The 288,358-nt window shown below is 46.2% G+C and overlaps 5 protein-coding genes across 14 annotated transcripts in view; 3 read left to right on the top strand and 2 right to left on the bottom strand.

Annotated features, from left to right (window-relative positions):
- The window catches only part of LOC137430839 (A disintegrin and metalloproteinase with thrombospondin motifs 4-like), a 36,304-nt gene extending 25,703 nt beyond the window's left edge, over positions 1-10,601 (top strand). The window contains exons 8-10 of the mRNA XM_078782053.1: positions 3,734-3,909; positions 7,202-7,324; positions 7,581-10,601. Coding sequence (XP_078638179.1) covers positions 3,734-3,909; positions 7,202-7,324; positions 7,581-7,944 — 663 coding nt within the window. The 3' untranslated portion in view covers positions 7,945-10,601. The remainder of the gene's footprint in view (positions 1-3,733; positions 3,910-7,201; positions 7,325-7,580) is intronic.
- Positions 10,602-62,775: 52,174 nt separating this feature from the next.
- CFAP298 (cilia and flagella associated protein 298) lies at positions 62,776-90,447 on the top strand. Of its 4 annotated transcripts, XM_078782048.1 has the most exons (10): positions 62,778-62,847; positions 63,036-63,113; positions 72,889-73,026; positions 73,738-73,905; positions 74,123-74,190; positions 76,021-76,179; positions 77,261-77,392; positions 85,871-85,966; positions 86,178-86,256; positions 89,572-90,447. In XM_078782048.1, exons 4-10 carry the CDS (start codon positions 73,749-73,751, stop codon positions 89,658-89,660), a joined length of 780 nt encoding a protein of 259 aa, XP_078638174.1. In that variant the 5' UTR covers positions 62,778-62,847; positions 63,036-63,113; positions 72,889-73,026; positions 73,738-73,748; the 3' UTR covers positions 89,661-90,447. The 4 variants fall into 4 exon arrangements, with proteins under 4 accessions (XP_078638173.1, XP_067979264.2, XP_078638174.1 ...); XM_078782047.1 differs by lacking the exon at positions 63,036-63,113 and having other exon boundaries at positions 62,776-62,847; XM_078782046.1 differs by lacking the exon at positions 63,036-63,113 and having other exon boundaries at positions 62,821-62,847; positions 72,872-73,026.
- FBXO22 (F-box protein 22) lies at positions 86,545-136,463 on the bottom strand. Of its 3 annotated transcripts, none has more exons than XM_078782051.1 (5): positions 136,183-136,463; positions 105,965-106,121; positions 105,725-105,824; positions 103,077-103,172; positions 86,545-87,170 (listed from the first exon to the last, which is right to left on the bottom strand). In XM_078782051.1, exons 1-5 carry the CDS (start codon positions 136,296-136,298, stop codon positions 87,007-87,009), a joined length of 633 nt encoding a protein of 210 aa, XP_078638177.1. In that variant the 5' UTR covers positions 136,299-136,463; the 3' UTR covers positions 86,545-87,006. The 3 variants fall into 3 exon arrangements, with proteins under 3 accessions (XP_078638177.1, XP_078638175.1, XP_078638176.1); XM_078782049.1 differs by having other exon boundaries at positions 105,687-105,824; positions 136,183-136,318; XM_078782050.1 differs by lacking the exon at positions 136,183-136,463 and having other exon boundaries at positions 105,687-105,824; positions 105,965-106,178.
- A 331-nt stretch (positions 136,464-136,794) lies between these two features.
- HDAC8 (histone deacetylase 8) lies at positions 136,795-216,892 on the top strand. Of its 3 annotated transcripts, XM_078782042.1 has the most exons (12): positions 136,795-136,932; positions 137,121-137,238; positions 139,185-139,237; positions 139,609-139,742; positions 163,155-163,296; positions 186,441-186,553; positions 186,755-186,832; positions 197,506-197,614; positions 200,517-200,689; positions 207,959-208,053; positions 208,431-208,536; positions 216,061-216,892. In XM_078782042.1, the coding sequence occupies exons 2-12, from the start codon at positions 137,158-137,160 to the stop codon at positions 216,162-216,164; spliced, it is 1,188 nt and encodes a 395-aa protein (XP_078638168.1). In that variant the 5' UTR covers positions 136,795-136,932; positions 137,121-137,157; the 3' UTR covers positions 216,165-216,892. The 3 variants fall into 3 exon arrangements, 2 of the variants coding, with proteins under 2 accessions (XP_078638168.1, XP_067979266.2); XR_013624122.1 differs by lacking the exon at positions 136,795-136,932 and having other exon boundaries at positions 137,009-137,238; positions 200,527-200,689; XM_068123165.2 differs by lacking the exon at positions 136,795-136,932 and having other exon boundaries at positions 137,009-137,238.
- On the bottom strand, positions 215,430-280,901 carry OSCP1 (organic solute carrier partner 1). Of its 3 annotated transcripts, none has more exons than XM_078782045.1 (11): positions 280,783-280,901; positions 238,324-238,451; positions 230,565-230,719; positions 230,257-230,424; positions 229,826-229,906; positions 229,526-229,629; positions 223,934-224,062; positions 223,421-223,484; positions 219,442-219,578; positions 217,796-217,856; positions 215,430-217,623 (listed from the first exon to the last, which is right to left on the bottom strand). In XM_078782045.1, exons 2-11 carry the CDS (start codon positions 238,433-238,435, stop codon positions 217,492-217,494), a joined length of 1,143 nt encoding a protein of 380 aa, XP_078638171.1. In that variant the 5' UTR covers positions 238,436-238,451; positions 280,783-280,901; the 3' UTR covers positions 215,430-217,491. The 3 variants fall into 3 exon arrangements, with proteins under 3 accessions (XP_078638171.1, XP_078638169.1, XP_067979268.1); XM_078782043.1 differs by lacking the exon at positions 280,783-280,901 and adding an exon at positions 238,643-238,699; XM_068123167.2 differs by lacking the exon at positions 280,783-280,901 and adding an exon at positions 238,624-238,662.
- Positions 280,902-288,358: the final 7,457 nt, after the last annotated feature.

Genomic DNA, 288,358 nt, shown 5'->3' with positions numbered 1-288,358 from the left:
TTCCCCCTCTCTCCCCATCTTGTCTACCGCTCCCGATGTTATTTGTTTTATGTGTCTGTTTGTCTTTCTGTGTGATTAATGTTCGCTCTTTCACGAGCCTCGATCTTGTATACACAAAAAAAAAAAAAAAAAAAAAAAGGTCATTTTAAAGGGTTATAAAGGGTAATTATTCTAATGGGTTCTAAAAGTTAATTTTAAAGGGTAATTCTAAAGGGTAATTCTAAAGGGTAATTCTAAAGGGTTCTATAAGGTAATTCTAAAGGGTTCTAAGGGGTAATTATTCTAATGGGCTCCAAAAGTCCATTCTAAAAGGTAATTCTAAAGGGTTCTAAAGGGTAATTATTCTAATGGGTTTTAAAAGTTCATTCTAAAGGGTAATTGTAAAGGGTTCTAAAGGGTAATTATTCTAATGGGTTCTAAAAGTTAATTCTAAAGGGTAATTCTAAAGGGTTCTAAAGGGTAATTATTCTAATGGGTTCTAAAAGTTAATTCTAAAGGGTAATTCTAAAGGGTTCTAATGGGTAATTCTAATGGTTAATTATAATGGGTTCTACAGGGTAATTCGAAATGATTCTAAAGGTTTCTAAAGGGTTATAAAGGGTAATTCCAAAGGGTTCTAAAAGGTAATTCTAAAGGGTAATTCTAAAAGTTTCTAAAAGGTCATTCTAAAGGGTTAAAAGGGTAATTATTCTAATGGGTTCTAAAAGTTAATTCTAAAGGGTAATTCTAAAGGGTTCTAATGGGTAATTCTAGTGGTTAATTTTAATGGGTTCTACAGGGTAATTCGAAAGGATTCTAAAGGTTTCTAAAGGGTTATAAAGGGTCATTCCAAAGGGTTCTAGAAGGTAATTCTAAAGGGTAATTCTAAAGGGTTCTTAAAGGTAATTCTAAAGGGTTCTAAGGGGTAATTATTCTAATGGGTTCCAAAAGTTAATTCTAAAAGGTAATTCTAAAGGGTTCTAAAGGGCAATTATTCTAATGAGTTCTAAAAGTTCATTCTAAAGGCTAATTCTAAAGGGCAATTCTAAAGGATTTCATTCGTTTTAGGCTTTGTCTATTTCATAATAAAAATGCCAAACTGAACCACTTCCTTCGGACACGAGTTAGATTTTTTTTCTAGTCTGTTTGTCAATCAAACAAAATTGAAAATCATCCCAAAACTTACTGTTTTTAAGAATGCCATAAAGGACACAAACAATAGGCATGAATAACTAATTCACATGTTAAATAAGGTCGTGTATAAGATGGTGTATCAATGGTGGTAAACTTTCGAAAAAAGCTTTTTTATGCAGCTTTTTAAAACTTTTATTTTATTTTAATGTAATTATATACCTGAACACTGTCGAACACAAATCACCTTCTTGTCACATTCATAAACTTTCCGTTTAGCAGTACTTGAAAAATATTCATGCCATCTCAGGCCTTCAGGGCAGAGTAACTGCGAGATTCGGAATTCAGACAAATATGGCGGTGCCTAATGTGCTGTTTTTTAGTGCAAAACGCAAAGCAACAGTTGAAAAGACCCTTCACATGTTCTTTTTCTCAAGACTGCGTGGGCTAAGGTGTTCTATGAAACACCTTTAGAGGTCATTTTTCCCCGCAGAGCAGGGTTTGGCCTTTTTCGGGCACAGTGGTCCCCTTTTTGAAGCAATGTTTTATGGCTGGATGCCCTTCCTGCCGCCAACCCTGTTAGTCACCTCTTGTGACACACAGGGAGTTACCAGTGAACTGGTACTCAATTTGCCAACCTCTGAGGGATGACAGGCTGAGTCAACCCACCTGGCGTTAATTCAGCAATCAACTGGGATTCAAACCCAGGATCCTAGGATCCCAAGCCGGCACCCTCACCGCTAAGCCAACACCAGGCTTCTAAGGTGTTCTATGAACTCTCTATTTTTAATGTTCATTAATGTTTCACACCTGGTCAGAAAATTCGTTTTATTGACAGTTCGGTGGTCCAGCAAGCCGTTTTGGTTGGTCATTGCGGTTGAATAGAAGTACTACTTTGTGGCCGGTGGAAAGCGTTTTATCTGGAACAAATGACCAAAAGTCAAAGCCCCTTCCCTGTTGCTGTTTCTATGCTGATGGACATTACTACACGTCGGTCAGCTGCTAAATCCCATGTTGATCACAGATATTTTGTCTGCAATTATGAGTGCCCATGTTGTGAGGGAAGATCTATGAGAGTGAGGGGATGGATGGGTCAACTCCAGGAGGTACAATCCACATCCCCTGTTATTTTCAGGAAAAAAAGAAAAACAAACACATGACATCTAAATTCCTGATGAAACAACTCCTGAACAATTGTACCTTCACTCTCTTGATTTCAGTGTTTGTGTGTACTTGTTCTATTTAATTTCAAGTTGTGCAAAGTTTTTTTCTGTTCCACAAAAATGAACTTTGCAAACTTTCTTGGGATAATGGTTGGAGCATCCACTCTGAGTCTGGCTGTGCAAACCTCGGCCGAGTCATAGCAAAGATATTAAAATGGTACGTGCTGCTTCTTTGCTTGACGCTCAGCATTTAAAAGAATAGAACATGGACAAACAACCATACATTGGTAACCATTGTGCAGGTTTGAATGTGCCTAATGGCCTCCTTCTGCACTGAAGCTCCTTGTGAGGGAGCTCGTATAATTATTCTGAAGTTGTATGGTACTAATTTTTTTTTTTTTTGTATACTGAATCGAGGCTCGTGAAAGAGCTGACATTTATTTCACAAACAAATCAACCAGACAAACAAAATATATAAAAAGAGGGAGCGGAAGACAAGAGAAGGGGAAGCACACAAACACTTGAGGGCACACAACATTTAAGAGCAGAGAGATGTGTGGGAGGGAGAGGGTTTGGGGGGAGGGGGGGGAGTGGCAGAAGTATCAAACACAAGGACACCAAGGACTTCCAGGACAGAAGTTGGTATTTCAAAAAAGTGGAATTGGGGTGAAATTAGCGGGGATAGAAAAGATCAATGTTTTGGATGGGGGAAGATAAGAGATGGTGGTGAACAGCTGTTTTAAAGACCTGGAGGGTGGAGTGGGATTGAAGAGAGTGAGGGAGTTTGTTCCAGAGGTGTGAGAAAAGAGGAATGAAGGAGTGAAGGTGAGCAGAGAGTCTTGATTTTGGCAGTTTAACCATAAGAGGGTTGCAGGCAGATCTTGTGCGACCTGTAGGAATATTTGGGGGACAGAGCCCAGAGAGAGCTGGGGGAGGCAAGGCCAGAGAGGAGTCGGTAGAAGACGGAAAGACCACCAACCTGCCTGCGGTGAGTGAGTGAGAGGCCCTTGGAGTTAGCTTCATCGCGGAAGATTCCAATGATTCTGAACGCTTTGGTTTCAACAGCGTGAAGACGAGCTAGGTGTGAGGCAGGTGCACCAGCCCAGAGGGGAGAGCAGTATTCCATTGAGCTGCGGATGAAAGCCTTGTATGTGGTGAGGAGCTCAGGTGTGCCAAGGAAGGACTTCACACGACGGAGGATGCCCAGTCCGCGACTGGCTTTGGAGGCCAGATTTGAAATGTGGTTTTCCCAGGAAATAGCATTAATAGCATCTATCTACCTTTTCGTAATGGTCAAATATTCCGGCAATGTTTTATGAGAACATTTGCATGAAAAAAATGTTGCATGTACTGCATTAGCGTTGTGCAATCAGAAGTGTTTTCTTTTTTTTTAGTTAACTGGTAGAGAGTGTGAGTTTTAAAATGGAGGTGAACTATTTGTGCCTGTTTTGTGTACGTAGGTGATCGATGGTACACCATGTCAAGGTGAAGACCCGGCTGTGTGTGTTCAGGGACTTTGCCTGACAACTGGTTGTGATGGTCGACTTGGGTCATCATTGCAACGGGATCGTTGTGGAAAATGTGGCGGGGATGGATCAGAGTGTCTTTTCTTTCGAGGATCAAGAATCAGGCCACGGTATGTGAAACCCCGTCAGGTTTCAGTTATATAGTTCGGCATCGTCGTCATTTATATGCAGCACGTGACCGATTTAGCATCGGTTCTCTCAAGGGCGTGGCAGTGCCGCTGTTGCTGTGCCCCACGTACAGATAGTGGACAAAAAATGGACACACCAATGTAAAGTCACTTTATAGGGTGTTGGGTCACCACATGCCGCATAGAGTTTGGAATTCTGGAGGAGGGATGCGGCACCATTCTTCCACAGGAAAATCAATCAACTTGCACCTGTTTGATGGAGGTGGAAAACGATGTCTCAAGCGTCGTTCCAGAATATTCCATAAATGCTCTATTGGGTTTAGATCTGGTGAGTGACAAGGCTGTGACATATGGATGCCATCAGTGTCATGCTCATCAAACCATTGGGCGAGCACACGTTCTCTGTGGATGGGAGCATTGTGGCGGGTCTCCTCTTCGAGCCATGCTAGACATAATTATAGGCAACCAGGCCCGTGCAGCATTTTTATGCATGACCCTAAGCATGCTGGGATGGCATCTGCTTAATTAACACATGGGCCACACCTGTATGGAAGCCGTTGCTTGGTGTCCCTCATTTACCCAGGTGTTTCCATTTTTTTTGTTCACGTATCTGTAGGTTAGAGCAGCAATTTTGACTTTGGTCATGGTGCCGGCAATAGCTCGCCCTACTCTTCCTGATGGAAACCGTGAGGTCTTTAATGTCCACACACTAATGCATCCGAGGCATTGCTGCATTGCCTTGCCTGCGAAACACCAGGATGGAAATTTATAGCTAGGCCAAGATTCGATCCCAGGATTGACAGCTCAGAGGTGAGTGCTCTCATTACGAGGTTCCCTGCCAGCTCATGTCGCTGGTTAAATGATTTGATTGCTAAATGATCACTCATTAATCACACAGTAATACCTTTTCCACAAAACATACAGTAGTTTGAAGGTACAAGTTGTTACAGTATCGTGATTTTTGTGGAAATATGGCAGTTATTGTTTGTGAGTTGCATTCAGTGATAGTGACCACCATTGGTGTCATATACGTAGAAAGAACAGCATCGCCATGGAAACAACAATGTATACATTAGATGGTGAGGCGATGTAAAGTGATCACGACTGCCCTGAAATAATATATTGTAAACTTTGGAAGAACATCCAGGTTTGCTAGAGATCATTTGATGATGGGAATAATTTGGTTTACACTCTATCTTTTGTTTTGAAAATTGCTGCTATCTGGTGCACTGTCCAAGTATGTCACAAAGTTTAAATTTACTCTTCATACCTCTTACTATATAGTAAAATACTCCAAACTAGGCTGCCACTATTTTTCCTGTAAAATTTTAGTACATCTTTTACAGTGTATTTCTAAGGGCTGTCAGGATGGCCTACGAGAGGTAGCACACTTGCTCTAAGCTGTCTAGCCTGGGTTTGAATCCCGACCCAGCTACAGTGCATTCAGAAAGTATTCAGACCCCTTCACTTTTTTCACATTTTGTTACGTTGCAGCCTTATGCTGAAATCGTTTATATTCATTTTTCCCTCATCAATCTACACTCAACACCCCATAATGACAAAGTGAAAACAGGGTTTTATAAAGTTTTGCAAATTTATTAAAAAGAAAAAACTGAAATATCACATTGAGGACATAAGTATTCATACCCTTTGCTATGACACTTGAAATTTAGCTCAGGTGCCTCCCATTTCTCTTGATCATCTTTGAGACGTTTCTACACCTTGATTAGAGTCCATCTGTGGTAAATTCACTTGATTGGACATGATTTGGAAAGGCACACACCTGTCAATATAAGGTCTCACAGCTGACAATGCCTATCAGAGCAAAAACCAAGCCATGAGGTCGAAGGAACTGCCTGCGGAGCTCAGAGACAGGATTGTGTCGAGGCACAGATCTGAGGAAGCCTACAAAAACATTTCTGCTGCATTGAAGGTTCCCAAGAGCACAGTGGCCTCCATAATTCTTAAATGGAAGAAGTTTGGAACAACCAGGACTCTTCCTAGAGCTGGCCGCCCGGCCAAACTGAGCAATCGGGGGAGAAGGGCCTTGGTAAGAGAGGTGACCAAGAACCCGATGGTCACTCTGGCTGAGCTCCAGAGATCCTGTGTGGCGATGGGAGAAACTTCCAGAAGGACAACCATCACTGCAACACTCCACCGATCTGGGCTTTATGGCAGAGTGGCCAGACGGAAGCCTCTCCTCAGTGAAAGACACATGAAAGCCCGCTTGAAGTTTGCAAAAAAGCACCTAAAGGACTCTCAGGTTGTGAGAAACAAGATTCTGTGGGCTTTCATGTGTCTTATTTTTTTGTGGACTTCCCCAGATCTGTGCCTCGATACAATCCTGTCTCTGAGCTCTGCAGGCAGTTCCTTCCACCTCATGGCTTGGTTTTTGCTCTGATATGCATTGTCAGCTGTGAGACCTTATATAGACAGGTGTTCGCCTTTCAAAATCATGTCCAATCAATTGAATTTACCACAGGTGGGCTCCAATCAAGGTGTAGAAACATCCCAAAGATGATCAAGAGAAATGGGAGGCACCTGAGCTAAATTTCAAGTGTTATAGCAAAGGGTCTGAATACTTATGTCAATGTGATATTTTAGTTTTTTCTTTTTAATAAATTTGCAAAACTTTCTAAAATCCTGTTTTCTCTTTGTCATTATGGGGTATTGAATGTAGATTGATGAGGGAAAAAATGAATTTAAAAGATTTCAGCATAAGGCTGCAACATAACAAAATGTGAAAAAAGTTAAGGGGTCTGAATACTTTCTGAATGCACTGTATAAACTGTCATCCCGGTGTTTCACAGGTATGGTGATTCATCAATGTGTGTACCTTCGCTCGGATGGATGTTAAGCGCGAGTCCTGTCCCATCTTCCAGTATTCGTTGGTGGATGTTAAAGATTCCACGGTGTCCTTCGCGGAGAGTAGGCGAGCTATCGCCAGCACCATTAACAAATTACAAGTTCCTGCCCTATCCTACACTCGGGGCACTGCATCAGCGTCACAGCTGTACGCCCAGCGATGATGGAACCAGCAGCCACAGACTGCATACAAAATTAAATGAATGAACCAGAGGTGATGTCACTTCCTGTCTTGTCATTTCGTTAGCGTGGACAATGTCTTTGCACAAAAGTTCAACAATGAACTACTATAGTATTTTTTACATACCTGGCAATAAAACGTTCACGTCAACTTTGAACAACCGTGGAACATGTGTTGAATATTATTTAATGACATCACACATGTATTCTTCTAAATCCTTTTTTTCAGACGCTATGGATACAGCCATGTCGTAAAATTTCCAGCTGGTGCTGTGGAGGTCCGTGTATCCCAAGGAACACCATGGGGGCGACCAGATGCCGTCTACCTTGCCTTGCGGAGACATTCAGCACGGTAAGAATATTGTTCCCTTTTTGATCAACCCTCACATTTTCAACTATAAGATTGTTGTGCTTCCTTCCTGCTTTCGACTTGCACTTCTAATTCAATTCACTTCTCATATTGTCCATTGTGTTACCAAAATCACTTCTTGATTCTATTCATTTCTGGCAGTTACAGTTGCCTGTGTATCTCCATTTGACGGTGCTTGATGTAACATGAGTTTCTTGTCATTCTTCTATTTCTAAACCCCTCGTTTCTCTTTCCCTAGGGGGCCATACCTGCTCAATGGTCATCACACCGTGACGGCTGCTCCTCAGCACCTGCCCTTGAAAGACTCAGGATCTAAGGTTGAACTCCATTATAGTGGAGTATCCACTTCCTTGGAGACTATCAATGTCACCGGAGCTATACCCTTTGACTTCCACCTCGAGTTGTTGGTTAGCAGACCACGTAAATCTAAAAGAACAACCCGTCACCTGCCAATTGCACGCTTACGATACTCGTACGCTATACCGTTGACTACAACAGTCAGGAAGCATAAGCAGTATGGTTTAAGTAGTTGGCAACGGCATGGGGCTGTGGTCATAAACAATAAGAAGACACAGAGTGAAAGCAAAGGGAAGAGAACGTAATCGAAGCATTGAAGAGGGGAAAGATAAAACAGAAAAAGTCGTGAGAAACCAAGAGAGAGATGGGGAAGTGAAAAGATGATGATTACAAATACCCCACAAAAAAGCAAAAGAGAGAAGCGGATCATAAAAATATGACAAAGAAGAAAAGAGGAAATGAAAGATGGGGAGGCAGAAAGAGTAAAGAAAGATGAAAGAGATAGCAAAGTTGGAAATAGTGAAAAGATGGAAGTAAAGAAGAAGATAACAAAGGTGAGGAATATGAGAAAGAAGATAGCAAAGGTAATGGCAGAGAAGGGCAGAAAAAAAGAAAAGAAAGTGAGAGATGAAAGAAGAGACGTTGATGACAAAGGAAAAGGAAGGCAGGTGAAGAGAATAAATGGAAACTACACAAAGGAAAGAAAGAAAAAAACAAGAGAGAAGGGAAGAGGAAAATAAAGGATGTGATATAGAAATGGAGAGGAGAGAGACGGATGTGAAACAGACGAGAAATTCTCAATCCAAAAACCATGATCTTTTCCACCCTCATTATTCCCACCCCAATCCCTCCTCGTTCCAAATTTCCAGTTTTCCCTCCTGAGAGTTCCCCAATTCTGCATCCATCTTGTCCACCCCACGCATCCTCACCTGCCCCCCAATCATCCCCACGACCATTGTCTTTTTCCACCTTCCCCTGTCTTATGGCCTTCGGTTCTGCTGTTGGCGTTTCCCCCCTCTCTCGAAAAAGAATTGAAAATAACAGAGGAAAGTAGAGAAGAAGAACAACAATGGGAAAGAAAAGCAGAATGGATTGCAGAAGAGCTAATTAGAGAAGAAGAGCAAAGAAGCTAAAGGAGGACAAATCAATAATGATGAGGAAAATATGAAGAATATGGCTTAGATTGAAGAAATTTATGATTTTGATGGTGGGAACACCAATGGAGATAATCAAATGTTATTTAATTTGAAGGTCAAACTAAAACAGGTGAGCACAGCAAAAGGAATCATTCAGTGAGTGACGAACATGAAATTAAGAGAGGGAGAAAATAATCATGAAGACTTGAGAATTGACAGACAAAAAAGTGATGGGCTTGAGGAACAAGCATGGAGAGTCAATAATTAGGAAATTAGTGAAAGATTGATGCGAAATAAGTGAGAATAACCAAGAAAACAGCAATGTGGAATGGAGCAGAGCTCAGGAATGCAATAACAGAGAAAAAGAATGATTCACGCGTGGGTGCAACCATTCTGCTGATGCAGTGCCCCTGGAGAGCATCGGGAAATAATGGCAGTGATAACCCCCCCCCCCCTCCCCGGCAGTGATAACCCCTCCTCCTCTCTCTCCCCCCCCCCAAAACCCCACTCTCTATTTTGAAAGATAGAATGGGATATTTAACGTCCACCAACTAATACTAGCAGACAAGACATCCAACTTAATGTCCGTCCAAGGCACACGTTGAAGCTGCCATGCCTGCGAAACACCGATAGTCAGGCTGAGAATCGAGCCCAGACAAGACAGCTCAAAAGTAAGTTTCTGTCAGAACAGATTTATGAAGTTGAAGTAAATGAGAATTGTGAGTGGGGTATTAGGGAAAAAAACATTTGGACTGCACTGAAAAGGAAAAGATAACTATGAAGTGAGTAATCCATCTGGCTCTGCTTCACCTTCCTTTGTTTTTGAATCTCTCTGGGCAAACATCCAGGAAAAGGAGGAAGAGGAAAATGGAACAAAAAAGCTTCATACAAATTCTCATTCTGATGTACCGTACTCTGTTACAGAGCGGCTGCGCTGCTGAGGCAGTTTCTTGGCAAGGGTTATATTGGGTGTTTTGCCATTGCCTTCCCAGCAGTAGTCAGGGCAGGAACGTATAACTTTGGTGCCGGCGATAGTACGCCCACTCTTCGTGAAGGACAACTTGGGGTCTTTAACATCCACCAACTAATGTCAGCAGACGGGACGCCCAGTTTAACGTCCATCCGAGGGTCGGCACACACATTGATGAATCACTCTGCCTGTGAAACACCAGGATGACAGTTTATAGTTGGGTCAGGATTCAAATCCAGGAGAGACAGATTAGAGGCGAGTGTGCCTACCTCAAGGCCGCCTGTCGGCCCCAAAGGATGTAATGAAAACCTTTATTTTAAAATAAACCCTCAATGATTTATAATGATATTTGACAGAAATCTGATGAGAATCTCATTGGATTTCATGAGAAATTTTTCCAAGGGAATACATCTGCATTAAATTTTATAATTAGTATATATTTAGTATCATATTTTTGAGGTCGTCCGGTTGCCCAGCTTAATTCCGGAGAGTCGTCTCAATATGACCGAAGCCATCAGCCACTTTGAAGACCCCCCTGCAGGATCTCACGTCCAAATGCCACGCTACCGTACAGATTAGGGACACTGAATTGGTCGAGCGTTATGACAATTAGCACCACCATCTTGTAACCAATTAGTCTGAGCAAGTATGAGATGCGTGGTACTGTCTTATAAACGTGGTTTCTACCACCGCAGCCAATTAATCCCTCAGCTAGATTAAAAGCCCGTCAAAATGAGGGCTGCACAAAACTCAACACAACACCGAAGATTGCAATACACGGTTATGGATTATGTCCGATGAAATAAAGGGACACAATCATGAAATGATTTGAAGAGATATATTTTAGAGGATGATAGCTCTGACCCATTAGCCCAAAAATAATATTTTTGGGAGAATAATAAGCCAGATAATGGTGTTTTGAAATCGGACTATTTTCACTTCCGTTATGCCTTTTCACTTCCGTTGTGCAAATGAGCTACTTTCATAGATTTGTGTGACGTCGCGGGTGCACAACTCATTGATGGACATGTACGTCTGAGTTTCATCACAAGTTATTCTCACGTTCAAGATGCCGATGTGCCAGGCTTTCAACTGTTCAAATCGTCGAGAAATTTGCCCGCAGAACACGGAAGTCGTTTTTTTTGCATCCCCGACACACGAAAAGATCGTCAAGGATCGTGTGCTTTGTGGTTGAAAAACCTACAAACAACCAAATTCAACATCAAAAGGTATGTTCATTCAAAATATCGTGTTGGTTGCGAAGACCACTTCAAGCCGTCAGCGTTCGTATTTGATCAACAGGCTCATGACCTAGGAAACAATCCTCGGAAATTGCTGAAACACGATGCCGTACCGACACATACCGGGCGAGAGTTACGTGTTGATTTCAAGCCAGGCCCATGTGAGCCAAGCTCAGAGCTAGTCCTCAAGTAGTTATCTATATTACTAGAGTACTAGCAGACCCTACCTGTCACTTCACTGACGGACCAATTACTCGTTCTGTTTGCCAACAATTGCTATATTGGTTCACTGTGTCTGTATTGAGTTTGTAGATCACGATAAACTCGATCAGCATATGGGAATATTTCATCATTTTATGAAGTACACTCAGGTCGATTAATTGTTCAGTGGGTCATGGTGGCTTCGTTTGTTATATGCCTCGAGGACAGTTTGCACTCTTGTAAGATAGCCGATCGATCTCACAGGAGCAGGCCAGAGATCCTTCACTGCACAGTCTTCCATATAAATGTTATTGTTCTGCACAAACTGGCCCAGAGCATGGTGACAGCCAACGGATCCTGCTCGTCGCTTCCCTGATGGATTTAATCAAAAGACAGACATTGGCGTTTCACAACCTTGCCCTCGCCACCCGTTCACCCCAGCCAATCTTCCCCCGTTCACACCAACTTCCCTTCTCACCACCCCTTACCCCAAAGAACGGGAAAGTTATAAGGAAGGCATGGTGATTGGGAATATAACACTTCCTAATATGTATTTGGCCAAATGGAACACCAAAATGGCAGACATTATTTAATTTTTGAGGGGTGGAGTCAGATTCCAATTATGGGTGGAGTCAGGCCAGCTGCCCAACCAATGGTTGTCATGAAACATACATAAACATTTTGAGGTCAGCTAATTGTATATATATGGGCTTTCCATAATCACCAATGAAGAAACCACGGCAGCCAGAATTCACCTCGAGACCAGGTATGTTTAATAACATGAATGATGGTCATGGGGAAGAAAACACAAGGAAGCAAAAAAATAATGATGTAATCATGTAATAATAACCCAACTACTGGTCCGTGATGACAATGCCAACAAACGAATGGAGATTCCTTCATTACCTAAGTCCTTATCTGGGCCAATCATTCACACCACCGTTGAGAGATTGAAAGGGTCAACAGACAGAAATACCTTGCGGTGTTCAGCAGGGCAGCGTAGCATGATCAAGGTCCCGGCCGCTCTAGCAGGGAAACAACCCATCACGTTCTTTCTTCTGGCCCAGAGGAGGAGCGACATAGGCGAGGCATGGCTCTTGCATGGGTGGGGCATGGTTCTGCCTGCAGGTGCAGCAAGTGAAGTGCAACACCGTTCCCACCAAGCCGATTCGTTTTCTCCTCTTGCTTCCGCCCTCGCTCTGCCCTTTTACCAGGGCGTCATCAATGATGTGCCATGCCTCTCCCCACTCAATCACCATTGGCCAGTGGCTTAGTCTGTTGGCGGAGCAGAACCCATCCGTGACCTTTGAGGTGCGTTTGCCTCGGCAAGCTCAGTAAACGCGATCAGCAATTCCCACTTTCTGCTCAGGATAGTGCCAATGGCCTAGTGAACACTTTTTAAAAAAACATAAATCACAGATTACAGAGGTGAGGACATTAAAATGTGGTCAAAAGGGTTGATAATTTTAGGTACAAACACTGGGAGAGGGAGGCGACATATAACTGGAGAGCAACGTTATATTACAAATAATATTACATAAGCAATGCATTTCTAATATCACAATTAATTACATCCTGATTACGCTATTACATTTACGAAAGATATAACTGCACTCCACGAAGCTTTATTAACCCCTAGAAGTCACTTCCACAACAATATGTACTGTATTTATATTAACCACATATTAATTACAATTAGATTTTATATGTTTCATACATACTTCTCAGATGGATATACAACAACAACACAACATGTATTTTAAGGCCATTTTCCCTGCTAGAGCGGGGGTTAGCCTTGCGGTCCCCATGACAATCTTCTCCATTTTGCCCTATTTTCTGCATCTCTCCTTGTTAACCCCCTTGCCCGCATTTCTTCTTCCACCATCTTTAGCCAAGTCTTTCTCGGTCTTCCCCGTCCTCTACATCCTTCTACATTCATTTCCATCACTCTTTTCAACCAGTCACTTTCATCCTTCCTCAACACATGACCAAACCATCTCAACCTGTTCCTCTTCACAGCATCAATCACAGGCTCTATTCCCATCATCTTTCGCAATTCATCATTTGTCTTCCTCTCTCTCAACGATACTCCACACATCCACCGAACCATTCGCATTTCCACCCTTTCCAGCCTTCGTTGCTGCTCTACGTTCGTCACCCATGTCTCGCTCCCATAAATCATAACACTTCTCACACATGCAGCATACACCTTTCCCTTCAGCTTAAACGACACTCCCCTCCTCATTAGCACGCCACTCAATTCCCGAAACTTCTTCCATGCACATCTCACTCTAGCAACCGTTGCCGAGTCTGATCCACCTTCTATGGATATATACAATTTTAATGCATTGTACTCTTTTGTAATGTTTCTTTAAATACCTAAAATATAATTATGCTGGTATGGAGCTATTTATTTATTACCCATGCAAATGGGGTGTGGTGGGTGAGAGCTAAATTGAGAAAATTAAGAAAAGGAAAATAAGAGGACGGTAGGACAGGAATCATTAAAGAGAGTGTGAAAGATGTGAAGAGAGAAGGTAAAATAGCTCTTAAAATGTGGAAAGAGTTTTGGGGATACAGGAGTAAAGGGAAATAAAGAGGGTGGGGAAAGGTATTCGAAAATTATCACCATCTCTGGGCTGGCAGGATGGCCTAGAGTCCTAGACGTATGCACACTCACCTCTAAACCCTCGAGCCAGAGTTTGAAAATTGGCCCAGCTATAAACTGTCATCCTGTTGTCTCGCAAGCAGGGTGAGGCATCAGTGTGTGTGCCGTCCCTCGGATGGACGTTAAACTGGGCGTCCCATCTGCGGTAATAGTTGGCTTGGCGGACGCTAAAGGTCGCACGGTGTCCTTCGAGAAAAGTAGGCGAACTATCACCGATATCCTAAACAAACTCCTGCTCTTACCTACAGGGGGCATTGCATCCGTGACACAGCCACGCCCCCCTCAGTGTATGATGCTACTCACTCACAGTCATGTGTTTCATAAAAAACAAGCATTCTGAGTATTGCGCTGCAATACATGTCCCCTACCGGCAGTCTGTCGTCCGGAAAACCGCAAGGTCGCTCCGTGGAGCAGCCTGCACATATTGCACTGTGTGAATTATATAATTACCAACTCACGGTCTGAGGTAACTCGGCTAAAAATTATCCGATTTGCACCAAATAAAGTTCATGAATGGTTGCACAGACCCCTGCTTCTCACTAAAAGGGGAAAAGAATGTAAATCGGAGTTAAAATAAGCCTGCAATGTTGCTCCATGGAGTAGCTGCACGTATTGCACTGTGTGAATTATATAATTACCAACTCACGGTCTGAGGTAACTCGGCTAAAAATTATCTGATTTGCACCAAATAAAGTTCATGAATGGTTGCACAGACCACTACTTCTCACTAAAAGTGCAAACAGAATGTAAATTGGAGTTAAAACAAGGAATATTAACAGCTTTGACTTACCGCACTCCAAATTATAGCCCGGAAAACTGTTGGGGGAAATTATCAAAGTTCAAAGTGCCATGACTTTGTCAAAAATGATCGAAACGTCGTGAAGTTCGAACTTGATCTGTAACCTATCATGAGGAAACCATGTACCAAGTTTGAAATCATTCGCATTAGGAGTTTCAAATAAAAGTCCGGAAAGCTGTTCTTTGCGTGACAGACAGACAGACTGACAGACGGAGGGACAGAGTGCAAACCTATAGTCCCCTCCGGTGTACACCGGTAGGGGACGAACAAGCATTCTGAGTATTGCGCTGCAATACATGTCCCCTACCGGCAGTCTGTCGTCTGGAAAACTGTTGGGGAAATTACCAAAGTTCACAGTGCCATAACTTTGTCAAATATTATCGAAACGTCGTGAAGTTCGAACTTGATCTGTAACTTATCATGAGGAAACCATGTTCCAAGTTTGAAATCATTAGCATTAAGAGTTTAGAAAAAAAGTCCGGAAAACTGTTCTTTGCGTGACGGAATGACAGATTGACAGACGGACAGACTGACAGACTGACAGACTGACAGACTGACAGACTGACAGACGGAGGGACGGATTGCAAACCTATATTCCCCTCCGGTGTACATCGGTAGGGGACTAATAAGAAATAGAACGCCATATATAAGTAGCCTGTCGGTAATCCATAAGTTATATGGCCTGTAATTCACCATTTAGTGCAATTCAGAACCCTAGAGCAGTGTTAAATTGCAGAAAGGTTCCTTCCTTCTCGACATATTTAACCAGTTACAGTTTCCAGCATCACCTCCAGTTTACAATTACAAATTCAGCTTCAGCTCATCTTCAGGTCGCAGTTCTGTCGTGCACAAGGTGGCCGAGCCATTGATGGAGTTGGAGGCTGGTTTACAGGTGTGTAGAAATGTTTGGAGGGAGTGCGAAGAGTTTGGGAGAAAGGGAGGGAATGAACAAAAAGTGCACAAACACGTGATTGGTATTCCTACCCATGTTTTTTCAGCTGGGGAGATGAAGCTGTGCAGGGGGCGAGCTGAAAGGATTGTGAACAAATTAAGTTGTTTGTTTGTTAGATGATGAGAGCTGTGATTTCGTAGCACCACCTGGCCCTTATATTGATAGGCCAAACAGTTCAATGTTGGTTTCATCAGACCACAGAATCTTGTTTCTCACAGTCTGAGAGCCCTTTAGGTGCTTTTTTGCAAACTCCAAGCGGGCTTTCATGTGTCTTTCACTGAGGAGAGGCTTCCGTCTGGCCACTCTGCCATAAAGCCCAGATCGGTGGAGTGTTGCAGTGATGGTTGTACTTCTGAAAGTTTCTCCCATCTCCACACAGGATCTCTGGAGCTCAGCCAGAGTGACCATCGGGTTCTTGGTCACCTCTGCTACCAAGGCCCTTCTCCCCCGATTGCTCAGTTTGGCCGGGCGGCCAGCTCTAGGAAGAGTCCTGGTTGTTCCAAACTTCTTCCATTTAAGAATTATGGAGGCCACTGTGCTCTTGGGAACCTTCAATGCAGGAGAAATTTTTTGGTCGGCTTCCCCAGATCTGTGCCTCGACACAATCCTGTCTCTGAGCTCGGCAGGCAGTTCCTTCGACCTCATGGCTTGGTTTTTGCTCTGATATGCATTGTCAGCTGTGAGACCTTATATAGACATGTGTGTGCCTGTCCAAATCATGTCCAATCAATTGAATTTACCACAGATTGACTCCAATCAAGGTGTCGAAACATCTCAAAGATGATCAAGAGAAATGGGAGGCACCCGAGCTAAATTTCAAATGTCAGAGCAAAGGGTATGAATACTTATGTCAATGTGATATTTCAGTTCTTTCTTTTTAATAAATTTGCAAAACTTTCTAAAATCCTGTTTTCTCTTTGTCATTATGGGGTGTTGAGTGTAGATTGATGAGGGAAAAAATGAATTTAAACGATTTCAGCATAAGACTGCAACATAACAAAATGTGAAAAAAGTGAAGGGGTCTGAATACTTTCTGAATGCACTGTATATAAGTATACATATATATATATATATATATATATATATATATATATATATATATATATATATATATATATATATATATATATATATATATATGTACAGTCACGTGAAAAAGTAAGTACACCCCATGTAAAGTTTTGACTTTTTCAACATATTTCAACATACAGCTATTTGATCTTCATTTCAACAATATTGATAGATAAAGGTGATATAATATAACAAATATCATGAAACATTTACATTTTGTAGTCCATTGTATAATTTAAATAAACATAAATGCAAATTTCGCATGTGGAAAAAGTAAGTACACCCTTGGCTCTAATCGGTGGTATTGCCCCCTTTGGCAGAAACAACCTCAAGTAGGCGTTTCCTATAACTGTCTACCAGTCTCTGACATCGACTGGGAGAAATTTTTTGCCCATTCCTCCATGCAGAATTATTTCAGCTGTGAGATGTTTGAGGGGTTTCTTGCATGCACAGCTCGTTTCAAATCCCCCCACAACATCTCGATGGGATTTAGATCCGGGCTTTGACTTGGCCATTCCAGAACCCTCCATTTCTTTCTTTTCGGCCATTCCTTGGTGGATTTACTGGTATGTTTAGGGTCATTGTCATGTTGCAAGGTCCAACTTCGGTTGAGCTTCAACTTTCCGACAGATGGCCTCACATTATCCTCAAGCACCCTCTGGTACAATGAAGAATTCATAGTGGATTCCATGATGGTGAGCTGCCCAGGCCCTGATGCAGCAAAGCTGCCCCAAACCATAATATTTCCACCACCATGTATCAGGTTCTGTCAAATGCTGTCTTTGCTTTTCGCCAAACATGTCTTCTGGTACTGTGGCCAAATAGCTCTACCTTTGAATCATCTGTCCAGGGCACATTGTTCCAGAAGTGCTGGTCGTTGCCTAGGTGTTCATTGGCAAACTTTAGTCTTGCCCTGTTGTTCTTTCTGGACAGCAAAGGTTTCCTCCTGGCACACCTCCCATGTAGTTCAAATTTGTGCAGCCTCTTTCTAATGGTAGACTCGTGCACTTTGACATCAACAGTGGCAAGAGCTACCTGTAGGTCCCGTGATGACATACTGGGGTTCTTAGAGACTTATTTCAGCATCTTGCGGTCTGCTCTCGGGCTGAACTTGCTGGGGCGGCCTGGCCTGAACAAGTTGGCAGTTATTTGGAATCTTCTCCACTTGTAGATTATCTTCCGGACAGTCGAATGATTGATTTCAAATTGCTTGGAGATCTTTTTAAATCCCTTCCCAGACTCGTAGGCATCTATAACCTTCTTTCTGAAGTCCTCAGAGAGCTCTTTTGATCTAGGCATGGTGACGCCGCACACTTCAACAACAAAGAGCAAACCAAACGAAATGTCTGAGGTTTAAATAAGACAGGTTCCTCCAAGATCCTCTCTAACGATGTTCTAATCATTTGCACCTGAGCTGGTGCACCTGATTGTAATTTTAGGTGTTTGAAGTCGTGATAAATGTAGGGGTGTACTTACTTTTTCCACATGCGAAATTTGCATTTATGTTTATTTAAATTATACAATGGACTACAAAATGTAAATGTTTCATGATATTTGTTGTATTATATCACCTTTCTCTATCAATATTGTTGAAATGAAGATCAAATAGCTGTATGTTGAAATATGTTGAAAAAGTCAAAATTTTACATGGGGTGTACTTACTTTTTCACGTGACTGTATATGTACGAGCGAGGTACTCATGCTAAGCATGGGTAGAAACCCAAGTGTAAACAGACAATGCAGAAACAGCGAATGGCAAACCATGGACCAATAAATTTCACATTCCTGTGCTACCTTCAGTCGAATATCAGGCATGGACAGCTATTTCATGAATGACTTGGGTAAGAAAACCAAGAATGCCATACCATGAACCAATAAATTCAACATTCCTGTGACACCATCAGTCAAACATCAGGCATAGACAGCCGGTTCGTGATGGACTTGGCCAAAAAAGTTAGTGCAGCTGACCCACTAGGTGGTGGTCGTACATACGGTGGATGGCAAAACTACAAATGCCGAATCCATGAATGTCACAGTTGGAAACCCTCACATAATTTCCTCATTCTCTTTTAGACTCAATATCTCTATATTTTCTTTCCAAGCAACATCATTCCAATCACAAATTAATACTATGCCATTAATATAACAAAATACAATGTTACAAACACTCGTGAAGTAAACAAAGATAAACGCCATTCTGACTTTGTATGATAACCGATACAGACGAATCTGCCGGTGAGAAAGGGTGGATACAAAACACTTCATTCGGGGGGAAACTCAAAATCATAATTGTATTGAGAAATTTATGAAACTTCCCACCCACCTTGAGATGGATAAAAGCGGCATCATTCTGGTGAGAACTCCGAAATCATATTTGTATTGGGATATTATCAAACAAGCGAATATTAATTTCTAAATGCAGTAAATGTCGAAACTGCAAATGCCAGACTCGTGAATGTGTTTACTCCGGATACGGAGCAGTTTTGTATGGATCGAAACTCAATATCATAATTGTACTGAGGGATTTATGAAACCTCCCACCCACCTTAGGACACCCGATTGGACCCTAAAAGGTTTCACAGAAAGTTTGAGGTTTGGGGACAGACAGACATATTTCCTGCCTTATGACATAGATTGTATCCTCGAAGGAACATCATGAGGTGTGTGTGTGTGTGTGTGTGTGTCTGTGTGTGTGTGTGTGTGTGTGTGTGTGTGTGTGTGTGTGTGTGTGTGTGTATGTGTGTGTGCGTCCGGGCGATAAGTTTTTTTTACCATTTGAACTATTGTCATCAAATTTTCACCAAAGCGTTATTATGATAACACGGAGAAGGCAAATTTATAATTTTGCCCAAAGGTCAGCGTCACATAAAATCATCAATTTTCATCCAAATGACCTGAAATTTCAATTTACCATTTGAGTTTTGTCATCAAACTTTCAACAAAGCTATATTATGAGAATATGGAGAAGGCAAATTAATAATTTTGTCAAAAGGTCAAAGGTCACGGGTGCTAAAATGGTCACGGGTCAGACTGCATCAGCCCACGGGTCCTAAAATCCTGATCTGCCGCTTTATCACACCCTCTCTCTATACTCTTCACTCTTTTCTGTGCTCAAGGACATCTGCCATCTCCCAATCAGCCTGCTCCCAATAAATCAGCACGGTCATGGAATCCATTATCGCTTCTGATATTAAATCCTTCCTCTTCTCCAATGGCTTGATCTCTGATCATCAATTTGGATTCAGACCAGGTCATTCTACTCTGGCTCTGATTTCAGCCTGTGTGAATGTGTGTGTGTGTGTGTGTGTTTCAGCCTGAACCATCACATCCCTGGTATGGGATGTGATGCTCCACCCCGTGCTTGACGGCCACCGCCGAGAAAGTGGGCCGCGTGAGGGCCGGGAAACTGGTGAGGAGGCGGGTGAACTCGTCCGCTGCCGGAAGCATGCAGACCAACCTCGCCGGGACCGAACCGCTCAGCAAGCCGCTTGGCGAGCCGCTCGGTGAGCCGCCCAGGGAGCTGCTCAACGAACTGCTCAGCGTGCAAGCAAGCGAGCTGAAGGTTTCGGCTTGGACAAGGCGTCTGTGCCTCACATCCACCAGCAGCCCATGCGCACAGAGGAAGTCCACTCCGAGTAGGCCCATGGGGACACTAGCGGTAACGAACGACCAATGAAAGCGCTGCCCCCCGAACCTCAGCGAGTGACAACGCTTTCCGAACGTGCGGATGGGCGTGCCGTTGCCGGCAAGCAAAGCGGGGCCCCGGCCCTCAGCTTGCTTGTCGGACGCGGAGGCAGGGAGGACGCTCACCTGCGCTCCCTTGTCGCACAGGAAGCGACGACCCGAGGAGGTGTCCGTTATGAACAGCAGGCTGCCAGTATGGCCGACGCTCATGGCAGGAAGCGAGCGCCGGCCTGGCCATTTCCCGACCTGCCAAAAGTACAAGGCGGGCGGCAGGAACTGGCCTTGTGGCCGAACCTGGTATGGAAGTGGCACCAGGTCTGGCCCGGTGGTGGTTGTCGCGCTGGTCGTGACGACGGTGGTGGGCGGGGCGTGGCGGCGGCCACGCGCGGATCCACCCAAACTGCGCCGTGTTCGGGAGGATCCGAACACAAACGCGGATCCGCCAAACCTGCGCCGTGTTCAGGAGGATCCGAACGCAAACGCAGCTCCGCCAAACCTGCGCCGTGCGCGGCGCCGGGATCCACGACGGCCGTGCTATGTGCCGGCCGTGCGTCGTGGGCTGCGAAAAACCTGTCCACCTCCCTGGCCAGGGCGCGCAGTTCCGTAATGGTCGTACCGGCCAGCGCGAGCCGTACCGGTACAGGCAGCTGGCGGAGGAAGAGAGCACGGAAGAGGAAATCCACGTGGCCGTCGCCGAGCAGGGACAGCATGTAATCCATGCGGGCGTACGGTCGTGTGTCGCCGAGTCCGGGAAGGTCCAAAAGACGTTCAGCGCGATCGGCCTCTGTGAGGCCAAACGTGTCGAGGAGAAGCCGCTTGAGCGCCGTGTACTTGCTCTCGTCCGGCGGGTGCCGGAGGAAAGACACGACTCGGGCGGCCGTGCCGGATCCAAGGGCAGCGACCACGTAAAAGTACCTTGTGTCATCCGCCATGACGCCCCGGAGCTAGAATTGGGCCTCGGCCTGTAGAAACCAGGTGTCGGGCTGCGCTTCCCAGAACTCTGGTAGCTTGATCGCGGCATCGTTGATGGCCATAGCGCGTTTGGGGAACAGCAACGGCTGAACCAGTCGGAGGTCACCAGTGTAGTGTGGTGCTGGGCACACACATTAAATAAAGGTAGGCCACAACGCTTTGGGTTAGGTAGAGCTCTTTATTGCATGCTCACTCGTCAGCACTGCCGTGCTCTGGACTGCGAGCCCGCGTGTATATCCGGAGGCCATGCCTCACCTGGGGCGTGGCCGACACCCACTGGTGCTCGGAATTATGTCACTGCGCCAGCGAGTCATCGTGTCCGCCACAATGTCTTGTTTTGTTGCTCCAGCTGAGGATATTAGTTCTGGTGTTTGTGATACTTTTAATAGTGTTTGCACATTTAAGGTAGCAATACATACGTCTTTCTTTCCTTTCATCAGTCTTGATTTGTTTTTTGTATTTAGTGTAGTGTAAAGTTCAGTAGCTGATTTTCGACTGCAACCTAAGCCTCATCAGCAGGACGCGCTCCTTGTTTGCCTGCGCGACGAGCGATGCGGGATGAATGTTTTAAAATTGTTCGTGTTGTGGCGGACACGAAAGCTCACTGGCGTGAGGGCATCATTCCGCATCACGGTGGACGAGACCAGGTACTGCCACGTGCTGCTTGCCGCCAACGGTACGTCCATTCGCACGTACGGAAAACGCTGCCTTTCTCTGCGGTTCGGAGGGCAGGTTTTCCGGTGGTCGTTCGTCACTGCCGACCTGCCTATGGCACTGCTCGGCGCGGACTTCCTGTGTGCCAATGGCCTGTTGGTCGACGTAAAGCACAGAAGGCTTGTCCAGGCTGAGACGTTCAGCTCGCTCGCGTGCGCACTGCCCGCCTCGTTGAGCAGCTCCCGGAGCGGCTCATCGAGCGTCGCGCCGAGCGGCTTGCTGAGCGGTTCGGTTCCGGCCAGGTTCATCTGTACGCTTCCAGCAGCGAACGAATTCACCCGCCTCCTCGCGGGTTTCCCGGCCCTCACGCGGCCCACCTTCTCGGCGAGGGCCGTCATGCACGGGGTGGAACACCACATCCTCACCGCCGGGCCACCGGTCTACGCCCGGGCATGCCGCCTCGAGCCGACGAAGCTTGCGGTGGCTAAAGCGGGTTTCGCTACGCTGGAGTGGCTCGGCATCGTGCGGCGCTCCGAGAGTGCTTGGGCGTCGCCGCTTCACATCGTGCCCAAGCCCGGCGGGGGATGGCGACCGTGCGGGGACTACCGCCGTCTCAACGACGCCACCACCCACGACCGCTACCCCCGTCCCCCATATTCAGGACATTTCCGCCCGCTTGGCGAATATGTCCTTCTTCTCGAAGGTGGACCTCATCCGCGGATACCACCAGGTCCCCATCAGGCCGGAGGACATACCGAAGACGGCCGTCATCACGCCGTTCGGTCTTTTCAAATTTCTTCGGATGCTCTTCGGTTTGAAGAATGCGGCTCAGGCGTTCCAGCGCCTCATGGACAGCGTCTTGCGCGACTTGGATTTCATCTACGTCTATCTGGATGACATCCTCGTCGCAAGCACGTCCCGCGAAGAGCACCTCCACCATCTCCGCACGCTCTTTGAACACCTGGGCCAGCACGGCCTGATCGTGAACCCCGCCAAGTGCCGGTTCGGTGTCACTGAAATCGACTTTTTGGGGCACCGCGTCACCAGGCACGGAGCCGTCCCCCGACCGGCCAAGGTGGAGGTGGTGAAGGGGTTTCCGCGCCCCCGCACGATCAGGGGGCTCCAGGAGTTCCTGGGCATGGTAAACTTTTACCATCGGTTCCTGCCCCGCATCGCCCAGCTCCTGCGCCCCCTGCACGAGGCCCTCCGAGGGAAGCCGGGCAAAGGTGACGTCACCTGCACCGAGCAGATGGATGCGGCGTTCGTCGGCACGAAGCTCGCCTTGGCCAACGCCACCATGCTCGCGCATCTGGCGCCCGATGCACCGATCGCCCTCACCACCGACGCCTCGGACTACGCGGTGGGCGCGGTGCACGAGCAATGGGTGCGTGGAGCTTGGCAACCCCTGGCGTTCTTCAGCCGGCAGCTTTGCCCGCCCGAACGCCGGTACAGTACCTTCGACCGCGAGTTGCTCGGGCTCCACCTGGCGGTCAGGCACTTCCACCATCTGCTCGAGGGCCATGCGTTCACGGCCTTCGTCGACCACAAGCCACTGGTGTTCGTGATGGGCAAGGTCGCCGAGCCGTGGTCGGTCCGGCAGCAGCGTCACCTCTCGGCCGTGTCCGAATACACGATGGACATCGGGCACGTCACGGGGAAGGACAACCCGGTGGCGGATTGCCTTTCCCGGTCCGTTGCCCATGCGGTCCACCTCGGCATCGACTATGCCCAGATGGCGGCGGACCAGGCCGCCGACCCCGACGTCCAGGCCTTGCGGACCGCCGTTACGGGCCTCCGCGTCACCGAGGTGCCATTCAATGGCGCGGGCACGCCCCTCTGGTGCTACGTCTCCCTCGGGCGGCCTCGCCCCATCGTGCCCGCGGGCTGGCAGCGCCAGATTTTCGACGCCATCCACGGCCTGTCCCACCCGGGCACGAGGGCCTCCCAGAGGTTGATCGCCGACAAGTGTGTCTGGCATGGCCTCCGGAAGGCCGTCTGCGGCTGGGCCAGGACGTGCCTCGCGTGCCAGCGCGCGAAGGTGCACCGACACACCCAGGCCCCATTGGCCCCGTTTGCGGTGCCGGAACGTCGGTTTGACCACGTTCACGTGGACCTGGTGGGACCTCTGCCCCCCTCGCGGGGTTTCACCCATGTCCTGACCATGATGGACCGCACCACCCGGTGGCCGGAGTCCGTACGTTTGGCGTCAACGATGGCGGCGGACGTCATGCAGGCATTCATCGCCACCTGGGTCGCCCGGTTGGTCGCCCCCTCGGACATCTCGTCCGACCGCGGCCCCCAGTTCACCTCGGAGCTGTGGGGGGCGGTCGCGCGGGGGCTCGGGGTCCAGCTGCACCGCACCACGGCCTACCACCCCCAGGCTAATGGCCTGTGCGAGCGGTTCCACCGCTCGTTGAAGGCCGCGCTCCGGGCGACCCTCCGCGACGGCGGCTGGGTTGACAGGCTCCCCTGGGTGCTGCTGGGCCTCAGGACGGCGCCCAAGGACGACCTGCGCGCATCCGCGGCGGAGTTGGTCTTCGGGCAACCGCTGCGGGTGCCGGGCGAGTTCCTCCCCGACTCCACGGCACCATGGTCCGCGCTCCACGCTGCAGGAGACTGCCCAGAGGTTCGCCCCGGTGCCCACGGCGCACCACGGGCACCCACCTACGCACGTCGCCCCGGAGCTTCGCACCGCGGAGTACGTCTTCGTCCGGCACGACGCCCACCGGACACCACTGCGGCCCCCGTACGACGGGCCTTTCCGCGTGCTGGAGACCGGGGTGAAACATTTCACCTTGGACGTCGGCGGCACTCCTGACCGTGTCTCCATAGACCGCCTCAAGCCGGCCCACCTCGACGTGGACCACCCACCGCCGGTGGCTCGGCCCCCGCGTCGAGGCCGCCCCCCGGCGGGCGGACACCCGGCACCACCTGGCTCCGCCGGCACGCCGCCCCCCGAGCCTGCATCCATCCCGGGTGCAGCCGGAGGCATCCCAGCTGGCATCCCTGCACCCCGGACGCCGCCAGTCGCCAGAGGGCGCTTCGGCCGGGTCATCCGTTTGCCCCGCAAACTGGCCCTCCAGGTGCGTGGGAATTCTGGGGGGGGGGGGGGGGCGCGTGTGGCGGACACGAAAGCTCACTGGCGCTAGGGCATCATTCCGTGCACCAAGTGGGCGGCGGCCACGCCCTAGGGGTAGGCGTGGCCGCGGGATATACACCGGGCGCCCAGCCCGGAACGCTCCAGGGCTACAGTGAACTCTTTTAATAAAGACACTTAAACTTACCGCGTTGTCCGCTTCCTTGTTATTGTACAAGTAAGCGCGCGTAGCACCGCGCTTCAGTGTCATGTTTTGCTTTCGGGAGCTAGTATTTACACTCGCTGTCGCCAGTCCATACGAGTGTGAGCAGTACCTTATTTCAGGGCATTTGTGCCTCACAGAAACAATCAGCAGTGACTGTACGTATCGCCTTGCCACTAAGTGGAATGAACCAAGACTGTTCGAATTTGCTTCATCCACCATCCAACATCCTGCCTCCCAATGTCTTCGCCGTGACCCTGGTTCGGGTGGCATCCGGGTACGATGCCTTGCCAAAGGGCAACCCGTGTTTGGTCGGGGACTGCTTATTGTGTATTCGCAGCTAACCTCCATATCTGGAGGCCGTTTCACTATCCGCCACCTGCGACCCCGTGGATGGGAGTTTGCTCTCCACACCACACACACACACACACACACACACACACACACACACACACACACACACACACACACACACACACACACACACACACACACACACACACGAATACACATATACACATATACACATACACATATACACATACACAAACACATCCACAAACACAAACACACACCACATGCCACACGACACACACACATACCACACACACACACACACACACCACACCACACACACACACACACCACACACCACACCACACATATATTGTGTACACATTTGACATCACACAGACCACCACACACACAGACCACCACACACACAGACCACCACACACACAGACCACCACACACAACTGTTGGCTCTGATAGCTCCACCAACAGCACAAATGTACACCCACAAGTACTGACAGTGCCTGGCCTATCCAGCTTCGGGGATGGGACCATTCGCAAGATCTTCAGGAGGGGTAAAGGTAAAAACAGGTGCGGGTATAGCGGGAACGGGGAAAGAAAAGAAACAAAGGTTGGAAGATCTGTGACTGTTCGCGGACCCGATGCAAAGAGCGAAAAGTTAAAGCTTTATTAACTAAACGCGGACCTCGAAGGAAACACCGTCCAGATGCTCCATCCTCCTGCTGTGTTTTTCTTTTGAACTTTTCCCGCTGCTGGTCGAGTCAGGTAACCACGCAGGTGCGGAATTAATTGATATGATTTTCCCTGAAACCTCCAGCGAGTAATCCTCGAACGATCTCTTGTTATTATCTTCCAGGAATTTCAAAAATAACATTTACCTGAGGGAGAGGCCGAGCTGAGTGAGCATTTCGCGCGTCATCTGCAGGAGCTTCGAGTACTGACCGCGAACAAAAGGGGATTTCTTGTGTTTTAAAGAAGTAAAGTCATCTTGCTTGTTTTTAATAATATTTCATTTAAGGAAACATTCACATTTGCTCTTTGAGAAAAGTTTCACTTTCACCCCTGAGCGTTTGTCTCCACTTCCGTCTTTTGTGTTGCCTAGCAACGGTGTTCTCGCCTGAGGGAAATCGCATGAAGGATTGAGGTAAGAAGGAATGAGGGAGAGGAGTGAAGGATGAATGAAGGGTAGCAGAGGCGGTGCGTTTCATTAGCAAGCAGCTTGCTATCGGTGATAAGCGATGTCGAGCAGTCCGTCCCGTTTCGTTGGAGTGCTTGATTGAGCGCAAAGGCACAAAACAGATGACGCACAGTCCGGTGGTCATGGCCCGTGATGCAGGCAGGTGACGGCGATAAAGGACGACAAGGACGTCACAGGCCGGCAGGTTGATAATATGGCTGGCAGGTCGCTGATGCAGGTAGGGGCTGGCGAGGAGGCCAGACAGCCGGCTTAGCCTTAATCTGTCATAACCCAATCTATCCATTCTCCCACCTAGTCTGGGCCCCCAAACCTATATTAACCCCTGGTTCTCCACTTCCACTCGACGAATGTACAAGTTTTATTCATATTATAACAGGAAATGGTAAGAACTCGTCCCCTCTTCCACAATTCTGTCCTCTCTCCACCCAAACCTGTATATGAAATATTCAAACGACACCTTTTCACAGCCAGGTACGCACAGTGGTGAGAAAAAGTTTGTAAAACAAAATAACAGCATGGTGTGGAGCTGTGCTCGCACGATAAAGCCGGACAAAATGGACGACACCAGGAACGAAGTTTCATTGAGCTATTTATTCGAGCACACCTCGAAAGAACTCAAAAGCACTGACTAGCCCGTAAACACGGGCGGCAATTTATATCAAAAGTTCACCACACAAAAGCCACGCCTCTCAGGCGGGGCGTGGTATGCAAATAAGTCAGCCACGCCTCTCAACAGGGCGTGGTATGCAAATCGAGAGTCCGCCCGGGCAAGGCAAGTCCGGACACGTCTGGGCGAGTACAGGCAAGTAACCGCCCGCCGGTTACGTCATCGGCCGGTGCAAGGTGATTGTGTCATGCCTCCGGTAACCGCTACATGCGCCCCCCCAGAATTAACTTGCACCGGGACAGTCAGTTTGAGGGGGGTCTTGATGACCCGGCCGAAACGACCCCTGGTGATTCGTGTAGGGGTGGTAGGTGGCGTGGCGGTGGATGGTCGGGCGGGGGGCTTGGTTGACGGGGGACGGCCCCGTCGTGGAGGAAGGGCCAACCGTGGAGGTTGGTCGAGGTCCAAATGGGCCGGCTTGAGGCGGTCCACGGAGATGCGATCCGGTTTGCCGCCGATGTCAATGATGAACGACTTGTCGTCCCTCTTCAGGACCCGGAAAGGTCCATCGTACGGCGGCCGGAGCGGTCCCCGGTGTGCGTCGTTCCGGATAAAAACGTACTCCGCAGTGTGAAGTGCTGGGGGGAGGTGGGGTTGGGGGCAGCCGTGGTGGGATGTGGGCATGGGGGCAAATCTCCTGGCGGCCTCCTGGAGGACCGAGCGTTGGCGAGCCGCGGACCAGGGGCCAGTGGCATCAGGGATGAACTCGCCCGGCACGCGCAGTGGCTGGCCGTAGACCAGCTCGGCGGTGGAAGCCTGGAGGTCCTCTTTAGGGGCCGTTCGGAGGCCCATTAGGACCCACGGGAGCCTGTCGGCCCAACCGTCGTCCTGGAGGCTGGCCCTGAGAGTGGCCTTCATCGAGCGGTGGAACCGCTCGCACAAGCCGTTGGCTTGGGGGTGGTCGGCCGTGGTGCGGTATAGCTTGACCCCTAAGGCTTGGGCGACCGCGCCCCAAAGCTCGGAGGTGAATTGCGGGCCTCTGTCGGAGGAGATGTCCGAGGGGGTGCCGAAACGGGCAATCCAGGTGCCAATGAAGGCCTGCGCCACGTCGGCGGATGTTGTTGATGCCAGCGGGACGGCCTCCGGCCACCTGGTGGTCCTGTCCACCAGGATTAACTTGAAATCTTGTGATTAACTTGTTAATTGTTAACTTGTTAAGTGATTAACTTGAAAATCACAACAAACCCAATTTGTTTTCAATGTTCGTCTTTCATTAATCATCCACTTTCTAAACTCCCCTCTTGCCCCTCCCATCCAAATCCCTCCCCTTCAACCTACACTCCTAAACTCCCCCCTTGCCCCGCCACTCTTAAACTCCCCCCCTACCCCTCCACTCCTGAACTCCCCCCTTGCCCTTCCACTCCTGAACTCCCCCCTTGCCCTTCCCCTCCTAAACTCCCCCCTCACTCCTCCCCTTCAAAACTCCCCCCCAACCCCTCCCATTCAAATCTCCCCCCATACCATTCCTCTCCAATTCTCCCTCCTCCCCCCTCCTCCTCAAAGCTGCCTCCTCCCCACTTCGTCTCCCTTCTATCTCATACCTCCACCCCCCCCAACCTTCTTCTTTCCTCTGCCCCCCCTCAAACAACCCCTCTCTGTGCCTCATCCCTTCACCTTCAAACCTTTCATCTTCCTCATCCTTCCCTTTCTTGGAACTCTTCTGCAATCGCTGACACACTAACAACTGCTCTCCCTACCTCCCCCTCTCATCCTTCATCTTACCCTACTCCTCCCCTCCCCTGTCCTGTACCCGATGCTCCCCCTCTCTCTTCATTAACATCACAAACAATGGATGGATGCCCTCAACGCCAAACAACGAAATCAGAGCCGTCTCCCTTGACATATCACGTGCCTTCGACACGGTCTGGCACCCCGACCTGCTCATCAAACTCTCCTCCTATAGTATCCATAGAGACCTCCACACATGGCTTGCCGACTTCCTCTCTGGTCGCAGTCAACGTGTGGCCCTGAATGGAATTCTCTCATCTCCCCGTCCTGTTCAGGCTGGAGTTCCCCAAGGTAGTGTTCTGGGCCCTGTGCTTTTTCTGGTCTTCATCAATGATCTCTCCGGCTCTCTGGAAAATCCTCTCTATCTCTTTGCTGATGACTCCACTCTCTGCTGCTCCATATCTCAACCGTCAGATCGGCAGGCAACAGGTTCTTCACTCTCTGCAGACCTGGATAACATCACAAACTGGTCAAACAAGTGGAACATGACTTTCAATCCTGACAAATCTTACACTCTCACTTTGTAGACAGGACGTAAAACCTCAAAAGGCCCTTATATAAAATGCTTGAGGCATTTCTTGTTAAAAGTTGGTAACAAGTGTTTTTAACATAATTTGGGTATGCTGAATCCGAATCCGGTTGTTACCAAGCTGGCAAATGCTTTTTCGTGGCTCAAAATCGCAATTCAAAATGGCCGCCAAAATCGCACATATTTGATGTGTCAAATTTTGTTATTTCATGCTTTAGGTTAAAACTATGTTAGCAGAGTAGGTATTTGGTCTTTTGAAAACACTTTCAGCATGGATAATTCAAACTAAGTTGATACCAAGCAAATACAAGCTGCTGGCACCCCGCCAGAGGACAAAATCCAAGATGGCCGCAGTAAAATTTGAAAAATGCATATATTTGGTTTCCCACTAGCCACAGATATGTTATTGGTGTCTGAATGTAGTACTTAAGGTTTAGAGTTAAAACAACTCATTAATCACAATACTGACTATTTCTACAACAGCAAACATATTGGATGATACCTGGAGTAGTGGTAGTTATACTGCCTCATTCATGTTATTGCTTTTCATAAGTTCTCTTTCAGATTATTGGAATCATTTTATGCTGGACGACAATCCGTGGACTTAGTTAAGGTGTTTAACATACTTAATCAGCGCAATGGCATTAGGTAAGATTAGAGTACCTACATAAAGAGAGTAGCGACATAGGGGGACCAGAAATTTAGGGTCACGTGACTCCAGGTGCCATTTTGTTTCACACGCGATCGCGTATCAATCAACGCCGTACGCAGCTTAAAACGAATTAGTACTGAAAGTTTGGTGATCAAAAAATCTGACAAAATGACGGGATGTTGCGCCTTTAGATGCAGCAATAAATCGGAGAATGGGTACAAGATGTATAGGTTCCCTGCAAATCCACAAAGACGGAAAGTATGGGAGAACAAAGTGAGCAGAGTGGGATGGAAACCAACTTCGTCATCGTGTTTGTGCGAGGTAAGCAGTGGTGATATCGGTCCCATATATTAATATTGGCGTATGTATCGGTTCGCACGAAAAGGGAGGAGCTTAATCGTATGACGTCATGAAAAACGCGATGACGCAGCCTCGCAGAACAAGCGCGGAATCTCCATACAGTTCCAGGGGTGTGTGTGTGTGTGTGTGTATATGTGTGTGTATGTGTATATGTGTGTGGGTGTATATGTGTGTATATGTGTACGTGTGTGTGTGTATGTGTGTGTGTGTGTGTGTGTGTGTGTGTGTGTGTGTGTGTGTGTGTGTGTGTGCACGTGCATATATGTGTGTGTGTGTGTGTGTGCATATATATATGTCTGTGTGTGTGTGTATATATGTGTGTGTGTGTATGTGTATATGTGTGTATTTGTATTATTTAATTATTTACCAAGAAGACAATATCTTTTTTTTTCTTCATTTTGCTTATAAATCTCAATAAGACATACTCGATATAATAGTACATTATTTCCAAAAACCCTATTTGTAATCATATTACCCTCAGTCATAAAATGATTTTGCCATGACAATATGTGATCTACCATTGCCTCGACTAAGAATTTTACTTTTCTCGAGCAAACGAACTTGGGGCACCACCTTATGGACCACTTGTTTGTGGCCGAGCACCACCATGGACCCCAATGTTTTGGGGCATGACCCCTTTGTTGGGAGGGGCCAAGGGCCTTGCTCACGGACCACGGTAACGTGGCACCTATGCCCAACAGGTGGACCACTATAGTCGGCCCCTGTTGGCCATAAATAACAAAACGGTCAGACAATTTTCAATTTACAAAACAACTGACAAAAGTTTTACATTTTGAACATGCGTAACGGTAAGACGTCCTTAACTCAGAATGTCCAGCCACCAAATTATTATTTGCAAATACTTATTTCAATATTATGAAACCCCCACTAGAACTGTCTTGTTGCTAATGCACTTGTTCCATGATTGAACAATATTTTTTGTCCATGACATGTCATGAAATGACAGAAAATAATCAAGGTTTCTTCAACATACTGGTATGACAACAATTAAGTACAAATTAATTTGTCGACAGACATCGAGAATTATTTCCTTATAATTATTTATATTTTTATTCAAATTGCTTTTGTCTTTGTAACTTTTGCAGCCGAGGCTGACTTGCATTACCAATTACAACTAAGTTGAAAACCTGCCAAAAAAAAATGTAAATCTAAGCAGAGTCACTCTTCACTCTGAGTAAAGAGTAAAAATGCAAAGCAATGATCAAAACAGTTTTCCTCCTAATCTGATGTCTTTTGCTACAGTATTACAGTAATTAATGTGCCATTTATTGAACTTGAAGCCGTTGTTGAGCTTGATGTAGCTCTTCCATATCAGAAGTTCAACTTCAATATTCTCCTGAGCTAGTGATTTGAAGAGGAGTGACAACCACCTTTGAAGAGGAGTGACAAATGCAGTGATATTTGTTGGTACCATTACCCAGCACCAGATGCACAAGTCTTTCCTATACAAAAACACACATACACACAAGCACACATATACACATGCACAGAGAGAGAGAGAGAGAGAGAGGGAGAGAGAGAGAGAGAGAGAGAGAGAGAGAGAGAGAGAGAGAGAGAGAGGATAATGAGTTGCATAAAGGGGGGGGAACGACTTTGCCATACAGCCAAGGTTTGGACCATGTAGATATTAGTTCACTGGCGGTGCGGCAAGCGCTCGCACCGCGCGCTGGCGAGTGAAACAAAATGGCGTCAATGCGGAAGTTGTCGCTACTCTCTTTATGTAGGTACTCTAGGTAATATATACATGCTAACATATTGTTGTCTAAGCTACAGTTTAAATGTGTACACTCGGAGCGGCTTATTTAAGACTTAATTATAAGTATAGTATTATAACCTGTATATTTGAGAATGTAGCGGTTACCGCTGGATGTACATAATCGCCTTGCACCGGCCAGAACACGGCCAGACGCGCCTCTCCCGGGCATGCCCGGACTCACTGTTCCCGGGCATGCCCGAACCTCCCGGGCACGCCCGGTCTCGTCTTTCCCGGGCATGCCCGCTCTCGCCTTTCCAGGGCTCGCCCAGAGCGTCTGGGCATGCCCGCTATCGCTTTTCCAGGGCTCGCCCAGAACGTCCGGGCATGCCCGCTATCGCCTTTCCAGGGCACGCCCAGAGCGTCCGGGCATGCCCGCTATCGCCTTTCCAGGGCTCGCCCAGAGCGTCCGGGCATGCCAGCTATCGCCTTTCCAGTGCTCGCCCAGAGCGCCCGGGCACGCCCAGCCTCGACTTGCCAGGCCGCAGCCAAACACGCCCGGGCAGGTCCAGACTCGCCTTTCCAAGGCGAGCCCTTGATACCCGGGCATGCCCGGTATAGCTTTTGCCGGGCAAACTTCCCGACATAAATGTGTATATATATTGTTGCCCGAAAAACGGGCTTGTCAGAATACCTGAGCTGTTTTGTTTCAATAAAGCAACTCGGACGAATTCCGTCTTTGGTCGCGTCAATTCTTTCGACTCGCGTTGGAGCGCAGTTCCTTCATTGGTGACCTACCGACATGGATACGGCAGTGACGCTTAAACTGCCTACCATCTGGGAGACTCACGCGGCTGTTTGGTTCGGCCAGGCGGACTCCCAGTTCACCCTGCGAGGCATCACCGCGGACGACACCCGCTTCCACCATGTTGTGGCGGCGCTCGGTTCCACCACCGCGGCCCGCGCCTTGAGCCTCCTCCAGCACCCGCCGGCTGCTGACAAATACGACGCGCTGAAGACGCTCCTCCTCGGCACTTTCGCCCTCTCACCGGCAGCACGCGCACGGCGCCTGCTTGACCTGCCCGAGCTCGGCGACACGCGCCCGTCCGAGCGCATGGACTATATGCTCTCGTTGCTCGGCGAGCACTCTCCGGCATTCCTGTTCCGGGAGCTGTTCCTCCGTCAGCTGCCTAACCCGGTACGCCTCGCCCTGGCTGGCACGTTGATCACGGATTCCCGCGCCCTCGCCAGGGAAGCCGATAAGATCTCCTCGGCGGGCCAGCACATCGGCGCGGTTACCTGGAGCCCGCCGCCGTCCGAGGCGACGCCCACGACGCCCGAGCGCCCTGCGCGGTTGGAGGCCGAACTGCCGGTGCAACTGGCGGCCGCCACGCCGCACCGCCCGCTTCCGACACGACGGCCGGGGCCTCCACCTGACCGGGCGTGGTGTTATTACCACACCAGGTTCGGACACAAGGCTCGGACGTGCCGGCCCCCGTGCACTTTCGGCAGGTCGGGAAACGGCCGGGCCGGCGTTCATTCCCAGCCATGAGCGCCGGCCACTCGGGCAACTTGCTGTTTATTCGGGACAAAGCGTCTGGACGGCGTTTCCTGTGCGACACCGGCGCCCAACTGAGCGTCATACCTGCCTCCGAGCAGGACAGGCTGGACGCAGTTTGCGGCCCCTCTTTGGTCGCTGCTAATGGCTCGGCCATACGCACTTTCGGCCCACGCGTCGTCACCCTCTGCTTCGGCAGCCAGTGCTTTCAATGGACTTTTGTTACTGCCAGCGTCCCCGTGGCTTTGCTGGGCGCCGACTTCCTCTGCGCGCACGGGCTGCTGGTCGACGTCAAACGACGTCGCCTTGTCCACGCCGAGACCTTCAGCTCCCTGGCGTGCACAATGAGCAGCTCCGCGCCGACCGAACTGGTGTGCGCCCTCCCGGCAACGAACGAGTTCGCTCGCCTGCTCGTGGAATTCCCGGCCCTCACGCGGCCGACGTTTTCGGCCGTTGCGGTGCGGCATGGGATCGAGCACCACATACCCACTACGGGCCCGCCGGTCTACGCCAGGGCCCGCCGCCTCGACCCAGCCAAGCTCGCCGTGGCAAAGGCCGAATTCGACGCGTTGGAGCACCTCGGCATCGTGCGGCGCTCCGATAGCGCGTGGGCCTCGCCACTGCACATCGTGCCAAAGCCGGGGGGTGGATGGCGCCCGTGTGGCGACTACCGCCGTCTCAATGACGCTACCACCCCCGACAGGTACCCGATCCCGCATATTCAGGACTTTTCCGCCCGTTTGGCGGGACGGGTCATCTTTTCGAAAATTGACCTGATACGGGGCTACCACCAGGTACCTGCCCGGGCGGCCGACGTCCCGAAGACGGCCGTCATCATGCCGTTCGGCCTGTTCGAATTTTTGCGGATGCCGTTTGGCCTCAAGAACGCGGCCCAGGCGTTCCAGCGCTTGATGGACGGCGTGCTGCGCGACCTGCCGTTTCTTTTCGTCTATCTGGACGACATCCTCGTCGCCAGCACGTCCCGCGCCGAGCACCTCCTCCACCTCCGAACACTGTTCGGTCGCCTCAGCGAGCACGGCTTAATTGTCAACCCGGTCAAATGCCACTTCGGCGCGACGACCGTTGACTTTTTGGGCCACCGCATCACCAAGACCGGGGCCGTGCCGCTGCCGACCAAGGTCGAGGCCATCACCACGTTCCCGCGTCCCCGTTCCATCAAGGCCCTCCAAGAGTTCCTCGGCATGGTGAATTTTTATCACCGATTCGTGCCCCGCGCTGCTCAGCTCATGCGGCCCCTTTACGAGGCCCTCCGGGGCAAGCCGGCCAAGCATGACATTGTTTGGTCCGCGGCCATGGACGCGGCCTTCGCCAGTGCCAAATGGGCCCTCGCCGACGCAACGCTGCTGGCTCACCCGGTGCTCAACGCGCCCATCGCCCTCACTACGGACGCCTCCAACTACGCGGTGGGCGCCGTCCATGAGCAATGGGTGGACGGGGTTTGGCAGCCACTCGCTTTTTTCAGCCGGCAACTCCGGCCGAACGAGTTAAACTACAGCACGTTCGACCGCGAGCTGCTCGGGCTATTCCTGGCCGTTCGCCATTTCCGACACCTCCTGGAGGGCCGCCCGTTCACGGCTTTCGTCGACCACAAGCCGTTGGTCTACGCAATGGCTAAGGTCACGGAGCCGTGGTCGGCCCGCCAGCAGCGCCACCTCTCCGCCGTGTCGGAGTTCACCACGGACATCCAGCACGTCGCCGGCAAAGACAACGCCGTGGCCGACTGCCTTTCGCGGGCCAGCACGAACGCGGTCCACCTCGGTGTGGACTTCACGCTCATGGCGGCCGACCAGACCACCGACGCCTCGGTGCAGGCACTCCGCGTGGCGGACACGGGCCTCCGCCTGGCCGACATCCCCTTCGCGGGCACCGTCCTGCTCTGCGACGTCTCCCAGGGCCAGCCTCGCCCCATCGTGCCCGTTTCCTGGCAGCGCCGCATCTTCGCCTCCATCCACGGCCTTTCTCACCCGGGCCGGAAAGCTTCTCAGAAGCTGGTGTCGGCGCGTTTCGTCTGGCACGGCCTTCGACGAAACATCCGCGACTGGGCCAACGCCTGCACGGCCTGCCAGCGAGCCAAGGTCCACCGCCACACCCAGGCCCCGCTGGCACCTTTCGCCGTGCCTGAACGGCGTTTCGACCACGTCCACGTGGACCTGGTGGGTCCCCTGCCCCCCTCGCGGGGGTTCACCCACCTGCTCACCATGGTGGACAGGACCACCAGGTGGCCGGAGGCCGTGCCCCTCACCTCCACCACCACCGCCGACGTGGCGCAGGCGTTCATCGCCACCTGGGTCGCGCGCTTCGGCGCACCAGCGGACATCTCATCCGACCGCGGCCCACAGTTCACGTCTGAGCTTTGGGGCGCGGTCGCCCGTTCGTTGGGGGTCACGCTGCACCGCACCACGGCCTACCACCCCCAAGCCAATGGGTTGTGCGAGCGGTTTCACCGCTCCATGAAGGCCGCACTCATGGCCGGCCTTCAGGACGACGGTTGGGCCGACCGGCTGCCGTGGGTCCTTTTGGGCCTTCGCACGGCCCCCAAGGAAGACCTCCAGGCGTCCGCCGCCGAGCTCGTCTACGGCCAGCCACTCCGTGTCCCGGGCGAATTCGTGCCTGACGCTACCAGTCCCTGGTCCGCCGCTCGCCAGCGCTCGGACCTCGAGGAGGCCGCCCGACGATTTGCCCCCGTGCCGACGTCCCGCCACGGTGGCCCCCAGTCCTACGTCCCCCCGGCGCTTCGCACAGCGGAGTACGTCTTTGTGCGTCATGACGCGCACCGGGGGCCACTCCGGCCGCCGTACGACGGGCCTTTCCGGGTCCTGCGACGGGGCGACAAGTCTTTCATCGTCGACTTCGGCGGCCGGCCGGACCGGATTTCTGTGGACCGCCTCAAACCGGCGCACATGGACGTCGACCGACCACCACGGTTGGCCCTTCCTCCGCGGCGAGGCCGCCCCCCGTCCACAGTTCCCCCCGCTCGACCACCCACCACCACGTCAGACCCCTCCCCACGACCCTCCAGGGGTCGCTTCGGCCGGGTCATCCGGACCCCCCTTAAATTGACCCTGCCGGTGCAGGTCGATTCTGGAGGGGCGTGTGTAGCGGTTACCGCTGGATGTACATAATCGCCTTGCACCGGCCAGAACACGGCCAGACGCGCCTCTCCCGGGCATGCCCGGACTCACTGTTCCCGGGCATGCCCGAACCTCCCGGGCACGCCCGGTCTCGTCTTTCCCGGGCATGCCCGCTCTCGCCTTTCCAGGGCTCGCCCAGAGCGTCCGGGCATGCCCGCTATCGCCTTTCCAGGGCTCGCCCAGAGCGTCCGGGCATGCCCGCTATCGCCTTTCCAGGGCTCGCCCAGAGCGTCCGGGCATGCCCGCTATCGCCTTTCCAGTGCTCGCCCAGAGCGCCCGGGCACGCCCAGCCTCGACTTGCCAGGCCGCAGCCAAACACGCCCGGGCAGGTCCAGACTCGCCTTTCCAAGGCTCGCCCTTGATACCCGGGCATGCCCGGTATAGCTTTTGCCGGGCAAACTTCCCGACATAAATGTGCATATATATTGTTGCCCGAAAAACGGGCTTGTCAGAATACCTGAGCTGTTTTGTTTCAATAAAGCAACTCGGACGAATTCCGTCTTTGGTCGCGTCAATTCTTTCGACTCGCGTTGGAGCGCAGTTCCTTCAAGAACATGCTTATTGGGTACGAGTGTTAACCATGGCTTATCTCTTTTCAGAAAAATGGACCCAGTGCTTAGTCTCAAGAGGCGATCTTCATCACCATCCCTGAGTCTCTGTATCATTTGTCAGAAGGACGACAAGGATGTGCACCAGGCTGGGAAGCAGGGTTTGCTGACACTCCGAGATGCTGCAACCGCACGAAGTAAACTCAGAGATGATAGCAACAGAGATGTTATTGATAGACTCGAAGTTGTGCTTCAGTCAACAGATGCAGAGTCAGTTGTGTGGCATAGACATTGCTACGCACAATTTACTGACAAGAGAAAAATTCAGCGGTTGCACCAGCATCAGAAAACATCAGGATGTAGTATGGACACAGATGGAGAACAAGCATCGAGCAGCAAAGAAACATGCATCTCTTCCAGATCAACACATATATTGTGAGGATCTGTCCTGGGTACTGACTGGGACAAATGCTTATTCTGTCAAACTGTGCATATAAAGCATAGACATGTATCTGTAACAACACAGAAAATGAGTGCGCAGATAATCGAAGCGGCACAGTTTGATAAAGTGTTACGTATTCGAGTTGCATGTGTCAACGATCTGATTGCGTCAGAAGGCAAATACCACCTTCAATGCTATGTGAACTTTGCGAGGTCCACACAAGCTATTCAAAGCATTAGTCACAGAACTGATCTAGCCATGGCGTGGCTATGTTCAGAGCTGCAAGTCTCAGCTCAGAAAGGACATGTATTGGAACTACATGATGTTTTCAATCGGTACTGCTGCCTGACCAAGGATGCAAACATTGAGATTCCACCATCGTTTCTCAGCCGCAGGGCTTCTTTCACAGAAAAGCTAAAACATCATTTGACGGAGATCTACGAGTTCATCCCTATGCTAAATAGGGCACCCTCGGGAAACAAAACGCTTCTCGTTCCCACAAAATATCGCCATATTCCCATTTCACAGATGGAAGATCAAGACAATGACGAACTGTTCACGCCAGTCCATCAACCTGGAGATGACATTTTCCTTTCATTAGTCCACGTAGCCCTTAAGATTAGAGGAGACCTCGTGTCACAGCCAGGCCACAAAGGATTCAACGTCAGTGAAGATGATGCAGCTGCATGTATACCAGATTCCCTATATATGTTCCTTCGTCTTCTGTTTGAAGGCCAGTCAGCTCTTGATGGTGACACTGATGAAAATGACGACGAAGTACTTGAGGCAAAAGTTCGGTCAAACGTCCTAAACATTGCACAAGATATTGTATTTGCAGTCAGCCATGGGAAAAAGTGTACCCCAAAGCACATTGGACGTGGAAGTACATTGCACCAGGCAACGAGGTCCAAACATCTGGTGCAACTGTTTAATAGTGCAGGTCATGTCCTCAGCTACGATTCCATCCTACAAGTGGATAATGCTCTGGCAGAGCATACCATCCAGAACATGGATACTGAAAATGGTGCAGTCATTCCCCCTAATTTGACACCGGGAAAATTTGTACATTTTTCCGCAGATAACATTGACATCAATGATTCATCGATGGATGGAAAGAACACGTTCCATGCCACTCAGATGGCTGTGTGGCAACGAGGTCCTGCTCCAGACTTCAACTTCCATGATCTTGTACCATCGAAGCATAAATCACTTTCAGTGCCAGATGCCATGAATAACATAATAGAAGCCAATGTCAGGGAAACACAACGTACACCAGCGTTTACTGCAGAAATCCAGCCAGAATGGTACACCGAAGTTGAACATGAAAACGCATCAGCGCAACTGGCGCGAGCTACAGATATGTCTTTCTTCATGAAACGGCAAAATGAAAATCCACAGTTGGGATGGATGCAACACAATCAGTTTTACAGCACGACGGGTCCAGAAATGACAACGATTGGCTACTTACCAATTATTAAAGCCCCGGCGCATGAGCTTGACACTCTTACTACGGTCATAAAACGCTGCATGCACATCAGCTCAAAGCTAGGTCAAAAGTCTGTAGTACTCACGGTAGACCAAGCATTGTATTGCAAATTACTGGAGTTGAAATCTGCGATACCGGAGTTCAAGGAAGTTCTCATCCCTCGCCTTGGTGGTCTTCATATCTCCTTGAACTTTCTCAAAGCTATTGGCCAGCACATGCAGTCGTCGGGGTTAGCAGATATCTGGTCCGAGAGTGGAATTATGGGACCGTCCACCACAGAACACTGTATGGCAGGCAAGTCATATTCTAGAGGAATGCGAGCTCACAAACTAACATTGCAGGAACTTTGGCAAGTGCTTCTACCACAACTTACAAGCTACCTTGATGAGCATGACGAGCAGCTGAAAAATGAACTGGACAATGCGTCAGATTCGATTGATGATCTTACCGCAATCATTGGATTTTGATTGGATTTTGTCCTCTGGCGGGGTGCCAGCAGCTTGTATTTGCTTGGTATCAACTTCGTTTGAATTATCCATGCTGAAAGTGTTTTCAAAAGACCAAATACCTACTCTGCTAACATAGTTTTAACCTAAAGCATGAAATAACAAAATTTGACACATCAAATATGTGCGATTTTGGCGGCCATTTTGAATTGCGATTTTGAGCCACTATAAAGCATTTGCCAGCTTGGTAACAACCGGATTCGGATTCAGCATACCCAAATTATGTTAAAAACACCTGTTACCAACTTTTAACAAGAAATGCCTCAAGGAGTTACAAATGCTGACTTTTCCTCCTGTCTTTTGTCTCTCCGTAAAGACCATCTGGACAACCTTCCCATCTACTTTCTCAACAATCCTCTCCAAGAAGTTCTGTTACTCAAGCTTTTGGGTCTCACTGTCTGCCATGATCATTCCTTGGAAAACCACATTTCCAGGCTGGCCTCCAAAGCCAGTCGCCGACTGGGCTTCCTCCGTCATGCGAAGTCCTTCCTTGGCACACCTGAGTTCCTCACCACATACAAGGCTTTCATCCGCACCTCAATGGAAGACTGTTCTCCTCTCTGGGGCGGTGCTCCTGCCTCACACCTACGTCGGCTTCACGCGGTTGAAACCAAAGCATTCAGAATCATTGGAATCTCCCGCGATGAAGCTGATTCTGAGGGCCTTTCTCTCTCTCACCGCAGGCAGGTAGGTGGTCTTTCTGTCTTCTACCTGTTGGGCTTCTTTTTTTTGGTCTTTCTCTCTCTTTCTGTCTTTCTGTCTTCTACTGCTCTCTGGCATAGCTTCGCCAGCTCTATCTGTGCTCTGTCCCCCAAATATTTCTGTAGGATGCACAAGATCTACCAGCAACCCTCTTCTGGCGAAACCCCCAAAATCAGGACTCTCTGCTCACCTTCACTCTTTCATTCCTCTTTTCTCCCACCTTTGGAACAAACTCCCACACTCTCTTCATCTCTCATCCAAAACCTTGATCTTTTCTACCCCCATTAAAACACCCCAAATCCACCTCTTTCAATCTCCAACTTCTTTCCTGAAATTCCTCGTAGTGTTCCTTTTCTTTATACCATGTACCCTTTCCCTCCTCCCCCCTTCCCTCCCTCCTCTTTCCCCCCTTCCCCCCTTCCCTCTCCCATCCCTTCCCCTCATCCTCCCTCCCCCTCCCCACTGGCCCTCCCCCTTCCACAGATCCACCGACGTCCCTGTTCTCTGCTGTTATTGTGCCTGTGTGCTTCCCTCTCTTTCCTCTATTGTCTGCCACTCCCTTTATTACCCTGCGCTCCCGAAGCGAAAGGCAGGGTTAAGCATTCGGGTACGTACGTACATACGTACGTGCGTGTCTGCATTTCAGTAAAGTAAAGTGTGTGCCATGTCAGCATTTTAAAAATTGAAACGTGGCTCACTGTAAATAACTTCATATGGGGAATAGGTGTTGTTAACGATGACGTCATTGGTGCCATAATTATGACGTCATAATTCGACAGGGACAACGCTTAGTCTGATCAGTTTGAAATTTATGAAGCATGATCTATGCAACAATTATATTAGAGAATATCCATTTATGATGTCATCATTCACGTAGTCTGACAGCCATATTGGATCAAAAAAAAAGAAACGTTCAAAAATAGAAGAGTTGGCTCACACCAAGTTGACTGCGTAGGGTAGGTATCTTACTATTATTCAGCAAATGTCCGTCCGTCTGTCTGTCAGTCTGTCTGTCCGTTCGAAGGTACCGTAAAAACTGCTGAGCCGATCGCAACGATATTTTGGGTGGGTAATCCTGGGATCTCCAGGAGTAAAATAGGCTATTTAGTTTTCCAAATTTCAGCTTTGGTCTCCAGCATTCTCAGGTTTGGACTCCCGCATAACATTCGCGTTCGCATAACGTTCATTGTGATGTTGTTTTCATTGTGACGATGTTGTTTTCCTGGGTGCCGCACAAACGGCTGCACCGATCACTGCACAGCTGCACAGTTCGGACTCGGTGACCTCGGACAAAGACCTTTTATAAGGACACAGGTTGAATCCCTGCTTGAGAGAATTCCAACCCCCTCCCCGCCATCACGGCCGTCTCTCCAACTTACAATCCCACGAGATATGCGGAAAGGACGACCCAAAACCAATATGAACATCATTAAGCATCATTCGTATATAAACATCACTAAAAGTAAATAATGACCTCGGCCAAAGTTCAAATGACGTGAGTTTAATCTCTACATGAGAGAATTCCACATAGCTATTTGGGCGGTGTATACGCTAACAGATCGCTGTCTCCATCGATCTTGCCAAGGCCATAACACCGATCAGCTCAAAATCCTTTTAACTGTTGATTTGGAAGTTTTTACAATGAAGGAAACACACATCGGGAGTACATACGACATCGGGAGGACTAACTGCACGCGTCTTCAGTATCAAGCTTAAATCTCTCATGGCGGATCTGAAGAGCGGAATGCTTGGAGAAGTGGTTGGCTACATCGGCATGAAGGAGGATCAGAAACGTGGACTCCCACACTGCCACATCCTTCTGATACTTTCTACCGCATGACGTTATTTTCCCGGGTGCCGCACAAACGTCTGCACCGATCGAGATTTAACGGATGTTTATATAAATCATTTAAAAGAAAAAAGCCTTCAATTTCTGATATTTAGCCTTTTCATTTGGGCCTCCCAATTGGAGCCCCGCCCATAGGGCGGGTACCGTTGCTAGTTTTATGAATAACATCTAGTATTCTCCTCTGTTTGTGTTATACGTCTGGTGTGGGAGTGCTCCGTTTAGGATATTTAGTAATCAGCGCGTTTCCTTGTTATCGGGTTTCATAAATAAATCCTTTCATTCTTTTTCCCTGTACATTTTAAACTCGGGTTTTTGTGGGAGTTATTTTTGCAGGGTGAAGACTGCTCGGCGGATAGCTCAGGTAAAAGCTTCTTCTTCTTCCTCTCTTTCTGCCCCCACGCATATATCTAGTAAAGTCCACTAATTGAATTGAATGCCTCCATTAACGCTCGCTTTGGTTATTCATGATTTCCCAGTCTTCACGGAGGGGAATCACAGGACAATATATATATATATATTGTTACGGATCTCGGGGGTCGGCGCTCCCCTTATCATCCCCTTGTCTTTTTAGCTGGCCGTCCCGAGTCCTTAGAAGTTATAACGCGCCTTCCGGTCGGTATTAGCTAGGGTCATTGGTCAAAGTAGTCCCAAATACCTACTTACTAACCCAACCGTAAAGCAGGGAAATAACTCCCACTCGAACCACGGAAACGATGGAAAACGCCGAGCGGATGGCAATCCGCAATCCGAGCCGTTAACAAAGACTAAACCCGATTGTAGTGGTTCCTAATCGTGCCACAGGTACTCAATTGAGAGAAAGGACGGATGCGATCGGATTAGAGGAACCCAAGAAAGAACAAGGCAATTTATTACAAATATACAGGAGGAAAGAGGAAACGAAAGGGATGTACAAGAGGAAGAAGAAGAAGCAGGACACAGGGCAGTCTTAACAACAGTCTTAACTTATGACCCCAGACAAACAGACACACTCACACGGGGATTGTAGCTGGTAGGGTGGAAGGTCCAGGTAGATGGTCCAGGCGATGGGGTCCAGGCTCCGGTCCAGCGGGTGAAAACCCGGCAGGCAGCTCTGCGTATCGTTGGAACGCGACCGGACCTTACATATAGCGGGGGAACTGGGATGCTTCGTACGTAATAACTGTACGTTCGCGCCAAACGCTCTCCCTCTCAAAGTACTTTCAATGCGCGCGCCTCCAACAAGTCCATACAAGTTCTTTGCAAATGTGCGCGCCTCCAACACCGCGTAAGTCCTCCGCGCAGTCCTTTGAAACAACCAGCGATCTCTCATCAAAAGGAGTCAGTGAAAGGGCTTTGCGTTCGCGCTTATATCATGCAAGCCAAGATCACTCCGCGCTTCATAAAGCCACGCCCGCCGGTGATATTCCCTCAGCCCTGGTTGGCTGGTGGGGGCTTACCGGCCACGCCTTTGACGGCTGGTTGACAGGCCACACCTTGTTCTTGGCGTTCCGCCCCCTCTTTCCTTGGGCCTGACCGCATGGTTAATGGCAGTGCTTGAGCGAACGCTAAGGCGACTGCTGCTGGCAGAGGCGTGTAATGGCATCGCTGGGAGAGAGAGGTTGGCAAAATGGCCGGAATTGGATTAGGGACCTACTCTTATTTAATTGATGCAACGCAGATTCAAATATTGGGAACACGGCCTTATCTAAAACACATAATAATGAAATAACTGAGTTCCTATGGTGGCCTAAGTGTTGCTTGTGGACTAACTAGGGGTGCAACCTTTAACCTTTTAATAATGGGATATTTACAAGTAATTATTTACACAAGTGTGGGTTCTAAAACCGCAACAATATATATATATATATACAGTCACATGAAAAAGTAAGAACACCCCATGTAAAGTTTTGACTTTTTCAACATATTTCAACTGTTACGGGTTCGTGACTTCCGTTATTGTGGTTTTCACCCACTTGACCTAGTACTGATATTTTGTACTATTATTATCCTCAAACGGCTTATAATTCACGAACGGTTATCAAAAGTTAAAAAGGATAGCTGAAAGTGAAACAGGAAACCGGAGGAGAAGACAATGAGGTGGGAAAGAAGCGCGCGCAAAGTCACGGAAGGCGGTGACGTCAGTGCTCCGTAACGAGCCAGGTCTAATGACAGCCGCAAGGGGATTTTGAGTTCCTGGAAGGGACATCCGGCGATACGAATATTCGCTGGAGTGGAGAAATCTGCGTAGACAGATTTGGGGCGCTGAGATTCCGACGAATCCTTGCCTCATCGCATCGGCTCAAGCCAGAGCCGTCGGCCATCTTGAACCCCATGCTTCGGGCCTGTGAACGTTTGCTTCGTGTCGTCTTCTCCCCAACATCCTACCGTCTGTCGGGGATGAGTGGGTGAGACCGCTTCATCTCCAATTACGTTGTGGTTTGCTGAGGGAGCGGTGGATGTGCGTCTCTGGAGGGCGCCGTTGTACAGTTTGGCGGGAAGAGCACCCTTGCCAACTGCACATGCTTCGGATATCGGCGGGAGAGCGAGATTCGGGCTTCGACCGGATTTCGTTCCATCGACCGCTGGAGCGAATCCCATTCGCCTTGGGAAAAGTCATAGAGACATTGAGGAGTGTCCGTTCATTGGCTGGCAGAGCCGTGAGTCACTTGACTTTATTTATATAAGATATATATGGAGTGCACTCTGAATGGCCATTTACTGTACTGTATTACCTGTGTGTGATGTATAATACAAGTTTGTGCATTTATAATCATTGGTGTGATTTCACTATTGATTTTCAACACAGGGTAAAATATTTTTCTGCCGGGGTTCCTCTCGGGGTTCGGAGGTTTACCGAGACCAGGGGATCGGTGAGGACACCATAACAGAAATTGGGGGCTCGTCCAATTGACTCCAATTGACAATTGACAATTGGTTCTTCGTCCGGGATATAAAATTCCTTAAATATCGTCCGGGATAGAATTCCCTAGCATTCCCAAATTTTCCAATTTTGGAATATTTTTCCAACATTCCCAAAATTTTCAAAAAAACAACAAATTTTTTTTTGTTTTTTTTAAATTTCTTGTGTGAAGGTTAACAGGGGTTAACGGATAATCACCATGGAGTTTGACGCAGAGAAGTCTACAGCGACACCTAGTGAGGTACAGTTCTGAGCGTTACTAAAATCGGAACTCTTGATATTGGGCAAACATTTTAGCTTGGAGGTCCGAGCTAAAATGAAGAAAACAGAGATGCAGATAGTGGTGATAGAATCTATGGTGGAACTCGGAACATGGAGAGAGGGAGCCTTGGATTGGTTACCAGAAGAACAAGAAAGTGTGGAGCTCCAAAAAACGGGGATGCAATTGAAACTCCAGGAAAGGTTAGAAGAGAAAAAAACAGAGGAAAGGAGAGTGGAAAGAGAACTCCAGGAAAGGTTAGAAGAGGAAAAAAACAGAGGAAAGGAGAGTGGAAAGAGAACTCCAGGAAAGGTTAGAAAACAAAAAAGCAGAGGAAAGGAGAGCTGCAAGAGAACTCGAAGCAGAGGAGAGAAGAGCCGAAAGGGAGTTAAAGGACCGTGAATTGGTGCGTCAGCAGGAAAATATAGTCAAGGAGCTGGAGTTAATGAGAAAACGGGGAGAGGTACCACCCAGGCAGACTGGTTTGACAACTAGTCAAAACACCTGGGATGTTGGCAGGCATGTGAGACTGGTTCCGCCCTTCAATGAAAAGGAGGTAGCCAAGTTTTTTTTACACTTTGAGAAAGTGGCTCAAATGCTAAAATGGCCGGAGGAGTCCTGGACCATATTAGTACAAAGTGTTCTGGTGGGTAAAGCTCAAGATATTTATTCGGCTTTACCGATTGAGCAATGTGCAGATTATGAGATAGTGAAGAAAATCATTCTCAAAGCCTATGAATTGGTCCCTGAAGCTTACCGGCAAAAATTCCGGAATGCCAGGAAGAGGGAGAATGAGACTCATGTGGAGTTTGCCAGAATGAAAGAAACCATGTTTGATCGGTGTTGCGATTCAAAAGGAGTTGGGAAAGACTTCGAACTATTGCGACAATTGATCCTGGTGGAGGAATTTCAACAGTGCGTCCACGAGGACAATAAAGTACATCTGGAAGAAAGGAAAGTACCAAAGTTGTATGAGGCAGCAACCATGGCGGATGACTATGCCTTAACACACAGGATGAGGTTCCATAAACCTAACTTCCCACCTAGAGTTCGCAGGGAGAGTTATGATACATCTGGTGCGGAGAACGAAGATTCAGGGGGGCGGCCTCGAGATGAAAATGAAGACCACTCTGATACCACGACTTCTAGAAATCAGAAGACTGCGGTTCCAAGACAGACCTATCGTCTGGGGGGCTCGAGGCAGACCGCCGCCCCCATGCCTTGGCAGACCATCAGGTTCTCCTCCGGGCCTACTTGCACTTTTTGCCACAAACCTGGACACTGGATGTCCAACTGTTATGCTCTGGGAAAGGAAAATCAGGAGCGGAGTTCGACTAGTACAACTCAGAATGCAATGGCCAGTGTGAGAGGTCGCCCTCAAAAGGGTTACCAACCGACCTGACTACCCGGAAACCTGTTAGGGTATTGAGGGACACCGGAGCACATCAATCTTTAATGCTTCAAGGCATCTTGCCATTGTCAGAGGAGACGGCAACTGGTGATAGTGTTCGTTTACAGGGGATTGGTGGCTGTGTTAGAGCTCCACTTCATGCCATCCATTTGGAGTCTAATGTGGTGTCAGGACCGGTCACCATAGGTTTACAAACCACTCTTCCTGTAGAGGGAGTATCTGTTGTTATCGGGAATGATTTGGCCGGTGGTCAAGTTTATGGTAACCCGAGGGTTGGTAAAGAGCCCAGCAGGGAAAATAACACCACACCAGTTAGGGATGGCGACAAAAGTACCAAGTTATTTGTAGGGGGACTGAACTTCAAAACAAAGGAAGAAGTTCTGACCTCTGTCTTCAACAAAAATGGACCGCTGGTGGAAGTGCGGTTGGTAAAAGACAGGGAAACGCAACAGTCAAGAGGGTTCGGCTTTGTCACGTTTGCAAGCACAAAGATGCCAAAGAGGCAGAGAAGAATTGGAATGGCAAGGATTTGGAGGGTCGGACCATAACAGTAGGGAAGGCATTTCGTAGGCGTCGAGGGGTCTACAGAAGAGGACAACTTGGCGGTAGTTTTGGTGGTGGCCGCAGCCGATATTACTATGGAGGCTCCCAGAGTTACGGCATCTCCCGAAAGAATGATTATCAGGGTAGCGGCCGAGAAGGAGACCGCTATTCCCGTGACTACGGTGACAAGTGGTCCCACCGTAATTATTAGGAGTCCAGAGAAGTTGAAGCACTGAATGCGGGAGCCGCCGAGACCAGATTCCTACATGGACTAACCGTGAACACCACATTCCTAAAGGCGTCCAGGTAGTGAACTTTCCTGCACGGACTAACCGTGAACTCCACGTTCCTGAAGGCGTCCATGTAGTGAACTTTCCTCCCCGGACTAACCGTGAACTCCACATTCCTAAAGGCGTCCATGTAGTGAATACTCATCTTGGCCTCCCGGAAAAAGTGCTATCGAGTTGCTTAACTTTGGATTTTTGAGCAACCCCTTAACCTTCATTCAAAAAATGAAAAACAAAAATCCGAGGTTGATGAGATGGAGTTGGCTTTGCAGGAGTTCAACTTGGAAATTGAGCACATAAAGGGCAGGGACAATGTCGTTGCTGATGCTTTGTCCAGAGTGAATTAACTTTGTAAATCTCTGTGGGTTGTGTGAAATTTTGTTGCTTTATTTTTGAGATGTGATAATTGTTGCCCACGGGAATTGATGATTTGGATTGTGAGTTTACTTTTGTTTTTTTTTGTGAAAGTTTGCATGCAAAGAAAGTTTTCACTGTGTTCAAACTTTCTTTCTTGAGGGGGGGAAGTGTTACGGGTTCGTGACTTCCGTTATTGTGGTTTTCACCCACTTGACGTAGTGCTGATATTTTGTACTATTATTATCTTCAAACGGCTTATTATTCACGAACGGTTATCAAAAGTTAAAAAGGACAGCTGAAAGTGAAACAGGAAACCGGAGGAGAAGACAATGAGGTGGGAAAGAAGCGCGCGCAAAGTCGGGGAAGACGGTGACGTCAGCGCTCCGTAACGAGCCAGGTCTAACGACAGCCGCGAGGGGATTTTGAGTTCCTGGAAGGGACATCTAGCGATACGCATATTCGCTGGAGTGGAGAAGTCTGCGTAGACAGATTTGGGGCGCTGAGATTCCGACGAATCCTTGCCTCGTCGCATCGGCTCAAGCCAGAGCCGTCGGCCATCTTGAACCCCGTGCTTCGGGCCTGTGAATGTTTACTTCGTGTCATCTTCTCCCCAACATCCTACCGTCTGTCGGGGATGAGTGGGTGAGACCGCTTTGTCTCCAATTACGTTGCGGTTTGCTGAGGGAGCGGTGGATGTGCGTCTCTGGAGGGCGCCGTTGTACAGTTTGGTGGGAAGAGCACCCTTGCCCACTGCACACGCTTCGGATATCGGCGGGAGAGCGAGATTCGGGCTTCGACCGGATTTCGTTCCATTGACCGCTGGAGCGAATCCCATTCGCCTTGGGAAAAGTCATAGAGACATTGAGGAGTGTCTGTTCATTGGCTGGCAGAGCCGTGAGTCACTTGACTTTATTTATATAAGATATATATGGAGTGCACTCTGAATGGCCATTTACTGTACTGTATTACCTGTGTGTGATGTATAATACAAGTTTGTGCATTTATAATCATTGGTGTGATTTCACTATTGATTTTCAACACAGGGTAAAATATTTTTCTGCCGGGGTTCCTCTCGGGGTTCGGAGGTTTACCGAGACCAGGGGATCGGTGAGGACCCCGTAACACAACATACAGCGATTTGATCTTCATTTCAACAATATTGATAGATAAAGGTGATATAATATAACAAATATCATGAAACATTTACATTTTGTAGTCCATTGTATAATTTAAATAAACATAAATGCAAATTTCGCATGTGGAAAAAGTAAGTACAACCCTACATTTATCACTACTTCAAATACCTAAAATTAGAATCAGGTGCACCAGCTCAGGTGCAAATGATTAGAACATCGTTAGAGAGGATCTTGGAGGAACCTGTCTTATTTAAACCTCAGACATTTAGTTGGTTTGCTCTTTGTTGTTGAAGTGTGCAGCGTCACCATGCCAAGATCAAAAGAGCTCTCCGAGGCCTTCAGGAAGAAGGTTATAGATGCCTGCGAGTCTGGGAAGGGATTTTAAAAGATCTCCAAACAATTTGAAATCAATCATTCGACTGTCCGGAAAATCATCTACAAGTGGAGAAGATTCCAAACAACTGCCAACTTGTTCAGGCCAAGCCGCCCCAGCAAGTTCAGACCGAGAGCAGACCGCAAGATGCTGAAAGAAGTCTCTAAGAACCCCAGAATGTCATCACGGGACCTACAGGTAACTCTTGCCACTGTTGATGTCAAAGTGCACGAGTCTACCATTAGAAAGAGGCTGCAGAAATTTGATCTATATGGGCGGTCTGCCAGGAGGAAACCTTTGCTGTCCAGAAAGAACATCACGGCAAGACTAAAGTTTGACAATGAACACCGAGGCAAAGACCAGCACTTCTGGAACAATGTGCTCTGGACAGATGAGTCAAAGGTAGAGCTATTTGGCCACAGTACCAGAAGACATGTTTGGCGAAAACCAAAGACAGCATTTGACCACAAGAACCTGATACCAACTGTAAAGCATGGTGGTGGAAATATTATGGTTTGGGGCAGCTTTGCTGCATCAGGGCCTGGGCAGCTCACCATCATATAATCCACTATGAATTCTTCATTGTACCAGAGGGTGCTTGAGGATAATGTGAGGCCATCTGTCGGAGAGTTGAAGCTCAACCGAAGGGGGACCTTGCAACATGACAATGACCCTAAACATACCAATAAATCCACCAAGGAATGGCTGAAAACAAAGAAATGGAGGGTTCTGGAATGGACAAGTCAAAGCACGGATCTAAATCCCATAGAGATGTTGTGGGGGGATTTGAAACGAGCTGTGCATGCAAGAAACCCCTCAAACATCGCACAGCTGAAAGAATTCTGCATGGAGGAGTGGGAAATAATTTCTCCCAGTCGATGTCAGAGACTGGAAGACAGTTATAAGAAACACCTACTTGAGGTTGTTTCTGCCAAAGGTGGCAATACCACCTATTAGAGCCAAGCGTGTACTTACTTTTTCCACATGCGAAATTTGCATTTATGTTTATTTAAATTATACAATGGACTACACAATGTAAATGTTTCATGATATTTGTTATATTATATCACCTTTATCTATCAATATTGTTGAAATGAAGATCAAATAGCTGCATGTTGAAATATGTTGAAAAAGTCAAAACTTTACATCGGGTGTACTTACTTTTTCATGTGACTGTATATATATTGTTACGGTTTTTAGAACCTTCACTAGTAAATTTTAGTAAATGTTTCCCTTATAAATGATCTCCTGTAAATATGCCCATTAATTGGCTAATATTAAAGATCGCACCCGAGTTAGTTCATGTACAACACGTAGATCACCATAGGACCTCTCTGTAGTTATCTCATTATTATGTGTTTTAGTTAAGGATCTGTTCCCAATAGTTGAATCTGCATTGCATTAATCAAATAAGATAGGCCCCTTCAATTATCCCCAATCATCTCCCGCTCTTCAAAGTGCAGTAGCAGTAGGGCAGCGTTCGCTGCCCCTTGTCTTGGTTCGTTTGATGGCCCCAAGCTGCCATTGAACATGCGGTCTCAGGCCGAGGAAAAGGGGGCGGGCCACAAGAACAAGGTGTGGCACGTCAACTCACCATCAGAGGTGGAGCCAGCGAGCCCTCACCGGCCAACCAGGGCTGAGGTGAGCCGACCAGTAGGCGTGTCATCAGAGCCGGCGGCTGGATACAAGAACACCCTATAAAAGCGGCTGTGAGGAACTGCTTCCAGAGAGAGTGAGAAAGGAGAGATGAGTGCGAATCTTGCTCCACAAACACTATCTCTCGCTCCCCAAACACTATATCTCGCTCCCCAAACACTATCTCTCGCTCCACAAACACTATATCTCGCTCACCAAACACTATATCTCGCTCCACAAACACTATATCTCGCTCCACAAACACTATCTCTCGCTCCCCAAACACGATATCTCGCTCCCCAAACACTATCACTCGCACCCCAAACACTATCTCTCGCTCCACAAACACTATATCTCGCTCCACAAACACTATCTCTCGCTCCCCAAACACTATCTCTCGCCCCCCAAACACTATCTCTCGCTCCCTAAACACTATATCGTGCTCCACAAACATTATCTCTCGCTCCCCAAACACTATATCTCGCTCACCAAACACTTTATCTCGCTCCCCAAACATTATATCTCGCTCCACAAACACTATATCTCGTGCCACAAACACTATCTCTCGCTCCCCAAACACTATATCTCGCTCCACAAACACTATCTTGCGCTCCCCAAACACTATCTCTCGCCCCCCAAACACTATCTCTCGCTCCCCAAACACTATATCTTGCTCCACAAACACTATCTCTCGCTCCCCAAACACTTTATCTTGCTCCCCAAACACTATATCTCGCTCCACAAACACTATATCTCGCTCCACAAACACTATCTCTCGCTCCCCAAACACTATATCTCGCTCCCCAAACACTATCTCTCGCACCCCAAACACTATCTCTCGCTCCACAAACACTATATCTCGCTCCACAAACACTATCGCTCGCTCCCCAAACACTATCTCTCGCCCCCCTAACACTATCTCTCGCTCCCCAAACACTATATCTCGCTCCACAAACACTATATCTCGCTCCACAAACACTATCTCTCGCTCCCCAAACACAATCTCTCGCCCCCCAAACACGATCTCTCGCCCCCCAAACACTATCTCTCGCTCCACAAACACTATATCTCGCTCCCCAAACACTATCTCTCGCTCCCCAAACACGATCTCTCGCTCCACAAACACTATCTCTCGCTCCCAAAAACACTATCTCTCGCTCCCCAAACACTATCTCTCGCCTCCCAAACACTATCTCTCGCTCCACAAACACTATCTCTCGCTCCTCAAACACTATCTCTCGCCCCCCAAACACTATATCTCACTCCATAAACACTATCTCTTGCCCCCCAAACACTATCTCTCGCTCCACAAACACTGTATCTCGCTCCACAAACACTATCTCTCGCTCCCCAAACACTATATCTCGCTCCACAAACACAATATCTCGCTCCACAAACACTATATCTCGCTCCACAAACACTGTCTCTCGCTCCCCAAACACTATCTCTCTCTCCCCATACCTATATCTCGCTCCACAAACACTATCTCTCATCCCCCCAAACACTATATCTCGCTCCACAAACACTATCTCTCGCTCCACAAACACTATCTCTCGCTCCCCAAACACTATCTCTCGCTCCCCAAACACTATATCTCGCTCCCCAAACACTATATCTCGCTTACCAAACACTATATCTCGCTCCACAAACACTATATCTTGCTCCACAAACACTAACTCTCGCTCCCCAAACACTATCTCTCGCCCCCCCCAAACACTATCTCTCACTCCATAAACACATATCTCGCAACACAAACACTATCTCTCACTCCTCAAACACTATCTCTCGCTCCACAAACACTATATCTAGCTCCCCAAACACTATCTCTCGCTCCACAAACACTCTCTCTCGCACCCCAAACACTATCTCTCGCTCCACAAACACTATATCTAGCTCCCCAAACACTATCTCTCGCCCCCAAAGCACTATCTCTCGCCCCCCAAACACTATCTCTTGCTCCCCAAACACTATCTCTCGCTCCACAAACACTATCTCTCGCTCCCCAAACACTATCTCTCGCCCCCCAAACACTATCTCTCGCTCCACAAACACGATATCTTGCTCCACAAACACTATATCTCGCTCCCCAAACACTTTATCTCGCTCCCCAAACACTATATCTCGCTCCCCAAACACTATATCTCGCTCCACAAACACTATATCTCACGTCACAAACACTATCTCTCGCTCCCCAAACACTATATCTCGCTCCACAAACACTATCTCTCGCTCCCAAAACACTATCTCTCGCCCCCCAAACACTATCTCTCGCTCCCCAAACACGATATCTTGCTCCACAAACACTATCTCTCGCTCCCCAAACACTTTATCTCGCTCCCCAAACACTATATCTCGCTCCACAAACACTATATCTCGCTCCACAAACACTATCTCTCGCTCCCCAAACACTATATCTCGCTCCCCAAACACTATCTCTCGCACCCCAAACACTATCTCTCGCTCCACAAACACTATATCTCACTCCACAAACACTATCTCTCGCTCCCCAAACACTATCTCTCACCCCCCAAACACTATCTCTCGCTCCACAAACACTATATCTCGCTCCACAAACACTATATCTCGCTCCACAAACACTATCTCTCGTCCCCAAACACAATCTCTCGCCCCCCAAACACTATCTCTCGCCCTCCAAACACTATCTCTCGCTCCACAAACACTTTATCTCGCTCACCAAACACTATATCTCGCTCCACAAACACTATCTCTCGCTCCCCAAACACTATATCTCGCTTCCCAAACACTATCTATCGCACCCCAAACACTATCTCTCACTCCAGAAACACTATATCTCGCTCCACAAACACTATCTCTCGCTCCCCAAACACTATCTCTCGCCCCCCAAACACTATCTCTCGCTCCCTAAACACTATATCTTGCTCCACAAACACTATCTCTCGCTCCACAAACACTTTATCTCGCTCCCCAAACACTATATCTCGCTCCACAAACACTATATCTCGCCCCCAAACACTATATCTCGCTCCCCAAACACTATATCTCGGCACCATGAACCCCAATGTGGTGTTCATGGTGACAATGAACCCCACATTGACGTGGTTCTCGGCACCATGAACCCCACATTGACGTGGTACTCGGCACCATGAACCCCACATCGACGTGGTTCTCGGCACCATGAACCCCACATTGACTGGTTCTCAGCATCATGAACTCCACATTGACCTGGTTCTCTGCACCATGAACCCCACATTGACTGGTTCTCAGCATCATGAACCCCACATTGACCTGGTTCTCTGCACCATGAACCCCACATTGACTGGTTCTCAGCACCATGAACCCCACATTAAAGTGGTTCTCGGCACCATGAACCCCCCATTGGCGTGGTTCTCGGCACCATGAACCCCACATTGACGTGGTTCTCAGCACCATGAAACCCACACTGACATGGTTCTCATCACCATGAACCCCACATTGACATGGTGCTTGGCACCATGAACCCCACATTGACTGGTTCTCAGCACCATGAACCCCACATTGATGTGGTTCTCAGTACCATGAACCCCACATTGAGGAGGTTCTCGTCACCATGAACCCCACATTGACGTGGTGCTCGTCACCATGAACCCCACATTGACTGGTTCTCAGCACCAATAACCCCACATTGACGTGGTTCTCAGCACCATGAACCCCACATTGACGTGGTTCTCAGCACCATGAACCCCACAATGACGTGGTTCTCATCACCATGAACCCCACATTGAGGTGGTTCTCATCACCATGAACCCCACATTGACGTGGTTCTCAGCACCAATAACCCCACATTGACGTGGTTCTCAGCACCATGAAACCCACATTGACGGGGTGCTCGTCACCATGAACCCCACATTGACTGGTTCTCAGCACCAATAACCCCACATTGACGTGGTTCTCAGCACCATGAACCCCACAATGACGTGGTTCTCAGCACCATGAACCTCACATTGACGTGGTTCTCAGTACCATGAACCCCACATTGACGTGGTTCTCAGCACCATGAACCCCACATTGACGTAGTTCTCGTCAGCATGAACCCCACATTGCCGTGGTGCTCGTCACCCTGAACCCCACATTGGCTGGTTCTCAGCACCATGAACCCCACATTGACGTGGTTCTCGGCACCATGAACCCCACAATGACGTGGTTTTCAGCACCATGAACCCCACATTGACGAGGTTCTCGTCACCATGAACCCCACATTGACGAGGTTCTCGGCACCATGAACCACACAATGATGTGGTTCTAGGCACCATGAACCCCACAATGACATGGTTCTCAGCACCGTGAACCCCACATTGACGTGGTTCTCGGCACCATGAACTCCACATTTACCTGGTTATCAGCACCATGAACCCCACATTTACCTGGTTATCAGCACCATGAACCCCACAATGACATGGTTCTCAGCACCATGAACCCCACATTGACGTGGTTCTCGTCACCATGAACCCGACATTTGCCTGGTTCTCGTCACCATGAACCCCACATTGACGTGGTTCTCGCCACCATAACCCCCACATTGACGTGGTTATCGGCACCATGAACGCCACATTGACTGGTTCTCGGCACCATGAACCCCACATTGACGTGGTTCTCAGCACCATGAACCCCACATTGACATGGTTCTCGGCACCATGAACCCCACATTGACGTGGTTCTCGGCACAATGAACACCACATTGACGTGGTTCTCGGCACCATGAACTCCACATTGACGTGGTTCTCGGCACCATGAACCCCACATTGACGTGGTTCTCGGGCACCATGATCCCCACATTGACGTGGTTCTTGGCACCATGACCCCCACATTGAGGTGGTTCTCGGCACCATGAACCCCACAATGACGTGGTTCTCAGCACCATGAACCCCACAATGACGTGGTTCTCGGCACCATGAACCCCACATTGACTGGTTCTCGGCACCATGAACCCCACATTGACGTGGTTCTCGGCACCAAGAACCCCACATTGACGTGGTTCTCGGCACCATGAACCCCACATTGACGTGGTTCTCGTCACCATGAACCCCACATTGACGAGGTTCTCGTCACCATGAACCCCACATTGACATGTAACTCGGCACCATGAACCCAACATTGACGTGATTCTCGTCACCATGAACCCCACATTGACGTGGTTCTCGGCACCATGAACCCCACAATGAGGTGGTTCTCGGCACCATGAACCCCACATTGACGTGGTTCTCAGCACCATAAACCCCACAATGACGTGGTTCTCGGCACCATGAACCCCACATTGACTGGTTCTCGGCACCATGATCCCCACATTGACGTGGTGCTCGGCACCATGAACTCCACATTGACTGGTTCTCTGCACCATGAAGCCCACATTGACTGGATCTCAGCACCATGAACCCCACATTGACTGGTTCTCAGCACCATGAACCCCACATTGACTGGTTCTCAGCACCCTGAACCCCACATTGACGTGGTGCTAGGCACCATGAACCCCACATTGACTGGTTCTCAGCACCATGAACCCCACATTGACGTGCTGCTCGGCACCATGAACTCCACATTGACGTGGTTCTCGGCACCATGAACCCCACATTGACTTGTTCTCAGCACTATGAACCCCAAATTGACTGGTTCTCTGCACCATGAACCCCACATTGACTGGTTCTCAGCACCATGAACCCCACATTGACATGGTGTTCGGCACCATGAACCCCACATTAATGTGGTTCTCAGCACCAAGATCCCCACATTGACTGGTTCTCAACACCATGAACCCCACATTGACTGGTTCTCAACACCATGAACCCCACATTGACTGGTTCTCAGCACCATGAACCCCACATTGACTGGTTCTCAGCACCATGAAACCCACATTGACTGGTTCTCAGCACCATGAACCCCACATTGACTGCTTCACAGCACCATGAACCCCACATTGACGTGGTTCTCAGCACCATGAACCCCACATTAACGTGGTTCTCAGCACCAAGAACCCCACATTGACTGGTTCTCAGCACCATGATCCCCACATTGACGTGGTGCTCGGCACCATGAACTCCACATTGACGTGGTTCTCAGCACCATGAACCCCACATTGACTGGTTCTCAGCACCATGAACCCCACATTGACGTGGTTCTCAGCACCATGAACCCCACGTTGACGTGGTTCTCGGCACCATGAACCCCACATTGACGTGGTTCTCGGCACCATGAACCCCACATTGACGTGGTTCTCGGCACCATAAACCCAACATCGACGAGATTCTCGTCACCATGAACCCCACAATGACGTGGTTCTCATCACCATGAACCGCACATTGAGGTGGTTCTCATCACCATGAACCCCACATTGACGTGGGTCTCAGCACCATGAACCCCACACTGACGTGGTTCTCATCACCATGAACCCCACATTGACATGGTGCTTGTCCCCATGAACCCCACATTGACTGGTTCTCGGCACCATGAACCCCACATTGACGTGGTTCTCGGCACCAAGAACCTCACATTGACGTGGTTCTCAGTACCATGAACCCCACATTGACGTGGTTCTCATCACCATGAACCCCACATTGACGTGATTCTCGTCAGCATGAACCCCACATTGTCGTAGTGCTCGTCACCCTGAACCCCACATTGACGTGGTTCTCGGCACCACGAACCCCACAATGACGTGGTTTTCAGCACCATGAACCCCACATTGACGAGGTTCTCGTCACCATGAACCCCACATTGACGAGGTTCTCGGCACCATGAACCACACAATGATGTGGTTCTAGGCACCATGAACCCCACAATGACATGGTTCTCAGCACCGTGAACCCCACATTGACGTGGTTCTCGGCACCATGAACTCCACATTTACCTGGTTATCAGCACCATGAACCCCACATTTACCTGGTTATCAGCACCATGAACCCCACAATGACATGGTTATCAGCACCATGAACCCCACAATGACGTGGTTCTCGGCACCATGAACCCCACATTGACTGGTTCTCGGCACCATGAACCCCACATTGACGTGGTTCTCGGCACCAAGAACCCCACATTGACGTGGTTTTCGGCACCATGAACCCCACATTGACGTGGTTCTCGTCACCATGAACCCCACATTGACGAGGTTCTCGTCGCCATGAACCCCACATTGACGAGGTTCTCGGCACCATGAACCCCACATTGACGTACTTCTCGTCACCATGAACCCCACATTGACGTTGCTCTCAGCACCATGAACCCCACATTGACGTGGTTCTCGGCACCATCAACCCAACATTGACGTGATTCTCGTCACCATGAACCCCACATTGACGTGGTTCTCGGCACCATGAACCCCACAATGAGGTGGTTCTCGGCACCATGAACCCCACATTGACGTGGTTCTCAGCACCATAAACCCCACAATGACGTGGTTCTCGGCACCATGAACCCCACATTGACTGGTTCTCGGCACCATGAACCCCATATTGACGTGGTGCTCGGCACCATGAACTCCACATTGACTGCTTCTCAGCACCATGAAGCCCACATTGACTGGATCTCAGCACCATGAACCCCACATTGACTGGTTCTCAGCACCATGAACCCCACATTGACTGGTTCTCAGCACCCTGGACCCCACATTGACGTGGTGCTAGGCACCATGAACCCCACATTGACTGGTTCTCAGCACCATGAACCCCACATTGACGTGCTGCTCGGCACCATGAACTCCACATTGACGTGGTTCTCAGCACCATGAACCCCACATTGACTGGTTCTCAGCACCATGAACCCCACATTGACATGGTGTTCGGCACCATGAACCCCACATTAATGTGGTTCTCAGCACCAAGAACCCCACATTGACTGGTTCTCAGCACCATGAACCCCACATTGACTGGTTATCAGCACCATGAACCCCACATTGACTGGTTCTCAGCACCATGAACCCCACATTGACTGGTTCTCAGCACCATGAACCCCACATTGACTGCTTCACAGCACCATGAACCCCACATTGACGTGGTTCTCAGCACCATGAACCCCACATTAACGTGGTTCTCAGCACCAAGAACCCCACATTGACTGGTTCTCAGCACCCTGATCCCCACATTGACGTGGTGCTCGGCACCATGAACTCCACATTGACGTGGTTCTCAGCACCATGAACCCCACATTGACTGGTTCTCAGCACCATGAACCCCACATTGACGTGGTTCTCAGCACCATGAACCCCACGTTGACGTGGTTCTCGGCACCATGAACCCCACATTGACGTGGTTCTCGGCACCACGAACCCCACATTGACGTGGTTCTCGGCACCATAAACCCAACATCGACGAGATTCTCGTCACCATGAACCCCACATTGACTGGTTCTCGTCACCATGAACCCCACGTTGACGTGGTTCTCGGCACCATGAACCCCACATTGACTGGTTCTCGTCACCATGAACCCCACATTGACGTGGTTATCGTCACCATGAACTCCACATTGACTGGTTATCGTCACCATGATCCCCACATTGATTGGTTATCGTCACCATGAACCCCACATTGACTGGTTCTCAGCAACATGAACCCCACATTGACGTGGTTCTCGTCACCACGAACTTCACATTGACTGGTTATCGTCATCATGAACCCCACATTGACGTGGTTATCGTCACCATGAACCCCACATTGACGTGGTTATCGTCACCATGAACCCCACATTGACGTGGTTATCGTCACCATGAACCCCACATTGACTGGTTCTCATCACCATGAACCCCACATTGACGTGGTTCTCAGTACCATGAACCCCACATTGACTGGATCTCAGCTGTCTTTCTCGGGCCAGCGCGAACGCGGTCCACCTCGGCGTGGACTTCGCGCTCATGGCGGCTTACCAGACCACCGACACCTCGGTGCAGGCCCTCCGGGCGGCGGACACGGACCTCCGCCTGGCCGACATCCCCTTCGCGGGCACCGTCCTGCTCTGCGACGTCTCCCAGGGCCAGCCTCGCCCCATCGTGCCCCATTCCTGGCAGCGCCGCATCTTCGCCTCCATCCACGGCCTTTCTCACCCGGGCCGGAAAGCTTCTCAAAAGCTGGTGTCGGCGCGTTTCGTCTGGCACGGCCTTTGACGGAACGTCCGCGACTGGGCCAACGCCTGCACGGCCTGCCAGCGGGCCAAGGTCCACCACCACACGCAGGCCCCGCTTGCACCTTTCACCATGCCTGCACGGCGTTTCGAGCACGTCCACGTGGACCTGGTGGGTCCCCTGCCCCCATCGCGGGGGTTCACCCACCTGCTCACCATGGTGGACAGGACCACCAGGTGGCCGGAGGCTGTGCCCCTCACCTCCACCACCACCGCCGACGTGGCGCAGGCGTTCATCGCCACCTGGGTCGCGCGCTTTGGCGCACCGGCGGACATCTCGTCCGACCGCGGCCCACAGTTCACGTCCGAACTTTGGGGCGCGGTCGCCCGCTCGTTGGGGGTCACGCTGCACCACACCACGGCCTACCACCCCCAAGCCAACGGGTTGTGCGAGTGGTTTCACCGCTCCATGAAGGCCGCACTCATGGCCAGCCTTCAGGACGACGGTTGGACCGACCGGCTGCCGTGGGTCCTTTTGGGCCTCCGCACGGCCCCCAAGGAGGACCTCCGGGCATCCGCCGCCGAGCTCGTCTACAGCCAGCCGCTCCGTGTCCCGGGCGAGTTCGTGCCCGACGCTACCAGTCCTTGGTCCGCCGTACACCAGCGCTCGGACCTCCAGGAGGCCGCCCGACGATTTGCCCCCGTGCCAACGTCCCGCCACGGTGGCCCCCAGTCCTACGTCCCCCCGGCGCTTCGCACAGCGGAGTACGTCTTTGTGCGTCATGACACGCACCGGGGGCCACTCCGGCCGCCGTACGACGGGCCCTTCCGGGTCCTGCGACGGGGCGACAAGTCCTTCGTCGTCGACGTCGGCGGCCGGTCGGACCGCATCTCTGTGGACCGCCTCAAACCGGCGCACTTGGACGTCGACCGACCACCACGGTTGGACCTTCCTCCGCTGCGAGGCCGCCCCCCCGTCCACGGTTCGCCCCGCTCGACCACCCACCACCAGATCGGACCCCCCCCCCCACGACCCTCCAGGGGTCGATTCGGCCAGGTCATCCGGACCCCCCTTAAATTGACCCTGCCGGTGCAGGTCGATTCTGGAGGGGCGTGTGTAGCGGTTCCCGCTGAATGTACACAATCGCCTTGCACCTGCCAGGACGCGGCCAGGGCGCGATCGCCATGCCGGGCTCGTCCGGACGGGCCCAGACGCGCCTCTCCTGGGCATGCCCGGACTCGCTGTTCCCGGGCACGCCCGAACCTCCCGGGCACGCCCGGTCTCGTCTTTCCCGGGCATGCCCGCTCTCGCCTTTCCAGGGCTCGCCCAGAGCGCCCGGGCACGCCCAGCCTCGACTTGCCAGGCCGCGTCCAGGACGCCCGGGCATGTCCAGACTCGCCTTTCCAGGGCTCGCCCAGAGCGTCCGGGCATGCCCGCACTCGCCTTTCCAGGGCTCGCCCAGAGCGCTCGGGCACGCCCAGCCTCGACTTGCCAGGCCGCGTCCAGGACGCCCGGGCATGTCCAGACTCGCCTTTCCAGGACTCGCCCTTGACACCCGGGCATGCCCGGTCTCGGTTTTCCCGGGCAAACGCCCCGGCATAAATGTGTATATATATTGCTGCCCGATAAACGGGCTTGTCAGAATACCTGAGGTGTTTTGTTTCATTAAAGCAACTCGGACGAATTCCGTCTTTGGTCGCGTCAATTCTTTCGACTCGCGTTGGAGCGCAGCTCCCTCATTATTATATTATTAATGTTTTGAAATCGACTGTTGCGTGTTACTGTTAGGCCTGAACGAATGCAATTTTATATTAAAAGTCGGCCCATTATGTATAGGATAGGATGAAGATTATATTACGGCATATAGAATTACACTGCAAAGTTAACATTATATTTATATTATGTGTTAGTTCTCTAATTACACTGTGCGTGTTCAGTAAAGATTTTGACGTGCTGCGTTTTCTGTTGTCATGGTAATAAGGTACGCCATGCTGAATGAAAACATGGCAGTGCCTTGCAAACCGTATCTTTGCCATTACGTGCTTTCATCGTACTAAAAGCTACCCTCAGGGCATCAAAACTTCATTCTTGGCAATTAATGCGCTTACGGCGGAGTAATAGCTGCCTTGAGAGCATTTGTATATTTGTAAATCAATGAAGCGCTTGGGCCTTGCTTAAGGTGGCAAGAACTGGCGAACAAGTGAGTGTATGACAAACTGTAACAGTTGTCAATGACAAAACGAGTCGTTCCATCGTGTTATATGTATGGAGATCGATTTTAGATATGTTGAGTCGATTTTATTGTGAATACGTTGCAATATAATAATATTATTATTACTAATACTAATTTAGGCTAAATGTGTGTACGTGTACGTGGACGTGTTTTAGTGTTAATTTGAACACAGGAACATGATAGGAATGGTATCCTGCACCCTACCTGTTGGATAACCCTCCTGTGCATAAGAGGTGAGAACAAGACTAAGGTAGCATTTTGCTGCTGCCTTGTGTTTATTGATGTTGCTCAGTTTGAATGTGCCGTTGAGCCTGAGTTGGTTGTAACTACCTGCGCCACCAAAGGTGGATTGAGGTTATGTTTTTCACCCCTCTTTGTCTGTGAGCAGGATATCTCAAAAACTTATGGACGGTTTCGGACGAACCTTGCTGGACAGGTTAGGTATGTGACAAGGACGAAGTGATTCGATTTTGATGAAGATCTGGATCCGGATCCGATCAGTTTAAAGTGATTCTTCACCATTAAGTGATGGGGCCAAAAACGATATATAAAGCATGATATTTCAAAACGTGTACGAGTTATGACAAAACTAGGTGTATGAATTGGTTAGGTGACAACAGGCAAGGAGGAGTGTTGCCCGGAGAGACGAGAAAAGAGCCGTTAGTTCATTCCGTGTGCTGAGAGAAGCAGGAACAGTTCTGTGAGGAAACTGCATAAGATCTGACGAGAGGTTGTTTGTTGTGAGAGCACTGAAGAGGGTTCTGAGGAGATTTGGAGAGCGCCAGAGAGTGTTCAAGGGTCGCGTGCTCTGAGAAGAGAGCAAGGGAGTGTTTTCTGAGGAGGTTGTTCTAGGAATGGGGAGGAGCCTGGTTCATGTGGTTTGAGTGTGTTTGGGAGCTCACGGTTTGTGAGGAGAACTGAGAGAGTTCCGAGGAGAACTGAGAGAGTTCCGAGGAGAACTGAGAGAGTTCCGAGGAGAACTGAGTTCCGAGGAGAACTGAGAGAGTTCCGAGGAGAATTGAGGGAGTTCCGAGGAGAATTTAGAGAGTTCCGAGGAGAATTGAGAGAGTTCCGAGGAGAATTGAGAGAGTTCCGAGGAGAATTGAGAGAGTTCCGAGGAGAATTGAGAGAATTCCGAGGAGAACTGAGAGTTCCGAGGGGAACAGAGAGTTCCGAGGGGAACAGAGAGTTCCGAGGAGAACTGAGAGTTCCGAGGAGAACTGAGAGAGTTCCGAGGAGAACTGAGAGAGTTCCGAGGAGAATTGAGAGAATTCCGAGGAGAATTGAGAGAGTTCTGAGGAGAATTGAGAGAGTTCTGAGGAGAATTGAGAGAGTTCTGAGGAGAATTGAGAGAGTTCTGAGGAGAATTGAGAGGTGGAGAGCTTGAAGGAGGTCGGCCCACCTGCCTTGGCTGAGAGGATTCTCGTCTTGTGCTATTCCTAGTGCCATTCTTGTCATCCTGATTGTCTCCTCATCATCCTGCCCATCGTCCTGCCTATCTCCTCATCGCCTGCTCCGTGCCCATTCTCCCCTCCCCTTCTGCCACCAGAGATCAGTCAACCGGTCTTGTGCCGCACCCCGTCTGTGCTTGTGACTGGAGAGAAGCGCCTTAGTTGTATAGGATTTATTTTACCATTGTTTACCTCGTTGTATATAGTTATTTAATTCATCTTCCCGCGGGAGTAATGCATTCACTCGTGTCCGTGTGTTTGTGTGTGTGTGTTCGTGTGTTTGTGAACAAGATATCTGGCAAAGTTCTGAACGGATTTGGATGAAAGTTGGTGGGATGATTGCCCTTGGGATAAGGAAGAATTGATTAGTTTTTGGTGAAGCTCAGGATATTATTCCCGATCCAGGAATTTTTTGAAGGATTTTTTTACCATTGGAAGATAGGGCTCATTTTTTTAAAACATTATCTTCTATATATTCTATATTTAACATTGTGATATGAAAATAGTTTTCATATTTGTTGTAAATGTAGTTTAAACTCGTGGTTATGCGTTAGAGCGGTGTATTTTTTTAGCAGCGTCGTCCTCAATGTTCATTTTTTCCCCTTCTAATAAAGACATATTCTGTCATTTTAAAACCACCAAAGTGTGTATTAAGTTTCCCCGTTTAATAAAATGTATCGTTTGATACGTATAATGCTTTAAAACTGTTTTTTTTTTTTTTTTTTTTTTTACATCTCAGAAGAGATATCAACATTTAGCTCAGTGAATGTCATTTGCGGTGTCAGTATTTGATGAACGTATGAAGACTTAGTTCCAGATTTGTCTATGGCTGAGGTATATTAACAAACGCATAAAACAGATTTGGCAAAATTCCAACTTTTAAAAAAAAGATCGCATATTCACCCAGGGTTGTGAGAGGCTGAAGAAGAAGAAACCTTGCATGGGCTTCCCAGACCAAATAAATAATTCTGGTACTGGCTCTGCGATTTTCAGGTTTATTACTCCCGCCAGGGAGTAACGCATTCGATCGTGTCCGTCCGTGTGTGTGTGTGTGTTCGTATGTTCGTGTGTTTGTGAACAAGATATCTGGAAAAGTTCTGAATGGATTTGGATGAAAGTTGGTGGGATGATTGCCCTTGGGATAAGGAAGAATTGATTAGTTTTTGGTGAAGCTCAGGATATTATTCTGGATCCTGGAATTTTTTTTGGAAATTTTTTTGGGAAAGAGTTTTTCTGTTTTACTGCATTAAAGCTTTTATTCTTATTCTTAAATTATGTTTTTCTCCTCCAATTCCGAGATATATCAAAATAAATTATCTGACAGTTAGGGCCTACTTTCTTTTTCATTTATTGTTTTGGGGAGAGGGGATGTTAAACAAAACGTATTATTCCAACTAAACCCACGGCGGGAGTATGCGCTCTACTGAGTGGCGTTCTAGTTATTTTGTTGTGTTTCGGGAATAATGCCGTTTGGTTTTAAAAGAGATAAGGTGCCTCGTGTTTCTCCTCAGCCCGTGTGCGCGTGCATAATATACCACCGTAAATTAAACAGAGCCTTGGTGTTAAAGCCTGTTTCGGTCCATCGGTTCGGGGCGGTGCTAACTGGCCCGTAAATACAACAATTGCTGTCAGGAGCGGGATTCAATAGAGTTGATTCCTATGTATAATAGGCTAAAGCTGTCTTTCTGTCTGTATGTCTCTTTCCCACCCTGAAACATGGAAACGCTCCTCGGAGAGAAAAAAAATTAAGCAAAGGTTGCTTCAACCTAATCCAAACCTACGGGAATATTATAATTTTTTCAATTCGATTTTCAAATATTGAACCTGGGTGGTGTATAGGCAACAAACTGTTGACTTGATTGCTCCCAAAATAAATAAATCCGGGTCAGTGACGTGTTTTGAATTACTAGGACGTGCCCGTACGTGGGTGCCCGTACGTGCGTGCAAAAAAGCATGCGTGCAAACAACAACAAAAAAAAACTTTGAAACCACGTGGCAGTAACGACCACAGAACCCCCCCCTCTATTTACATGAAATGGTTTGGTCCATTCGCAACGACCACAGAACCCCCCCCTCTATTTACATGAAATGGTTTGGTCCATTCGCAAAGCCAAAGCGAACGGCGAACGGCTAAATCGCCATAGCTCGGTAACTACTTCTCCGATTAATTTCAAACCTTGAAAAAGCACATCCTCGGGTCCCCAGCAATATACCTGGCAAGTTTCAAGTATATCGGACCGGTAGTTGTCGAGAAACAGCGGTCACAGACAAACACACACACACACACACACAGACACACACACACACACACACACACAGACACACACACACACACACACACACACACACACACACACACAGACACACACACACACACACAGAGATTACTGGAATTATAGATAGATAAGCAGTCGGCATGGTTTTGCTTCATGAATGTAACCCGGGTTATTTGTTTTATTTTCGGGATCGATTGAAGTTGCTTTTGCCTATACACTGCCCAATGGTATGCGTCAGAAAAACATGTTGCATACTTGGAACAAGATCACCCATAGAGCAGATACCCTGCCAGTAACAATAATGATAATAACAACAACATGTGCAGAACAATTTCCTTTGGTCCATCACATCTTTACCATATCTCTATTTCTATCTCAGCACTTCTGGTTTATAGTTTCTTCCCTTCTCCAGTTTATTTGCGAGTGCATGCCGTTTTCCCAGCATCGTGATAATTTCTTAAAAAGCTAATGTTTTAAAGCTTAAAGAAAATTTAGCTTAAAATTTAGCTTAAAAAGCTAAAAGAAAATGTTTTCGACCGCAAATTCACATGATTACAGTTTCATAAAAAATGCTTACAAATTTTAAAATACGACCACACTAGGTACCATTTACAATTTGTTGAAGGAATACGAGCATTGTGGGTAGCTGCGGGAGGGGTGAATACCCTGCACATTGTTTGTGGGGGATGTTATCAGATGATGCTATATTGAGCCGAGCTGCTAATTTCAATAATAAATTTAATGAAGCGTTTTCATTCTATAAATCAGGGGGGTTGACTTGTATACTACGTACGCAGCAAGTGGAACATCCCCCGAAGCTCTTGATTGTAGTGTGGTTAAAATTTGTGGCCGCGAAAGCTATGAAAACGCAAAGCACACAACAGTGAATGTAGAAGCAGGTCAAGTTTACGGCTCGAAGTTTTTTTTTGCGTACTAGTATAGGCATATTTGGAATTTCGTGTATTTTTTTTGTTAAAAGCAAAAACTCAATTGATTTTGTAAGAAGGTATCATAAGCTTTAAAAAAAATTAGGGTGGCATTTTTTCTGAACATTCTAAGACTATGAAATCCAAGATGGCGTCCAAAATGGCCGCCGAACACTAATAATGCGATATCTTCGCGAGTACATGTGATACAATTACAAATAAAGTGTCTAAATATATGTTTTCTGAGACCAGGAATCGAATGGAATCATCAAATTTATGTTATATGTATGATCTACATGCCAAATTCCAAAATGGCCACCGCGCACCCGCAATGTAAACTATACCTTCTCCCTTCGCATGTAATTACAAACAAAGTATCTATTTAAAGACATGTATTTTTCACAAAGAATACATAATTAACAAGCCAACAAACAGATCTAAATAAAATGAAATACTTGATTTACTGTTCAATCTCTTAAATCGTTTAAACAGGAAGATGCAAAAAGTCATACTGATTAAATGCCTGGCTTTCATTTAGTATTTTTAACAATGGATATCAAGTGAATTATAATTTTGTGAATGTCATCGAAAGTAACACCTCAATCTTCACAGTCTTCATTTATCCCTGGTTGGACAGTTTTGTTGTTGCAGCTGAAAACCCAGCATCCACAAACTTCCGTACATGGGATATTGTTCTTGCGACAGCTGCACCTTCCTTCGCATCCACGTTTGCACCCGCACTTTATGAGGTGCAATACTGCTTCAGGAGCTGGTGGATTCAAACAGCGAACTGGAGAGAAGTGACTTGAAACTGCATCAAATGTCCAACCAAATGCAGGTGGTGCTGGGAGGCACGGGTGAGTTTCACAAGCTTTTCTCCAAATCATGGATATGTAATGTGCCCGACGAATGTGTAAGTCCAGTGAACCAGAAGTTGGTGGTAGGTTTTCTCCTTCAGCTGCACGATTTGAGTAGAGGAACCAACGGAGCTCATTCACTTTTGTGTAGATTTTGGATCGATACAAAATACAGACAAAGCGTTCCAACTGAGAGCATACATCAGCGGGCAGATCAATGTCATCATTCCCGAGCATTGCTAGTGCATCCAGGATCTCATCATCACAAGACATAAATGCCTTGAAGCACGAGTCTTTGGTTCTGCCAGCAAATCTACCAGACATATCGGAACCTGTCAGAGCATGAAAACCTAACAGTGCAGAAGCGTGCTTTAGTCCTAAGTTGTTGTATATGCTCCGCACAGAAATGTTCCTCTTCAGCCTGCCCTTTCCCGTAAGGAAGGTTGTAGACGTTGGTAAGTTTGGATACATGTAGACAAGCAACAAAAAGACGTCTGTGTCTGGGGAACTGACAACAAGTTCTGCTTCATTGAGAACAGTTAGAGCATGCAGTACAAGCAAAGTGTCTGCCTCTTCTTGGCTGTGAGTGAGGAGCGAGTCTGGGATATCAACATTGCCCTTGGTTTGTGTTCCTGAGGTCACCATAAGTTGTTTCAGTCTGTTGTTGGAGCTCTTGCTGTGACATACAACTTTGTCAGCCAAATACTCGGTCAGTTGTCCTTTGGCGCGGATATCTGATAAGAAGTCCTTCAGGGAAATATGTTGGATTAAAGTGTTGTCCTTCACGTGGTAATATGTTGACTTTCCCTTGGTCCTCTTTGTCCTCATCTGTTCCTTGAGCGATGTTTTGATGTACCGGTCGAACACCAATCTGACCTCATCATATTGTGCTGCCATGTTACAGATTATCTGGAGAAAGGCATCTGCAAAGTCTTGGCATGTTTTCATTTGTTCCGTTTTGATAACTGAATTTACCACAGCCATCCCATCAATAATGATCACTCGGTGTGCTGACGATTCATCTGTTGGGTCAACATTTGTATGTTCCACTGCTGTGTCTGCCACCTGCAAGGGTACTTGGATTGCTTGGATTGCCTCATTTCTGTCAGCTTGAACATGTTGTGTGTTACTGTCCAGCTTCTCAAGATGATGAAGTATTGATGCCTTATCGTATGCCAGCAGGAGGGATCCATCTGAAGCAAATAGTGATCGAGGCACCACACCAAACTCATAAGTTCCGATGCATTCCTTGAGATTCAGCTCTGGTCGACTTCTTGAAATAACAATGAACCGTTGCAACAGTCCTCGCTCTTCTTTGATTTTGACCACCTTGTCTCCCATTCGGATTTCTGCCATTGCATTGGCACTTTTGAAGGTACCCAGTTTCTTTTTGGTCATTTTGTCCCACACAGAAAGTTTTCCTTCCGTTAGGCGTTCAGTGACGAAACCTTCAAACATCTGTTGCCCAATCTCATCACGCCGAAGGATGTCGTTGGTAGCAGTTTCATTCATAACTGCTTTGGTGAGCAGGTTGTAGATCTCATCCTCATCAGTGGATTCAAATGGGTTTCCATGCTCGTGAAATACTGCACTGAGTTTGACAAACCTTTTATGCGATTCTTTAATGTAGAGAATTCTGTTTCCCCATATAAACATCGAACATCAGTTGTTGTAATTACTTTCTCTACTGAAGGCAAAGAAGGACGAAGCACATAGTTTGTATAATCTGTTTGCTTGCTGCTCAACTGGCAAATAAAGCATAGTTCAAAATCCACCGTTTTTGACTTCTTGTTAGATGAAGACTCTGCCATTTTGGTTAATCTAAGGTCTCTAAGCTATGTTATCCTGGGTGATGGTTGCTGTGGGTACTTGCAGCCTGCAAAAGAAGAAAATAATATGTTAGTACACCATAAAATGGACAAGTGGAACCTTAACACTATAAAGCGAACAAACTGCTGCCGGTGACTGGATTCGAACGTCAATTTTCCGGCCGCCATGTTGAAATAAAAAAGGCAGCCTCTGTCTGAAATTGTGCAAAATAAAAAGATTAGTAGTCAGGTGAAAGTTATTGTTATTATAGTCACCTCTATATACAAGTTCCAAGCAGTTCATGCTGAAAACAAAAATATTTAAACCACATTAAGTTAATTTTAGCGTCAAATTTAGGGCGTTTTGCTACGGTGGCGGCCATCTTGGATTTCAGGCCATTAGAATGTTCAGAAAAAATGCCACCCTAAATTTTTTAAAAGCTTATGATACCTTCTTACAAAATCAAGTGAGTTTTTGCTTTTAACAAAAAAAATACACGAAATTTTTTTTCATGACAAATATGCCTACAGTATACGTATGTCCAGCTGCTTTATGCTTGGCTGGGGAAAAATGGGTTTTATAAATGTGTCAAGCTAGCGGCTCGTGAAATTTTTTTTGTGCCCCTGAGAACCCGCGAATTCGCGGAACACAGCCGCATATAGGGAAAAAAAAGGCGATTTCGCAGAACACGCTGCGAGTAGAAAAAAACCTGCCAATTCGTGGGATAATTTTCCACGAATGGAGAAACAGGTCGCATTTTATCAACCGCGAATACGCGGAACCCGCGAATAGTGGCACCACGAATCGTGGGGTCCTACTATACTTCCTTTTGGTGCGCGTCATCGCAGCGCCCCCTTTGTCTCCCGGCGTTGACGTCATGGTGCCTGGAGATGGAATAGGGAGGGAGCGGTGTACAAAAAGGGAAAAAAACAGCACCACATTTAAAGGCAGTGCACTTTAAATGGTGAATAATTCAGATGATTTGTGTCCCATTTGTCATCATGACACCCTGAATGCCTCAAATGGCTCTGCCAGCAACCTAACCAGTACTCTACAACACCCCACACTACAACCCATCCTGACATTGTTACCCCCCTTTTGATTTTAGAAATAACTATCACATTACCCGTAGGGTGATTGTGTCATCTACTCCCCCCCATCTACACACACCCATTTTTACTGTGAGTAAACACACAAATGTTATTCTGACAACTCTTCAACAAAATAGCCTCATAATCCACCCACCAACTCTGTCCCATCTTTACTCTCCCCTCCCTCCCCCCCCCCCCAACTCAAGTCCTCACCCTTCCCCTCCCAACCCTCGATACCCTCCCCGCACTCAAGCCTCCAACGCCCTCCCTCCTCCCAACAAAAGTCCTCAAGCCCCCTCGCTCCCTCTTCCAAAGTTATCCCAAATTTACTCTCACCCTCCTCCCACTCATAAAAGCAAATGGGCATTGGAATGAATATGTAACGTTTTCTGCTCCCCTATCAAACCCATTCCTCCAAACCCATCAAACAGTCGTCTATTCAACTCACAATTTGAAAAAAGTCGGAAATAATTTCACAAACCTGTATAACCTCCGCAGTAAAAGTGCTGCTTGAGAGAAGAGGTAATTAATTCCAAAGGGTTATAAAGGGTGATTCTAAAGAGTTCCTAAATTGGTGGCTCAAGGTTAAACATTTTAGGTGGGGTCAGGAGAACGTTTCAACCAATGGGTGGAACTCGCACGCACGCACACACACAAGATTGTTTTTATACTACAGTATAGATGTTCATACCCTACACTGCAGGTGTTGCTAAAAATAAATTGTATTTTCAGTTTCTTAACATCCTTGTTTCCATTTTTTTCTTTTTACGGCGTAGCACGTAGGGCAGTGCCGTCTGGAACAGTGTTCGTCTATGTGTATGAATCTATGTATATTCCTTCCACCGGCATTTTGCAGATTTATTCCCTTAAAAATTTGTTTTCTCTGCAACCGTTGGTCCGATTGACACAAAATGTTCACAACAGGAGCGCCTCCTCCTGTAGAATTTTTAATGAAAATTATGTCGTCATAGGTGACGTGGTACGGGAGCCATCTTGTAAAAAACAAAAAACGTTGCACCTTTATTTCTCCGAAACCGCCAATGGAAAAAATTGAAAGGTGACTCCCCATGGGGAATAACATATGCTAATGATGATGTCATTAGCGTCATAAATTATTCATTATGGCGTCATAAATCGACCAGTAGAACGCTTAATCAAATCGGTATGAAATTTCTTGAGCATAATCTGGGGATAAATTGGTCAAGGAAAAAAAAATGATGACGTCATCAACCACATGGTTTGCCAGCCATATTTTTACGGCATAGCCCGTAAAGGCAATGCCGTCTGGAACAGCAATTTGTATGTATGTCCCTCACAAACGTCCAGCAATCAGAGCTGAGGATCTTGTCACATAACATGGGGACAACACATCCTCCACTCAGCAGATCCAAGCCCAGCTACTCCGTTATTAGACTATCGGTCTTGTTTTAACATGTTTCAATCATTCATCGTTCTTAAATTGTTTGACTCCTTAGGAAATGTGTGAAAATCTAAATATTTGCTAAAACTTCTTTGGCCTGAGCATTGACTATGTACATGAACATCCAATTTGAGTTGTAACCTGACCAATTGATGACCCAGTGGCATGATTCTCTCAGTGGTTCTACTGCATGTGAAGCGCGGTGATGAGAGCCAGTTTCTGCTTGAGGTTGGAGTGAACACCCCAATAGCGGAGATCATACAGAAGGTCTCACAAATCTACAATGCCCGTCTTAAGGTCCAACGTCTTTGCTGTGGTACGTGAATTGTTAAAAAAAAAAAAATTGTACCCATGTCTAAGGCTCATAGAGGTGCTTGCACTTGTATAAAATGCAGGATAAGGACATGGAGACATCAAAGTACTTTTATATAAATGATAGTGGTGGTTTGCATGCAGCCGGTGGCTGCTGGTCGCATCATTATCTGGAGGCGTGGCTGTTGCTGATACAATGCCTCTCGATAACCAGTCATCTGGTACTTATTTTGCCAAACCTCGGAAGGATGACAGGCTGAGTTATCCAATTTGGTGTTAATTGAACAACATGACAGGGGCTCAAACCTAGGACCCGAAGAACTCAAGCCAGTCACTTCTTAAGCTAACTTCCGAGGTGTAATTGTTCCGAGGTTGGCAAAACGGGTACGAGCTGATTGGTAATAGTGGACATCGCATCAACAGCATAGTCGCACCCCCAGAAAATGATGCAGCCAAGCAGCCACAGGCTGCATACGGACCACCACCACCAAACTAAATTCAGCTCATTTATTTTGTGCTCAGCTGGTAAATAGTTGGATTCCAGGTTCTTAAGTGAAATACTTTTAATAGCAGTGTAATAATTGTGGGTGGTTAAGATTGAGACTTGTCACTGCTTTTTGCGACTAAAAGAAAATCATTATTCATTGAAAACATTGGTTACAGGCTGCCAGTCATCCTGGTCTTCCTCTCTTATCTTCCAAATCCTTTCCATTAGAATTATCAGAGATGGCAGAACATGGCGTGATGCTGCCTCCTGAGATGCAGGGCCTGACTGAGGAACAAGTGCAAGAATTAGGCCTGCGTGATGAGTACGGGGAGCGTTGTGTGCCTTCAGGAGGAGCTCACTACCGCAAGGATGAAATCGGCCGTAGAAATGGGCAAGGTTGTAATCGAAGGCTTTCTTTTCTTGACATCCGCTTTTATTATTATGACATGAAATTTCTGATAGTGACGACATGTCCTACAACAAAGCAAAGTTGCTCATTCAGTGGGTGCCTTCACCGTTAAAGCAGTAATGTAACCTCGTGTGGAACCTGGGACATAGACGATAGTCACAATGTTTCAGTCATTACTTCAAGCTCTCTTTCTTTGTTTCACAGCCCCAAGTAAGAAAATGCAGGAGGTCATCAAGACAACGGTTGATGAAGCAACAGCTCTAGTGTCAAAAGTATGTGAGTAGTCTCCTGAAATGGTCTAAAAATCTTGATGAACACTATAGTTAGACTAAACAGCTTTCTGCTTGGCAATTAATATGGTAACAGTGCACAAATGAACCAGTCCATGGCAAAACAAGCTCCGATATCCATAAGGAACTTCGGAAAACACTCAATGCAGATGTCATTATACAGTTTGCAGAGAATTCATTAAGAAATTAGTTCACACCAAATTTAAATGCATTAACTCTTAAGAAGCTCTTAAGAGGACGTATGTAGTCAGGTTCACTATGTCAATAAATTATATTTCGTTCAAAATCATGGTAGATTAGCAAACCTATACATTTTTGGAAAGGTTATAGCATAAGGAAACTAAAAATCAATGTATACATTTGGAGAGATACCTGTATGGCGGCCATTTTGGATTTTCAAAATGGCCACTGTAAAATACATATTTTGTTCTATTTCTGCCTCTAATTACCCTAAAAACTTTTTAAAATATACTAAACCTATATTTTCAGGGACAAGGAATCCAATGAAAGTATCAAATTAGTGCTATGGGGAATGGTAAGACACGAATCAAAGGTTTTGAATTGCAAAATACTGTCTTTATATTCGCGATAAGTTGCATAATCAAATACATGTTATCATTTTGTACAGGCAGTTAATAACATCAAAATGTGTCACAATAATTCATATCACCAAACATACACAGGCAGTCAGCAAAATCATATATACACATGCAGTCAGTATAACTTCACATCTACACAGGCAGTCAATGACAAAATATACACAGGCAGTCAATGGCATCAAACATACACGATTACAGAATATGCCATTTAGAGTTCGTCATCACTGTCCTGTGTGTCGTATCCGACAATATAGTCCGCATCGTTTTCACAGTCCGTTCCACACAAGCAAAGGTCGGTCAAATTGATTGGCAAATCGAATTGGTCGAATGGTCGATCGAATCGAATCGAATCGATCGAATTGGTCGAATGAAGCGATTGGTCGAATGGTCGAATTGGTCGAATGGAATTGGTCGATTGGTCGAATTGAATTGGTCGGAATTGGCAAATGTAAACATTGATTTTCAGATTTTCCATGTAATAACGTTTCCAAAAATGTATAGGTTTGCTAATCTACCATGATTTTGAACGAAAAAACAGTGAACCTGACTAATGTGGGGGTGTTCAAATTGTTCCACAGACTTTATACTTGCAATCATACTAAAATACGCAATTTGGTGTCTGTCTGTCAGACCAAGATACATTCGGTCGTTACTTATCCAATCGCAACCAAACTTGACAGTGAGACTAGCGTGTTACAAGACGGAGGTTCTAGCGATTTAATTTCCGCCCGCCACCCCATGGGGTTTTTACCTGCCAAGGGGATTGCATGTTTCAGTGTATAGGCATATTAAAATTATGGCGTTTTTCCACGGCTGCTTTTAATAACAAAAGTAATAACAACACTCATAATAGGATAATATTAATGTTACTACAAAACAGTGTCCCCCTTCCCTAAGGTGTGTTGTGACTTGTGATCCAAAATACGTCAAAATAGGAATAACAAGGTGTATGTATAAATATAAAAACTCATGTTTTCTTACTAACCATTTATATTTCTGGATTTAAAAATGAATGCGAAGCACAGGAAGAGACAGTACATTTGATGACCTACACAAAAATGCTATTTGGGAACATTGCTATACAGTTTGCCTCCCCTCCTACTTCAACTTCGCTGGCTTGACTCTGGGTTTTTGTGTGTGTGTGTGTGTGTGTGTGTGTGTGTGTGTGTGTGTGTGTGTGTGTGTGTGTGTGTGTGTGTGTGTGTGCATGCAGAAACAAGTGTTGGCCAATGTATGTGTAACAGAGGATGTGGCCCAAGAAGCGATTCACATGCTCCGTGGGGCAGTTACCATTGTCTACCCAATGGGTTTGCCTCCCTATGAGCCAGTCAGAGCAGAGCTGGAAAATCATGAGGATCTTGGAGGATTGCAGGTGAAACTTCTTTACAGCAGATCTCTATTTACCCTTTAACAAACTTTTACTTTTATCATGACCTACACAAAATGGTGTCCTCAATTGCCCATTCTCCATCTACGATTTTAGCATAAGGCTGCAACATAACAAAATGTGAAAAAAGTGAAGGGGTCTGAATACTTTCTGAATGCACTGTATCACCTTTGGCATAGACGTGGCATTCGTCTGGACACCAAGATCAGTGTCAATTGTGCCATTGTCTTATCGACTCCATGTACGGATGCGAATCTTGGACACCCTATCATCGCCATATCAAATGCCTTGATCAATTCCATATGTGATGCCTTTGTAAGATTATTGGCATCACCTGGCGAGAAAGAATACCTAACACCTCAATCCTAGACCGCTGTCATAACCAAGGAATTGAGTATTTCCTGATGCAAGCCCAGCTTCGCTGGTCAGGACACTTCACACGCATGGAAGACCATAGATTCCCAAGAGCGCTTTTCTATGGACAACTTACATTAGGTAAACGGTCACGTGGTGTACAAAGAAAGCGCTACAAGGACGTCCTTAAGTCTACACTCGAGTCTTGTGCCATCCCAGTTGTCACCTGGGAATATCAGGCCACAAATAGGTCAGCTTGGCGTAACATTTGCCGCAAAAGCCTGGACCTCTGAATGTGGGAGACTTGCTATCGAGAGACGGGGGAGGCAAGAAAGGAAAACCTGACAATGTCCATCTCCGCAAGAACCAGTCTTTACCTGCGATGTTTGCAGTCGACGCTGTTGGTCCCGTATTAGAGTATATAGCCATCGCACAATGACGTATACAACGCACAACTTGGTGAGCACGCCAACGATGGGAAGAGATTTGTCGATAACGACTCGCACCATCATCATTTTTTCAATAGAATAGATGTAACTTCCTGAATTTTTCTGCAATTACTTTCCTCGAATAACTGAATAAATAACCAAATAATAACCTGAACTTACACTTCTTTTAATGAATGGATAGTATAACAAACTGACCTCGTCCCCACTGTCCCACCCCCTGGTTTATCTGCCTGCCCTCATACTCCCTTCTCCATTGAAACTAGGCTGGCGTTGAGGTGATTCCAGAAAAAGAGGCACGTCTCTGGTGGGCAGGAAAAGAGTTAGAAGCTGGTAAGACCCTGAAGGATTATGTTGGTCCAAACGAAAAGACCAAGGCTATTGTGAAACTACAGAAGGTATGTTAAGGGGGGTGGGGTGGGAGGGCACGTTCTTTGTTTAATTACAAATAGATCTGTTAAAATTTGTTGCATTATTCTCATGGTACAAGTGGAAAACCTGGCATTTAATTGCCAATAGTACGGGACTTTCAAAATGACGTATGAATGCGAAATTAGGCTTTTTGCGCATGCATTGTGTTTATAACGACTCGGTTCGGCTCACCGGGTATTTTTAACCTGTCGTTACGAGCACGGAATGTGCAATTCAAATAGTCTTTAAACATACTTTTTCAGCATTGACGATAGAATGACAGTTTCAAAATGTATAACCATAATTGTCCTGTTCCTAAATGCAAATCGGACTCCCAACAATCATACTAATGCTAATTCACCCCAGATCCACTTTTTTGAAATTCCAACTTCTTTCCTGGAAGTCCTAGCTGTGTCCATGTTTTTTACTTCTCCCACCCCCACTCCCCTTCCCACACCTCCTCCCCCCAAGCCCTCTCCCTCCCACAGTTGTCTCGATGTCCCTGCTCTCAAATGTTGTTTGTGTCCTTCCCCCTCTCTCTCCATCTTGTCTACCGCTCCCCTTATTATATGTTTTGTGTGATTAATGTTAGCTCTTTCACGAGCCTCCATCTTGTATACAAAGAAAAAAATAAAATAAAATAATAATAACACTAAAATTCACAATTTGGTGTCTGACCGGTTGTTGTTTTTTGACCGCGATACATTCGGACGTTACTTATGCCATCGCAACCAAACTTGGCAAGAGGACAAAGGGTCACACAATGGAGGTTGTGGCGACTTCATTTGCCCACCACCTCCCAAAGGGGGTTTTCCTCCTTGGACAAACTCCGTGTTAAGGTGTATAAATAGCTTATTGGCTTTTCGAGCCGAGATGTACTGTAATCTATATATAGGTTTCATAAATTCCTCAATAACATTATGATTTTGAAATTCGATCAATATGGAGTTGCTGCCGATCCGGAAGTGAATAAGATGACGATTTGCTGTTTTGATGATAATGTATCTCGATACAATCATGATTTAACTGTATTTTGTTAAATTAATGCTATAATATTAATTTGTGATTGGAATGATGGTTTGGAATGCAAATATAGAGATATTGAGTTTAAAGAAAAATGAGGAAATGATGTGCGTTTCCACCCTAGACATTCACGGATTCGCCATTTGCAATTTGGCCATTGACATGTAGTAACAACTGGTTGTCTACAGTCATGTGAAAAAGTAAGTACACCCCATGTAAAGTTTTGACTTTTTCAACATATTTCAACATACAGCTATTTGATCTTCATTTCAACAATATTGATAGATAAAGGTGATATAATATAACAAATATCATGAAACATTTACATTTTGTAGTCCATTGTATAATTTAAATAAACATAAATGCAAATTTCGCATGTGGAAAAAGTAAGTACACCCCAACATTTATCACTACTTCAAATACCTAAAATTAGAATCAGGTGCACCAGATCAGGTGCAAATGAATAGAACATCATTAGAGGATCTTGGAGGAACCTGTCTCATTTAAACCTCAGGCATTTAGTTTGGTTTGCTCTTTGTTGTTGAAGTGTGCGGCGTCACCATGCCTAGATCAAAAGAGCTCTCTGAGGCCTTCAGAAAGAAAGTTATAGATGCCTATGAGTCTGGGAAGGGATTTAAAAAGATCTCCAAACAATTTGAAATTCTTCTTTCAAAACAATTTGAAATCTTCTGGACAGATCATTCGACTGTCCAGAAGATCATCTACAAGTGGAGAAGATTCCAAACAACTGCCAACTTGTTCAGGCCAGGCCACCCCAGCAAGTTCAGCCCGAGAGCAGACCGCAAGATGCTGAAAGAAGTCTCCAAGAACGTCAATGTCATCACGGGACCTACAGGTCGCTCTTGCCACTGTTGATGTCAAAATGCACGAGTCTACCATTAGAAAGAGACTGTACAAATTTGATCTACATGGGAGGTGTACCAGGAGGAAACCTTTGCTGTACAGAAAGAACATCAGGGCAAGACTAAAGTTTGCCAATGAACACCGAGGCAAAGACCAGCACTTCTGGAACAATGTGCTCTGGACAGATGAGTCAAAGATAGAGCTATTTAGCGACAGTACCAGAAGACATGTTTGGCAAAAACCAAAGACAGCATTTGACCACAAGAACCTGATACCAACTGTAAAGTATGGTGGTGTAAATATTATGGTTTGGGGGCAGCTTTGCTGCATCAGGGCCTGGGCAGCTTTGCTGCATCAGGGCCTGGGCAGCTCACCATCATAGAATCCACTATGAATTTTTCATTGTACCAGAGGGTGCTTGAGGATAATGTGAGGCCATCTGTTGGAAAGTTGAAGCTCAACCGAAGGTGGACATTGCAACATGACAATGACCCTAAATATACCAGTAAATCCACCAAGGAATGGCTGAAAAGAAAGAAATGGAGGGTTCTGGAATGGCCAAGTCAAAGTCCGGATCTAAATCCCACCTAGATGTTGTGAGGGGACTTCAAACGAGTTGTGCATGCAAGAAACCAGTGTGTACCCTGGATAAGAATAGGTACGCCGTATCCCTGCGTGTCGTTAGAGGCGACTAAGAGGGTTGGCGTCAGGAAGGGCATCCGGCCATAAAAACATTGCCTCAAAAAGAGAACCATGACAATTACAACTACATGTGGGCAGGGTACAGCCCGAAGTGGAGATCGGTTTCTGAGGTTTGGGACATGGAATGTAGGGACAATGACAAGGAGATCAGGAGAAGTGGTGGAAGTATTGGTCAGAAGAAGAGTGGACATATGTTGTGTGCAAGAGACGAGATGGAAGGGAGGTGGTGTGAGAATGGTGAAGGGTAGGCAGGGACAGAAATACAAGTTTGTGTGGCAAGGGTGCCTGGAGGGCGTGAATCGTGTTTGTGTCCTGTTTTCTTAGGCGTTTTGTAGACAGTGTGGTGAGTGTGACTCGAGTGAGTGATAGGTTGATGATGGTGAAAATGATGATTGGAAAGCTCTTGGTGAACGTCATCTCGGGATATGCTCCGCAGGTTGGTCGAAGCGATGAAGAGAAGGACAAGTTGTGGTGTGTGATAGAGAAGCTGATGGAAAACGTGAAAGATGTGGAAGTTGTTGTGGTAGGAGGAGACCTAAATGGACATGTGGGAAGGAGTATGGATGGTTTTGACGGAGTTCATGGGGGTTACGGATATGGTGTGAGAAATGGAGAAGGTGAAAGGATTTTGGAGTTTGCTGATGGAGCTGATTTGTTGATTTGTAATACTCAGTTCCAGAAAGAGGATAATAAGCTTGTTACAAACACGTCAGGTGGGTCGACGACAACCGTGACTACCTGATGGTGCGTAGGCGAGATAGGGGGCACCTCCGGGACACAAAGGTGATCCCGGGGGAGGAGGCTGTTTCACAGCACCACTTGGTTGTCTGCGACGTAAGGGTGAAAGGTGCGGGGAGAGCTCGGCGGGTGAAGTACCAACCGAGAATGAAGGTGTGGAGGTTGAAAGAGGTGACAGTAAGGGAGGCATTAAAAGAGAGGCTGAGTAGGGTCAAGGATGATGTGGTTGAGCTTGAAAGTGGTTGGATGTCAATGAAAGCTAGTCTGTTGGGAGCCGTTGGTGAGGTATGTGGATGGACAAAAGGACCACCGAGGCACTCGGAAACATGGCGGTGGGATGATGAAGTTGGAAAGAGGATTGACGAGAAGAGGAAGAAGTTCAAGGAGTGGCAGAAGGCGAAGGGTACGGGAGCAGAAACAGCAGAGCATGAAAGTTATAAGGCAGCCAGGAAAGCTGCAAAGAAAGAGGTAGCAAAGGCGCAGGAGGCATGTAGGAAAATGTTCGGAGAACGCTTGGATTCGGAAGAGGGTCAGAAAGCAGTATTCAGGATTGCAAAGCAGATAGCGAAAGCGAAAGAGAGGTGTGATGTGATGGGGGTGAGTTGCTTGAAGGATGAAGTGGGACAAATCGTTGTCAACCCAGATGGAATTAAAGGAAGATGGAAAAGATATATGGAAATGCTGTTGAATACAGAGAATGAATGGGATGGCAACATAGAGAGTAACCCAGTTTTAGGACCGGCAGAGAAGATAACTGAGAAGGAAGTTGAGGAAGCGATAAAAGCAATGAAGGGTAGAAAAGCGGGAGGGCCAGACGGGAGTTGTGGGAGATATGTTGAAGGCAGCAGGAAGTTGGGGTGTGAAGAGAATGACAGAGATCTGTAATCTGGTGGTGAAAGAAGGCCGCATTCCAGTGGATTGGGAACTGAGTACCCTCATCCCTCTATACAAGGGGAAAGGTGACCCTCTGGAGTGTGGCTCGTACCGAGCGATAAAGTTATTGGAGCATGGAATGAAGGTATTGGAAAGGGTGTTGGAGAGGAGGATAAGGAAGAAAGTGAAGATCGACGAAATGCAGTTTGGATTCATGCCAGGAAGAGGAACGACAGACGCGCTTTTCATTGTGAGGCAGCTGCAGGAGAAGTACATGGAGAAGAGGAAGAAGTTGTTTCTTGGGTTTGTTGATCTGGAGAAAGCATTCGATCGGGTTCCACGCAAAGTATTGACATGGGCATTGAGGAAGTTAGGAGTGGAGGAATGGTTGATCAGAGTAGTGATGGCAATGTACAAAAGAGCGCGCACAGCTGTAAGGACGAAGGATGGGAACAGTGGTGAGTTTGAGGTGAAAGTGGGAGTGCATCAGGGGTCGGTACTAAGTCCACTACTATTTGTAGCTGTGATGGAGGTGCTGGCTCAGAACGTAAAGGAGGGTTTACCGTGGGAGTTGTTGTATGCAGATGATCTGGTGTTGATTGCGGAAAGTATGGATGGACTGAAGGAAAAGATGAACACGTGGAAGGAATGTATGGAGACAAAAGGTCTGAAGTTGAATATCGGAAAGACGAAGGTGATGGCAAGTGGTAAAGCATGTGGTGAGGTGGAAAGAACTGGGAAGTGGCCCTGTGCTGTGTGTAGGAAGGGTGTCGGAGTGAACTCCATTCAGTGTACAATGTGCGCTGAGTAGGTTCATCAAAAATGTAGTGGTCTGAGAGAGTCATTAACCAGTGTGGCAGCTACATTCAAATGTAAGGTGTGCACAGAGGGAGCTGCAGATGGAGGAAATGTTGAGTTGGATCTTGGAGACGGCGTGAAGCTGGAAGGTTTTTTTTTTTTTTTTTTTTGTATACTGAATCGAGGCTCGTGAAAGAGCTAACATTTATTTCACAAACAAATCAACCAGACAAACAAAATATACAAAAAGAGGGAGCGGAAGACAAGATGGGGAGAGAAGGGGAAGCACACAACCACAACATTTGAGAGCAGGGAGAAGTGTGGGAGGGAGAGGGCTTGGGGGCAGGAGGCGTGGGGAGGGGGGGGGGGGGGGAGAGGTATAAAACACAAGGGGACCGAAATTAGCAGGGGTAGAAAAGATCAAGGTTTTGGATGGGGGAGGATAAGAGATGGTGGTGAACAGCTGTTTTAAAGACCTGGAGGGTGGAGTGGGATTGAAGAGAGCGAGGGAGTTTGTTCCAGAGGCGGGAGAAAAGAGGAATGAAGGAGTGAAGGTGAGCAGAAAGTCTTGATTTTGGCAGTTTAACCATAAGAGGGTTGCATGCAGAACTTGTGCGACCTGTAGGAATATTTGGGGGACAGAGCCCAGAGAGGGCTGGGGGGGCAAGGCCAGAGAGGAGTCGGTAGAAGACGGAAAGACCACCAACCAACCTGCCTGCGGTGAGTGAGGGAAAGGCCCTTGGAGTTAGCTTCATCGCGGGAGATTCCAATGATTCTGAACTGAGTTCCCTCGTCCCTCTATACAAGGGGAAAGGTGACCCTCTGGAGTGTGGCTCGTACCGAGCGATAAAGTTATTGGAGCATGGAATTAAGGTATTGGAAAGGGTGTTGGAGAGGAGGATAAGGAAGAAAGGCCCTTGGAGTTAGCTTCATCGCGGGAGATTCCAATGATTCTGAACTGAGTTCCCTCGTCCCTCTATACAACGGGAAAGGTGACCCTCTGGAGTGTGGCCTCTATACAAGGGAAATGATTCTGATTCCAATGAAAATGAAAACATTTTGCTACCTCAGAGACATGCTGAATGGAGAAGTTGGATCAGACTCGGCAACGGTTGCTCGAGTGAGATGTGCATGGAAGAAGTTTCGGGAATTGAGTGGTGTGCTGATGATGAGGGGAGTGTCGTTGAAGCTGAAGGGAAAGGTGTATGCTGCATGTGTGAGAAGTGTTATGATTTATGGGAGCGAGAGATGGGTAATGAACGTAGAGCAGCAACGAAGGTTGGAAAGGGTGGAAATGCGAATGGTTCGACGGATGTGCGGAGTATCGTTGAGAGAGAGGAAGACAAATGATGAATTGCGAAAGATGATGGGAATAGAGCCTGTGATTGATGCTGTGAAGAGGAACATGTTGAGATGGTTTGGTCATGTGTTGAGGAAGGATGAAAGTGACTGGTTGAGAAATGATGGAAATGAATGTAGAAGGAAGTAGAAGACGGGGAAGACCGAGAAAGACTTGGCTGAAGATGGTGGAAGAAGAAATGCGGGCAAGGGGGTTAACAAGGAGAGATGCAGAAAATAGGGCAAAATGGAGAAGATTGTCATGGGGACCGCAAGGCTAACCCCCGCTCTAGCAGGGAAAATGGCCTTTAAAATGCATGTTGTTGTTGTTGTTGTTGTTGTGCATGCAAGAAACCCCTCAAACATCGCAGAGCTGAAAGAATTCTGCATGGAGGAGTGGGCAAAATTTCTCCCAGTCGATGTCAGAGACTGGTAGACAGTTATAAGAAACGCCTACTTGAGGTTTTCTGCCAAAGGGGGCAATACCACCTATTAGAGCCAAGGGTGTACTTACTTTTTCCACCTGCGAAATTTGCATTTATGTTTATTTAAATTATACAATGGACTACAAAATGTAAATGTTTAATGATATTTGTTATATTTTATCACCTTTATCTATCAATATTGTTGAAATGAAGATCAGATAGCTGTATGTTGAAAAAGTCATAACTTTACATGGGGTGTACTTACTTTTTCACGTGACTGTCTGATGTTCGACCGAAGGCCGTTCTAGTAACATTTGTAAACAAAGGAATTATTTCCCTCGCTCGGGTGCACTCGATACATGCCCTTTCCTCCATTACTCAACTCCTCCCAAACAATTTACCCTCTAACTCTTCCCCATATTCATACATACACAAAGATGTATCCCTATTTTATTTTTGGGTTTTTTATGGTTTGGCATATACATTGGGAATGTGGATTTTTTTATTGGTTTATGGTTTGGCATTCGCAATTTCCACATTTCTGTTTGCTTTTGGCATCCCACCCATGCTTAGCACGGGCAACTCGCTAGTATCAAATAATGTACCCAAAAATAAAATAGGGATACATCTTTGTGTATGTATGAATATGGGGAAGAGTTAGAGGGTAAATTGTTTGGGAGGAGTTGAGTAATGGAGGAAAGGGCATGTATCGAGTGCACCCGAGCGAGGGAAATAATTCCTTTGTTTACAAATATTACTAGAACGGCACTTGGTAGAGCGCACACACCTCAGCCAGGCTGAACTGTTTGTTTTATATCCCACTGATAGGCCGGATTTGGATCCGGGCCTCAACCAAAATATAATTGTTATTGTTGCCTAATCAACTCATCCACCTAGTTTTGTCATAATCCGTCCACATTTTTTAATCATCATGCTTTATATAGGTTTTTTTTGCCCTATCACTCAATGGTGAAGAATCACTTAAAAAAAAAAAAATCCTTGTATCCGGATCTGCACCAAAATCAAATCGATTCGACCTTGTCACACCCAGCATATCAACCAATTTCGTCTGAATCCGTCCATAACTTTTGGAGATATCATGCTATACCGTATATCCTTTTTTTTTGCTCTATATCACAATTGTGAAGAATCACTTAAAATTCTCAGATCTGCATCTGGTTCTGGGCCTTCACCAAAATCTAACCATTTTGTCCTTGTCACATATCCAACCTCTCCACCAAATCCGTCCACAACTTTTTAAGATTTCTTGTTCACAAACAGACAGACAGGCAAAAACATAACTTGCATCCATGTCCAGTGGCAGAGGTAATACAAATATGGTTCGTACAGCTGTGTCCAGTAGGTAGCACATTGACCTTTGAGCCATGTCATCAGGGTTGATTCTCAGCCCCAAGTATACACTCCGATTGGTGCTTCAAAAAGGATGTCATCCCACGAATGGACATTCAGCTGGTGTCCCATCTGCTCCAATTAGTTGGTCGACGTTAGACATCCCATCCTGTCTTTTAATGCAGAGCAAGTCATCGCCTGCAGCCTGGCCAAATTTCTAATTCCTGCCCTTCCTTCTGCTGGGAAATAAAGGGCAAACTACCCGGCATTGTAATTCTTAACATGACTTATTTCGTAGCACTGAACCGATCTTTAAGCAGAACACCAGAGTGAGAGAGAGGTGGCTGTGTGCAGAGTGGGCAAGGCCCACCAGCACGAGAGCCTGTGGTGAGTGAGGAGGAGAAGAAACAGATGATGTTACATGCACATCGCCGACAACAAGAGCTACAGGTTGGATTCCTACACTGCCTGCAACTAGTTTTCAATGGATTATTTTGGTAGAAAACGACTATATCCAGTAATACCCACACACGTTAAATCTATATCTCAAGTTGCACTGTTTTGAAAAATTGTAATTGTTGCTGTAATAATTTGGGTGCTCGATGCTTTTGGAGAAGCAAGAGGATGCTGTCATTGTGTGATTGATATTGTCTCTACGCAGCGGTTGGAGGAAGATGACTCCAATTCTTACCTGGGTGCAGCTTGGGCTGATATGTATTCCCTCAAGCGGCAATTCCAAGGTGTCAAAGATATCAAGTGGCATCCTCATTAAATCTCACATTTAGAAAGAAATTCCTGAGTGTGCCTTTGACTACACAACATGGTACTATATGTGATGAAACAGCAAGCCTTCCTCCTTTAACCATGAATGGTCTTTGCGGAATCATCTGCAGGATGTGATAAGGAGTGTTATTTGATATTGAAAAATTAGAATTTTTTTTTTTGAAATTTGGTTCTGGCTATCGTTGTTGTTGTTGAATGTCAGGTACTTTTTTGCATGTGCACCAATTTGCATTGCACTCAACATATCCACATGTTAAGCTGTTTATTTACAGGAATAAATTTCACTGTCTTTTCCAAACCTAAAAGTGTACAGTAAATATACAGAACTTAAGCCAAGCACATCCCCAAAAATATCCAGATTAAAACGAAGTGTGTATCTGTCATTGCTGTCCTCCAGTAAATGAATGGCCACAGACCTACGGTTCATTTCGTTGTAAGATGATTATCAACAGTACAACGAGCCATGAGCACAGGTTCTCCAAAATGTAAAAAGGCAAAGGCAGTAGTGAAACTGTGGAGGAGTTTTTGGCTACTCCCATCCTGGCTTCCATCCTTAGAGTTTGAAGTGCCCGGAAGATTCCAAACATTCCGGCTCCGCCCACACTCTCCATTCCCAAAGAATCCAAACAATGGTGTTTTCGGATACACACGATGGAAGGCATCTGCTTCCACGTTAAAAAGGCGATCGTAGTACATTTGGCCACGTCCTACACAAGAAAACATGAAGGCAAGTGTGGGTGTTGGCTCCAATGCTGTCCCACGTAGTTGGTTCTCAGCTTGCTCAAAGGATGACACATCCGAGTCGAGCAACAAAGATGCAGCACGAACAGCTGAGCCAGATATGGATATGCACAGGACACCAGCTTTGCCACTGCAAACATAACACACCAAAACAAACCATCTCAACATGTGATAGAAGAAAAATCAACCAGAAACAACTGGTGTTATTCCAAGAATGCCTTCACAAGTAAGGTCGATATACAATTTCCAAATTACAGAAGGCATAGAGGATTCATGACATTCATTAAAAAGTTGCATTATTAATCATGGCTTAATGAAATAGAAAGATGTCACTCATAGAACTGTCCTTTAATTGGTGGGATTGATAAACATGTATGGAGTATGTACACTGTACAGTGCCTTCAGAACATATTGACACCCCTTGACTTTTTCACATTTAGTTGTATTACAGCCTGAATTTAAAATGGATCAAATTGTATTTTTTGTCACTGATCTACACACAATACCCCATAATGTCAGAGTGGAGTTTTATTTTATTTTTTAGAAATTTTTACAAAATAATAAAAAATGAAAAGCTAAAATGTCTCGAGTCAATAAGTATTCAACCAGTTTTCTGTGACATTCCAAATTGAGCTCAGTGCATCCGATGGCCTTTGATCATCCCTGAGATATGTTTAACTTGATTGGAGTGCACCTGTGGCCACTTGAATTGATTGGGCATGATTTAGAAAGAAACACCTATATATCTATATATATATATATATACATATATATATATACATATATATATATACACATATATATATATATATATATATACATATATATATATATATATATATATATATATATATATATATATATATATATATATATAAACACATACATACATAAAGGGTGCTTCAAAAAATGTTAACACTTATATGCACATTATTTGAATGTTAACTTTTTTTTGAAGCATCCTGCATATACGAGTATATACAAATCTAGGCTTTGAGAAATTGGCTAGACAGAAGCCACTCCTGAGAAAAAGGCACATGACAGCATGCCTGGAGTTTGCAAAAAGGCACATGAAAGACTCAGAGCATGAGGCAAAGGATTCTGTGCTCAGAATCAACAAATATTGATAAGACTCTCATCTACAATGAGATGAAAATTGAACTCTTTAGCCTGAATGCAAAGTACTACAGCTGGCAGAAACCGAGCACAACTCATCACCCATCTAACACCATCCCAACAGTGAAGCATGGTGGTGGCAGCATGATGCTATGGGGATGCTTTTCAGCAGGAGGGACTGGGAAACTTGTAAGGATGGAGGGAACAATGAATGGAGCCAAATACAGGCAAATATTTGAGAATAACCTACTGCAGAGTGCAAAAGACCTTAGACTTTGGCAAAGATTTACGTTCCAACAGGACAATGACCCCAAGCATACAGCCAAAGCAATACTGCAATGGCTTCAGAACAAGAATGTGCAAGTCCTGGAGTGGCCCAGCCAAAGCCCAGACTTGAATCCCATTGAGAATCTGTGGAAAGGCTTGAAGATTGCTGTTCACCGACACTCCCCATCCAACTTGAGAGATCGAGTAAAACTGCATGGAAGAATGGGGGAAACTCCCCAAATCCAGATATGCAAAGCGGATATAGACATACCCAAGAAGACTGGAAGCTGTAATCACTGTCAAAGGCGCTTCTACAAAGTATTGACTCAGGGGGTTGAATACTTATGTAAATTCGATATTTTTGTGCTAATTTTTATTTTGTAATGTTTAAAAAAAAAAAAAATCCACTGACGAGGTATTTTGTGTAGATCAGTGACAAAACAAAATCAATTTCATCCATTTTAAATTCAGGCTGAAACAACAAAATGTGAAAAAAGTCGAGGTGTGATAACTTTCTGAAAGCACTGTATAAGCACCTCATGAAAGGAAAGAACTCGTACACAACTTCACATATCAATGCTATGATACAGGAGTTTAACACAAATGTTTTTTTATGTAGCAGTTGAGGCTCGTGGAGGACCGGAACACAGAACAAACCAGAACAGAAGAGAATGAAAACAGTGGAAATAGGGGGGAGGGAGATAGGGGGAGAAACACCAACAGCAGGGTAGTGGCACAAAATATGAGAGTTGGAGGAAGAAAGGACTTGGGGGAAGAGCGAGAGCAAGGGAAAGGAGGGGGAGGGGGGAGGGGGGGGGGCGGTGTACAAAATGGATACAGGCACACACTTTCAATCAGACATGGAAAGGAATTTAACTTTGAAAGATGCAGAAACGGAACAGCAACAACAACAAAAAAAATAACATCCAAGAGAAGCGTGAGGGAGGAGGGGAGAAAACCGATAACTTGGAAATGCAGAAAAGGGTGGGCTTGGGGGGGGGGTTAATGTTGGTCGAAAATATGGATATGGCTGGATCTCTGCCAGCCACCTTAATTGTTAAGCCAACACCAGGCTTTTATAACAAAAGGTCCATACATTTTCAACATGTTTAAAAAAAAAACTTATGACCTCTGACCCCATTCTTCAGATTTGCACAGTGCTCTCACAAAAGATGGCTTGGCGAAAGCAGTTGGTCAACTTGTCCACCAGCCAAAATCACTCCGGGCTGATCAATGAAAGATGCAAGCTCTGAACACTTCCTCCAGGACCAGGCTGAATCAAAACCAGTTATGGCAGAGCCAAATGCAAACAGCAGCACTGCACGCAGTTCGGGTTCTCCGAGGAGCCCTAAGGAAAATTATGTGCTCATCATGGCCAGTCAAGATTTTAAAAGTTATGATCCTGTGCTACCACACTCCATTACACCTTACCCATCTGCTGCAGCTTTTTGGCGGTGATTCGGAAGGCCCGAGAAAAGGTGAAAGATTTTACTCTCACGCCTTCCATCTCAGGAAAAAGAAGTGCAAAACCTCCTTCTTCCTTTTCCAGTTCCACTGGATGGCATTCGGGGTCATCGGTGACTTCACAAAAAGATATTGAAACAAATCTGTCTGTCATTCTTTATCCAAATAATGCATTTGGTAACAGGATCAAGGAATTTTAAAAATTCGAACAAAAATAAAATTCCTTTCCAGACATTGAACTTTATGAATCTACTATAAATGGTATGTATGTATGTATGTATGTATGTGTGTGTGTGTGTGTGTGTGTGTGTGTGTGTGTGTGTTTTGTCACATGACGATCAGTGTCTCACCTTAAAATGGGTGGGAGAAACAAACCTTTCATTGGGATCTCAGAGCTTCCCTTTCATGCTTTTATTCTGAACCGAAATAAAAGAAGCATGACAGCATTACTTTGTACTGACCCTCACATGTATACAGTGCCTTCAGAAAGTATTCACACCCCTTGACGTTTTTCACATATTGTTGTGTTACAGAATGAATTAAAAAATGGATTAAAGTGAGATTTTTTGTCATCGATCTACACATAATACCCCATTAATGTCAAACTGGAATTTTATTTTTAGAATTTTTTATTCCTCCAACGACAAAGTCGCCGGAGGCATTACGTTTTCAGGTCGTCTGTCCGCGATAACTTGAGAATGGCTGAAGGGATCTAAGTCAAACTTGGTCCATGTATAATGAGGTAAAAATGAACAGATTCGATTTTGGGGTCACGAGGTCAAGGCCCAAGGTCAGACGTCATGTTAGGCAAAATTCCTGTTACCTCGATAATTTGTGAACCAGTTGACCAAAGTTGGTACAAGTATGCATTATGATGCAAAGACAAACGTATTTGATTTTGGGGTCAGCAGGTCAAAGGTTATTGTCTGCAATAGGTCTATAACTTGAGAATGGCTGAAGGGATCCAATTCAAACTTGGTACAGCTCTGTATAATGATGTAAAGATTAACTTATCAGGTTTTGGGGTCAAGGGTCAAATTTCAGACGTTCCATCAGTTAAAAATTCTGTTACTGAGCTGACTTGTGAACCAGTCATGGGATTTTAACCAAACCTGGTATAATTATATATTATGATACAAAGATAAACCGATTCGATTTTGGGGTCAAGAGGTCAAAGATCAGAGATCACGTTAAGTTAAAATTATTTTGTTACCGCGATATCTTAAGAATGGCTGAAGGGATCTTAGTCAAACTTGGTGCAGGTATGTACAATGAGGTAAAGATGAATTGATTAGATTTTGAGGTCAAAGGTCAGAGATCATGTTAAGTTAAAATTATGTTGCGTGCCAACTCGTGAACCAGTGATGCGATTTTGAACAAACGTGGTATAAGTATATATGATGCAAAATTAACTGATTGGGTTATGGCATCAAGAAGTCAGGCCAGATAAAAATGTGATAACTTGAGAACAGCTGAAGGACTTTAAATCAAACTTGTGTATAATGTACAAGTATGTATAATGTGAGCAGAGGCATATCAGTTGACATTGTGACATCAAGGAGTGGTGTTCTAGTTACAAAATATTTAAAAATGAAATACAGAAATATCCAATTTACATAAGTATTCAACCCCCTGAGTTTTTACTTTATAGAAGCGCTTTTAGTAACGATTACAGCTTTGAGTCTTCTTGGGTACGTCTATCAGCTTTGCACATCTGGATTTTGGGAGTTTCTCCCATTCTTCCTGGCAGATTTGTTCAAGTTCTGTCAAGTTGAATGGGGAGCATTGTTGAACAGCAATCTTCAAGTCTTTCCATATATTCTCAATGGGATTCATGTCTAGGCTTTGGCTGAGCCACTCATGGGCTTTAACCTTCTTGTTCTGAAGCCATCCCAGTGCTGCTTTGGCTGTACGCTTGGGGTCAATGGCCTGTTGGAATGTAAATCTTCATCGCAATCCAAGGTCTTTTGCACTCTGAAACAGGTTCTCCTCAAGGATTTGCCTGTACATGGCTCCATTCATTGTTCTCTCTATATTACAAGTCTACCCGTCCCTGCTGCTGAAAAGTATCCCCATAGCATGATGCTGCCACCACCATGCTTCACGCTACGCATGGTGTTAGATGGGAGACAAGCTGTGTGTGCTCTTTCCACTAGATGTAGCGCTTTGCATTCAGGCCAAAGAGTTCAATTTTCGTCTCATCAGACCACAATCTTTGGCCTCATGCTCTGTCTTTCACATGCCTTTTTGCAAACTCCAGGCCTGCTGTCATGTGCCTTTTCTCAGGAGTGAATTCCGTCTGGCCACTCTCCCATAAAGCCTAGATTTGTGAAGTGGTGCAGAGACTATTTTCCTTCTGGTAGGTTCTCCCATCTCAGCCAAGGAACTCTTTAGTTCAGAGTGGTCATTAGGTTATTGGTCACTTCCCTAACCAAGGTCCGTCTTGCCTGGTTGCTGAGTTTGGTTGGACGGCCAGCTCTAGGAAGTCTGGGTAGTTCCATATTCTTTCCTTTTTCCGAACGATGGAGCTCATTGCACTCTTAGGAACTTTCAACACTCTAGAAATTGTTTTATACCCTTCCCCAGATCTATGCCTCTTCACAATTTTGTGTCGGAGTTCGACGGACAGTTCCTTGAACTTCATAGTAGAGTTTCTACTCTGACATGCAATGTCAACTGGGACCTTATATAAAAATGTGTTTCGTTCTAAATCATGTACAATCAATTGAATTGGGCACAGGTGGACTCCAATGAAGTTGTAGAGACATCTCAAGGATGATCAAAGGAAATTGGATGCACCTGAGCTCAATTTGGAGTGTCATAGCAATGGGATTGAATACCTATCGACTTGAGACATTTCAGCTTTGCATTTCCAACAAAAAATATTTCACTTTGACATTATGGGGTATTATATGTACATCAGTGACAAAAAACCCTCAATTTAATCCATTTCATATTCAGGTTGTAACACAACAAAATGTGAAAAACTAATGGGGTATATGCTTTCTGAAGGCACTGTTGGTGTCTTGCTAACCTCTACAGAACAGAACTGTACGGAATAAAATGAAGCTTGTTTCCAAAAAATTGGATGTTATTCATGAACCTGCTCTCAGACCCAGAAAAGTAGATGAACTTCTATCAATAACTCAAGTTTTATAGCAGAAAAAGGGGGTCAGGTTTTAGACTGCACCTTCTGTACCGATGAGGCATGGTTCCACATGCCTGGCTGGCTATATGAACAGCCAGAACTATAGGATTTGGGCCACAGAGAAATCCCCATATAATCTTCGAAAAAAACATTGCATGACCCAAAAAATTGGTGTATGTTGTTTTGAGTGGCTATCCATGGCATCCAGGCTGAAGAACTGCAGCGTGCATTTCAAGACATGTGTAGGTGCGTCCAACTTTGCTTACAAACGAATGGGTCGCACTTTCAGCAGTTATAAATTTGCTGCAACTCAATAGTTTTCAAAATAAAACCTTCTGTTACCTCTAATATGTCATCGTTTTCCTCTTCCCTTTATAAGGGGTGAGGTCCGATGGCACCAAGCTCCTTCCCTGCCTTGACCACAATACTCCTCCACTTCCCTCTGTTCTCAGCCAACTCTCTCCAGCCTCCAACCACCCCCTCCTTACTGATATCCCTCTTCACACAATCCTCCCTTCTCAACCACGGTCGATATCTTTTTCACCTACCTTTCTTCCTCAACCCATCCGCTCTCTGCCATTCTTTCTTCCCCCATCCGCACCAAATTTCCAGCCCATCACAGCCTGCATTTCACCAATCGCCTCTCTCAGTTTATCCGTTCTTCTTTCCACCCTCTTCACTTCTGCTATCCTCTTGACCCAGTTGTTCTCACAAACCTGCAGCCTCTGTTGTTGTCTCTCTGTCAGTGCCAACATCTCCAGACCATAAAGGTAGGCCGGGGTTACACACGACATCAGAACTTTCCCATCAGAACAAAACTTTTCAATTTTTGAAATATTTATGTCTGCCGTTACACACTCCACCCACCTGAATCCTCCTCCGCACCTCTGCCTCCGACTTACCATCCCCAGTCACTTCCCTCCCCCCACCCCCCACCCCCACTCCAGATACTCAAACCTATTTCCTTGTCTGATATCTTTCCCTTCCAACCTGATATTCATTTATTTTCTCTGCTGCCCAACCCACATCACCTACGTCTCCAGGCTCATTTTCAGCCCATGTTTCTTAAATTCTTCCTTCCACTCCCAGAGCACTTCCTGCATCTCCTGCCCACTCTCCACCACAACAGCCAAATCATCTGCATACAATATCCTCCCCAGAATATATTTCATGTTTACCTTCCTGCTTACCAGCTCCATCACCATGATAAACAGGAGTGGGCTGAGAGCGCTTCCTTACCTCAAAACTATGTTCACGTATTTGACAAGAAATACATTTATCTGAAAGACAACTTTTTGCACAAGAGGTGTTATGATTTTAATTAACTGTTTCTTTAGAAACACCCTGTATGTACACAAACATCACCACAATCTTGTCCTAAGGCAATATACCCGATCTTTCTGGAAATAAATTCCACAGGATCACCTATTAAAGCACAAGACAGGTTTGCGATCGCAGGAATTAATGTTATATTTTAATTTGTGCACCAATATGGCACAGTTATTTTCCACAACAATAATTTATGATGCTGGAGGTATGTCACCACCCAATAACCATAGCAAATTAATGGGAAATAATGGCTTTAATAAATAATGGAGAGGGGACCCGATAAAGCAATTGAAACTAGAATGGCACTCAGTAGAGAGCATACCTCCGCCTGGTTGGCAATATCACTCAATGGTGAAGAATCACTTAAAAATTATACTAGCTGGATCTGGGTCTTCGCCAAAATTGAATCGATTCTCCTTGTCACACACACAACCTGTCCAACAAGATTCGTCCAAATCCATCCATAACTTTTTGAAATATCCCACTATCTATCGTTTTTGGCCTTATCTCCCAATGGTGAAGAACCACTTAAAAATTTAAATAATTCTCATACCCGAATCCATATTCAGATCTTCACCAAAATCGATTCGAATCGTCCTTGTCAGACACCCAACCGGTCCACCAAGTTTCGTCCAAATCCGTCCACAACTTTTTGAGATATCCTGCTATCCTGCTATGATATCCTGCTTGTCTGTTGCTCAAGCTTTTGGATCTCACAATCTGCCATGATCTTTCCTGGGAAAACCATATTTCCAAGCTGGCCTCCAAAGCCAGTCGCCGACTGGGCATCCTCCGTCATGCGAAGTCCTTCCTTGGCACACCTGAGCTCCTCACCACATACAAGGCTTTCATCCGCAGCTCAATGGAATACTGTTCTCCCCTCTGGGCTGGTGCTCCTGCCTCACACCTAGATCGTCTTCACGCTGTTGAAACCTAAGCTTTCAGAATCATTGGAATCTCCTGCGATGAATCTAACTCCGAGGGCCTTTCACTCACTCACCACAGGCAGGTTGGTGGTCTTTCTGTCTTCTACCGACTCCTCTCCGGCCTTGCTCCCCCAGCTCTCTCTGTGCTGTGTCCCCCTAATATTCCTACAGGTCGCACAAGATCTGCCAGCAACCCTCTTATGGTTAAACTACCAAAATCCAGGCTCTCTGCTCACCTTCACTCTTTCATTCCCTTTTTTTCCCACCTCTGGAACAAACTCCCCCACTCCCTTCAATCCCACTCCTCCCTCCAGGTCTTTAAAACAGCTGTTCACCACCATCTCCTATCTTCCCCCATCCAAAACCTTGATCTTTTCTACCCCCGATAATTCACCCCAGATCCACTTTTTTGAAATTCCAACATCTTTCCTGGAAGTCCTTGCAGTGTCCATATGTTTTATACCTCTCCCACCTCCCTCCCCCCCCCAAGCCCTCTGCCTCCCACAGATCTCTCAATGTCCATGTTCTCAAATGTTGTGTTTGTGTCCTTCCCCTTCTCCCCATCTTGTCTACCGCTCCCCTTATTGTGTTTTATGTGTCGGTTTGACCTTTTGTGTGATTAATGTTAGTTCTTTCACGAGCCTCGATCTTGTACACGAAAAAAAGAAGAAAAAAGGATTGTTTTTGGCCAAATCTCCCAATGATGAAGAATCACTTAAAAATTAGAGTAGCCAGAACCGAATCCGAATCTTCACCAAAATCTAATCATTTCGTCCTTGTCACATACGCTACATCTCTGCCAAATTTCGTCCGAATCTGTCCACAACATTTTGAGATATTTTGCTCACAGACAAATGGACAGACAAACAGACAGGGGTGAAAACATAACCCTCCATCCACCTTTGGTGGCAGAGGTAGAGAAGAAGACAAAGCAATATGCGCTTAATACAAAAATGGCCTTAACCTACTTGAACTAATCCTACTACTAATTTGCAATTATTGGTCACTGACTAACAATACAAATTCTTATTACAGACCCTAGGCATCAAAAAGCTACATGTTGCTCCGTTTGTAGGGGGTAGGCAGTGATTACCCTAGTACAGGTAGAATTGCATAGGTAGTGTGTTGCGACTGTAGTGAAGAAGAAGAAACTCCATGTATCATAAGTAGGGATCCAGTAGACCGTATGTCATGGAAGAGCGTATCTTCGTTCCCATCATGAGGGGTGTGTTTATGTTAATTAGTTAGGGACTATGGGTAATTATTCCCCTGTATGTAATGGCCTCTGTTCCTTATGACACCAGCAGCACACACACCTAGACAGAAATCGCGCATTTATAGCACTAAATAAAAGCGACCGGAACCGGGACATTAAACTACAGCTTGTGCCGCAGCCATCACATCACAATACGAGCAGGCATTTCTGGGAGGCCACGCCCCAAAGAGCAGTGATTGCTCAGGACTTGGTTCGAGCAACGACTGCTAAGATGAGACGATGAGATTGGTGGAGCAGGCACGGATGACGTCAGAGCCTAGAGTAAAAAAAAAACGCTCTGCCCGACATTTTGTCCTCTTGAGCGAGGGGCATTCATTGAGACACCACAATTTTATCTCTCTCGGCTTGCTCTGATTTTCGGGATTTGATGGCGAACGGTTGAAGTTCATGAGTCTTCATCCTCTTGCCTCTTGACTTCCTCGCATCATCTGGTTTTGGTGGTGAATGGTCACGATTTCATCTCTCTCTCTGCTTCGGGATTTCACGGCGAGTGGTCAAAGTTTATAGCGCTCCTGCGCGAGGGGAATCCATCGACGAGCAGGGGCGAGTGGAACGGGCACGGTCTGCTAGCTGCGCGCTTGACGGCCAGAGGAGCGAACTGTTCACAGAGGCCTGGTTTCCGCTCGCAAGCTGCGCGGCAAAGCGTGCGGTTCCCGCCAAGTACGCAGGGTTTGGATGATTCCCGACGAGGTTCAAGAGCAGCTCGGAGCTAAGTGCCCACAAAAATAACGTCTATTTTCACAGTTATTTTTCCCTTTGTCTGTATTCGAGTCTGTATGGGGGCGGTCCAATTAGGAATTTAGTTTTACCTTGCATTCGCTTGTTACCGGCATTTTCTTCAATAAAGCCGGTATTTTTGTACATTTTAATTCTGTGTCGGGTTTGAGCGATTATCGCAGGTTCAAAGAAGTCGGGTGGAAGCCGTCCAGGTAAGTTCGTCATCCACCTTTCCCTCGCATGTAAAGAATACCGTCATCATTGGATTGAACACCATGGAGTTAAAGCTCGTTTGGTCATCCGTGGCACCCTGCGGTGTTCACTACCGGGCAGACACACAACAATATATTGACCAGATTCAAATGGAGCACCTCACCGTCAATAGAGCATTTAAATTGTATCAGATGTGGAAATAAATGGAAATTGTTGCACCCAGTTTACCGGCTCGACGGCAGAAGACCCTATTTGCATTTTTGCCATCTTCATCCCTACCCCCACTTATAATCCCGTGTGGGCACGGGCGATTTGCTCATTGTTAATAACACAGTCAATCACAGGAGTTAAAAGGCACGCGAGAAGAGGAAGAAGAAGAAGAAAAATAGAATACGAAGGTGGGGGTGGTAGAGGAGGGAAGACATTCCCTGTTCTGAGGTAGGCTCAGCTTGGTGCATAAAAAAACCCCGAGAAAGCCTTACCAATATCTTGGTCAGCCCACTGCCATTCGCTGGGTTCTTGAGCCGCCATTTTGTTTCGGCCTATTCAAAAGTGCCTTGCCTTGGAAACACGATCGATTATCATTACATGATTGAAGCATATTGTTGCGGTTTTGAGTTTTGTATAATAAAGGTTAAATTTCCCCCTCATAGTTAGTCACACAAACAACATGTAGCCTCGCGATAGTGCAGTTATTTCTTAGTATTTGTGAGCATAGTCCTTTCCCTGTGTTAGTTCTGCGCTGAGTAGAGTAAAGAGAATAGGTCCTTCTCGTACTTCCATTGCCTTATCCCGCCTCCATTGCCTCATGCCTCTTACGCCTCTTTATGCTGTCTTTGGCTTTTTGGCGCGAATTAACACGAGGCCGGCCTGGCAATTCGAGCAGGGACCGAATGAGGGTGGCAGAGAAGCTGACGGTAAGCGCGAGCCGCCAATCAGGGCTCAGAGGGTGTGGCGGCAGCACTGCGTCACAGGGCGTGGTTGGAAGGTTCGAGAAAGCTCAGGGCGTGGCAGATATAAGCCGTTGCGCAAAGCCACCAAGGACTGAGTTGGATTGAAGAGCAGTGTGGTGAGTTGGCGGTCAGCAGAGGACTTTGAAAGATACGACATCGGCGAAAGACGCGCATGAACCAGGATACGTGCTCGTATGAAAGTGACGCTCAGTTGAGCTTGAAGCCAAGCCGCATATAGTGCATTGAGTTACGCGAGTGATAACTTGCTGTGGAACTGCCAGCCGCGCTGAGAGACGCGTACATTTCCCGCCTTCCTGCCTCCATCATCTGCTTTCGTTCGAGGGACGCGCTACGAGGATCCTTCCACCGCCTGCTTGCCATCATCGCGGGATGTGCTGTGACCGAGGAGAGCCGGACGGGGCCGTTCCTGGACGACCAAGCCGGCGCGTTTGGCCTGAACATCCTCCTGCCTGCAATTCCCTGTGTGGGTGTGAACGGGCCTGAGTCTGGGCATAAGATCAAGACTGATTAAGTTCTGCTCTGTGTCGCTGCTTATACCGATCCTTGTACATAATATTGGGAATAATAATTAAACCTGTGTTCTTCCTTCCATTCAATTGTTCTTGTGATTTCCCTCATTGGCTAAGCGTGGTACGAGTAAAACCGCTCTAATCGGGGTCCAATATTAACGGTGACTGCACGGACCACGTGGTACGCAATCCGCTCGGTGTACTCAATTACACGTGGCACGTGCGAGGCTTGGTTCCCCGCTTCCGTGGCGGCGCAGGTATTTAGGTACGAGCGAGACTTGGTCCCGAAACCCTACCTTGCGTTTGCCCGGAAGAGGCGTTTCAAGTCTCTCGGTTCCGCCAGGCCCAGAAAGAACAAGGGGCTTAATCCCCCCTTGGTAAGGGTAAGAAGGGCAGCGGAAAACCGTGCACCCAGTTTACCGGCTCGACGACAGAGGACCCCATTTGCATTTTTGCCGTCTCCATCCCTACCCCACTTATAATCCCGTGTGGGCACAGGCAATTTGCTCATTGTTAATAACACAGTCAATCACAGGAGTTAAAAGGCATGAGAGAAGAGGAAGAAGAAGAAGAAAAATAGAATACGAAGGTGGGGGTGGGAGAGGAGGGAAGACATTCCCTGTTCTGAGGTAGGCTCAGCTTGGTGCATAAAAAACCCGAGAAAGCCTTACCAATATCTCGGTCAGCCCACTGCCATTCGCTGGGTTCTTAAGCCGCCATTTTGTTTTGGCCTATTCAAAAGTGCCTTGCCTTGGAAACACGATCGATTATCATTACATGATAGAAGCATATCATCAAAATCTGGATTCAGAGATGAGGATTGGATGCTGTAGACTAAAATAAATGTCCAAATCAGGAGTGGAATCTGACTAAATTTACCATACCTAGCGATTCTTATAACTAAGTGTATATTTGCATTTATTTAAGCGAGGCTTCCATTCTCCTTCTCGGGTTAGTTTTTTAATTTAACTTAATGATTTTTAACTTAATTCATTCTTCCATGGGATATTGGGATAGGGTGTCACTCCACTGTACCTGCGATCTATTTTTTAAATCCCCTCTCGATGATGGACCCAGATTGCGTATATTTTAAAGTATTTAAGAGGTGGTGTCAGGAACATTTTCGGCCATTTCAACCAGAATCAATCAGCTTGCTATAGCTTGCCAATTCAGCTGTTCCTCATCACCTGTTTCGTTGGAGTGTTTAAGCCGCTTGGCGAGGGCTCTACAAATGAAGTGAGAAATGCTTGTGTACTTAATTAATTAGTCAAAAGGCTGGGGAAATTTGGGTGTATTATAACACCCTTTTGAACATGCTAAACGAGGTGAATGCTATATTGCTATTCAGGCTACTTTTGCAAGCCATGGCGTTACAGTAGACAGCTCCCTTTTTGTTTTTACGTACCCATTTTTTTATTGACTAACATTTTTGTGTGATATACTTTCATTGTATTAATAGATAGTTATATTAATATACCTATAAAATATACTTAAAAAAACAAAAACAAATCAAACGCCGTGTTTGGAACTCAAATCAAACGTCTGCCATGTCGAACTGTTTCATTGCAAAGGTAGGGTCGACATTTTGTCTGCTCCCAGTGGTTTCCACATTTCGCTGATTTGCTGCTCGATTTTCACATTTATAGAAGACTAAAGGTAAATCTTTGTGGTTTCCGTTTTTTATGTACGTACTTAATCTGTGTTGTCCACCCAGAATACCACCCCTTCTCGCTCCACCCTCCTCTCTCTCTCTCTCCTCCCTGCTCCTCCTTGCTCCTCCCCCTTAACCTTCCCCCTCCCCTCCTCCTCCCTCACTGTTCATATTCCCGTCAGGAAGCGACTCATTGTTACCCGGCAACGCCGGTTACTTTTGCTAGTATAAAATAACTGACACGTGAAATCACCACAACTCCTCATTGGCTGTGCTCTCCACAACATGACTACCCCAGTATCGTGACATCACATGCCAAAAGCCCCACCACCACACGCACCATTACACAAAGCATGTGGTTAATAATAAATAAAACAGAAGTGGGAACGAGAGGAAGCAAAGAAGGGTAAGGCCCGAAACGACGAAGGCCGCAAACCCTCTTTCGCTCTGACGAAGGGTAAGGGCCAAAACATCAGCTTCTCTTCTCTCCACAGTGGACCCATCACCTTAATATAAGGTATTTTATTTCCCATTTGTCTCAATTTATTTTGCTGTCCAAGCAGATCCCCAATTTTGTGTTGTGATTAGCGATTACATTATTGGATGGACACAACAGCATTAGTAGTTGGGAAGTCCTTTACTTACCGCTTTACACAAAAAAGGTGTAAAAACAGATCCTTGCAACTACAGACCAATCAGCCTGCTCCCAATTATCAGCAAAGTCAGGGAATCCATCATTGCTTCGGATATCAAATCCTTCCTCTTCTCCAATGGCTTGATCTCTGATCATCAATTTGGATTCAGACCAGGTCATTCTACTCTGGACATGCTGCTTCTGCTGTATCAACAATGGATGGAGGTCCTCAATGCCAAACAGGATATCAGAGCTGTCTCCCTTGACATATCACGTGCCTTCGATACGGTCTGGCACCCAGCTCTGCTCACCAAACTCTCCTCCTGTGGTATCCATGGAAATCTCCACTCATGGCTTGCGGACTTCCTCTTGGTCATAGGCAACGTGTGGCCCTGAATGGATTTCTCTAATCTCCCCTTCCTGTTCTGGCTGGAGTTCCCCAAGGTAGTGTTCTGGGCCCTGTGCTATTTCTGGTCTTCATTAATGATCTCTCCGACTCTCTGGAAAATCCTCTCTATCTCTTTGCTGACGACTCCACTCTCTGTCGCTCCATTCCTCATCCCTCAGATCGGCAGTCCGCAGACTCCTCACTCTCTGCAGACCTGGACAAAATCACAGACTGGTCAAACAAGTGGAACATGTCTTTCAATCCTGACAAATCTCACACTCTTACTATGTCTCTCTGAAAAGACCGACTGGAAAACCCTCACATCTAATTTCTCAACAATCCTCTCCAAGTCGTTATGTCGCTCAAGCTTTTGGGTCTCACTATCTGCCATGATCTATCTTGGGAAAACCACATTTCCAAGCTGGCCTCCAAAGCCAGTCGCCGACTGGGCATCCTCCGTCGTGCGAAGTCCTTCCTTGGCACACCTGAGCTCCTCACCACATACAAGGCTTTCATCCACGGCTCAATGGAATACTGTTCCCCCCTCTGGGCCGGTGCTCCTGCCTCACACTTAGCTCGGCTTCCCGCTGTTGAAACCAAAGCTTTCAGAATAATTGGAATCTCACGCGATGAAGCTAACTCCGAGGGCCTTTCACTCACTCACCGCCGGCAGGTTGGTGGTCGTTCTGTCTTCTACCGACTCCTCTCCGGCCTTGCTCCCCCAGCTCTCTCTGTCCCCCTAATATTCCTACAGGTCGCACAAGATCTGCCAGCAACCCTCTTATGGTTAAACTGCCAAAATCTAGGCTCTCTGCTCACCTTCACTCTTTCATTCCCTTTTTCTCCCGCCTTTGGAACAAACTCCACCACTCCCTTCAATCCCACTCCTCCCTCCAGGTCTTTAAAACAGCTGTTCACCACCATCTCTTATCTTCCCCCATCCAAAACCTTGATCTTTTCTACCCCCGCTAATTCACCCCAGATACACTTTTTTGAAATTCCAACTTCTTTCCTGGAAGTTCTTGCAGTGTCCATATGTTTTATACCTCTCCCACCTCCACCCAAGCCCTCTCCCTCCCACATTTCTCTCGATGTCCCTGCTCTCAAATGTTGCGTTTGTGTCCTTCCCCTTCTTTCCCCATCTTGTCTACCGCTCCCCTTATTTTGTGTTTTATGTGTCGGTTTGACTTTTTGTGTGATTAATGTTCGCTCTTTCACGAGCCTCGATCTTGTATTTAAAAAAAAGAAAAAAAAAAGTCACGACAAGAAAATTGTGTGGTTCCAAGCTTAATAGTTTGAAACCTCCATTTTAGCTGCTCAGCTGATGATCCAACCTCCAGGTTTTGTGTACCAACATTCATATATATGATATCATGATGTATGTGACTGTGGCAATGGTGAAAATGTTAAACATCTGAGCTTACCAATTACGCCAGGTGATGCTAGGCCCACAGTATGGCAGTCGTCTGGTAGCAATGTTTCTATTCTCGTAGCCATCATGCATGCAAACTCCAATCGTGCTGTACAGAGAACACAAAACAGTCTTCATGGCTTGCACCAGTATTTTCCGAGTTAAGAAGGAATTTTTTAAAAACCTCTTTTCACCTTCTAACACTTTACAAATCCCAAGCTTGTGACACGATGGAACACTGCTCCAACATTTGCTATGGAGATCCTCAGTGTTCTCAAAGAAGTGCAGGCTCGGGCTGTTCAGCTTGTGGGTGAATAACAATTCCATTACTGACAGGCTTCACCCCTGGCCTTCGACAAAACAATTTCCTCTTTACACTACCGGGCAAAAGTTTTAGAACACCTCAATTTTTCCAGTTTTTATTGAAATTTACGCAGTTTAATGTCTCAATGTACTCTGAAATTAAGCATAGAACAAATGAACAATTGGAGATAAAAAAGAAATCATAGAATCACTTTGTTCAACAAAATTTAATTTAAATCTTTGACTCAGCAAAGTATCCACCTTTTGCAGATATAACCGCCGAACACACTCATGGCATTCTTTCTACAATGGAAATCAAATATTGTTCGGGAAGTTCTTCCCAACACTGTTGCAGAAGTTCCCACAAATGTGTTGCACTTGTAGGTTGCTTTGCTTTCACCCTTCTGTCCAGTTAATCCCAAACCAGCTCGATGGGGTTTAAGTCTGGAGACTGTGATAGCCATTCCATGATTTGAAGCCTACCGTCTTGTTCTTTTCCTCTAAGGTAGTTTTGACATAGCCTGGAGGTGTTTTTAGGGTCATTATCTTGCTGTAGGATGAACCCCTGACCAGAGGCGTATACCAGAGGGTATTGCATGGTGCTGCAAAATGCTGTGGTAGCCCTTTTGGTTCAGGGTGCCAGTCACTCTGTGCAAGTCGCCGACTCTGGATCAAGCAAAAGAGACCCAGACCATCACGCTTCCTCCTCCATGTTTGACAGTTGGTTTCACACACTGAGGAACCATCCTTTCGCCTACTCGACGGCATACAAAAACCCTGCGTGATGAACCAAAGATTTCAAATTTTGATTCATCGGTCCATAAGACCTTCTTCCAGTCTTCAGTAGTCCACTGGTGGTGCTTCATGGCCCAGGCAAGCCTCTTTTTCTTATTTTGCCATCTTAGCAATGGCTTTCTTACTGCCACTCGACCTATCAAACCTGCAGCTCGAAGTCTTCTCTTCACAGTTGAAACTGAGACTTGCTTACTTCGACCAGTGTTAAGCTGTGCTTGAAGCTGTTGTCCTGTGAGCTGCCTATCACGCAAGCTGTTGACTCTCAGAAACTTGTCTTCTGATTCTGTTGTGGCTTTGGGTCTGCCAGACCTCTTCCTGTCAGGGTTTCTTCCAGTTTCCAAGTGCCTTTTGATGGTGTAGGAAACTGTACTCACTGACACCTTGGCTTTCTTTGCAATTTCTCTAAAGGAAAGACCTACACTTTTAAGGGTTATAATGGTCTGTCTTCCTTTGTTAATTGCCTTTTTCCTCGCCATTATGATAGCAATATACTACTTCCTGCAGTGCAATATTGTCCAAATAATGCTTCAGAGGGTGCAATAACAGTCTGTTCCAATACTGCTTTTATACAGACAGGGGGTTTGTAATCAAGTAATCAGCAGAGGTTGGGACACCTGTAGGAATTGTTTGCATCAACTTTCAAGGCTTAATTTACTTACATTGCTGCAGAACAGCTGTAAGTTGTTAACCCGTTACTTGTTCCCTGAAGAAGGCCTTTTTTTTTCCGAATACAACTGTGCAATTTACATTATTTTCCCGTTTTTGCTAACCTAAACTTTTTTTAAACCTCGAGCAGTTTACTGCTTACCTTTGTACCATTGCAGGTTATTCACTGGACTTGATTGCTTAAATTTCAATAAAAACTGGAAAAATTGAGGTGTTCAAAAACTTTTGACCGGTAGTGTATCTCTCTTCTACTATTAGTACCATTGCCGTACCATTGGCTGGGAGCCGCTGATGGAACACCTCCTGTATGTAGGTTAGGGAAGGAATTTGTAATTTCTTCATGGTGCTAGCGAAAGATTGCCTACTCTTCGCAAATGACAATGTGGGACCTTTAACATCTACCAACTATTGCTGGCAGACAGGACACCCTGTGTAATGTTCTTCTGAGGGATGGCAATCACATTGGTACCTTGGGCCTGCTTGTGAGACACCAGGATGACAGTTTGTAGCTGGGCTGAGATTCAAATCCAGGCTTGATGGCTAAAAGACGAGTGTGCGTACCTCTAGGCCATCCTGCGAGCCCTTACCCATGAGGCATCCTCACTTCACTTGATTGGCTTAAGCTACCACCCTTTACTCTAGACAATCCGGACATCACAACACATTTTACAAGTTCATCTCTTCGAGAATCAAGAGGAGATGACCTAAAAATAAAAATACTCATCCACTAACCTGTGTCATTTTGTTTTTAAAGATTGTTGAAAGGAAACCTATATCCAGCAAGCTTAGCTCCTTTTATTACCCGAAGGCATGCTTTATGTCAACCAACCTCCATTCCTCTGAACAAAAAGAGACTAACCTATCCAACAAACAAGATGACCCCTCAGTCTTAGGCACCTTTCTTCTTGGCTCGACGAACACGATGAGAACGAGGTGGTTGTAAGCAGTGTTCACTGTCAGCGACGTAGAACACGAACTGTGGAACTGCTTGTACTGTCTGACAACAAGCAAACTCATGCATAGACAAGGCAAACAAAGATCCAAGTAATATCACAGATCTTGAATGCAGCAGGCTAATGAGGCATGCCAGCAATGTGATAAAAAACCACCACACTGCAATTTATTATAAAAACGAACCTGCAGCCGTTGAGCCAAGGCTCGCACAAGAGCCCAATCGTCAGAGTCATTCCAGCTCTCAGACTCCATGCCTTCATCTGCAATTGATGAGACCCATTCCACAACTTGCCGACTGCGCAGGATGCGCATCGATACCGCTCTCCAAAGATGGCAAACACTAGCAGCAACAGAAAACATCAGGCAGGCATGGAGGAGCTGAGCGAGACAAGCTTTTCATCATTCATTATCAACAATGATCTTCCAGTGTCATAATGATGAAAATTAATTTGTCAATGCTGCTTTCGCCAACTGTATTCAGGTCTATGTTACAAACACTGCTTCAATAAAACATCAGGGAATATGATGCACAGCAGGTTATTGGATATCATTTTAAAGCTGTTCCAATCGAGAGGAAGACACACGGACAATTTCAGAAAATAAGGAATATAGCAAGAGATCTTTAAGGGGCAAGGGAGAAATATTAATTCCCAAGTCAAACAAAATGTCTGGATAGAACAAAGTATCTCCAAGCTGCTTTATATAGCAATTCTGAGGACACGAGTGCCCAAAATGTCTTCAAAGGGTGGCATTTGAACCGCCAACCTCCCAAACTGAGCGGATGCTCGAACAATTACACCACCGATTCTAGTAGGCTGTGCCAGGGAAACCTGTTGCACGAGAACGTAGATGGAAGGAAAATGGTTGTGGTCAAAATGGTAATTTCTCCCTTGTCTTATCCACCATGAGGGAGACTGCAGCCTTTTGCGGACAATCCGTTAATCTACTCATGTGCAAAGTCACACCCAACTCTTTGAAAAGGCGGAACACCCACTGAGCAAAGCCGCGACAGCCAACCTGAATAGGTAAAATTCGATATCGCCACCCCTGTTCATCACACATGGCACCATGTTAGGCGAGTTTGCTCTCATAAGACAATTCCATGTTTAATTCCCAAGGCACTGTCAGCTACACCATGAGAACCCTCCTCTTCTCTTCTGAACAAAGAACCATGTATGATCTCTGCGTAGTCCGGGCACCGACAATGGAAAAATGAGAGAGCTCTACGGCTTTTCACCATCAAGATATACGGCTTTCCGGCACATGGTAGCCAGAAAGTTCCCATCACTGTCTGTTTAAAAACTCTCTCCTCTCGTGAACACGATAAAAAGTTGATCTTTCTCACTTCTTGCAATAATGATCTTCACTTGCTCGTAATCTGTCTCATCCACAACTGGCGGTATCTGGTTGTGCCCCCATGTGTACTGCTAGAGAGCTCCCTCGCAACTCGATGGCACATAGCCTAAGTGTCCCGCACCGACCACATCACTGGCAGGCGTTAGATTCTGCCATATTCATCGGGGATTTGCGGAGGCTGGGAATAAGACCGATCTTAAGAAGCTAATGCGTGCTGGTTCCATGCCCCACAACTTTGACCATGTTATGTTGCACGCACTTGCTGTCGCCCATCCTGTCCACTGATGACGACGGATTGGCCAATCTCTTGCACTCATTTCCTCTTCAATCTGCTTCACCTCATCCGTCACAATCTCATACATTATTTGAGCCTCCAGTGCCTTGTATGGCATCCAATTCCTCGGCAGTCCTTCTGCACAGCTCCATGGATCGTTACGATAAAGTCAGAGGAATCATGCAACAACATAGACAACCTTGTCTTACACACTTGTGTAGACCCGAAGAGCTTGTGACGACCTGGGAAGTTACTCTCATCAATGGTGTGAATCCCACATGCCAACTCTGCTTCCATAAATTTACCTTCATGGTGATCTGCCAGGGGCAAGGAATACCAGGATCCAAGGCTTTTGACTAGTTTTTCCTTAACGATAGGAATTCGTTGCTCTCCGATGAAGAAAATAATCTCCTTATTGTACCCTCACGAATGAAAGACTGACTTTTCTTCACCTTGAATGTCCTTCTGCTCCAGTCCACCAGCTCTTCCGGGCTTCCCACATACACAGACACTTCATCATTGAGCACCGTGATGTCGTCCAATCAATGTAAATTCACACTGGAGGCAAAACTACTCCAGGGTCAAGATGCACACCTTGTGCAGCGCACTCAGCAACACAACCTCTCAACTCCATGGCCATCACAAACTAAAGTGGTGATGTATTTATACATCCCATTGGTATCCCAACCTCCAACACATGATTCTTGGAATATCTCATATCATCCACGATCATCATCAGCACTTCAAATCCGACATTTCAAACCACATTGCCAACGCATGCGATCTACATCGAATTATCAGTGTGTGCAATATACAGACTTGGCATTTAATATGGAATATTTTTTTTTCTTGACTTGGGTTTACTTTCTTAACTCAGTATATCAATCTGGTGAGTTTCTTTTACACTTTGGTGATTTATTTGTTAAAAGAACCATGTCACTGATTGTCTGTCGCAGCAAGAAGTCAACAACAGGATTATATCTCAGGTGGCGTGGCAAAATGTACGGACAGGTGCATTTGATGATTGGCTTCACAGTCGGGTATACAAGGGTTGTTGCGTTCTGTATTAGTGGAAAACAACTGCTGCACGTCTCCAAAAGTTATTGCCGCTTCCTCTGGAGATGGTCCGTCAACTCGACAATGCTGTTTGTCATGGAGTGGTGGCTTTACGAAATTACGGCATGAAACAGCGTGCTATTGCTCGGCAGTATGGCATCACTCAAGGTCAGGTGTCAAAGATCCTGAAACGAAATGCTCGGAGGGGTGTCCATACTCCAATACCGAAGCCAGGATGTCCCCGCAGAACCACAAGGAGGGATGATCGCCAGCTGCACCGGTTAGTCCGCAATGGCCGTACCAAGTCAGCTAATCGGCTTAGGGCTGAGTGGCAGCAACTGACAAATGTGCCTGTATCCAGAAGGCGAGTCAACCAACGACTGTTTCAAGCAGGCTATCGTGCCAGGCGTCCCCTGAGAAAGCCACGCCTGACCAGACAACACCGCCAGCGCCGATTGCAGTGGGCCAGAGACCCCCCGTCAATGGCAGCCAGGACACTGGAATCACGTGATCTTCAGTGACGAGTCTAGATTTCTGGTCTATCGTCAAGATGGCCGCGTCCGAGTGCGCAGACAAGTGCATGAAGCCTACAACAAATATTGTATTGTGCCAAGAGTCCAAGCTGGAGGTAGTGGAGTGACCGTTTGGGCTGCTTTTCATGCAGGAGGCAAAACTGCCTTGGTTGTTCTGAATGTAAACCTGAACCAGTTCAAGTACAGGGCCATTCTGGAAGAAACATTGCTTCCATTTGCTCGTGCAGCCGTTCGCGGAAACTTTGTCTTCCAAGATGACAATGCACGGCCTCATCGTGCTCGCATGATCCAAAACTTTCTTGCTGACCGTGGTGTAGAGCATATGGAGTGGCCTGCCATGTCCCCGGATATGAATCTGATAGAGAACTTGTGGGCAGAATTAACGCGTCAAATCGACCACTTGGACCAGCAGCCGACCTCTGTGCGTGAATTGCAGCAGGCTATTGTCACTGCATGGCAAGCGATTCCTGTCCAAACCTTGGCAAATCTCGTGAACAGCATGCCTCAACGTGGACGTGCTCTCCTGAATGCCCGTGGGGGTTACACGAAGTACTGAACTGTAATTTTACTGTCAGTAATGCCAGTCGTAATTTAACTTTTGTTTTTGTTGAATTTTTTTTTGGCTAATGTGCAAAATAGAGATACTTCTGGAAAACGTACAGAAGTTTAACACAGTACTGTCCATGAATTGAGTTCGATATCAGTTTGCATCACTTTCAAGGATCAATTTATTTGTTTTGAAATGTCAAATGTGGTTTTTGTTTCTTCTAAAGGTCACATTAACAAAATCTAGAATAATTTCAACATAATTCCAATGAACTTTTGGTTCTAAGACATCTTGAAAAGTAAGTTCACCCCCAAAAAAAATATATTCCATATTAAATGCCAAGTCTGTAAATAAACAGTCACGTGAAAAAGTAAGTACACCCCATGTAAAGTTTTGACTTTTTCAACATATTTCAACATACAGCTATTTGATCTTTATTTCAACAATATTGATAGAAAAAGGTGTTATAATATAACAAATATCATGAAACATTTACATTTTGTAGTCCATTGTATAATTTAAATAAACATAAATGCAAATTTCGCTGGTGGGAAAAAATAAGTACACCCCTACATTTATCACTACTTCAAATACCTAAAATTATAATCAGGTACACCAGCTCAGGTGCAAATGATTAGAACATCGTTAGAGAGGATCTTGGAGAAACCTGTCTTATTTAAACCTGACATTTAGTTTGGTTTGCTCTTTGTTGTTGAAGTGTGCGGCGTCACCATGCCTAGATCAGAAGAGCTCTCCGAGGCCTTCAGAAAGAAGGTTATAGATGCCTATGAGTCTGGGAAGGGATTTAAAAAGATCTCCAAACAATTTGAAATCAATCATTCGACTGTCCGGAAGATCATCTTCAAGTGGAGAAGATTCCAAACAACTGCCAACGTGTTCAGGCCAGGCCGCCCCAGCAAGTTCAGCCTGAGAGCAGACCGCAAGATGCTGAAATAAGTCTCGAAGAACCCAAGAATTTCATCACAGGACCGACAGGTAGCTCTTGCCACTGTTGATGTCAAAAGTGCCCGAGTCTACCATTAGAAAGAGGCTGGACAAATTTGATTGACATGGGAGGTGTGCCAGGAGGAAACCTTTGCTGTCCAGAAAGAACATCAGGACAAGACTAAAGTTTGCCAATGAACACCTGGGCAAAGACCAGCACTTCTGGAACAATATGCTCTGGACAGATGAGTCAAAGGTAGAGCTATTTGGCCACAGTACCAGAAGACATGTTTGGCGAAAACCAAAGACAGCATTTGACCACAAGAACCCGATACCAACTGTAAAGCATGGTGGTGGAAATATTATGGTTTGGGGCAGCTTTGCTGCATCAGGGCCTGGGCAGCTCACCATCATAGAATCCACTATGAATTCTTCATTGTACCAGAGGGTGCTTGAGGATAACGTGAGGCCATCTGTCGGAAAGTTGAAGCTCAACCAAAGGTAGACCCTGCAACGTGACAATGACCCTAAACATACCAGTAAATCCACCAAGGAATGGCTGAAAAGAAAGAAATGGAAGGTTCTGGAATGGCCAAATCAAAGCCCGGATCTAAATCCCATCGAGATGTTGTGGGGGGATTTGAAACGAGCTGTGCATGCAAGAAACCCCTCAAACATTGCACAGCTGAAAGAATTCTGCATGGAGGAGTGGGCAAAAATTTCTCCCAGTCGATGTCAGAGACTGGTTGACAGTTATAAGAAACGCCTACTTGAGGTTGTTTCTGCCAAAGGGGGCAATACCACCTATTAGAGCCAAGGGTGTACTTACTTTTTCCGCATGCGAAATTTGCATTTATGTTTATTTAAATTATACAATGGATTACAAAATGTAAATGTTTCATGATATTTGTTATATTATATCACCTTTATCTATCAATATTGCTGAAATGAAGATCAAATAGCTGTATGTTGAAATATGTTGAAAAAGTCAAAACTTCACATGGGGTGTACTTACTTTTTCACGTGACTGTATATATATACACATATATACATACATACATACATACATACATACATACATACATACATACATACATTCATCAAATGAATCAATTTTTAGTTCTCCAACCTTTAATGAGCAAACAAACAACTGCTCGACGTTTCGATCAGCAACACGGATAAACGTGCATCCACACCTTTCTCAAAAGTAAAGCAAAACAACTCTTTTCCCTCCCTTATATAAGGGAAAAAGGGTTGGGGACACCGAACCACCAATCATTGCTATGCTGGAACAACTCGTGGCATTCAAATTTAAACCGTAAATTAAAACCGTTGCACCATTGAAACCACACCTTGGGATGTTACATCAAAACAACCGTTAAATCACATGATGAATCGAACAAAACGCAGCATAATTCAAATAACCCCAAGGTGTGGTTCCCATGGTTCAAGACAAAACGCTGGACTGTTCTGAAGTGGCCAGCAATGAGTCCAGATCCAAATCCCATTGAACACCTGTGGGGAAATCTGAAAACAGCAGTTGGGAGAAGGTACCCTTCAAATCTGGGAGAACTGGAGCAGTTTGCACAAGAAGAGTGGGCCAAACTGCCAGTAGAGAGGTGTAGGAAGCTCATTCATGGCTACAGGAAGTACTTGACTGCAGTTATTTTGTCGGAAGGCTGTGCTACCAAATATTAACTCTGGTGTCAATAATTTTGTCAATGCCATTTCTGTTTATTTCCTGATTTAAAAGGATATATTAAATTCTGAATCAAAAACAAAGGTTCTGTAATATTAAGTGAAATAAAGAATTGTGGAGACCAAATACTTGTCAATTTCAACTTATTTTTTAGAAAAAAATTGTGTTATTTGAAAAAAGTGCAAGGGTGCCAATATTTTTGCCCACGACTGTAAATATATATGGTGGGGTATGCTTACACAATGTAAGCAACACGTTTTCATCCGTAGGTACATAATAAACAGAAGCATTATGATTATAGGAAAGCATCACCAACCTCTTGCTGGATATCAATTGAGGTTTTTCATTTTTTTAACGGATGTGTTTACGGTTTTTTTTTTTTTCAAGAGTAAAGAAAAACAAGTCTCACCCCCCTTATATCAAGGGAAAAGGTGGGGGTTGGGGGGGGGGTGACACCGAATCCACCAATCAATGCCGTTCTGGAACAAACTAGTGCCATTCAAATTTAAACCGTAACAACATGCATTTTAAAGGCCATTTTCCCTGCTAGAGCGGGGGTCAGCCTTGCGGTCCCCATGACAATCTTCTCCATTTTAAAAATGATTTAAATTTAAACCGTAAATCAAACCAAAAACCGTTGAACCAACTGAAACCATATATTGGGATGTTAAATCAAAACAAACGTTCAATCAAACAAACCGCAACATAATTCAATTAAATCGATGAAAAACAAACAAAAATTTAAATGTGATGGTGGTAATTTAAATAAATTAAGCTAAACGATAAACATAAAAGAAATGGCCTAAGATACAGGGACGACTGTGAAATATATATATATATAAAACACTGTGTGTGTATGTGTATGTATGTGTGTGTGTGTGTGTGTGTGTGTGTGTGTGTGTGTGTGTTACCGATAGACTCCGAAACGGAGAGGCTCACGTGCTTGACATTTGGCATAGACATGGCCATTGAGCCTGGGACGAACATGGCCGAGACAATATTTGACGAGATCCATATTTTTTATTCATATTTACCTCAGCGCATTTCAGCGAAGTACCCACTAATCTCAGCCAGTGCGAGCAGCTTGCCGATTCGCTCAGAGCGATCACGTGATGTTCCTTCCCGTCACACGTCACACGTTTGCACGTAATTCAGGGCGAAAAGCCATTGCGTTTTTTCACCTTTATGCGATCGTGTTTTGTGTCGATTTTGTGCGATATGAATTAAATTTTAATTCATATTTTGTGTTTACGAATTCGAATACGAAGGATTTCCCCTTTCCCCTTTCGATTTCGAATACGAATCGAATACGAGCTTGAGTCGAGAGGGCGAATGTACGGGTTGGGAATGTGTGGGTCTCCCTTCCCCCGCCCGGCAATGCCGGTACTGGAGGGCGTGGGTCACAGGATCGGTGAGTCTCCAAAATCCGCTTCGTGCTCTTTCGAAGATGCAGGACGATGTCGCGATTGTTGTGCTGCTCTCCGACCATGAGAACTGCAACGTCATTGTTGACTGGCCCTCCCCTTCCCTCCTCCCCCTCCCCTCCCCTCCTCCCCCTCCCCTCCTCCCCCCTCCCCTCCCTCACCCCTCCCCTCCCCCCTCACCCCCCTATCCCTCCCCTCCCATCCCTCACCCTCACCCTCCCCATCCCCCCTCTTTTCCCCTCTCCTCCTCCTCCTCCTCCTCTTCTCCACCTCTCCCCTCTCTCCCCTCCCCTCCCCCCCCCCCGTTCCCCTCCCCTCCCCCGCCCAGCAATGCCGGGTACTTCTGCTAGTAGTGTTATAAAAAGGGTGAGAGGTGGGAGGGATGGTGGGGAGCGGGGGATTTAGGGGAGAGGGGGATGGAGGAGGCAGGGGATGGAGAAGGGGTGATGGAGGGGGAGGAGGTGGGGGGGTGATGGAGGGAGAGGAGGTGGGGGATGATGGAGGGGGAGGAGGTGGGGGGTGATGGAGGGGGAGGGGGAGGGGGAGGAGATGGAGGAGGAGGGGTGGTGATGCAGGGGGTAAAGCAGTGATGGAGGGGGAAAGGGGGGTGATGGAGGGGGAATGGGGGGGTGATGGAGGGGGAATAGGGGGGGGGTGATGGAGGGGGAAGGGAGGTGATGGAGGGGAAGGGGAGGTGATGGAGGGGGAAGGGGAGGTGATGGAGGGGGAGCGAGGGTGATGGAGGGGGAGGAGGTGGGGGTGATGGAGGGGGAGGGGTGGGGGTGATGGAGGGGGAGGGGTGGGGGTGATGGAGGGCAAGGGGTTGGGGGGAGGATGGAGGGCTAAATGTGGGGATGCATATAAAGTAACAATGTACATCAAAGTGACAGCAAACGAGATACTAATTTATATGCTTGGTAATAGTTTATAGTATATATTTCTATTATTATTCATATATATGTATGTACATATATATATATATACAACTGTGAGAAATAGTAGAAACTCCACAGTACGAGCAGGGCGTCTCATTTGCATTGAATAAATAATCGGGAGATTGAATAAGACGCGGACGTAGCTTCAGGGCTTCGATCTTTAATTCGACAAGCTTTCGACCAACAAAGGTCTTCTTCTGAGTCGGCCCCAAGTTCAACGGAAGGATTTACTCGGCCCCCTCCATCACCCCCCACCTCCTCCCCCTCCATCACCCCTTTTCCATCCCCTGCCTCATATATATATATATATATATATATATATATATATATATATATATATATATATATATATATATATATATATATATATATATATATATATATTGTTGCGGATTCGGTGGTCGGCGCTCCCCCTTATCAAGGGGGGGTTAATCCCCTTGTCTTTTAAGCTGGCCGTCCCCCAATCCTGGAAATTATTACGTTCCTTCCGGTAGGAATTAGCTAGGGTGATTGGTCAATGAAGTCCCAAATACCTACTTACTAACCCCGACCGCGAGCAGGGAAATAACTCCCGCTCGAACTACGGATAAGATGGAATATTGCTGAGCGGTTAGCAATCCGCGATCCGAGCCGTTACCAAATGACTAAACCCGATCCTGAGCGGTTTCCAAATCGTGTCACAGGTACTCAATTGAAAGAAAGGACGGAGGCGATCGAATAAGAGGAAACCAGAGTAAGGGAAGAACAAAGAGTGGGTTTATTAATTATTTACAAGACCCAAAGAAGAGGAAACGAAAGCATGTACAAGAAAGGAGAAACAAAAGGACACAGGCAGACTTACCTATACAGTTCTAACTTATCACAACCCCAGGACAAACAGACTTACATGGGATGGCAGCTGGTAGGGGGGGAAGTTCCAGGCGATGGGATCCGGCTCCGGTCCAGGCTCCGTGTCCATGGGCGAAGAACGGCAGGCAGCTTCACGTATCGTTGGCGCGCGACCGGACCTTACATATGCGAGGGGCTCGAATGCTGCGTATGTATAGCGTGCCGAACGCTCTCTCTCTCCCGATCAATCAAGGTCCGTATCAAACGGAAGTTCGTATCAAACGATGGTTCCCTGCGCAGTTCGTTGAAACAAGCGCGCCTCCGCGCTGACCTCTGGATAACGTTACAGACGTCTCCGCACAGTTCCTTCAATAGCAACGGTCCCAGCTGCGCAGTTCTGAAAGCAGTCCTCGCGCCTGCGCTTATATAACGTGCTTTGAAATCAATGCGCGCTTCATAGAGACACGCCCGCCAGTGAGCTCACCTCAGCCCTGGTTGGATAGCGAGGGCTCAACGGCTCCGCCCTTGACGCCTTGTTGACAGGGCCACGTCTCGTTCTTGGCGCTCCACCCCCTTCTTCTCCAAGCTTGACCGCGTGCGTAATGGCGTTTGGAGCGAGGCAGCGAACGCTGCTGGGTGAGCAGAGGCGCGTAACACAATTTGGAGAGAGAGACTGGCAAAATGGACGGAATGGGGCCTATCTTATTTAATTAATGCAACGCAGATTCAACTATTGGGAACACAGCCTTATCTGAAACACATACTAAGGAAATAACTGACAGTCCTATGGTGTCCTATGTGTTGCATATGGACTAACTATGGGTGCGACCTTTGACCTTTTAAATGATGGATTATTTACAAGATGTGATTATTTATTTACAAAGTGAGGGGTTCTCAAAACCGCAACACTGCACCCTCCTTTCCTCCAGGCCTTTCCCGCGCCGAAACAACTTTAACTTCGTGTGACACTTAGGTGTGGTTACCCTCTACTTTTAACCTCACCCTGAGTGCGCCAGTTTTAACACTAAATATGTCTCGCCTGCTGCGTTGCATCCTATCTAACTGACTCAAGCCCACAGACTAACTGAATTGCGGAATTATTCTGAAACTACACATTTTGCCGGTGGGGAGCATTATTTACAAAAACACTACTATTTTGATTATTTACAACTACAACCCAGGACCTGTCTTTTGTGGGAAAAGCAGAACTTTTGAAAAGAGGAAGAATATTGAGTACCAGTTCACTGGTAATTCCCTGCTTGTCGTAAAAGGCGACAAAAAGGGTTGGCGGCAGGAAGGGCATCCGGCCGTAAAACATTGTTCAAAAAAGGGGACCAACAAAAACAACAACAACCACGGTGCCCGAAAAAGGCCAACCCCCGCCTTGCGGGGGAAAATGGCCTCGAAAGGTGTTTTTTTGTTGTTGTTGTTTTTACAACCCAGGACCTGTCTTTTGTGGGAAAAGCAGAACTTTTGAAAAGAGGAAGAATATTGCCATGCACTGCACCGATACACCATACCATATGCACCCATAAAATAAAATGCACTAAAAGCACCAAAAAGCACCATCATTAAAAAAATGCACAAAACACATTTTAAAATAATAAAATGGTGTCTTCTTTCTTCTCTGCTTGTCTGCTGGGCCACTGGTTCTGGTTGTCGATGGATCTTCTTCATCTTAATGTTATTTATAAATAAAAGGGCACACACCACATCCGCTTTTTATTACTCATGGCCAGCAGGGCCAACGTAGGTGGGTCCACCTGCATGGCATGGAGGCCACTTTAAGAACAGTGGTCCGCAACCAGATACCGCTAGCAATAATGGTCGGTCCCAGCAGACGTGCCAGGCCACAGTACGTGTGGTCCATAAGGTGGTGCTATGCCACAGAACGTGTGGTCCATATGGTGCATCAGTGCAGGCCGGAGGCAGCGGAGGTGCGGGCACACAACTGCAGTCACCTGCGCACTCCCCCTGGGCCCAAAAAAAAAAACAAGTCCATGAGTGGGGGAAGGAGGACAAGCAAAGCAGCGGGCAAGGGCGCAAGGGTACACATTAATACAAGATAATGCAACATGGAGAGCGCGCTAAGAAAGCTCGTCCCTATCCGTACGTCACCCCCCATGTCACCTACACGAACCTTGCCCCTCCCCGTATTTACACTTTTTACAAATTCGTCGCTATCGTCTTGTCCTTCCCATCCCCTCTAGTTCCAAATTTGTCATCAATACCCCCTAAGGAGGAAGGGATGGAATATAAACAATGTTACCCCCACGTCATGATGCGTCTCACATTTCCAAATATTTGCCAAAACATGGTGTGGAGTCTTATCACCTTGGTGAGTGGATGCGGATGGTGCGAAGAGATTTTCTCCTAACTACTTTCTAAATGACATTAACAGTTTTAAACTACCCGGGGTCTTTCCCTGCAAAACCATTGGCCATCTTACACTATGTGGTTCTAAAAAACCAATTCCCATTGACCATACTGTGGTGCTCACCAATTTGGGGTCTCACTCCCGCGATTCTTTCCTCCTGTGCCCTCGCACAATTTCAGCGCTGGGTCGTGTGGCTCACCAGCAGGTCCGCTCACCTGCACACCTCCGCCACTGGACGTCGCCACCCAAGCTTACCTGCTCCTTCACCCTAACCTACCTGTGGAAGGCCCTCCCTGGCGCTTACCCCCTCGGTGCCCTCTCTGGCACTGGGCTACCCGGGTCCGTCCTCCGGATCCTCGGGCCCCGCTGAACTCTAACTCTGGACTCTAACCTGGCTCCCAGAGCCTACCTGCGGCCTCACCTGGCCGACAGACTAACAGTGGCGGAGTGCCCAACCAACCATTCTCACGAAAAGGCCACACGCCCAGCCATTTCACTCCACTAATGCACCCATCAAGCAGTACTCTGCTACTTTCGCACCACAGATGTCAATATCCAACCACAATTTACCTACTCCCTCTACCTACTTTTAAACTACCCTCCCCGGGTGTTCGTGAAGGGGTCCATCCTTCCCCCATCCACTCCTTCGCACCATACACTCCACTCCACGTATTCCACAATACTCACTCCACACCATTCATTCCATACTCCATTTACTCCAGACCATGTATTCACTTTTGCACACACACACACATCTCTCTCGAGCATTGCCTCACCTCATCACCCTCACCACAAAGAACTTCCATACGCAATGCCTCATTTCCGCCAAAACGTCAAGCTCATACACACAGCATCATCTGACTAACTATTGCCCTTCTAAGATTAGTGCTTCCCAGTCATCCCTTATACTACTGCACATCCCACGTCATTATCAACCATTACCCTACCCTACGTCCCCACTACATGTACAAATGTCTCTACTTAACTCTCATGTCACCTAAAGTCATTTTTCTAAATTCCTATCCATTATCCTAACCCACCCGGGCTAGTTTTCACCGCCACCCCATAAACCTATAGCTCATGTGCACTCTCATGTGCCGAAACGATATGATGAGGGATGGTAGATCTACCATCCCTCTTCACCGTATACCATTTACCATCACTATCACTATCACTATCACAGTCCACTACACTTGAGCCTCTCGGTGCGGGAAATACATTTTTACAGCTCGGTTTCGAAAAACCGAGCAATGCATACGGTGGTCTGTCTCCTGCAGGTTGGGTCCGTCCGGCATTCGGATTCAGGGGAGGAGGTTTTGTCGGGCCAAGGCTCCAAGCACCATCCCTACGCGGGGCCTTGCACTCCAAAGCGCGATGGCCCAGCCTTCCCCGGCCGTAGCGCCGCCACCACAAGGGGGCGCTGCTCCGAACCCTTCTCTTTCCCCTTGAACTGGGCCGATCGCCTTGCCTGGCAAAGCGCGGCACCGACCGTGCAGGGCGGAGCCCGGCCCGAATCGTGCACGGCGCTCCGTGCAGGAGCGACGCGGCCACGATCCCCGCCGGTCCCCGCAGCACACAAAGCGCACCGCGCTCCGAGAGCTCGCGTCAGCTAAACGTCGGCCTAACCGCTGCCCCGGTCAACGTTGATGCTCTACTTGCATTCACACGCGACTCTTCCCATACTCACACATCCAGGTGTCTCCGTACACTCTGCACCTTCACACATACACTCCGATGTGCACCCATTCTCACTCTCTGATTCTGTCGTGCATCCGTCCTCGCACTCTGTAATACCCTCGCACTCTGGCGCCATTCGCACACGCGCACCATTTATACTCACACAGCGCACCACGGACCTCCTACGAGCGCCCGGGTGACGTCTGGATCCCAAGCGCGCGAAAAACCCTCTCGCGCCAAACACTTTTCCGAAAAACCTCTTAGCACCATATACAGCCCGGCTTACCTTCGGGATCCTCTTCTCCACACGTATCTGCAAATCTTTATAAAGATTAGCAAGTACGGCATCATGATGTGAACATGGACTTTGCACAATTTCCATTCTTTCCTTCCACGAGGCTGTTCTAAGTCCGCCGTCTCTCCAATTTCCACTATTGCTTTGATTTGATTTTCTTTTTTCTCGACGACCGCTGGCGCTAATAAAATTTTCTCTACTTCGGCAGTCGCCGGGTTACCCATACCCCGGGCCGCGATTTCTATACCCGTCCAGTTACCTGGGCTTTGCTCAGCCTCGCTTTCCCCGCGCTTCTCAAGCCGCGTTACCTCGTCGTGCACAAATGGGACCTTTTCGCTCGACCTGCGGTCTATGTCTTTCTCTATTCTTTTCACCGTGGCGTTTATTTGTTCCTGAAATCCATCCGGGTTGTACCTTGCTTCGTGCCTCACTTTTTCCATGTCGATCCCCTGGGTAGCCATCATTGCATCGAATCCCTTACTGTCACCCCTCATAAATGCACTGAAATGCACCATCAAAAGGCCCCAGTCCATTGGCACTGCGAGCCCGGCTATCGCCGTCACGTACGGGAGGCCGCCATTTTCTTTGCCAGCTACCGCACCCTTTCCAACCTCCCTTACCAACTGTCCCTCTTGGCCCTGGGTTATCCATTTTTCCTTATTCATTACTTCCACCGGCATCCGACCGCCTTGTTTATCCATGGCACGATTTAATTTCGATCTTGATGAAAAATTTCGGCCGCTCGTAATTTTGACCAAATGCTTCAGAAAATATATAAAATTTGGTTCGGGTCCAATCCCACTCCCAGACACCAATTGTTGCGGCCAATGGCACAATTGGTGTCCAAAATTTGGTCTACTAAATTTAGTCCCAGGTTCCAAATCCCACTCCTGACACCAATTGTTGCGGATTCGGGGGTCGGCTCTCTCCTCATCAAGGGGGGGTTAATCCCCTTGTCTTTTAAGCTGGCCGTCCCGAGCCCTGGAAGCTACAACACTCCTCCCGGTCGGTCTTGGGTAGGGTGATTGGTCAATTTGGGTCCCAAATACCTAATTACCAACACCGACCGCAAGCAGGAAAATAACTCCCGCTCGAACCACGGATAAGATGGAAATTGCCGAGCGGTTAGCAATCCGCGGCCCGAGCCATTAACCAAGAGACTAAACCCGATTATAGCGGTTCCGAAATCGTGCCACAGGTACTCAATGGAAAGAAAGGACGGAGGCGATCGGATTAGGGAAAAACCAAGAAAGAACAAGGTACATTTATTAACAAACCAAAGAGGAAGAGGAAACGAAAGTAATATACAAGAAGAAGAAGAAGCAGGACACAGGTCAGGCTTAACTAAACAGTCTTAACTTAACGACCCCAGACGAACAGACACACTCACACGGGATGGTAGCTGGTAGGGGAGGAAGGTTCAAGCAGATGTCCAGGCTCCTCGTCCAGTCCCGACTCGTGCCGTGGTGGTGATGGAAGCAGGCCGGCAGCACGCCGCGTGTCGTTGACCATGAGCGGACATTACATATATCGGGGGGACTGGGATGCGGCGTACGTAATACGTAGTTCGTGCCAACGCTCTCTCTCTCTCTCTCCCGATGAATGTTCATATCACAGGCAGTTCGTATCAAAGGCAGTTCGTATCAAACGAGCTCCCTCACGCAGTTCCTCAAGTCCCCAAGTCCGTGCAAAAGGAGGCCGCCGAATGAAGTCAGTGGAAAGAAGTCCTTCGAATGAAGTCCGTGGAAAGAAGTCCGTGGAAAGAAGTCCGTGGAAAGAAGTCCGTGGAAAGAAGTCCCACACAATAAGCAGTCCGTGGCGCAGTCCGTCAAAGGGCTTTGCGCGCGCGCTTATATAATGCGCTCAAAGATCAATGCGCGCTTCATCAAACCACGCCCGCCAGTGAGCTCACCTCAGCCCTGGTTGGTTGGCGAGGGCTCACCGGCTCCGCCCTTGATGGTGAGTTGACGTGGCCACACCTCGTTCTTGTGTCCCGCCCCCTTTTTCCTCGGCCTGAGACTGCATGGTTAATGGCGTTTGGAGCGAGTGCTAAGGCGATGAAGGCTCAATGCAGCGAACGCTGCGAATCAAACCACGTGACAATTTGGGGAGAGACAAGCCCCGACTGTAGGGGCGCATTATGGCGTAGCTTGGAGAGAGCGGCTGCAAAATGAACGGAAGGGCCTATTCTTATTTAAATAATGCAACGCAGATTCAACTATTGGGAACACAGCCTTATCTGAAACACATACTAAGGAAATAACTGACAGTCCTATGGTGTCCTACATGTTGCATATGGACTAACTATGGGTGCGACCTTTGACCTTTTAAATGATGGAATATTTACAAGAAGTGATTATTTATTTACAAAGTGAGGGGTTCTCAAAACCGCAACAATATATATAAGGGTGGTCCACAGATATATGTAATATTTAATACTATTAAAAATCCATGCTCCACAAGGCTGCCCTTGTTCCTATTGTTACGGATCGCGGATTTGATGTTATTTACCGAGCGGTGGTATTGCCGCGACCTAACAATTCCCCCGATTCTTCCCCAACTCACCCGATTCCACCCGACGTTGACCTGGTCGCGCTATGCTAAATCAATGATGGAAAAGACACAACGACTGGGATAAATGAAACGACACAAGGGGTACAGTTCTCAAGACCTCCGGAGGAGGATATAATTGGTGGTGGAGAAAAGGGGTAGATTACAAGGTATGAGGTAAAGCACAGAAAAGATGGGCACTTAGTTACAGTCTTATCTTATCCCCGACAGACCACAGACAAACGGAACAAGACTGACTTACACAGGGATTGATGGCAGGGAAGGACAGGTCGGTTGATAGCACAAGGTGCACCTTGGCTCAGGGACAGGATACAGCTCAGTCTTTGGGAGGTCTCTCGGCGCTCGGAGGGTGCGTCCTTTCTCCTTCAGCTCTCTGCGCATCTGACGTCACCTCCCTCTTCCTGCGCATGCTCAGCGGGGAGTGACACGCCCTTGGCTCGTTGGCTCCGCCCATTAGATGGGATCGGTCCGCCGCTTCTATTGGGTGCGGGGGGTTACCGGGCTCCGCCCTTGACGAGGAGCTGACAGCGAGCCCCTACGTGGTAACCCTGTCGAGCACATGCTCGATGGCGGCTCGTTGGAAAGGCTTGGTGCCCTTTCAACACCCCCTACCAACCAAGCCGGAGTGAGGACGCACACTCCCCGCGCCGCCGCCGCTGTTGTTGTTGTTGTTGTTGTACCATGAGGAAGAGCTGCGGGGAGGTATTGGGAGGTCCTAAACTTCCTAACGGTGCCATACAATCACATTCTGGTGCAACGAAGAGTCAGAATTAATGGAAACGAGTCCTTAACTGACATGAACTAAGAATAACTAGCAAGATGTCCTATAGTTGTCTACGTGAGATGCGGTGGACCTGGATGCGACATTTAATGGGGGAAATAGGGGGAGGTCGGGTCTACAGAGTGTTGTTTACAGGAAATGGGACTAGGGAATGGGGGATTGGGGATAGTTGGGAAGTATGGAGGAAATAGGGGAATATTTACAAGCGGATATGGATGGAGGCCAATCTCATATCCACAACACTATGTTTATAAAGATCATATTGTTATGTCGGTGGGGTAGAGCAATATCCAGAGTCAGGTAGATCTGAATAGGTAACATGCTTCATCTGTCGCGATAAGGAATCAACCCTGTAATAAGTTCTGTGTTCTAGTCTGGTTTGTCGGGTAAGAGTATACCTGTGAACATACCAGGATGTTTGAGTGTTAGATAGTGTAGGGATTAAGATAACAGCCATTGTGTGTCACCTGGTAATCAAACCTTTGTCCCTTATGGCAATGCATACCCATATAAACACTTAGACAGGCCCTGCAGTGCACACATTAATTAAATTCCCTTCCCTGACAAGGACTTTGGAAGAAAACGGACAGAAAACCAGGCCAGGACACCACCGAAGATGGCTCCCGCCGGTCGCATCACGAACTTGCATCGCAACATGCCCAGGAGGCCTGTGATTGGTCAGCGCGGTAGGCACGAACCTCCAGCCAACCAGTGTGGGAGGCGCAAAGACGCAACTAAGAAGGAGGTTCGGTGGAAGGCGCTGATTGGGTGGCGCGCCAAGGCTGACTTTGTAACCCAGGTTATATAAGGGCGCGCCGAACGACATTTTCGCTCTTGCGCTGCACCCTCCCTGGCTGTCTCGACGTGCTTGGAGCTCTCGCCCTTGTGCTCTCTGGCTGTCTCGACGTGTTTGAAGCTTGTGCTTCTTCTTGGTCTTGAGAGGTTCTGGTGGTCGTTGGTTCACCATCTGCGTGGTGCTTGAAGCGGTGCTCGGTGCTTGGAGCGGTGCTCGGTGCTTGTGCAGGAGCAGGGCTCAGTGCTGTGAATGGGCGGGACCTCGTGTGCGAACGGAGAGGGTGTTGGCTCGGGCCTTCTCGGTGCTGTGGTGCTGGAGTGAGGGACCTCGTGGTGTGCAGCGGAGCCTGGAGCCGCGTGGGTACCAGACGACGGACAGATAAGACCGCACACCACTTACACACCATAACGAATGTTTTATTTTCCTTAATTCGTATTCCCTCGTCTCGTATCCGAAATCTGTCATGTGGGGACGTCCCGATTAGGATATTTATTACCAGCGCGTGCTTTTCCTGTCCCACCATCCTTGTGAATAAACCCTAATATTATTTTCTGTATATATATCTGAACGCAGTTTCCGTGTGATTGATTTAATAGGTAAGACTGCAGGGCTCTTGCGCCGCCCCCCTCCATCCCGCGCACTTTGGTGTTGCTTTTTGTTTCTGGAGTCCGCCATTGAGTTTTCGCCTCAGGGGCTAAGGCCTTCGCGATCGGCTTCCGTGACCGTCTGATTTTAATCAAAGGTGGCCACGTGACAATATGAACCAAATATGAGGTCAATTGGAACTTATTTAGAGGTTGCTCAAAAAATAACATTTTTTATTTATCCTGTTTTTTTCAGATGGCAGAAACTCGCAGCTCTCCCACAGTTTGGTTGCTGGGCAAGTCTGAAAAGGAAATAATATGTGGGGGACTACCAACCAAAGGACACACTTTGCAGAAAATGGTGTACCATCACATACAAGAACACCATACAGTTTGTGAAAGTGCCAAACTTAGTGTACAAGCTGCGTGTGCATACTGGGAGAAAGCACGAATTCCAGTGCAGAGAGTAGATTCCTGTGAGCGCCTACTTTTGAAGTTGTATGATGCCTACAAACTGGTAAAGAAAAATAGAACCAAGACATTCTAAAACTATAGAGTGAAGGAGCAGATGTTCAAAGATGATCTTCAATCCCTCTTCGATATCTCACCAAATGATGCGCTTGAGAAAATGACAAATGAAGAAGACAAAGCATTCCTTATCATTCAGCGTGAGGATCCCTCAAGTTCACGTATGGGATCTGTGGACAACACTCTGGCAGTGAAAGAGAACAGAAAGCGTATCAGGCTTGAGAATGAGGATAAAAGAAAGAAGAAACATGCTGCTGAGACTCTAACAGCAATGCAATCTGTTCCATCAACATCGGCTGTGGTTGATGATGATGATGAGTCTGAGATTGTAAGCTCCGATTCAGGGGACAATGAATTCAAACTCCAAAGTCCATCTTCTGCCAAACAGGCGAAAAAGGCTCCCATCAAGGTGATCACTCCAGCAATAGTGGCAACTCTGGACAGAGTAAATCTCTCAGATTGGCATGCTATGTTTGTGGCCAGTGTTTTTGCACAATCTCTTGGTCATAACCATTGAAGACATTTCTCTGTCACACAGTGGAATTCGTCGTGCTCAAAGAAGTAGGCAATGTTTTGAAACACAAGTTTCTGAAAAAATGTTATGTAAAATCATTCAAATTATGTGTATTCTGATGTTTACTTTGTTTTAATTGTTCTGATAGATTTGTTTCATCGTCTCTGATAGATATTTTATATTTTCTGATGGATGATTTCTTTTTTCCGATAAATGATTTATTGTCAAATTAATACATGAATGTTTAATCTACTCATTCTACTGTTTTGTTTTTAATCTTAATTTGACTATATGAATGAACATTGAACAATGAACAATGAACAATTGAACATACATGTACATTGCACAATGGTACATTGTACATAATTATTTATTAGTTTACAAACAAACAATAACAATAATAAATAATTTGAGTAATTGAAAATAGATAATTATCTATGAATTGATGTATGATGCTAAAAATTCTGTATCTTATTATAGTCCTTGAGCCAACCGGCCATATTTTGAAGTGAATGCTCCGGCGGGGGGAGTAATTCTCATTATGATTTTCCATTAGACCAATGTCTCAAGTGTCAGAAAAGGTGTGATGGACATCTGAGAACGGTAGCTTAGTGCCCGGATGGACGCCATCTTTGAAACCACCCAGCTCGAAAATGCCCATTTGGTGGGGTACATTGTTGCACGTGTATCTGGACTTCTATACTAGCTATCGATGTGCGGTTGACGACTAAATATACGTCCGATGTGTACCGTCTAAATAAAAAATAATATGAAGCATTTTGTTTTAGATTAATTATTATAAAAATCAATTATCGAAAAAAAATCATATATTTTTCAATATTTTATTATTAGACTTGTACTTTTTTTAGTGAAACAACACTGGTATGATTTTCCAAATTATGCATTGTGCTACACCGTTTATCTGTCTATAAAAATAACTCAAAAACTAAAACATATCATCCACCACGAGTTTACAACAAATAAATGTAAAGAGGCATAAAATGACTTAGGCCGCCGCTGGCATTATCTATTCTGACGATAACGCAAGTTAGGAATGTCGTACGGAGAGGATTTTAACACCATACGATATCTAATAAGCAGGCGGAAATTGTTACATAGGAAATCTGCACTTTGGTGGCCATCTTGGATTTCAAAATGGCTGCCAATTATATTAATTATTCATTACTAGAGTTTGGAAAGACGTATGGAGCTGATTTTAACACCATACGATGTATATTCCTAATAAGCAAGCGGAGGTATCATTGAACATGTCATGTTTTAGTCATGTCGGCAGTATCCAAAGCAGATAAGAAGCGATCTATCCCGTCATCCAGCGATTTAGTTCCAATATACAGCGGTGGGAAACGAGAGGGCCCACCTGCAATCAAGCCTGCAGATCTTTCTGACACTCTTGCAGGCGCAACATCCCTTGCGCAGCGCCGAAATCATGTATGGATTATGACTCGCATGCTGGAACCATGCGACCAGACAATCAGTTCGTGGACTGGTTTCAACATCATGACTAGAGATCGTGTTCAGGTGACGGAAGATGTAGTTGGCTACCTGCCGACTATAAACGCGCCTGCCACAGATATGGCAACAGTGCAAGAAATCCTCAGAGAAGCTCTGAACATCATGTCATCACTTCAGCTTGAGCGTATACCGGTGGTGCTAGACCAGGCACTATTTGCTAAGGCGACCGAAATAGCATGGAAAGATGTCGATCGATATGGAAGAATCGTGCTCATGATGGGGAACTTCCATACCATCTGTAACTTCATGTCGAGCATTGGGAAAATGTTTGGAGATGCAGGCCTTCGGGATGTAGCTGTTGAGTCAGGAGTAATCGCTGAAGGTTCCATCAACAGGGTTCTGGAAGGCAAGCAATACAACCGTGCTGTGCGACTCCACAAGTTGATGTACGAGGCACTAATGCGCATCATTTGGATGGGCTTCCAGGTGTGGATAGAAAGCAATCATCCTGACAAGGAACCCCAGATTCGAAGCACTGACCTCAAAATTCGCAGCATCAAGGAGGATGTTTGCCACGAGACTCTCGCTGCTGCTCTCGATGATGATTCATGTGTACAGAGCTTTGACATGTTCGCGAAATACCCACATTTTCTGCGAACCAAACATGGAGACCTGGCTCGCTTCTGGATGATGTATATTGATATGGTAGAGACCCTGCTGGGGTTGATTCGTGCGGATAGAGAAGGCGACTGGATGCTTCACTTGGCTTGTGTCAGAAGAGTGATCCCTTGGTGTTTCGCAATGAACAAGGTGAACTATGCTAGATATCTACCAGTGTACTATGCACAGATGACGCAACTCCACGAAACATGCCCCGAGTTGTACAGGCATTTCAATCAAGGCTACTTCTCCGTACAGCTTAGACCAGGGAATCCATTTGCCAGAATCGCTGTTGATCAGACAACAGAAGAAACAGTAAACAAAGATACGCAAACAGCTGGAGGAACACGAGGTTTTAGTCTTCGACAAGGGGCTGTGTCACGATACTATCTAACTGCAGAAAATCGGGCTACTGCACTGAGGCAACTACGAGAAACTATCCTTGTGAATGGCAGCGACACATCTCACGCCAAGCACCCTGACTTGTCTACTTCTCGCATCAAACGTGATGAGTCTGGCGTCACAGCTATCTGTGATCTACTGGAAAATGACTGGACCAATCCATTCGCCGATGATCCGTCATGTCTTCTCAGTATATCTACCGGAGCGGCTGCGAGGGAGGACGTTTCTAATGACCTACTCAACACCCTGCAAAAGGGGGAAGCGGCGTATCAAAGCTTCCAGAAACGTCTTGAAGAGGGAACAGGCTTTCATGACACATTGAACAAGCTAAACTTGAAGACCTTTGGTAAGATCAAGCAGAAAGTTGTGAAGGGCACAAACAAGGAGATCGTCCTGAGAGCTGACAGACAACTGTTTGCCACCATGATACTCATCGCCAAGACAAGGAACCTCGACATGCAACTTGTCCTTTGTCACCCACTAGGGCCGTTACCATGGTCTTTGGCAAACGTTGATGGGTCAATGAAAAAAACGAACAAAGCTGCACTTGCGAAACACATGGAAGGTCTTGTGGAACCAGCCGAGAACGTTGACAAGCGAAGTGCAACAATAATTGATGTGATGGCTCTCATACAAAAGATGCATGGCGAGAACGACACGTTCGAAGAACTATCTGACCGCATCCTTGCTGCAGCGCTTCACGCTGGTCAAGGCAGTGAGCGCATCGATGTTGTCTTTGACACATACACAGAAGAATCCATCAAAGCAGCTGAGCGTGTGAACCGCGGTTCAAATGAAGGCATCAGTTTCAGCGAGATCAGACCCGCACACAAAATCATGAACTGGCGGCGTCTCCTTGCTTGCAGCCAGACAAAGGAGAAATGGTTGTGTTTCTGGCGGAGTCGTGGAAACATGAAACAAATCGCGAAAAGCTAGGCAACAGAACACTGTATGTCACCTGTGGTGAAAAATGTCTGGTACTGACCCGCGATAGGTGGAAGTTGGTGCAAGCACTCGAATGTAGCCACGAGGAAGCAGACACGCGTATGTTTCTCCACGCAAAGCACGCCGCTACCCACTACAAGACGATCATCTTAGTGGCAGATGACACCGACGTTCTGATCATCAGTCTTCATCTCAGCAGAACCATCGATAGTCAGCTCTTCATCAGACGAGGAACAAAGGTTCGAGTCAGAATGATCGACGTTGGAAAGTTGGCTGCGGTATTGGGGTCTGGAGTTTGCAGTGCATTGCCAGGGCTTCATGCATGGAGCGGGTGTGACACTGTGAGTGCTCTGGCTAGCCAAGGAAAGATAAAGGCTTTGAAGCTTGTGCAAGCGAATGAGCTGTATCTTCAAGCATTCACAGATCTGGGATCTTCGTGGAATGTACCAACAGACGTCTTCAATAGCATTCAGGCCTTCACGTGTCAGCTGTACGCCAAGAACACGAAGATCGTCGGTGTTAATTCACTCCGTTATCACATGTTCTGTGCAAAGAAGGGCCAGATCGAATCTGGACAATTGCCGCCTTGTGAAGACTCCTTGATGCAGCATACGCTTAGGGCCAACTATCAGGCGGCTATCTGGCGACGCAGCCTTGAAAACCTACCAGACGTCCCAACACCATCAGCAGGACATGGTTGGGAACTCGATGATGGCGGTTCGCTCACAATCCGATGGATGGCGGGTCTACCAGCTCCAGATGTCGTCTTGAATCTCATCTCATGCACATGCAGAAGGACGTGTCGACCGTCAGATTGCTCCTGCATACTGAATGGGTTGAAGTGCACCGTTGTGTGTAAGCTGCAGGGATGCTCCAACATGGTGCAGGATGATGCTATCGTGGCTCAGGATGCCAATGACTCTGATGGCGACTCTGATGATTAACTTTGTGTGCACTGTATATTGTATAGCATATGTTGTTCTCTATTATAATGCAGGCCAAATTGCCTGAAAATCTTTATAGACAGATAAACGGTTTAGCAAAATGTATAATTTGGAAGATCATACCGGTGTTATTTGACTAAAACATGACATGTTCAATGATACCTCCGCTTGCTTATTAGGAATATACATCGTATGGTGTTAAAATCAGCTCCATACGTCTTTCCAAACTCTAGTAATGAATAATTAATATAATTGGCGGCCATTTTGAAATCCAAGATGGCCACCAAAGTGCAGATTTCCTATGTAACAATTTCCGCCTGCTTATTAGATATCGTATGGTGTTAAAATCCTCTCCGTACGACATTCCTAACTTGCGTTATCGTCAGAATAGATAATGCCAGCGGCGGCCTAAGTCATTTTATGCCTCTTTACATTTATTTGTTGTAAACTCGTGGTGGATGATATGTTTTAGTTTTTGAGTTATTTTTATAGACAGATAAACGGTGTAGCACAATGCATAATTTGGAAAATCATACCAGTGTTGTTTCACTAAAAAAAGTACAAGTCTAATAATAAAATATTGAAAAATATATGATTTTTTTTCGATAATTGATTTTTATAATAATTAATCTAAAACAAAATGCTTCATATTATTTTTTATTTAGACGGTACACATCGGACGTATATTTAGTCGTCAACCGCACATCGATAGCTAGTATAGAAGTCCAGATACACGTGCAACAATGTACCCCACCAAATGGGCATTTTCGAGCTGGGTGGTTTCAAAGATGGCGTCCATCCGGGCACTAAGCTACCGTTCTCAGATGTCCATCACACCTTTTCTGACACTTGAGACATTGGTCTAATGGAAAATCATAATGAGAATTACTCCCCCCGCCGGAGCATTACTTTTGGTCTGGCTCAAGGACTATTAGGTTTACTCTCCATGAAATGGAGAGTAACCTATTATTACTGCTAGAGTTTTTCTTCTTATTATTCTTCCACCCTATTTTGCACCTCCAAAAACTTCATAATTAATGTTCTCAGCAACCGCTGGTCGGATTGACAGGAAATTTTCATCAAATGATCGGCTAGGCTCATATAATTTTTTTATGCTAATTATGACGTCATAGGTCACGTGGTATGGGCGCCATATTGTAAAACACCTTCAACTTTGCCCTCTGTATCTCCGAAACGGCTCAATGGAAAAATTTGAGGAATGGCTCATTCTAAAGAACTCTTTAATGGGAACAAAAACATGTTTATTGAGTATATTAAAAATGCTAACGTTAAGAGGTTAGAATTAGTCAAACACAATATTTCTCCCCGAAAGAGATTTTTTTTCGCAGATGCTTACTTAAAAAAAAACTCAGAATGCAAAAAAATTCGAAGTCATACGTCACATGGTTCGGCCGCCATATTTGTTTTTCTTTAAAAACACCGAAACCCCCTTTTTCTCCGCAACAGCTGAACGGATCGAGCCCAAACTTGGCATGCGTATTCGCATACCCATGACGAACAAAAAAGCCTCAGAGCACGACGTCACCCGTCACATGGTTTCAGAGTTATGACGTTTTTAAGCATAAACTAGAAATGGTATCACCTCCATAATCTTGTGAAGATATCGAGTGGAAACTTTACACAAATGTTCCTCATGGGGGGATGTTTCAATGTTACTTGAGACATTTTGATAAGTGACATGGTTTGGCCACAATAAATAATGGAAGGAAAATCCTAGAAAGCCTCTAACTCTTGAACCACTGCATTGATCGACTTGAATTTTTAATGCAATGTAGCTCTCATCAAGCAGAACAAGTGTGCCAAATTTCAAGATGATTGGATGTACAGTCTCGAAGCTACAAGTCTTTATTGTTGAAAGAAGAAACGCACCATTTTGTCCTCTCAGGCCATGTCTCCCAGTGCTCTTGCCATTTAAGTTTTAATTTCCTTTAAAAAACATTTTCTCTGCAATAATACAACCGATTGAGATCAAATTTTCACCATTGAGGGACTCGGTCTGTGGAATATTTCAATGGTAATTATGACATCACAGGTCACGTGGTTCGGCCGCCATATTGTTTTTTCGAGAAAACACGAAAACCCCTTTTTCTCTGCAACGGCTGAACAGATCGAGGCCAAACTTTGCAGGCAGAATCGCATGCCCATGACGAACAAAAAAGTCAACGAGCATGACGTCATGCGTCACATGGTTTCAGCGTTATGACATTTTTAAGCATGAACCTTTAAACCTAGCTCCTCCCTCATTTTTGATCCAATCGAGGGGAAACTTCACAGATCTGTTCAGCATGTCAGTCTACTAAAATGTCATTTTGGAATTTGCGATATGTCACGTGGTTTGGCAGATATCGTTAATTAAACGAAAATATATTTTCAAAATGGATATCTCTTGAATCGCTTTATTGATCGACGTGACACTTCATACTATAGTAGAAGTCATGAAGAGTAACAAGTGTGCAAAAGTTCAAGATGATCGGATGTACGGTCTGGAAGCTAGAAGTTGTTATTGCATGAAGAAGAAGAGGCATCGGTGTGCGGATTTAATTATTCATCACATGTACAGACTGAAGGGATCGTTGGACACGATCTCTCACGGTCATTTTAACCTCAAATAAAATTCTAATTTAAGATTTGTCAATAGCTGAGGTATATTAACAAACGAGTAAAACAGATTTGGTCAAATTCTGACTTTTTTAACTCTATCGCATTTGACACAGAGTTGAGAGAGGCTGAAGAAGAAGAAACCTCACATTGGTTTTTCAAATAAAATAAATAATTCTGGCTCTGCAATTTCAGGTTTATTTTCTTTTAAAAATCGCTTTTTCTGCAATCATTGCACAGATTGAAATGAAATTTTCACCATAGGTGTGCCATAGGATGTGTTTGTGTGTGTGTGTGTATGTGTGTGTGTGTGTGTGTGGGGGGGGGGGGGGTGCGTGTGGAGGGGGGGGGGGAGGGCGGATGTGTGTGTGTGTGTGTGTGTGTGTGTGGAGGGATGTGCGTGTGGGGGGAGGGGTGTGAGGGTGTTTGTGTGTAGGTGGGGGTAGGAGGGATGTGTGTGGGTGTGTGTGTGTATGTGGGGGGAGGGGGGGTTGGGGGATGTGTGTGTGTGTGTGTGTGTGTATTTGGGAATGTGCGTGTGTGTGGGGGGGGGGGGGGGGGCAGGGGGTGGGGATGTGTGTGTGTTGGGGTGTGTTCAGGAGGGTAATCTTTTGAGGGTAATTATGACGTCATAGGTCACATGGTACGGCCGCCATCTTGGGAAAACCGATTTTTTTTTACATCTCTCCATCTCCAAAAGCGCTGAGTAGAAAAGATTGAGACATATGTCATTGCAAAGAACTATCCATGGAGAATAAGCCTTGTGAATTATGTCATATGTGCCTCCATTATGACGTCATAATTCGACAAGTACAAAACTTCATCTGATCAGGATGAAATTTTTTGAGCATCATCTCGTGATAAATTGATGGAGAAAAATAATAATCTATCTATAATTCCAGTAATCTCTGTGTGTGTGTATGTGTGTGTGTATGTGTGTGTGTATGTCTGTGTGTCTGTGACCGCTGTTTCTCGACAACCACGGGTCCGATCTAATTGAAACTTGCCAGATATATTGCTGGGGACCTGAGGATGTGCCTTTTCAAGGTTTCATATTAATCGGAGAAGTAGTTACCGAGCTATGTCCAAAAAACGATTCAACCAATCAGAGAGCAGCGAGCTATCACGTGTGCCGAACGTGGCGAACAGACTCTGCCTCGGACGGCACATTTGAGAGCGTATTCATTTATTTCACGTTGGCAAACTATGTTGGCGTTAAACTATGTTTTAAAACTAATTAAAACTAATTTGCGATTCTTTCGCTTTCCTGCGCGTTTGTGCACGCTATGGCGATTTCTTTACCAAACTCCGCAAGCCGTTCGCTTTGGACCAAACCATTTCATGTAAATAGAGGGGGGGGATTGTCACCGTACTCGCAAGCCGTTCGCTTTGGACCAAACCATTTCATGTAAATAGAGGGGGGGGGGATTGTCACCGTACTCGCAAGCCGTTCGCTTTGGACCAAACCATTTCATGTAAATAGAGGGGGGGGGGGGGGGGGGGATTGTCACCGTACTCGCAAGCCGTTCGCTTTGGCTTTGCGAATGGACCAAACCATTTCATGTAAATAGAGGGGGGGGATATAATTTTAGATATATATATAGTACGGGCATGCCCTAGTAATGTGAAAGCAGGGTTGTTGTAAAGTACGTGTGTGTGTGTGTGTGTGTGTGTCGATGTATGTGTGTGTGTGTGTGTGTGTGGGGGGGGGGGGGGGTTGGGGCGTTGGGGTTTTGTGGGGGGGGGGGTTTGGGGGGTTGTGGTGTGCGTGTGGAGGGGGAGGGGTGGATGTGGTGTGTGTGTGTGTGTGTGTGTGTGTGTGTGTGTGTGTGTGTGTGTGTGTGTATCAGGGTTGTATCCAAGGGGGTTGTGTCAAAGCATGTCCAATGAAAGTGGGGTTGTATCGAAAGTGGGGTTGTATCAAAAGTGGGTGCGAGTAAACCGGTCATCACTGCCAGCAGCTTTAAAGTGGCAGTTCCAGTTGGGCTATCCTTTGTTTTCACTGACGTCACAAATTACCCATCTCGCATTGCGCGGCGGCCATTTTGATACCCAAGCTAATCTGTCCGTGTGCGCTGATATTGATTTGTTGCGTTGGTTTATGGTGAATGCGGATCGCAAAAAGTCTGTTTTATAAAGTAATTTTGTTTGTTTTGTCACGTTCATGTGGAGTGTGGTGCCATCTAGTTTATATTACGTATTGTTGCCCAACAAACACAGAACATTCGGTTTAAGTTTGCCGTGGACCAGTGAACTGGTGAACACCTGGGCAGTGGGTCAACCTGCAACCAACTACCTGTAGAACAGACTTGGAGTGTACGTAAGGATACGGTAGATCCAGGCTTGAGTATGGCTAGCAGTGCGAGTGCCAACCTTGGCTACCAAGAGACGCTCCCCCCGGACGTTCTTGTTCGTTACAAAGAGAAGATTTCTGTCATTGGGTGTGACCCTTATGGTCTATCAAATGATCAATTTGAGAAGAATGTGAGCAAGTGGCCTCAGGTGACCCACATCGACGTGATCAACTACCTGTTGTTCAGCAAATCGGCCTATACCAAAGATGAGTTGAAGAAGTATAAATGCCTCGAGGCATACAGGTTGTACCAAGATGGATGGGTGCGACAAATCCGACACAAAGAACTGAATGACGTCCACTTGATTCGATCCAAGGTATTAATATATTAAACAAACATGTATTTTTTAAAGCTGCTTGTGTTAATGTTATGGACCTGATTGATTAAGTGCCCTCCATTTGTTCAAAAACCACTGCAGTTTTAAGCTGTGCATGCATGTGTGCATACTTTGTAGACATGTGACGCACAGTGCGAAGTGAGTGCCGCCATGTGTGCTTTGTGCGTATGGCCATAAGTCATCACCTATATTTATCATGTAAGCAACGAATACATAGCACGTTCTTCACATGATAAAATCGAGATTCATTTTGACCGAGTTGATAAGAGTACATAACTTTAGAAAGTTTATTGGATAGTTTAAAATTCAATACTTTTATGTTCCAGGTTTCACATTCCATGAAACATGTTCTTACTTACTGTTAACAAAATGATCGGAGCAGACAGGTGTGCGATCCCACTGTGATTCTGTTTGGATGTCACTGCGATTGATGGCAGCCTTCGCCGCCTCTCTTCACTTAAATTTCTTGTTTCCTCACCCTGATTCAGTAGAAGTTTGGGCGTTTTGTAAAACTTAACTCCTGGCCTAACGCCTGGCCTGTTTGAACAACGAAATACGCCGCAAATTGGCATGACTGGTCGTGAACAAAAACTATTTAATGTGAATCCGCTGACGACGTTGTTCGAGAGGGTATCAAAATGGCCGAGGTGTCCCAGGTTGCCCTGCGCGCGTGCTCCGATGACGTCACAAGAAAACAAGCAATTCATTAAAATGTGTCAACATTTTGAGCAACCTCTAAATATTGTCCAATCAAGCTCAAATTTTCACCACAAACTACTTTCTTCAATAGGAATAGGGGCAGGCTTGTGGAGAAATGAAAATCCAATCTTCAAATTTTTGGATCCCCCTAATATATACACACACATGTTCAAATCCAGGCATCATACTCGCAGCGCAGGTTAAGCTATCAATGTCACTGTTTCAATGAACACAGACACAAGACGCACCAGGCAGAGGAGAGTAGTTGTTTCGCACTAAGATGGGAGAAAATTCTCTCAACGATCTCCGTCATGAAGCTCAGCACGAAGGCGCCAGAATCATTAGGCCTTTCCATACTGTACATCAAAAAGCATAAAAGTTTATAACGTGTTTGAAAACCGATTTCTATATCAAACTGGAAGGTAATATTTTCAGCAGTTCTCAAATAAAGCAAACAAAACGAAGGCAGCCTAACACAACACAACGAACAAATCGCGCCCAACGTCCCCCCACTAAGGACAATCTCGCGATATCTGATTTTATTCATGAAAATAACATATTTCACAATCCATAATTTCTGTGTACGCAAAGCATTTAAATGACATGAAATATCAATTAAGGTTTGTGACTCAATGAATGCGAACGGATGGCGATATTAAAAACAATGTCAAGGTACTGCTGCTAATGAGTTTATGCCATGCCATGGCCACTATCAACTGCAGAAATATACAATAGCGGTTACATCAACTCGAGAAGGGGTATAAGGGTAGCAATAAAAAATATATACACAGAGAAACAGATTATCGTTTGAATTATATCTTATCATAATTGTTATCCTTGCGTTGTCTTGGATTACGGTTACTTCTACGAGAGGAAGAAGAACATTACATTTTCATTTTGGAATGGTTGTCATCGAAACGATACTGATCTGGAATCTTCGTTAAATGATATAAGATCTACACGTTGATGGATTCATGGCTGTAGCAGCACCATTCTTTGTACTTTCATTTTTTGTCCATGTGCCTGATAATATTACTGTGCTGATATTCAAATGTATTTTAAATGTCAGGAAGTGGATCTTACTGGTTTATCTGAGGAACTTTTACACAACCCCTTCACGACTTTCTCCTCTTCAATCCCTGCTTTTTTTCATACGCGAACCCTTTCAATCGCGAATTGGGAGAAGGCTGAGTTTTTGAGCGAATGAACGAAGTTCGTCTGGCATGGCGTCCTGTCGCGTTCTTTACGTGCATAGCGACGACTACGTACGGACGTGCGACTCCATGGCACGACTACCTTACCGCGTGAGCTCTACTTCGAACCACTACCAGTACCACAGACGGACGATAAATTTGTATACAATATGTTTGTTCCAACCCAAACTGTTCCAATTGCACTCCATTCTGCCAAAGTGATCGCGAAATCATATAATCATCATCATCATCATGGTGTTTATCTTTTATCCACGTTGATATCATCATCATAATCATGGTGTTCATCTTGTATCCACGTTTATATCATCATCATCATCATCATGGTGTTCATCTTGTATCCATGTTGATATCATCATCGTCATCATCATGGTGTTCATCTTGTATCCACGTTGATATCATCATCATCATCATCATGGTGTTTATCTTGTATCCACGTTGATATCATCATCATCATCATCATGGTGTTCATCTTGTATCCATGTTGATATCATCATCGTCATCATCATGGTGTTCATCTTGTATCCACGTTGATATCATCATCATCATCATCATGGTGTTCATCTTGTATCCATGTTGATATCATCATCGTCATCATCATGGTGTTCATCTTGTATCCACGTTGATATCATCATCATCATCATCATGGTGTTTATCTTTTATCCACGTTGATATCATCATCATCATCATGGTGTTCATCTTGTATCCACGTTGATATCATCATCATCATCATCATCATGGTGTTCATCTTGTATCCACGTTGATATCATCATCATCATCATGGTGTTCATCTTGTATCCACGTTGATATCATCATCGTCATCATCATGGTGTTCATCTTGTATCCACGTTGATATCATCATCATCATCATGGTGTTCATCTTGTATCCACGTTGATATCATCATCATCATCATGGTGTTCATCTTGTATCCACGTTGATATCATCATCATCATCATGGTGTTTATCTTTTATCCACGTTGATATCATCATCATCATCATCATGGTGTTCATCTTGTATCCACGTTGATATCATCATCATCATCATCATCATCATCATCATGGTGTTCATCTTGTTTCCACGTTGATATCATCATCATCATCATCATGGTGCTTATCTTTTATCCACGTTGATATCATCATCATCATCATCATGGTGTTCATCTTGTATCCACGTTAATATCATCATCATCATCATGGTGTTCATCTTGTATCCACGTTGATATCATCATCATCATCATCATCATCATGGTGTTTATCTTTTATCCACGTTGATATCATCATCATCATGGTGTTCATCTTGTATCCACGTTGATATCATCATCATCATCATGGTGTTCATCTTGTATCCACGTTGATATCATCATCATCATCATCATCATGGTGTTCATCTTGTATCCACGTTGATATCATCATCATGGTGTTCATCTTGTATCCACGTTGATATCATCATCATCATCATCATGGTGTTCATCTTGTATCCACGTTGATATCATCATCATCATCATCATGGTGTTCATCTTGTATTCACGTTGATATCATCATCGTCATCATGGTGTTCATCTTGTATCCACGTTGATATCATCATCATCATCATCATGGTGTTCATCTTGTATCCACGTTGATATCATCATCATCATCATCATGGTGTTCATCTTGTATCCGCGTTGATATCATCATCATCATCATCATCATCATCATGGTGTTCATCTTGTATCCACGTTGATATCATCATCATCATCATCATGGTGTTCATCTTGTATTCACGTTGATATCATCATCATCATCATGGTGTTCATCTTGTATCCACGTTGATATCATCATCATCATCATCATCATGGTGTTCATCTTGTATTCACGTTGATATCATCATCATCATCATGGTGTTCATCTTGTATCCGCGTTGATATCATCATCATCATCATCATCATCATCATCATGGTGTTCATCTTGTATTCACGTTGATATCATCATTATTAATGGATTGTGTAAGTCACTAACTGAAGAGATACAGTACGCCAAACCTGGTTGTCTCTTGCAGGCCAGCATGGTTCATTTGCTGATAAAAGCTTATGGACTCCTGAAGTTCATGAGGTAAGACGTCGCCATCTTGCTCTTCCTGTTCGGTATTTGTGTACATAATACGTACGTAGGCACGGAGAGTACGAGTCGTGGGTGGCGGGTAAAATGACAAAAATACCAATTGCGTTATTTATTTTCCTACATAATACATAATCCACCGCCTCACCCCTCCTTCTCACGCTGTCACTTGTAAAATGTGTTGCTCTTGGGGTCAGGGGTTGCACTTTTCTTTGTACATTGCAATGTTAAGCACCTGAGAGCACCAAAAATGAGAGGGGATGAAAGGGTAGCATGCTCAGAATGACGTCGGGAGGAACAGGTGGATGTGCGGGTCCACCTCGTGTAGGGCAGTTATTTATTTTTTGCTTTGCTTCATATTGCAGGGTGATTGCTCCCAGAATGGCGAGTCGCGATGATCTAGCTGTGTTCCACTCAGATGCTTACTTGGCTCATTTTGAGCTTGTGAGCCGTGAAGGAGAAGACGCAGATCTTCCGGAGTCGCAACAGTATGGGTTGGGTATGCACTTGCACAACTAAACACATCTGATCTGTTAAAAGCATCTCATCCTTGGGGCTACTACATTGTATTCACACCAACAAAGATCAATTTGAGGTAACATGCCCGTGTTAACCTCTAGTTGACATGTGCAGCCAATTTTGTATTTGGCTAAAGTATTGACCCAAAGGTTACTATTGCAAATGGTACCATGGAATATTATCCCTCCAAATTATGGCATTGTGCACTGACTGTTTTCACCGCCGACTATAGCATCATCGAATACTGACTTTGATCAATAAGTAGTGTTATTTACTGTATTGCACCATATTATTAAGGGACAGCAGAACAGAGCTGATATAAAGTTGGAGTTGGGAAAGAAGGAAGATTTTATTCAGAAAAAACAACAAAACAAACATGGTATCAGCCTAAAATCTTTTCAAAAGGTTTCAAAAGGTAACATCCACATGGCGAATGCAGACTGCGCAGCTGAAAACCTGGCTCTTGAAATGCAATTTGTCTTGCAAGGGCAATGCAATAGCAATATATTGTTACTGGTCGTGTGGTCTTCAACGACCGCCATGCCACATGGCGGGTATGGGACGAAAAGGTGTCCTTGTCGACTGGATGAATTTGGTGCGAATCGCTGTCTCCGAATGCAATGACCATGGCGGGTGTTATGATCACTATTGAATGCTGGTGGTGAATATTTCTCTATTTCCTTCATGAAGGCTAACGATAACTGCACAAGGTTTCATCAAAATGGGTATTTATTAACAAGGAAATGGGGAAAGGGGAGAAAGCCACAGCCGCACATCCACTATCACAGGAAAATAATTAAACAAGAAGACGTCATGCGGAGCACGATACTTGCAAAATCCGCCCCCCCCCCCCCCCCAAAGTTTCCATTGATACAGCAAATTGTCCATTTCATGAAGATTCAAAATTTACGATCTTGATCAAAGCTCGGGTCAACAGGGTGAAAAGTGACGATTTTTCAGATGAAAAATGATGATTTTAGAAGTTTGACCTTGAGTTGACATTTGACCTTTTGACCTCAAAAATAGTTGGTTTCCCAATTCAGTGAGGCAATACACAAATGCTGTTCTATTTTCAAGTCAATCGGATGAAAATTGATGGGTTTTCAGATGAAAATGAATGATTTTGGAAGTTTGACCTTGAGTTGACCTTTTGACCTCAAATCGTTGGTTTTCCTAATTGGTGGCACAATTTGCAAATGCTGTTCAATTTCCAAGTCGATCAGATGAAAATTGACGGTTTTTTCCGATGAAAATTTATGATTTTGGAAGTTTGACCTTCAGTTGACCTTTGACCTTTTGACCTCAAAAATACTTCATTCCCCAATTTAGTGACTCAATATACAAATGCTATTCAATTTTCAAGTCAATAGGATTTCAAATGGGGATTTTAGAAATTTGACCTCCAGATGATCTTTGACCTTTGACCTCAAAATCAATAGGCTTCTCAATCGGGATGACCTATACACCTTGGTGAAGTTTCGTGACGATCGGTTTTGGATTGTGACCTGTAGGCCAGTGACAAACAGACAGACAAACAGACAGACAGACAGAACCACAAACCAACCGACCAATATACTTGAAAAATCTTCGATTTTGCAAGTAATAAAATGACATCCCTAGTATCACGACGACTTAACATCTACACCTTATTCATTCCATCGGGGGAACATGGGACTTGGCAGGGGATCAATGAGACAAAAGAACATGTGCCATGAGCTGTTGAGCTCCACCCATATGCGTGGCCCAGCTTCGTCCACATAAGCCACTTGACCTGGTTACCCGTTGGGTTCCTGGGTGAGTGCTCAGTGTAGTCATAGCCTCGTTGCATCTCGGGTGTCTCCTTCCGGGACCTTTTGCCCAAGTCTAGTAGTGACAACATACCCACCAGCACAAACGGAAACCCTCCCACTGCCACGTTCGTGGCCTTTTTGGCACGTAAAATGCCCTTTTTTTGGTTCCACGACGTGGATTGTTCAATAATGTGGAGAAAGGGAATAGTACATGGTGTTGTGTCATTGTAGTGCAAAATTTTCTACACTAGTGGAACCAATGTTTTTTGGAATCGTTATATCCTAGGCAACAAGACCTGAGTTGGTTCCATTTTTTTCAATGGCGTCTTTGGCGGCCATTTTGACTTTCAAAATGGCCGCCATTTTTTGCAATTTTGTGTGTCATCAAATTGTACAACTTAGCTGATTTGTCAGCAAATGGATTACAATCCTTCAATGTTGCCAATAACTGATTTACACTCTATTCCCGTTGATTGAATTTCGCTGACGTCAGGTGATGATGACGAGCACTGGCTTCTTTTGACATACCAATCATCATCTCAGACTCCATGGCCAGTCTTGCTAACTCTGGGGCACAAAGACAGTATTTCAGGAGAGTTGCAGGCTTATTGGTGATTCCTTTTAGTCCACCATCCCCTTTGAGAACTTTATTCAGGAACTCTTGTCCTTGATCTATACCGACACCTGTGAATGGCACATCCCTTTTCTTTAGTGCGAAGTCTCCTGCCAGCAGTCTATTCCAGGTGATTGGATCTAGGTCCTTGGTATCACTTACTCTTGCAAGATATTCTGGGATGTTTTGAGCATAATCTAGTCGGTTGTAGCTGAAGAAGTATATGCACAAATTTTCTAGAGACGCCAAGTACAGGAAGAAATCTGGCTGCTTCAGTGAACGTGTAACTGTAACGTGTAACTATAACTAGTACAAGGATGGAGAACCTCATTAGTATCTTTCTGGCAAAAGAAACATTTATCTCTGAAGAATGAGTCACTTTTGCTTTGAGATCTTGTAACTGTTGACACAGTTGTTGCTGAAGTTGACGGTGCTGCTCGGTTTTGAGGATTCGACGGTCGTCCCCTCTTGCGGTTCGTCAGATTTGAAATATTATTTGATTCACAAGATTTACTAAAGTTCACTTCATCACGTTTGATATGAGCACGATTTGTCACTGCCTTGTAACATTGCTTGTGCCATGTAGCCTTTTTTTATTTAAGTACTACTGAAGAAACATCACATAGTCTCTTACTAGCTGACGCAAAGCTTAAGTTGCCAAGTTGCACTCTTTTGTGTAAGCTGCTAAGAAATGTTTCATATGAAGCACATTTGAAATTGGCATGAGCAACGTCAACCAAAGGTTCAGGAGTTCTCTCTTGGCAGAATACACAAAGTTCGTAACTTGTGCATTGCTTCTTAGAAGGCGGCTCTTCAAACGATGACATTATGCGGCGGTGAAGCTGAAATCCAACTTGTCTATGAATACCTGTAAGATAAAAAAGAATAAAGCAAATGTTCATATTTCTTTCATTATTGTAATTATAGTTATTGATGTGTAGTTTAAGACTGTAGAAATTAGAATACATACAAAATTGCAAAAAACGGCGGCCATTTTGAAATTCAAAATGGCCGCCGAAGATGCCATTGAAAAAAATGGAACCAACTCAGGTCTTGTTGCCAAGGGTATATAGATGCAAAAAAACATTGTTTCCACTAGTGTAGCAAATTTTGCACTTACATATAATAATTCTACATAACACCATGTACTAGAAAGTCGGGGCTTCGACACAGACATTTGGGTGAAGGGAGCAGGGGCTAGATCTTTCTAAACTCGTGCTCAGCACATTTTACTATTCAAGGGAATTTCGCTGCACTTGTGCTAACAGGTGGTATGAAATAACTATTCTAATCTATCCCCCATTTTGCCCCTTAGACCAGATCTGCAACAATATAAAGTAAACTCCCCATATTCGTGAGTTCCATGTATTAGTCTGGTGTACCGTGTCATCCCATGTAATATCTTTGCCAAAAGTGATGCTTTTTTGCATGAATGTATTCTATTGGATCTTAGTTGACAGAGAAATATGGGTGGCAATTTTACTTTTCGTTTTTTATTTATTTTATGGGGTTTCACACATACCTGTGACAAATAAATGCCTGTATTTTCACCCGAAACAGCCACAAACAACATTTAAAAAACGGTTTTTTATTTAATATTCTTTCAAAAATTCCCATAAAATTCAGGAGCATTCAGCAACCAAGAACTCTCCTATTGTACCCTCCATAAGTATGGGAACAGTGAAGTCAAATTTGTTATTGCTATATACTCAATAGATTTGTATTGTAGATCAAAAGATGAATATGAGGCAAGAGTACAGGAAGTCAGCTTCTATTTATTGGTATATCTATGTATATATGTTTCACCATTTTAGAACAATAGCACTTTTCATGTTCAGCCCCCCCATTTTAGATAAGCATAAGTATTGGAACAGATGAACTTAAAGTGAAATAAAGTGGGTATAATAGTTAGTATTTGGCTGCACATCCCTTGCATGCAACAACTGCATCGAGCTTGTGACTCGTCGTCGTCACAAAACTCTTGGTATTAGTCCGGTCATTAAATAGTTGATGTTCAACAAAATTTTTACAAAAGGTTTCTCGATGGGTTTCACCTCTTTGATACCTCCACTTTAAACAAAAAAAAAGTTTACCAAAATATGATATGGGGAACTACCTGAAAATAGGCCAAATCCAAGATGGCCACCATCAAAATTAACCAAAGTGGAAAAAATTTCAAATATGGAACCAGCCAAGATAAAAACATGTATGATGAGTCTATTCATATCAGCATATACATATACATGTTATGGAATGTAATTTTCAAGTTCAATGTTACATAAAATGCAAAATGGCCACCAAGATTTGACGAAAAATGCAAAATTAGTATATCTACAAGTACATAACTAACGGCATTAGAAAGTGGTTAGAAATCTCTATCAATTAGCATATTCAAACCCCTGACATCTATATATTCAATGTTGATGACAAAATTATAATGTCAATGGAACTCTAAAACATGTTCTTATTCACTTTAATTGTTGGATTAAGGTTAATACTACCATGCCTCTCTGCACCTATAATGGCTTATCTCAAATTTGCACAGTGCATCACTATTAGTCAGTGGTGTCACTGGAATCATGAATTTGCCCATTTGTGCATGTTATCCCTTTACAGTGACCACACACCAAGTTACATTTGAGTCCATTTTTCCTGCAGGAGCATGTGTTTTTGGCACACATTCCAGTACAGTTGCATTTAATGATCTTGAGTAGAGATGCAGGTGCAGCAAGTTGATCCATTCTGTGTGGCTTCAAGATAGACTCATGCTGGGTCTTGCAGAGCACCCAGCCCCATTCTGTCGCCTCCATGTTGTTGCCTAGCCAGGCCTGCACTCGGAGGTAGACCCGCTGGCTGTGGAATCTGGCAGCATCTGATGTCGGTGGAAGACGTTCAGGGGGCAGATAGCCGGAGCTTGAAGCAACCTTCTCGGTGAACGTAGATGCACGTTCAAAATTCAAATCTGAACCATGCTTACAACCATAAATGGTTGCAATGGCCTGATTACCAGATAGCTCAAGTTCTTCATGATTAATATCTGCCACCATGAACAACTCTGCGAATTCCTTGAGGCCACGGTATTTACCCATAGCTGACATTTTTCCTATGCCATAGGGCTTCGATGTCATATCACATCCAGACAGTGCATGAATAAAGAGCAGGGAATGACTGAGGTCAGGGTCAAGTTCCTTCTGCAGGATGGATATATCAATGAGCTTTGTGCTAGTTTGAAGATAGATGGTCTCATGTTTGCTGGGCGTGAAGTGGTGTTGCAGCAGAATGAGAAGGTCAGTGCCATCCCTACAACTACCACAGGCAGTGTCAGAGCAATTGTGCAGGCAGTCATTGCAATGTCATAACATAATCAGCATCTCCAGATGAGTGACTGACTTGAATGCCTTCTTTCATCTCCATCTCATATCCCAGGAGATGAAGGAATTTCTGTTTGTTTCTTGTGTTTGCCAAAAATGGCTTTTTCGTCATTTTGAACAACATATCTGGAGTGAAATCCACTCCCATCTCATTACCAGTTCTCCTCTGATGAGTGTCATCTTTGGTAGAAGGACCACTGCCATAGCCATCAAACACAATGTGAGCATTGTTATAGTGGTTGCGCACAAACGCAATATATAGTTGGCAGAGATAATGTTTTCTTGAACTGCCTTGGGGTTTATTTGTGGGACCAGTTTAACATGGCAGACTTTCTTAAGATCACCCATGTTCACCTTCAGTCGGGGTACCCTCCGTGTTACTTTTAAGGCAGGGGTAAATGTTCCCATCTGACCCATGACATGGATTGTGCCACTGCCATCAAGCGTTCTGCTGGCATGGTCTACATTATCAGCCTGGTATTGCAGGAATGTGTCTGCAATCTCATCAAATAGGTCAACACCCTGAGTGGTTTTTGCATTTTGTCTATACTTGGATTCTTCAGTGTATGATGAGCAAAAGCCGAGTTTGCTAATCATGTCCACTAGATCACGGTGGCCATATTTGTGTTCTAGTGTGACACTGAGCCCAACTTGTAGAGGAGGCAGAAATGAACGTGGACATGTTGATTGCATTATTGCCTGGCCAAATGATGCAGTATGGAGCTTAGAGTTTCTACTCTTGATGATGGTTTCTAGGAGGATGCGTAATGAATGTGGGAGATAATCAAGATTTCTGTAAATAGATGTCATCAGATCAGAGTCTGGATATTCATCGTCGTGTTTGTCCATACCTTTTATCTCTGAACGAATGTATTCTCCCACAATTTTGATCAAGTCATCCATGTTGGATTGGTAGGCTTTTGCAGCATTTACATGTGCCTCTTGTATGATATTGTTCACATTCGATGTAAGAGTTACAATGTTAGGCTGTTGCCTAATTGTAGTTATGGACACCTTGTTCCCATAATAATTCACCAGCTCCCCTTTCAGCTGAGCTGTCGTGTACAATTCATCATCGCTCAGCCCACTTCTTATTTTCATAATGGAAAGTAAATTATCTAATGTAATAGTCTCATCATCATTCTCTTCTAAGTATGCAATGGCAATCTCAAATGCTGCCATCTTGGACATACTCTTTGGTCGTCCAGGTTTCTGTTTCTTCGGTGGAGCCGCCTCCTGTTCAGTGTATGCTGCAGGAATATTCCTCCCTAAGCAAAAGTGTGTTTCACATTCATGGTGATAGATAGCTTCATCAGCTGGTAGGTCATGTGTATGCACAATACGTGCCTGTACCATCCTGGCCCAGTCATCGTGTCTCTGGGCACATTGTGATGCAATGTTTTTCTGGAAGTCGAGCGTCATCACATGGCTGAACTGAAGTACACGTCTATCTGGATGTTTGTATGCAGCATCCTGGTCAACAGAAATACCACACAGAAAACAGTCAGTTTTGAAAGTGAATGATGTAATATGTGATCGAAGTGTTTTCTGAGCTGTATCTGTAGATGCACTACGTTTTTGATCTGCCTTGATTGCTTTTGGGTTAATATGCTCACTTCGACACTCTTTGTGTACAACAAGGCAGCAGTTTTCAGTGTATGTGATGTCTGGAACATCTAATTTGCGCAGTCAATTGGCATTAGAAATACCAATACAGCCTTTTTCTGTCAACTTTGCATAATCCTGAGGCTTGTCCAGGTTAATTGCCTCCAGGCACAGCACACAGGTAGCCATCTCTTTCTTGTCTACAGTTGACGCAATCAATTGAGATCAGTCACCTGAGAAAAAGTAAACAGATGTTACATGATTAATATTAATAAAACTATAAATAATTTCATATTTTCTATATAATTTTATATATTAATTTATAATTAATAAATAATTTTCGCCATTACTAGGCAAACATTTTGTATTTGATGAAAATTTTTATTTCTTTTTCAACAGTGTACAATCTCTATGTTATCATATCAATCAGCACATATAAACAATACATTCCAATGCATTTATCTTTTCAGGCTGATATAAATAGACTCATCATACATGTTTTTATCTTGATCAATTCCATATTTATGACATTTTTCCACTTTGTTTAATTTTGATGACGGCCATCTTGGATTTGGCCTATTTTCAGGTAGTTCCCCATGTCATATTTTGGTAAACTTTTTTCTTTTCTTTTTTAACGCAGAGGTATCAAAGAGGTGAAACCCATCGAAAAACCTTTTGTTCAAATTTTGTTGAACATGCAGTAATAATTGTTGTTTAATGACTGGACTATATCTTCCTTTGAGAGCCATTTTCAGTTGTTTGTTTTAGGGGGTTTTGACTTCCACTCTTTCCCCCCTGATGAACTTCTTGGTTGTGTTGGCAGTTTGTTTTGGGTCATTGTCTTGCCGCATGGTGAAGTCACGCACAATGGCTTTGGAGGCATTTTCTTGTACATAGACAGACAAAATGTTCCTGTACACTTCCGAATTAATTGTGCTGCTGCCATTATTAGTTACATCATCAATAAAGATGAGTGAGCCAGTTCCAGAAGCTGCCATGCAAGCCCAAGCCATGACACTACCTCCACCATGCTTCCCAGAGGAGGTAGTAAGCTTTGGATCACATGTAGATGAGGTAGTAAGTTTAAATCCAGTATGTAATAAATGTTCGTTTTTCATTAATCATCCACTTTTTAAACTCCCCCTTCACACCTCCCCATCCGAAACTTCTCCCTCACCCCTCCCTTTCAATTCTCCCCCTTGCTCCTCTCCTCCTAAACTCCCCTCCCCCCTCGCCCCTCCCTTCCAAATCTCCCCCTTTGCCCCTCCCCTTCGAATCTCCCCCCTCACCCCTCCCCTTCAAAACTTCCCCCCTCACCTCTCCCCTCTAAAACTCCCACCTCCCCCCTCCCTTTCAATTCTCTCCCCTGCACCCCTCCCCTCCTAAACTCCCCCCTCGCCCCTCCCCTCCAAATATAACCCCTTGCCCCTCCCCTTCAAATATCCCTCCTCCCCTTCAAAACTCCCCCCTCACCCCTCCCTTTCAAAACTCCTCCCCAACCCCTCCCCTTCAAATCTCTCCCCTACTATCTTTCTCCAATTCTCCCCCCTCCCCCCTCCTCCTCAAAGCTGCCTCCTCCCCACTTCATCTCCCTTCTATCTCATACCTCCACATCCTCCAACCTACTTTGCTCTGCCCCCCTCAAACAACCCCTCACTGTGCCTCATCCCATCACCATCAAACCTTTTGTCCTCCTCATCCTTCCCTTTCTCCTAGCTCTCCTGCAATCTCCGAAACAGTGTCTGCAGCTCTCCCTACCTCACCCTCTCGCCTTTCATCTTACCCTACCCCTCCCCTCCCCTGTCCTGCACCCGATGCTCCCCCTCCCTCTTCCTTAACAGTATGGACCTCAAACATCTGGGGCCTTCGCTCAAACCTAATTGATTTCTCCATACAGTTTTTTTGTTGTTGTTGTTTTTTTTGTATACAAGATCGAGGCTCGTGTAAGAGCTAACATCAATCACAAAAAAAACAAGCAAACACACAAAACATACAATAAAGGGAGCGGGAGACAAGATGTGGAGGGAGAGGGAAGCACACAAGTACAACAGCAGAGAACAGGGACATCGGAAGATCTGTGGGAGGGAGAGGGCTTGGGGAGGGGGGTGGGAGGGGGGGTGGGAGAGGTATAAAACACATGGACACTGCTATAACTTCCAGGAAACAAGTCGGTATTTCAATAAAAGTCGATCCGGGGGTGAATTAGCGGGGGTAGAAGAGATCAAGGTTTTGGATGGGGGAAGATAAGAGATGGTGGTGAACAGCTGTTTTAAAGACCTGGAGGGAGGCGTGGGATTGAAGAGAGTGAGGGAGCTTGTTCCAGAGGTGGGAGAAAAAGGGAATGAAAGAGTGAAGGTGAGCAGAGAGCCTGGATTTTGGCAGTTTATTGCTGTCAATGTCTTCTGCGAACGGTAGATTGTGAAACTTTCGCCTCTGCACTCTGGAGGTTGTTGGTGATGTCACTGACAGCTGTTGTTTTCGGGTTTTTCTTCACAGCTATAATGATTTTTCTGTCATCAACTGCAGTTGTTTTCCTTGGCTGACCTGGCCATTGTCTATTGCTAAGTACACAAGTGGTTTCTTTCTTTTTCAAGATATTCCAAATTGTTATACTTGCTATGCCCAATTTTTGTGCTATGGTTCTAATTGAATTATTCTGTTCTTTCAGCTTCCAAATGGCTTGCTTTTCTTTCATAGACTGTTATCTGATCTTCATGTTCGTTTTTGTTGACAGACTCCCAAGGCAAAACCAATAGCTAAAATCAAGACGATACATTCACAGCTCTTTTATGTGTGAACGATCAATGTAATAAGAAACACTTGAGCAACAAGAAACGCCAATCAGTCATCTGTCCCAATACTTATGCTGACCTAAAATGGGAGGACTGAACATAAAATTGCTGTTGTTCTACCATGGTAAATTTTGTACCGTATTTTCTGGTATATTAACTGCACTTTTTATCGGCAAAAAAGTTAAAAGTTAGGTGTGTGGTTAATACACACAAAAAAAAACAAAACAACCTTTAGAGGCCATTAGAGGTGTGGTTAATACACAGATGGAGAAAAAAAAATTTGGTATACTAAGTCGAGGCTCGTGTAAGAGCTGACACATTGAACAAATAATAAAGAGAGCGGGAAACAAGAGGGTGAGAGAGAGGGAAGCACAACAACAGTAGAGAACAGGGACATCGGGAGATCTGGGGAAGGGAGAGGGCTGGGGCGGGAAACACGGGATAAACAAGATGGACCCTACAAGGACTTTCAGGAAAGAAAATGGAATTTGAAGGAGGTGTAGCGGTTACCGCTGGATGCACACAATCGCCTTGCACCGGCCAGAACACGGCCAGACGCGCCTCTCCCGGGCATGCCCGGACTCACTGTTCCCGGGCACGCCCGAACCTCCCGGGCACGCCCGGTCTCGTCTTTCCCGGGCATGCCCGCTCTCGCCTTTCCAGGGCTCGCCCAGAGCGTCCGGGCATGCCCGCTATCGCCTTTCCAGGGCTCGCCCAGAGCGTCCGGGCATGCCCGCTATCGCCTTTCCAGGGCTCGCCCAGAGCGTCCGGGCATGCCCGCTATCGCCTTTCCAGGGCTCGCCCAGAGCGTCCGGGCATGCCCGCTCTCGCCTTTCCAGGGCTCGTCCAGAGCGCCCGGGCGCGCCCAGCCTCGACTTGCCAGGCCGCAGCCAAACACGCCCGGGCAGGTCCAGACTCGCCTTTCCAAGGCTCGCCCTTGACACCCGGGCATGCCCGGTATAGCTTTTGCCGGGCAAACTTCCCGACATAAAGGTGTATATATATTGCTGCCCGATAAACGGGCTTGTCAGAATACCTGAGCTGTTTTGTTTCAAAAAAGCAACTCGGACGAATTCCGTCTTTGGTCGCGTCAATTCTTTCGACTCGCGTTGGAGCGCAGTTCCTTCATTGGTGACCTACCGACATGGATACGGCAGTGACGCTTAAACTGCCTACCTTCTGGGAGGCTCACGCGGCTGTTTGGTTCGCTCAGGCGGACTCTCAGTTCGCCCTGCGAGGCATCACCGCGGACGACACCCGCTTCCACCATGTTGTGGCGGCGCTCGGTTCCGCCACCGCAGCCCGCGCCTTGAGCCTCCTCGAGCACCCGCCGGCTGCTGACAAATACGACGCGCTGAAGACACTCCTCCTCGACGCTTTCGCCCTCTCACCGGCAGCACGCGCACGGCGCCTGCTCGCTCTGCCCGAGCTCAGCGACACGCGCCCGTCCGAGCGCATGGACTATATGCTCTCGTTGCTCGGTGAGCACTCTCCGGATTTTCTGTTCCGCGAGCTGTTCCTTCGCCAGCTGCCTCACCCGGTACGCCTCGCCCTGGCTGGCACGTTGATCACGGATTCCCGCGCCCTCGCCAGGGAAGCCGATAAGATCTCCTCGGCGGGCCAGCACATCGGCGCGGTTACCTGGAGCCCGCCGCCGTCCGAGGCGACGCCCACGACACCCGAGCGCCCTGCGCGGTAGGAGGCCGAACTGCCGGTGCAACTGGCGGCCGCCACGCCGCACCGCCCGCTTCCGACACGACGGCCGGGGCCTCCACCTGACCGGGCGTGGTGTTATTACCACACCAGGTTCGGACACAAGGCTCGGACGTGCCGGCCCCCGTGCACTTTCGGCAGGTCGGGAAACGGCCGGGCCAGCGTTCATTCCCAGCCATGAGCGCCGGCCACTCGGGCAACTTGCTGTTTATTCGGGACAAAGCGTCTGGGCGGCGTTTCCTGTGTGACACCGGCGCCCAACTGAGCGTCATACCCGCCTCCGAGCAGGACAGGCGGGACGCCGTTTGCGGCCCCTCTTTGGTCGCTGCTAATGGCTCGGCCATACGCACTTTCGGCCCACGCGTCGTCACCCTCTGCTTCAGCAGCCAGCGTTTTCAATGGACTTTTGTGACCGCCTGCGTCCCCATGGCTTTGCTGGGCGCCGACTTCCTCTGCGCGCACGGGCTGCTGGTCGACGTCAAACGTCGTCGCCTTGTCAACGCCGAGACCTTCAGCTCCCTGGCGTGCACGATGAGCAGCTCCGCGCCGACCGAACTGGCGTGCGCCCTCCCGGCAGCGAACGAGTTCGCTCGCCTGCTCGCGGAATTCCCGGCCCTCACGCGGCCGACGTTTTCGGCCGTCGCGGTGCGGCACGGGATCGAGCACCACATACCCACTACGGGCCCGCCGGTCTACGCCAGGGCCCGCCGCCTCGACCCGGCCAAGCTCGCCGTGGCGAAGGCCGAGTTCGACGCGTTGGAGCACCTCGGCATCGTGCGGCGCTCCGATAGCGCGTGGGCCTCGCCACTGCACATCGTGCCAAAGCCGGGGGGTGGATGGCGCCCGTGTGGCGACTACCGCCGTCTCAACGACTCTACCACCCCCGACAGGTACCCGATCCCGCATATTCAGGACTTTTCCGCCCGTTTGGCGGGACGGGTCATCTTTTCGAAAATTGACCCGATACGGGGCTACCACCAGGTACCTGTCCGGGCGGCCGACGTCCCGAAGACGGCCGTCATCACGCCGTTCGGCCTGTTCGAATTTTTGCGGATGCCGTTTGGCCTCAAGAACGCGGCCCAGGCGTTCCAGCGCTTGATGGACGGCGTGCTGCGCGACCTGCCGTTTCTTTTCGTCTATCTGGACGATATCCTCGTCGCCAGCACGTCCCGCGCCGAGCACCTCCTCCACCTCCGAACACTGTTCGGTCGCCTCAGCGAGCACGGCTTAATTGTCAACCCGGTGAAATGCCACTTCGGCGCGACGACCGTTGACTTTTTGGGCCACCGCATCACCAAGACCGGGGCCGTGCCGCTGCCGACCAAGGTCGAGGCCATCACCACGTTCCCGCGTCCCCGTTCCATCAAGGCCCTCCAAGAGTTCCTCGGCATGGTGAATTTTTATCACCGATTCGTGCCCCGTGCTGCTCAGCTCATGCGGCCCCTTTACGAGGCCCTCCGGGGCAAGCCGGCCAAGCATGACATTGTTTGGTCCGCGGCCATGGACGCGGCCTTCGCCAGCGCCAAACGGGCCCTCGCCGACGCAACACTGCTGGCTCACCCGGTGCTCAACGCGCCCATCACCCTCACTACGGACGCCTCCAACTACGCGGTGGGCGCCGTCCATGAGCAATGGGTGGACGGGGTTTGGCAGCCACTCGCTTATTTCAGCCGGCAACTCCGGCCGAACGAGTTAAACTACAGCACGTTCGACCGCGAGCTGCTCGGGCTATTCCTGGCCGTTCGCCATTTCCGACACCTCCTGGAGGGCCGCCCGTTCACGGCTTTCGTCGACCACAAGCCATTGGTCTACGCAATGGCTAAGGTCACGGAGCCGTGGTCGGCCCGCCAGCAGCGCCACCTCTCCGCCGTGTCGGAGTTCACCACGGACATCCGGCACGTCGCCGGCAAAGACAACGCCGTGGCTGACTGTCTTTCTCGGGCCAGCGCGAACGCGGTCCACCTCGGCGTGGACTTTGCGCTCATGGCGGCCGACCAGACCACCGACGCCTCGGTGCAGGCACTCCGTGCGGCGGACACGGGCCTCCGCCTGCCCAACATTCCCTTCGCGGGCACCGTCCTGCTCTGCGACGTCTCCCAGGGCCAGCCTCGCCCCATCGTGCCCGTTTCCTGGCAGCGCCGCATCTTCGCCTCCATCCACGGCCTTTCTCACCCGGGCCGGAAAGCTTCTCAGAAGCTGGTGTCGGCGCGTTTCGTCTGGCACGGCCTTCGACGAAACATCCGCGACTGGGCCAACGCCTGCACGGCCTGCCAGCGGGTCAAGGTCCACCGCCACACCCAGGCCCTGCTGGCACCTTTCGCCGTGCCTGAACGGCGTTTCGACCACGTCCACATGGACCTGGTGGGTCCCCTGCCCCCCTCGCGGGGGTTCACCCACCTGCTCACCATGGTGGACAGGACCACCAGGTGGCCGGAGGCCGTGCCCCTCGCCTCCACCACCACCGCCGACGTGGCGCAGGCGTTCATCGCCACCTGGGTCGCGCGCTTCGGCGCACCAGCGGACATCTCGTCCGACCGCGGCCCACAGTTCACGTCTGAGCTTTGGGGCGCGGTCGCCCGTTCGTTGGGGGTCACGCTGCACCGCACCACGGCCTACCACCCCCAAGCCAACGGGTTGTGCGAGCGGTTTCACCGCTCCATGAAGGCCGCACTCATGGCCGGCCTTCAGGACGACGGTTGGGCCGACCGGCTGCCGTGGGTCCTTTTGGGCCTTCGCACGGCCCCCAAGGAAGACCTCAAGGCGTCCGCCGCCGAGCTCGTCTACGGCCAGCCGCTCCGCGTCCCGGGCGAATTCGTGCCCGACGCTACCAGTCCCTGGTCCGCCGCTCGCCAGCGCTTGGACCTACAGGAGGCCGCCCGACGATTTGCCCCCGTGCCGACGTCCCGCCACGGTGGCCCCCAGTCCTACGTCCCCCCGGCGCTTCGCACAGCGGAGTACGTCTTTGTGCGTCATGACGCGCACCGGGGGCCACTCCGGCCGCCGTACGACGGGCCCTTCCGGGTCCTGCGACGGGGCGACAAGTCTTTCATCGTCGACTTCGGTGGCCGGCCGGACCGGATTTCTGTGGACCGCCTCAAACCGGCGCACATGGACGTCGACCGACCACCACGGTTGGCCCTTCCTCCGCGGCGAGGCCGCCCCCCGTCCACAGTTCCCCCCGCTCGACCACCCACCACCACGTCGGACCCCTCCCCACGACCCTCCAGGGGTCGCTTCGGCCGGGTCATCCGGACCCCCCTTAAATTGACCCTGCCGGTGCAGGTCGATTCTGGAGGGGCGTGTGTAGCGGTTACCGCTGGATGCACACAATCGCCTTGCACCGGCCAGAACACGGCCAGACGCGCCTCTCCCGGGCATGCCCGGACTCACTGTTCCCGGGCACGCCCGGTCTCGTCTTTCCCGGGCATGCCTTTCCAGGGCTCGCCCAGAGCGTCCGGGCATGCCCGCTATCGCCTTTCCAGGGCTCGCCCAGAGCGTCCGGGCATGCCCGCTATCGCCTTTCCAGGGCTCGCCCAGAGCGTCCGGGCATGCCCGCTATCGCCTTTCCAGGGCTCGCCCAGAGCGTCCGGGCATGCCCGCTCTCGCCTTTCCAGGGCTCGTCCAGAGCGCCCGGGCACGCCCAGCCTCGACTTGCCAGGCTGCAGCCAAACACGCCCGGGCAGGTCCAGACTCGCCTTTCCAAGGCTCGCCCTTGACACCCGGACATGCCCGGTATAGCTTTTGCCGGGCAAACTTCCCGACATAAAGGTGTATATAGGCCATAGGGCATGCAGTATATATGCGCTTAATTTTTAATTTTCGTGCAACAGCGATGGGGGCAACTTAAAACTTTAATGGGTTTTTAGGAAATGTGTCACTGATTAAGAATATCCATGTCCCCACGCACAAGGGGTGCTCAGAAATTTATAACGAGCAGTTGATGAAAATGCATATTAACAAATGGTACATGAAGTGTATGATGGCTTCCTGGCTTTTTAATCAGATTGTTCAGTGAACATGTTATTATTTGTTGGGCTTCATAAATTAACAAGCATTCTGAGTATTGCGCTGCAATACATCTCCCCTACCGGCAGTCTGTCGTCCGGAAAACTGTTGGGGAAATTCCCAAAGTTCAAAGTGCCATAACTTTGTCAAAAATGATCGAAACGTCGTGAAGTTCGAACTTGATCTGTAACTTATCATGAGGAAACGATGTACCAAGTTTGAAATCATTAGCATTAAGCGTTTAGAAAAAAAGTCCGAAAAACTGTTCTTTGTGTGACGGACGGACAGACTGACTGACTGACAGACGAAGGGACGGAGTGCAAACCTATAGTCCCCTCCGGTGTACACCGGTAGGGGACTAACAAGCATTCTGAGTATTGCGCTGCAATACATGTCCCCTACCGGCAGTCTGTCGTCCAGAAAACTGTTGGGGAAATTAGCAAAGTTCAAAGTGCCATAACTTTGTCAAAAATGATCGAAACGTCGTGAAGTTCGAACTTGATCTGTAACTTATCATGAGGAAACCATGTGCCAAGTTTGAAATCATTAGCATCAAGAGTTTAGAAAAAAGTCCGAAAAACTGTTCTTTGTTTGACGGACGGACAGACTGACAGACAGACTGACAGACGGAGGGACGGAGTGCAAACCTATAGTCCCCTCCGTTGTACACCGGTAGGGGACTAATAACGTGCATTTATAATAATAATAATAATAATACTAAGAGTATTAATGAAAAAAAAACTTGTAGTTGATACCTACATCAAAATAACATGGTAATATTTACAATAAATATGCTGAAAAATGTCTTCCATAATACTACACACTGCGCTGTATCTGCGCTGCACTCCTCTGGAAACGTGACGTTTTCTCCACCCACGTTGGCTGCCCTTGCCATCTGAACGACGCACACGCTTTTGGCTTGGCTGTCCTCCGTGAAAGTCACTTGGTTGGTTATCCAGTACGTTCATGTCTGTTCCTGTATTTGCATTGATGAAATGATAGAAGATGCAAAGACAACCAAAGAGAATGCAATTAGATTGCTTATTTATTTAAAATGTAACATTGCAATATTAGATAATAGATATTGTGTTGTAAAATGTTATCTCCAAACACCTCTTTTGTAGCCAGAATATAGTAGAAAGGCCTTTTATTAGACAGGCATTTAGAAAGTCAACATTTTCCATAACTTTCTGGAAAACTGGATGAAATTAGATGAACTGGACTTTGTGTTGTGTAATATCTCCCAACAAATCTTTTCATTCTCTCCTTTGCTTACAATACAAGCCAGCATGCTGTAGGAGGGGCGGACATAAGTAATTTTTGCGCATTTGTGAGAGAGGGACCAGCGATGCCGGTTAAAACAACAGTATTTCCATGTTTGTTTACGTAGGATTTCTTTGTAACCGAGCGAATATTTCCTCACTTTTTTCCGTGAAATGTATACTTACAATATCATAAAAGTATATATAGCCTCACTATAGAGGTGTTGCGCCCTGGTGTTGGGCTAGCGGCTAGGGTGCCAGCTTAGGATCCTAGGATCCTGGGTTCGAATCCCGGTCGATCGCTGAATTAACGCCAGGGGGGTTGACTCAGCCTGTCATCCTTCCGAGGTCGGCAAATTGAGTACCAGTTCACTGGTAATTCCCTGTTTGTCGTTAAAGGCGACAAAAAGGGTTGGTGTCAGGAAGGGCATCCGGCCGTAAAACATTGCTTCAAAAAGGGGACCGAAAAACAACAACAACCACGGTTCCCGAAAAAGGCCAACCCCTGCTTTGCGGGGAAAAATGGCCTCTAAAGGTGGTTATATAGAGGCTACAAAGAGATATGAGGTGAATTTGAAGGAAACACACCTGGAAGGCTGTTGTATGCACCTGCTTCGCTGATCCCCAGTTTACAGATTTGCAAAAGTTCCTGAAGTCTATGTCCGTCCCCTCCAATAATGGCTTTAAGTTTAATATCAAATCATTGACATTTATAATTCCCTGAATAACCATGATTCCAAAATTACAGTAAAATTGTACTACAACAGCAAGTTGACCATGATACAAAGTCACTAACTTAGTCTTCCACCAAATCATCATCATTCACATGTCCAATCTAACATTACATAAGTTATTTTTAAAGTCATTCTCAATGCATGGTGCATGAGTTTACACATACCTTGTCCTTGAGAAGTAGATTTCTTTGCAAATAAATAATCTTTTCTTCTGATTTTACTGATGTCACAGAAGCGCTTGTAGCAATTGTAGTGGTAGCCGATGTTACTCGATGGCGAGGGCTGAGCCGCAATGCATGTAGCAGTATCGTGAAAATCAATACCAAGCTTTGTTGCAATCTCGGTAACTATATCACTCTCTTTGCAGTCGTAATTCACCCATTTGCAAGCGAAATCGACAAATCGTTTCCACGATTCATTATTGAACACGATGAAGTTACTTTTTGTTGTAGAATCTACGTGCATAACGTAAAATTTTGAAGAAAATGTACGATCCGCCGTAGAACTGCATTCCGTGGGCGCCGCCATCTTTGGTTCGCAGTGCAAACTGCAATGGCACGGCTACGGCAATGGCAATGACTACGTCATCAATTTCACTGAGTGTCAAATACGGTAACGCTGATTGGCCTATTTCATCACGTGCATCGACGGGTCAGCAAAATTTTAATGTGACATTATTTACCGAAATTATTCGATTTTTATGCTTTTATGAGCAATTTTGAGGATTGGGGACACACATTTTCTGAATGCTTATAATATTTTTGGAATTAGTGAGCAAGAATAAAGTTGCCCCCAGTAATGTTGCACGAAACAGAGAATTAGATACGGACGTATTGTGGTCTAATATATATTGCTGCCCGATAAACGGGCTTGTCAGAATACCTGAGCTGTTTTGTTTCAATAAAGCAACTCGGACGAATTCCGTCTTTGGTCGCGTCAATTCTTTCGACTCGCTTTGGAGCGCAGTTCCTTCAGAGGTAGATTTGGGGTGTATTAACGGGGGTAGAAAACATCAACCTTTTGGATGGGGGGAGATAAGAGATGGTGGTGAACAGCTGTTTTGAAGACCTGGAGGGAGGAGTGGGATTGAAGAGAGTGTGGAAGTTTGTTCCAGAAGTGGGGGAAAAAAGAGGAATGAAAGAGTGAAGGTTTTAAAAACAATCAATGTTGAATTTCAATTATATTCCAATTGTCATAATATAGCATCCCTGGTGTTGGGCTAGCGGCTAGGGTGCCGGCTTAGGATACCTAGGATCCTGGGTTCGAATCCCGGTCAATCGCTGAATTAACGCCAGGGGGGTTGACTCAGCCTGTTCATCCTTCCGAGGTCGGCAAATTGAGTATTTTTTTTTTTTGTCATAATATAGTATCCGGCCGTAAAACATTGCTTCAAAAAGGGGACCGAAAAACAACAACAACCACGGTCCCCGAAAAAGGCCAACCCCCACTTGCGGGGAAAAATGGCCTCTAAAGGTGGTTTTTGTCATAATATACCATAAATAGCCTTAAAACGATCATTCATTCATATTTGTCATAATGCAGGGTGAGTCAGAAGTAGCGCCCGATTTCTGTTTGTTCAAATTTTTTGGTTTGTTCAAACAATCAATCAATCAAACAATCAACTGACAGAAATATATATATATAAAAACAGAAATCGGGCGCTACTTCTGACTCATCCTGTATACCATTATATCTATATTCTACATATCGGGAAACATTTAGAGCTTTCAAAATTATGTAAAACTATGTAAGTACAAGCGATCTCAGTACACGTTTTTACCCATTGAGTCATGCATGGTAACCTGATATATCAGAGCATGGTAACCTGGTATATGGTAATGCATGGTATATAAAAATATAATCTTAAATCCCAATTGTATTGAGATATTATCAAACCAGCGAACCATTATCATCTGTTCACTTCCGGTTTTGCATGCAAAATCACACCCACTCCTGCAACACACACACACACACACACACACACAGCATTCGCACATCTCCATTTCTCTTCCACGCTCAGTCACTACCCCTTTAGGCTGAAATGAACTACCACCCACAACCTCAACCTCCACCGTTCGATGTGCCTCCATGAACTTCCTCCATATCCAAAGTGAGCCTTTCAAGGTAACCTGGGCCACTCTGTTACACATCCTCCTTCTTTCTCTCCCACACACTCCAAGCCGAGCAAGAAATGCAGAAAAAGAATTGCCAATATACCCTCTACACCCCACCTCAAAAGGCTGACAAGAAACTCGCCAACACTTCTCCCGACTCGTGCACCTCCTCCATGTTCTCTTCCCACGGTAGACAATTCCTCTAAGATGACCTGTCTTGTTGCACCTGACCAGATGACAATGTCGGGCCGCAACCTTGTCACACAGATCTCCTCTGGGAATACCAATTGTGGCTTTAGGTCTGCCACCACTTGCCAATCACAAGCATCTGACAGCCCTTTTGCTTTACACCTCCTCCTCTTTCCACCTCTTACCACTTGGCCCTCTTTGACAAACAACACCTTTCCTCCATCGGTCTCCTTCTTCACTCTTCTCTCTCTCGATCTCAGCACCTCTTGTTGCACCATCTGCACTACCACCGCCAGCACCTGACCGTTCCCAAACCTCCACACGAATAACATCTCTCCTCCTGCAACAACCCCCATAATCTCAAGTTTACTGGTGATGGAAGCACATCATACATTGCCTGCAACAGGAAACTCAACAATATTGGCTCCATCCTCCAAATCTCTTGCCACTTCAATGTCCTCACATGCACACCTTCCCACCGCGTCCAAGCACCTTGCTGTGCCTCTCCGACTGCTTTCACATATCTCCCCTCCTCCTCCTTTCTTCTCACCTCCCTCTCAACCATCTTCCTCCTCTCTTTCACATGTGCCTTTCCCCATCGCTCATGCTTCATCCACCTCAAGCTATGCTGCCTGTGCTGTACCATCCCCACGACCTCCTCCTGTTGCAACCGCTCCTCCATCTCATCCACCTCTGCTCTTGCATTCCAATTCCGACTTCCCTTTCTCTCTGGGAGAGCATTCTTTACCATGGAATCACTCGAATCCCACAACATCATGAACTCCCGTACCCTCACCACCTTAAACTCCTCGGTTAATGATGTCAAGGGAAACCGGAGTTTTCCACCCTGACCATAAAAGGCAATGTTCGTCAAACAGCGTGGCACTCCCAACCACCTCCTCACAAACCCACTCACCACAACCTCCATCCTCTCTACATGCTCAATCGCAATATCATACACCATCAATGGCCACAATACTCGTGGCATCAATCCAAACTTCAAACACCACACCTTCAACTTACCTGGCAAACCACATCCATCAATCCTCTTCAAACCTCTCAAAAGCTTGTTCCTCACCTCCTCCACCCTTCCCACATAATCCAACTCCACTGTATATCACCTTCCCAAACTCTTCACAGGGCCTTCTGTCAATGATGGAGCCACTTCCCCTCCCAGCTCAAACCTGTGCATGTTATCCACCATTCCTCGTCTCACCACCACACTCCTCGACTTTCTTGCTTAAAAGCCCATTCTTGCCCACCGCATCAACCTTTCCAGTCATCCCAGTACCTCTACTGCTGCATCAGCCGACTGTTAGACAACTGTCAGGTCATCCATGAATGCAAACATCACTGGCAAACTCCGACCAGGGGCTAGCTTCACTTCTTTCCCATGTCCACTCACCACACGTATCAACAACTCCATAACCAGCACAAACAAAATAGGGGAGATGGTACATCCCATTGGGATCCCCACTTCCGACTTCTGCCACTCTGTTACATAGGACTGTGTCTCAAACCGCATCCAAAACTGGTCATAATATGCCATCAAAAAATCCCTAAATCTCCGTGGTGCCCAAAATAAATCCATGGCATACCTGATCAAGGCATGCGGCACTGACCCATATGCATTCTCCAAATCCAGCCATACCACCGCAACATCCTTCCTTTGCTTCTTTGCCTCCTGTAACACTTGCCAGACCATTGCCGAGTGTTCAATGCATCCTGGTGATCCTGGTATTCCTGCCTTCTGCACATAACCATCCACAAAACCATTCTCTCTGATGAAACCTGAGAGCCGTGCCGCAAAGACACTCATCAATATCTTCCCATCTATATCGAGCAATGATATTGATCTAAACTGCTCAAGTGTCACAGCCTCTTCCTGCTTTGGAATATGAACTTTCATCCTTTCATCCTCATCATCATCCTTTCCACTCTCTTCAACTTCACTAACCTCATCCTCACCTGCTTTGTCAACACCTCAAGCCCATTCCTCTCCCCTTCCACAGCCCTCTTCCATCTTCCATTCAAGCTCCTCAACTCCATTCTCAACTCATGCATCTCCCTCTGCCTCCCGCTCAATCGTGCCTCCTTCTCACCCCTCTCTTCACACTCTTTCACTCCAAACGTGACACATGCATACTCAAACACAATCTCATTCATCTTTCTCAATCTATCTTCCACCCTTCCTTTCAACTTCTGAAGTGCCCCACACACCACTCCATCCATTCTCTCCCATACTCCCCTTTCTCCCACACCTGGCCATTTCACTCTCCTCACATTCTTTCCCTGCTGAAGTACAAACCCAGGACGTACAACACTGTGGCTTGCTACCTGGCTGTTTCTCCCAGTCGTCTTACATGTCCTCTTTTCAAAGGCACTGCGTTGCTGTACCTCCTCCTAACCCACCTTACGCACACAACCCATCCGGCTCTGATGGATATGCATCCCGTGAAAAAAAAAACTGGGGCCTATCTTATTTGATTAATGCAACGCAGATTCAACTATTGGGAACAGATCCTTAACTGAAACACATAATAATGAAATAACTACTGAGAGGTCCTATGGTTCGCTACGTGTTGTACATGGACTAACTAGGGTGCGATCTTTAACAAAGCCAATTGATGGGGATATTTACAGGGGGTCACATATAAGGGAAACATTTACTAAAATTTACTAATGAAGGTTCTAAAAACCGTAACAATATATATATATATATATATATATATATATATATATATATGTATATATATATATATATATATATATATATATATATATATATATATATATGTATATATGTATATATGTATATATGTATATATATATATATATATATATATATATATATATATATATATATATATATATATACATACATACATATATATATGTCCTGGCCATGTTGCATATCCTGGCCATGTTGCGATTAATTTTATCAGCACAGAAGGGAATAAGCAGTATGATTCAGACAAAGTTACACTATTTTAAGGAATGCTTTGGTACTTGATGCATTTGGCCAGGAAGTGATTACACTGTCACAATTTGGTTTTCTTGAATGAAGTGTATGTGTATGAACACTGAACAGCTGTTTAGAGGATGCTCTTTTGGACGCATGCTTCCAAAATTTACTGAGCTCAATAAATAAAATCTCAATGATAATGCTTATCTGTTAATCCTTATATGTGTGTGCATGTGTAGGCTATGACTGCCCAGTCACGGAGGGTGTCTTTGAATATGCAGCTGCTGTTGCCGGGGCAACACTGACAGCAGCCGAAGGACTCCGAAATGGTGTTTGTGATGTTGCATTAAATTGGGCTGGTGGCTGGCATCACGCAAAAAAGTATGTTTTTTTTTTCATAGAATGTTTGCATAGAGCTGCATTATTAATCTTGAAAAGACCATTGCTTTGTTGATTTTATCGCAGCTATGTTTGTTGTTTTTCCCTTGCTATACCAATTGTTGATTTGCATGTGAAACTTTAAATGCAACTGTTAGTATTTTTTTCCTTACTTGCAGCATTCATACAATATTATCTTACAGAGGTCACTTTCTCACAATGCCACTTAACACCAGGTTCATTTTCATCACACCAGTGCACATCGTAAAGCATCATTCAAGACGTAAATATTTTTAGCAGAAAACTTGCGATAGCTGATTTAAGATCGGTTATGAATTTGTTTATTTCCCTGGAGACTTGCATTTTTCACCTTTTACTTGCATATCTGGTGGAAGAACAAACCTTCATACATCATTGCTAAATCACCAAAAAAAAATTAACTTTGCCACAAACTCTGGTTTGGTCAGTTTCGTGCTTTCACCTGTGCATGTATCATAGTGTACAGATCTCAGATTAAAATATACAAGAGAAGACCTCTGTCCTAATACGGACGGGACAATTCCCCAAGAAATGCAGAGGGGTTAACTCGCCAAGAATTATGAACGGGATAATTCCCCCAGAAATACGAACAGGATAATTCCCTCAGAAACACTGACAGGATAATTCCCCCAGACACATTGATGGGATAATTCCCCCAGAAACTCTGATGGGATCATTCCCCCAGAAACACTGACGGGATAATTCCCCCAGAAACACTGACGGGATAATTCCCCCAGAAACACTGACGGGATAATTCCCGCAGAAACACTGACGTGATAATTCCCCCAGAAACACTGACGGGATAATTCCCGCAGAAACACTGACGGGATAATTCCCGCAGAAACACTGACGGGATAATTCCCGCAGAAACACTGACGGGATAATTCCCCCAGAAACACTGATGGGATAATTCCCCCAGAAACACTGAGGGGGATAATTCCCCCAGAAACACTGATGCGATTAATTCCCCCAGAAACACTGAGGGGACAATTCCCCCAGAAACACTGTCAGGATAATTTCCCCAGAAACACTGTCAGGATAATTCCCCCAGAAACACTGATGGGATAATTCCCCCAGAAACACTGATGGGATAATTCCCCCAGAAACGTGGACAGGATAATTCCCACAGAAACGTGGATGGGATAATTCCCCCAGAAACACTGATGGGATAATTCCCCCAGAAACACTGACGGGATAATTCCCCCAGAAACACTGATGGGATAATTCCCCCAGAAACACTGATGGGATAATTCCCACAGACACATGGACAGGATAATTCCCACAGAAAAGTGGATGGGATAATTCCCACAGAAAAGTGGATGGGATAATTCCCCCAGAAAAGCAGATGGGATAATTCCCCCAGAAAAGCAGATGGGATCATTCCCCCAGAAAAGCAGATGAGATAATTCTTCCAGAAAAGCAGACGAGATAATTCTCCCAGAAAAACAGACGAGATAATTCTCCCAGAAAAGCAGACGAGATAATTCCCCCAGAAAAGCAGATGAGATAATTCCCCCAGAAAAGCAGACGAGATAATTCCCCCAGAAAAGCAGATGAGATAATTCCCCCAAAAAAGCAGACGAGATAATTCCCCCAGAAAAGCAGATGAGATAATTCCCCCAGAAAAGCAGATGAGATAATTCCACCAGAAAAGCAGACGAGATAATTCCCCCAGAAAAGCAGACGAGATAATTCCGCCAGAAAAGCAGACGAGATAATTCCCCCAGAAAAGCAGACGATAATTCCCCCAGAAAAGCAGATGAGATAATTCCCCCAGAAAAGCAGACGAGATAATTCCCACAGAAATGTGGATGGGATAATTTCCTCAGAAAATCAGACGGGATAATTTCCACAGAAATGTGGATGGGATAATTCCCCCAGAAAAGCAGACGAGATAATTCCCCCAGAAAAGCAGACGAGATAATTCCCCCAGAAAAGCAGATGAGATAATTCCCCCAGAAAAGCAGACGAGATAATTCCCACAGAAATGTGGATGGGATAATTCCCCCAGAAAAGCAGATGAGATAATTCCCGCAGAAAAGCAGATGAGATAATTCCACCAGGAAAGCAGACGAGATAATTCCCCCAGAAAAGCAGACGAGATAATTCCGCCGGAAAAGCAGACGAGATAATTCCCCCAGAAAAGCAGACGAGATAATTCCCCCAGAAAAGCAGACGAGATAATTCCCCCAGAAAAGCAGATGAGATAATTCCCCCAGAAAAGCAGACGAGATAATTCCCACAGAAATGTGGATGGGATAATTCCCTCAGAAAATCAGATGGGATAATTCCCACAGAAATGTGGGTGGGATAATTCCCCTAGAAAAGCAGGCGAGATAATTCCCCCAGAAAAGCAGACGAGATAATTCCCACGGAAAAGCAGATGAGATAATTCCCCCAGAAAAGCAGATGAGATAATTCCCCCAGAAAAGCAGACGAGATAATTCCCCCAGAAAAGCAGACGAGATAATTCCCACAGAAAAGCAGACGAGATAATTCCCCCAGAAAAGCAGACGAGATAATTCCCCCAGAAAAGCAGACGAGATAATTCCCCCAGAAAAGCAGACGAGATAATTCCGCCGGAAAAGCAGACGAGATAATTCCCCCAGAAAAGCAGACGAGATAATTCCCCCAGAAAAGCAGACGAGATAATTCCCCCAGAAAAGCAGACGAGATAATTCCCCCAGAAAAGCAGATGAGATAATTCCCCCAGAAAAGCAGACGAGATAATTCCCACAGAAATGTGGATGGGATAATTCCCTCAGAAAATCAGATGGGATAATTCCCACAGAAATGTGGGTGGGATAATTCCCCCAGAAAAGCAGGCGAGATAATTCCCCCAGAAAAGCAGACGAGATAATTCCCACAGAAAAGCAGATGAGATAATTCCCCCAGAAAAGCAGATGAGATAATTCCCCCAGAAAAGCAGACGAGATAATTCCCCCAGAAAAGCAGAGGAGATAATTCCCCCAGAAAAGCAGACGAGATAATTCCCCCAGAAAAGCAGACGAGATAATTCCCCCAGAAAAGCAGACGAGATAATTCCCCCAGAAAAGCAGACGAAATAATTCCCCCAGAAAAGCAGACGAGATAATTCCCCCAGAAAAGCAGATGAGATAATTCCCCCAGAAAAGCAGACGAGATCATTCCCACAGAAAAGCAGACGAGATCATTCCCCCAGAAAAGCATACGAGATAATTCCCCCAGAAAAGCAGACGAGATAATTCCCCCAGAAAAGCAGACAAGATAATTCCCCCAGAAAAGCAGATGAGATAATTCCACCAGGAAAGCAGACGAGATAATTCCCCCAGAAAAGCAGACGAGATAATGCCGCCAGAAAAGCAGACCTGATAATTCCCCCAGAAAAGCAGACGAGATAATTCCCCCAGAAAAGCAGATGAGATAATTCCACCAGGAAAGCAGACGAGATAATTCTCCCAGAAAAGCAGACGAGATAATTCCGCCAGAAAAGCAGACCTGATAATTCCCCCAGAAAAGCAGACGAGATAATTCCCCCAGAAAAGCAGATGAGATAATTCCCCCAGAAAAGCAGACGAGATAATTCCCACAGAAATGTGGATGGGATAATTCCCTCAGAAAATCAGATGGGATAATTCCCACAGAAATGTGGATGGGATAATTCCCCCAGAAAAGCAGGTGAGATAATTCCCCCAGAAAAGCAGACGAGATAATTCCCCCAGAAAAGCAGACGAGATAATTCCCCCATAAAAGCAGACGAGATAATTCCCCCATAAAAGCAGACGAGATAATTCCCCCAGAAAAGCAGACGAGATAATTCCCCCAGAAAAGCAGACGAGATAATTCCCACAGAAAAGCAGACGAGATAATTCCCCCAGAAAAGCAGACGAGATAATTCCCACAGAAAAGCGGATGAGATAATTCCCACAGAAAAGCAGACGAGATCATTCCAACAGAAATGTGGATGGGATAATTCCCACAGAAAAGCAGATGAGATCATTCCCCCAGAAAAGCAGACGAGATAATTCCCCCAGAAAAGCAGACGAGATAATTCCCACAGAAATGTGGATGGGATAATTCCCACAGAAAAGCAGATGAGATCATTCCCACAGAAAAGCGGATGAGATAATTCCCCCAGAAAAGCAGACGAGATCATTCCAACAGAAATGTGGATGGGATAATTCCCCCAGAAAAGCAGACGAGATAATTCCCCCAGAAAAGCAGACGAGATAATTCCCACAGAAATGTGGATGGGATAATTCCCACAGAAAAGCAGATGAGATCATTCCCCCAGAAAAGCAGACGAGATAATTCCCACAGAAAAGCAGACGAGATAATTCCCACAGAAAAGCAGACGAGATAATTCCCCCAGAAAAGCAGATGAGATAATTCCCACAGAAAAGCAGATGAGATAATTCCCACAGAAAAGCAGACGAGATAATTCCCACAGAAAAGCAGACGAGATAATTCCGCCAGAAAAGCAGACGAGATAATTCCCCCAGAAAAGCAGACGAGATAATTCCCCCAGAAAAGCAGACGAGATAATTCCGCCAGAAAAGCAGACGAGATAATTCCCCCAGAAAAGCAGACGAGATAATTCCCCCAGAAAAGCAGACGAGATAATTCCCCCAGAAAAGCAGACGAGATAATTCCCCCAGAAAAGCAGACGAGATAATTCCGCCAGAAAAGCAGACGAGATGATTCCCCCAGAAAAGCAGACGAGATCATTCCAACAGAAATGTGGATGGGATAATTCCCACAGAAAAGCAGATGAGATCATTCCCCCAGAAAAGCAGACGAGATAATTCCCCCAGAAAAGCAGACGAGATAATTCCCCTAGAAAAGCAGATGAGATAATTCCACCAGAAAAGCAGACGAGATAATTCCCCCAGAAAAGCAGACGAGATAATTCCCCCAGAAAATCAGACGGGATAATTCCCCCAGAAACGCGGAAGGGATAATTATGTCTGCCACATAATCAGTCTACATTTGTGCACATAACCCTTATCAATACCCTCTACAAATTATCCACTGAGTCGTCCAAGTCCATTTGGGAATGGCCATAGGTATCATTTATCGCCAGATGAGATTGGTCACACCATCGGGGGAGTTCAAGAGAGGATGACTGGGAAAGTCATTGCCTCCCAGAATAACGTCCATTACAGCATCGTTTCGAAGTCACTGATAAAGTACGGTCAGACTGGATAGTTCATGGAGAGACTTCTTTCAGGCCACCCAAGGGTTCCATCCCCTCTTGAGGATTGTTATCTTGTTACCTTGCCAGAACTAACTGCTATCAAGAGCATAATCTCTCCATAATGGCCTGCAAAGAGCAATCAGCCATCAAATTTAGACCCAGACAGTTCAGAACACGATTCCCTATAATCTATATTCTGCTGAAAGACTTTGACAATTGGAGAGTTTGAGTCTGTTGATGAGGAAGGATGTGATTGGCTAATTGTGCTGTTAGGCAGCATAATGAGTTTGCTGGCAGCGGCCTGACATTATGGGCTAGCATTAAAGTTGGCAGAATAAGTGATCTTGCCATCGTCATTTGGAGGAGTGCTACGACTGGTGTCTGATACAGGGGTAAGATCATGGCATTTGTAGTCATCCCCCTGGATCAACAGTAAGGTCCCAACTTCATCTTTGTGGATGACAATATCCATCCGCATCACACGATGTTATAGCTACACTTTAGTACCACAAAATCAACACGGAAAAAAAATACCTGTGCCAAACACAGGAGATGTCAGACATCCTGATTAGAAAGCTCAATATTGTTAATGATGGTGCACGGCCTCTTGCAGCTTGAGAAATGATTTGTCAGGTTAATTCCGGTAATGAGGAAGACTTGTGCCTTTTACTTGAGTCTAGCACGCAAATTCCTCGAGGGAATGGCTCTGATTGTACACGCATGCTACATACAATCAGACTTCAACATGCACGTTGATCGACTTCAACAAGTGCATGAAACCGTTTGGTGCTAACATTTGTTAAACATGATGGGGGACATCCTTAAATGTGTTTGTGGCCGCCAAATATGACCTCAGTGTGGTGATCGAATGGAAATGAACTTGTTTGAAAAATGATGCCACATCCAACTGTGAAAGTTGAATCGTCTTATTTGGTCGATGACAAGACATGTGCAAGCTTGAACTGAAGTCGGTGGTAACATGTTATTAAAGCCACTTCTTTTTAGCTCACCTGGAACGAAGTTCAGGGGAGCTTATGCGATGGCGCTTTGTCCGTCTGTGAGTCCGTCCGTCAGTCTGTCAGTCCGTCCGTCAGTCTGTCAGTCCGTCAGTCTGTCAGTCTGTCAGTCCATCAGTCAGTCTGTCGGTCCGTCTGTCAGTCCCGTCCGTCCGTCCGTCAGTCTGTCAGTCCGTCCATCAGTCTGTCAGTCTGTCCGTCAGTCTGTAAGTCTGTCAGTCCATCCGTCCATCAGTCCATCCGTCCGTCAGTCCATCCGTCCGTCAGTCCATCTGTCCATCCGTCAGTCCGTCCGTCAGTCTGTCAGTCCATCCGTCCGTCAGTCTGTCAGTCCATCCGTTTGTCAGTCCGTCCGTCAGTCTGTCCGTCCGTCAGTCCGTCAGTCCGTCTGTCAGTCCGTCTGTCAGTCCGTCCGTCAGTCCGTCTGTCAGTCCGTCCGTCAGTCCGTCCGTCCGTCAGTCCGTCCGTCAGTCCGTCTGTCAGTCCGTCCGTCAGTCCGTCTGTCAGTCAGTCTGTCAGCCCGTAAACACTTGAAACTTCTTCTCCGAAACCGCTGATGGGATTGCGACCAAATTTGGCACAAATTATATTTTGTGTTGTGACTAAAGTTTGTTCACGGCATTTTAAAAATCGGGATCTAAGGGGATTTACCGGGGGTCAAAGTGGGTCCAGGTTTGACCCCCCAAAATAGGAATTTGCGTTTTCCTCTGAAACTACACAAGCTATTTTGATGAAACTTTACCACATCGTTCATCACCCGTGATGTATCAATGTTTGTTCACGGCACTAAGAAAATGAAAGTCTAAGGAGATCAATGGGGGTCAAAGTGGATCCAGGTTTGACCCCCCAAAATAGGAATTTGCGTTTTCCTCTGAAACTACACAAACTATTTCGATGAAACTTCACCGCAACCTTCATCACCCGTGATGTACCAAAGTTTGTTCACGGCATTAAAAAATTGGGGTCTTAGGAGGTATACGGGGTTGGGGGAGGAGGGGTTGCCCCCCAAAATAGGTATTTTTTTGGTTTGTTTGTTTAAAGTCTTATGATTATGTGAGTATGATCTACATGCTGCCCTGTCTTCTAGCAACCATTGAATTGGTTTAAAATACCCTTAGTCGGTGCAGTATACTGTTTATTCTACCAGGTGAGCCGTGAGTGCCAGGGGTATTGCCCCTGTGTTTATATGCAAAGTATAGCTAAGCTCATGGAAGAGCGAATAGACAAAAGTTCAACATACTGCACATATAACCCTGTCTGCGATCATTTGTAGACTGCCATCGCCGCTTGCTCATTTCGGACAAACATGTTGTTTTTGCGTGGCAACTTAACTTTGACTTCAAATAACTTGTTTGTTCACAGAGTATTCATTCAGAATATGCACATGTTTGAACATAACATAAAAACAATACGAGCCTCAAACATTTGTCGCTTAATTGCTTTCGTTAGGAGTATTTTTATGCCTCCGCAGACGAAGTCGCCGGAGGCATTATGTTTTCGGGTTGTCCGTCGGCTGTCCGTGCGTGTCCGTGATAGGTTTTCATTCCCGAGATAAATTAAGAACGGCTGAAAGGAACTAAGTCTAACTTGGTACAAGTATGTAAATTGATGTAAAGATAACGGATTTCATTATGGGGTCAAGAGGTCACAGGTCAGAGGTCCCATTCGGTAAAATAAATTCTGTTACTGTGCTAACTTGTGAACCAGTGATGGGGTTTGACCAAACTTGGTACAAGTATATATTGTGATGCAAATATGAACCGATTCAATTTTGGCATCAAAGGTCAAAGGTCAGAGGTCATGTCAAGTAAAAATGTGATACTTGAGAACAGCTGAAGGGATTTACTTGTGAACCAGTGATGGGATTTTGACCAAACTTGGTACAAGTATATATTGTGATGCAAATATGAACCGATTCGATTTTGGCATCAAAGGTCAAAGGTCAGAGGTCATGTCAGGTAAAAATGTGATACTTGAGAACAGCTGAAGGGATTTACTTGTGAACCAGTGATGGGATTTTGACCAAACTTGGTACAAGTATATATTATGATGCAAATATGAACCGATTCAATTTTGGCATCAAAGGTCAAAGGTCAGGTCATGTCAGGTAAAAATGTGATACTTGAGAACAGCTGAAGGGATTTACTTGTGAACCAGTGATGGGATTTTGACCAAACTTGGTACAAGTATATATTATGATGCAAATATGAACCGATTCAATTTTGGCATCAAAGGTCAAAGGTCAGGTCATGTCAGGTAAAAATGTGATACTTGAGAACAGCTGAAGGGATTTACTTGTGAACCAGTGATGGAATTTTGAATAAACTTGGTACAAGTATATATTATGATGCAAATATGAACCGATTCGATTTTGGCGTGAAAGGTCAGAGGTCATGTCAGGTAAAAATGTAATACTTGAGAACAGCTGAAGGGATTTACTTGTGAACCAGTGATGGAATTTTGACTAAACTTGGTACAAGTATATATTATGATGCAAATATGAACCGATTCGATTTTGGCGTCAAAGGTCAGAGGTCATGTCAGGTAAAAATGTGATACTTGAGAACAGCTGAAGGGATTTACTTGTGAACCAGTGATGGAATTTTGACTAAACTTGGCACAAGTATATATTATGATGCAAATATGAACAGATTCGATTTTGGCATCAAAGGTCAAAGGTCAGAGGTCATGTCAGGTAAAAATGTGATACTTGAGAACAGCTGAAGGGATTTACTTGTGAACCAGTGATGGAATTTTGATCAAACTTGGTACAAGTATATATTGTGATGCAAATATGAACTGATTGGATTTTGGCATCAAAGGTCAAAGGTCATGTCAGGTAAAAATGTGATACTTGAGAACAGCTGAAGGGATTTACTTGTGAACCAGTGATGGAATTTTGATCAAACTTGGTACAAGTATATATTATGATGCAAATATGAACTGATTGGATTTTGGCATCAAAGGTCAAAGGTCATGTCAGGTAAAAATGTGATACTTGAGAACAGCTGAAGGGATTTACTTGTGAACCAGTGATGGAATTTTGACTAAACTTGGTACAAGTATATATTGTGATGCAAATATGAACCGACTCGATTTTGGCGTCAAAGGTCAGAGGTCATGTCAGGTAAAAATGTGATACTTGAGAACAGCTGAAGGGATTTACTTGTGAACCAGTGATGGAATTTTGACCAAACTTGGTAAAAGTATATATTGTGATGGAAATATGAACCGATTCGATTTTGGCATCAAAGGTCAAAGGTCAGAGGTCATGGCAGGTAAAAATGTGATACTTGAGAACAGCTGAAGGGATTTACTTGTGAACCAGTGATGGAATTTTGACCAAACTTGGTAAAAGTATATATTGTGATGGAAATATGAACCGATTCGATTTTGGCATCAAAGGTCAAAGGTCAGAGGTCATGGCAGGTAAAAATGTGATACTTGAGAACAGCTGAAGGGATTTACTTGTGAACCAGTGATGGGATTTTGACCAAACTTGGTACAAGTATATATTATGATGCAAATATGAACCGATTCGATTTTGGTATCAAAGGTCAGAGGTCATGTCAGGTAAAAATGTAATACTTGAGAACAGCTGAAGGGATTTACTTGTGAACCAGTGATGGAATTTTGACTAAACTTGGTACAAGTATATATTATGATGCAAATATGAACCGATTCGATTTTGGCATCAAAGGTCAGAGGTCATGTCAGGTAAAAATGTAATACTTGAGAACAGCTGAAGGGATTTACTTGTGAACCAGTGATGGAATTTTGACTAAACTTGGTACAAGTATATATTATGATGCAAATATGAACCGATTCGATTTTGGCGTCAAAGGTCAGAGGTCATGTCAGGTAAAAATGTAATACTTGAGAACAGCTGAAGGGTTTACTTGTGAACCAGTGATGGGGTTTTGACCAAACTTGGTACAAGTATATATTGTGATGCAAATATGAACCGATTCGATTTTGTCGTCAAAGGTCAGAGGTCATGTCAGGTAAAAATGTAATACTTGAGAACAGCTGAAGGGTTTACTTGTGAACCAGTGATGGGGTTTTGACCAAACTTGGTACAAGTATATATTGTGATGCAAATATGAACCGATTCGATTTTGGCGTCAAAGGTCAGAGGTCATGTCAGGTAAAAATGTGATACTTGAGAACAGCTGAAGGGATTTACTTGTGAACCAGTGATGGAATTTTGACCAAACTTGGTACAAGTATATATTGTGATGGATATATGAACCGATTCGATTTTGGCATCAAAGGTCAAAGGTCAGAGGTCATGTCAGGTAAAAATGTGATTCTTGAGAACAGCTGAAGGGATTTACTTGTGAACCAGTGATGGGATTTTGACTAAACTTGGAACAAGTATATATTGTGATGCAAATATGAACCGATTCGATTTTGGCGTCAAAGGTCAGAGGTCATGTCAGGTAAAAATGTGATACTTGAGAACAGCTGAAGGGATTTACTTGTGAACCAGTGATGGATTTTGACTAAACTTGGCACAAGTATATATTATGATGCAAATATGAACAGATTCGATTTTGGCATCAAAGGTCAAAGGTCAGAGGTCATGTCAGGTAAAAATGTGATACTTGAGAACAGCTAAAGGGATTTACTTGTGAACCAGTGATGGAATTTTGATCAAACTTGGTACAAGTATATATTGTGATGCAAATATGAACTGATTGGATTTTGGCATCAAAGTTCAAAGGTCATGTCAGGTAAAAATGTGATACTTGAGAACAGCTGAAGGGATTTACTTGTGAACCAGTGATGGAATTTTGACTAAACTTGGTGCAAGTATATATTGTGATGCAAATATGAACCGATTCGATTTTGGCATCAAAGGTCAAAGGTCAGAGGTCATGTCAGGTAAAAATGTGATACTTGAGAACAGCTGAAGGGATTTACTTGTGAACCAGTGATGGAATTTTGACTAAACTTGGTACAAGTATATATTGTGATGCAAATATGAACCGATTCGATTTTGGCATCAAAGGTCAAAGGTCAGAGGTCATGTCAGGTAAAAATGTGATACTTGAGAACAGCTGAATGGATTTACTTGTGAACCAGTGATGGAATTTTGACTAAACTTGGTACAAGTATATATTGTGATGCAAATATGAACCGATTCGATTTTGGCATCAAAGGTCAAAGGTCAGAGGTCATGTCAGGTAAAAATGTAATACTTGAGAACAGCTGAAGGGATTTACTTGTGAACCAGTGATGGAATTTTGACTAAACTTGGTACAAGTATATATTATGATGCAAGTATGAACTGATTCGATTTTGGCATCAAAGGTCAGAGGTCATGTCAGGTAAAAATGTGATACTTGAGAACAGCTGAAGGGATTTACTTGTGAACCAGTGATGGAATTTTGACTAAACTTGGTACAAGTATATATTATGATGCAAATATGAACCGATTCGATTTTGGCATCAAAGGTCAAAGGTCAGAGGTCATGTCAGGTAAAAATGTGATACTTGAGAACAGCTGAAGGGATTTACTTGTGAACCAGTGATGGAATTTTGACTAAACTTGGTACAAGTATATATTGTGATGCAAATATGAACCGATTCGATTTTGGCATCAAAGGTCAAAGGTCAGAGGTCATGTCAGGTAAAAATGTGATACTTGAGAACAGCTGAAGGGATTTACTTGTGAACCAGTGATGGAATTTTGACGAAACTTGGTACAAGTATATATTGTGATGCATATATGAACCGATTCGATTTTGGCATCAAAGGTCAAAGGTCAGAGGTCATGTCAGGTAAAAATGTGATACTTGAGAACAGCTGAAGGGATTTACTTGTGAACCAGTGATGGAATTTTGACTAAACTTGGTACAAGTATATATTGTGATGCAAATATGAACCGATTCGATTTTGGCATCAAAGGTCAAAGGTCAGAGGTCATGTCAGGTAAAAATGTGATACTTGAGAACAGCTGAAGGGATTTACTTGTGAACCAGTGATGGAATTTTGACTAAACTTGGTACAAGTATATATTATGATGCAAATATGAACCGATTCGATTTTGGCGTCAAAGGTCAGAGGTCATGTCAGGTAAAAATGTAATACTTGAGAACAGCTGAAGGGATTTACTTGTGAACCAGTGATGGAATTTTGACTAAACTTGGTACAAGTATATATTATGATGCAAATATGAACCGATTCGATTTTGGCGTCAAAGGTCAGAGGTCATGTCAGGTAAAAATGTGATACTTGAGAACAGCTGAAGGGATTTACTTGTGAACCAGTGATGGAATTTTGACCAAACTTGGTACAAGTATATATTGTGATGGAAATATGAACCGATTCGATTTTGGCATCAAAGGTCAAAGGTCAGAGGTCATGTCATGTAAAAATGTGATACTTGAGAACAGCTGAAGGGATTTACTTGTGAACCAGTGATGGGATTTTGACCAAACTTGGTACAAGTATATATTATGATGCAAATATGAACCGATTCGATTTTGGTTTCAAAGGTCAGAGGTCATGTCAGGTAAAAATGTAATACTTGAGAACAGCTGAAGGGATTTACTTTTGAACCAGTGATGGAATTTTGACTAAACTTGGTACAAGTATATATTATGATGCAAATATGAACCGATTCGATTTTGGCATCAAAGGTCAGAGGTCATGTCAGGTAAAAATGTAATACTTGAGAACAGCTGAAGGGATTTACTTGTGAACCAGTGATGGAATTTTGACTAAACTTGGTACAAGTATATATTGTGATGCAAATATGAACCGATTCGATTTTGGCGTCAAAGGTCAGAGGTCATGTCAGGTAAAAATGTAATACTTGAGAACAGCTGAAGGGATTTACTTGTGAACCAGTGATGGGGTTTTGACCAAACTTGGTACAAGTATATATTGTGATGCAAATATGAGCCGATTCGATTTTGGCGTCAAAGGTCAGAGGTCATGTCAGGTAAAAATGTGATACTTGAGAACAGCTGAAGGGATTTACTTGTGAACCAGTGATGGAATTTTGACCAAACTTGGTTCAAGTATATATTGTGATGCAAATATGAACCGATTCGATTTTGGCATCAAAGGTCAAAGGTCAGAGGTCATGTCAGGTAAAAATGTGATACTTGAGAAGAGCTGAAGGGATTTACTTCTGAACCAGTGATGGAATTTTGACGAAACTTGGGACAAGTATATATTATGATGTAAATATGAACCGATTCGATTTTGGCATCAAAGGTCAGAGGTCATGTCAGGTAAAAATGTAATACTTGAGAACAGCTGAAGGGATTTACTTGTGAACCAGTGATGGAATTTTGACTAAACTTGGTACAAGTATATATTATGATGCAAATGTGAACCGATTCGATTTTGGCGTCAAAGGTCAGAGGTCATGTCAGGTAAAAATGTGATACTTGAGAACAGCTGAAGGGATTTACTTGTGAACCAGTGATGGAATTTTGACTAAACTTGGTACAAGTATATATTATGATGCAAATGTGAACCGATTCGATTTTCGCGTCAAAGGTCAGAGGTCATGTCAGGTAAAAATGTGATACTTGAGAACAGCTGAAGGGATTTACTTGTGAACCAGTGATGGAATTTTGACGAAACTTGGCACAAGTATATATTATGATGCAAATATGAACAGATTCGATTTTGGCATCAAAGGTCAAAGGTCAGAGGTCATGTCAGGTAAAAATGTGATACTTGAGAACAGCTGAAGGGATTTACTTGTGAACCAGTGATGGGATTTTGACCAAACTTGGTACAAGTATATATTATGATGCAAATATGAACAGATTCGATTTTGGCATCAAAGGTCAAAGGTCAGAGGTCATGTCAGGTAAAAATGTGATACTTGAGAAGAGCTTTACTTTACTTTCAGTAATACTTTAGATCAGTAATAAGGTCAGAAATACTTTAGCTCTTTCACGAGCCTCGATTCAGTATACAAAAAAAAAAAAAAAAAAAAGCTGAAGGGATTTACTTGTGAACCAGTGATGGAATTTTGATCAAACTTGGTACAAGTATATATTGTGATGCAAATATGAACTGATTGGATTTTGGCATCAAAGGTCAAAGGTCATGTCAGGTAAAAATGTGATACTTGAGAACAGCTGAAGGGATTTACTTGTGAACCAGTGATGGAATTTTGACGAAACTTGGTACAAGTATATATTATGATGCAAATGTGAACCGATTCGATTTTGGCATCAAAGGTCAAAGGTCATGTCAGGTAAAAATGTAATACTTTTTTTTTTTTTTTCTATCTCTTTGAATGTATACTCTTGGAGATCTATCTCTTGGAGTCTGGAGATCTCGCGAGATCACGGCGAGGTCACGTCTTTTCGAAGCTGCTCCATGCGCTCACGCTCTCGAAGCTAAGTGATCTATCACAATCGTGTTTTTGTCGAGACTGTATCTATCTTTCGGTGTGTGTACCTATAGCGTATCTTTTGGAAAATTTTCGGTGCTAATTTTTCGTACATGTATACACAATCGTCAGTTAATGGTATCGAGTATTCTGCGGCCTAGTACTCGTAGGCTTAGACTACCGTACCGTCTCCGACCTTGTGGTTTCGTTTTTCTCTCAGCGATTCGTCGAATGCGCTGAAATTATTTTTCGTTCTCTGTTTCGTACCAGTCGTTCACCCCGTACCTCCTTGTTTAATATCTGTACTCACAAAAAAAAAAAAAAAACCCCAAAAAAATATTTCCTACGCAGGTCTTATTCATTTATTTGTTGTTCTTTTTGTTCGTTCGTTCTTCGTTCGCGATAACGCGTTTAGAAATGTATAATCTCTCCCCTGAGAGATATAACTTGAGAACAGCTGAAGGGATTTACTTGTGAACCAGTGATGGAATTTTGACGAAACTTGGCACAAGTATATATTATGATGCAAATATGAACAGATTCGATTTTGGCATCAAAGGTCAAAGGTCAGAGGTCATGTCAGGTAAAAATGTGATACTTGAGAACAGCTGAAGGGATTTACTTGTGAACCAGTGATGGAATTTTGACTGAACTTGGTACAAGTATATATTGTGATGAAAATATGAACCTCCATCAATCATCCGGTTCCTCGGGACTTCCGAGACTTCCGGTTCCTCGGGCGAGTGAGGCGTGCTTCGAGCTCTCCACGGCATCGAAGTTTGAGTGTTTTCCCATTCTTGTCTTTGTCAAATTTCCACTGGTTATTTTGCTGTGTACGTGTTATTGTGTGTTTCAAGTTGGTGTTGGTTTGTGGTTCATGCAAACTTGTGTGTAGTTAATCGTTTTCTGGGTCGTACCTCGTGCGCGGCCTGGTAATTTGGGGCTTCCCTCCCCCCTTCGGTGTTTTGTCGGTTTGGGTTATTTCCTTCGCTGTATTGCTTTTTTCTTTTATTTTGTTTTCTCCCCCACACCTCACCTCCCGAGACAAAGAATTTATTCTATATTGATTCTTTCTCCCCTCCCGGACACGTGCTTGTTCGCTCTCCTCCTCGTCTCGGCTTGTGCCCCGCCCCCTGTATCTCGTTTTCTGACGCCTCTGCTCCTTCTTTCTCAAATCCACGTTCTCGCTTGGAGACTTTTCCCGGATTGTTTTTACATGGTTTTCATGGTTCTGTTTGGATATTGTTGGAATATGTTTAAACTGCAGCCGTGATGCTGACGCCGCCCCCCCCCCCCCCCCCGAATTTCCATGTTTTAAACGTTTCCCAGTGTGTACCCTGGATAAGAATAGGTACGCCGTATCCCTGCATGTCGTAAGAGGCGACTAAGAGGGTTGGCGTCAGGAAGGGCATCCGCCATAAAAACATTGCCTCAAAAAGAGAACCATGACAATCACAAGTACGGATATGGTGTGAGAAATGGAGAAGGTGAAAGGATTTTGGAGTTTGCTGATGGAGCTGATTTGTTGATTTGTAATACTCAGTTCCAGAAAGAGGACAATAAGCTTGTTACATACACGTCAGGTGGGTCGACGACAACCGTTGACTACCTGATGGTGCGTAGGCGAGATAGCGGGCACCTCCGGGACACAAAGGTGATCCCGGGGGAGGAGGCTGTTTCACAGCACCACTTGGTTGTCTGTGACATAAGGGTGAAAGGTGCGAGGAGAGCTCGGCGGGTGAAGTACCAACCGAGAATGAAGGTGTAGAGGTTGAAAGAGGTGACAGTAAGGGAGGCATTAAAAGAGAGGCTGAGTAGGGTAGAGGATGATGTGGTTGAGCTTGAAAGTGGTTGGATGTCAATGAAAGCTAGTCTGTTGGGATCCGTTTGTGAGGTATGTGGATGGACAAAAGGACCACCGAGGCACTCGGAAACATGGTGGTGGGATGTTGAAGTTGGAAAGAGGATTGACGAGAAGAGGAAGAAGTTCAAAGACTGGCAGAAGGCGAAGGGTACGGGAGCAGAAACAGCAGAGCATGAAAGTTATAAGGCAGCCAGGAAGGCTGCAAAGAAAGAGGTAGCAAAGGCGCAGGAGGCATGTAGGAAAATGTTCGGAGAACGCTTGGATTCGGAAGAGGGTCAGAAAGCAGTTTTCAGGATTGCAAAGCACATAGCGAAAGAGAGGTGTGATGTGATGGGGGTGAGTTGCTTGAAGGATGAAGTGGGACAAATCGTTGTCGACCCAGATGGAATTAAAGGAAGATGGAAAAGATATATGGAAATGCTGTTGAATACAGAGAATGAATGGGATGGCAACATAGAGAGTAACCCAGTTTTAGGACCGGCAGAGAAGATAACTGAGAAGGAAGTTGAGGAAGCGATAAAAGCAATGAAGAGTGGAAAAGCAGAGGGCCGACGGGAGTTGTGGGAGATATGTTGAAGGCAGCAGGAAGTTGGGGTGTGAAGAGAATGACAGAGATCTGTAATCTGGTGGTGAAAGAAGGCCGCATTCCAGTGGATTGGGAACTGAGTACCCTCGTCCCTCAAAACAAGGGGAAAGGTGACCCTCTGGAGTGTGGCTCGTACCGAGCGATAAAGTTATTGGAGCATGGAATGAAGGTATTAGAAAGGGTGTTGGAGAGGAGGACAAGGAAGAAAGTGAAGATCGACGAAATGCAGTTTGGATTTATGCCAGGAAGAGGAACAACAGATGCGCTTTTCATTGTGAGGCAGTTGCAGGAGAAGTACATGGAGAAGAGGAAGAAGTTGTTTTTTGGGTTTGTTGATCTGGAGAAAGCATTCGATAGGGTTCCACGCAAAGTATTGACATGGGCATTGAGGAAGTTAGGAGTGGAGGAATGGTTGATCAGAGTAGTGATGGCAATGTACAAAAGAGCGCGCACACCTGTAGGGACGAAGGACGGGAACAGTGGTGAGTTTGAGGTGAAGGTGGGAGTGCATCAGGTGTCGGTACTAAGTCCACTACTATTTGTAGCTGTGATGGAGGTGCTGGCTCAGAACGTAAAGGAGGGTTTACCATGGGAGTTGTTGTATGCAGATGATCTGGTGTTGATTGCGGAAAGTATGGATGGACTGAAGGAAAAGATGAACAAGTGGAAGGAATGTATGGAGACAAAAGGTCTGAAGGTGAATATCGGAAAGACAAAGGTGATGGCAAGTGGTAAAGCATGTGGTGAGGTGGAAAGAACTGGGAAGTGGCCGTGTGCTGTGTGTAGGAAGGGTGTCAGAGTGAACTCCATTCAATGTACAATGTGTGCTGAGTGGGTTCATCAAAAATGTAGTGGTCTGAGAGGGTCATTTACCAGTGTGGCAGCTACATTCAAATGTAAGGTGTGCACAGAGGGAGCTGCAGATGGAGGAAATGTTGAGTTGGATCTTGGAGACGGCGTGAAGCTGGAAGGTGTGAAAACATTTTGCTACCTCGGAGACATGCTGAATGGAGAGGGTGGATCAGACTCGGCAACGGTTGCTCGAGTGAGAATTGCATGGAAGAAGTTTCGGGAACTGAGTGGCGTGCTGATGAGGAGGAGAGTGTCGCTGAAGCTGAAGGGAAAGGTGTATGCTGCATGTGTGAGAAGTGTTATGATTTATGGGAGCGAGACATGGGTAATGAACGTAGAGCAGCAACGAAGGCTGGAAAGGGTGGAAATGCGAATGGTTCGATGGATGTGCGGAGTATCGTTGAGAGAGAGGAAGACAAATGATGAATTGCGAAAGATGATGGGAATATTGCCTGTGATTGATGCTGTGAAGAGGAACAGGTTGAGATGGTTTGGTCATGTATTGAGGAAGGATGAAAGTGACTGGTTGAGAAGAGTGATGGAAGTTAATGTAGAAGGAAGTAGAGGACGGGGAAGACCAAGAAAGACTTGGCTAAAGATGGTGGAAGAAGAAATGCGGGCAAGGGGGTTAACAAGGAGAGATGCAGAAAATAGGGCAAAATGGAGAAGATTGTCATGGGGACCGCAAGGCTAACCCCCGCTCTCGCAGGGAAAATGGCCTTAAAATGCATGTTGTTGTTGTTGTATCAATCATCCATCAATCCGCCATCAGTCAGCCATCAATCATCTGGACTGGTCTCCCATCTCTACTGCCTCTGACATAAATTCTTCCTGGGAATTCTTCCAAAGCAAACTGCTCTCTCTCATGCACAGATTTATCCCATCTCGTCTTCTGTTGTCATACCCTTCCTCCCGTCCATGGTACACGGAATCTTGTGGTGAGGCTATTGCCCAGAAACAACTTGCTTTCGTCTCCTGGAAAGCAAATCCAACGGAAGGAAATCTCATTTCCTTTCACAAAGCCCAAAACAAGTGTGTGTCCACCCTCAGGAGAGCCAGGAAACAATATCTCTCCGTTCTCAGGACCGAACTCTCTTATCTGTCTCCCTCTTCCAAATCCTGGTGGCGTCTGGTCAAATCTGTTTCTGGTGTTTGTTCCCCCTCCATCCCCTCCCTCACCTCAAATGGCCACACGGCTGACTCCGCACGTGAAAAAGCTGAATGCCTCAACTCTGTGTTTGCCTCTAAATATTGTGTCCCAAACCCATCCCTCTCTGTACCCACCGTACCCAGTCGTACCCAGCTGCTCCTGGACTCTGTGTCCTTTCCTCCTGACAAGGTGGAAAAGTTTCTGTCAACCCTCGACTCGGATTCTGCAACTGGACCTGACGGCATCAGCCCACGGGTCCTAAAATCCTGTTCGTCCACTCTTTCACTCCCTCTCTCTGTTCTCTTCACCCTCTCTTTTGCTCAAGGTCATCTTCCATCTGCTTGGAAATCTGCCAACATCACCGCTTTGCACAAAAAAGGTGTAAAAACAGATCCCAGCAACTACAGACCAATCAGCCTTCTCCCAATTATCAGCAAAGTCATGGAATCCATCATTGCTTCAGATATGAAATCTTTCCTCTTCTCCAATGGCTTGATCTCTGATCATCAATTTGGTTTCAGACCTGGACACTCTACTCTGGACATGCTGCTTCTGCTTTCTCAACAATGGATAGAGGTCCTCAATGCCAAACAGGAAATTAGAGCAGTCTCCTTTGACATATCACGTGCCTTCGATACGGTCTGGCACCCCGCTCTGCTCACCAAACTCTCCTCTTTTGGTATCCATGGAAATCTCCACGCATGGCTGGCGGACTTCTTCTCTCGTCGTAGTCAACGTGTGGCCCTGAATGGGTTTCTCTCATCTCCTCTTCCTGTTCAGGCTGGAGTTCCACAAGGCAGTGTTCTGGGCGCTGTGCTTTTTCTGGTCTTCATCAATGATCTCTCTGACTCTCTTGAAAATCCTCTGTATCTCTTTGCTGATGACTCTACTCTCTGTCGCTCCATTCTTCATCCCTCAGATCGGCAGTCTGCAGCCTCCTCACTCTCTGCAGACCTGGACAAAATCACAGACTGGGCAAACAAGTGGAACATGTCTTTCAATCCTGACAAATCTCACACTCTTACGACGTCTCTCCGAAAAGACCGACTGGACAACCCTCCCATCCACTTTCTGAATAATCCTCTCCAAGAAGTTCTGTCACTCAAGCTTTTGGGTCTCACTATCTGCCATGATCTTTCCTGGGAAAACCACATTTCAAATCTGGCCTCCAAAGCCAGTCGCCGACTGGGCATCCTCCGTCGTGCGAAGTCCTTCCTTGGCACACCTGAGCTCCTCACCACATACAAGGCTTTCATCCGCAGCTCAATGGAATACTGCTCTCCCCTCTGGGCTGGTGCTCCTGCCTCACACCTAGCTCGTCTTCACGCTGTTGAAACCAAAGCATTCAGAATCATTGGAATCTCCCGCGATGAAGCTAACTCCAAGGGCCTCTCACTCACTCACCGCAGGCAGGTTGGTGGTCTTTCCGTCTTCTACCGACTCCTCTCTGGCCTTGCCCCCCCAGCTCTCTCTGGGCTCTGTCCTTCAAATATTCCTACAGGTCGCACAAGATCTGCCTGCAACCCTCTTATGGTCAAACTGCCAAAATCAAGACTCTCTGCTCACCTTCACTCCTTCATTCCTCTTTTCTCCCGCCTCTGGAACAAACTCCCTCACTCTCTTCAATCCCACTCCACCCTCCAGGTCTTTAAAACAGCTGTTCACCACCATCTCTTATCTTCCCCCATCCAAAACCTTGATCTTTTCTACCCCCGCTAATTTCACCCCAATTCCACTTTTTTGAAATACCAACTTCTGTCCTGGAAGTCCTTGGTGTCCTTGTGTTTTATACTTCTCCGTCCCTCCCCCCCCCCATTCCCACGCCTCCTCCCCCCAAGCCCTCTCCCTTCCCCACATCTCCCTGCTCTCAAATGTTGTGTTTGTGTGCTTCCACTTCTCTCCCCATCTTGTTTTCCGCTCCCTCTTTTTATATATTTTGTTTGTCTGGTTGATTTGTTTGTGAAGTAAATGTTAGCTCTTTCACGAGCCTCGATTCAGTATACAAAAAAAAAAAAAAAAAAAACGATTGGATTTTGGCATCAAAGGTCAAAGGTCAGAGGTCATGTCAGGTAAAAACGTGATACTTGAAAACAGCTGAAGGGATTTAAATCAAACTTGATACAAGTATGTATAATGATGTAATAAAGTGGATGGCGGCATATCGGTCGATGTCGAATAGTGACGTTCTATGTTATTATGGTATTGTAAGTGATTGAAAGGGTGATGAAATTGGGTATAAAAAGGAAAATACTACGAGAACGCCATTCCTTTATTGTATAACAAGCGTTACGGCAAGGTCCCCCGTCGGTGAAGTGATGTGAGTTGACAAAGTGGAAGACGCAAGGCGGCCATCTTGGATTTTGACGTGGCGACCCACTTTTCAATAGCGTTCTCCCTTATGCGTAGATACACCCCCACACAAGATTAGAAGTTGGTACTTCGCTTATTTTTCAAGATATTCCGCTCACAAGGTTCAGACATACATGGCGGCGGCCATCTTGGATTTTGACGTGGCGACACAATTTTCAATAGCGTTCTTCATTATGTGTAGGTACAACCACACACCAGATTAGAAGTTAGTAGTTCGTTTATTTTTCAAGATATTTCGCTCACAAGGTTCAGACATATATATGGTGGCGGCCATCTTGGATTTTGAGGTGGCGACCCAATTTTCAATAGCGTTCCTCCTTATGCCTAGATACACTCACACACCCGATTAGACGTTGGTACTTCGCTTATTTTTCAAGATATTCCGCTCACAAGGTTCAGACATACATGGCGGCCGCCATCTTGGATTTTGACGTGGCGACCCAATTTTCAATAGCGTTCTTCCTTATGCCGAGATACACCCACACGCCAGATTAGAAGTTGGTACTTCGCTTATTTTTCAAGATATGCCGCTCACAAGGTTCAGACATACATGGCGTCAGACATGCATGGCGGCGGCCATCTTGGATTTTGACGTGGGTTGCACCCGCACACCAAATTAGAATTCGGTCCTTCGCTTACGCACGCACGCACGTACGCACGCACGCATGCCCGCACGCACGCACGGACGGACGGACGGACACACGAACGGAGGGGAAAACCATAGTCCCCCTTTCGCTCCGCGGTGCGACGGGGGACAAAAAGAACTACACCCATGATGGTTTATACTCTGATTAACATGCTTATTATTTACACTGTGATTCATCATCGAAGCAATCAGAAAGTTCAAACCATTCATCAAGTGTATGAAATTGTAAAATCACGACACAACAGCATGTGTATTGTGTAATGGTATCGGGTGCACACAATTACAGGCAGTGATACTATGCCCAATGGAGGTAGTAGCATGAATACAAAAATGACTCTGAGAATTGAAATGCTGAACGGTACGAAATCACAGAGATAACTGATGAAGGTTGCCTCATGTAACAAATTTGACGAGGCTCCATATTTCAGAAGAACGGTGGATGCAAGAACCGAAGAGAGTACATGGAACTGACACTGTTAATAAATAGAAGCGATTGAGGTTTAAAAAAAAAAAAAAAAAAAACTCTCCAAAAGTGGTTAATTTATCGGGGTGCGTTCTTTTCATGACAGACGATGGTTGAATCTCTTGGACATCCTTCGAAGATGAAGATGATGGTGATATTCTCCATCACAAATCCATCACAAATCAAAGCTTGATGAGACGTTGCACACAAAGAGGTCGTGGTGGTGTCTTCTTCAGAGGTGTAGGTCTGCAAAATTGGTGTAGATGTAGGCTTCGTGACCACAGCCATTTTTTTCCAACAATGTATAATTGCAGGTTCTAGAAATGAAGCCATTACCAGCAAGGTAAAGAGCCAGGAGAATATTTTGTTAGGATGTGGAAACGATGGATTGGCAAGTTGGGCGGCAGATCTGGTCAGATTGGCAAGTTGGAAAGGCCTTGCTTTGGCAAGGGGGAGGCTTTCCTGGCTTAATCTTAAAAACGTTTTTACACCAACTATCCATATCATAACATAATTTGGCATTTTCCTTTTTTTGGTAAAAAATGTGCATTTCCTCTAGATTATGCTGAATAAGCAGGACAGGTGGTCTCAGATTGTGCGTATGGTGTGTGCTGCAGAGATGAAGCTTCTGGGTTCTGTTACGTGAATGATGTCGTGCTTGGAATCTTAAAACTGCGCGAGCAATTCCAGCGTGTACTTTACATCGATTTCGATCTTCATCATGGAGATGGTACATTTCATTTAGGGAGCAACCTATTTCTATTTCTTTCAGATTATCAGCATTTTCATCTTGATTGATAACATATTCCAAGTCCACTTTATCAAAGCATAATGAATGTATATTAAAAACACAGAAAGGGGTTTGTGGAGGTTTGTCGCCACTCACGTCCATTCTCTCTGCACCACCCCCATATGTTTCTTTTTTTTGCAGGAGTTGAAGATGCATTTTCCTTCACTCCTAAGGTCGTCACTCTGTCATTCCATAAGTTCTCACCTGGATTTTTTCCTGGTGAGAAATACAGTTTGTGGCATTTTGTGCAATTTCACAATGCTTTGCAAAAATGAGTGAAAGGATAATAGCGATGATTGTATTTGATATAAACTGCCTTTCACATCACGTTATTTATTATACAGCTGTTATTGAAACCAACAAAGCCTGATAACTGACTAAATCTTCACATGTCAAGCAATCACCTTTTAGGAATGTTTCTTTTTTGCATTTTCCTGCCAGACTTCTGTCTGTGGATTGGAAGATTTCTGTTTGCTCTTCCTCGACATCAACCAATATCTAGATAAATGTAAATGTAGAAGAAAATAAATAAATAAATATGTATATCGTGATCAGACCCCATTAGTGTAGTGGGTACCAGGAAGCAAATGCCACACTAGCTATTGCTGCATGCATCCTGACAAACAGGAAATGCATGTCACATTAACCTGTCTGTTACACAAAACAGTTCTGGGAGGAGCCAGGAACAATTCAAATTTTTAAAAGGCTCTTTGGCTAAACAGTTGCATAAGCTCTGCCTATTAGGCATGTGCTAAGCAGACCTACAGCCCCCTGCTTCCCAGTAGGAAGATACTGCAGCCAATACTGGGAAGAGAATTTAATTCTCAATTTAATAGCCGGTCCATACGTCGATGCTCCCTCTCCGGGGTGGACTGGTCCATAAAATATGTGCATTATCTTCAAAACAAGTACAAAAAGTTTTAATTAAAACAAAAGCCGCGTCGATGTTACACAATGCCTAGATGCAGCTGTGCCTATAACGTCGATGTTATAGGCACAGGACATTCCTATTGATTCGATTACTTGATGTTATTTTTGTGCAAAGTGAAAATATATCTCGGCAATTTCCCGTGTGTGGCGACGAATTTTTAATATATCTCGGCATTTTCCCGTCTGTTATTTCAGGCGGTGTATGACTGACCATGCCGCGATTTAAAAAATATATATCTCGGCAATTTCCCGTGTGTGGCGACACGTGAACGAAGCTATGCTCCTCTCTCCACATTATTGTGACGACGTATAAATTAAATATTTCATCGTGACGATTGTCATCAAATGGACGAATTTTTAATATATCTCGGCATTTTCCCGTCTGTTATTTCAGGCGGTGTATGACTGACCATGCCGCGATTTAAAAAAAATATATCTCGGCAATTTCCCGTATGTGGCGACACGTGAAGGAAGCTATGCTCCTCTCTCCACATTATTGTGACGACGTATAAATTAAATATTTCATCGTGACGATTGTCATCAAATGGACGAATTTTTAATATATCTCGGCATTTTCCCGTCTGTTATTTCGGGCGGTGTATGACTGACCATGCCGCGATTTAAACAAAATATATATATCTCGGCATTTTCCCGTCTCTTATTTCAGGCGGTGTATGACTGACCATGCCGCGATTTAAAAAATATATATCTCAATGGACTTGAAGTTACAGGCCTTTGAGAATTCATTTCGGTCTATAAAGGGCAACTTTCATTCGGATTTTCTTCCCGTTTTTTTTCAACCGAGTCTAAAACTATGTTAGCGACTGTGAAAAATGAAATGATATATCGAATTTGATTTGAAATAAAACTGTGTGAGAGAGGAAGACACCACGGGCCTACAAAACAGGTTTCAAAGCTATGCGAGTTAATAAAATGGTGGATATTTGTTGATATGAAGCCTCTTCCAGAATGGGTGGAGCTATGGTTCCCAGAATGGGTGGAGCTTTGAGGTTTCGTCTTCTCTGCAAGAACAACAAGAAGAAGAAGAAGAACAAGAAGAAGAACAACAACAACAGCAGAGTGCACTCTATGAGCAGCGTCTGCGACGCGGCTAAAAATGGGCGTTTACGAGTACATTTACCCAAACATCCAGTTTTCATTCATGCACTCTCTTGGAGTTTCCTTAGTGTGCATGTAATGTTTGGGGCTGATGGGTGTCATGGTTTTGGAGTTATGGAGGAGACAGACACACCCACACATATATATATATATATATATATATATATATATATATATATATGTATATATATATATATATATATATATATATACACACACACACATGCACACACACACATACACACACACACATACACACACACACACACACACACACACACACACACACACACACACACACACATAAACACACACACACATTGCCTTTGTTATTATAAATTATCACCGCGAAACCGCCCAGCATGATCTCAGGCCAATAAACTACTTCGGCAGAACCAACGCTCTGCAACAGTCACAGAGTATGATACATCGTATTGGATAGATACCATGCCTTCAGAAAGTATTCACACCTCTTGACTTTTTTTCACCTTTAGTTGTGTTACAGCCTGAATTTAAAATGACTTAGATTGAGGTTTTTTTGTCACTGATCGACACTTCATACCCCAGAATGTCCAAGTGGATTTTTTTTATTGAAATTTTTACAAAATAATTAAAAATGAAAAGCTGAAATGTCTTGAGTTAATAAATCTTCAACCCATTTGCTATAACACTCCATAATGAGCTCAGTTGCATCCAATTGCCTTTGATCATCCTTGAGATATCTCTACAACCTGATTGGAATCCACCTGTGGCCAATTCAATTGAATGGACAATATTTAGAAACAAACACACCTTTCTATATAAGGTCCCCCAGTTGACAGTGCATGTCAGAGCAGAAACTCTACCATGAAGTCCAGGGAACAGTCCATATAACTCTGAGATAGAATTGAGGAGACGTAGAAAGGTATAATACAATTTCTAGAGGGTTGAAGGTTCCCAAGAGCACAGTGAGCTCCATCATTAGGAAATGGGAAGAATATGGAACTACCCACCCTCTTCTTGGAGTTTGCCGCTCGACCAAACTGAGCAACCAGGCAAGAAGGACCTTGGTCAGGGAGGTGACCAAGAACCCAATGACCACTCTGACAGAACTAAAGAGTTCCTTGGCTGAGATGAGAGAACCTGGCAGAAGGACAACAATCTCTGAAGCCCTTCACAAATCTCGGCTTTATGGGAGAGTGGCCAGATGGAAGCCACTCCTGAGAAAAAGGCACATGACAGCACACCTGGAGTTTGCAAAAGGGCACGTGAAAGACTATGAGAGCATGAGGGAAAATATTCTGTGGTCTGATGAGACGGAAATTGAACTCTTTGGCCTGAATGCTACGTGTAGCGAAAACTGAGCACAGCTCATCACCCATCTAACACCATCCCTACCATGAAGCATGTTATGGGGGATACTTTTCACCGGCAGTGACTGGGAAACTTGTAGGGATAGAGGGAACAATGAATGGAGCCAAATCCAGGTGAATCCTTGAGGAGAACCTGCTTCAGAATGCAAAAAACCTTAGGCTGTGGCGAAGATTTACGTTCCATCAGGACAATGACCCCAAGCATACAGCCAAAGCAACACTGGAATGGCTTCAGAATGAGAATGTGAAAGTCCTTGAATGGCCCAGCCAAAGCCCAGATTTGAATCCCATTGAGAATCTGTGAAGAGACTTGAAGATTGCTGTTCACCGATGCTCCCCATCCAACTTGACAGAGATTGAACAAATCTGCAAGGAAGAATGGGAGAAACTCCCCAAATCCAGATGTGCAGACCTGATACAGACATACCCAAGAAGACTCAAAGCTGTAATCACTGTCAAAGGCACTTCTATGAAGTATTGACTCAGGGTGTTGAATACTTATGTAAATTAGATACTTCTGTATTTAATTTTTTAATATTTTGTAAAAAGGAGACTAAAAAAAAAATTCCACTGACATTACGGAGTATTATCTGCAGATCAGTGACAAACAAAAATCTCAATTTCATCTATTTTAAATTCAGGCTGTAACACAACAAAATGTGAAAAAAGTCAAGGGGTGTGAATACTTCCTGAAGGCTTTGTAGGTGTCTCACTAACCTCTACATACAGAACGGTACAGAATAATGATTGTATTGGGCCACATGAGCCATGAATACTCACCCACTGAGAGGCCACATGGGCCCTTTTTGTGCAATGTAGTTGGGCCATAAAGGCCCAAAAACTCCCGATGTCCCGATCTCAGGTGCTGTAAGGCTCTATGGTCACTGAGGACACCTGTAGTGCCGGGACCCAGGGCCCTGGTAAACAGCATCGGGGACCGAGTTGCTACCAGGTAGGGGGGGGGACCAGAAACAATACACTTCATCGACTCAAGGAGCAAGAATAGGAAGAGGCCCTATGGTGCACTGACCCTCACGTTCTTGTGAAAATTGCATCTGGATTTAGCATTGGTTAAGTACATGAAGTAGTGGATGAATGTAGGATTAGGGGAGTGATGCATTATAATTGGGATGAACACTTTGTTTTTGATTTTGTGCATGCGGGTTTGTAGACTAGGGTAGAGAGTTGTACTGTTCGGTAAGTAGAGTCAGGTCCCACACTGGTAGAGGATAAGGGGTCTTATACTTGAATCGATTGTAATTAGTCAGGCAGATAGGTGTAACAATTGTGGGTTTATACGTACAAGCATGAAATTTGGCACAGTCATAGATAATAGTCTAATGAATAATTCCAGATATGGACCCACCGCGAAAACGTCCTATGGTAGCCGTGGCGGCCATTTAACAAAATTGCCGCTTTTAGTCTAGTGGCTAGATAGGGGTCTCGTGCACCCCCCCGAAATATACTTCTCATTGGTGTCTATAGATAGGAGAAAATGTGTAGAAAATGATTGGCTATGTTAAATAGTTGAAAAAATGTCCCACGTATCATTTTTATGCAAATTAGTGCAAATTAGCAAATAAAATAAAGTGCAAATTAGCAAATTAAATAAAGTTTTTATTTATTTATTGCAACTTGTTATCGTATCTTATCTTTTTTTTCAGTTGGTGTTTCGAACAGCGAAATGTCTAAGAGTTATCAGCTAGTGGATCCACTGCAACCTGGACAATCAAAGGTGCAGGTACAGACGGATTGGAACAAGTGCGTTTTGTGCCAAAAAATCACACGAGAAAGTTTGCAATGCCCAGCAGAATCAAAACGGCACGATGTTGGAGTTGGTTATTCTACCATTGCCTTCAACATCAGACGTTTCAATGAACTTCACGAATTACCGATGCCACTAGAATTAGGACGCCTTGATGACGGGAATGGCATTGAAGCTACGTTTCTGGAGAACAATGCCAAGTGGCACAAATCTTGCCATACAAAATTCAATAATATAAAACTACAACGAGCAGAAAAAAGGAAATGCACACAGGGTTGCGACCCTGATGCTACTCCATCCAAGAAATACACTCGTCAAGTCGCTCATCATGAAGTGGCAGCATCGGATGTCTGTTTTTTATGCGAAGATGTGTCAACTTCCGAACCACTCCATGAGGCATCAACTTTTCGTCTAGACTCACGCGTACGAAGATGTGCATTGGACCTGCAGGACGAGAGGCTACTTGCAAAATTGAGTGCTGGGGACATGGTCGCACAAGATGCAAAATATCATCCAAGGTGTCTTGTTTCACTTTACAACAAAACTAAATCATTACAAGATAAACAGAAGATGGACACAACTGATAAAGTCAACCATGGGATTGCACTAGCCGAGTTGCTGTCATTTATCGATGAAACAAGAATAGATGAAGAGCATGCCCCTGTCTTTAAACTTGCAGATCTCGTCAAACTTTATTCTAATCGTCTAGAACAACTTGGAGTGGAGCAGCATGTCAGACAACATAGCACAGAGTTAAAAAATCGTATCCTGGCCCAAATCCCAGACCCTACGGCTCATAAGGAAGGGCGTGATATACTACTTGCCTTTGATAAAGATGTAGGACCTGCCCTCCGTAAAGTCTGCAAAGAAGACTACGATGACGAAGCCATATGTCTTGCAAGGGCAGCGGAGATAGTACGTAGAGAAATGTTCCAAACTGCAGCTACATTCACAGGTTCATTTGATGAGGACTGCCAAGTAAAATCAGTACCTCAGTCACTGTTGACTTTGGTGTCCATGATCCTCGACGGCCCCAACATCAAGTCTCAATCAGGTGATGGTGTAACCCAAGCAACCCTCAGCACAGCTCAGTTGTTGCAGTACCCACAACAACCTCGCACCCCTCCCAAGACATTGCTGACCCAAGCTGACACAAGAGACATTGCTGACCCAACTGTTGTTTCTACTGTTCAACAGGCTGAGGAGATAGGTCAACAGGCGAAGGTCAACAGTACAAGACCTTCGTAGCAGACCGTCGACTGGAGCGAACCGTACCTCTTACTGAGCCAATAAAGAAGAATAAACTCCCATTGTTTAGTCGATCGTCTCCAAGAGAATAATCCAAGACAAGTTTGCAAGTAACTTCGCTAAAGAGTGACTGCTCTTTATTCTCAAGACTCTACATTGCGTCTCAAACACGAGATGGTGATCTTGCAGAATTTTTCCGCCATGAAAACCAAGCATGTCCCCCGTCTTTATCTCAGCTTGGGAAGTTACGACTGGGAACCAAATCAGATCTATTGGTGTGTCTAGAGAGTTGTGCAGAGGTCAGAGGTGATGCTCCAAAACCAGATACTGACGTCACTATCCTTGACGGGGCAGTGTTGGTGAACGTTCTGAAACCAGTTGCTGCCAAAACCTTTGATGATTATGTGCTGAAAGTATTCTTGCCACACATACAAGGTCACTTGCAAAGAGCCTGTCGTGTGGATATAGTCTGGGACCAGTACCGTGACAACAGCCTGAAATCTCAAGCCAGGGACAAACGTGGGAAAGGCATTCGAAGGAGAGTTGACGGATCCACTGTTCTTCCAGGAAATTGGCAGCAGTTCCTGAGAATTGATGCAAACAAAACAGAACTGTTTGCCTTCTTGACAAAACACATCACACATCTTGTATCAGATAAGCAGATAGTCACCACGGATGGTTCAGATGTGACGTGCATTCCCGCACGCGACACCAGTCATCTTGCCCCATGTGACCATGAGGAGGCTGATACACGAATGATGATACATCTCGCGGATGCAGTCCGTGATGGATTTCAGAAAATTCTTCTGCGTACGGTGGATACAGATATAGTGGTATTGGCTGTGGCAGCAACAACCAAACTCAAAATCCAGGAGCTTTGGGTGGCCTTTGGGACAGGCCAGCACTTCAGGTATATTCCAGCACATGAAATTGCAGCATTCCTCGGACCAGATAAGTCACAGGCCCTCCCGATGTTCCATGCATACACAGGGTGTGACACAGTCTCGTCATTTAATACACGGGGCAAGAATACAGCCTGGGATACCTGGAAAGTATTTGACGAATTGACGCCAGCGTTAGTTCATCTCTCCACGGGGACAGCAGACATCTCTGATGACGTTGTGGCAGTGCTCGAGCGGTTCACCATTCTTCTCTACGATCGCACCAGCAATCTCGTCAACATAGACAAAGCTCGACAGGCACTCTTCACGAAGAAAGGACGAGCCATGCAAGCTATTCCCCCTACCAGAGGAGCCCTGGTACAACAAATCAAGAGGGTGGTGTACACGGGTGGCCACTGCTGGGGAAACATGCTCAAGGTTGTTATGGATCTGCCCTCACCTGGGGATTGGGGGTGGATCGATCCCCACAACTGGAAACCCCTGTGGTCCATGCTTCCTGAAGCCAGCATTTCATCAAGCGAGCTGATTTGTTGTAAATGCAAAAAGGGTTGCAAGGGACAATGCAAGTGCAAACAAGCTAGTTTGAAATGTACCGCTTTGTGCCAGTGTGGTGGAGAAAATTGTGACGTATAAACAAGATCAAACTGGAACTATCTAGTAATATAAGTTACCGTTACAGTGCTTGGTGGGTTAATTGACATTGCTGGCAACACAAATGCAAATTGTGGTCATTTGGAGAATAGAATTATGGCATATATGTGTATCTAGAGTCATTTCATTAGAACATAAAGAAGCATTTGTGTCGTCCGGTAAAAAATAATCGCGGTCAAAACGGCCATTTTGTAAAATGGCCGCCATGGCTACCATAGGACGTTTTCGTGGTGTGTCCATATCTGGAATTATTCATTAGATTATTATCTATGACTGTGCCAAATTTCATGCTTGTACGTCTAAACCCACAATTCTTATGATGGATACACCTATCTGCCTGACTAAATTGCCTCTTTATATTCCCATCCCCCATGTGACTTTATTAAATATACCTGGTCTCGGGGTGAATTTCAAACTGTCATGATCGTTCTTGCAATTAGACAAGTCTGTTGAAGGACTAATTGGTTACGGGCGATTGGCTCCATAACAAGACGGTGCCATGTGTCTCCCTGGCTTCGCTTGGCTGGTAATTAGTGATCAGGCGTGTGGCACCGATAGCGCAACACATCAGCTGACTCGGTTGTCCCACTGGTATGGTACCGGGGTGAATAGACCCGTGATTCAGCCTGGCACCGTTGCAGCCATTGTTGACTCAGTCCACTGGGATTTGTACCCGGACACTGGGACAGCCTGATGGCTAACAGCAATAATGTATATTTATTTATTTGGGAGGGGTTAGCTCAGATCATTGTGTGTGATATCACAAAGCACACCTGCTTTCCCTGTTTTAATGGTCAATATCAAACATCAATTTTACTGTTTTAGCTCACTTGGAACAAAAATTATTCAGGGAATAGCATCTCGCGTTATCCGTCGCTCAGTCAGGCAATGAGTCATGCTGTATGTAAACACTCTGAACTTCTCCAAAACTACACACACGATTTTGATGAAACTTCACCACAACCTTAATCACCCGTGATGTACCAAATTTTGTTCACAGCATTAAAAAAAATCAGGGCATTCCCTCCAAAAATAGGTACAGTCGTGGCCAAAAATATTGGCACCCTTGCACTTTTTTCAAATAATGTACCATTTCTTCCAGAAAATTGTTGAAATAAAAAAATATATTGGTATCCACATTTGTATTTCTTTGGTTTGCAGTGGAACAAAACAAAAAAAGCTGAAAGAATTACTAAATCTTAGCTTGTTCCACACAGGAATCCTAAAATGGCCTGGGCAATATTATTGGCACCTTTTAAAAGTTGTTAGAAACAATTAGATTTCAAGCAGGTGATTCTCCTTTACTTTGGAATTGAACTCACCTGTGGTGAGTTGCCAGTGCCTGCAATATAAAAATCGCTCATTCAACCAGTTTGAATCGAGAAAAGGAGTCATTCTGCTGTTTTGTGTCACTGTGTGTACCTCAATGAGCATGGAGAAAAGAAAGAAAACCAGAGAATTGTCTTGAGGTCAGACACAAGATTGTAGCAAAGGATGGACAATCTCAAGGCTTCAGGTCCATCTCCAGAGACCTTGATGTTCCTGTGTCCACCATACACAATGTTATCAGGAAGTTTAAGGCCCAGGGCACTGGAGCCAACCTCCCTGGACGTGACAGCAAGATAAAACTTGATCAAAGATTGCAACAAAGGATTGTTAGAATGGTGGAGAAAGCACCTTGATCAACTGCCAAACTGATTCAGACACAAGGTACGATAGTTTCAACTCGCACCATCCATCATCAACTCAATGAAAGGGGGTTCTATGGTAGGAGACCCAGGAGGACCCCACTGCTGAGAGAGAGACATAAGAAAGCCCGACTGGAGATTGCCAAAACATACCTGAACAAGCCAAAATCCTTCTGGGAGAATGTGCTGTGGACAGATGAGACCAAATTAGAGCTTTTTGGTAAAGCACATCATCTCTATGTTTAAAGAAAACAAAATGAAGCCTTCAAAGAAAAGAACACCTTCCCTAGAGTCAAACGTGGAGGAGGTTCAGTGATGTTTTGGGGTTGCTGTGCTGCCTCTGGTACTGGGTGCCTTGAGTGTGTGCATGCATGGCATCATGAAATCAGGAGATTACGACGGCATTTTGGAGCACAATATTTAGAAAGCTGGGTCTCCGTCGAAGGTCATGGGTCTTGCAGCAGGACAATAACCCCAAACACACTTCAAAAAGCACCCGGGAATGTTTCAAGACAAAATTCTGGACTGTTCTGAAGTGGCCAGGAATGAGGCCTAATCTAAATCCCATTGAACACCTGTGGGGAGATCTGAAAACAGCAGTTGGGAGAAGGCACCCTTCAAATCTGGGAGAAATGGAGCAGTTTGCACAGGAAGAGTGGGCCAAACTGCCAGTAGAGAGGTGTATAGGAATCTCATTCATGGCTATAGGAAGTGCTTGACTGCAGTTATTTTGTCCAAAGGCTGTGGCTACCAAATATTAAATCTCGGGTGTCAATAATTTTGTCAGTGCCATTTTTTTTTCTGATTTAAAAGGATATATTAAGTTCTGAATCAAAAACAAAGGTTCTGTAATATTAACAGTGAAATAAAGAATTGTGGAGACCAAATACTTTTGTCAATTTCAACTTATTTTTTCGAGAAAATTGTAAGTTATTTGAAAAAAGTGCAAAAGTGCCAATATTTTTGGCCATGACTGTATTTACCTTATTCTCCAATACATCTTTTGTGTGTCACCCACACATACCAGCGATTCCCTGGTTCTACCAGGTGAGCCCAGGGACATTGCCTCTATTTTTTAATATTAATGTTGATATAAGAAAAAAAATCAACCATGTACTATAATCCAATGCTGTATCTCACACATGCTCTTCACTGCACATGTCGCATAGCGAGATACTTCAACCCATGTTTGCTTGGTCTATGCTTCATGGTGTGTGCGTGACTTCCTGTGCGACAGGAACAGGTGATATAGCTGAGGTCGGCCTTGGTCGTGGACGATTTTACTCCATAAATGTCCCCCTCTCTGATGGAATTGCTGATGAAAAATATGTGGAGATTTGCCACAGGTGAGGTTAAAATCGTATATTATCCTCACTGCTATTTACGACAATCTGCTAATGCCAACGGTATTGGACACATGACCCCATGATTTGGACGATAACAGGTATCACAGAAATCTTTTGACTTGATTATGTCGCAATGACTGTATATACCAATTTACATTTTGTATCATATTGCAGTATTTTACAGTGGGTGCTCCTTCTTCATTGTTTGTTTAATGAATTATTTTTGTGATGAACATAATGCTAAATGTAAACGTGCCTTCGGGAATATTGGGTTGTTCTTTTTACGAATAAGCACTGAGAAACAGAAATCCATGTTCACTCGTACCATGAAAACGGTATAAAAGTGGCCGGGGCAGAATGGGACTGTGGTATCATCCATTGGACGAGGACCATGCTTTCCATGGCTTCAGCGACACAACATTTCCACACTGTTCCCCATGGGTGTATTTTCGTGGTTTCCATTGGCTAATAGTAGCTCATCCGCCTTTGGATGACATTTGCTCCATCAACGGTTGCACTACACCTCTCCGCTACCTGAGGTGCCACGAACCGGTCCAACTGGATGGATGCGTTTCAGGAGACACCATTTCCTTACTGGATGGCCTTTGTCAGGTGTTGTTTTTGCTCCTCCAACACAACGATGTGGCAGGTAACACTGGGTTACTGCACGATACCAGTGGTAGTCCAAAGACTGACCTGACTAGAAACCTGTAATGAAGCATGCTTTCATTCTTTCTGCATTGACAAAGACCAGCAGAGCTTCACATAAGTTTTCTCCTCAAGGGGAGATCATCACATCCACCATCTGACAGGGTGTGTTTCAGAGGGAAGCAAGCTGCAGTGGTCGACATTTAAGGATGGATTTCTGTTGATTGTCAAGTATTGAGAATTAGTAGTAGCATTGTCGTTTACATCAGTTGTGTGGAAACTGATGATGGAACTGTCAAGCTATCCTTGGAGACATGTCCCATATCCTCTCAAGTCCACTCACCATTGAACAATGACCTCTCAAAAAAACTGGTTGTAGTTCAGAACATCCATATTCAAAACTGAAGTCATCACTAACTAGAAGAGCACTCGGTAGAGCGTGAAACCTCTGCCGGCTGAACAGTTTACGTTTTGTATCCCACTGATAGGCTGGATCTGCTGACCTCAACCAAAATCAAATTGGCTTGGTCTTGTCATTTAATCAACTCGTGCACCATGTTTTGCCATAATCCATCCACAGCTTTTTGAAATATCATGCTATATATGGTTTTTGCCACATCTCACAATGTTGAAGAATCACTTCAGAAAGAAAAACAACCCTGGTGTTGGTGTAGCGGCTAGGGTGCCGGCTTAGGATCCTAGGATCCTGGGTTCGAATCCCAGTAGATCGCTGAATTAACGCCAGGGGGGTTGACTCAGCCTGTCATCCTTCCGAGGTCGGCTAATTGAGTACCAGTTCACTGGTAATTCCCTGTTTGTCGTTAAAGGCGGCAAAAAGGGTTGGCGTCAGGAAGGGCATCCGGCCGTAAAACATTGCTTCAAAAAGGGGACCGAAAAACAACAACAACCACGGTTCCCGAAAAAGGCCAACCCCCGCTTTGCGGGGAAAAATGGCCTCTAAAGGTGGTTATATGGTTTTTGCCACATCTCACAATGTTGAAGAATCACTTCAGAAAGAAAAAAAATTATCCGATCTGGATCTTCACCAAAAGCGAATCAATTAGTTTTTGTCACACACCCAACCTGTCCACTAAATTTCATCTGAAACATCTGAATCTGAAACATCTAAATTTCACCTGAAACATCCACATCTGAATCCATACACAACTTCGAGATATTGTGCTATATCTCATTTTTAGCCCTTTTGGGCCACACATTCAGCTACAACCTTTCTTGAACATATGGTGTCTCCAAAGATGGCCACCTCCACAGAATTCTCGGCCAAGTCCATTTTCTGCCATTTTGAACTGTTCAGTGTAATGGAATATGGCTCCCCACTGTGAACTGGTGCTGTTGCTTCCCTTCTTGTCACCCTTGAGCCCCTGGAAACTAAGTCCTTTGCATCATTGGAATCTTGAAAAATAAAACTGGGTCTCAAGATTCGCTCATTGTAGGCGAGTCTTTTATTGCCTCTATTCTGGTCTCTTTCTTCCTGCCCTCACTTTTCCTTCCAGGTCACATGCATTCCGGCAATAACCCTTTCCTTGTTACCCTTCCCGTCTCAACTCAATGCTCATCTCAAATCTTTCATGCCCCTCTTTTCTCACCTGTCAAACTGTCTTCCTGAGTCAGTTGTCGTGTGATCTTCTCAATATGATTTCAAGTCTGCTGCCTGCCACCACCTCATGGTCTCTCCCATATTCACAGGTGACCCTTACTACACCTGCTGAGACCCTGTTCTCACCCTTCTCCACCAATATATTTTCCTTGTGCTTTGGTGCATCAATTTGTTGTCCCACTATTTTCCCTTTGCTTCATTTCATCTATTGATCAATTACCCTCTTCCGTTAACCTTTGACATCTCTGTTAAAAAAATAGCAGAGTGACTTGCCTTGTGATGTTTATCAAAAACAAAGTCTAAGGGTACTCGGATTCAACACCGAATATGAAGGACATCATTCATTTTCTCTACTGGATCCAGGAATATTGAACTCTTTGGAGCACCCTAGATGTCAAACAGTTAACAGTCACAGTTCTGGACCATGCGAGCACATGAGAGAACATCACTTTTTCATCAAATGCTTCAAGTTGTATTGGGCTTTTTGCTTATTTCGCATTCGGCAACGTATTTAGAATGCTAGACCAAGTTATTCTGGATATGAGAGCCGCAGTTCACTTTTGGTGAATTTGTGAATGTGCGAGTTTTGGAATTACCTTTCAAGGTTGCTTCTACATGTGAGTGAGAGTTCTGCAGTGTCTTGCAGGCCGTGAGCACGACATTTTTGCCAGAGGCTGTGGTTTGCCAGTTGGGTGCTGACACACTGGCTGGTGACCCCATGTGTTCCTTTAATCTGACTCCAAAGGGACTGGGCCATTGCCTCCAGATTGTACTTGGATGGCAAAAGCCCACCCTGTTGCTGGGAGGTGGTGAGTTCCCCCTAATTCTATGAATGCCAGTGGTGGTGTTATCATCCCATATTTTTCATTATGGAAATGTATATATGTATATATATATATATATGAACCCTTTTTTTAATTCAGTAGGAAAAAAAATTAACTCTTTCTAACAAACACTGAATAGAGCAGAAGAGCTAGTACACTGAACGGAGCACAACATAACAGGACGCAAAAGGAACACGACGGAGAGTGGGGTACACCAACGACAGAGTATAAGGCCAAGATAGAGGGAGACTTGGACAAACATAGGGTGTGGGGAGGAATAGGGGTGGGCAGTAGAGGATGCATGGGGCATGGGAGAGGATGCATGGGGCATGGGGTCAACAAGATGGGTACAGAAGGAAACTCAGGAGGGAAAATTGGGCATTTGAAAGGACGAGGGCTTCAGGTGGAATTGGGGGAGGGTGTGGGGGATGGGTGAGTTAAAGAGGGTAGAAAATTTGATCATGGTCTTGGATTGGGGACGATCTGAGATGGCGGTGAACAAGTGATTTGAAGGCCTGGAGGGAAGAATGAGATTGAAGAGAATGTGGAAGTTGGTTCCACAGATTTGGAAAAAAGAACAGATTAGTGGAGGTGAGCAGTGATCCTGGATTTTGGGCGTTTCACAAGAAGGAGGTTGTTGGTGGATCGTGCGCACATCCTGCAGGACCCTGGGGAGAAGGGAGATGGGAGGGGCAAGGAACGCAAAGAGCAGAGGGTGCAAGACCAGAAAGGCGACGGTAGAAGACAGAGTGTCCACCGACCTGTCTGTGATGGCAAAGTGATAGGCCCATAGACTCTGCTTCATCGCGGAATATTCCAATTAATCATTAATGCTTTCGTTTGAACGGGAGATTTCAATAATGTTGAAGGCCTTGGTCATAGAAACAAGTTAGCTTGCATCTTCCCCCAAAATATAGTCATGAGACTTGGAGATTGAGACGTCCACAGAGCGAGCTGAAGGCCAAGCCACACCGTAAAAGAAAGCAACATAATGAAACCATGCCCCCACCCCAAGGCAGAAACCACAGCCTGATTATGCCCGGTCAGCAAAGTGACCCTGACAACTGAGTGCATTTTAGCCAATTAACCCAGAAAAAGACAATGCTGGTGATGTTAAAAACACCCTTTATTAATAATTTGGTCCAATTAAAATGATTAGCTTTAAATTACAGTATTGTCTTGTCCTTCACACACTAAACACAAAACTGGATGACAGTCTTCGCACATTATTCGCTGAAAGCCATCTGTAAAGCATGTATGGCGGCCTCAACTTGAATAGGACGGAATGCTGCCACCTCGTCGTCGAGGGTGAAGTAACCAAACATGGCACACAGGAGCATCATTGATGGCCGGTTACAGTAACCTCCCTCCCAAAAGCCTGCTGCTACATGTCTCCGCCACAAGAGATCAAGATACATGACCAGCTTATGCAATCTCTGACTGGCGATCATCAAATTAGACCGTGTCTTGTTCTCAGTTGTGGCCGAACGACAATGTCCAACAAGAAAAAGAGCAATCAGAGATTGCAACCCCTCGCCAGGATGTATTTTCAGTGGTTTTTAAGGCTTTTGTGTTAAAACAAATATGGCGGCCGAACCACGTGACCGATTAAGTCATCATTATTTTTTTTCTAAACTAATTTATTCCTAGATTATGCTCAAGAAGTGTCATCTTGATCGGATGAAGTTTTGTACTTGTCGAATTATGACATCATAATGGAGAAACCTATGACGTCATCATTAATATATTTTATTCCCCATGGAGAGTTCTTTACAATGAGCCATGTCTCAATTTTTTCTATTCAGCACTTTCCGAGATATAGAGGTGCAAAGTTTTTCGTTTTTTCCAAGATGGCGGCCGAACCACATGACCTGTGACGTCATCATTATTTGTTTTCTAAACTAATTTATTCCTAGATTATGCTCAAGAAATTTCATCTTGATTGGGTGAAGTTTTGTACTTGTCGAATTATGACGTCATAATGGAGACACCTATGACGTCGTCATTAATATATTTTATTCCCCATGGAGAGCTCTTTACAATGAGCCATGTCTCAATTTTTTCTATTCAGCACTTTCGGAGATATAGAGGTGCAAAGTTTTTCGGTTTTTCCAAGATGACGGCCGAACCACGTGACCGATGACGTCATCATTATTATTATTTCTCCACCAGTTTATGCCGACATGGCGCTCAAGAAATTGCACCTTGATTGGATGAAGTTTTGTACTTGTCGAATTATCGAATTATGACGTCATAATGGGGCCTTGGGCCAAGAGAGTTAAAAATTTGGCACAGTCTATTCCAGGGCAAGACAAATATTTGTGTAAAGTTTGGCGATTCTACGTGCAACGGTGTAGACATAGTAAATGCGAACAAACAAACAGACAGACAGACAAACAGACAAACCAACCGATCAACATACTTGACGGAATCTTTTCCGGCAAGTAACAAACAAACGGACTCAAATGCAATATCCTCTCCTCTGGCGAGGTTAATTACGGTGGGTGTGGCTATTCTCAAAAACAGTGGTTCTACTTTCTGCCCTGGTGGATCAACTATGAAGTACTCCTTAATTACTCATCAAACTATTTTCTGAATTAAATAAAAGTCATATATTATAAGCCTATAATCAATACTATCTGGAAGCATCGATCTATACCACATGAGTCGTCTTACCCAGTCATATCTTACTATAATTCACCAAATGTCTGTCCGTCCGTCTGTCTGTCTGTCTGTTCGAAGGTACCACAAAAATGGCTCAACCGATCGCAACGATATTTTGGGTGGGTATTCCTGGGACCACTGGGAGTTAAAATAGGCAATATTGTTTTTCCAATTTTTCCAAGTTTTCCAATTTTTCCAAACACGATGGAATAATATTTACCGATATGAACAGTGATGTGCTTTTGTTGAAATTATACGTACCAAAAGAGAGTAGATCGACTCCTGACGAACTCTTCCTTTATAAACGTTCGGCTCTGAAGTAACACGGCAGCATGTGCAAAGCGACTGATAAACAGGTGTAGCGGTCGCTTCTGTGTTACAGATTCGGCGTGCACTCTTCACACAAACGTGCGACTGAGAAAGACGTGCAGCGGCCGCTTCCGTTTTGCAGAATTAAATCTTTTTTCAAAATGGGCACCATGTACTGTTTAGATTTTGATGATTTGCGTATATCTCTGAAACCGCTCCATGGAAAACATTGAAACATGGCTCATTGTCAAGTAGTCACCTTGGGGAATAAGATTTGTTAATGATGATGTCATCTGTGCCTGCGTTATGACGTCATAATTCGACAAGTACAACACGTATCCGATCATTGTGAATTTTTTTTTCTCAGCAACTGTTGGTCTGATGGGCACGAAATTTTCACCATAGCAGCGCCTCCTCATGTAGAATATTTTAATGATAATCATGACGTCACAGGTCATGTGGTACAGGCGCCATCTTGGAAAAATCGAAAAATGTTGCACCTCTATATCTCCAAAACCGCTGCATGGAAAAAATTGAAACATGGCTCATTGTAAAGAACTCCATATGGGGAATAGGTGTTGTTAACGATGACATCATTGGTGCCATAATTATGACGTCATAATTCGACAGGGACAACGCTTAGTCTGATCAGTTTGAAATGTATTGGGCATGATCTATGCAACAATTATGTTAGAGAATATAAATTTATGATGTCATCGCTCACGTGGTCTGGCAGCCATATTGGATCAAAGAAAAAAAATGTTCAAAAACAGAAGAGTTGGCTCACAACAAGTTGACTGTGCAGGGTAAGTATTTTATGAATACTATCTAGTTCTGTTATTTTATCAGGGAAATATTAACTTTGATCCTTTGTTTTGAGTAGTGTAGGTGTAGGTGCCATGTTCGATAGAAGGTCTACATATTATGTGTCATGGACCCACAAAATAAATTGCATTACAAAAACCATGTGTGTTGGCATTCTCATAGGCTGTGATGCTGGTACCACAGGTTCAATTGTTACCTGTAATTCATGTAATTGCTCTACATATAATACATGTACAAGCTGCACCATTATCCTTTGACTTTAAAGAAGGGGAAAAAAATGGCAAAATGTTTTCAGTACATCTCATACTCGACCTTCACTCCTTTCCACCTCTACCAAACGTCTTCACCTTTTCTTCCTCATCTTCCCCACCCTGCATGTTTTACTCGTATCCCCTGATCCTTTTGTATATGAGACTCGCATGCCAATAACCTTCCTGATATCACAGCAATGGTAAGCATTTGTACACTTTTATCAACCATTTACAGAATATTTCTGCTTGGCCGTTTATCCAATTGAAAGCACTTTGTGATATCGGTTTTATGAGATCGTAATTTGAATCCTTTTGAAATGGTGACAACTTGTTACATTGAGCATCCTGATCTACTATATAAGAGAGCCGTTGGTCTGTGTCGCCATTTTTCTCAAAGATGGCTGGACGGATCTTCGTCAAACTTTCAGAGGTTCATCAGTGAGTGCGTGGGAGTGTTTTAGGAAAAAAGAAAAGAACAAAAATCAGCTTGTTTTTTTGGATTTTCAAAAATCGCTCTATAGTGCCTTAGCCTTTTTGATTAATGACGGTTATATACAAGTACACATTCAAATAAATAAATACAAAACAATCACCAGAGATTTGAACACAAATAATCAAACAATTCCGGAAGCGGTCGAAGTTGGAAGTAAGGCTTCTTCTTCTTCCTGAACGTCATCATATTTAACTCAGAAATGTGATCAATGGCACATTCAGCAGCATATATTCAACAAAAAGGTAAAATGATGATTTGACATTTGTGATGAATTCTGATTTGGATGTAATTGCTTTTCCATTATATTTGCCCTCATTTCAAATACTAGGGCATGCCCGTACTATATATATATCTAAAATTATATCCCCCCCCTCTATTTACATGAAATGGTTTGGTCCAAAGCGAACGGCTTGCGAGTACGGTGACAATCCCCCCCCTCTATTTACATGAAATGGTTTGGTCCAAAGCGCACGGCTTGCGAGTACGGTGACAATCCCCCCCCTCTATTTACATGAAATGGTTTGGTCCAAAGCGAACGGCTTGCAGAGTTTGGTAAAGAAATCGCCATAGCGTGCACGTAATTAGTTTTAAAACATAGTTTAACGGCAACATAGTTTGCCAACGTGAAATAAATGAATACGCTCTCAAATGTGCCGTCCGAGGCAGAGTCTGTTCGCCACGTTCGGCACACGTGATAGCTCGCTGCTCTCTGATTGGTTGAATCGTTTTTTGGACATAGCTCGGTAACTACTTCTCCGATTAATATGTCGCAAATTAGTTTTAATTAGTTTTACAACATAGTTTAACGGCAACATAGTTTGCCAACGTGAAATAAATGAATACGCTCTCAAATGTGCCGTCCGAGGCAGAGTCTGTTCGCCACGTTCGGCACACGTGATAGCTCGCTGCTCTCTGATTGGTTGAATCGTTTTTTGGACATAGCTCGGTAACTACTTCTCCGATTAATATGAAACCTTGAAAAGGCACATCCTCGGGTCCCCAGCAATATACCTGGCAAGTTTCAAGTATATCGGACCGGTAGTTGTCGAGAAACAGCGGTCACAGACAAACATACATACATACATACATACATACATACAAACATACAAACATACAAACATACAAACATACACACAGAGATTACTGGAATTATAGATAGATGTTCATGTTTCCTTTTTGCTTGAGCAATGCTGGGTACTCCAATACTTTACTCGGGGTACAAATACAAATACAACTTTGTCTGGTGGGTAACATAGGCTATGTGGCCGCGGCCTCATGCAGGGGTGTGGGGGACCAGGAGAGAGGTGTAAATTCTCTATGTAAATGTGTATCGGGTTGCACTTGCTCCACCTGGTGATGGTGGCAGAGGGTATTACAATTTCCTTTTTTACCTGGGCAACACTGAGGTTAAAGCACTCTTTGCACGGGTAAATTTTTCCTCCTTCCCTTCCCCTCTCCCTCCCCCAAAACGGAGGGGCATGTCAAAGCCACCCTCCCTCCCCCCAAAGATGGATATGTAGTATATCTTTCCTGTCCCTCTCCCCTCACCCTCACCTCCCCTCTCCTCCCCCTTCCACTCCCCCCACTCCCTTCCTCACCCCCCTCTCCTGCCCCCCTCACCCCGAGCAACGCCGGGTACTCCTGCTAATACAATATAAACAAGCATTCTGAGTATTGCGCTGCAATACATGTCCCCTACCGGCAGTCTGTCGTCCGGAAAACTGTTGGGGAAATTACCAAAGTTCAAAGTGCCATAACTTTGTCAAAAATGATCGAAACGTCGTGAAGTTCGAACGTGATCTGTGACTTATCATGAGGAAACCATGTACCAAGTTTGAAATCATTAGCATTAAGAGTTTAGAAAAAAAAGTCCGGAAAACTGTTCTTTGCGTGACGGACGGACAGACGGAGGGATGGAGTGCAAACCTATAGTCCCCTCCGGTGTACACCGGTAGGGGACTAACAAGAAAGAGCAATCAGAGATTGCAGACCCTCGCCAGGACATGTTCTTAGTGGTTTTTAAGGCTTTTGTGTTAAAACAAATATGGCGGCCGTACCACGTGATCTATGACGTCATTTTTTTTTTCACCACCAATTTATCCCTAGATCACGCTCAAGAAATTACATCTTGATCGGATGACGTTTTGTTCTTGTCGAATTATGTCGTCATATCACATCATTAACATATGTTATTCCACATGGAGAGTTCTTTACAATGAGCTATGTCTCAATTTTTTCTATGCAGCGCTTTCAGAGATATAGAGGTGCAAAGTTTTTCGGTTTTTCCAAGATGGCGCCCATACCACGTGACCTATGACGTCATAATTATCATTAAAAATTATACAGGAGGAGGTGCACCTATGTTGAAAATTGCCCGTCACGGTTGAGAAAAACGGTTGCAGAGAAAATCACATTTATTCTGTGTGGACAAACAGACAAATGGACTCCAATGCAATACCCTCTCATTTGGCGAGGGTAATTATCTTGGGTCAAATGTTAGCCATGTATGGGCTTGTTCAGTAACAAAGGATGAAATATTTAGTTTAGAAATTACAAACTACTCTCGTCATAGACGTTGGCATTGCGGAGATGTTGGCAAACTTTTGATGTGGTGTAGACAAAACCGAGTTGGACATTTGGAACAGATTATTATCGATTATGAGTCTCTAACAGTTTGCACCAACCGAGTGATTGCTTCTTTTTTTTCTGCAGGTGGTTATCACCTGGCCAACACAGCCCGCTGCTGGACTTACCTCACTGCACTCGTGCTGGGTCAAGTCTTGGCCTCTGAGATTCCTGAGCACGAGGTCAGTAAAATGTTTCTAAAGCTGCCAAATGAAAGTTTGAATCTAACTTTACGTGCACATTTTATTCTTTAAAATTATCTTCAATGGACAAAGATGGTTTTGTATGTTGCAGGCCTAATCTATGAATGATGATGCTGTAAGCCATTTGCCTTTCTTCTGTTTTTGGGGTAGGGAAGGGGTGCGGTTAACCCCATCTCCACTAAGATAAGTGCTTCACAGGCCATATTGTTCAAAATGGTAATATTTAATTTGGTATCTGGGAAAGCCAAAATGATCCATATGGAACAATTCCTCTAATTTGTATTTTTTTCCCCCCTTTTTAAAATGGGGTTTCGCTTCTGAAAGTTCGGTTTTACTGACACGGCCCGATGATACAGTTTTTCACAGAGTATGGACCAGATTACTTACTGGAAGTCACACCAGGTTGCCGCTCAGACACGAACAATCCTGCCTGTTTGAATCAAGTGCTTGCTGAAATCAAAGGTAGGACTCGGAATCCTACCTATTTGGAAGATACCTCGTAAAAATTTGATCTGGTATGATGGGTTAACAATACACATACATTGGTAATACATTGCCGTGTACTCGGATCATAATACTCTGGCCCTAAATGTAAACTTTTTCACACAGAGAACTTAAGCTTTTACCCTCGATGCAAAATAACACAAGAAAAAGAGCAATCAGAGATTGCAAACCCTAGCCAGGATGTATTTTCAGTGGTTTTTAAGGCTTTTATGTTAAAACAAATATGGCGGCCGAACCACGTGACCGATGACGTCATCATTAATTTTTTTTCTCAACTAATTTATTCCTAGATTATGCTCAATAAATTTCATCTTGATTGGACGGTTTTGTACTTGTCGAATGATGACGTCATAATGGAGGCACCTATGACATAATCATTAACATATTTTATTCCCCATGGAGAGTTCTTTACAATGAGCCATGTCTCAATTTTTTCTATTCAGCGCTTTCGGAGATATAGAGGTGCAAAGTTTTTCGGTTTTTTCCAAGATGGCGGCCGAATCACGTGACCTATGACGTCATAATTATCATTTAAAACATTCTACAGGTGGAGTTGCACCTATGGTGAAAATTTCATGTCGATCGGACCAACGGTTGCAGAGAAAATCATATTTATTCTGTGCGGACAAACAGCAGTAGTTAGGGTAGGAATTCGGAATTTGTTCATGATTCTGGCAATAGCTCACCTACTCTTTGTGAAGGACACCGTGGGATCTTTAACATCCACCAACTAATGCAGGCAGATGGGACATCCAGTTTAACGTCCAACCGAGGGAGTGCACACACATTGATGAATCACCCTGCCTGTGAAACACTGGGACGACAGTTCATAGCTGGGTCGGGATTCGAACCCAGGCTAGACAGCTTAGAGGTGAGTGTGCGTACATGTAGGCAATCATTTTCATGTTTAAGCTTGTGCAGTGTATAGTCAGTGTACAGGCAGTGCATGTCGTGAGTGATGTACGAGGGGTTTATATGTCAATATTTAATCAGGTCTCCATCGGGTCCTAAATGTCAATATTTTAAATATCAATTTTTCCCCCTTTTTTTTTTTTTTTTTTACGAATAAGCACTGAAAAACAGAAATCAATGCCCATTTAAACAATGAATACAAAATATCAAAAGTGCAATGAAAAAATAAACAAAAATACAAGTACAGTACATTAGGCTTTAAGATATTTGTGTGCTCTGGAGCAGAAAGCCTTAGTGGTGTTGGGTGACCGACAGTGGCATCCGGTAGACTGTTCCACACAAATATTGCGGGCATACAAGAGCAATCATGCCGAGCAGGTGACCACTTGCCAGTAAGACCCTGCACAGCATAGCTTCCAAAGGTGGTACTTGTTCTGGTTGACCTTGATGGAGTCCATGATGGAAGTAACATGGACTTTAAAAGCATCATCCAGCTTCTTAAGATGTATGGTACTTGCAGACATCCATGCAAGAGGCGCATACTCCATTGTGCGTCAGACATGGGCTCTGTACACTCAGATTCGGCAAGGTGGATTCAAACATGGAGCAATACTACGATGGGCATGGAGTCCTTGTCCAGCTCTAACAGCAATGGAGTTCACATGAGACTAAGAGCCCAAGCTCCAAGAGAACCTGACTCCAAGCATATCCAGCTCCTGTACTTGGTGCCGGTGTTTGCCACCCTTGAAGAACTCTGGAGGCTGCTCATGAGGTAGTCATCTACTGATAGACAATGACCTTGCATTTCTCAATAGCAAACAGTACCTTCCATTTCTGCCCCCTCATAGATCTTCTGTAAATCCTCCCTCAGATACATGGTGGCATTCTCTTCATCCAGCAGGTGGTAAGTAGGTAGTACATGGTACTATCATTGGCATAGAGCCTGGTAGGATTATGCAGGTTGTCAAACATCGCTAATGTACAGTAATAACAAGGTGGGCCCAATAATTGATCCTTAAAGTACTGATGCATTTATTGAAGTTAAATTTGATATTTGGCCGTTGACCACTACCTAGGTCTGCCCATCAAGTAGCTGGATAACCACTGCAACAGCTGCCCTCCAACTCCATTAACATTCAGCTTGGCCAGCAATCCCTTGTGCCATACTCTATCAAATGCAGCTTCGATGTCAACTGACACAATTGTATCGGCTCAACAGGTGTTGAGACAAGACATCCACTCATAACTCAGGTGCACAAGAAAGTCAGGGTTTGAATTACCAGGACGGAAGACAAACTGATTGTCGCTGATGAGGTCATTTTCAATGAGATGTTTCCTCAGTGTAGCGTTTATAACTGTCTCCATAACCTTGAGAACGCAGCTTAAGAGAGTGATTGACCTGTAGTTGTCTGGAACAGAGCATGAGATAGTTGTACTTATGCACTGGCACTACATTGGCTATCTTCCAGGAGGAAGGGAAGTGGCCACGGCTAAAGCAGAAATGTAACAGTTTGGCAAGAGATGTGGCAAAGACTGATGCGCACTCTTTGAGAACTCTATTTCCTATTCCATCAGGTCCTAATGCCTTATTTATGTCTAGCTTCTGGAATATCCATCCATGAGGACGAGTGTCAATGCGAGCTGTGAGATCAGGAGGGTCTTTTTCAGTGTAATCTAATTGTACACTTTACGTTTAATGCGAAATGATCACAGAAGATGTACATTATCTTATGAGAGATAGTGAATGTCTGACCATCCTTCGACAAAAATCTGTGTTGACATTGTTCGACAACATGAATCTCTTTGCGGGCCGGATCTGGCCCTAGGGCCGTAGGTTGCCTACCCCTGTTCCATGAGGTCAGGATACTAGAATGTCATCCTTCCCTAGTATCCTCTTCACTGCCCACCACTAACCATGGGGTTTGGTTACTCCAGTAATCAGATCATCTTTTGTTCTCTGGAAGTCTTTTAGCCTCCTTCTCCACTTTCTGTTCGTTCTGCCTTGCCCCTATCAGAGCATCATGGGAAACAGCACAAGGGATCTTACTCAAATTATTATATGCCAGGCAGACAGATTTTCCAGCCATTCGGCAAGCCTCATTAAACTTTTCAATATCGGTTGGTAGAACGGTGAGTTTTCTATGGGGATTAATTTCTCCATACCTTACCTGATGATTGTCTCAATGTTGTTTCAAGCTACGTCAGGATCTCCAAGTGTTTAGGACTCGATCCCATGCCCTGCTTTGCAGATGCTGCTTGAGAGGTTCCCAGCTTGCTTTTTTTTGTAATCCCATAATCACCGTTGGTACTTGATGATTTTGGTGGCTTTTTGAAGATTATCTCCCCTGAGCTATGGCCGGATGTTCTAATGTTGGCCTTCACCTTCACGCTTGGATTTTAATGAGTAGCAGAGCCACTGATGACCAAGTCCAGTAGATTATCACCACGGGTACGGTTTTTCACCATTGGTCCAAACCATGCGTCAGAAAAAGGTTGTAGCATGCAAATGCAGCTCCATCAGATTGGGACTTGCTACCTAGCCACTCCTGGTGATGTACATTTAAATCACCTAGAATCTTCATACGATCTGAACCAGTGGTTTGGGTGGACAGAATACCGGTAATCAAACAAGTAGTCAATAAGTCAGTTGGTTCCAAACAGGGAGCCAGGCCAATGCACAGCGACAATCAGTAGGTACCCTGCCTGTATTTTCACAGTGCACCAGATAACTTGTAGCTCAGGAGGTTCCAGGTTCTGATGTTGAACGTGGAGTGTATTGCAAAACCTAATAGCAATTCCACCCCAACCGTTACGGCAATATAGTCTTGTAGGTGGCTTCTGGTATCCATTGAGCTGCACATAACAATCGGTCACAGTAGAATTTAACAGTGATTCAGTAGCAACAATAGTGTCAGCTTTACTTTGCTTGGCTCTATGGGAAAGCACTCCAATATTTGTCCTAAGACCGCAAACATTACCATGAGTGGTGATGCCAACACGCTCTCTTCACATTGTTCAAACTTGGCCTGAGAGATAATGGAAAAACCTATATCACGATAATGGACCTCATTATCATGATTATCGTGATAATATAAATAATGTAATTAGTGCCTTGAGAACCATGTAGCATACAATAACAATTCACATCGGAACAAACTGAATAGCCATGGAGTTACCTGTGTTCGTACTCTTTATTTCATAATTCTGTTGTAATTTGTTTAAAGAGAAACCTCATTTTGCCTGGAAGAAATCACTTTGCTCTGTTTGCCGAGCGACTGGACGAGCAGTTTGCAAAGCGGTTGATACGGAACATCTGGCTTGGCAAGCAATAGCAAGCTGCTTGCTAACGGAACACACTAAGACAGTTGCTTGCTAATTGGAACATTTATTAAGAAAGTCATATATGACTATCTTCAGACATTTAAAATAACCCCTTTGATGTGGAACTTCGCAAATAATAAATGCTAAGTAATCCCATGTTGTGACACCAATGGGATAAAGAAATAAATTCATGAAACACGTCACCAGTGTTGCCTGCTCCATTATGTCCAATGAGAACGGTGAGAGGAAAAAAGAACGAGATGTAGTTGGTTGTTTTGATGTTTATTGCTTAACGATATAAAATTTCAATTACATTTAGGGGAGTATGCATTACATACGATATCAACTGCTTTATTGTGTATTGCTGCAATTAATACGGGTATATCTTTTGAGAGAAACGAAACACACTAAACACGAAGCTAATTCAATATGCGGGTTCAAGGTGCAATTTACTTATTACGCATGCGCAGCAGTTATCGCGATAATTAATTTCCCTTGTCGTTATCGCGACAACAAATCGAATGCATGATTATCGCCCCACCATGATTATCGCCCATGACTAGTTCGAACGCATTAGGGTACCCACAGTTGTGGCCAAAAATATTGGCACCCTTGCACTTTTTTCAAATAATGCACCATTTCTTCCAGAAAATTGTTGAAATTAAAAAAATATTTGGTATCCACAAATGTATTTCTTTAGTTTTAAGTGGAACAAAACAAAAAAAGCTGAAAAAAATTACTAAATCTTAACTTATTCCACACAGAAATCCTAAAATGACCTGGACAATATTATTGGAACCTTTGAGAAATTGTTAGAAATAATTAGATTTCAAGCAGGTGATTCTCCTTTACTTTGGAACTGAACTCACCTGTGGTGAGTTGCAGGTGCCTGCAATATAAAAATCACTCGTTCAACCAGTTTGAATAGAGAAAAGGAGTTATTCTGCTGTTTTGTGTCAATGTGTGTATGGCAATGAGCATGGAGAAAAAAAAGAACACCAGAGAATTGTCTGAGGAGGTCAGACACAAGATTGTAGCCAAGCATGGACAATCTCAAGGCTACAAGTCCATCTCCAGAGACCTTGATGTTCCTGTGTCCACCGTACACAATGTTATCAGGAAGTGTAAGGCCCATGGCACTGTAGCCAACCTCCCTGGATGTGGCCGCAAGGGAAAACTTGATCGACGATTGCAGCGATGGATTGTTTGAATGGTGGAGAAAACACCTCGATCAACTGCCAAACAGATTCAAGCCGATCTTCAGACACAAGGTGAGACAGTTTCAACTCGCACTATCCGTTGCTAACTCAATGAAAGAGGGTTCTATGGTAGGAGACCCAGGAGGACCCCACTGCTGAGAGAGAGACATAAGAAAGCCCGACTGAAGTTTTCCAAATAACACCTGAACAAGCCAAAATCCTTCTGGGAGAATGTTCTGTAGACAGATGAGACCAAATTAGAGCTTTTTGGTAAAGCACATCATCTCTATGTTTACATAAAACAAAATGAAGCCTTCAAAGAAAAGAACACCTTCCCTGCAGTCAAACATGAAGGAGGTTGTTATGTTTTGGGGTTGCACTGGGTGCCTTGAATGTGTGCATGGCATCATGAAATCAGGAGATTACCAAGGCATTTTGGAGCGCAATGTTCAACCCATTGCCAGAAAGCTGGGTCTCCGTTGAAGGTCATGGGTCTTGCAGCAGGACAATGACCCCAAACACACTTCAAAAAGCACCCAGGAATGGTTCAAGACAAAATGCTGGACTGTCTGAAGTGGCCGGCAATGAGTCCAGATCTGAATCCCATTGAACACCTGTGGGGAGATCTGAAAACAGCAGTTGAGAGAAAGCACCCTTCAAATCTTGGAGAATTGGAACAGTTTGCGTAAGAAGAGTGGGCCAAACTGCCAGTAGAAAGGTGGAGGAAGCTCATTCATGGCTATAGGAAGTGATTGACTGCAGTTATTTTGTTCAAAGGCCGTGCTACCAAATATTAAGTCTAGGGTGTCAATAATTATGTCAATGCCATTTGTTTTTATTTTCTGATTTAAAAGGATATTTTAAGTTCTGAATCAAAAACAGGTTCTGTAATATTAACAGTGAAATAAAGAATTGTGGAGACCAAATACTTTTGTCAATTTCAACTTATTTTTAGAGAAAATTGTGAGTTGCAGTATTTGAATAAAGTACAAGGGTGCCAATATTTGTGGCCATGACTAAGTGGTTGGGGAAGAATTGCACCCTCATCACTGTGACCCTCACCATTTATTGCTGGGCAAACAAGATAGCTCAGGTAGTGTACTTGTCTTTAATTCCTCACTCTGATGAACTCATTGATGAACTCACTCTGATGATGAGCTGTGCATTTAATTCCTCACTCATATAAACCGTCACCCTGATGTTTCACAGGCAGGCCGTCACATCATGAGTGTTCTGTCCTTCAGTGGGATTAAGCCGGGTGTCCAATCTGATGGCATTGATCAGCGGATATGAAAGACGTCACAACGGCTTTCGAAAAGAGTCGGCAATTGTGTGAGATTACACATTTCAGCCCTCATTTGTGGGTCTCAAATGTTTCAGCCCTGTGGCACTGCCACTTCTCAGTAATGATACAACCAGTGGGACAAATTCAAAATTTAATGTCGGTCCAATATACATTTCCGAGTAGAACATTTCCTGCTGTTTTATTGTTATTATTTTACTGTGTGTACTGTGTAAGTACAACATCTCAACTGATTTCACACACATTTGGCTGAATACAATCTTTATTTGCAACAAATAATAATAAAATACAAAAGTATCATCATGTCACTCTCATGTATTAAGACCAGGTTGTCGCATTGAGCTTATCAATCTCATGTTTAGTGCATTTACCTGCATGGCGGGGGGTGGTAGGGAGACCATGGCAGTGTTTGCACCAGCTGTCGCTGTTGAGACAGCGCCATAAGAGTCCAAGGGCAGAGTCACATCACGATAAAAGAGTTATCCATAAATACCACGTGTGCACCACTCCCCTTCTGGTGCAATACATTTTTTTCTCTTCTCAAGTGTGACATCTTTGCATTGACATTGGTTTTAATATCGGATGTCTAAAAATGAAATAAAGCTATTGTTTCCGCTCACGCCAGTGGTTAAAAGGGACTTTCGTTAAATCAATGAGCAGTTGGTATTGTCTGGGTAAAGTTAGGAGCTATTTTCAATGTCGTTAAGCATTTCCTTTGCACCACTATCCGCATACTTGTGTTTACAGAAAACCTGAAGCACATACATGGTTTAAGGCCACCTCCATCCTCTAACTTCGAAAAGAAAGAAACCTCGGACGGTGCATCATTGGACAAATGGTCTCAAAACTAACATGATTTGCGAGAGTGATCAACCCGGAGGAATGGACGCACACGAGTTCTCCTTCAGCTTGAAATGGGCCAGGTCTTTGTCAGGCAACATTTAGTTCATTATTTGCAGCATTGTTTGCCTGGCATATTAAAAGTAACATGTGATTGGTTAGTGGAAGGTCGCTGGTAGATCCCATGGATAACTTAGCCTTCCGTTTTGACTCGGGAGACTTGTCCTTTTGTGTGCTTCGAATTTAAATCCGCTGTGCCATTATTGCATTTCATTCCTTTTTATTTATTTATTGTGCTCGTTAGTGATAGCAGTCCAATCCAAATTCCAGCAAGAAAACTGTCAGAGGTTTCATTGATTATTGGTACATTTTCCCATTTGATTCACATTTTGTTTGCTTTTTGCCAAAATGGGATATTTTTTATTGAATGTCTTTATCAAACCTCTTATGTTGTTTTTATCATTATAAACTGGTTTGACAAAGGTGTAATGGAACGTGCCTATATTTATTGTAACCAATGAGGTTTTTTGGGGGATTTTATGGACAAATGGAGAGATCAGAAAAATGTTGTTGATTTCATTTCTGATTTCTCCGTTTGTCAATTTGGTATCCTCTGTTGTGCTAAGTCCTCACTAAATCCCAACCTCTCGCAACCTACCAAGGTCTTTGTTCATCGCTCATTGCATTGCAACAGATGTGTATAAATGTCGTTTTGGAATAAAGACTTACCAGAAACCTGTATTGATTTGCTCCACATTTTCATTAACCCTCTAACAGGCATTTGAGGTGTGTCGCTATATTTGATATACAGTACTCCTTCTCCAACACAACTGTAATGTATTTCTGTATAACATGTGGAACCTTTTTTATTTATTACAAAATTAACAAGGTACCTTTGGGATTGGTATCGACCCTACTTGTCTGTTGAGATGATTAAAGTCATTTGTAGGATTAGCATTGAAGCTGGATGGGTAATGTACTTATACCTTGTACATGATAAACTTTAAATGCTCTAAGATTTGTACTTTGTGATTAATAAAGCCATTTTTTAGCATCCTAACCAGACTGATATTTTGCTTCCTATTCATAGTAACACGCAGGCAGTAAATATTGTGTATTTTAATTGGTAATGATCAGAAGGGAAATTCCTCAGCAAAGCACTGAGAAATGACTAACTGGTCAAAGTTATGCCAGACTAATCCCAGGAACAATCTGCCTCTTATTGCAAACATTGTGGGTCATGTCCATGACAACTGCAATACTGCAGTATTTCCTGATTAATTTTTTTCATAAACTCACACACTTTCCTGGTCAGATCTTTGTCTTGCTGATTATCACCTACAAGGCATCCATCATGTCCAATAGGTCCTGTCCAGGGCTGCTCTCACCTGTGCTGGCCTGTAGAACAGCAGAATTGCTATGCAGATCCAGCAGCACCTTCTGCAACTCTGGTGCAACCAGCTGTGATTGCTATGAAGCACACCATGAGAACAGATATCCAGGTATAAGTATCAGACCATACAGTATGCAGGTACTAAAAAGCTCCTCTTCAATATAGAAACGTTTTTATTTTGGTTTAAAAGTAATTAATGTGTGACATTTTGCCACTGTTTATGGCTTTCTTCTGTGTGTATCCACTCACCTTACTGGCGTCTATGTTGATGACATTTTCACACGAAGCTGGAGCAGACACACAGAGATCTCTGAAACAGAAATAACCGCCAGGTAAGCAAGTTGTGGAAATCAATTATAATGTTGCTTGGCTCGTGACTTAGTTTTCTACTTTACACAGGCAAACACTGTCATTTGTTGTTTCTCTTCAGGCATGAAAATATAACAGATCGCCCTGTTGTTTCTTGCTCTTGAGAAAGGCTAACCCCCGCTCTAGCAGGGAAAAAGGCCTTAAAATGCATGTTGTGTTGTTGTTGCCCTATTGTTTCTTGCATAATGTCAATCATCTGCCATGTCTTCTCTTTTTAAGTGGAGAAGCCACTTCAATATTTGGCTATGTCCTTCCTTCCATCTGTCTATCCTTCCTTCTAAAAGGAAGAACCTTTCCAACCCACCGTCTTTAATTCTAATGGGTTATAAAGGGTCATTTTAATGGGTTCTAAAGGGTAGTTCTAATGGTTTCTAAAGGGTAATTATCATGGGTTCTAAAGGGTAATTATAATGGGTTCTAAAGGGTAATTATAATGGGTTCTAAAGGGTAATTATAATGGGTTCTAAAGGGTAATTATAATGGGTTCTAAAGGGTAATTATAATGGGTTCTAAAGGGTAATTACAATGGGTTCTAAAGGGTAATTACCATGGGTTCTAAAGGGTAATTATCATGGGTTCTAAAGGGTAATTATCATGGGTTCTAAAGGGTAATTATCATGGGTTCTAAAGGGTAGTTATCATGGGTTCTAAAGGGTAATTATCATGGGTTCTAAACTTAAAGGGTAATTATAATGGGTTCTAAAGGGTAATTATAATGGGTTCTAAAGGGTAATTATAATGGGTTCTAAAGGGTAATTATAATGGGTTCTAAAGGGTAATTATCATGGGTTCTAAAGGGTAATTATAATGGGTTCTAAAGGGTAATTATCATGGGTTCTAAAGGGTAATTATAATGGGTTCTAAAGGGTAATTATAATGGGTTCTAAAGGGTAATTATCATGGATTCTAAATGGTAATTATAATGGGTTCTAAAGGGTAATTATAATGGGTTCTAAAGGGTAATTATAATGGGTTCTAAAGGGTAATTATAATGGGTTCTAAAGGGTAATTATCATGGGTTCTAAAGGGTAATTATAATGGTTTATAAAGGGTAATTATAATGGGTTCTAAAGGGTAATTATAATAGGTTCTAAAGGGTAATTCTAATGGTTTCTAAAGGGTAATTCTAATGGGTTCTAAAGGGTAATTCTCATGGGTTTTAAAGGGTAATTTTAATGGGTTCTGAAGTTGTCAGCATCTGGAAGTCCTGTAACTTGCACACATACTCTCAAACTGCATCACTTCCTTTGGACATGGGTGCAATTTCTTTTTTATACTGCAGTACTTTTCAGTAACATCGTGAAATACATTGCTTGTCCTAATTGCTTTTTAAATTGTTCTGCAAAACTATGTTTATAACAATATTAACATTTCCTTGTATTCTCAATTTTAAAATACATATTGCAAAGGAATGACTTTTTTATGGGCTGAGAATAAGGGGCCTCAGGCCTAATGTTTCATAGTGGGGATGGGTATTGCTATGTTTAAATTTAGTCCACCATTTGTCATTGGGATGCAAGCCTCACCCTTCCTCTGTATCACCAGCAAAGAGGTCGAAGCTGAAACCATCTGAGTTCACTCTGCCACACCCTTGACCTCCTCCCAGGAGGTTTGCCAAAAGATTCAACTCCACTGTAGCCAACGGATCAGGTGCCAGGCAAGACTGATAGGGAATGGAAAGGGAGAAGGCGGCCAAGGGAGAAGACAAATGTTATAAGAGAATGAATAAGGGTTCAGCCTGAACAGAGATACATTTCATTTCTCCACAAGGAAAGGCTTGAGAAATGTTTATTATTCAGCTTGTTACCTCTACCATCGAAGGTGGACCGAGGTTATATTTTCACCCCAGTCTGTCGGTCTGTGAACAGGATATCTCAAAAAGTTGTGGACAGATTCAGACGAAACTTGGTGGACAGGTTGGGTGTGTGACAAGGACGAATTGATGAGATTTTGGTTAAGGTCTGGATCGGGATCCAGCCTATCAGTCGGATACAAAACGTAAGCCGTTCACCATATTGGAGGTATGTGCTCTACCAAGTGCCGGTATAGTTTTATGATGCAGACATTGACGGTTGGCACTTTTTCACGTCTTCTAGTACATTTTGTTGTTGTCTTGTTGCATTTTTGCAGACTGTGTGTGTGGGTGTGTGTTGTACCATACATATATTGTTTACTACAATACAATGCTTTTTACATGGGTGAAACTGCAGATTTCTGGAAAAAAGGAAAGTACCGAGCAAAACAAAATTGATGTCAAAATGTGAATTTTGGAGGTGATCCTTTCCAAATTGTAACTGAAAACTAGGCACAAAGAAAGTGATGTTTTGGGAATCGTTTTTTTATTTCAACTGAACACCCATTGCTGGGAAGATTATTTTCAGTTGGGTAGTACAGCATTTTGTTATCATACATAAATGAATATTGAATATATGCCTTATTTTTTTTTTTGTATACCTCGGATATTTTTGTTTCCCTGGGAATTGCAATAGTTTTGAAGAATCACTCTAAAAATGAGGATTAAATATGTCCTGAGATTCTAAATAATTTTTGAATATGTCTTGAGCGTTGCAATAAAAAAATAGTTCTCACCAATCATTAAAACTGGTCTAATCTTCGCCCCCACCCTTACCCCAGTGCAGCCGAAGTTGAGCCGAACGGATTTATTTAATGTTGTGTTGGTATAGCGCAGGAATGATGGGCCGAATGGCCTCATCTTGCATCGATGTTCCTTGTTGAGATTTATTGGTGTCGTATTGTGTTGACATGGTCACAAACTTCACCGTGACCAACAGATATCATGTTTTATAGCTGTGTGCTGCAGAATCGCATCTTTAGTGCATGCAATGTGAAGATGGCACTTCAATATTTTCCGTGAAGTTCAGAGTATTGGAAGACAAGAAAATCCAATGATATTTCCGTGGCCCGACGGTATTTACCGACGTTCCCTGCATGGCTTAATCTGAACACGGTAACCGCACTTGCAAACTCCCGTACCCTCCTAGCTTCTGCAAAAGTACCTCATTTCAAAAGAAAACTACCGTGCGAGCAATTTGCGTAATCGCAGTATAGGCAGTCCCCGGGTTACGAACGCCCGACTTACTAATGCCCGTACTTACGTACCGACCTCCGTAAAGCCTATTATTTAAAAAAGTTTTTTTTTTGTTTGTTTGTTTGTTTTTAATTTTTTTTTTTGTTTGTTTTGTTTTGAATACAGAATCGAGGCTCGTGAAACAGCTAACATTTATCACACAGAAAAAAAATTACAGACACACAAAGTATATAATAAGGGGAGCGGTAGACAAGAGAAATATGAGAAAAGCTCTGTTTAAGCTACCCTTGATGTTTACTTTAAGAAAATTGACCAGCACCAGGTCCATCCTCTCCAGCACCAGGTCCATCCTCTCCAACACCAGGCCCATCATCTCGGAGAGATATATCAAGGTATGATCGTTTCAAGGTTTGCAAGACGTCAATTGGAACGAGAGTAAGTGTTAACCTTTAATCATTATCTTTTCTTTTCTATCTAAACAGTTTAAGAAATGTTTCTTTCATGTTTTTTATACCTATAGATGTTTTAGGTAAAATATATACTATATACTAAGACAAACATTTGACTAATTGACGCTAGATGTGAACAGTACGCAACTGTTCCGACTTACATACAAATTCGACTTACAGACAGACTTAAAAACGGAACTCGTTCGTAAACCGGGGACTGCCTGTAATGACATGTAAGAATACAGGAGTGTTGGCCGTATCCAGATGAAATGGATTAATAAACGAATCCGCATAAAGGAATAGCACCCTCAATTTCCCATAAATGTGGTATGTTTTTCTAATGACAAAAATGGCGGAAATCTCCATATATAGGTCGTTACAAAAATAGATTTCAGTACACATACGGAAGGCGTGCACATACGGAAGAATTTCACAACAATCCATGTTTTTGTAGATTTTAAAGTAAGGCCCAAAATGGAATATTATTTATTGGGTCCTATTTGTACCAGACTTGGTGGCATAGGGGGTAGAGCATCCACTCTGAGTCTGGGAGGTAGGTGGTTCCATATTGACTCTGGCTGGGTCAAGATTTTTAAAATGATACATGCTGCTTCCTTTTTTTGACTAAGCTTTTTGACAAGCTTTTAAAAGATAAGAGTATGAACAAATCCCAGTGGCAGCGGAGGAGGAATTTTCTCCTCAATTGCCCTGCCAAATGCGGAGAAAAAAAGGCGATGCCATAAAAATGGAGTCACCGGTACCCAGAGTGCCCTGGGAAGTTATGTTACTTCCCCAAAGCTCTGAGGCTGTCTTTAAAGTCAAGTCCGTTGTGTGTGTGTTTTTGTGTTTCAGCTCCTCCATGATCTTTCGACCCTTACAAAAAGTTTGGTAAGTTATGCTTAGCTTCACATCATCGGTAAATTAATCAGACAGATGGTGAATGATAGAGACACTCATGACTGCATCTGTGGTTTCTCAGATCAATCTGAGAGTAGCAGTCCTTTTGGTAGCTGGAGATGAATTGTGAGGGGCAGGGTTATCTGATGTCCTGTTACCCTGTTCCGTTCTCTGATGAGATTTTTGTTCGTCTTTTTTTTTTTTTTTTTGGCAAGACAGTTCAAGACCATGACTGAGTCACACACCGGCAATCACATCTACCAAAGATTCCTTTGTGCTGTAAGGAAGCTGATGTTGCACAAACGTCTCCATATTTGGTGCCATCTGGCACCTGCCCATGATAGATCTTACACAGAGCACAACACCACTCACTATTCACAACTATCCAGAGGTCCTGCCGGTGATGAACTTTGTCGATCGGATCAATGAATGGCAAACAGCAGTGATCAACTTTTTATTATTATTTCGTATGCAGCCTGTGGCTGCTGGTTGCATCATTGCTGGAAGTGTGGCTGCACTGCTGATGCAGTGCCCCCTGTTACCAGTAAGGTGGTACTCATTTCCTGACCTCTGAAGGATGACAGGCTGAGTGAACCATCCTGGTGTTATTTAATGGCATGACAGGGGTTCCAACTCCAGACCCTAACATCTTAAGCCAGCTACCTTAACCGTTAAGCCAACACCAGCCTTGGTGAACAACTAATGAGGTCGTATAGTTGGTAGCTGTTGATTGAGACTAGGCAGTTCGTCAATGAGCTAACGTCAATGAGCACAAAGCAACATTGAAGACATCCACGTCCGTTGACTTCTTGATTTGGTTAAGTTAATTTGTTTGTGTGCTGTTAATTGAAGAATGGCAAAGCTGGGACATCATATGTCCTCATTTCCGACAGTATGCGAACCATTACCCCCGCTTTGTTTTCTCGGCTAGTGCATGGCCAACATGGCACGATTCCCTGGTTTTGTGGTTAATGTCAAACGAGCTAAAAGTACTGCATGTGTTGTGTGGACTGGTGCGATTGGCTACCCAAATTACAAGGGGGCTACCATAACCAACGCAAGCCCATCCAACCAAGGGTAGAGGTAATAATGGCAGCGGGATCTGCTGACCTGAGCATTGGTGCTGTTCCTCTTGCCTTGTTTTCGAGTGTCCAAATTCTGTGCTGCACTGTACCTGCCAACAGGTACAAAATGCTAACCATTATGATTTGAAAAAAATTAAGCACTTAAATACAGAAAACTTTTATTCGGTAGGGTTTTTTTAGCTTTTGAGTTTTTTTTCAGAGGGTGTAATGAATACTTCAAAAAAATGGATAAATAGATCTAAAACGATAGGATTCTTAAAAATAAAAAAAACAAAACCTTTTCTGATGTGGACAGCAATTGTTTGGTTAACCTATCGGTTACAAGAAAGAAAACCCTTAAATTTATATTCAAGTGGTACAATTTAAAAATTGCCTACTAAGATAACTTTGTGTGTGTGTGTGTGTGTGTGTGTGTGTGTGTGTGTGTGTGTGTGTGTTGGGGGGAGGGCGGGAGGAGGGGGTGAGTGTGCAGAAGCCAACATACAAAAGCAACTCATTCAGCAGACTGTACACTGTCAAAACATTTGAGGGTGCTTACATATTGGTTCCTAGGCGAGTGACACGATCTCCATAAGGATCCAAGGAACCATCTCTGACAGGAGGCTCATATCTTCCCTCCACTAGAAATGTCTTTGTTTTTATAACAGCGCCCACATTATTGTGGATCCTGCAATACACATCACATACCTAATGCATATACAGGAATGATTAAGTTTGAAATAATAAAGAAAAAGGATAATAGTAAAGGGATGACAGATTATAAGAGAGGGGGTTGTCCCCCATCCATTCATATAACTGAGGACTATTGATACGATTGTTTTGGTTTTCATGTGTTTGTTGTTGAGCAGACAGAATTAAACAAACTAGGGCATTGCCCGTACTATATCTATATCTAAAATTATATCCCCCCCCTCTATTTACATGAAATGGTTTGGTCCAAAGCGAACGGCTTGCGAGTACGGTGACAATCCCCCCCCCCCCTCTATTTACATGCAATGGTTTGGTCCAAAGCGAACGGCTTCCGGAGTTTGGTAAAGAAATCGCCATCGCGTGCACAAACGCGCAGGAAAGCGAATGAATCGCAAATTCGGTTTTATTAGTTTTAAAACATAGTTTAACGCCAACATAGTTTGCAAACGTGAAATAAATGAATACGCTCTCAAATGTGCCATCCGAGGCAGAGTGTGTCCTCCACGTTCGGCACACGCGATCGTTCGCTGCTCTCTGATTGGTTGAATCGTTTTTTGGACATAGCTCGGTAAGTAATTGTCCGATTAATATGAAACCTTGAAAAGGCACATCCTCGGGTCCCCAGCAATATACCTGGCAAGTTAAAAGTATATCGGACCCGTGGTTGTCGAGAAACAGCGGTCACAGACAAACAGACGTACAAACGTACAGACGTACAGAGATTACTGGAATTATAGATAGATATATCAGTTAGACGGAAAACTTGCAATTAATTGGTTGTGGAGCTTCCTTTTTACGGCCTCGTTTCCTTCACCACCGAAGGTGGACAGGTTATGTTTTCACCCTCTATGTGTTTGTCTGTAATCAGGATATCACAAAAAGTTGTGGATGGATTCGGACAAAATTTGGTGGGCAGGCTGTGTGTGTGACGAGGACTAATTGATTCAATTTTGCTGAAGATCTGGATCCAGTTATGATTATTTTTTGTAATTCTTCACCATTGAGATATAGGGCCAAAAAGTATATGCAACAGGATATCTCAAAAGGTTGGAGATAGATTGGGACGAAACTCGTTGAACAGGTTGTGAGTGTGACGAGGACGAATTGTGATTCCATTTGGTGAAGATCCGGATCCGAGGTTATTTTTAATGATTCTTCACCATTGAGAGATGGGGCTAAAAACGATATAACACACTTTTTCACAAAGTTATGGACGAGTTATGACTGAACTTGGTGGATGAGTTGGTTAAGTGACAAGAACAAGCAGATTAGATCTTGGTTCAGGTCCGGATCCAGACCCGGCCTATCAGTGGGATACAATACGTAAACTGTTCAGCCTGGCGGAGGTATGCGCTCTCTACCGAGTGCACCATTCTAGTTATCCTAGTTTCGTTATCTTAAAGTGGTCATGATTGGACAGTTTTCCGGTGCTTCGATAGTTAAAATCTGTTTCACAAACCAGGAAATATGCTTTACCACCATTGTAGAACTTCCATACATGCTTCTCCACAAAAATGCCCATCTGTGGCTGCATCCAACCATTTCAAGTTCCACTGTTGTATTTTTTATGCCTTTATCTTTTATGTCTGTATTAAGGGATCACCAGTATCCTTTATGTCTGTTGCCAATCGAAGATTGGTGTGGCTGCTTGGAACTATTTACATCCAGGTATACTCGTTACATCCAGGTATACTTTCGCTGAGAAAGACCTTCGACCCAAAATGGTTTGTACCAGATTTAAATGAATATCGGTATTGACTCATGCATTGATAAAACATGGAAATGTGCAAATGCAGAAATCCACTTGTACCTGTATTTGATACTTTGTCTCATCACTGGTATGATAGAAACTTTGTTAGACTTTAATGACTTCATAAAGTTTACAATGTATATGCAGATTGCTCACTCAGTAGCAATGCCAACTCAACAAGTAACCTTAGCTCTCTGACATATATATGGTCTACTATCTGTTCACCCACTCTATTGGTAGATGGAGATTTAAAAAAGGAACTTCAAGTGGAGTCCATCTTATTTGTTGAAAGCAAAGATTGTATTGTATGTAGGTGATATTTTTTATATTTTGAATTTTTTTTTTTTTTTTGTGTGTATACAAGTTCGAGGCTCGTGAAAGAGCGAACATAAATCACACAGGAAGATAAACCGACACATAAAACATATAACATCGGGAGCGGTAGACAAGAGGACACAAACACAACATTTGAGAGCAGGGACCGAGAGACATGGAGACATCGAGAGATCTGTGGGAGGGAGAGGGCTTTGAGGGGGGGCATGGGAAGGGGGGGGGGTGGGAGAGGTATAAAACATATGGACACTGCCAGGGCTTCCAGGAAAGAAGTTGGAATTTCAAAAAGGTGGATCTGGGGTGAATTAGCGGGGGTAGAAAAGATCAAGGTTTTGGATGGGGGAAGATAAGAGATGGTGGTGAACAGCTGTTTTAAAGACCTGGAGGGAGGAGTGGGATTGAAGGGAGTGTGGGAGTTTGTTCCAGAGGCGGGAGAAAAGGGGGATGAAAGAGTGAAGGTGAGCAGAGAGCCGAGATTTCGGCAGTTTAACCATCAGAGGGTTGCTGGTAGATCTTGTGCGACCTGTCGGAATATTTGGGGGACAGAGCACAGAGAGAGCTGGGGGAGCAAGGCCGGAGAAGAGTCGGTAGAAGACAGAAAGACCACCTACCTGCCTGCGGTGAGTGAGTGAAAGGCCCTCAGAGATAGCTTCATCGCGGGAGATTCCAATAATTCTGAAAGCTTTGGTTTCAACAGCGTGAAGACGAGCTAGGTGTGAGGCAGGAGCACCAGCCCAGAGGGGAGAGCAGTATTCCATTGAGCTGCAGATGAAAGCCTTGTATGTGGTGAGGAGCTCAGGTGTGCCGAGGAAGGACTTTGCACGACGGAGGATGCCCAGTCGGCGACTGGCTTTGGAGGCCAGCTTGGAAATGTGGTTTTCCCAAGAAAGATCATGGCAGATAGTGAGACCCAAAAGCTTGAGCGACAGAACTTCTTGGAGAGGATTGTTGAGAAAGTAGATGGGAGGGTTGTCCAGTCGATCTTTTCGGAGAGACATAGTAAGAGTGTGAGATTTGTCAGGATTGAAAGACATGTTCCACTTGTTTGCCCAGTCTGTGATCGACGGGTTGTCCAGTCGATCTTTTCGGAGAGACATAGTAAGAGTGTGAGATTTGTCAGGATTGAAAGACATGTTCCACTTGTTTGCCCAGTCTGTGATTTTGTCCAAGTCTTCAGAGAGTGAGGACGCTGCAGACTGCCGATCTGAGGGAAGAGGAATGGAGCGGCAGAGAGTGGAGTCATCAGCAAAGAGATAGAGAGGATTTTCCAGAGTGTCGGAGAGATCATTGATAAAGACCAGAAAAAGCACAGGGCCCAGAACACTGCCTTGGGGAACTCCAGCCTGAACAGGAAGGGGAGATGAGAGAAATCCATTCAGGGCCACACGTTGACTACGTTGACTATTTCAGAGATGTATGAGTAGATTTAGCGTTGGCAGTTCTACGACGTACTTTTTTATGTTGAAGGCGCCAGTCACGGACTATATAGTCCGCATCGAAGCCAGGCCTCAAATAAAAAACTGCATAAAGATAAATAAAAAGAGAGCATGTAAAGGTGAGGAGTGAATGAATGAATGATCGTTTTTAAGGCAATTTTCCCCGCTAGAGTGGGGGTTAGCCTTGCGGGCCCCATGATAATCATGGTTCCCTGTTTGAGGCAATGTTTTTATGGCCGGATGCCCTTCCTGGCGCCAACCCTTGGTCGCCTCTTACGATGTGCAGGGATACGGTGCACCTATTCTAAATCAGGGTACACACCGGGATCATTCATCCCAGCAAGCTGGTACTCAATGACAGCAATTGCTAAAGGTGAGGAGTGAAAACGAGTAAGAATCCCTGTCATAATCACTCAGAGGTGGAGTCTAGTTTGATATTAAATGAGATTAAGAAAGGACTACATAGAGAATAGAAGGTTCATATACTGATGTTAAGGTGCTCGATAACTCCAATGCAGGACAAGTAAAAACTAGAGACTTCATAGAACACGATACCCCCGCACAGCGTTCAAGCTTATACTTCACTCAATCAAATAATGATTTTATAGATCTTCTTCTTTAAAAATCTGGAAGTTTAGCCTTACTTTCGCAGTCTTATACATCACACTATATAATTTGTCCAAGTACTACAAAGCTGGGGGTTCTTGGAAGTATTAAGAAGGCAATTTGGGTTCTACACCCACAGCATTTAACCCCTGACTATCTCTTCTCCTTCTCCCTCCTTTTGCTTTAAATATTTCCCTATTGATTCTTGTCTTTTTGCAATTGTTGTTTTCATGTATTGTTATGCATTATGTTTGCCACTCTGTCAAAGCGCCTTTGGGCTTCTGGAAAAGCGCTATACAAAATAAATGAATTATTCTTATTATTATTACATTAAATTAAAGAGGTTTAAAGGCATATCAATAAATAACTTCCGGGTTTGATCACCATTTTACGCAGTGTCTATTATATCAGCCTATCTATCACGTTACATTACTTCTTCGTGCCTGTTGTTTGTGTCCTTTATGACATCCTTAAAAAGCAGCAAGTTTCCTGTTCGGAATGATTTTCAATTTTGTTTGACTGCTAGGCAGCCAGACAGAGTAAATATATTATCTCACTCCTCTCTGCACATGTGCGATCGGGAAGAATTCAGAGCCGAAGTGCAATAAAACGGCAAACTTGTCTTCCTATTCATACTCCGATTTGTGTTGAAAATATGACATTCGATTTAAATAAGTTGTTCCGCAATCATAAACTGACATGATGGATGGACGTGAACCAATTGCTTAACCCCACTTTTCGCTTCGCACGCATGGGGTAACTATCTTGATTTAGTATGAAGGTTGAGGTGAAGTGATAGCAATACCTTCAAGGACTGGTTTGAAGAGTTGAACTGGATGGATACAGAAAGATGATTATAGACGGACAAAAAAAATAGCACCATCATCCTCCCTTAAACCACGTGTAACCAAAGCAGAGAATCTATGGAAATAAAGGACATGCTTCAAGGCTAAGGCAAAGGTGGTACACAGGTAAATACACAGTAATTGTGTTCTCCAGAAAACACATGAGATATGTGGTCATAAAATTGCTGGATGAAAAACTCAAAAGTTCTCCTTTTTGACAAATCAAACCTTTGTGAACATTTAAATTGGGTTCAAAGTAATAGAAATCTAGCGACCAAACTAAAATGAGGAAGTTGGCACACCGACTGAAGTGTGATCTGTCTGCTCATTTTTATTTTGTCTCTCTGTAGAAGTTTTGTCCAAGTTTCCTTCTGCCGAGTCCCAAAGTGTTTGCCCACCTTCATTTAACATTTAATTGCATTTTTCTTGAATTAATTTCCACAAGGTGCATTGGGATCGTATTTCTATACCTGATTGTGCCAGGTGGTTCGGTTCCACAAGGAAGAGGGCCTGAAACTGGCAGGATAAATCTCCCATTAGAACTTTGCACCTTCTCTTTCAGGAATAAAGACACCTGCGGAAGAGGAAGAGAAGTCACTGTTGTGGATATTAAAAGGGAATGGGAGAATTGACATGAGGATGAGATGGGCCAAAAAGAAAAGCCTGATGAGTGCAAAGGTAAGAAGAGGAGGTGGGACGAGGAAAGGGAGGATGAGTTGAGCGATTAGAGAACTCCGACTCTCATATTGAGGTTAGGTGGTGGACGTTACCCTAATATGCAAGTCTTGAAAGAAGTACAGGAGCATCTGTCGAATGACCTGAAATTCGCCGGAGGTCATGCAGCTGTAAGTCTGCACGCAATGAGGAAACCATTTTGGGTGTGGATAAAGGTAAAACGGTCTTTAGGAAATAGACAATTTGTCAAAACGGTTACGTTTTACTGAACATTCGGATCCAACAATTAAAAATAAAAATCATATTTGTAACAATTTGCAAATTTGATTAATTTAAACCACAACGGCTGTTACTCTGCTCAAGACATTTGGCACACGTTATAAATAATAATGGATTAGGTTGCAATCATATCCACACAAAAAAGTAAGCCCGGTGATTTTGAGGTCGTCCACAAAGGGCCAAAAGTCATATTGGCACATGTGTGATCATTTTGTTCGTGACATATATGGTCTTATTAAACACTGACATCGATGAGGACATGGTGGGTGTTGCTGATGAGGGCGAGACCATGTGGAGATTCTCGGACCATTTCCCGAGCGGCATCCAGATGGTTTAACGTCACAAATAGTAGATCACGAGGTCGTAGGCAAAGCAGAACCTGCTGCTTTACGGCCATGGTCATCAAGTCGTAAAGCTGCAAGTGAGACAGAGACTTGTTTATCCATATTCTCATCGTTATTTAAATCTGCCTTTTTCACGTACCCCCATTATAATCCAGTACCTCCTCCACATGCATCCTCCCACTACTCCCATCCTCCCGCCCTGTTTCCCTGCCTTATCCATGCTGGTTGGGTTGAGGCGCATTATGGATGTATGTGCCAACCGTTGGTATAGAGAACGCAATGCTGGGCGAGAGAACACCTCCTGGGGTTTGAACAGCTCCAGCAGGAATGGTCGTGAAAACATTGCCCCTATGATGTCATGAAGTACTGGAAATGTAGAAACCAACGTTAGTACTGTATATAGCAAAAAGTTGCGACAGGGGACAATGGCAACCATAATCACACAATGTTTGACAATTATTTATTACCGGGCATTTTTAAACAAGGATGATTCTCCACAATCATTGCATCATCTAATTTAACCTAATAATTGCTCTAGAGTTTACACTATTGGTTCACGAGTTATCAAGTGACCACTATTAGCGGGGTGGCTTGGGGTCAATTTTCAAGATTACCGTTACCGGGCGGACAAAAGCGCCATTTTTGGTGTGAGGCTTCCTTAGGGTATATCAGTTGATTTTAGCCGAGGAGCCCTCTCGAAGTATGTACGTAACCATGGTAACACAAACAAATCCAAGATGGCTGCCGTTCATGATAAAATACCAATTTTCTTGGGTTGTAGTTGTTAGAGGAAAGCCAAATTGTATCAAAATATTACTTAAATATCAGAACCATGTCCTCAACATGTTCGGTCACCCTCCTGAAATATTAAAGTAAAACATAAAAATCCAAAATGGCCGCCATTTATGCTGAAATAGCAATTTCCTTGGTTTTTAGCGGTCATACGATGGCTAAATTGTACCAAAGTATGATTATATTATACCAGAATATTTTTATTGAAGCCCTATTTTTAAAAAAGATACACAAATAACCTACCACATATGGACAACATGGTTGTTTATTTCCCGTAGGTCTAAAGATCAAAGAAATCAAACTACATAATATTGACTGCAACATCCAAACTAATTGAATTTAAAAGTGATCTAAACTATTTTTTCTCAAGATAGTGCGTTCTTGAGACAAGGGTTTGAACATGGAAATAATGTGAATGTTTTAATTATGCTTTTATCCTAACCTTAATGTGACCCTTGTGGGTATCCGTAGTTATATACCTAATTTAGAGGGCGACATTGTGACTACAGGCTGTCTTTACTATACTGCTAGGCACATGTATTGGTGGAAAGTTTTCTGGCCTCCTTTGTTAACAATCTACATATTTTATGGTAAGTAAGCAACTTTTCAAGTTATTATCTTTAATTACAGAACTTCAGTGGTCCGGCCAAACCAAGCTTCCAGGCAATTGGATGGACTTCCTCCGTGATCCAAAAAACAAACAGGAGCTATTTGCCTTTCTGACGTCCAAGGTTGCCGAGTTTACCTTTCCATCAGGCAAATCCGTGTACATCACATCAGGTGAATCTGTAGTATCCACAGGCACCATCAACGCCATGCTGAACTGCAACCATGAGGAAGCAGATACGAGGGTCATAGTGCACATCGTGCATGCACTAGAGCAAGATATGAAGACTATTAAAGTGCGCACTGTTGACACAGACGTTGTAGTCATACTTATTGGTACATTTTATGATCTCATGGTCACTCAGCCATTGGTAGACATCTGGGTTGCCTTTGGAATGGGTAAGAATTACAGATTTTACAGTATCAATGCCATATGTGACAGACTTGGGGAAACAAGATCACAAGCTCTACCAGTATTTCATGCCCTTTCTGGATGTGATACCACATCAGCCTTCCAAGGTAAGGGCAAGAAGTCAGCCTGGCAGGCTTGGCAAGCCCATGAAGACATCACAGAAACATTTGTGTATCTGGCTCGTCACCCCTTTGAGCTTCTTTATACAGACGCTGATCACTTCCAGAAGATCGAGAGACTAATCATCATCTTGTATGATAGAACAAGTCCCTTGAGCTCCGTCAATGAAGCAAGACAGGAACTCTTCTGCCAGAAGAATCGATCAATGGACAGAATACCACCCACACAGGATGCTCTTCTTCAACATGCCCGGCGGGCATTGTACCAAGCCGGAATCTGGACAACCAGCACACAGACACAGCAAGTGGTTCCTTCTCCACAGACATTTGCATGGACCAAGGTGTCAGATGTATGGGTACCAGTTTGGATATCAATGCCAGAGGTTTCCAGAGCATGCAGAGAACTAATCAAATGTGGTTGCAAAGGAGACTACCACATGCAAATGTGGCAATGCCAATCTTGTCTGCTCAAAACGTTGTGTTTGCCCATGTATTAAATAGACAAGTAAATAAGAACATTGCAGATGTCTAGATTACTGAGAAAGTAAGGATTTGCACATTGCACACTGAACATTATAATATACTTTTGTTCAACAGAAATCCCCCATGCTCACTACTGAATGACCAAAGTACTTGTACACTCAATTTTTTAAAATTATTTTCTTTAAAAGTTGATGACTGAGGTCAATTATATCATGTAGTGGTTATAAGTTTCATGATTGTGTGGCTACAAATTCCCCTCATCCCAAGTGGGACTGGGAGGTTTTTTTTAGACCAGGAGTATTGTAATATATAAAGCTATATCAATATGCAGTACCAGAGACTTTTGGGGGCATCCTCATTTTTTCAAAAACAAATGACATACTTTGCTTACATGTACCTCCAAGTCGGCTTTTTTTTGTTTCAGTGTTTTGTTTTGATTAATGTGCAGCCTATATCAGGTGTACATATGTACTTAATAGTCTAGTCCAAGCTGGATCCGACCAGAAAGGATAACCATTAGGAGTGCAAAATATCGAGCCCAAGAATTGGGCGTGTCGCTTATTGGATGTCACGCCTACCATTACAATCAGTATCCACTATAAACCAATGAGAGGTTTAGATTGTCTTAATCTAAACCTCTCATTGGTTTATAGTGGATACTGATTGTAATGGTAGGCGTGACATCCAATAAGCGACACGCCCAATTCTTGGGCTCGATATTTTGCATTCCTAATGATAATGTTGTATTTCCAGGGTACAATGTTTACAGCTTATCATTCGCAATAATTGATGACCTGGAGTTATAAGCAATGTATTCAAGCCAAAAGCTTCCCCCCCCCCTAACATTGAGGGCGCCCTTCACATGAAATCACTGAATGTCCCTTTAAATTTACTGGTGATATTGTAATATCAAAATACACATTCAGTGTCCTAAAAATTTATATTTTGATACCAATTTTTGCTATCCATGACTTATATAACCCGGGAAATGTGTTTTTAATTACTGGATGGCGGCCATTTTGGATTTTTTGGTTTTACACGAATACGCGTAAAAATTCGTGAGGGCTCCTCGGCTAATATTGATTAATAGGTCATTAGGAGTGTTCATGCCAAATTTGGTGATTTTGTCCACCGTGTAACGGTAATTTTGCTAAGCCACCCTACTATATATTCGTCATGTGTGTGCATCTGTCTGTGTGTGTGTGTCTGTCTGTCCGCAGCATAACTACCCGATGATATCATCCGATCTTGATGAAACTTGGGTGGGAGGTTGATATCATGATCTAGTTGTGTCCTGCCTAAGGTGGGCGTATTGCGCCCATTGTGGGCGGAGCCATGCCCGAAAAAGATGTCTTTTTAGGGGGTAATCGAGTTCAAGCTACATCTTCTCCGAGGGAGTTGGTGGAATCTGACAGGGGTTTCGGTATTTGGTTAGGCCAATGTCATGTGTCTAGCCCCACAGAGCTCGATTTTTCATTTTCGCCCCAAGGTCAAGGTCACAAGGTCATGAAATTTAGAAAAGTCAATTTTTGATGGTTTTATTACATTGTTCGCTTCCTGATAGAGTGAAATGTCGTACATGATCTTATATTATCACATACATCATGATATACAAGTTTTCCAACAAATTTCAGAATCCTCGACCTTTGACCTTTGAAGGTCACAAAGGTCAAAGTTTCAAAGTTGTCAGAATCGAACTGAATTTTCGGTATTGTGTAGCTAACTAACCTCATAACTGATTATACATTATTTTCTATCTCATTGCAAGGTCAGTAACCTTCGTTTTGACATTTCAAGGTCACAAAGGTCAAATTTTCAAAGTTGTCAGAATCGAACCGAATTTTCGGTATTGTGTAGCTAACTAGTCTCATAACAGATAATAGATTCCTATTTATATATTTTCAATGCCGGTTTTGACCTTTGTCATTGAATACCGCTCGCTCGTGAACCATCATCGTCTCCTGACTTGTTTGGTTTAAATTTTGTTTTCTCATTATCAACATAAATCATCATTCAAGTGTGTGTCATCAGATTTTGAATACGAGTAAATAACCATGTAACAAGTGATATACAGTACCAGTTTTGAATATGGTATATACCTTTAGCCTTACCTGTTCATAGTGGTTGACAAGGCTGGTAGGATAGACCAGAGGTACGCACACCCACCTTTCAGTTGAAAAGCCCGGGTTTGAATCCCGACCCAGCTATATAAACGGCCATCCCGGTGTTTCATAAGCAGGATGATTCATCAATGTGTGTGCCATCCCTCGGATGGACGTTAAACATGGCGTCCCGTCTGCCAGCATTAGTTGGTGGACATTAAAGATCCCACGGTGTCCTTCGTGAAGTGTAAGTGAGCTATCGCCGGCACCCTGAACAATTTACAAATTTCGTACCCTAACCTGAGTCTTAGTCGAACGTCAGGCCTGGCCAGCCGGTTCGTGAAAAATTTGGGCCAAGCTTCCCCGGCCAACCCTACAAGATCGTGGGAATAATTGTGCCCGTCAAAAAAGAACATTATACTGGACAACAAAGATTTTGCTACTGGGGTAGAAACATGTTTTAGACTAAATCGAGTATGCCGATTCTGAAGTCAGGATTTTGAGTTATACATAAGGTCCAATTACAGTAGCTTGCCCTGGTGGGTGATCTTGAGTGATCATAAATTATTATTTTTTGTATTTTTAGTTTCAATTATAGCAATACATCTGTTGTAGAATATTATTTCTCATAAAAAGAGATTTAGAATGCACTTTAAATTATTAAAAATGGATGAAAACTGACCAAGCTATGAATTTTTAAGCAACATTTTCCACTCGGCATTACAATTTTGTGTGCCACTTCCATGGTGAGAGGAGGTAATAACTTGATACTAAAATGTTTAAATGAAATGTATATATTTTAATAATGTATCAAGTTTGGAATTCATATCATGCAAATAGTATCTATATATTTTCAGGTTTTAACCTAATCGTCAGTCCGTCCGTCCGTCCATGATAGGTTTTATTTACCACAAGAACTTGAGAACAGCTAAAGGGATCTTAATCAAACTTGGCACAAGTATGCATAATGATGTAAAGATGAACTGATTAGATTTTGGGGTCAAAGGGCAAACGTTATGTTGGGTAAAAATACTGTTACCGCGATAACTTGTGAACCAGTGATGGGATTCTGACCAAATTTGGTACACTTATGTAGAATGATGTAAAGATGAACTGATTAGATTTTGGGGTCAAGAGGTCAAAGTCTGTGATATGTCTATAACTTGAGAACGGCTGAAGTGATCCAAGTCAAACTTAGTACAGGTATGTATAATGATGTAAAGATTAACTTATTAGATTTTGGGGTCAAAGGTCAAATCTGTAATAGGTCTAAAACTTGAGAACGGCTGAAGTGATCCAATTCAAACTTGGTACAGGTATGTATAATATTGTACAGATTAAGTGATTATATTTTGGGGTCAAAGGTCAAATCTGCAATATGTCTATAGCTTGAGAACAGCTGAAGTGATCTAATTCAAATTTGGTATGGGTATGTACAATGATGTGGCGATCTGCAATAATAAATAAAGTACCGTATCTAATCTAGCATGCCAGGTATAGAATGATCGTTTTAAGGCCATTTTTCCCTGCTAGAACAGGGGTTAGCCTTGCGGGCCCCATGATAATCATGGTTCCCTATTTGAGGCAATGTTTTTATGTCCGGATGTCCTTCCTGACGCCAACCCTTAGTCGTCTCTTATGATGCGCAGGGATACGGTGTACCTGTTCTAAATCGGGGTACACACCGGGATCATTCATCCCAGCAAGCTGGTACTCAATTTGCCGACCTCGGAAGGGTGACAGGCTGGGTCAACCAGCATGCCGGGTATCATTAATACATATACATATTTTGAAAACCTGACGTGCTGGCTAAATTCTGACTACAGATTTGAAATCAGCGGCCCAGATTTAGCCAAGAACACCTGCATTTCCCTTGGTAGCCGACGAATTTTTTTTTGTTGTTGCCCAGTGAATTATTAACACACATTCGTGGTCAAATTCTCTGATTTGAAAATGGAGGGAACAAGATACACTACATGACCAAAAGTATGTGGACTCCCCTTCTAATTAGTGGATTCGGCTATTTCAGCCACACCTATTGCTGACAGGTTTATATAATCACACAGCCATGCAATCTCCATAGGCAGCATTGGCAGTAGAATGGGCCGTACTGAAGAGCTCAGTGACTTTCAATGTGGCACCGTCATAGGATGCCACCTTTCCAACAAGTCAGTTCATTACATTTCTGCCCTGCTAGAGCTGCCCAGGTCAACTGTAAGAGCTGTTATTGTGAAGTGGAAACGTCTCGGAGCAACAACAGCTCAGCTGCGAAGTGGTAGGCCAAACAAGCTCACAGAACGGGCCCGCCGAGTGCTGAAGTGCATAAAAATCATCTGTCCATGGTTGCAACACTCACTACCGAGTTCCAAACTGCCTCTGGAAGCAACATCAGCACAGCAACTGTTCGTCGGGAGCTTCATGAAATGGGTTTCCATGGCCGAGCAGCCGCACACAAGCTGAAGATCACCATGCGCAATGCCAAGTGTCGGCTGGAGTGGTGTAAAGCTCGCCACCATTTTACTCTGGAGCAGTGGAAACGCGTTCTCTGGAGTGATGAATCACACTTCACCATCTGGCAGTTTGACGGACGAATCTGGGTTTGGTGGATGCCAGGAGAACGCTACCTGCCCAAATGCATAGTGCCAACTAAAGTTTGGTGGAGGAGGAATAATGGTCTGGGGCTGTTTTTTTATGGTTCGGGCTTGGCCCTTTCGTTCCAGTGAAGGGGAATCTTAACGCTACAGCACACAATGACATTCTAGATGATTGTGTGCTTCCACCTTTGTGGCAACAGTTTGGGGAAGGCCCTTTCCTGTTTCAGCATGACAATGCCCCCCGTGCACAAAGCGAGGTCCATACAAAAATGGTTTGTCAACATCGATGGATAAGAACTTTCCTGACCTGCACAGCGCCCTGACCTGAACCCCATCAAACGCCTTTGGGATGAATTGGAATGCTGACTGGGAGCCAGGCCTAATCGCCCAACATCAGTGCCCGACCTCATTAATGCTCTTGTGGCTGAATGGAAGCAAATCCCCGCAGCAATGTTTCAACATCTAGTGGAAAGCCTTCCCAGAAGAGTGGAGGCTGTTTTAGCAGCAAATGGGGGACCAACTCCATATTAATTCCCATGATTTTGGAATAGGATGTTCGATGTTCAGGTGTCCACATACTTTTGGTCATACAGCGTCTAATCAAGCGCTTTGCAGAGTACGTAATAAATAAAAGCTATTTCAATCAAAACAAACCCCTGTTACTTAATTCATCCACTCGAAAAAAACCACCACATTACATCAGCAGGAAAGGGGAAAAAAAACCCGGTTGAGAAGACAGCAGGATATGCCGCAAAAGTTGATGGAAGCCATGAGAGATGAATTAAGAAAAGCAAGACGGTGATCAATGTGCCTGAGGTCCAGGAAGAGAGGAATCGAAGCGTGCAGGAACGCGGCCGCACACCTTTGGTCGCCTTGTCGTCCGGGATACCCTGAGCACGCAGCCGCTGCTCGAGGATGTACAACATCTCCCCACCAAGGTTGATGAAGAGTAAGGGGACGGCGCGGGAAGCCATCGAGCCTGCTTCGCTGCTGCAAATACACCGCCAGGAAGATTCTAATTAAACTCCTTCGGACTTCGTGTTTGAATATTAACTACACTGAATATAATCGTTTGTTATGAAGGAATAATACATATACCACACGCTTGTGTAATTTCAAACTTATTTTATTGCAAATAATGGTAAATATATTGAAGAATAACTCTGAACAGCGCCGCTCACTCGCGTTCAGCTAGGCCGCCGTTTCCATGGAAACCAACATCCTGTCGTTGCCGTGACGTCACTGCGAAGCCGACTGTCCAAACAACATCTTCAAGGATCTTCCTACCAAATAGCTTGAGCACGGGAGATTATTACCATGCATGGAATGGAATTTATTTCAGGCTGTGGTAACTTCGACCTGAGGTTTAAAAATAATTCACAGCCAAATTTTTGTAATACTTCCAGTAAGTCTTTCTGGTAATTTATGTAGTATAAAGACCCAGGTAAAGCGCGGCGTTACGCGCGCTGCTTGTGAGCAAGGAGGAAGCGGACAAGCGGTAACATATAAACGTCTTTATTGTAAGACTACACTGTAACACTGAACTCCTCCGGGCTGGTCGCCCGGTGTATATCATGAGGCCACGCCTACCCCTCGGGCGTGGCCACCGCCCACTTGGTGCGTGGAATGATGTCACCACGCCAGTGGGCTTTTGTGTCCGCCACACGCGCCCCCCCAGAATTCCCGCGCACCTGGAGGGCCAGTTTGCGGGGCAGACGAATGACCCGGCCGAAGCGCCCCCTGGCGATCGGCGGCGTCCGGGGTGCAGGGATGCCAGGTGGGATGCCCCTGGCTGCCCCTGGGATGGGTGCAGGACCGGGGGGCAGCGTGGCGGCGGGGCTGGGCGGTGCCGGGGGTCCGCCCGCAGGAGGGCGGCCCCGACGTGGGGGTCGGGCCACTGGCGGTGGATGGTCCACCTCGAGGTGGGCCGGCTTGAGGCGGTCTACCGAAACGCGGTCAGGAGTACCGCCGATGTCCAGGGTGAAGTGCTTCGCCCCGGTCTCCAGCACGCGGAAAGGCCCGTCGTACGGGGGCCGCAGTGGTGTCCGATGGGCATCGTGGCGGACGAAGACGTACTCCGCCGTGCGAAGCTCCGGGGCGACGTGCGTCGGTGGGTGCCCGTGGCATGCCGTTGGCACCGGGGCGAACCTCTGGGCGGTCTCTTGCAGAGCGGAGCGCTGCTGTGCCGCGGACCATGGTGCCATGGAGTCGGGGAGGAACTCGCCCAGCACCCGCAGCGGTTGCCCGAAGACCAACTCCGCCGCGGATGCGCGCAGGTCCTCCTTGGGCGCCGTCCGGAGGCCCAGCAGGACCCAGGGGAGCCTGTCGACCCAGCCGCCGTCGCGGAGGGTGGCCCGGAGCGCGGCCTTCAATGAGCGGTGAAATCGCTCACACAGGCCGTTAGCCTGGGGGTGGTAGGCCGTGGTTCGGTGCAGCCGGACCCCGAGCCCCTGCGCAACCGCCCCCCAGAGCTCCGAGGTGAACTGGGGGCCACGGTCGGATGAGATGTCTGAGGGGGCACCGAACCGGGCGACCCAGGTGGCGATGAAAGCCTGCGCGACATCGGCCGCCGTTGTCGACGCCAAGGGCACGGCCTCCGGCCACCGGGTGGTGCGGTCCACCATGGTGAAGACGTAGGTGAAACCCCGCGAGGGGGGCAGAGGTCCCACCAGGTCCACGTGGACATGGTCAAACCGGCGTTCCGGCACCGTGAACGGGGCCAACGGGGCCTGGGTGTGCCGGTGCACCTTGGCGCGCTGGCACGCGAGGCACGTCCTGGCCCAGCCGCGGACGGCCTTCCGGAGGCCATGCCAGATGAACTTGTCGGCGATCAGCCTTTGGGAGGCCCTCGCGCCCGGGTGGGACAGGCCGTGGATGGCGTCAAACACCTGGCGCTGCCAGCCCGCGGGCACAATGGGGCGAGGACGCCCGAGGGAGACGTCGCACAAGAGGGCCGCGCCCGCGCCGTCGAACGGCACCTCGGTGACGCGGAGGCCCGTGACGGCGGTCCGCAAGGCCTGGACGTTGGGGTCAGCGGCCTGGTCCGCTGCCATCCGGGCATAGTCGATGCCGAGGTGGACTGCGTGGGCGACGGCCCGGGAAAGGCAATCCGCCACCGGGTTGTCCTTCCCCGCGACGTGCTGGATGTCCGTCGTGTACTCGGACACGGCCGAGAGGTGACGCTGCTGCCGGGCCGACCACGGCTCGGTGACCTTGCCCATCGCGAAGATCAGCGGCTTGTGGTCGACGAAGGCAGTGAACGCCCGGCCCTCGAGCAGATGGCAGAAGTGCCTGACCGCCAAGTGAAGTCCGAGCAACTCGTGGTCGAAGGTACTGTAACGGCGTTCGGGCGGGCGAAGCTGCCGGCTAAAGAACGCCAGCGGTTGCCAAGCTCCACGCACCCATTGCTCGTGCACCGCGCCCACCGCGTAGTCCGAGGCATCGGTGGTGAGGGCGATCGGTGCATCGGGCGCCGGGTGCGCGAGCATGGTGGCGTTAGCCAAGGCGAGCTTCGCGCCCGTGAACGCCGTGTCCATCTGCTCGGTCCAGGTAACGTCGCCTTTGCCCGGCTTACCTCGGAGAGCTTCGTGCAGGGGGCGCAGGAGCTGGGTGATACGGGGCAGGAACCGATGGTAAAAGTTCACCATGCCCAGGAACTCCTGCAGCCCTCTGATCGTGCGGGGGCGCGGAAACCCCTTCACCGCCTCCACCTTTGCCGGCAGGGGGACGGCTCCGTGCCTGGTGACACGGTGCCCCAGAAAATCGATTGTGGCGGCGCCGAACCGGCACTTTGCGGGGTTCACAATCAGGCCATGCTGGCCCAGGCGTTCGAAGAGCGTGCGGAGGTGGCGTAGGTGCTCTTCGCGGGACGCGCTGGCGACGAGGATATCGTCCAGGTAGACGTAGACAAAATCCAAGTCGCGCAGGACGCTGTCCATCAGTCGCTGGAACGCCTGAGCCGCATTCTTCAGACCGAAGGGCATGCGCAGGAACTCGAAGAGTCCGAATGGCGTGATGACCGCCGTCTTCGGGACGTCCTCCGGCCTGACGGGGACCTGATGGTAGCCGCGTATGAGGTCCACCTTCGAGAAGAAGGACCTGCCCGCCAAACGGGTGGAAAAGTCCTGAATGTGGGGGACGGGGTAGCGGTCGGGAGTCGTGGCGTCATTGAGACGGCGATAGTCCCCGCACGGTCGCCATCCCCCGCCGGGCTTCGGCACGATGTGCAGCGGCGACGCCCAAGCGCTCTCTGAGCGCCGAACGATGCCGAGTCGCTCCAGGGTAGCGAACGCCGCTTTTGCCACCGCCAGCTTCGTCGGCTCGAGGCGGCGTGCCCGGGCGTAGACCGGTGGCCCGACGGTGGGGATGTGATGGGCCACCCCGTGCTTGACGGCCCCCGCCGAGAAGGTGGGCCGCATGAGGGCCGGGAAGCCGGCGAGGAGGCGGGTGAATGCGTCCGCTGCCGGAAGCGTACAGACCAACGTGGCCGGAACCGAATCGTTCGGCAAGCCGCTTGGCAAGCCGCTCGTTGAGCTGGGCAACGCACAAGCGCGCGAGCTGAACGTCTCGGCCTGGACAAGCCGTCTGCGCTTGACGTCGACCAGGAGCCCATTAGCGCACAGGAAGTCCGCGCCAAGCAGTGCCATGGGCACGTCGGCGGTGACGAACGTCCATCGGAAAACCTGCCCTCCAAACCGCAGAGAGAGGCAGCGTTTTCCGTACGTACGGATGGGCGTCCCGTTCGCGGCAAGCAGCGCGGGGCCCCCACCCGCGGCGTGCTTGTCTGACGTGCCGGCGGGAATGACACTCACCTGCGCTCCCGTGTCGCACAGGTAACGGCGCCCGGAGAAGGTGTCCGTTATGAACAGCAGGCTGCTCGAACGGCCGGCGCTCATCGCCACTATTGAGCGCCGGCCCGGGCGTTTCTCGACCCGTTGAAGGAGCACGGCGGATGACACCGCCGAGCTTCGTGTCCGAACTTGGCGTGGAACCAGCACCAGGTGGTGGAGCTGGAGGAGCGCGGCTGGCTCCGCCAGGCCGGTGGAGTCGACGGGTTTCCCCGCGGTGGCGGTTTTCGCCGCGGCGGTGGGCGGAGCGTGGCGGCGTTCACGAGGTGCGTATCAGCATGCTGCTGAACATCAGCGTGCTGCTGAACATCAGTGTGCTGTAGAAGATGATGCTGTGGAACATGCTGCTGAACATCAGCGTCGAAGGCCGTGACGGCCACGCCGACGCTCGCCCGCGTGTCCGAAGCGGCGAAGTACTTGTCCGCCTCGGCCGCCAATGCTCGGGGTTCCGTTAGCCCGGTCCCGGCCAACGCGAGGCGAACCTGCGCTGGAAGTTGGCGATGGAAAAGCGCCCGGAATAGCGAACCGGGGGCTTCGTCGCCCAACAGTGACAGCATATGGTCCATTCGGACCGACGGGCGCGTCTCACCGAGCTCGGGGAGATCCAGGAGGCGGTCGGCCCGTGCATCGTCCGTGAGGCTGAACGTGGCTAGGAGTAGCCGCTTGAGTGCCTCGTACTTGTGGCCTTTCGGTGGGTGGCGAAGGACGGACACAACTCGAGCGGCCGTGCCGGGCCCGAGGGAGGCGACGACGTGGCAATAGCGCGTGTCATCGCCGGTGAGGTGCCGAAGCTGAAATTGGGCTTCGGCCTGGACGAACCAGACTTCGGCCTGAGCCTCCCAAAATTCCGGAAGTTTGACGAAGTCGGCCATGGCGATGGCGTCGCGTGTGGAAGGATCGCTCCGGCAGATCCAACGTCGAGGGTCACCAGTAAAGCGCGGCGTTACGCGCGCTGCTTGTGAGCAAGGAGGAAGCGGACAAGCGGTAACATATAAACGTCTTTATTGTAAGACTACACTGTAACACTGAACTCCTCCGGGCTGGTCGCCCGGTGTATATCATGAGGCCACGCCTACCCCTCGGGCGTGGCCACCGCCCACTTGGTGCGTGGAATGATGTCACCACGCCAGTGGGCTTTTGTGTCCGCCACACGCGCCCCCCCAGAATTCCCGCGCACCTGGAGGGCCAGTTTGCGGGGCAGACGAATGACCCGGCCGAAGCGCCCCCTGGCGATCGGCGGCGTCCGGGGTGCAGGGATGCCAGGTGGGATGCCCCTGGCTGCCCCTGGGATGGGTGCAGGACCGGGGGGCAGCGTGGCGGCGGGGCTGGGCGGTGCCGGGGGTCCGCCCGCAGGAGGGCGGCCCCGACGTGGGGGTCGGGCCACTGGCGGTGGATGGTCCACATCGAGGTGGGCCGGCTTGAGGCGGTCTACCGAAACGCGGTCAGGAGTACCGCCGATGTCCAGGGTGAAGTGCTTCGCCCCGGTCTCCAGCACGCGGAAAGGCCCGTCGTACGGGGGCCGCAGTGGTGTCCGATGGGCATCGTGGCGGACGAAGACGTACTCCGCCGTGCGAAGCTCCGGGGCGACGTGCGTCGGTGGGTGCCCGTGGCATGCCGTTGGCACCGGGGCGAACCTCTGGGCGGTCTCTTGCAGAGCGGAGCGCTGCTGTGCCGCGGACCATGGTGCCATGGAGTCGGGGAGGAACTCGCCCAGCACCCGCAGCGGTTGCCCGAAGACCAACTCCGCCGCGGATGCGCGCAGGTCCTCCTTGGGCGCCGTCCGGAGGCCCAGCAGGACCCAGGGGAGCCTGTCGACCCAGCCGCCGTCGCGGAGGGTGGCCCGGAGCGCGGCCTTCAATGAGCGGTGAAATCGCTCACACAGGCCGTTAGCCTGGGGGTGGTAGGCCGTGGTTCGGTGCAGCCGGACCCCGAGCCCCTGCGCAACCGCCCCCCAGAGCTCCGAGGTGAACTGGGGGCCACGGTCGGATGAGATGTCTGAGGGGGCACCGAACCGGGCGACCCAGGTGGCGATGAAAGCCTGCGCGACATCGGCCGCCGTTGTCGACGCCAAGGGCACGGCCTCCGGCCACCGGGTGGTGCGGTCCACCATGGTGAAGACGTAGGTGAAACCCCGCGAGGGGGGCAGAGGTCCCACCAGGTCCACGTGGACGTGGTCAAACCGGCGTTCCGGCACCGTGAACGGGGCCAACGGGGCCTGGGTGTGCCGGTGCACCTTGGCGCGCTGGCACGCGAGGCACGTCCTGGCCCAGCCGCGGACGGCCTTCCGGAGGCCATGCCAGACGAACTTGTCGGCGATCAGCCTTTGGGAGGCCCTCGCGCCCGGGTGGGACAGGCCGTGGATGGCGTCAAACACCTGGCGCTGCCAGCCCGCGGGCACAATGGGGCGAGGACGCCCGAGGGAGACGTCGCACAAGAGGGCCGCGCCCGCGCCGTCGAACGGCACCTCGGTGACGCGGAGGCCCGTGACGGCGGTCCGCAAGGCCTGGACGTTGGGGTCAGCGGCCTGGTCCGCTGCCATCCGGGCATAGTCGATGCCGAGGTGGACTGCGTGGGCGACGGCCCGGGAAAGGCAATCCGCCACCGGGTTGTCCTTCCCCGCGACGTGCTGGATGTCCGTCGTGTACTCGGACACGGCCGAGAGGTGACGCTGCTGCCGGGCCGACCACGGCTCGGTGACCTTGCCCATCGCGAAGATCAGCGGCTTGTGGTCGACGAAGGCAGTGAACGCCCGGCCCTCGAGCAGATGGCGGAAGTGCCTGACCGCCAAGTGAAGTCCGAGCAACTCGTGGTCGAAGGTACTGTAACGGCGTTCGGGCGGGCGAAGCTGCCGGCTAAAGAACGCCAGCGGTTGCCAAGCTCCACGCACCCATTGCTCGTGCACCGCGCCCACCGCGTAGTCCGAGGCATCGGTGGTGAGGGCGATCGGTGCATCGGGCGCCGGGTGCGCGAGCATGGTGGCGTTAGCCAAGGCGAGCTTCGCGCCCGTGAACGCCGTGTCCATCTGCTCGGTCCAGGTAACGTCGCCTTTGCCCGGCTTACCTCGGAGAGCTTCGTGCAGGGGGCGCAGGAGCTGGGTGATACGGGGCAGGAACCGATGGTAAAAGTTCACCATGCCCAGGAACTCCTGCAGCCCTCTGATCGTGCGGGGGCGCGGAAACCCCTTCACCGCCTCCACCTTTGCCGGCAGGGGGACGGCTCCGTGCCTGGTGACACGGTGCCCCAGAAAATCGATTGTGGCGGCGCCGAACCGGCACTTTGCGGGGTTCACAATCAGGCCATGCTGGCCCAGGCGTTCGAAGAGTGTGCGGAGGTGGCGTAGGTGCTCTTCGCGGGACGCGCTGGCGACGAGGATATCGTCCAGGTAGACGTAGACAAAATCCAAGTCGCGCAGGACGCTGTCCATCAGTCGCTGGAACGCCTGAGCCGCATTCTTCAGACCGAAGGGCATGCGCAGGAACTCGAAGAGTCCGAATGGCGTGATGACCGCCGTCTTCGGGACGTCCTCCGGCCTGACGGGGACCTGATGGTAGCCGCGTATGAGGTCCACCTTCGAGAAGAAGGACCTGCCCGCCAAACGGGTGGAAAAGTCCTGAATGTGGGGGACGGGGTAGCGGTCGGGAGTCGTGGCGTCATTGAGACGGCGATAGTCCCCGCACGGTCGCCATCCCCCGCCGGGCTTCGGCACGATGTGCAGCGGCGACGCCCAAGCGCTCTCTGAGCGCCGAACGATGCCGAGTCGCTCCAGGGTAGCGAACGCCGCTTTTGCCACCGCCAGCTTCGTCGGCTCGAGGCGGCGTGCCCGGGCGTAGACCGGTGGCCCGACGGTGGGGATGTGATGGGCCACCCCGTGCTTGACGGCCCCCGCCGAGAAGGTGGGCCGCATGAGGGCCGGGAAGCCGGCGAGGAGGCGGGTGAATGCGTCCGCTGCCGGAAGCGTACAGACCAACGTGGCCGGAACCGAATCGTTCGGCAAGCCGCTTGGCAAGCCGCTCGTTGAGCTGGGCAACGCACAAGCGCGCGAGCTGAACGTCTCGGCCTGGACAAGCCGTCTGCGCTTGACGTCGACCAGGAGCCCATTAGCGCACAGGAAGTCCGCGCCAAGCAGTGCCATGGGCACGTCGGCGGTGACGAACGTCCATCGGAAAACCTGCCCTCCAAACCGCAGAGAGAGGCAGCGTTTTCCGTACGTACGGATGGGCGTCCCGTTCGCGGCAAGCAGCGCGGGGCCCCCACCCGCGGCGTGCTTGTCTGACGTGCCGGCGGGAATGACACTCACCTGCGCTCCCGTGTCGCACAGGTAACGGCGCCCGGAGAAGGTGTCCGTTATGAACAGCAGGCTGCTCGAACGGCCGGCGCTCATCGCCACTATTGAGCGCCGGCCCGGGCGTTTCTCGACCCGTTGAAGGAGCACGGCGGATGACACCGCCGAGCTTCGTGTCCGAACTTGGCGTGGAACCAGCACCAGGTGGTGGAGCTGGAGGAGCGCGGCTGGCTCCGCCAGGCCAGTGGAGTCGACGGGTTTCCCCGCGGTGGCGGTTTTCGCCGCGGCGGTGGGCGGAGCGTGGCGGCGTTCACGAGGTGCGTATCAGCATGCTGCTGAACATCAGCGTGCTGCTGAACATCAGTGTGCTGTAGAAGATGATGCTGTGGAACATGCTGCTGAACATCAGCGTCGAAGGCCGTGACGGCCACGCCGACGCTCGCCCGCGTGTCCGAAGCGGCGAAGTACTTGTCCGCCTCGGCCGCCAATGCTCGGGGTTCCGTTAGCCCGGTCCCGGCCAACGCGAGGCGAACCTGCGCTGGAAGTTGGCGATGGAAAAGCGCCCGGAATAGCGAACCGGGGGCTTCGTCGCCCAACAGTGACAGCATATGGTCCATTCGGACCGACGGGCGCGTCTCACCGAGCTCGGGGAGATCCAGGAGGCGGTCGGCCCGTGCATCGTCCGTGAGGCTGAACGTGGCTAGGAGTAGCCGCTTGAGTGCCTCGTACTTGTGGCCTTTCGGTGGGTGGCGAAGGACGGACACAACTCGAGCGGCCGTGCCGGGCCCGAGGGAGGCGACGACGTGGCAATAGCGCGTGTCATCGCCGGTGAGGTGCCGAAGCTGAAATTGGGCTTCGGCCTGGACGAACCAGACTTCGGCCTGAGCCTCCCAAAATTCCGGAAGTTTGACGAAGTCGGCCATGGCGATGGCGTCGCGTGTGGAAGGATCGCTCCGGCAGATCCAACGTCGAGGGTCACCAGTAAAGCGCGGCGTTACGCGCGCTGCTTGTGAGCAAGGAGGAAGCGGACAAGCGGTAACATATAAACGTCTTTATTGTAAGACTACACTGTAACACTGAACTCCTCCGGGCTGGTCGCCCGGTGTATATCATGAGGCCACGCCTACCCCTCGGGCGTGGCCACCGCCCACTTGGTGCGTGGAATGATGTCACCACGCCAGTGGGCTTTTGTGTCCGCCACACGCGCCCCCCCAGAATTCCCGCGCACCTGGAGGGCCAGTTTGCGGGGCAGACGAATGACCCGGCCGAAGCGCCCCCTGGCGATCGGCGGCGTCCGGGGTGCAGGGATGCCAGGTGGGATGCCCCTGGCTGCCCCTGGGATGGGTGCAGGACCGGGGGGCAGCGTGGCGGCGGGGCTGGGCGGTGCCGGGGGTCCGCCCGCAGGAGGGCGGCCCCGACGTGGGGGTCGGGCCACTGGCGGTGGATGGTCCACATCGAGGTGGGCCGGCTTGAGGCGGTCTACCGAAACGCGGTCAGGAGTACCGCCGATGTCCAGGGTGAAGTGCTTCGCCCCGGTCTCCAGCACGCGGAAAGGCCCGTCGTACGGGGGCCGCAGTGGTGTCCGATGGGCATCGTGGCGGACGAAGACGTACTCTGCCGTGCGAAGCTCCGGGGCGACGTGCGTCGGTGGGTGCCCGTGGCATGCCGTTGGCACCGGGGCGAACCTCTGGGCGGTCTCTTGCAGAGCGGAGCGCTGCTGTGCCGCGGACCATGGTGCCATGGAGTCGGGGAGGAACTCGCCCGGCACCCGCAGCGGTTGCCCGAAGACCAACTCCGCCGCGGATGCGCGCAGGTCCTCCTTGGGCGCCGTCCGGAGGCCCAGCAGGACCCAGGGGAGCCTGTCGACCCAGCCGCCGTCGCGGAGGGTGGCCCGGAGCGCGGCCTTCAATGAGCGGTGAAATCGCTCACACAGGCCGTTAGCCTGGGGGTGGTAGGCCGTGGTTCGGTGCAGCCGGACCCCGAGCCCCTGCGCAACCGCCCCCCAGAGCTCCGAGGTGAACTGGGGGCCACGGTCGGATGAGATGTCTGAGGGGGCACCGAACCGGGCGACCCAGGTGGCGATGAAAGCCTGCGCGACATCGGCCGCCGTTGTCGACGCCAAGGGCACGGCCTCCGGCCACCGGGTGGTGCGGTCCACCATGGTGAGGACGTAGGTGAAACCCCGCGAGGGGGGCAGAGGTCCCACCAGGTCCACGTGGACGTGGTCAAACCGGCGTTCCGGCACCGTGAACGGGGCCAACGGGGCCTGGGTGTGCCGGTGCACCTTGGCGCGCTGGCACGCGAGGCACGTCCTGGCCCAGCCGCGGACGGCCTTCCGGAGGCCATGCCAGACGAACTTGTCGGCGATCAGCCTTTGGGAGGCCCTCGCGCCCGGGTGGGACAGGCCGTGGATGGCGTCAAACACCTGGCGCTGCCAGCCCACGGGCACAATGGGGCGAGGACGCCCGAGGGAGACGTCGCACAAGAGGGCCGCGCCCGCGCCATCGAACGGCACCTCGGTGACGCGGAGGCCCGTGACGGCGGTCCGCAAGGCCTGGATGTTGGGGTCAGCGGCCTGGTCCGCTGCCATCCGGGCATAGTCGATGCCGAGGTGGACTGCGTGGGCGACGGCCCGGGAAAGGCAATCCGCCACCGGGTTGTCCTTCCCCGCGACGTGCTGGATGTCCGTCGTGTACTCGGACACGGCCGAGAGGTGACGCTGCTGCCGGGCCGACCACGGCTCGGTGACCTTGCCCATCGCGAAGATCAGCGGCTTGTGGTCGACGAAGGCAGTGAACGCCCGGCCCTCGAGCAGATGGCGGAAGTGCCTGACCGCCAAGTGAAGTCCGAGCAACTCGTGGTCGAAGGTACTGTAACGGCGTTCGGGCGGGCGAAGCTGCCGGCTAAAGAATGCCAGCGGTTGCCAAGCTCCACGCACCCATTGCTCGTGCACCGCGCCCACCGCGTAGTCCAAGGCATCGGTGGTGAGGGCGATCGGTGCATCGGGCGCCGGGTGCGCGAGCATGGTGGCGTTAGCCAAGGCGAGCTTCGCGCCCGTGAACGCCGTGTCCATCTGCTCGGTCCAGGTAACGTCGCCTTTGCCCGGCTTACCTCGGAGAGCTTCGTGCAGGGGGCGCAGGAGCTGGGCGATACGGGGCAGGAACCGATGGTAAAAGTTCACCATGCCCAGGAACTCCTGCAGCCCTCTGATCGTGCGGGGGCGCGGAAACCCCTTCACCGCCTCCACCTTGGCCGGCAGGGGGACGGCTCCGTGCCTGGTGACACGGTGCCCCAGAAAATCGATTGTGGCGGCGCCGAACCGGCACTTTGCGGGGTTCACAATCAGGCCATGCTGGCCCAGGCGTTCGAAGAGCGTGCGGAGGTGGCGTAGGTGCTCTTCGCGGGACGCGCTGGCGACGAGGATATCGTCCAGGTAGACGTAGACAAAATCCAAGTCGCGCAGGACGCTGTCCATCAGTCGCTGGAACGCCTGAGCCGCATTCTTCAGACCGAAGGGCATGCGCAGGAACTCGAAGAGTCCGAATGGCGTGATGACCGCCGTCTTCGGGACGTCCTCCGGCCTGACGGGGACCTGATGGTAGCCGCGTATGAGGTCCACCTTCGAGAAGACGGACCTGCCCGCCAAACGGGTGGAAAAGTCCTGAATGTGGGGGACGGGGTAGCGGTCGGGAGTCGTGGCGTCATTGAGACGGCGATAGTCCCCGCACGGTCGCCATCCCCCGCCGGGCTTCGGCACGATGTGCAGCGGCGACGCCCAAGCGCTCTCTGAGCGCCGAACGATGCCGAGTCGCTCCAGGGTAGCGAACGCCGCTTTTGCCACCGCCAGCTTCGTCGGCTCGAGGCGGCGTGCCCGGGCGTAGACCGGTGGCCCGACGGTGGGGATGTGATGGGCCACCCCGTGCTTGACGGCCCCCGCCGAGAAGGTGGGCCGCATGAGGGCCGGGAAGCCGGCGAGGAGGCGGGTGAATGCGTCCGCTGCCGGAAGCGTACAGACCAACGTGGCCGGAACCGAATCGTTCGGCAAGCCGCTTGGGAAGCCGCTCGTTGAGCTGGGCAACGCACAAGCGCGCGAGCTGAACGTCTCGGCCTGGACAAGCCGTCTGCGCTTGACGTCGACCAGGAGCCCATTAGCGCACAGGAAGTCCGCGCCAAGCAGTGCCATGGGCACGTCGGCGGTGACGAACGTCCATCGGAAAACCTGCCCTCCAAACCGCAGAGAGAGGCAGCGTTTTCCGTACGTACGGATGGGCGTCCCGTTCGCGGCAAGCAGCGCGGGGCCCCCACCCGCGGCGTGCTTGTCTGACGTGCCGGCGGGAATGACACTCACCTGCGCTCCCGTGTCGCACAGGTAACGGCGCCCGGAGAAGGTGTCCGTTATGAACAGCAGGCTGCTCGAACGGCCGGCGCTCATCGCCACTATTGAGTGCCGGCCCGGGCGTTTCTCGACCCGTTGAAGGAGCACGGCGGATGACACCGCCGAGCTTCGTGTCCGAACTTGGCGTGGAACCAGCACCAGGTGGTGGAGCTGGAGGAGCGCGGCTGGCTCCGCCAGGCCGGTGGAGTCGACGGGTTTCCCCGCGGTGGCGGTTTTCGCCGCGGCGGTGGGCGGAGCGTGGCGGCGTTCACGAGGTGCGTATCAGCATGCTGCTGAACATCAGCGTGCTGCTGAACATCAGTGTGCTGTAGAAGATGATGCTGTGGAACATGCTGCTGAACATCAGCGTCGAAGGCCGTGACGGCCACGCCGACGCTCGCCCGCGTGTCCGAAGCGGCGAAGTACTTGTCCGCCTCGGCCGCCAATGCTCGGGGTTCCGTTAGCCCGGTCCCGGCCAACGCGAGGCGAACCTGCGCTGGAAGTTGGCGACGGAAAAGCGCCCGGAATAGCGAACCGGGGGCTTCGTCGCCCAACAGTGACAGCATATGGTCCATTCGGACCGACGGGCGCGTCTCACCGAGCTCGGGGAGATCCAGGAGGCGGTCGGCCCGTGCATCGTCCGTGAGGCTGAACGTGGCTAGGAGTAGCCGCTTGAGTGCCTCGTACTTGTGGCCTTTCGGTGGGTGGCGAAGGACGGACACAACTCGAGCGGCCGTGCCGGGCCCGAGGGAGGCGACGACGTGGCAATAGCGCGTGTCATCGCCGGTGAGGTGCCGAAGCTGAAATTGGGCTTCGGCCTGGACGAACCAGACTTCGGCCTGAGCCTCCCAAAATTCCGGAAGTTTGACGAAGTCGGCCATGGCGATGGCGTCGCGTGTGGAAGGATCGCTCCGGCAGATCCAACGTCGAGGGTCACCAGTAAAGCGCGGCGTTACGCGCGCTGCTTGTGAGCAAGGAGGAAGCGGACAAGCGGTAACATATAAACGTCTTTATTGTAAGACTACACTGTAACACTGAACTCCTCCGGGCTGGTCGCCCGGTGTATATCATGAGGCCACGCCTACCCCTCGGGCGTGGCCACCGCCCACTTGGTGCGTGGAATGATGTCACCACGCCAGTGGGCTTTTGTGTCCGCCACACAGGGATGTTTTGGGAATATTTAAATCGGTTGAGAAGAAAGTAGGCATTCATCCTGTGACATTTGACAAATATTACATTGTCAAAAGTGTCCGATCGATCGATTATGTCTGACCGAGATCGACCCGATGATGATGACTGTCAAATGTCAGAGGTTGAACCACCCAAAGGTAACATCAAAGTCTTTGGTTGGGGCGCATTGCATAGGCAAACAACCAACAAAACAAACTACAATTTTATTGCACCATGCAGCGGTGTAAAGGGCAAATATATTTATTACGTACTCACCGAGGGGTTAAATTAAGGAAACCACATAATGATGGATGGTCGAAGAGAGAAAGGAGGGTAGGACCACCCACGACTAGAGGGGACAAACTTGCCTACAAGCGCCAGACCAAGGAGGGCGGCGTCGGAAGCTTTTCTCTTTTAGTTTTAGGCTGAAATTATGAAAATACCAGGAAGAGTATACCCATCCCAAGTGACGGGGAAAGCCAGCAGTTGTATCCTCTCGCTCCCCTCTCTCTCTATCGCTCCCCTCTCTCCATCACTCCCCACTCTCCATCGCTCCCCTCTCTCTCTATCGCTCCCCTCTCTCCATCACTCCCCTCTCCCCATCGCTCCCCTCTCCCCATCGCTTCCCTCTCTCTCCATCGCTCCCCTCTCTCCATTGCTCCCCTCTCTCTCCATCGCTCCCCTCTCTCCATCGCTCCCCTCTCTCCATCGCTCCCCTCTCTCCGTCGCTCCCCTCTCTCTCTATCGCTGCCCTCTCTCTCCATCGCTCCCCTCTCTCCATCGCTTCCCTCTCTCCATCGCTCCCCTCTCTCCATTGCTCCCCTCTCTCTCCATCGCTCCACTCTCTCCATCGCTTCCCTCTCTCCATCGCTCCCCTCTCTCCATTGCTCCCCTCTCTCTCCATTGCTCCCCTCTCTCCATCGCTTCCCTCTCTCCATCGCTCCCCTCTCTCCATTGCTCCCCTCTCTCTCCATCGCTCCCCTCTCTCCATTGCTCCCCTCTCTCTCCATCGCTCCCCTCTCTCCATCGCTCCCCTCTCTCCATCGCTCCCCTCTCTCTGTCGCTCCCCTCTCTCCATCGCTCCCCTCTCTCCATTGCTCCCCTCTCTCTCTATTGCTCCCCTCTCTCCATCGCTCCCCTCTCTCCATCGCTCCCCTCTCTCCATCGCTTCCCTCTCTCCATCGCTCCCCTCTCTCTCTATCGCTCCCCTCTCTCCATCGCTCCCCTCTCTCCATCGCTTCCCTCTCTCCATCGCTCCCCTCTCTCCATTGCTCCCCTCTCTCTCCATTACTCCCCTCTCTCCATCGCTTCCCTCTCTCCATCGCTCCCCTCTCTCCATTGCTCCCCTCTCTCTCCATCGCTCCCCTCTCTCCATCGCTCCCCTCTCTCCATCGCTCCCCTCTCTCCATCGCTCCCCTCTCTCCATCGCTCCCCTCTCTCTCTCTCTATATCGCTCCCCTCTCTCCGTCGCTCCCCTCTCTCCATCGCTCCCCTCTCTCTCAATCGCTCCCCTCTCTCTCAATCGCTCCCCTCTCTCCGTTGCTCCCTTCTCTCCGTCGCTCCCCTCTCTCCATCGCTCCCCACTCTCCATCGCTCCCCTCTCTCTCTCTCTATCGCTCCCCTCTCTCCATTGCTCCCTTCTCTCCATCACTCCCCTCTCTCTCTATCGCTCCCCTCTCTCTCTATCGCTCCCCTCTCTCCATCGCTCCTCTCTCTCAATCGCTCCCCTCTCTCCATCGCTCCCCTCTCTCTCTCTCTATCGCTCCCCCCTCTCCGTCGCTCCCCTCTCTCCATCGCCTCCCTCTCTCCATCGCTCCCCTTTCTCCATCACTCCCCTCTCTCCACCGCTCTCCTCTCTCCACCACTCCTCTCCCCCCACTCCCCTACTCCACTCTCTCCACCACTCCCTGTCTCTCCCCCACTCCCTGTCTCTCCCCCACTCCCTAACCTCACATCCCACCCCTTCCTCATTCCCCTCTCGCCATCCCTTCTCCCTCACTCCTATTTCCACCACCCCCTTTTCCCTCTCCCCTATTTCCACCACCCCCTTTTTCCTCTCCCCTATTTCCACCACCCCCTTTTCCCTCTCCCCTATTTCCACCACCCCCTTTTCCCTCTCCCCTATTTCCACCACCCCCTTTTCCCTCTCCCCTATTTCCACCACCCCCTTTTTCCTCTCCCCTATTTCCACCACCCCCTTTTCCCTCTCCCCTATTTCCACCACCCCCTTTTCCCTCTCCCCTATTTCCACCACCCCCTTTTCCCTCTCCCCTATTTCCACCACCCCCTTTTCCCTCTCCCCTATTTCCACCACCCCCTTTTCCCTCTCCCCTATTTCCACCACCCCCTTTTTCCTCTCCCCTATTTCCACCACCCCCTTTTCCCTCTCCCCTATTTCCACCACCCCCTTTTCCCTCTCCCCTATTTCCACCACCCCCTTTTCCCTCTCCCCTATTTCCACCACCCCATTTTCCATCTCCCCTATTTCCACCACCCCCTTTTCCCTCTCCCCTATTTCCACCACCCCCTTTTCCCTCTCCCCTATTTCCACCACCCCCTTTTCCCTCTCCCCTATTTCCACCACCCCCTTTTCCCTCTCCCCTATTTCCACCACCCCCTTTTCCCTCTCCCCTATTTCCACCACCCCCTTTTCCCTCTCCCCTATTTCCACCACCCCCTTTTCCCTCTCCCCTATTTCCACCACCCCCTTTTCCCTCTCCCCTATTTCCACCACCCCCTTTTCCCTCTCCCCTATTTCCACCACCCCCTTTTCCCTCTCCCCTGTCCTCGCTACATGTCTGTGCTCTATCCTTTTTAAACGGCTTAAATTTCCTTTTCATTTTTTTTTTTTTTTGCTTTCACGATTCAGTTGCAAGTTTTATTTGATATCTGATGTACCACATTAGTTACTGAGCGTCTTTGCTGCCAACGCAGCTTCCTGAGCAAGGGTTAGCTCGCCCAATCTTCACGAAGGACACCGCGGGGATCTTTAACGTCCACCAACGAATGTCTGAAGATGGGACGCCCACTTTAATTGATTCTTAATATGATTCTCCCAGTCTGTGAAACACCAGAATGATGGTTTGTAGCTGGCGTCAGGATTCAAACCCAGGCTAGACAGCTTGGAGGAGAGTATGGGTACCTCAAGGTCATCCTATCTGCCGAGGTCGTATCTTAACAAACTGTCAATAATCAAACTGCGATTCCATGTTGTACCGGTATGTATTACTTACTATTCGTTAAAAATGTAGAATAAAAGTGCAATCCGACTCCAAAAAGATTGTGACCGAGGTCCCTGAACGATGTAAAATAAAATCAGACGTACAATAATTACCTTTACAAGAGTGAAAAATGAATTTTGGAGCCATTTTACCTCACGACTCGCGGAGCCTATTGTTTAATTTATTTAAATCGTTTTTTCCTAATTTTGTTTCCGATTTCACTGTAGATTTCGACATAGAATCAGATTTTGAATATCAGCTTTTAATAAGCCTATACAATACATTATTCAATCTTGCCAGGAGCCAATCACATTGCACCTAGTCTCACAACAACCAATCAGCGTAACCGAGAACAGAAGAACGGACACCGACTGACGAGACAAACACTCAACACAGACACTGAGCTTGGGGGGAAGTGCCGTCACTAACGTCACTTCCCGGGATACTCTGTGTATCAGTGACGTCATAACAATGGCGCAGATTTTCTCACCGTACTCAGTGGGGCATTTCTTCAAGAGGAATTTCCTCCTTCCCATGAATGCCAACCCCAAGGAGATTGTCTGTGCTCTACCTTTTCAAGCAAGGAAGCAGCACGTACCATTTTAAAGTCTTTAGTATGACTTGAACTGGTCCAAACCGGATGGGTGTTTTTTTAGAAGACACCATCTCCTTACTGGATGGCCGTTGGCTACCTACGGAAGCTCATCCACCCTTTGCCAGGTGTTGTTTTTGGCCTTGGCAGGGTGTCAGAGTCTCCCTCCCCACTAGCAAACCAGTGAGGTGTGTCGGCTTAATCGCCGACAACTCGACCATGCGGCAGGTAGCACCACTAGGTTACATGTTACCAGCAGCAATCCCAAAAGACTGACCTGACCAGAACAATCTTCTGTTATAGGTTTGTAATTTGAGAACGGCTCAAGGGATGAAAGCCAAACTTGGTACAAGTATGTATAATTACGTAAAGATGAACTGATTAGATTTTTCGGTCAAGAGGTCAAAGGTCAAATATCAAACATCCCATTGGATAAAAATCCTTTTTCCAAGCTAACTTGTGAACCAGGCATGGGATTTTTACCAAACTTGGTAAAATTATATACGATGATGCAAAGAGGAACTGATTAGATTGTGGGGACAAGAGGTCAAAGGTCATGTTAAGTTACAATGATTTTGGTACCGAGATAACTAACCGCAATAACTTAAGAGCGGCTGAAGGAAACCAAGTCAAACTTGGTACAAGACCAACTGAAAGTTGACAAAGACATACCAAATGTCTTGGGAAGAAATGTAAAGCTTACATTTTGGTTGTCAACTCTCAAATATGAGGATGGAAAGAGGGTTTATATGGCTGCCAAGGTGGTCGAGAGGTAAGCATGCTCACCTCTGAACTGTCTAGCCTGGGTTTGAACACAGGTGTAGTTTGACTTCTTTATTTGGGGGGCAAGGGCTTCATATTAATAATGGGTAGCTCAGTCTGACTTCTAAAGTCAGATGTCAACATTACTAAGGAGGAAGTGAGGAAGAAGCTCCTGAATCTAAATGGCAGCAGCAGGACCAGGTTATTTACACCCTCGATGTCTCAATGAAACGGCTGCTACTAGCGCAACACCCTTGAGACTAATCTCTCTATAATGCAAGCAATCTCTGTGTGTCTGTGTGTATGTCTGTGACCGCTGTTTCTCGACAACCACTGGTCCGATCTAAGTGAAACTTGCCAGGTATATTGCTGGGGACCTGAGGATGTGCCTTTTCAAGGTTTGCTATTAATCGGACAAGTGGTTACCAAGTTATGGCCATTTATTTAGCAAACACATACGTTTTGTACGTGAACGAAGGAACAGCGAAGGACGAGAGCGAAGGAACGCCTAAGGACGAGAGCGAAGACCGAAGGAATGATGAAAGTTTTAATTTTTCTTTGCATGTACGGTCAAGCTACAGCGAAGGAACCGCGTGTGTTTGTTGTTTCTGCCTCGCGGTTTGAAAAATTGAATAATTAGCCATTAAAACTAATTTGCGATTAATCGTAACTGCGATATGCGAACTTCCGGACAGTGAGGCCTTATTTTTGGTACGTACATCAACGTACGTATGTCCACGTACTTACCTCCCCGCACGTACGGGCACGCACTAGTATTCCAGAAATCTTGGATGAGGGTGTTCTACCTGAAACTTGGAGGATGACAAATGTCACCACGATCCATAAGAAAGGAAGTTAAAAAAAACTTGGTGAAAACTACCACCTTGTAAGTCTTACTTCGGTGGCAAGAGGAATCATGGAGAGTGTTGTGAGGGATGCTGTGGTAAACCACATGATAACGCATGATCTGTTTGCAAACAGCCAGGATGGATTTACAACCAGCAGATCATGTATGTCTCAACTACAGAGATATTCTTCGCAAGGGCAATCCACCAAAGTACCAGTGGACACACATTCAAGCTGCATGGACACAGATCGAGACTGCATATCAGAAACAAGTTCTTTAGTCAGAGGATTGTAACGGATTGAAACAATCCCCCTGAAAGTATGGTTGAAGCAAAATCGATTCAATCCATTAAACTTGACATCCATTGGTGGAATTAAAGTTTCCTGACCGACAGTCCCTAACGCATGCACAAATGGTATGTAAAGTATACCAGACACTGCAGAGAAGACTGGGATGATTACAGAAATATCCTTCTTTCCTGTATACTGATGATGATGATGATGATGATGATGATGATGATGATGATGATGAGTTGTCAGACGTTAAAGACACCATGGTGTCCTGCGCAAAGTGCACATGACCTATGACTGACCGGTACCATGAACAAATTCCAAATTCCTCCTCTCACTACTTTATAAAGCAACAGGGCTGGCCAGTCGGTTCATGAAAGACTTGACCCCAAAAATTCCCCTGACCAACCCCAAAATAACGTGGGAATGATTGTGGCTGTTAACTCGAATTAGGCTGGGTTGTTTTGGACCTTCTCAAAGCTGGGAGTGGGGAGAGGAGATGGGGGAGATAGAGGATTCTACGGCAAAACGGTCGATCCGATTGTTATAAAATTTGTATCAAAACGTGCGCTAGAGTTGAACAGAAGGAGTTGTGAAAGCTCAGCACAAGAAAACAAATTTCTGCAACACCACCACCCCTCCGCCTGATTATGGTTAAAGAAGATTAATCAGAAACGAGAGTGTATATATATATTGTTGCGGATATGAGGATTGCATTTTTTTGATTGTGTGTATTGTATTGTGGTAAATTGTTGTGTAACATTGGTTGGATATGGCCCCTCCTGCCTCCAGAGTTGTGTAAAGGTAAAAAGGGCGTCCCGGTAGTTAATTCCATGAAACATCACATTGCAGGACACTATAAGACCCTTGTTCAGTAGTTTATATCCTTATTATGTGTTTTAGGGTAAGGCCTTGTCGTCCATTAACATGACACTCCATTGCACCAAGTGAAAGAGATAGATTCCCTTCATTCCCATTCCCAAAAACCTCCATTTCCCCGTTCGTAATGGCCAAGCCTCAAATTGGCAATTACATCCCCTCCAATTGCCGCCATTGACCACGAGGCAGGGTTGGGGAAGAAAGGCGGGTCCCCACCTCGTCATAGAGGGGAGGAGTGAGCCAGCCCCACTCAACCAACCACGAACAAGGGGTTGGACTTGGAGAGGGTGTGGAGAGAAACATCAAGGAGGTTCGCGAAGGTTGAGGGGCGGGGCCTATATAACCTGCCTCGGGACGTTCCCCAAGGAGAGAGTGGCAAAAAGGTCCAAGGCTGAGCTGAGCTGCGTGGTGAGGTGCAAAGGAGATGAGCTTTTACGAGATGAGCTATGACAAGAGCTGAGTTGTGAGGTCCAAAAGCAGAGATCATCCAGGGAAGCGCAAAAGCCTGCTATTCGTCACCTTGCTTGCCAGCGGCAGCGTCCACAGCAGCAACACTCGACAGCCGTTTGGGGCCTGGACGGCGGTTTTGAGCAGGGCCGCGAAGGGACGGCGGCTGCCGAACGCGCCGATCGTGCTGCCAGCTCCGGACCTTCCTCTCCTTTCCAGCCATTCCTGCCTGCAAGTTCCCCATTCGTGTACGTGAGTTTGTTTTGTTCGTTCTGTCCTGAGTAGTCAATTAAGTCTGTATAAGCTAGTATTTTCCCTGTGTCTCTAAAAGCTTCTGTATATTTATTTTCTCATCTTTCCTTCTCCTTGGTTATTTTGAGCCTGTAAATAGTAATAAATAGTAATCGTATTTCAAACCTTTCTTTTTATTCCTTTTCTTCACATCCGTCGTCTTTGTCTTTTCCCTGATTGAATAGCTGTGGCGCGATACGGCCAACGTCTGGGTGAATCCGGTTTAGTCGGGGAAAAACTGTTCGGGCCCGCGGCGCCTCCGCTCGGCAAACAACATCCTTAACCGCGGACCGTAACAATATATATATATATATAATATAATATATATATACATATATATTGCTGCGGATTCGGGGGTCGGCGCTCCCCTTATAAAGGGGGGGGGGTTAATCCCCTTGTCTTTTAAGCTGGCCGTCCCCCCATCCTGGAAGCTATGACGCTCCTTCCCGGTCGGAATTCCGCTAGGGTGATTGGTCAATGAAGTCCCAAATCCCTACTTACTAACCCCGACCGCGAGCAGGGAAATAACTTCCGCTCGAACCACGGATAAGATGGAAATTGCCGAGCGGTTAGCAATCCGCGGCCCGAGCCATTAACAAAGACTAACCCGATCCTGAGCGGTTTCCAAATCGTGCCACAGGTACTCAATTGAAAGAAAGGACGGAGGCGATCGGATAAGGGAAACCAAGAAATAACAAGGTTAATTTATTACAAGCCAAAAGAAGAGGAAACGAAAGCATGTACAAGAAGAAGAAGAAAAGGCAGGACGCAGGGCAAGCTTATCTATACAGTCTTAACTTATCACGACCCCAAGACAAACAGACAGACTCACACGGAATAGTAGTGGTCGGGGAGGAAGGTCCAGGCAGATGGTCAGGCGATGGGGTCCGTCCACTCCAGTCCAGGCTCCGGTTCCGTGGGCGAAACCCGGCAGGCAGATACGCGCGTATCGTCGGACGTGAGCGGACCTTACGTATCTCGGGGTTACATATATCGGGGGGACTGGGATGCGGCGTACGTAATACGTAGCTCGTGCCACCTCTCTCTCTCTCTCCCGATCAATGGCTCGTATCACAGGCAGTTCGTGCAATCAGTGTCTCCACACAGTCCTTTGAAACAAGCGCGCCTCCCGCTCAGTTCGTGCAAAAGGAGCCCGCCGAAAGTAGTTCGTGGAAAGAAGTCCGTATCCGCAGTTCACCCGAAAGAAGTCCGTATCAAAATGTGCTCCCTCACGCAGTCCATAAAAAGGGCTTCGCGCGTGCGCTTATATAATGCGCTCACAGATTAATTCACGCTCTTTGAAACCACGCCCGCCAGTGAGCTCAACTCAGCCCTGGTTGGTTGGCGAGGGCTCACCGGCTCCGCCCTTGATGGCTCGTTGACAGGGCCACGCCTCGTTCCCGTGCCCCGTCCCCTTTTTCTCGGCCTTAGACCGCGTGTTCAATGGCGTTGCCTGAGCGAACGCTGAGGCGGCTGCGGCTGGCAGAGGCGCGTAACAGAATTGGGAGAGAGAGGTTGGCAAATGGTCAGAATGGATTGGGACCTATCTTATTTAATTAATGCAATGCAGATTCAACTATTGGGAACACAGCCTTATCTGAAACACATACTAAGGAAATAACTAAAAGTCCTATGGTGTCCTACGTGTTGCTGTGGCCTAACTATGGGTGTGACCTTTGACCTTTTAACTGATGGAAATTATTTACAAGTATTATTTACAAAGTGAGCGGTTCTAAAACCGCAACAATATATATATATTATATATATATATATATATATATATATATATATATATATATATGTATGTATGTATATATATATATATATATGTATATATATATATAATATACACACACATAATAATAATAAAAAGCAGTGTCCGTCTGTCCGTCCGTCCTTCCGTCTGTCTGTCTGTCTCCTTTACAACTCCAAAACCATGAAACCTAGCGGCCCAAACTTTGCATGCATACACCTGGACCTCCAACAGATTGCAAGGATGAAAACTGGGTGTTTGCGTGTGTTATAACACCCTTTTTGAAGATGATTAACGAGGTGCTCACAAGAGAAAAACCCGATACGGTGGCTTACCAATATGGCGGCCCGCCATCTTGGTCAGCCCAATGCACCATGCTGCCTCGTCTCGCTTGAGCTGCCATTTTGTTTCGGCCGACTCAAACATGCCTTGCCTTGGAAACATGATCGAATTATCATTGCATAATTGAAGCATATCATCAAAATCTGGATTCAGATATGAGGATTGGATGCTGTAGACTAAACTTGGCGAGGGCTCTACAAATGAAGTGAGAAATGCTTGCGTACTTAATTAATTAGTCACAAGGCCAGGGAAGTTTGGGTGTGTTATAACACCCTTTTTCAATATGCTTAACGAGGTGTACCACCACTTGGTGAACACCATTCAGGCTGCTTTTGCAAGCCATGGCGTTACATTAGACAGAGCTGCCTTTTTGTTTTCACGTACTCCTTTTTCCAGTGACTAACATTTTTGTGTGATATAGTCACTCTCTTTCCCCCCCCCCCCCCCCCCCCCCCCGCTTCCTCACTCCACCATCCTTCCCTTCCCTCTCTCCTCCCTGCTCCTCCTCCTCATCGCTCCCCCACCCCTCCTCACCCCTCCCTCCTCTCTCCCCATTTACCCCTCCACCCTGCCTTCTTCTCTCCTCCCTCATTTCTTTCTCTCCCCTCCACCCTGCCTCCTCTCTCTCCCCCTCCCACTTCACTCCCTTTTCCTCCCCCTCTCCTCACTCCTTCCCCTTTCCTCCTTCCCCATTCCTTCCCCCCTCCCCCTTTCTTCTTTCTCCTCCTCCCTCCTCTCCTCCCACTCATTCATATTCCCGTCAGGTGGTGACTCATTGTTACCCGGCAACGCGGAGTACTTTTGCGAGTATATGTCCATTTAAAAAAAAAAAAAAAAATTATATATATATATCTATATATATATATATCTATATATATATATATATATATACAGTCATGTGAAAAAGTAAGTACACCCCATGTAATAAAGTTTTGACTCTTTCAACATATTTCAACATACAGCTATTTGATCTTCATTTCAACAATATTGATAGATAAAGGTGATTTCATATAACAAATATCATGAAACATTTACAATTTGTAGTCCATTGTATAATTTAAATAAACATAAATGCAAATTTCGCATGTGGAAAAAGTAAGTACACCCTTGGCTCTAATCGGTGGTATTGCCCCTTTGGCAGAAACAACCTCAAGTAGGCGTTTCTTATAACTGTCTACCAGTCTCTGACATCGACTGGGAGAAATTTTTGCCCACTCCTCCATGCAGAATTATTTCAGCTGTGCGATGTTTGAGGGGTTTCTTGCATGCACAGCTCGTTTCAAATCCCCCCACAACATCTCGATTGGATTTAGATCCGGGCTTTGACTTGGCCATTCCAGAACCCTCCATTTCTTTCTTTTCAGCCATTCCTTGGTGGATTAACTGCTATGTTTAGGGTCATTGTCATTTTGCAAGATCCACCTTTGGTTGAGCTTCAACTTCCGACAGATGGCCTCACATTATCCTCAAGCACCCTCTGGTACAATGAACAATTCATAGTGTGGATTCTATGATGGTGAGCTGCCCAGGCCCTGATGCAGCAAAGCTGCCCCAAACCATAATATTTCCATCACCATGCTTTGCAGTTGGTATCAGGTTCTTGTGGTCAAAGGCTGTCTTTGGTTTTCGCCAAACATGTCTTCTGGTACTGTGGCCAAATAGCCCTACCTTTGACTCATCTGTCCAGAGCACATTGTTCCAGAAGTGCTGGTCTTTGCCTAGGTGTTCATTGGCAAACTTTAGTCTCGCCCTGATGTTCTTTCTGGACAGCAATGGTTTCCTCCTGGCACACCTCCTATGTAGATCAAATTTGTGCAGCCTCTTTCTAATGGTAGACTCGGGCACTTTGACATCAACAGTGGCAAGAGCTACCTGTAGGTCCCGTGATGACATTCTGGGGTTCTTCGAGACTTCTTTCAGCATCTTGTGGTCTGCTCTCAGGCTGAACCTCCTGGGGCGGCCTCCTGAACAAGTTGGCAGTTGTTTGGAATCTTCTCCACTTGTAGATGATCATCCGGACAGTCGAATGATTGATTTCAAATTGTTTGGAGATCTTTTAAAATCCCTTCCCAGACTTGTAGGCATCTATAACCTTCTTTCTGAAGGCCTCAGAGAGCTTTTTTGATCTCGGCATGGTGACGCCACACACTTCAACAACAAAGGGCAAACCAAACTAAATGTCTGAGGTTTAAATAAGACAGGTTCCTCCAAGATCCTCTCTAACGATGTTCTAATCATTTGCACCTGAGCTGGTGCACCCGATTATAATTTTAGGTATTTGAAGTAGTGATAAATGTAGGGGTGTACTTACTTTTTCGACATGCGAAATTAGCATTTATGTTTGTTTAAATTATACAATTGGACTACAAAATGTAAATGTTTCATGATATTTGTTTTATTATATCACCTTTATCTATCAATATTGTTGAAATGAAGATCAAATAGCTGTATGTTGAAATATGTTGAAAAAGTCAAAACTTTACATGGGGTGTACTTACTTTTTCACGTGACTGTATATATATATATATATATATATATATATATACATATTGTTACGGTCCGCGGTTAAGGATGTTGGTTTGCCGAGCGGAGGCCCCGCGACCTAACAGTTTCCCTGATTCACCCAAACGTTGGCCCGATCGCGCCACAGCTATTCAATGTGGAAAACTCTAAAACGACCGAATGTAGAGAGGAAGAAGAAGACATACAGAAGAGTAACGGGATATATTATTACACACACAAGCAAAAAGGAGCAGTCACGGTTATGTACAGGGACATGAAAATGCAGGTGACACAGTGAAAATTACTAGCTTATACAGACTTAATTGACTACCCAGGACAGAACAACAGAAACGGACTCACATGGGGAATTGCATAGTGGATTGGCTGGAAGGAGAGCGAGGTCCAACGGGTCCGGCAGCACGATCGGCTCGTTGGGCAGCCGCCGTCCCTTCGCGGCCCTGCTCAAAACCGCCGTCCAGGCCCCAAACGGCTATCGAGTGTTGTTGCTGCTGTGGACGCTGCTGCTGCTGCTGCTGCTGTGGACGCTGCTGCTGCTGCTGCTGTGGACGCTGCTGCTGGTGAGCAAGGCGACGAATAGCAGGCTTTGTGCTTCCCTGGATGATCTCCTTTCTCTCTCTTGGACCTCACAACCCAGCTCTCTCTTTTGCACCTAACCACGCAGCTCAGCCTTGGACCTCACAACTCAGCTCTTGTCATAGCTCATCTCTCATCTCCTGAAAGCTCATCTCCTTGGGGAACGTCCCGCGGCAGGTTATATAGGCCCCGCCCCTCAACCTTCGCGAACCTCCTTGATGTTCTCTCCACACCCTCTCCAAGTCCAACCCCTTGTTCGTGGTTGGTTGAGTGGGGCTGACTCACTCCTCCCCTCTATGACGAGGTGGGGACCCGCCTTTTTACCCAACCCTGCCTCGTGGTCAATGGCGGCAATTGTTGGTTGGCAATGCGAATGGCAATTGACGAAAGGGGAAATGGAGGTTTTTGGGAATGGGAATGAAGGGAAACTATCTTTTTCACTTGGTGCAATGGAGTGTCATGTTAATGGACGACAAAGCCTTAATCTAAAACACATAATAAAGATATAAGCTACTGAACAAGGGTTTTATCGTGTCCTTCAATGTGTGCTTCATGGAATTAACTACCGGGACGCCCTTTTAACCTTTACACAACACTGGAGGCAGGAGGGGCCAGACTCAAGCAATAATAATAATACAAACAATCAAAAAAAATACAGTCCTCATATCCGCAACACTGCACCCTCCTCCTCTTAGGCACATCCCGGGCCTACAACTTTAATTTAGTGTGATATGTAGGTGTAGTTCCCTCTACTTTTAACCTGACCCTGAGTGCGACAGTTTTAAAACATAGATAAATATGTCCCGCTGCTCCATTGCACCCTGCCTAACAGACTCACGCCCACAGCTAACCGAATTACGGAATGGTCTTCAAACTACACACTGACGGTGGGGAGCATTATTTACAGTGACGCTACTTTATTTACAAAACGCAACCCAGGACCTGTGATTGTTCTTTCTGGGGGGGGGGGGGGGGGGGACAGTCTGCTCTGCATCAACGCACCATGAAAGCACCCAAAAACGCACCAATACACCCTCAAGCACCAATCGGTGCAGTCACCACAGTTCACTGAATAAAATAAATCAACAACCCCTAACCCTGCAGGTGGTCTCTTGCTCTTCGGCTCCCTCTGCTGGCTATTTGCTTTCTTCCAGATGTTGTCATTTTCCTTTGTTTTCTTACTGGCGGCCGATTTGAACCGAAAATGAAATGCACCCAACGTGTCCATTTTTATTTATTTATGGCCCACAGGGGCCGACTAGTGTGGTTCACCTGTGGGGCATCGGTGCCCTGTGGCCAAGGTCCGCCAGCAAGATTTCGGGCCCTCATGGCCGGTTCCAGCAGAGGGGCCATGCCCCAACCCATGGGGTCCATCAGTGGTGCTCGGCCACAGACATGTGGTCCATAATGTGGTGCATCGATGCAGACAGCTGGTTCTGGGAGTTTCGGGCGCACAATGGCGGACTCACACACGCTCCCCTCGGCGCCCAATGGCGCACAGGTCATGTGGGAGACAAAAGGGGGGAGAGACAGATGAGCGATGGGTAAGGTCTCAAGGGTACACATCAATCAAGGCAATGCAAGGTGAAGTGCGTACGGAGAGCGAAGTGAGAAAAGCTCGTCCCTACCGTACGTCACCCCCCCTTGTCACCTACACTACCCCTTACCCCATATTCACAAAAATTTACACCTTCACAAATTCGTCACTACTGTCACGTCTTCCCCATATTTCTTCTATTCCAAATTCGTCCCCACAATCCCTCTACTTCAAAATTTGCCATCACCAATTCATCATCAATCCTCATAAGGAGGAAGAGATGGAACATCAAGCACAATGTCACACCCACGTCATGATGCGTCTCACAATCCAAACATTTGCATCATAAAAATAATTAAAACATGGCATGGTGTGGAGGTACCTGTCACCTCAGGTGAGTGGATGCAGATGGTGCAAGGAGATTTTCATCCTAACTACTTTCTAAATGACATTAACACACTTTACACTACCCGGGGTCTCTCCCTGCCAATCCATTGGCCAACTTACACTATGGGTTCTAAAAACCAATTCCCATTGACCAAACTGTGGTGCTCATCAATTTGGGGTCTCACTCCCCCGATTCATCTCCCGGTGCCCTCGCACAATTTCTGGGCTGTGACGTGTAGCTCTCCCAGCAGGTCTACCCACCTGCACACCTCCACCACTGCAGTTGCCACCCGAGCTTACCTAGCTCCTCACCCTAACCTATCTAATTGGGGAAGGCCCCTCCTGGCTCTGTCACCCCTCGGTGCCCTCTGGCACTGGGCTACCCGGGTCTGTCCTCCGGATCCTCGGGCCCCATCCACAACAACTACCGGCTCCCAGAGCCCACCTGCGACCTCACCTGGCCGACATCCTCACAGTGGTGGAGTGCCCAAACCAACTACACACACTAACAGGCTACACGCTCAGCCATTTCCACAACACTAATGCACCCATCCAAATACCATTCTGTCACCCGCACCACAGATGCCAATATCCAACCACAATTTACCTATACCCTCTACCTAACACTTACACTACCCGCCCCGGGTATTTGTGATGGGGGTCCACACTTCCCCCATTCACACCTTCGCACCATCCACTCCACTCCATAGTTTCCACCATACTCACTCCACGACCATCCATTCCAATACTCCATATATTCCACACTCCATGTATTCCACACAACCATTCTCCATTCACCTGTAGTTGCACACCTGTGCAATCACACCTGGTGCCACCTGCACCTTCCTTCCTTCCTGGACCATTCGGTCAATACATCACTCATCACCATCACTCACTCATACACTGCTCCATACACCTGTTCAGTTGCACACCTGTGCAATCACACCTGGTCACCATACACTTTTCACAATACACTTCTAAATACACTTCCAACACTCACACGGCATCATCTAAACTACCTGTTGCCCTGCTAACTTAGTGCTCCCCGTCTTCCCTTTAAACTAAGCACATACCACGTCATTATCATCCACTCTACCCTCTCTGCGTCCCCACTACAGGTGTCATTGTCACTACCTAATCTTAACGTCACCTAAGGTCATCTTCTAGGTCCCTACACATTATCCATACCCTCCCTCGGCGAGCTTTCACTGCCATACCCCATAAGACTAGTGCTCCTTTGCCCCCCGTTGTGAGGGATGGTGGATTGGCCATCCCATCACATGGGGCAGCTCTTACTATAAATTTTGCACACCAAATTCCAACCAATCAAAAATTTTCCAATTACTGCCAATTCTATTCACTTTTCTAAATTTCGGATCAAAACACTATCACTATTATCATCATCACAGTCCGCTATATCCTAGCCTCGGCGCGTCACGACATCATTAAACTCGGCTTTGCAATGAATTCGGGTGGTTTGGTCACCTGCAGGTTGAATCCGTCCGGCTTTCGGTTCAAGGGAGGTGGTTTGGTCGGGCCGAGATTCCACGCGCCATCTCGGCGCGGTACCTTGCGGTCCCTCGCCCGATGGCTCAATCTCCCCCGGTCGGAACCCCGTCCCCGCCAGGGGGCACCGTTCCGCTTCCTCCCACTCGCCCTTGAACCGGACCGGTCGCCTCGCCCGCCAAGGCCCGGACTCGACCGTGCGGGGCGGGGCCAAGCCCGAATCAGCAACGACGCTTCGAAGAGAAGCGACGCAGTATCGATCCGCGCCGGGCCCTGCATCCAACAAAGCACACCGCGCCCCGAGTGCTCGCATCGGCTATCCGTCGCTCTAACCGCTAACCCGGTTACCGTCGATGCTTCACCTGCATGCTCACACGCATACGCTACCCCTTTCACCCTCACAAAACCCGGCGTTCCAACGCCGTCCGTCCATTCCACCAACGCACTCCCTGTTACACACCACACCTCTCGTGCACACTCACCGTTCGTACACTCTTTTAACACACCTCGCGCACCGTCTTGCGCACTCTCCCTTGGTACGTACTCCGTACCACTCACCATGGGCGTGCACTCTGGCATCCACCCACTAACGCGCTCACATGGGCTCTCCCACACCCGCGCCATGACCAACTCAGGTGTGCTTCCTCGCACACCCTCAACCATTCCAAGCGTGCATTCTCGCACCCGCTCCACCACCAACTCACTCTCCGGGTCACTCTCACCCTCGCACGTACACTCCGTATCGCTCTCACTCGCTGTGTCACACTCCGTACACCCCGACATGCATTCTCGCTCGCACTCGGTATCACACTCACGCTTCGTAACACGCTCACCCCTTGACGCACACTTTTTTTTCACACGCGTGCCATTTCCACTCACACGGGACCCTTTACCAACGCCCGGGTGCCATATCGATCCCAATCGCGCGACAATTCTTTTGTCGCCAAACATCCTCTTACAAAATCTCCCCCCACAATATACAGCACGACTCACCTGGGGGATTCCCTTCTCCACGCGCATCTGCAAACTTCCATTTGGGTTAAGCACAGCATCGTGATGTGAGCAGGGACTTTGCACATTTTCCATTTCTCCCTGCAATTCCCGGGCTACCTCCATCGTCTCTTCAATTTTAATTGTACCCACTACTGCTTTGTCTTTGTTACCCTCGACGACCGTTGGCTTTAATAAAATTCCCTCTACCTCATCGGTCGCCGGCTTTTCCAAACCCCGTGTCGCGATTTCTACCCCCGTCATTGTACCCGCGCTTTCCTCCGCTTCGCTCAACCAGCGCTTCTCGACCCGCGTTACCTCGTCGTGCACCCCTGGGACCCTTTCGCCCAACTTGCGGTCTCTGTCCCTCTCCACTCCCTCATTATCGGCCCTCATTCCGTTCATTAATATCGCGTCAATTTTTTTACTCAATTTCTCCCCCTCTATTCTCAGCATCTCGGTGAATTGCACCATGAAGTCCCCCACATCAAAGCCCGCTGCTACGGTCACCGGTGCGGCAAAATTTGTTGCCGCTGTAACCACGTGCGCGAGAGCGCCATTTTGTGCACCTGATACCCCCTCAACCACCTCCTCATTGCTCACCTCCTCATACATTTCCCCCAGGTCCTGGGTCGATTCTACCCCGTCTATCTCTCCCACCGACATCCCGTCGCCTTGACTAGCCATGGCGCGATTTCAAAATTCAGGTTTTTCTTTAAAACAAACCAAATTTCGGCCGCTCCAAATTTTGACCAAATTTTTTCTAAATGTTTTAAAAATTTGGTTTGGGCCCCGAATCTCACTCCCAGACACCAATTGTTATGCCAATTGTACAATTGTGTCCAAAATTTGGGCTAAATGAATTTAGTCCCAGGTCCGAATCCCACTCCTGACACCAATTGTTACGGTCCACGGTTAAGGATGTTGGTTTGCCGAGCGGAGGCCCCGCGACCTAACAGTTTCCCCGATTCACCCAAATGTTGGCCCAATCACGCCACAGCTATTCAATGTGGAAAACTCTAAAACGACCGAATGTAGAGAGGAAGAAGAAGACGTACAGAAGAGTAACGGGATTTATTATTACACACACAAGCAAAAAGGAGCAGTCACGGTTATGTACAGGGACATGAAAAAGCAGGTGATACAGTGAAAATTACTAGCTTATACAGACTTAATTGACTACCCAGGACAGAACAACAGAAACGGACTCACACGGGGAATTGCAGAGTGGATTGGCTGGAAGGAGAGCGAGGTCCAACGGGTCCGGCAGCACGATCGGCTCGTTGGGCAGCCGCCTGCTCAAAACCGCCGTCCAGGCCCCAAACGGCTGTCGAGTGTTGTTGCTGCTGTGGACGCTGCTGCTGCTGCTGCTGTGGACGCTGCTGCTGCTGCTGCTGTGGACGCTTCTGCTGGCGAGCAAGGCGACGAATAGCAGGCTTTGTGCTTCCCTGGATGATCTCCTTTCTCTCTCTTGGACCTCACAACCCAGCTCTCTCTTTTGCACCTCACCACGCAGCTCAGCCTTGGACCTCACAACTCAGCTCTTGTCATAGCTCATCTCTCATCTCCTGAAAGCTCATCTCCTTGGGGAACGTCCCGCGGCGGATTATATAGGCCCCGCCCCTCAACCTTCGCGAACCTCCTTGATGTTTCTCTCCACACCCTCTCCAAGTCCAACCCCTTGTTCGTGGTTGGTTGAGTGGGGCTGACTCACTCCTCCCCTCTATGACGAGGTGGGGACCCGCCTTTCTTCCCCAACCCTGCTTCGTGGTCAATGGCGGCAATTGTTGGTTGGCAATGCGAATGGCAATTGACGAAAGGGGAAATGGAGGTTTTTGGGAATGGGAATGAAGGGAATCTATCTTTTTCACTTGGTGCAATGGAGTGTCATGTTAATGGACGACAAAGCCTTAATCTAAAACACATAATAAAGATATAAGCTACTGAACAAGGGTTTTATCGTGTCCTTCAATGTGTGCTTTATGGAATTAACTACCGGGACGCCCTTTTAACCTTTACACAACACTGGAGGCAGGAGGGGCCAGACTCAAGCAATAATAATAATACACACAATCAAAAAAAATACAGTCCTCATATCCGCAACAATATATATACATATATATAATTTTATATATATATATATATATATATATATATATATATATATATATATACATATATATATTGTCATGTTTGTAGGGGATAGACAATGATTACCTTAGAGCCAGGTAGAGTGAATAGATTAGTGTGCTCCGACTGTCATGAAGAAGAAGAAACCCCATGTATTAAGCCGGAAATTTGTGTAGACCGTATGTCGGGTAAGCTTGGAGCTTCGTCCCCATGAGAAGGGTGGGGTTTGTTAATTAGCAAGGGATTATGGGTAAATTAATCCCCTGTGTGTAATTGCCTCTGTAAACCTTACCTGTGTTCCTTATGACACCGCACTACAGACACCTCGTAAGAAATCGGCCTTTAACCACACTAATTCAAGACCAACCGGAAACCAGGCATCAAGCACTATCGCTGATAACACTGACTTGTTGAGCGCAGAGGCACAAAAGGTCCGAGAAGCCATGCCTCAAAGAGCAGTGATTGGCAGGGATTTCATTGGCACAGAGACTGCTAAGATGAGACTCGCTGATAGGAGCAGAGACGGCGACGTGGCCAGACGGAAGTCTCTCCTCAGTGAAAGACACATGAAAGCCAGCTTGGAGTTTGCAAAAAAGCACCTAAAGGACTCTCAGACTGTGAGAAACAAGATTCTGTGGTGTGATGAAACCAAGATTGAACTGTTTGGCTTCCTTCTGGTCACTCTGCCATAAAGCCCAGATCGGTGGAGTGTTGCAGGGATGGTTGTCCTTCTGGAAGTTTCTCCCATCTCCACACAGGATCTCTGCAGCTCAGCCAGAGTGACCATCAGGTTCTTGGTCATATCTCTTACCCCTGGCCCTTCACCCCCGATTGCTCAGTTTGGCCAGGCGGCCAGCTCTAGGAAGAGTCCTGGTTGTTCCAAAGTTCTTCCATTTAAGAATTATGGAGGCCACTGTGCTCTTGGGAACCTTCAATGCAGCAGAATTTTTTTTTTTAGGCTTTCCCAGATCTGTGCCTTGACACAATCCTGTCTCTGAGCACTGCAGGCAGTTCCTTCGACATCATGGCTTGGTTTATGCTCTGATATGCATTGTCAGCTGTGAGACCTTATATAGACAGGTGTGTGCCTTTCCAACTCATGTCCACTCAATTGAATTTCCCACAGGTGGACTCCAATCAAGGTGTAGAAACATCTCAAAGATGATCAAGAGAAATGGGAGGCACCTGAGCTAAATTTCAAGTGTCATAGCAAAGGGTATGAATACTTATGTCAATGTGATATTTCAGTTTTTTCTTTATAATAAATTTGCAAAACTTTCTAAAATCCTGTTTTCTCTTTGTCATTATGGGGTATTGAGTGTAGATTGATGAGGGAAAAAATGAATTTAAACGATTTCAGCACAAGGCTGCAACATAACAAAATGTGAAAAAGTGAATGGGTCTGAATACTTTCTGAATGCACTGTACGCGCGCGCGTGTGTGTGTGTGTGTGTGTGTGTGTGTGTGTGTGTGTGTGTGTGTGTGTGTGTGTGTGTATGTGTGTTTGTGAATAAGAGAGAGACAGAATTGTGAGGAACAGAAATGAAAAAACGAGATGTGTTTGTGTGTATGTGTATATGTGTGTTTGTGTGTGGGTGTACATGTGTACATGTGTGTGTGTGTATGTATGTGTGTGTGTATGTATGTGTGTGTATATATGTGTGTGGCTGTACGTGTGTGTGTGTGTGTGTATTGTGAAACTAAATGTGCAGGTGCAGCATCTAACTCAATATGTCGAAATGTCACTCACGTCCATGCCCGTGGGATTCCCACGGGTGACCCCACTAGTCATAAAATATTTTCTTAATTAATTGACTAATAGCATACCTAAACTACCAGTGCTTCATTCGAAGCCATAACAGTTTGAAAATTAATTAAATAAATAATCAATCGAAAAAATTAAATAATCATCTGATTAATCAATAAATCAAAAATATCCTTTACAACTACATCACTTGGTCACTATCGTGTCCAAATATTAGTTTCCTAGCTCAAAAGGTGCCTGAGATATTGCCAGATGAGAAAGAAAATAAATAAGTGATTAATAATGAAAATAAATAAATGATTAATAATGAAAATAAATAAATAATAATCATAAAATAATTAAATAATTAATCAATCGGCTAATAGAATACACAAACCAACACCATTTCATCCGAATCTATAACTTTTTTTAAATGTGATTAATTAAGTGATTAATCGAATGATTAAATAATTAATCGATTTATTGAACAATCAATAAATCAAAAATAGCCTTTACAGCCAAATCATTTGGTCATTGGCATGTCCAAATATCAGCTTCCTAGCTCAAAAGGTGCCTGAGATAATGCCCAGAAGAGAAAGGAAATAAATAAGTACTTAATTAATTGATAATAATTAAATAACTAATCAATTAATTGATTAATCAAAAAACAAAAAATAATGTTTTTGCCAAAGCACTTGCTCACTATTGTGCCGAAATTTCAGCTTCCTATCTCAAAGGATGGCTGAGATATTGCCCAGACAAACAAACAAGAAAACAAACAAACAAGAAAACAAACAAGTACAGATACATTCAAAGTACACCGCCCCATGCCAATTAAATAAATAACATCCTCCAGCGCATAGAGACTCCATTGGGAGGGAGAGGTGTACAATAATTGATTGACTAATTGCATAATTAAAATCAATAAATAATATCATCAAATATTTTCTTAATCAATTGGCTAATAGCATACCTAGACCACCAGTGCTTCATCCGAAGCTGTAACTTTTTGAAAATTAATTAAATATGTAGGTCATTAATCGAAAACATTTAATAATTCATTGATTAATTAATAAATAATTAATCGATTAATTGATTCATCAATAAATCAGAAATAAATCAAAAATTCCCTTTGCAGTCAAATCACTTGGTCTTTGTCATGTACCAATGTCAGCTTCCTAACTCAAAAGGTGCCTGAGATATTGCCCAGATGAGAAAGAAAATAAATAAATAATAATCATAAGATAATACAATAATTAATCAATTGGCTAATAGCATACCAAAACCACCAGTGCTTCATCCAAATGTGTAACTTTTAGAAAATTAATTAAATGAGTCATTAATTGAAAAAATAAAAAAATTAATTTATTAATCAATAAATAATTTATCGATTAATTGATTAATCAATAAATCAAAAATATCCTTTATAGCCACATCACTTAGTCACTATTGTGTCCAAATATTAGCTTCCTATCTCAAAAGGTGCCTGAGATATTGCCCACATGAGAAAGAAAATAAATAAATGATTAAAACCACCGTTTAGAGGCCATTTTTCCCCGCAAAGCGGGGGTTGGCCTTTTCGGGGACCGTGGTAGTTGTTGTTTTTTTTGGTCCCCTTTTTGAAGCAATGTTTTACGGCCGGATGCCCTTCCTGACGCCAACCCTTTTTGCCGCCTTCAACGACAAACAGGGAATTACCAGTGAACTGGTACTCAATTAGCCGACCTCGGAAGGATGACAGGCTGAGTCAACCCCCCTGGCATTAATTCGGCGATCGACCGAGATTCGAACCCAGGATCCTAGGTCATCCTAAGCTGGCACCCTAGCCGCTAGCCCAACACCAGGGCTGATTGATGATTGCTGAATGATTAATAATGAAAAAAAAAAAGAATCATTAAAATAATGAAATAATTTATCAATCAACTAATAGAATACCTAAACCACCACCGTTTCATCTGAATCTGTATATTTAAAAAAAAATTAATTAAGAAGTCATTAATCGAATAATTAAATAATTAATCGATTAATTGATTAATGAATAAATCAAAATGAGCCTTTACAGCCAAATCACTTGGTCATTGTCATGTCCAAATATCAGCTTCCCAGCTCAAGCGGTGCCTGAGATAATGCCCAGAGGAGAAAGGAAATAAATAAGTCCTTAGTTAATCGATAATAATTAAATAACTCATCATTTAATTGATTAATCAATAAATTAAAAATAGCCTTTTCAGCCAAATCACTTGGTCATTGTCATGTCCAAATATCAGCTTCCCAGCTCAAGCGGTGCCTGAGATAATGCCCAGAGGAGAAAGGAAATAAATAGGTACTTAACTAATCAATAATAATTAAATAACGAATCAATTAATTAATAAAAAAACAAAAATACTGTTTTTGCCAAAGCACTTGCTCACGATTGTGCCGAAATTTCAGCTTCGTAGCTCAAAGGATGGCTGAGATATTGCCCGGACAAACAAACAAGAAAACAAACAAACAAGAAATCACACAAGAAAACAAACAACCGGAGTGAAAACTGAGTACTCCCTTTCAGAGCGCGTCATTGCCGGGACCCCTTCGGTGCCTGGAGATGACGTCATGCAGCGCCTGGAGATGGAATAGGAAAGGAGTTGTGTACACCAGTTGCATTTTCAGTGACGGGATAAGGCAGGAGAGGCAAGAATGTGAAAATCCTCACTGGAATATTCTCTTCAGTCCAAACAGAGTTGCTTGCACTCCAAGAAGGCATCATTTGTGATTGAAGATGGATTGAGACTTGATTTTTTATTTTGATTTTTGACTGAGATAGTCAAAAACCTCCATATAGACAGAGCCTATACTCATGTCATTAAAAGGGTTTTTGTCCGAGGTTATTATTTACTTTTAATGGTGTATGTATAATTTCAAAACACACCTGGTCACAAGTGTGCCTCACTGACCGGGTCCTCAGTCAAAGTCCTCAGAATCATCCAGTTTCAGCCCTTCAACCTCGATACGGTCAGCTAAGGTGGGCCAGTAGGGGCACATATGCCTCCACAGGCAGCAGTTACAACTGGATGCATACATACCCACACCCCCAGCAAGTGAGAACACAGACTACACCAACAAAACCGCCCCCACTCCCAGAATCCACAGCTCCTCACCCACTCACTTACATACCCCCCCACAAAAAAAACGAACCAGTTACCCTTACAACATGCACCACTCAAACAAAAACACATTCATGCAAAACCACACCCACTCCTGAAACACACACACCCACTCCTGCAACACACACACACACACATGCGCACACACACACACACACACACACACACACACACACACACACACACACACACACACACATACACACACACACACACACACACACACACACACCATTCACACATCTCCATTTCTCTTCCACACTCAGACACTACCCGTTTAGGCTGAAATGAACTTCCACTGACGACCTCAACCTACACCGTTTGACGTGCCTCCATAAACCTCCTCCATATCCAAAGTGAGCCTTTCAAGGCAACCTGGGCCACTCGGTTGCACATCCTCCTTCTTTCTGTCCCAGACACTCGACGCTGAGCAAGAAATGCAGAAAAGGAATTGCCAATATACCCTCTATACCCCACAAGAAACTCGTCAACCCTTCTCCCGATACTCTGCCTCCAGCTCACTGTACTTTTGTCTCTTCCTCTCATGCACCTCCTCCATGTTCCCTTCCCAATGTGCAGACAATTCCCCTAAGATGACCTGTCTTGTTGCACCTGACCATATGACAATATCAGGCCACAACCTTGTCACACAGATCGCCTCTGGGAATACCAATTGTGGCTTTAGGTCTGCCACCACTTGCCAATCACAAGCATCTGACAGCCCTCTTGCTTTCCGCCTCCTCCTCTTTCCACCTCTTGCCACTTGGCCCTCTTTGACAAACAACACCTCTCCCCCATCGGTCTCTTTCTCCACTCTTCTCTCTCTCTCGATCTCAGAACCTCTTGTTGCACCATCTGCACTACTACCGCCAGCACATATATATATATATATATATATATATATATATATATATATATATATATATATATATATACATATATATTGTCGCCAGCCATTCAAAACGTTGTTGTTCGCGCTACATATTCAATGATATGTTCAATGATACCTCTCTGAGATCGATCACTGGAACATCGTATTTCTTTTGCCAAGTGTGATCTTTATCTGTGATCACAATATGTGATCATTGGGTCTCCTTATAAACTTTTAAGAGATTGACCATGAATGCCATTTCCCAGATTTTACAAGGAACTTTTGACGGCCTGGTTTAAACTCTTTGCTGTCAGAATGACACTGTTTCAGGGCCTGGACTTATTAGCTCTTTTGTACAAATCTATTTTTGGGCCCTCTGTACAAGCATATTTCATGATCTGTCAGAGAATGGCAGCAGCTGGAACAACTATAGTAAAGGACCTGACATATAGACAGCAGCAATTGGATTTCAAAAGCAGTGCTTTTGGCTAGATTGTCTCTCCCGAGGACAGACGATTTAATGTCCTATTATGGAAGAGGTTGAAAAGCCTCAACCTCCAGATTTCCTCACAAGTTTGCAGAGCAAAGTTGAATGGCACTTGGTATAGAGCATACCTCTCCCAGGTTGAACAGCTTATTTTTGTATCCCACTGATAGGCCGGATCTGGATTCGGACCTGAACCAAAATCTAAGCGGCTTGTTCTTGTCACCTTACCAACTCGTCCACCAAGTTTAGTCATAACTCGTCCATAACTTTCTTAAATATCATGTTACATATCGCTTTTCACCTGATCTCTCAATGGTGAAGAATCACTTAAAAAAAACTATAACGGCACTCACTGGAGAGCACACTACACTCAATGGTGAAGTCATTAAAAAAATTCTACTGGCTGGATCCGGATCCGGATCTTCACCAAAATCCAATCGATTCTTCCTTGTCACATACACCTGTCCACCAAGTTTCGTCCAAATCCATCCATAACGTTTTGAGATATCCCGCTATGTATAGTTTATGGCCCTATCTCCCAATAATGAAGAATCACTTAAAAAATTAACTAAATCTCATATCCGAATCCATATTCAGATCTTCAACAAAATCGAATCGATTCTTCCTTGTCACACACACAACCTGTCCACCAAGTTTCGTCCAAATCCGTCCACAACTTTTTGGGATATCCTGCTATAAATCGTTTTTGGCCCTGTCTCCCAATGGTGAATAATCACTTTTAAAATTCTCTGATCCAGATCCGGATTCGAATCTTCACCAAAACTGAATCAATTCTTCCTTGTCAGACACCCAACAGGTCCACCACACTTTGTCCGAATCCGTCTGCAACTTTTTGAGATATCCTGCTATATATTGTTTTTGGCCCAATCTCCCAATTTTGAGGAATCACTTCAAATATTCTACTAGCCGGATGCGGATCTTCACAAAAATCTAATAACTTCGATTTTGTCACATACGCTACATCTCTGCCAAATTTCGTCCGAATCTGTCCACAACCTTTTGAGATATCTTGTTCAAAGGCATGCAGACAGATAAACAGACAAACAGACAGGGGTGAAAACATAACCTCCATCCACCTTTGGTGGTGAAGGTAATTACACAGGTTATGAAGAGTATGGAGATTGGAAGTCATCTACATAACATAATATAAAACTCAATGGTGATTAATTTTATTTAGCTATTTTAAAAAATTCGCGTATTCGGATCTGGATTCGGATCTTCACCAAAATCGAACACATTCGTCCTTGTCACACACCCAACCTGTCAAGCAAGTTTCGTTCGAATCCGTCCATAGCTTTTTGAGATACCGTGCTATATGTCGGTTTTAGCCCGATCAGTCAATGGTGAAGAATCACTTTTAAAAATTCTCGTATCCGGGTGCAGATCCAGATCTTCAGCAAAATTGAATCAATTCGTCCATGTCACACACACAGCCTGTCCACCAAGTTTCGTCCAAATCCATCCATAACTTTTTGGAGATATCGTGCTATGTATAGTTTTTGGCCATATCTCCCAATGGTGAAGAATCACTTAAAAATTAAATAATTATCATATCCGAATCCATATTCAGATCTTCACCAAAATCGAATCGATTTTTCCTTGTCACACACACAACCTCTCCACCAAGCTTCGTCCAAATCCATCCATAACTTTTTTAAGATATCGTGCTTTGTATAGTTTTTGGCCCTATCTCCCAATGGTGAAGAATCACTTAAAAAGTAAATAATTCTCATATCCGAATCCATATTCAGATCTTCACCAAAATCGAATCGATTTTTCCTTGTCACACACACAACCTGTCCACCAAGCTTCGTCCAAATCCATCCATAACTTTTTGGAGATATCGTGCTATGTATAGTTTTTGGCCATATCTCCCAATGGTGAAGAATCACTTAAAAATTAAATAATTCTCATATCCGAATCCATATTCAGATCTTCACCAAAATCGAATCGATTTTTCCTTGTCACACACACAACCTGTCCACCAAGCTTCGTCCAAATCCATCCATAACTTTTTTAAGATATCGTGCTTTGTATAGTTTTTGGCCCTATCTCCCAATGGTGAAGAATCACTTAAAAAGTAAATAATTCTCATATCCGAATCCATATTCAGATCTTCACCAAAATCGAATCGATTTTTCCTTGTCACACACACAACCTGTCCACCAAGCTTCATCCAAATCCATCCATAACTTTTTGGAGATATCGTGCGATGTATAGTTTTGGCCCTATCTCCCAATGGTGAAGAATCACTTAAAAATTAAATAATTCTCATATCCGAATCCATATTCAGATCTTCACCAAAATCGAATCGATTTTTCCTTGTCACACACACAACCTGTCCACCAAGCTTCATCCAAATCCATCCATAACTTTTTGGAGATATCGTGCGATGTATAGTTTTGGCCCTATCTCCCAATGGTGAAGAATCACTTAAAAATTAAATAATTCTCATATCCGAATCCATATTCAGATCTTCACCAAAATCGAATCGATTTTTCCTTGTCACACACACAACCTGTCCACCAAGCTTCGTCCAAATCCATCCATAACTTTTTGGAGATATCGTGCTATGTATAGTTTTGGCCCTATCTCCCAATGGTGAAGAATCACTTAAAAAGTAAATAATTCTCATATCCGAATCCATATTCAGATCTTCACCAAAATCGAATCGATTTTTCCTTGTCACACACACAACCGGTCCACCAAGCTTCGTCCAAATCCGTCCATAACTTTTTGAGATATCCCGCTGTGTATAGTTTTTGGCCCGATCTCTCAATGGTGAAGAATCAGTTGAAAAATTAAATAATTCTCATATCCGAATCCATATTCAGATGTTCACCAAAATCGAAAAAAAATAAAATAAACTTGCTTGATAGGTTGGGTGTGTGACAAGGACGAATCTGTTCGATTTGAGATACGTATAAATTGGATATGAAGGATACATTGTGAGAAGAGCCTGGCAAAAGCTATTTCCAGTGAACTCAGGGAAAAGAAAGCAGACAAAGACAGACACTTATAAACCGTTTTTTCCCAAGGATGTTAAATATACGGACTTCTCCAGCAAGTTGAAAAGATACAGTATGTTGCTTCATCGTGGAGCTAGCACGTACATTTTCCATTTCCGATGTGCTCCGCCAATCCTAACAGATCATCTTCAACACCAATCCCATTACTTGGACATATGATGTGAGTGAGCCCATTATTTTTTTTACGAGATAACGACTGGTACACATTGTTCTCCAAACATTTGTGTGCCATAGCATCAAAATAAACTGAATGAAAGAAAGTGCAGAATAAAAGAAACCCACCGCAAGTAACACCAGAAAGCAGATGAATTGGTTAATAATGATGAACAAGGTAGATACGAGAGAAAGAAACAGCCGACACAGGGGCTAATGCAGGAACTATGAGTATCTCACAATTGTCTGAACAAAGTTGACAAAGGGAGGGTAGGGAGGGTTGGCTGCAAGAAAAAGAAAACCCCATGAGATCCTAAAGCCAACCCTCCCAACACCAATCATGCTCTCTCTCCCTCTCTCTTATCTCAGCAAAGTGGAGCAAACACGTATTTTCACCAACTAATATTTCTCATGCAGTTTTCCATCGACTTCATATTTACTTACAATAATTTCTCCTTGGTCATTGCTCATGGGCTGAGCCAGAAACAATTTTGCCCTTGCATCTTCCCCCCATATTGCAGTCCTCCGACCGATCTTGCGGGCATTCCTACAGCAATGGAATTGAGAGAAAAGAAACCCAACGCGAGGGTAAGTTGCATTCTCGAACTGACACTCTTACGATCTCGCAAACTTAAATACCTCACTGCATCATACAATCAAACAGTTGTATTTCTCACACACACACTCGAACATCTGTTCCTCTATTAAGTTTTTGCCATCCCTTGGGAGGGGCCTTTCTGTTTTTTTTCCGGCTCTCCATTGGCCTTCGTACAGCTGCGTTTTCTGACCCTGCCCAGATTTTCATGGCAGCAGCGATGTTCTTTTAACCAAATACTCCGCTATCTTGAAAATACAATTTGTCCTTTTCATTATCTTTCCGATGTTGGTGAGTTTCATCAAGTTACTACGTTATTTATTACTTCCCTCCAAGTAAATACGTTTAAGTCACATCACGATCAAGTACTTTTATATCTTAAGCGCCGTCTCACTATCTATTCGTCAGGAAAAATGGTTTACATCTTTCCCCTCCCATTGCTACGTGTGTGTATATATATATATATATATATATATAAATTATATATATATAATTTTCACGTGACTGTATGAATATATATATACATACAGTCACGTGAAAAAGTAAGTACACCCCATGTAAAGTTTTGACTTTTTCAACATATTTCAACATACAGCTATTTGATCTTCATTTCAACAATATTGAAAGATAAAGGTGATATAATATAACAAATATCATTAAACATTTACATTTTGTAGTCCACTGTATAATTTAAATAAACATAAATGCAAATTTCGCATGGGGAAAAAGTAAGTACACCCTTGGCTCTAATAGGTGGTATTGCCCCCTTTGGCAGAAACAACCTCAAGTAGGCGTTTCTTATAACTGTCTACCAGTCTCTGACATCGACTGGGAGAAATTTTTGCCCACTCCTCCATGCAGAATTCTTTCAGCTGTGCGATGTTTGAGGGGTTTCTTGCATGCACAGCTCGTTTCAAATCCCCCCACAACATCTCGATGGGATTTAGATCCGGGCTTTGACTTGGCCATTCCAGAACCCTCCATTTCTTTCTTTTCAACCATTCCTTGATGGATTTACTGGTATGTTTAGGGTCATTGTCATGTTCGAAGGTCTACCTTCGGTTGAGCTTCAACTCTCCGACAGATGGCCTCACATTATCTTCAAGCACTCTCGCGTACAATGAAGAATTCATTGTGGATTCTATGATGGTGAGCTGCCCAGGCCTTGATGCAGCAAAGCTGCCCCAAACCTTGGTATTTCCACCACCATGCTTTACAGTTGGTATCAGGTTCTTGTCGTCAAATGCTGTCTTTGGTTTTCTCCAAACATGTCTTCTGGTACTGTGGCCAAATAGCTCTACCTTTGACTCATCTGTCCAGAGCACATTGTTCCAGAAGTGCTGGTATTTGCCTAGGTGTTCATTGGCAAACTTCAGTCTTGCCCTGATGTTCTTTCTGGACAGCAAAGTTTTCCTCCTGGCACACCTCCCATGTAGATCAAATTTGTGCAGCCTCTTTCTGATGGTAGACTCGTGCACTTTGACATCAACAGTGGCAAGAGCTACCTGTAGGTCCCGTGATGACATTCTGGGGGTTCTTAGAGACTTCTTTCAGCATCTTGCGGTCTCTTCTCGGGCTGAACTTGCTGGGGCGGACTGGCCTGAACAAGTTGGCAGTTGTTTGGAATCTTCTCCACTTGTAGATGATCATTCGGACAGTCGAATGATTGATTTCAAATTGTTTGGAGATCTTTTAAAATCCCTTCCCAGACTCGTAGGCATCTATAACATTCTTTCTGAAGGCCTCAGATAGCTCTTTTGACCTAGGCATGGTGACGCCGCACACTTCAACAACAAAGCACAAACCAAACTAAATGTCTGAGGTTTAAATAAGACAGGTTCCTCCAAGATCCTCTCTAACGATGTTCTAATCATTTGCACCTGAGCTGGTGCACCTGATTCTAATTTTAGGTATTTGAAGTAGTGATAAATGTCGGGGTGTACTTACTTTTTCCACATGCGAAATTTTTCATTTATGTTCATTTAAATTATACAATGGACTACAAATTGTAAATGTTTCATGATATTTGTTATATGAAATCACCTTTAGCTATCAATATTGTTGAAATGAAGATCAAATAGCTGTATGTTGAAATATGTTGAAAAAGTCAAAACTTTACATGTGGTGTACTTACTTTTTCACGTGACTGTATATATATTGTTGCAGTTTTGAGAAACCACACAGGTAACATCATAAAAGGTTAAAGGTTGCACCCCATAGTTAGGCCACAAGCAACACGTAGGTCACCTTAGGACGTTAGTTATTTCATCGTAAGTGTTTAGGATAAGGCCATTCCCAATCGTTGCATCTGCGTTGTGTAGAACAAATAAGAGTAGGCCCCGTTCGTCCATTTTGCAGCCTCCCTCCAACCGACGCCATTGAGCGCTATCCTGTATGCATCCCATTGCCCCTCGCAGTTTGTTACACCTCCTTTGCCAGCAGCGTTCGCTGCCCTTCGGCTTCCGCTCGAACCAGCCCAAATCCCACGAGGTAAGGCCTGAAAAGGGGGGCGGCGCGCAAGGGTAGGGTGTGGCCACGTCAAGCAGCCATCAAAGGCGGAGCCGTTAAGCCCTCAACAGCCAATCAGGGCTGAGGAGACATCGCCAGACAGGGTGTGGCTGGACATTCCAGAGGGTTCGCTGGGCGTGGCAATATAACCCTTCGCGCGAGGCCCCCACCTCAGTTATGAGTCGAGTCGTGAGCTCGAGTTATGAGCCAGGGTCCTCAGTTGAGTTGACCTACGAGTCTTGATCGGAGTTGTGATGGGAGAGGCGCTCGTCGAGTCTTGAGAAAGTAACGCGTTGAGGACTGACACCGTGGCACACATTGCAGAGGATTGCAGCGTTGCGAAGGGTTTGTGCAGAAGGACGTTGGTGAAAGGCGCTTGGTCACACCATTGGGGAAGTGGCGCATCGTTCATAGCAATACCTGGAGCGCGTATAAAGGCGCCGGTACAAGTATTACATACACCATATAATCGCCACTTACCGACCTTTCGCCGATATATAATCGGCCACTTCGCGCCTACGCCACGCAGAGAGCTTGCCTACCATAACCATCTGCACGGTACGAGTCAGGGACCGGACGAGCTGTGGACCCTTGGACCCTCAACCCGACCATCTACAAACCCCGTGTGAGTGAGCCTGAGAGTGAGTCTGAGTGTGAACGGGCCCGTGTCCAGGGATAAGTATAAGACTGTTTAAGGCTGCCCTGTGTATCTGCTTCTTCCTCTTCCCTGTACATTCTTTCTTTCTCTTCCTCTTCTTATTTGTACAAATTGTAAATAAATTACCTGTTCTTCCTGGTTTCCTCTCAATTCGACTGTATTAGTCTTTTCCTCAATTGGGTAAGCGTGGCACGATTGACAACCGCTCGAATCGGGTTTAGTACCTGCTAATGGCCCGGATCGTGGCTCCCTTCGCTCGGCGTGTCCACGAACGCCGTGGTTCGGGTGGGGTTATTTTCCTTGCTTCACGGCCGGTATTAGTGCTTAGGTAATAGGACTAATTCGACCAACAACCCTATTTAACACCGACCGGAAGGAACGTGATAGCCCCGGGATCGCATCGGCCAGTAAAAGGACAAGGGGATTAACCCCTTCTTGATAAAGGGAAGGCCAACGTTTTTCAGATCCGCAACAATTGGGGTCGGGGAGTGGGATTGGGACCCGAAGTGCACCTAACGCACTCGAAATTACGAGCGGCCGAAATTTTATTAGAAACCTAAATTAAATCGTGCTATGGATAGCCATTGCGGTCGGATGCCGGTGGGGGTAGAAGAGGAGGAATTAGAGTCAACCCAGGACCCCCGGGAAGAATTGGGACAATTAGAAGAAGTGGAAGAGGACATTGATGAGGGTGCAGCAGTAGGGGCGGCAGGCGAGCAAAATGGCGGCGTCTCGCACATGGCGGCGGTAGCCAAGCCCGCAGCGCCAATAGATGTGGGCCTTATTATGGTGCAAATGATGGGGTATATGGAAAAGATGGCTGAGAAATCCACCAGGAAAATGGAACAAATGATGGAAAAGAACAGTGAGCAATTGGGAAGCCAAATTGGGGGATTGAGTAAGGAGATGGGAGAAATGAGGGCCGATAGTGAGTGAATGGAAAACAGAATGGGGAAGCAATTGGGAAATCAAATTGGGGGATTAGAAAGCAAATTGGGGGGCCAATTGGAGGACGTGGGTGGGCAAATGGGAGAAATGAATGAGGGGTTAACAGGGTTGGAAAACAGGATGGCCACCCGAGAAAAACAAATGAAAGGAATGAAGGACGGGTTAACGGGGTTTGAAAACAGAATGGGTGGCCACATAAAAAAATATGGGGAGAACATAGACCGCAGGTCGAGCGGGAAGGTCGCGGGGGTATGCGACGGGGTAGCGTGACTTGAGGAATGCGGGGAAAGTGAGGTTGAGCCAAGTACAGCCAAGTGGACTGGTATAGAAATCACGACACGGGGCATAGAAAAGCCGACGGCTGCTGAATTAGAAAATTTTATTTTATTAGCACCAGCGGTCATCGAGCTTAATAAGGAAAAAGACATAATAATTATGGAAATCGGGGTTAAGGAGACGGCAGACTTAGAAAAGCAATCGTGGGAGGAAAAGATGGAATTTGCACAAAGTCTGTGTTCGCATCATGATGCCGTACTTGCTAACCCCAATGGAAGTTTGCAGCTGTGTGAGGAGAAAAGGATCCCGAAGGTAAGCAGGGCTGTATATGGCGCGAAAAGGTTTGGCGCGAAAGTGTTGGCGCGAAAGGATTTTTCGCGCGCTTGGGATCTCGACGTCACCCGGGCACTTGTGGAAGGTCCGTGGTGCGCTGTACGAGAGTGAATGGCGCGCGTGTGCGAACGGCGCTGGAGCGAGAGTGTGAAACTGAGAGTGGGATTGAATGTATAATGGAGTGTATTTGGGAAGAATGTGTTGAAACGGAGTGTGGGAGTGAGTGCGACACAGAGTGTGCAATGGTTGAAGAGAGTGTGCGGGAATGCACACCAGAGCGTGTTGAGGAGCATGTGCGGGGATGCACACCGGAGCGGGTGATTGGGTATGTGCAAGAGTGCATGTCCGTGAGTGTTACGGAGTACATAACGGAGGAGTGTGCGCAAGGATCTGCTTGAGGGGTTGTAATGCCCCGTAGTTTACCATTCACTGTTTTGGGGGACATGAACAGTAGATTTATGGGGTTTGGCAGTGAAAACTAGACAGGGCGGGCCAGGATATTGTTAGGGATTTAGAATTAGATGACCATAGGAGACCGAGATTTAAGTAGTGACTTTTGTACCAGTAGTGGGGACGTAGAGAGATTAGGTGGATACTAATGAAGAGGGATGTGCTTAGTGTAAGGGAAGATGGGGAAAGCACTAGTATTAGAGGGAAGCAGCTAGTTAGATGATTCTGTGTGTGTGAGTATGAGGATGAGCTTTAGGCGCAAATGAGGAATTGAGAATGAGTCTTGGTGGTGATGGTAAGCAAATGAGGCAATGCTCGTGAATGATGTGTGTGTGTGTGTGTGTGTGTGTGTGTGTGTGTGTGTGTGTGTGTGTGTGTGTGTGTGTATGTGAAAGTGTATGAGTAGAGCATTGTGGACAAGTGTAATGGTGTGGAGTGAGTAGTGTGGAGTGGGTGTGTGGAATGAGTGGTGTGGAATGCATGGTGCGAAGGAGTGGATGGGGGAAGATGGACCCCTTCACGAATACCCGGGGAGGGTAGTTTAAAGTTAGGTAGTGGGAGTAGGTAAATTGTTTGGATATTGACATCTGTGGTGCGTATAGTAGAAAAGTATTGCTTGGAGGGGTGCATAGGTAAGTGGAATGGCTGGGCGTGTGAGCCTGTTAGTGAGTATGGTTAAATGAGCATTCCGCCACTGGTAGTCTGTCGGCCAGGTGAGGCCACAGGTAGGCTCTGGGAGCCAGTTAGAGTCCAGTATAGAGTTCAGTGGGGCCCGAGGATCCTAAGGGAGGACCCGGGTAGCCCAATGCCAGGGAGGGCATCACAGGGTGAGAGAGCCAGGAGGGCCTTCCCCAGGTTATGGTAGTTCAGCAGCTAGGCAAGCTCGGGTGGCGACTTCAGTGGCGGAGGTGCGCAGGTAGGTAGACCTGCTGGTAGAGCCACATGACCCAGCCCCGAAAGTGTGCGAGGGCACAGTGAGAAAAATTGGGGGAGTGAGACCCCAAATTGAAGAGCACCACAGTATGGTCAATGGGAATTGGTTTTTAAAACCACATAGTGTAAAGGGCCACATAGTGTAAAAACCTGGTGTTGGCTTAGCGGTTAGGGTGCCGGGTTGGGATCCTCGGATCCTGGGTTCGAATCCCGGTTGATCACTAAATTAATGCCAGGGGGGTTTACTCAGCCTGTCATCCTTCCGAGGTCGGCAAATTGAGGATCAGTTCACTGATAATTCCCTGTGTGTCGCAAGAGGCGAATAACAGGGTTGACGGCAGGAAGGGCATCCGGCCATAAAACATTGCTTCAAAAAGGGGACCACGGTGCCCAAAAAATGCCAACCCCTGCTCTGTGGGGAAAAATGGGATCTAAAGGTTGTTTTTTTTTGTTTTTTTAAAGTGTAAAGAGGCCAATTGATTAGCAGGGCAAGACCCCGGGTAGTGTAAAGTGAGTTAATGTCAATTAGAAGGATAGTTAGGATGAAATCTCTTCGCACCATCTGCATCCACTCACCGAGGTGACAGGACTCCACACCAGATTTCCCAAATGATTTGGAATGAAAGATGCATCATGACATTGGTGAGACATTGTGTGTATTCCATCCCTTCCTTCTTGGGAGGGATTGCAGACGAATTTGGTTTAGGGGAGATATGGGAGACGAGACGGTAGCGACGAAATTGTAAATTGTGTAAATACGGGGAGGGCAAGGGTAGAGTAGGCGACATGGGGGGTTACGAACGGCTAGGGACGAGCTTTCTCCGCTCGCTTTCCCGTGCACCTCATGTCGCATTGCCTTGTTTTGATGTGTACCCTTGCGCCCTTGCCCCGCTAACGTCTGCTTTGTCGTCCTCCCCACTCATGGACCCATGGTCTTTTGTTGAGGGGAGTGTGCAGGTGCCCTTTGCGCTGCACCCTGCTGCCTGCTGCCTGCACCGGTACAC

Source organism: Myxine glutinosa, chromosome 7 (genome assembly GCF_964187855.1).
Source record: "Myxine glutinosa chromosome 7, kmMyxGlut1.1, whole genome shotgun sequence".
NCBI lineage: Eukaryota > Metazoa > Chordata > Myxini > Myxiniformes > Myxinidae > Myxine > Myxine glutinosa.
This window is presented reverse-complemented; position numbering and strand designations above follow the sequence as displayed.

Bases quoted from the DNA above. Each gene is read 5' to 3' on its own strand.
- CFAP298 (XM_078782046.1), top strand. From the start codon at position 72,876: ATGATTCTCTCAGTGGTTCTACTGCATGTGAAGCGCGGTGATGAGAGC. The intron at 74,191-76,020 runs GTATGTGAGTAG...GTGTGCATGCAG, and splicing joins CAACAGCTCTAGTGTCAAAA to AAACAAGTGTTGGCCAATGT. The intron at 77,393-85,870 runs GTATGTTAAGGG...GGCTGTGTGCAG, and splicing joins CTATTGTGAAACTACAGAAG to AGTGGGCAAGGCCCACCAGC.
- FBXO22 (XM_078782049.1), bottom strand. From the start codon at position 106,041: ATGAAGGCATGGAGTCTGAGAGCTGGAATGACTCTGACGATTGGGCTC. The intron at 105,825-105,964 runs GTTCGTTTTTAT...GCTTGTTGTCAG, and splicing joins CCTTGGCTCAACGGCTGCAG to ACAGTACAAGCAGTTCCACA. The intron at 87,171-103,076 runs GTAAGCTCAGAT...TTATGTTTGCAG, and splicing joins AGCATCACCTGGCGTAATTG to TGGCAAAGCTGGTGTCCTGT.
- HDAC8 (XM_078782042.1), top strand. From the start codon at position 137,158: ATGGCGTCCTGTCGCGTTCTTTACGTGCATAGCGACGACTACGTACGG. The intron at 163,297-186,440 runs GTATGTTTTTTT...TGTGTGCTGCAG, and splicing joins GGCTGGCATCACGCAAAAAA to AGATGAAGCTTCTGGGTTCT. The intron at 186,554-186,754 runs GTACATTTCATT...TTTTTTTTGCAG, and splicing joins CGATCTTCATCATGGAGATG to GAGTTGAAGATGCATTTTCC.
- OSCP1 (XM_078782045.1), bottom strand. From the start codon at position 238,435: ATGGCTTCCCGCGCCGTCCCCTTACTCTTCATCAACCTTGGTGGGGAG. The intron at 229,630-229,825 runs GTAACGTCCACC...CCTCTTCCGCAG, and splicing joins TTCAAGACTTGCATATTAGG to GTGTCTTTATTCCTGAAAGA. The intron at 219,579-223,420 runs GTCAGCAGATCC...ATTCCCTATCAG, and splicing joins GGAACAGCACCAATGCTCAG to TCTTGCCTGGCACCTGATCC.